Source organism: Chlorocebus sabaeus, chromosome 24, assembly GCF_047675955.1.
Source record: "Chlorocebus sabaeus isolate Y175 chromosome 24, mChlSab1.0.hap1, whole genome shotgun sequence".
NCBI lineage: Eukaryota > Metazoa > Chordata > Mammalia > Primates > Cercopithecidae > Chlorocebus > Chlorocebus sabaeus.
This window is the reverse complement of record NC_132927.1, coordinates 70,481,690-70,749,089: the sequence shown is the minus strand read 5'-3', so window position 1 is coordinate 70,749,089 and position 267,400 is coordinate 70,481,690. Positions and strand designations below refer to the sequence as shown.

At 40.6% G+C, this 267,400-nt stretch overlaps 5 protein-coding genes and 1 long non-coding RNA gene across 17 annotated transcripts; 4 read left to right on the top strand and 2 right to left on the bottom strand.

Moving 5' to 3' along the window:
* Positions 1-50,026: 50,026 nt before the first annotated feature.
* SERPINA1 (serpin family A member 1) lies at positions 50,027-62,332 on the top strand. 2 transcript variants are annotated; one of them, XM_007987698.3, is made up of 5 exons: positions 50,027-50,313; positions 57,584-58,233; positions 59,562-59,832; positions 61,071-61,218; positions 62,065-62,332. In XM_007987698.3, the coding sequence occupies exons 2-5, from the start codon at positions 57,588-57,590 to the stop codon at positions 62,254-62,256; spliced, it is 1,257 nt and encodes a 418-aa protein (XP_007985889.2). In that variant the 5' UTR covers positions 50,027-50,313; positions 57,584-57,587; the 3' UTR covers positions 62,257-62,332. The 2 variants fall into 2 exon arrangements, with proteins under 2 accessions (XP_007985889.2, XP_007985890.2); XM_007987699.3 differs by lacking the exon at positions 50,027-50,313 and adding an exon at positions 52,021-52,279.
* Positions 62,081-115,950, bottom strand: LOC103229610 (uncharacterized). Of its 2 annotated transcripts, XR_012091040.1 has the most exons (7): positions 115,105-115,950; positions 92,993-93,120; positions 82,466-82,607; positions 82,291-82,355; positions 65,873-65,950; positions 64,522-65,757; positions 62,081-62,575 (listed from the first exon to the last, which is right to left on the bottom strand). It is a non-coding gene; the product is annotated as an uncharacterized lncRNA (long non-coding RNA). The 2 variants fall into 2 exon arrangements; XR_012091041.1 differs by lacking the exons at positions 62,081-62,575; positions 64,522-65,757; positions 65,873-65,950 and adding exons at positions 76,968-77,716; positions 78,373-78,524 and having other exon boundaries at positions 115,105-115,946.
* Positions 68,273-78,952, top strand: LOC103229611 (alpha-1-antitrypsin-related protein). Of its 2 annotated transcripts, XM_073011288.1 has the most exons (5): positions 68,273-68,410; positions 73,939-74,591; positions 76,017-76,287; positions 77,479-77,626; positions 78,468-78,952. In XM_073011288.1, exons 2-5 carry the CDS (start codon positions 73,943-73,945, stop codon positions 78,657-78,659), a joined length of 1,260 nt encoding a protein of 419 aa, XP_072867389.1. In that variant the 5' UTR covers positions 68,273-68,410; positions 73,939-73,942; the 3' UTR covers positions 78,660-78,952. The 2 variants fall into 2 exon arrangements, with proteins under 2 accessions (XP_072867389.1, XP_007985893.3); XM_007987702.3 differs by lacking the exon at positions 68,273-68,410 and having other exon boundaries at positions 73,788-74,591.
* Positions 115,951-119,174: 3,224 nt separating the features above from the next.
* SERPINA6 (serpin family A member 6) lies at positions 119,175-138,006 on the top strand. Its single transcript, XM_007987697.3, has 5 exons — positions 119,175-119,250; positions 127,865-128,496; positions 132,183-132,450; positions 136,013-136,160; positions 137,651-138,006. The coding sequence occupies exons 2-5, from the start codon at positions 127,884-127,886 to the stop codon at positions 137,834-137,836; spliced, it is 1,215 nt and encodes a 404-aa protein (XP_007985888.1). The 5' UTR covers positions 119,175-119,250; positions 127,865-127,883; the 3' UTR covers positions 137,837-138,006.
* A 12,246-nt stretch (positions 138,007-150,252) lies between these two features.
* SERPINA10 (serpin family A member 10) lies at positions 150,253-157,920 on the top strand. Its single transcript, XM_007987695.3, has 4 exons — positions 150,253-150,982; positions 152,279-152,552; positions 154,603-154,753; positions 156,611-157,920. The coding sequence occupies exons 1-4, from the start codon at positions 150,268-150,270 to the stop codon at positions 156,800-156,802; spliced, it is 1,332 nt and encodes a 443-aa protein (XP_007985886.2). The 5' UTR covers positions 150,253-150,267; the 3' UTR covers positions 156,803-157,920.
* Positions 157,921-161,265: 3,345 nt separating this feature from the next.
* PPP4R4 (protein phosphatase 4 regulatory subunit 4) lies at positions 161,266-267,152 on the bottom strand. 9 transcript variants are annotated; one of them, XM_037984438.2, is made up of 26 exons: positions 266,873-267,152; positions 265,317-265,390; positions 232,127-232,229; positions 214,385-214,488; positions 211,027-211,174; positions 210,444-210,517; positions 207,995-208,101; positions 207,058-207,165; positions 204,383-204,504; positions 201,584-201,706; positions 200,420-200,589; positions 199,967-200,086; positions 197,336-197,413; positions 196,371-196,454; positions 195,498-195,680; positions 191,771-191,876; positions 190,155-190,302; positions 185,375-185,519; positions 183,168-183,209; positions 182,642-182,716; positions 176,986-177,055; positions 176,463-176,549; positions 176,044-176,137; positions 174,855-174,922; positions 165,731-165,878; positions 161,266-162,306 (listed from the first exon to the last, which is right to left on the bottom strand). In XM_037984438.2, the coding sequence occupies exons 5-26, from the start codon at positions 211,145-211,147 to the stop codon at positions 162,282-162,284; spliced, it is 2,298 nt and encodes a 765-aa protein (XP_037840366.1). In that variant the 5' UTR covers positions 211,148-211,174; positions 214,385-214,488; positions 232,127-232,229; positions 265,317-265,390; positions 266,873-267,152; the 3' UTR covers positions 161,266-162,281. The 9 variants fall into 9 exon arrangements, with proteins under 9 accessions (XP_037840366.1, XP_007985878.2, XP_072867385.1 ...); XM_007987687.3 differs by lacking the exon at positions 214,385-214,488; XM_073011284.1 differs by lacking the exons at positions 183,168-183,209; positions 214,385-214,488.
* Positions 267,153-267,400: the final 248 nt, after the last annotated feature.

Genomic DNA, 267,400 nt, shown 5'->3' with positions numbered 1-267,400 from the left:
CAAAAGTAATGGGTAAAGAGAGGAAAAGGTATGTTCCAGTAAAATGAGAGAAAACCAGCTTTGCAGCCATGGAAAGTTCAGGTAGGGTCATGGTGGAAGGCAGTGTTAGAGAGGTGTTCAGAGATAAAAGGCTGGAGGCTTTAGGTCCCCGTGGAGTGGGTGTGAGCGTGATCTTGTAGACAGTGGAGAGTAGCTGCAGGCCTGTGGGCAGATGTGGATATGGACTAAGTAGTAATGGGGAAGTCATCTGTCAATTGGGCATAGATAAGAATGAGTAGGGTGAAGCCAGGGTAAGGGCCAGCCAGGATGGCAACATGCGGTCCACTCGACCACCGACCATGCTGCATGCAGGGCTATCAGAACACATGCATCCACTGCTTCAATGCAGATTTGTTAAACACCTCCTATGCCAGGCACTGGGAATGCAACAGTGAACAAAACAGATGATAGGTCCTGCCTACATGGGGCTTACATTCTAGCAGAGGAAACCCAGCAGTAAACAAAACAAGTAAGTGAAATATGTACTGTATGACAACAGCAAGGACTGTTCAAGGACTGGTCAGCAAGGACTGGTCAAGAGTATGCCTGGGAAAGTCTCTATGGTGCACATGAAGGGGCAGCTGGCCCCTGATGGTGACAAAGTGGACTGCTCGGTGGCGAAGCTGGATTTAAGCCCAAGGCTGCAATGTCTCCACAATCATCCTTCTTGATTAAAGAAAACTGCAACTGAAAGATCCCTCCCTGTCATCTCTTCTGAGAAACTGGCATTTCATTGAAACCAAAGTAGTCAGTGGTCTAAAGATATTCATTAACTGACATGGAGGTATGGACGAACCCTTCAAGGCTTCCGTCTTCTGCACCCAGTGCTGCCTAGGGAACACACTATTGAGACATGTCTTGTGTTCACTGAATGTTAGACACCAATATAAGCAATTGACAGATGTCCATAAACTTACTATTTCCAACAGTCATAGGAGGGAGGCACTGTTACATCTTCATCTTATGGGTGGGTAAACTGAAGCACAACGTGCTAGCATATCTGGAGCCTGGATTTGAACCCAGGCTGTTCATCTCTGTAGCCCGCTTGTTTCATCTCTATGCCACACTTCCTTTTGTGAGCACAACTTGAAAGCCCTTCAGCCAATCCTCGTTGGCTGCCACACTGCAAGGATCCAACTCCCAGGGTCATAGGAAGTAGGAGAGGGAAGAAGTCACAAGAACAGGAGCATCTGGGGAAGACTTTCTAGGGAAAGACCCAGAAGCATGGATGGAAAGTTGGTGGTTTAAGAAGCACTGATTGATCCCTTTGTTGTTTATTTCTGTATTCTGGTACAGACACTAGCATAGGATAAATAGTAAAACCTTTTCTACCTTAATGCTGTGAGGGGAAGTTGTACCACGTGGCAGAATTCCATGACAAAGACTCAGAGGCAGGAAAGAAAGCAGCCTGGTGAAGGACATGGTATAAAAGTACACTCAGTTTTGGGAGAGAACTTAGTGAGAGAGACCCCGCTCTACTCCAAGCTGTGTAGACAGCACTCTCTCTCTTTGGCCTCTTGCCTTCCCTTCTCTTTGGGAGGCCAGTTGAGGCAGGCTTCCTGGACTCTAGCGACATCTTACACCCTTCAGCTGGCTGGACAACCTTGGACACATTGCTCAACCCCTGTGTGCCTCAAGTTCTTTTGCAAAATGGAAAGTGTAAACCTTGCTTTACAGAATTGTAGAAATCAAATGAAGACATAAATGTGAAACATTAAGCACTTGATATACACTAGGTGCTCAATGAAGTTTCCTTCTGGCCCCATCTTTTGGCTCTTCCAACTGTCAAGGGTGCTCTTTCCTCCCACAGAGCAGAGCTCAGTGCCAGGTAATGTCAAAATCCCTCCAGTGGTCACTGGCCACATAACTACCTCCCAGCAAAACCATGAAGGGAGCACATCAAACCCCAAAAGTGTTGATGGAGAGGCCTCAGGGGCTTTATCTGGGCACTAAAGGTGACATCTTGAAAATAGAACCATTCTTGCTGCAGGAACATTAGCTATGACACTATGGCATTAAGTGGGGGAATGCTGGCCCAGGGATCAGGGCTGAAATTGCAGAGGCCCACGTGAAGGAGAGCCACGTGATTTTCTCTAGAAAAGCATCATTGTTAGAGATTGTTCACTGGGTTGTTTCTCCTTTTCCCCGCTAAGATGTCTCCTTCAGTCATCTGTGAATTAGGTAAGAGTCTCTCTAAGCATACATTTCAGATGTATTTACACTCCAAACCAACCTTTTAACCACCTAGAAGAACGGACCATTTTCAAGATAAGTCAACAGCCATCTAAAATTTATATTTTCAGAGATCTTGCAATGCTGTCTCTGGTGGAATTGAACCATCTGTGTAAGGCCATAGAGTCCCCAGTATACTTATTTTGACCCTGGAATGGAGGTAAGTGGCTTGGAATGTTGGGACTAATGCCCTGGCCAGTTCCAGCCTATATGAACACACAGGGCCAAGTAATGAAAATATCACGGGGGACACTGGTGTCTGTCATTCCACCTCAAGGTTCTATGTGTTTCACAGAGACCATGAAAATATTTGTAAAATTTCTATTCCCTTTATTCTAGCCATGAACAGAGCTAGGATCTTTAAAGTTTTCTATGTATGGGTGGGTCTGTTTCTAGACTGTCTATTTACAATTCTATTGAATGATTTGTCTTCCCTTGTGTAATCTAGCTTTATAAGTCTCGATATTATGTCAAGTCCTCCAGCTTTGTTTTATAGAAGTATTTTATTTGCTTATGTTGTTTAGTTTTGCTTTCAATGTTTGTTTGTTTTCCTGCCCACTCCACCAATTCTGGCTACAGTGGCTGGTGACTCTGTTTCTCCAGCTGCCCCACCCCTTCTCTTCCCACACTTATATAAGCCTCAAGTCCTATATTAAAACTTTTTATTTCACAGAGTATTTGGAGTGTCTCTGTTTTCCTAACCCAGACGAATTCATCTGAAAACGTCTTTGTTCTGCCTTCATGCTTGAAGGATATTTTCACTGGGCACACAATTTTAGATAGCCAGATGTTCTCTTTCAGGGCTATAAAGATGTCGCCCATTTTGGCTTTCATTGTCTGAGTTAAAAAGTTATCTGTAATTACTATTATTATCCTTTGCAGGTAATCCATTTTTCCTTTTGGCTGCTTTAACATTTTTCTCTTTGTTTTTGTCTTTCAATTGTTTTCAAATGACATTCCTAGGTATAGTTTTCCATGTATTCATCCTAATTAATCTTAATCTTAATTAATCCTAATTAATGTTAGGGTTCACACACCTTGAATATACAACTTGATGTCTGTTTTGGAAAATAGATACTATCTCTTTAAAAATTGCTTCTATTCCATTTTCTCTTCTTTCTCTGGGACAGTCAAACACATATCAGATGTCTTCGTGATGTGCCATGTCTCCTTCGCTTTTTTCTGCATTTTCTATTCTTCTTTCTTCCCATGTGTAATCTAGATGTTTTCTACTATGCCTATCTTATACTTGTAGTCTTTTCTGCTATGTTTGATCTGCTTTTAAATAAATCTATACAACTTTTAATTTCAGTTATTTTAATTTTTAGTGCTAGGGTTTTAATTTTATTCTTTTTATGCATTTTTGTTCTCTACGAAGTTCTTTATATTTTCTTCCATCTTATTACACAGGACAGTCATGGTTATTTTAAATCCTGTGTTTGATAACTACAATATCTGATTACCTGTGAATCTCTATAGTCTATTCTATGCTGTTCTCTTGGTGTTTAATTGGTTTTTCTGTTACCTGGAATGCCTGGTCATTTTCACCGAATTCTGCACAGCGTGCATCAAAAATTATGTGGCTTTGGGTAATACTATCTTCCTCAAGAGGAGATTTGATTTTCTTCTCAGGCAGATCGAGTATAAAAAGATTACTTTGATTCAGTCAAGGATAGATTTCAGTCCTTTGGGGAGTCTGGTTTATTCCTCTTGGGGTTTACCCCTATAATGTTATCTTTGGGAGATGTCAACTGTGAGCCTGGGCTATTTGTGAGGGCTCCTCCCCGTTAACATGTTTATACACCAATTTTTGTCTCTTTCATTCTGTGAGGCTGCTAAAATCTCTGCCCTTCTAGCAGGAGGCTTTGGCATAATTACTTGATATCTCATCCCACACATGCATCACTTATGACGCAGAAAATTACCTTGAAGGGAAATTGCATGCAGGATATCGCATCTGCTTCATCATGATTATCTTTTATCTGGAAACTTGATCCCTTGAATCCTAATTACTTGTTGACTCTGAATGTTGACTCTGAACTCCAATTTTTGTTTCTCCAACCCATTGTCACTATTAAAGGCTCTAAGCCAGCAGCCCCCAACCTTTTTGGCCCCAGGGACTGGTTTCATGAAAGACAATCTTTCTACAGATCGGTGCTGCAGGGAATAGTTTCAGGATGATTCAAGCACATTACATTAATTGTGTACTTTATTGTTCTTATCACATTGTAATACATAATGAAATAATCAAACAACTCACCATAATGTAGTAGTACCTGTGGGAGCCCTGAGCTTGTTTTCCTGTAACTAGACAGTCCCATCCAGGGGTGATGGGAGACAGTGACGGATCATCAGGCATTAGATTCTCATAAGGAGTGCACAACCTAGATCCCTTGCATGTGCAGTTTACAATAGGGTTCACGCTTCTATCAGAATCTAATGCCACTGCTGATGTAACAGGAGGTGGAGTTCAGGCAGTAATGCGAGCAGTGGGGAGCTGCTGTAAATACAGATGAAGCTTTGCTTGCTAGCCTGAAGCTCATCTCCTGTTGTGTGGACCAGTTCCTCACAGGACGCGGACTGGTACCAGTCCATGGCCTGGGGGATTGGGGACTCCTGCTCTAAGTGACTGTCTTCTGTTCACCTTTATGCCTCAGACTTAAAACCAGCAAAAGTCCTACAGGAAAACAACAGCAGCAAATGTAAGCTTCACCTCAGTGCAGTTCTCCTCTCTCTGGAATCTCCTCCCAATTTTTAAGTTATAGCGTTCCTCATTGTGCTCCAGTACCTTCAGCCATCTAAATTTTATATTGTATTTGTCTTTTATAATTTTCTTAAGAAAGAGTTAATCTGACACTAACTTCTCTGTCATAGTCAGAAGCCAGATACTTACTTTCTTTCTTTCTTTCTTTCTTTCTTTCTTTCTTTCTTTCTTTCTTTCTTTATTTTTTTTAATTATTATACTTTGAGTTCTAGGGTACATGTGCATAACGTTGGGAGTTATACCTGATGTAAATGACGAGTTGATGGGTGCTGACGAGTTGATGGGTGCAGCACACCAACATGGCACATGTATACAGATACTTTCTTAATAGAGCAAAGAACCCCCAATCTGTAATGCTGTGCCGGCTATACTAACCCCTTGTGACAGTAATTTCATGTGTCACCTGACTGAACCATGCAGTGCCCAGATCTTTGGTTAAACACTATTTTAGGTGTTTCTGTGAGAGTGTTTTTGGATGAAATCAATCTTTAAATTAGTAGACTTTGCAAAGCAGGTTACCTTGTAATACAGGTCAGCCTTATCCAACCAGTTGGAGACCTGAATAGAACAAAAGGCTGATCTTCCCCCACGTGAGAGATAATTTTCCTGCCTAATAGCCTTCAAACTGGAGCAATGGCTCTTCCTAGTTCTATAGCTTCTGGCTGTCAGACTCAAATTGAGATATTAGCTCTGCAGATTTTCAGATTGCTGGCCTCCAAAATTGTGAGTTAATTCTATATACACATAATATATGTTTTATATATGTGTATATATATGTCTTATTATGTGAGATGATCTTTGGTAGTAAGATAGGTTATTATCTCTTTTCTGAATCTTTCAACATTGTAGAATAGGGCCTATATTTTGTCTTTATTCATGCATGTGGTAAAAACCAGTGTGCCATTAAGACTGTAATATGGCAGGGATCTGGAAGCACTTGTGTCCTACTCCAAATCACAGTACCACCTCTCCAGGAGTTTCCCAATGGTGATGTGTGAACAAAGTGAAAAAGGCAAATGGGAATCCAAGGTTTGTTGCTGTATTCATCCATTTTCATGCTGCTGATAAAGACATACCAGAGACTGGACAACTTACAAAAAAAAAAAAAAAAAAAGCGAGAGATTTCATGGACTTACAGTTCACGTGGCTGGGGAAGCCTGACAATCATGGCAGAAGGCAAGGAGAAGCAAGGCATACCTTACATGTATGTCAGCAGGCAAAGAGAGAGAACTTGTGCAGGGGAACTCTTCCTTATAAAACTATCAGATCTTGTGAGACTCATTCACTATCAAGAGAACAGCACAGGAAAGACTTGCTCTATGATTCAATTACCTCCCACTGGGTCCCTTCCACAGCACATGGGAATTCAAGATGAGATTTGGGTGGGGACATAGCCAAACCATATCAGTTGTATTGCTGGCTACGGCTTTGAACCAAGATCATTCACAAAACCTTGGCCAGCTCAGCTGAGTCCCCTGACATATACCTGAGATCCAAGGAGACTATTCTCCACAAAACCCAAACCCAAATCTTGGATCCTCCTATTAAGGTGGTCTAAAATAGAAAGCCAGTGTCAGGTGGAGGAATGAAGGAATGTGAGACAAAAATGTAACCAGAAAACAGAGTTAGAAAGAATACGTTTGCCCCAGTGCTTCGTGCTGAATGTGCGATGTGGTGATTGTCCTGTTCTGGCTGCTTGTGTAAAACAGAAAGTCCTTCCCACAAAGTCAGAGAAAGAAATGACCGAGCAGGTTTGAAGGGCTCTGGCCAGGACTGACTTACTACTGTATTAACAGTTATATGGGGATGTCAGAAAGTGATGAAGTGGTTGAACCTTCTTCTGTGTGGAAAGAGAGCCAGAGATGAGAGCACATCTTTGCACTGACATTTGAACCCATGGGATTTGCACCCATGGGCAAAATTCCAAAATCTGAGTCCTGAAATCAGTTTGTAGGCTACCAATTTAAAACACATTTAAAAGTTCAGACTACTAAATGTTTAAATAACACAAAGATAACTTGGGCTCATTGCTGCATCCTAGAAGCAGGTCAGTGCCCCTCTCCTCCCTTGAGTCTGGGCTGAGGAAGAGTTGTGGGAGAGTAGGTGTCTTAGTCCATTTTTGCTGCTGTAACAGAATGCCAAAGACTGAGTAATTTACAACAAACAGATATTTGTTTCCTCACAGTTCTGGAGACTGAGAAGTTCAAAATCAAGGAGCTACATCTGCCAAGGGCCTTCTTGCTGCAAAACTCAACAGTCATAATAAAAAGTCTTAGTAAACTAGGAATGGAGGAGAATTCCCTCAACTTGATAAAGCATCTCTATGCCTAACATTTGCAAAATAAAAACCAAGCAGATTCTCCAAAGATAAGTTTACTGGGGAATGAGTATTGCCATGGGGATTTCTGTGGGCATATTCAGTGGAGCAAAGGAAGACAAGGGTTTTTAAAGATAAAATGAAGAAAGTCTTATAAGCGATTCTGAAATAATTATTTATGGTTAAAAGGCTAGTGTCAGTCCAAGTTTAAACAGGCAGTTGCTGAGCAGATGTTGTCACAGAAGTACTTTTTTTATATAAGATTGTACTGGTCTTTGTGCAAAGTTGTAGTTTTGACAGTCTTTTGTGATATTTCTTGTCATCACGTATGAGACTCTCTCTTCATGGTCTTCCCAAGCTCCATTTTGTCAGGGTTTGACACAAGTGACTCTTCTTGATTCTGACAATTTTCACACATTATACTCAATGGTAAAAAAACTAGAAGGCTTCCTATTAAGATTAGGAACGAGACAAGAATATTGCCGTCTCACCACTTAATTTCAATATCATACTGGAAGTCCTAGCTAACTCAGTAAAACAAGAAAAGGAAATAAAAGGTATACAGATTGGGAAGAAAGAAATAAAGCTGTCTTCACTTGCAGATGACGTGATTGTGTATATAAAAAATCTGAAGGAATCAACAAAATAACTTCTGGAACTAATAAGAGATTGTAGCAAGGTTGCAAGACACATGGTTAGTATACAAAAGTCAATTGCTTTTTTTATATACCAGCAACAAACAAGTGGAATTTGAAATTAAAAACACAATATTATTTGCATTAGCAGTCAAAACAATGAAATACTTAGGTATAAATCTAACAAAATACATGCCAGAGCTATATGAGGAAAACTTAAAGACTCTAATGAAAGAAATCAAAGGAGAACTAAATCAATGGGGAGATATTCCATGTTTGTGAATAGGAAGACTCAATATTGTCACAACGTCAGTTCAACTTAATCTATGAGTTTATAGCAATCTCAAACAAAATCCCAGTAACTTACTTTGTGGATATTGACAAACTAATTCTCAAGTTTATATGGAGAGGCAAAAGTCTCAGAATAGCCAATACAGTATTGGAGGAAAAGAACAAAATTGGAGGACTGACACTAGCTGATTTCAACATTTACTATAAAGCTACAGTAATCAAGACAATGTGAAATGGGAGAAAGACTATACAAATAGATCATTGAAACAGAATTGACCGACCTAGAAATAGGCTCATAAAAATACAGTCAACTGATCTTTGACAAAGGAGCAAGGACAACATAATGGAGAAAAGACAGTCTTTTCAACAAGTGGTGCTGAAACAACTGAACACCCACATGCAAAAAAAAAAAAAAAAAAAAAATGAACCTAGACACATACCTTACACGCTTCACAAAAATTAACTCTGAATGGCTCACAGGCCTAAATGTAAAATATGAAGCTATAAAACTCATAGAAGATAACAGGAAAAAGCCTATGATTTGGGGGCATCGCAATGATTTTTTAGACACACCACCAAAGGCACAATCCAGGGAAAAAAGCTAGATAAACTAGACTTTATTAAAATTAAACTTTTGCCCTGCAAAGACAGTGTGAAGAGAATGAGAAGATAACCCACAGACAGGGAGAAAATATTTTCAGAAGACACATCTGATAAAGGACTGGTATCCAAAACATACAAAGAACTCTTAAAATTCAACACTAAGAACACAAATAACCTGATTAAAAAATGGGCCAAAGACCTTAACAGACATTTTACTGAAGAAGATATGCAGATGACAAATAAGCAAATGAAAGGATGCTCCACATCATATGTCATCAGGGAAATGCAAGTTAAACAGCAATGACATACCACTATATATCTATTAGAATGACCAAAATCCAGACCACTGATAACAAAATGCTGGCAAGGACATAGAGCAACAGGAACTCTCGTTCATTGCTGGTGGGAATACAAAATGGTACAGGCATTATGGAAGGTAGTTTGACTATTTCTTACAAAAATAAACATACTCAAATCATATGATCTATCAATCACCTTCCTTGGTACTTACCAGCAGGAGTGGAAAACGTATGTCCACAGAAAACCTGCATACATCTATAGCAGATTTTTCATAATTGCCAAAATCTGGGACCAACCAAGATGCCTTTCAGTAAGTGTATTAGTCCGTTCTTGCATTGCTATAAGATATTGCATTACATGAGACTGGGTAATTTATAAAGAAAAGAGGTTTAATTGGCTTATAGTTCCCCAGGCTGTAGAGGAAGCATAATGCTGGCATCTGCTTGACTTCTGGGGAGACCTCAGGAAACTTACAATCATGGCAGAAGGCAAAGCGGGAGCAAGGCATCTTACATGGTGAAGTAGGAGCAATAGAGAGAGACGGGGAGGTGCCACACACTTTTAATCAGATTGCATGAGAACTCTATCATGAGAACAGTACCAAAGGGAGAAATTTGTCTCCATGATCCAATCACCTCCCATCAGACCCCACCTCCAACACTGGGGATTACAATTTGACATGAGATTTGGGTAGGGACACAGATCCAAACCACATCAACAGGTGAATGGATAAATGAACTGTAGGGCCAGGCACAGTGACTCACACCTGTAATCCCAGCACTTTGGGAGGCTGAGGGGGGCAGATCACAAGGTCAGGAGTTCGAGACCAGCCTGACCAACATGGTGAAACCCTGTCTCTACATAAAATACAAAAATTAACTGAGTGTGGTGGTGCATCCCTGTAATCCCAGCTACTCAGGAGGCTGAGGCAGGAGAATCTCTTGAGCCCAGGAGGCGGAGGTTGCAGTGAGTCAATATCACACCATTGCACTCCAGCCTGGGCAACAGAGCAAGACTCGATCTCAAAAAAAAAAAAAAAAAGAACTAGTACACATAGACAATGGAATTATTCAGCACTAAAAAGAAGCTAGGTATTAAGCCATAAAAAGACACAGAGGAACCTTAATTGCATATTACTAAGTGAAAGAAGCCAACCTGAAAAGTTACATACTGTTTGATTCCAACTGAGACTAGCCAAATTGTCTCACAGAACTAATGTTTATAATTTTTTAAATAAATGTAAAAATTGATCCTTCCAATCTTAAAACTTGAAACTTACCTTTGAGTTCCTTCCTCAGGGTCCTTCCTGACCCTCAATCCAGGAACTGAAACTCATCAGATCACCACATCAAGACAATGAGACACAGACCCCTCATTCATCATGATTGCTTCCTTATCCTTCCCTAATTCCTGTTTTCCTGCGCATAGCTACATTCCTCGCTATATAAACTCCAGATGTCAGTCAGTTAAGGGAAATGGATTTGAGGGTTGGCACCCATCTCTCTGGCTGATGTCACCCAAATAAAAAGCCTTCCTCCCTGGCAATACTCATTGCCTCAGTGATTGGCTTTCTGTGTGGCCAGCAACAAGGACCTAGATCAAACCCGTGGTCTTTCGATAACACAATTATATGACGTTCTGGAAAAGGCAAAACTGTGGACATGTAAAAAAAAAACAACCTCAGTGGTTGCTAGGATTGAAGTGAGGGTAAATAGGCAGAGCACAGAGGATGTTTATGGCAGTGAAAATATTCTGTATGATACTATAATGATGGAGACATGTCATTACATGTTTGTCCAACAAGTATAATGTACAACTTTATATATCGCACATATATGTGTGCCCACAGAATGTGCAACACCAAGAGTAAACCCTAATGTACATGTGTCAAGGCAGGTTCATCTGTTATAACAGATGCACCTCTCTGGTGGTGATGTTGACAATGTGGGAGGCTATGCATTGGTGGGGCCAGTGAGTATATGGGAAATCTTGGTACCTTCCTCCCAATTTTGCTATGAACCTAAAACTGCCCTAAAAAATAAAGTCTTTGGAAGAAAAAAAAAAAACCCAAGATACATATCCTTGGAATGCAAGCATAGAATTAAAATGACTCACTCAAAAAATACATAATTTACAGGATATTGAAGCATGTTTTCCAGATTATTTTCCAAATGAGTTGTATTAAATCAACTGGGTAGCCATAGCTGATTTGAATTATAATCATTTGTAAATCAAGTTTTTATGTACACTTGAATCTATTTCAAGTATATCTATTGAATCTATTTCAAAGTGATTCTTTGTTGGCTAGGGTGTCTGTGGTCCTGTACCCTGGTACTTCGTGTGTTAATTACTATAGATGTATTAACAGAAGTCCCTCATATTATTCTTATTTTAAAAAGATTTTCCACAATTCCTTAATGAAATCATTCTGTTATAGGTAGATAGGCATGAGGGGGGCAAGAGAGGGGTCTCGCACCAACCCACTAGAAATGTCGGGTGATGGTTTGGAAATTATCGCACTGCCTCTCTAAAAGTGATAAATTGGCAGCCGGCACCAGGAAGAGGCCATTTCCGGACAGTCCACACCTGTTAACATCAAAATGTTAACTGAATGTAGACCCCAGGGAGAAGCAACTTCCTGGACATGCACATGGCTGAGTATGATCTCCCAGGTACACACCACGGGAAGAGAGAAGAAAGTCTCAGATGGGCAAGAATATATCTCCCTAAACACAACTGCGGGTGCTCAGTTCCAAAGGGTAAGGAAAGCACTGGGCATGCGGGAAGCCCACCCTAAGGGAAGAATCATGGAACAGAGACGAGACTATAAAGTTCTAGGATCAAGGTTAAAGGCAGTTCCTTTTTCTTTCTTTGACCTTAAGGTGCCCACTTGGATCTCTTCCAAGGGCTCTTTCCTTTCTTTCCTGTTCTAAAGCATTTTTAATAAACTTCCACTCCTGCTCTGGAGCTCTCCTCACTCTCTTTTTCTGCTTCATGCCCCGCTGGAGAATTCTTTCTTCTGAGGAAGCAAGAATTGAAGTTACTGCAGACACGTATGGATTCGCTGCTGGTAACTCAGGGTAACTCGTATCTCTTCCACTGTAACACTTCCAAATGAGTCTTAGAATCCCTTTGTCCAGAGTCCAAAAAAAAAAAAAAAAAAAAAAAAATCCTACGAACATGTTGATAGGACTGACACTGAGTATAAAAATCAATTCAGAGAAATTTCCATTATATGTACATAGAGTCTTCTGATCTAAGAACATAGTGAATCTCTTCTCTTACTCTCATCTTTTTGTGGTCCAAGTTTTCTTTCTTCTTCTTCTAAAGCTCCTGCATATTTCTTGTTAATATAATTCTTAGATGTTTTCTATATTTCGTTCCTTTTGTGCATAAGATCTTGTCTTCCATTTTCTGGCTGCCTTTTAAACTATAGGTAAGAAAACTATTGACTAACTTCATAACTGACCACTTTAACATTTTGAGCATGTTAATTGTGTCTAATAACTTTTTTGGATTTTTCTTTTGGATTTTCCAGTTCTATAATGCAAGCCATTTATATACAATGATTACTTTGTTTCCTCAAAATAATTTATTTCTCTCAGGGCCAGAAATCGAGGGAAGGGAACTTCTTGAAGTTTGGATTTGCAAGCAGGGTGAAGGCATAGCAGTAAAGCAAGTGTTCTCAGCAAAAGGTAGACTTGGACGAAAACTTCGAAGATTGGAGCTTTACTCTCCTGGTCCAAAGACTCCAATCGGTAGAGGCACGACTCATGTGCATCCATAGATAGGGGTGACTTTGTGTACAAAACAACTCCTGGTTAGAAGTTCTTTTTTATCCTCAGTCATATGAATGCTGGTAGCCTCTGAGTCCCCCTTGACTCAGCCTGGGAGAACAACCTTCTCTTCCAGGTGGAAGATGCCTGTCTGCACTCCATGGCGCTGCCCAGCCTCTCCTATCCCCAGTATGGGATTCAGAGCAGCGAATTATGTTTGTGCCAATGTACTTGGCCAGTGTGAAGATGGTTCTCAGTCAATGTGAAGTGCAAGGCTACTTTCTTGAAGTGATCTGCAGAGTCTCTAACAGAACAAGTGGAGAGAGGGGACCAAGAAGATTTCATTTATTTCCTCTTGAATCTTATCCTGCCCAGAGACCAATGGTGAGATTTCAGCCCACAGCGTCTTGGTAACAATAATGCTCAGCAGTGTGGCTACTGAGGGCTGGAACCACCCTTTCTGGCTAAAATTTTTTTAAAATTTGTGTTTCCTGCAGGTTTTCAATTCTACAGAAAGTGTTTCTTATTCATTTTATTTTTCATCTTATGCTCCTTCTACTCTCAACCAAAGGTGCTCAAGAGAGTTATCTACAAATGGAATGATTATTTCCATTATCCTCCAGCAGAAAAAGGACAAGATAAGCTGCCACTGGGGTTGTGCAAATTGTGTAAAGAACAAAAATTCTAATGGCTTTTTAAAAATCTAGTTCTAATGATTTGGCAAGTAGTTAAAAATAACCTGAAAACCATTAAAATTTCTGGGAAGTACATTGGTTCAACTTTAATTTTCTGCATTGTTGGGCAGACTCAAACACTGGCTTCTGGTGGCGGGGTGTGGGGGGGCTTGTTTAACTGCAGGGCTTTATCACTCTTATCACTCTTTAGTTGGATTCTCATAGAAGGCTCTATCACAGATCTATTGTACATATGGGTCTTCTTTCTACTTGCTTTGAAGCTGATTTCCACACATTTTTTCACAAACCTCAAAGACAAGCTTCTACATGCCCTTCCCAGCTTCCTCTGGAAACTTTCGATTCTAATCAAAATTTCTACCAAGCAGCTTAAAAGAACAAGAGGCAGTATAAAGTGGCAGCAGGAAAAAGTACATATCTATGTACAGGCTTAAATCCCAGCCCCATTACTTAATACGTGATATTGGCAGGTTACTTAAATTTTCTGAGCCTCGGTTGCTTTGTTTGTAAAATGGGAATAAAGATGCTTCCATTTTATTAATGATCTTAATAACGAATCCCTTTGAGTGGTAAATATGTGTGTCAGGTACTTAGCCAAACACTTTGTATGTTTTATCTCCTTTACTCCTACGATAATTTCTGACATGGTTGCAATGATCATCTTCCTTTTACAGGTAAAAGAACAGAAGCTCAGAGCCGTTCAGTAGCTTGCAGTTCAGGTTCCTGGAACATGCAGATTTGCATGCAAGAAGTTTATCAGGGAACACCCTCAGGAACAACCCCTGTGAAGGAGCAAGAAAAACAAGTCTGAACCAAAGGAAAACTTCAATGCAATGGTAACAGCAATGTCAGATTGCACAGGATGTTCTGTAATGGAGATATGCCAAATGAAATCAAAGAGGAGCGGGCCTTTGTACCCCCACATCAATCCATCATTGGTGCAGATTTATCCCCAGAGGGGTTGTCACTTTGGGCATAGCAGCTTCCTTCAGTAGAAAACCATTTTCAGAGAGAAACAAAACCATGAGCTGTCAGCAGCTAATATTGTTGGCAGATAAATGAGAAATTTAGTCCTGAGGGGGCATCTGGGTATAGCACCACAGCGTCCTGTACCCAAACGTCACAGAGATGGTAAAAGTTGGAGCCAGAATTGAAGTACTGATCTGCCTGGTTCCAAAGCTTGTGTTTTGATCCACTCTCCTACACCACGTCGTTGCCTTGAGTGAAATAGCATATATGAACTTCCTGGACCACAGTAAGGGCTAATTAAATGTGAATTTCTGTATTAATTTAGGAACAATCAGGAGACAGAAACCATATTGTGATTGAAACAAGGGGAGTTCTATATAAAGAATTGTTAAGTTATGGTAAAAGAGTAACAGTAATATGTAAGAGAACTCTATAGAATATTCTAGGGCTGATGGAGAATATCTAAAGGACAAAATTGGAAGGGAGCTTCCACTTTACAAGGGGATCAGACCTCACTGGAGAAGGGGCTATTGCAACACACGGGGTGTCAAAGACATTTGCTGGTGTTAGTAGGCCAGAACTGGTCCACAGTCCCTGGGCAAGCGGAAAGCAACCATTGAAGGCACGCATAGGCCACAGTCAGTGGCTGGTTATTCAGGCATATGGAGGGAGTAGGGGCTCTGGTGCAGACAGAAGGATATGTAGTGTCCATGTTAGGAGGGCCGTAGCATCAGATAGGCCATGGAAGACCAAAAGCTACAGGAGAAAGCTAGCAGAGGGACATGAGCACCAGTGCTTAACATCATGTTCACTGTGAAGAAGAAATGCTTGAAGGAGGCCCTTCCATTACCACTGAGGACATATCAAAGGGTGAATTTGGAGGTGAGAGGTAGTAAAATGATAACTGACACTCAGAAACATTATCACAGATTAGTTCTTCAACAAGTCAGAATTATAAAGAAACCCAATTATTTTAATAAAAAACTAATTCAAAGACAAAAGCCTGCAAACCAGCTAAAACCATGTCCCTTTCCATGGCTGACCATTCACCCTTCATCTACTGATAACCTATTAGCAATATGTTTGCCTTCTGAATATAATCTAAGATGGCATTTGAAAGAGCCTAAAAACCTGTCTGACTTCTCTTTCCTGTGCCCAGATTCAAAAACAGGCACAGAAAGTAAGTTTCCTGGATGCAGGAGAGTCAGAAAAGGTCAATAAAACCAAGTCCCTCTTCGAAACATTGATGGGAATGGCTAGGAGAATCACCAGTTTGTTTCTTGGAACCACATACTTCTAGATGATATGGCCCCTGCTGCTTTTTCTCTTAATATTTTACCCTTCTTTATCCCCACAGTAAAATTGGTTGACCTCATATCAGACTCAGGAGAAAATAAGAAAGTTATACGCTGACTTAAAACTCTCAGATAAAAGTAGTGACTTGCAATTTAGAAAGAGCCTAGCACTGTGTACAAATTAAGATGCTTTCTTTTATTTGAATATTCTATTTTATTCCTAGGTTCTAGGTCTTACATTAAGTCAGTTTCAGAAAAAGTATAAAAAATGGTATGCTAGAATGCTATTTTAGCTCACAGAATTCTGAAAAAGAGGTTCTGAAATAATATTCCCTGCACTTATACCCCCAAATTGCTTTGCTCCTGCAGACCTAAGTTTGAAACTAGTTTTTCCTGGAGGGAGTTCACCTCCCACCCAGTCCTCTTTGATTTCCTATCAGCCTGGCCCCTTGGCTGGCTCTAATTCAGATCTTTGAGCTAGATATCAATGCCCTTCTTGGTACCAACAGCCTGTTCTTAAGACCTTGGTCGGGATTCTGACACGCTGACTTGATCTGGCTTTTGTAACCATGTTCCATCCACATCATGATGGTTCCTAAGTTAGTGTCATGCAGTCACTGGTGGCACCAGTCACATGGTCTGCTCTCCACAGCCTTGATCCCTGAGTCAGCATCTTGACCTGCAAAGCATCTGCCACCTGCTCCATTTTGCTTTCAGCCAGAGGAGACAATTGTGCTCTGGACATTTCTTCGAAGTACATCTACCACGTGCTGCCTCCCTTGTGAGGAAATAATGGAGTTAAAGTGTTAAGCACCTAGGACAGTGCCTGGTGCACAGTAGGTGCTATGCAAGTGTTAATTAAATGAAAGTAAATCCCTGATGTGCTTGAGAGAGGACATTCCCTGGAGGTTCCTGCATCCTCAAAGAAGTGAACATCCACCAGTCGTGCCCAGAAATGTGCCCCTACCTTGGGAAAGGGCATCAGAGAAGTATTCCTTTATCTGTGATTTATATCTTTCCTCCTGGCTTCCAAATTTCTGAAACAAATACCAAATAGAATGAAACTTGATATTAAATGGAAAAGCAAGTAGAAAAATGTAAATGCTGCAAGATTCACCAAAGGAGAACACAGACAGGTCCTGTAATGTGCACTGGAAGGAAGTTGCATTTGGAACCACAGGGAAGGCCGGGAGAATCTTCAGTATACTTTCCATGGACTGTCAGAGGACTTGTGCTTAGAAGTTTGTTTCTGGGAGTCTTCTTGGAGTAAATACTTTCCAATGTTTCAAGTCTTGCCATTGTCATTGTCACGCAGAGATCACAAACTAAAGTGGTGTTTGGTAAACACACCCCAGAAGAGCGTGGCAAAGACTCAATGCAATCAGCCTTTGGGGTGATGAATTTCGGGTTTAGTTAGCTCCATGACGGCCAGGCTGCCCGAGTGTTGACTCCCAGTAGGGCTGTGGGACGTCTTCTAAAACGAGGTGATTAGCGCGCCCCCGTGTGTTCAGACACTGCCATGTCATTTTAGGTCTTCCAAGGGACGTAAATTTCTGTGGGCCCCGGTGAGGGTAAGGTCTGCGCCACGCTTGAAGACTGGGGCTGTGCAGTGAGGAAGGAGAACAGGAGTGAGGCTCCTGTGACAGAGATGGGTTCACGGTCCCAAGGGAGCAAGACCTCAAAAGACAGAAGTCCTGGTGGTGATGAGGGAGACGGTGAATGAAAAGAAAAGGAAACCAGCAAATGAAAAGATAATATTTTGAGCAGCGGTTATATGCCCAACATCATGCTAATCCTTTGCATTTATTTTGTCTTTAAATTTTGGAATTATGATTTTTTATAGTTATAAAAGTAATACACAAGTGGTAAATAAAACAAGAAGCAAAACTCTCATTCTGTAAATTCACCTTCTTGGAACAACCAGAGTTAATAGTGCAGTTAAAAATAAATGAACAGCCTGGCGCGGTGGCTCACACCTGTAATCCCAGCACTTTGGGAGGCCGAAGTGGGCGAATCACGAGGTTAGGAGATCGAGACCATCCTGGCTAACACGGTGAAACTCCATCTCTACTAAAAATACAAAAAAAAAAAAAAAAAATAGCCGGGCGAGGTGGCGGGCGCCTGTAGTCCCAGCTACTCAGGAGGCTGAAGCAGGAGAATGGCGTGAACCCGAAAGGCGGAGCTTGCAGTGAGCCAAGATCGCGCCACTGCACTCCAGCCTGGGCGACAGAGCGAGACTACATCTCAAAAATAAAAATAAAAATAAATAAATAAATGAACAAGCAAAAAATAAGCAAAATAAACCTTCTTTAATTTGTGATAATGATAGAACACATCATTTGAATCAACCCTCAAACTAAACACAATGAAAAGATCTAGATTAAATACTTTTCAAAGACCTTTAAAGCATTGAAAAGCTAACAGGAAATGGAGGTTTATTGAGCTAAGTTCCAGAAAAGGATAAAAATCCAGAAAGATAACCTGGGGCCACCATTACTAAATGAATGTTTGCTAATGTGGGAAAGATTGCTGTTTTAGAAGACGCTGCTGAGAGCGTCTGAGCAACATTTTTGATAACCTGGATGGACAAGTTCAATGGACGTAAGTTGAAGTCCAGACTCTGCAATGGCAGGGGGGGGCCTGGTAAGCCAGGGGGCCTGATGTGGGATCACAAAGGACTTTATCGTGAGATTTAGGGTGAGCCGAGTATAATTTCAAGACCTGTTGCATCCTAAATAATACTCCCAAACACCTGGTAGAAATGAACAACAACAACAAAATACTATCTGGAGGAACATATCACTATCTGAGACCTCAAATTACTCCTTCAAATATTTTTTAGAATTTTAATACTTAAAACAGAGACAATGATTATGCTGCAGCACAACTTTCAATGTGTCAAGAAGACCTGATGACAGTGGGGAGAGCCAGGAGTCCAGGATGACTTTCAGGTTTTTGTCTGACTTGTACAAAAGGCTGGATGCAGAGGTGTTCATGAAGATTTCAAACACAGGAAAAGGGGGAGGTTAGAAGATAGTAAATATTTTCCTGAATATTCTGAGCTGGGGAATTGAGGAATACATGTATAGGAGGCTTAGAAACTCCTTATATCCCATCACACACTCTAAATACAATCTCCATATAATTAAGAAGTGAGATGCAGCTGGCTGGTTAACTCCATATTATTTTTATTAATCTATCTATTTGTAATCTTTCCAGTCTTTGTATGTATATATTTCCGAATTTTAAATATATAAGCTACTGAAAGATGGAGTTAGGACCACAGTGTTTAACAGGATTAGCAGCCCTTCAGCATACATGCTCACACAGTTTGAGAGATAAAAAGAAATTATATGAAAATGGCTTACTGCCTTAAAATTCGTTTTTAATGAGTGACTTTCCCTCTTGTTTATTATATAATGTTTTATATTACATTTTAGGTTTCCAATTTGCCTACATAAATTCATTTTATTAAAAAGAATCCCTTCGGTGAGCCAAAACAGTCTAAATTACATCCTGTTAAACTCTCAAAACACTTATCTGTTCTTTCATAGCACTTACCATAGCAATTTTCAATTATGTGTACATTTGTGATTTTTTTCTAATTTGTCTCTCCTGTAACCCTCTAAGCTCCAATCTGATAGAAAGGACATCTGTATAGTTGATTTCTGTAGCTCCATCACCGAGCATATAGTAGGTACTCAAGAGTTGTTGAAAAATGAAAGAGATGAGTTAAGGTTATTCGTAAAGTTATCACAACTGTGGATGACATGGGTAATGCCTTTGTGTTGTGTGAGAGAGCGCCTTATTAGGCTTTGCATCAGGGCTCTCTCTGTTCATTCCGCAGCTCCACGCAGGTGTTGCTGTAATAATGTAATAATGAAAAACTGAAACAAACAGAGAGACAGGAAATCTGGAAGAACAAGGTCTGGAGGAGGTTGTATTAACAGTTCTAGAGGATGAAGTCACCTTAAAGGGACAATACATGTCCCAAACTGGAGAGAAGCTGGGAAGATGAAAACAGGGAAGTTAGGAAGAGTAAGAAGGGGAAAATGAGATTGGCTCTCCCTGACCAACTCAAATGTTTCAGGAGAGTAGCAGGTGCCATTGGTTGCTAAGACTAAGCAGGCAGGATGAGACTGGTCTCCAGAAGAACACAGAAATTTTTAAGAAGCTGCCTTGGAGCACAGGAGATCAAGGTCAGCTGAAAGGTTGGAGACGGGACATTCGTACTGGCACCAGGTATGCAGCAGTTGTACCAGGATTTTAATGCAGGGTAAGATTGCACAGTTAAGCATCTCTTTGGGAAAAAAACTCTTCAAATTCAGCAATTCAGGAAGCCTGCCCTCTAATCCCCTATTAGGAACTGAATATTTGTGTCCCCACAGAATTTAAATGTTGAAATCCCAATCCCCAATATGATAATATTAGAAGGTGAGACCTTTGCAAAGTAATGAGGTCATAAGGGTGGAATCTCTTGAATGGGATGAGAGCCCTTATAAGAAGAAACAACAGAGCTTGTTCTATCTCTGCTCTTGCCACGTGAGGATACCAGGAAAAGACAACCATCTGAACAACGGGAAGTAGCCCTCACCAGATACCAGGTCTGCAGGGACCTTGATCTTGAACTTTCCAACCTTTAGAACTGTGAAAAGTAGATGCTTTTGTTTAAGCCACTCAGTCTATGGTAATTTGTTAAAGCAGCCTGTCTCCGTATGTTTTGGCTGCTGTGACAAAATACCTGAGACTGGGAAATTTACAAACAACAGAAATTTATTGCTGACAGTTCTGGAGTCTGAGAAGTCCAAGATAAAAGTGCCAGCAGTTTTGGTGTCTGGTGAAGGCTTGTTCCTCATAGATGGAGGCTTCTATTTGTCCTCAAATGTCAGAGGAATCTAACAAACTCCTTCAGGCCTCTTTTATAAGGGCGCTAATTCCATTCATGTGGGCTCCAGCTTCATGACCTAATCACCTCCCAAAGACCCCACTTCTTAATATCATTTCACTGAGGGTTACGTATCAACATATAAATTTGGGGGAGACACAGCATTCAGATCGTGTCACAACCTAGCTAATTCATCTCTTCTTTTATTAATTATCTGTGGAACTAAGTAAGGATTCTCTGGAAAGAGAGACAGACAGCCAGATGGAGATTACATCCCAGCAGAAAATCAACATGCTTGGCTTGTGTCCCACAATGTGTACCAGAACCTAAACTATTAGTCTGTTCTCATGCTGCTAATAAAGACATGCCTGAGATTTGGTAATTTATAAAGGAAAGAGGTTTAATGGACTCACAGTTCCACAAGGCTAGGGAGGCCTCGCAATCATGGTGGATGGTGAATGAGGAACAAAGTCACACCTTACATGGTGGCAGGCAAGAGAGCTTGTGCAAGAGGGTCTCCCATTCATAAAAACATCAGTTCTCATAAGACTTATTCACTACCACAAGGACAGCATGGGGGAAACCACTCTCATGATTCTATTAACCCCACCTGATCCTGCCCTTGACATGTGGGGATTATTACAATTCAAAGTGAGATTTCAGTGGAGAAACAGAGCCAAACCATGTATTTATGCCCCTGGCCCCTTTCAAATATCACGTTTCAAAATCCAATCATGCTCGTCCAACCAGCATTAATTCAAAAGTCCAAGTCCAATGTTTCATCTGAGACAAAGCAAGTCCCTTCCACCTATGAGCCTGTAAAATCAAAAGCAAGTTGGTTACTTCGTATATACAATGAGGGTACAGGCATTAGGTAAATATACCCATTCCAAATGGGAGAAATTGGCCAAAACAAAAGGGCTAGAGGCCCCATGCAAGTCCGAAATCCAGTGGGGCCTGTAGCTTCTTTGTTTTGGCCAATTTCTTAAAGCTCCGAAATGATCTCCTTTGACTCCATGTCTCATATCCAGGTCATGCTAATGCAAGAGACAGGTTCCCATGGTCTTGGGCAGCTCTGCCTCTGTGGCTTTGCAAGGAACATCCCCCTTTCTGGCTGCCTTCACAGGCTGGTATTAAGTGTCTGCAGCTTTTCCAGGTGCACAGTGCAAGCTATCAGTGAATCTACTATTCTGGGGTCTGGAGGACGGTGACCCTCTTCTCACAGCTCCATTAGGCAGTGCTCCAGTGTGGACTCTGTGTGGGGGCTCTCACCCCACATTTCCCTTCTGCACTATTCTAGCAGAGGTTCTCCATGAAGGGCCTGCCCCAGCAGCACACCTCTGCCTGGACATCCAGGTGTTTCCATACATCCTCTGAAATCTAGGCGGAGGTTCCCAAACCTCAATGCTTGACTTTTGTGCACCTGCAGGCCCAACACCATGTGTAAACCACCAAGACTTGGGGTTTGCACCCTCTGAAGCAATGGCCTGAGCTGTATGTTGGGCCTTTGTGGCCACGGTTGGGATGCAAAGCACCAAGTCCTGAGACTGCACAAAGCAGCAAGGCTCTGGGTCCAGCCCAGTGAACCATTTTTTCCTTCTAGGCCTCCAGGCTTGTGATGGGAGGTGCTGCTATGAAAACGTCTGACATGCCCCAGAGACATTTTCCCCATTGTCTTGGTGATTGACACTTGGCTCCTCCTTACTTATCCAAACTTCTGCAGCTGGTTTGAATTTCTCCTCAGAACATGGGTTTTTCTTTTCTATCACATTGTCAGGCTGCAAATCTTCCAAACTTTCATGCTCTGATTCCCCTTTAAACATAAGTTCCAATTCCAAACCATGTTTTTGTCAATACATAAAACTGAATGCTTTTAACAGCACCCAAATCACATCTTCAATGCCTTCTTGCTTAGAAATTTCTTCCATCAGATACACTAAATTATCTCACATTCAGCTTCACAGATCTCTGGCACAGGGGCACAATGCCCCGGTCACTTTGCTAAAACATAGTAAGAGTCACCTTTATTCTGGTTTACAACATGTTTCTCATCTCCATCTGAGACTACCACAGCCTGGACTTTATTGTCCATATAACTATCAGCATTTTGGTCAAAACCATTCACAAGACTCTAGGAAGTTCAAAACTTTCCCACATTTTCCTGTCTTCTGAGTCCTCCAAACTGTTCCAATCTCTGCCTGTTACCCCATTCCAAAGTTGCGTCCACATTTTCAGGTATCTCTACAGGTACAAATTTACAAATTTACTGTTCTCATGCTGCTAATAAAGACATACCTGAGGCTGGGAAAGCAGTTTAATTGACTCACAGTTCCACATCACTGGGGAGGCCTCACAATCATGGTGGAAGGTGAATGAGGAGCAAAGTTACATCTTACATAGAAACAGGCAAAAGAGCTTGCACAGGGAAACTCCCGTTTATAAAACCATCAGATCTTGTGAGACTTATTCACTATCATGAGAACAGTATAGGGAAAACCATCGCCATGATTCAATTATCTCCACCTGGCCCAGCCCTTTACACATGGGGATTAAGTCAAAGTAAGACTTGGGTGGGGACACAGCCAAAACATATCATAAACCAACTTTGAGATAATGAGTGCTTTAATTATTCAATAGTAAATAATTTAGAACATTTTTTTCTTGTCAAAACTAACACTGATTTGTTATGGAGCACAAGGCAAAATTGGCCAGATTTTCAAAGGAACCCATGCTCTGAAGCCTCACCCTGCTCTGGACCCCAGGGAAATAAATCATTCTCCTCTGAAGTTTGGGGAAATTTGATGACAAAGCTGACCCCAGTAGCTCTGAGCAATGTCTAGCCAAGCATAGATGAAAGAAAGAATTTCCGTTATAGTCCTGTGTTTGGCACAGGGTCCGTGCTTAACCCTCTACTGTTTGGTGCTGTTTCTGTTGGTTAGAACTAGAACAATCTGCAGCATCCCTGTGGTGTGAATACTTGGTGCACCCTCATCAATGCCCTCTTGCCAAAAACCTCACCACCACAAGGCATTAAGTTATAGGTGCCAGCTCTGACCAGGTTGGTGGGCATGATTTCTGGCCATCTCACATTCCCAGTGAGAGACTAAAGACCTTTTTTTTTTTTTTTTTTTTTTTTTTTGAGACTGAGTTTCACTCTTGTCACCCAGGCTGGAGTGCAATGGAACGATCTCAGCTCACTGCAACCTCTGCCTCCTGTGTTCAAGTGATTCTCCTGCCTTTGCCTCCTGAGTAGCTGGGATTACAGGCACCTGCCACCATACCCAGCTAACATTTTTGTATTTTTAGTAGAGACAAGGTTTCACCATGTTGGCCAGGCTGGTCTCGAACTCCTGACCTCAGGTAATCCACCTGCCTCGGCTTCCCAAAGTGCTGGGATTACAGGCATGAGCCTCTGCACCCAGCCAGACCTCTTAAGTATTTATTTAAAACCTAGGAACCATAGGTTTCCATAGTGTAGTAGTTATCACGTTTGCTGAACATAAAACCTGGGAACCCTTGCTACCCTAGGGAAGTTATCACCAGAGGCAAGCTTAGCAACATGGTGGAGATGGCTGCCTTATAGACAACGAGAAACACTATTCTCTTCTCCTCTCTACCTGTCTCATGATACATGGGTTCTTTTTCTTTTACAATGGCTTTGCTCATGGTTATCCTCATTATTTGTAGTTTTCTTCACTGTCTCCCTCACAAGCCATTGGGGCAATCCAGTGATGCCATCTTCCATGTGACAAAGGGCTGAGTCTACACTGTTGAGTTTCTACTCCAGACTGTGGCTCACACATTGCCTTGCAACACATTCTTGGGCTCCCTTCACATCCAGTAATTATATGTGGCTAGTCGTCCAGGACACCCCTCCCTGTTCTTGGTATGGTTTCTATTCTTTTCTCCAGAACGTTTCAATCTTCTACTCTCAATTCTAATACCTGTTCTTCCATACAATCTAAATAGGAAGATAACATGTAAGCGAGCACATTCTTAACGGAATAGGCAGAACAGATCACCTAGATGTCTACACAAAGAACAGTTCATAATCCTACAGAGCTGCTATAAGGAAGATCAAAAGTGGGACTCAAAGACACAGAGCAAAGCAATCAGCTGTGCCAGGAGGAGGTGTCCAACTGTCTTAATACCAAGCTTCCATTTTGCCCAAACCACTGACTGAGTTGCCATACAGAGAGGACTTCAATGTCCTTGCTGGGAAAACTAGATTATTTACCTACCACTTCTAGCTGCTTCACAGGGAAACTAGGCATAAACAGTACCAGAAATAGCCAATTCATCATCCTCTTTATAATAAGAGGACACAGAAAGAGTAGAAACCCTGTTATTCATATAGAGAACATGACCCAATTTAAATTCAACCCAAAGTGCCTTCTTTGCTCTCTGATCTACATCTTTCCTCTGCATTGCACCCAGCCTGAGGGTAGATTGGTAAGAATACAAATAGATCCTTTTGAACATTTTCTTTTTTTCCTGGCCCAGTACTGAGCCCAGCAGGTGTGAAGTTATGTCCAGCATGCAGAAGAGGAGGCCGAAGCACAATAATGGGACTTGGGCTGGTTTTAGCATTGCCCAAGAAATCTATGTGGTTCAAACCATAGAGAAACCAGGTGTCAGACTCATCTCTCTCCAGTAATTCGGGGTCATTTGGTGCAGAGTGGAGGTCCTTTGGAGCTGACGGCAATGCTGCGGGCCCAGCCTTCCTCTTGTAGGGGTGCTCAAGGCAACATATCAGGAGTGCCTTGGGCATCTGCAGCAGAGAGAAGACAGAAGCCCCCAACTTCTAGGTGGAAGAAGTGTGATGTTTGAGACACCCCGCAAATTATAGCAGCAAATATTTTAATATCTCCACCCTTTAGCATTCCAACCCATTGGCCATGAGAGTGACCCTTTGGGGATAAAATAGCCCGGCTTCCGGGGATCAAATGAGGTCATTGATGTGAGCGTGCTTTATAAATTGTGTGTAAACTGGGAGAGGCTTCCTGTGACAATTGTCAAAAAGCAGAGGTTTTGGAATAAATGTCAACAGAGACCAAGAGAGAAAGGTCAATGAGTAGCAGTCAGATGGAGGATGACAGTCTGAAAGGGCTCAGGAGGTGGTACCCTGTGGCAATTGGAAGCCACAGAACGTGCCTGCTTATCCACATCCTAGCTGCGTGGCCCTGGACATGCCACCTAATGGCTCAGTGCCTCAGTTTCCTCTTCTGTGGAATAGAGATGATACTGGCAATCACCTAAAGACCTGTAATGAGGACAAAATGTGCTAATACATGAAAATCACTTGGAACAATGTTTTGCACACGGTAAGTGCTGAGTAAATGTTCAGCATATTCATAGCTATTATTATTATTTTACTTGTCTTCAGTCAGTTGTCGCCAGGTAGAAATCAACTAACAATGCCAGATCTTCTAATTTTCTAGGCAAAAATGAAAAGTCTCTTGATTTTTATATATTGGCAACTAATTTTTTTTAACCTGTGAAAAATTGAATGACGTTTGGAGTTTAGTTAATAATAATATAACAAGGTTGGTTTCTTAGTCTGACCAAAATGTAAGAATTTCATCTTTGTGACTATGTAAGAATTTAATAATAAGGGGAAAGCAGGTATGTGAGTACCCAATCTTTGTAACTTTTCCACAAGTCTGATATCATTCAAAAATAAAAAAATTATTTAAATAACTGAAGGGAGCAACACACACACACACATTTATGAGGTAGGACTCCCAAAGGGAGCTTTAGTATAAGGGCCCTTTGCTAGATGCATTGATGGTGGTGAGAAATATAAGAACAAGGCTACTGCCTTCCCACAGCTGACAGCCAAGGGAAACACAGGCTTTCACTCATGAAAAGGAACCTAATAAAACAAAAAACTGTTTCTAGCCAATGGACAGCTTGTTTGTGTGAATCAACAAAGCTACTGAAAACAACTAGAAAACATGGACTTAAAAAATTCTAAAAGTAAAATTAATTAAAAGGAGAGAAGTAGGAAAAATCAAGAACCCAGAGGACTACACAAGCAAAAAGCTGCTTTTACTTGGAGGGCATGTGCTCACCTTACAAAATTACCACCTTCATTTTGATGACTGTTTCTAGTTTCCAGCTGTCATCTGGCTCACTCGTGCACACTTGCACACACATCTTTCTTTGGGCAGAGGAACCATATTGTTCACTGAATTTTTCTTAGGGGTCTTTGACCACCTCCCCAACATGCACATGAATGGTTAAGAGGAATGAGTGTAAAATTATCACTCACACTTTTTTGTGAGAATTAAGAAGATGTGGGGTGAACGCTACTGCTGAAACCTTCCATCTGACTTATCACTAATGCCTGACATTCCACCACCAGGGAAGCAGGACAGGGGAGGAGTCTTCAACTTAGCAGCCCCTTTTACTGTATGTCACGTGGTCAGATCCTGTCCAGAGAACAGGCCTTATGACGTGAGAGGGCAGAGAATCCTGTGGTCTTCAGGTGTGTGGGTCACAGCAAAGGGATGGGAATGGAAGAGGGAATTCTCTTTCTCAGTGAAGAACAGAAGGCAGAAAAAGGTGACTGGGGTGGGTGCATGGCATCTTCCAAGCATTCCCTTTTTCTTACTGAAATCCAGATACCTTGGTCCTTGGCCAGCCAGGACCTGCAATATTTTACGTTCTGTCTCCCTTATCACCCCAGCAGGTGACGCTCTTGCATGTAGGCAAAGTAGGAGGTAGCCACTGCAGAGGGGTCCAATTCTAACCTGGGGATCTATGGGTAGAATGTGTCCTGCTGCAAGTGACCCAGCGAACTAGCAGTGACACTGAACTGAGACACTGGTTTCCTGACTCCAGGCCCTGTACCTTTTTCACTTGTAAAACCTCTTGGAGAACGTTTCCACATTATAAACATTCTTGCATGTAGGCATCATCAAGGCCCCCTAATGCTCATATCCATTTGTACATTCTCTTACTCACTGAAAAGGCACTTTCTGAGGGATCTTATATGCCAAAGGTAGATGAGACATGCTCAAGCCTGCCCTGATGGAGCTTAGTTGAGGAGACAGGTAGTCAAGAGAATCTGGGAAGTAAGATCCACAGCAGGTTATATGGGGTGTGTGCTGAGGAGAGAAAAATACAGCAGGGAAGGGGATTACGGAATGTCACGGTTGGGAAATTACACTTCAACAGTGATGGTCAGGGAAGGTCCCATTGAGAAGACTTTTGAGGAAGTTCTGAAGAAAATTAGGAATTCTGTCAAATGCATATGTAGGGGAATAACCCTCTAAGCAGAGACAGCAAGAGCAAAAGCCCCGGGGCTTCTTTCAGGAATACCATGGAAGCCAGTATAGCTGGAGTGGAATGCGACGGGTTGCAGGGGACATACAAGGAGAGGAGGCTGGAGAAGAATGGGGTGTGGGGAGCATGGGAGCAGCTGGGTGTGTACCTCTCAGCTTATTTGTTTGGTTGACTGAAACATGAACTCAACAGCAACCTACAACAATGAAGTAGGCTTTGTAAAGATTTTGACTTTACTTTGGGTTACTAAGGGATTTTTGAGCAGACAAATGGCATAATCTGACTACTGTGTTGAGTATAGACTTCAGGGGGTCACAAACGGAAGTAAGAAGATGGACAAGTAAGCCACTGTTGTCATAATCCAAGCAAAGAATGATGGTGACTGGGACCAGGGTGGTACTGTTGGTGATGTTGAAAAGGGGGCAGGTTCTAGGTATATTTTGAAGGTAGAGTTTATAGGACTTTGACCAATCAGGTGTGGGATGAAAAAGAAAGAGAGAAATAAAGGATGACCCATGATTTTCATCATGAGCCACTAGAAGAATGGAGTTGCCATTTATGCAGGCTCTGAATTTATTGTCTCTCAGCTACAAATTACCCTTCATTGCTTGCTCTGAGAAAATAGATCTGTGTCCTTTAAAAAGCTTTCCTTTGCCAGCTAGCAGAACATACAGCTTTACAAGTAAAGGAACCAGAGAGACATTGCAGGAGAAAAGGATTTTGCTTCCTCATTCCAGTGTGCTCCCAGACAGACTCCAGCAGCTTGCTCAGCCCCAGCTCCAGAAGTGCAGGTGGTTTCCTGATATTCCCATCCTGGTACCCCCATCCTGCAGTGTGCAGGGGCCACCGTTTCCTCTGGCACCCACAAAATGGTTTCATAACAGACCACCTCCAGTGAGATATTTCCCCATCAAGGCTTTCTCCAGTACCCTTTGTTGGCAAATTCTGGAGAGTAAATTTTCAGAAATTTCTACCAACACAGCAGCACACTGACTTCTCTGTCATTCAGAGAGTCATTACTGCACTCTCTGAGATAGTGGGGTTTTGAGGCTCTTCCCTGGGTGCTCTAACTCAGTCCTAGGGGTATGGGCTATTCCTTAAATCTGCTCTCCCTTTATTCTTTAGAATTCCCTTTACTTTTTAGAAGCCAGTGTCTCATTACTCCAATTGTCTGTTTTAGTTAAAGACTTTTTATGTTAGCTAGTCCCTGTTAAAATTACTGTGTATGGTTTTTCTCCTGATTGGACCCAGACTAATACAAATTGGTATCAGTCTGTGTCAGTGGACCCAGAAGACAGATCGGGGACTTTAGGATTGACTTGTTTGTGCCCTTGGGCTTGAGAGTGCTGAGCTCCTTGACAGTGAGAAATGGGATGTTAGTAATCTGTGGTATGCAGTGACATCATAGTTAATCAAGGTTTCACCTGTGGTGAATTACAAAGATGCCTGTGCTTCACTCGACCACTATGGCCATAAGGACTATAAGCAAGTGCAAAGGCCCCGATATGAATGAATTCTTTGGAATGCACTTGAGCTCTTACAAAATGAGAATGACAAGCTGAGATCCACTAGCTTTCAGTTCAAGTCCCAATCTGAGAAATAGAGCATTTCCATGACAGCCCTAGAAGAAACTCCAATTTATTGTATCAATAGTTGCAGGACTGATATTGCTGAAAATCAAACACAAAATTTAATTTACTGGGTTGCTGGATAGCAATGAAAATTGAATTCAGAGTCTCCACAAGTTTTCCATGTGAAAGTTAGGACATTAATTGCTTTAAAAAAAAACGGAATTCTTGAACTTAAAACAGGGTCATCTAGTTGACAAAATGAAACTATTTGGCATTTTTTCATGATAATTTTTGAATATGATAATAAGGGAAGAAGGAGGAGGAGAGGGAGAAGAAGCATCACTGGTGGTCATACTTAGCTTATCAGGGGCCCCGCCACTTCACTAAGGATGTTTCTGGAGATTTAATGGTCCAAGCCATGTCAAGTTATCACCTCCAAGGTGAATTTTCCGCATTCTGCAGGCCCAGTGCTTGCTAGACTTTTTTGGCAAGTTTAAGAGATCCATATTTGTATTTGTGACTCACAGAATTAAAATGAAGTCACTTGTGTTAGAAATTCTGATCAATTGAGCCAGGAAAGACAATAAAAGGAAGGTTCTCATGCAATGAATACCTGAGAGCAAGAGCTATTACAGAAGACTCTGCAAAAACTGCAACATTGTACAGAGGCCGTCACAACCTTTCACAAAAAGATATTTCCTTTATTATTATTATTATTCTTTGAGACATAGTCACTGACTTGGTCGCCCAAACTGGAGTGCAGTGGCATGATCTCAGCTCACTGAAACCTCTGCCTCCCAGGTTCCAGCGATTCTCCTGCCTCAGCCTCCTGAATAGCTGGGGTTACAGGCACGCACCACCATGCCCAGCTAATTTTCATATTTTTAATAGAGACAGGGCTTCACCATGTTGGCCAGGCTAGTCTCAAACTCCTGACCTCAGGTGATCCACCCACCTCGGCCTTCCAAAGTGCTGAGATTACAGATTTGAGCCACTATGACTTGCCACAAAAAGATACCTCTGCAAGGTCATCTGCCTGCCTCTCCAACCTCAGACTGGTGCCACCTTTGTTATTGATCTTTGGAGCCAAGGATAATAATCTCAAAACAGTTGTGTAATCCTCCTCATTTTTCCTTTAAAAACCTCTGTCGGCCAGGCATGGTGGCTCACACCTGTAATCCCAGTACTTTGGGAGGCCGTGGCAGGCAGATCACAAGGTCAGCAGTTCAAGATCAGCCTGACCAACATGGTGAAACTCTCTCTCTACTAAAAATACAAAGATTAGCTGGGCATAGTGGAGCACGCCTGTAGTCCCAGATACTTGGGAGGCTGAGGCAGGAGAGTTGCTTGAACCCGGGAGGTGGAGATTGCAGGGAGCCTGGCTCACACCACTGTGCTCCAGCTTGGCTACAGAGTGAGACTCCGTATAGAAAAAATATATATATAATAAAAAAATAAAAAACTTCTGTCTTCCTTTACTTTCCAGGATATGCACATAGCTTACTGTGGCATGCATATTCCCATCTTGATGCCCATGTTTTAATAAATATCATTTTATTTTAAAGAGCCTCTCTCTGTCTGCTATTGAGGTTATCAAAATGGTTTCAGAAACAAGATCAAAGTCAGCTCATCTTGGACAGATCAGCAACCCAGCTGTGATACTGACCGAGCCCCTTGCTCTCTCTTCTTCCATAAGTCACATTTTTTGGCCCAGTGAATCTCATCTTGGATTCCCAGACTCCCTCCTCTTGATGAGTTCTTTTCTGTTTTATGCAAGATCTGATCTGGTTATAAGGCTGCCTTAAACGAAGGACCTCACATTTGTCTTGGGACTACACAAGTCTGTTTTGGCAAGCCCTTGCTTGTAAGTGTCCTTTTGGAGAGTACTCTGGCTTCTACAGAATCTGCATTCCAACCCTGAGGCATATCTTTTTCTGGTGAATTCACTTTTGTTTTTTTTCTATGAGCCTAATTTAATATTTTGCTTGGTCTGGATGCCTGGCTTAAAATTTTTGTGGGCACTCTTATTTTTGCTTCATTTTGTTTTGGTTACACACATCTGTAAGTGATTTGGCTCTGTTACTTCTTCTCCTCTTGTTTCTAAAGACCTTCTGAGAGCAAAAGAATAAACATTCTAAATGATGTGAGCAGGATAGCTAATTAAAAGCTAACTAAAAGCCATTAGAGCAATCGCCACCATTTAAAACACTGGTTCAAATTCACGACATTCCCTAACAGGATTCATAGGGTTTTCTTTGCTCTCAAGAGATGAATGAGAAATAAAATGGGATTCTCCAAATTCTAAAGCATGCCAAAACTTCTGAGACTCCAGCTGGCTACACATTCAAAATTTATGGTCCATTCTCATGTACATTTTTTGATTATTGGAAAAATTACACCAAGAATAATATACGGCCATTAAAGGGAATCATTTCAACTCCCCAAGCCTGATTTTCTTAAAACTAAATAGAAACGGCAGCCAACTATAGAGTTAACATTTAGAGTCTTCTAAGTTGTCTATTGCTATTTCTTTTTTCTGCCTGTTTTTAATTTTCTGACTTTTTTTTTTTTTTTTTTTTTTTTTTTTTTTTTGCTAGTGCTAAACTCACTGCTTATGGCATCCCAGCCAAGATTTTCTAAAAAAAAAAAAAAACAAAAACAAAACTCTTCAAGGCCTTTTAAATTAATGACTTTACAAATTACAGTGGTTCCATGGTAACCAACCAGCTAGACACCTGAGTCATCCCTTTTGGAAATGTAAATTTAGATTTGCCTGGCTAATAATCACTTTGGGTGACGGAACAGTTAATTGCTGGACTGATATTCTCAAAGGAAAAAACTAGATAAATATTTAAAACTGTTAAGCTCTTCAATCAAATTGGTAAAGATCTTGAGCTCAGAGCAATAATATAAGGTATCGAGATAATATAAGACATAAAAATTGCTTTGTCCACCATGCATGGACCAGAAAAAGCCAGGAAAAAAAAAAAATCCTGCAAATAACTTTTTCTGAAATTCTTCCCCTCCTACATTGACTAGTCAAGCAAACCAGGCCAACAAACAAAAGATAAATTTCTTACTAAAATTCAAGGTTGCATGGAGATTTTGGGATTTTCTACACAATTCAGCCAGCCCTAGCTAAAATGTAAACATTTAAGTTTAACTCCTAAGCTCATGTAAAACTAATGTTTAAAAAAGAGTTAAAGAGATTTGTTTTTACCAAATGACTTTATTCACAATTTTGGTATGCCTTCATTAGATTACCAATCTGGGCAAACAGCCATGTGAACAGGTCCCGTTTTGTCAGAAGTATAATTTGAATCCTACTGTCTTTCATAAACCAGTGAGTTTGTATCAATCACTGTTTTGTTGTCTCATGACTAAAATTCTAAAATGAAAGCTATAAGATCTTTGTGGGTGGGGGTGGCTAGGTGTTTCTACATGTATGTTCATGTATTATGTTGTGTGTTGTATCCACATATAATATAAGAATCTGGCACCATCAGCTAGAAATCCCTTAAGAAATTGTATATGCATATTGACTTAGATAAGTGAGTGCTTATATAAATTGTTAAAATATAGTAGTTAACTCAGGTGTCTTTCAGTTGACGTGACTTAAGTAAATATTTAATAAACAAACTGGGTTTAAATTTGTTGATAAAATAAAAATGTATTCAGAGTTTTTAGCACAGTTTGTTGCCTGAGTTTACTGGTCAGACAAGATTATATTTGTCTCTGCTAGATGCTTTAAAGTCATAAAACTGTAAACTCAGCCTAAAATCAAAATGATCTTTGTTTGTGAAACTCTTTGATAAGTGAGACTAATGTAATATTGTTCATTTAATAAAAACAGCTGTATCTTCTGAGTTATTGGCAAATACCCAAGCATTTAACTTTAGGGTTCTTATGTAGGTGAACATCTGACATTCACAAGTTATAAAAATTGTTATTAGGGAAATAACTTGAAATGCTGACTAACTTTGTCTAATAGGTTAGTTTTTATAAGTGATCTAGGTATAATTGTTAAATAAATAAATAAAGGAAAAAGGTGAATGTAAATGGAATAAATGATTATAAATGAAATTTTTATGTAATTTAAAATCTTGAAGTTATAGTTAATTAAGCAATAGATGCTTATCAGATGTTCAGGTCATTTCCAAATAAAATAAAATACTGAAACATAAATTGGTGAACATCGATGTAAGTTTGTCCTTGGCTTCTTAAATGTTATATAAAGACTAAAACATATTTGGGTCTTTTAATACACATAAAAATTATGTTATGGGGGAACATGTTTCTAAAATTATAAAATGGTTCTTATCTCTAAAATACTAATACACCACAGTTAAAAATTTCTTGCTTCTCATATTTTCACTAGAAATTCAGGCTACTGAGAGTTAACAATTCTAATTAATATTTATAATTCTGTATAACAAGTGTATTAAAAGATGTATTTTTGATGAAAAATATAAGAAAGACTTTAAAATATGTTCTTTATTGAGAAAAAAGAATAATTGTGTCTAAGTTCAGAGGCTATTTAAGGTTTTTAAATTAGAAAAGAAAGACAAACAAGATAGAAAACAACAGTAAGTAGGAAAGAAAGATGTGAAGAGGGTTGTAAGTCATACATACATAGTTTTGGTAAGGAAGTTTAAAAAAATAATTTTTCAAATAATAATAAAAAAGAAAGTACCTTTTTGTCCTAAAGTAGCATGACTGATTGTTTAAGAAAGAGGAAGAAACAAAGGTCTAAGCATATAATGAGAGGTCTGAGTAAGTTATAGAAGGTTTATGAAAAATTAATTCATGAAAAGTATATTCTTTATACTAAATAAAATTTGATTCCACTATATTAGAACAACAGTTTTCTTGAAGTATTGGTTCGCACTTTACAAAAATTGCAAAAGGTTTTGAATTTTATTTCTGAAACCTATTTCTTTAAATTTTCAGACAGATTCTAAATTACAGCTTTTTCACTGTTTTAGTCTTCACTTAATTTCCCTGGTTTCGAGTTAGAAATGCTGTCTTCTTCAGCTGCACTGGTAATTTCATTTCGCAAGGTAGAGTTTTCCTGTTGAAACTTCTCAGATTCATATTCCAGACGTTCAACTGTTGTTAGAGCTTGCTGCATGTGATTTGCAGGTCATGCATTATGGCCTTCTGCTCTTCCTCTTTTTCTCCTTGAGAAGGTACATTTTGGCCAGGCGCGGTGGCTCACACCTGTAATCACAGCCCTTTGGGAGGCCAAGGTGGGCTGATCACTTGAGCTCAAGAGTTCAAGATCAGCCTGGCCAACATGGTGAAACCCCATCTCTACTAAAAATACAAAAATTAGCCGAGCATGGTGGCGGGTGCCTGTAGTCCCAGCTACTCGGGAGGCTGAGGCAGGAGAATCACTTGAACCTAGGAGGAGGAGGTTGCAGTAAGCCAAGACTGCTTTTCAGCCTGGGTGACAGAGTGAGACCCTGTCTCAAAAACAAACAAGCACACAAAAAAACAAAACTTAACTATAGAATGACTGATCAGCAGCGCTTTGGAAGAAAGATCTGGAACAAAAAGGGAAGTGTAGAAGTTGTCAGACAAAATGGAGTCACTTGCGTTAAATCCCTGACAAATGGAGCCAGAGAAGGCCTTGAAGAAAAGCTTCTTGTGAACATATGCCCGATAACAAAGACTATCACAAAAGATGGCAAAAACCACAACCTTGCACAAAGGCCATCACAACTTTACATGAAAAGATACTCTTGTGCGGACATCTACCTGGCAAATGCCTATCCACCCTCAGAGTGGCACCACCCTTGTTTCTGATCCTTGTAACCAAGGATAATTATGTTGAACCAGTTATGTAATTCTCTTCATTTTTCCTGCAAACCACTTTGTCTTCCTTTACCTCCCCAAACACGCACATAGTTTACTATGGCCTGCTTGTTCCCATTGCAGTGCCCATTCCTGAATAAATCCACTGTCCTCTAGAGAGCCTTGCTCTGTCTGTTAGTTAGGCAGATACCTCTATCTAACAAATATCTCCCATTATTTTCCCACGTGTCATTATGTTTCAGCCACAGGAATCTTTCTGTAAGTTCTGGAATAAGCTCTTTCCTGCCTCAGGACCTGAGGCAACATATGCAATTGTTTCCTCTGCCTGCCATGTTTACATCCTCCATTTTCATTCTGTAGGTATCAACCTTAGTTCACCTCTTCACAGATAATTTCCCTAACCACCCTACCTAAAGCAGGCTTCCATATACATTCTTATCTTCTATCTCTGCCTCTTACTGATTCCCTCTATAATGCAACTTAACATTTATATTATTTATTGGTTTATCTTCCTTGAAGATTTTTTTGCTACTGGCTCATTGTCATACTCTCCAACCTTTCTCCTTTCTTAATTCTCAGCAATGTCAATATTCACAAAAATAGGACTTCCTCGTTCCTGGATCTCCCCCTGTCCTGTCATAATGTTTCCCTTCACTCTACCTGAGACACTCACTCCTATGATCACGGCCTTGATCTTGTAACTGCCAATGCTGTGTGACCCAGCATTATTATCACTCAACTACTATACTCCTCTTTCCCTTATCATGCTAGCAAAACCAAAGCCTGATTAAAGCCTCCTGTGCGTATACTCCATGTGTGCTTCTGTAGAGCTGAAAGACATGGGAGGGCAGCACATCCACCGTGATTGGTCATATTTTCACTGTACAATCACCGCAATCACCAAGGACTCCTAATGCTACCTAGCAATCACACTGTATTTCTCAAATCCATTCTCTGCGATAATCCATTCTAATAAATTCTCTAATTAATTATTTTCCATTCTCCTAGGTGACTACTTCATGCTTTCCTCTCTTTCCTCAGAGTTCCAAAACCTCCCTCTCCATTCTGATTCTAAGCCAATGACATTATTTCTTGCTGCACTGAGAAAATTAAAGCAATCATTAGAGAACACGCTTCCAGCTCAACATTCTTCTACATTCCTGAAAATATGCTCTCATGTTCTTCTTTCTCTTCTGTATTTGGGTGAAGTGTCTATGCCTTCAGCCAAGGCCAATCCACTTGTGCACTAGATCTACCTCCTTCGCCAGTCCTAAGACAAGGCTTAGCAGCAATCCCTCCTACTCCCATACCATCAATTCCTTCGTCTCTACTTAGTCATCCTCCTCTGCTAACAAACACAGTTTATTTCTGCCAGACCCTGTGGGAGGTGCCCTAAGATGCACAAATGTTGATAAACAAGTTCTAGAAGTTACCCTTTCCCCATATGTACTGATAATGTAATTTCTGATATGAGACAAGGCAGCCCACTGTTTTCTTCATGGGATGATGGGAGGTGGGGTTTGGGAGCTCAGCGCAGTCACAAGTTGAAACAAGGAAGAGACAGCAAGAAAGTCTTGAGCAATTGAATCTCTGACCTCTCCTGACCATTGTTCCCTCCTCAAGGTCTTCAACATGGCTCAACTGGAGGTTCCCCACAGGGAAAGTGAGCCTGCTCAGCTATATAGGGGACCAGTCTCATCAGTGGACTTCCAGATTGTGGGCACACAGTGATCCCTGAGTGCAAACTCAAGTAATAATGACCAGGAAGAGGTGGGGCTAACGTTTGTAATATGCCAGGGGAGTGGTACCACATCTTGTCCATGAAATCAGTTTACATGTAAAATAACATAGAATGAAATTACTCTGGGATTTCAGAAACCAGCATAATGAGTTCTAGATGAGGAATTATGGAGGAGTCAGCATGGAATCTGAGCAGAAGAGGATGCCAAAGAGGCGCTGCTATAGACTGAAGCAGAGGAAAGAAGCACTAATGCTGTTCCAGGGCATTAATGACTTCTGGGGACAATGTGGCCATCAACTAGAAGAGTTCCAGGGGAAAGAAAGGAAGGAAGGTCAGATGAGCAGTTGGAATCCTTGAAGTTCCGGCCATGTCTCAGGACAGGGATTGGAGTCAACCACTGTTTATATTTTCCTCCACCACAACTGCTACCCAGTCTTTGATTAGGGTCCTTGGCCAATGGAATACAAACATTGCAATACTCTTCAAGCCTCACTTGAGTTTCAGACATATATTTTGCTGATTGACATTGAGTCATCTTAGTTATTTATCACTCATTGTAACACAGTTCCAGCCATGATGTGTTTTCTGTGCACATCTGAGTTGCTTGATCACTCCAGTCCAGAGTGCAACTGGGTGGCTAGAACCTGCAGGCAGATTCAATCAAGGATCATCCCTACTGAAATGATGCCAGCTCACAAGTAGATGTCTAGTTGTGGATGTTGGTTTGTAGCTCCTTAGTCAGTACTTGTAAAATTATTGAGAAAACCGATAAAGAACTCTAAACTACATATCTAATAGGATTACTTAAGAATCAACTTGGGCCCATGACTAGCATAATTCAACATGTACATAGGAAGTATATAAGGGGTTAGCTGTTAAATATCAGTGACATTGTTCACGAAAATAGGAAAGAAAGAAGGAAGAAATAGTTGACAGGACAGAGATATGAGATCAACAGAACTGGAGGATAAATCTGGAATTATTCATTTGAAATTTGAAGGCTGGGCATAGTGCTCAAGGCTGTAATCCCAGCACTTTGGAAGGCCAAGGCAGGCGGATCACCTGAGGTCAGGAGTTCAAGGCCAACCTGGCCAACATGGTGAAACCCCATCTCTACTAAAAATACAAAAGTTAACTGAGCATGGTGGCATACACCTGTAGTCCCAACTATTCAGGAAGCTGGGGCAGGAGAATTACTTGAACTAGGGAGGTAGAGGTTGCAGTGAGCTGAGAGTGCAGCACTGCATACCAGCCAGGGCGAAAGAGAAAGACTTTGTCCAAAAAAAAAAAAAAAGAAAGAAAGAAGAAAGAAAGAAGAAAAAGAAAGAAGAAGAAGAAAGAAGAAGAAGAAGAAGAAGAAGAAGAAGAAGAAGAAGAAGAAGAAGAAGAAGAAGAAGAAGAAGAAGAAGAAGAAGAAGAAGGAGGAGGAGGAGGAGGAGGAGGAGGAGGAGGAGGAGGAGGAGGAGGAGGAGGAGGAGGAGGAGAAGGAGAAGAGAGAAGGAGAATGAAAGAGAGAAAGAAAGAAAGAAAGAAAGAAAGAAAGAAAGAAAGAAAGAAAGAAAGAAAGAAAGAAAGAAAGAAAGAAAGAAAGAAAGAAAGAAAGAAAGGAAGGAAGGAAGGAAGGAAGGAATGAATAAATTTGAGCCAACCACTCACACTGCTTAGATTATTTGTTTCCAAACATTTGTTCATGGTCCAGACGCACTGCAATCAGGCTCACTTGGGGAATTGTTAAAATACATTCTACGTGACTTTCACAGAGGCCACTTAATCTCATCTATCATGTGCCTGAGATTTTTTTTTTAAGTAAATTACTTAATATGCCAGTACACAGGAAAGTAGAACCATCTCATATGCAGTTACAATAATTTTAGAAGTTTTATCTAAAAATGAAAAATTTGAATTCTTATGTCCATAAATGGACTAAGATAGAATCTAATCTTACCTCAACCACATGGAATCATTATTCCTATTTTGGCTTGCTAAAAACCAAAGTAATAACCTCAGTCACTTCAAGGCAAATAAGAGATTTATTATTTTAACTAAAATGATTTTTTTTGAGATAGGGCCTCATTCTGTTGCTCAGGCTGGAGTGCAGTGGTGCAATCACAGCTCACAGCTCACTGCAGCCTCAGACTCCGAAGCTCAAGCTATTCTCCCACCTCAGCCTCCCAAGTAGCTGAGGCTACAGGCGCACACCACCATGCCCATCTAATTTTTTTTTATTTTTGTAGATACGGGGTTTTGCTATGTTGCCAAACATAGAAATGACACTTTTTATAACAGCAATTCTATGGTTATGGTTGTGAGCAAGCTGTAACATGAGGTGGCATCAGCAAAATACCAATATCTTATTGTATTAGTCAGGGAGGATTAGGTTATGCTGCAGTAGCATCCAACTCCAACAATCTCAGTGGCTTCACGATAAAATCTCTCTCTCATGCAAATTGGGTATGGGTTTCAACAACTCTCAGACCAACTGTTCTTCAAGGCATCATGTCTGAATCGATGCAGTGATCAAGGTGTCCATTCTCACGGCTTCCAATCTCAGTGTGAGCCCTCATCTTCACCATAGTAAGGAAAGACAGACTGGAGAATCACTCAGAGGCCTTTCCCTGCTTCTGTCTGGATGTGATACATAGCATTTATTCTAGCATTATTTTTGGCCAGAACACAGACCCATCCACCTGCAACTTGGCTGGAAATTGTTGTCTTCTATATGCCCACAGGAAAAAGAGAATCAGATATTGGCAAGCGTTAGTGATGTCTCTCACCCTCAACTTAGCCTTCCTTTTGAAAGTTTCTATGCAGCCATCTGTGGCCTGGCATATGGCTTCTGGAACATTCCCCAAAAGATGCTGGTGCGCTGATAGTGGGTGCCAATCATTTCTTCTTTAGGGTCAGTTTGTAGTCTCTGTCAGGGAGACTGCTACTTCCAATGTCCCAATCCTGCAGACACTGCTCAGTGCAAATGTTTGATATTTGCATTCCTCCAATTGTTAGCAGGCAAGGAAGGTGTAAAGTCAGCTGTTGGCTGGGCCTAGGAAACAGGGGAATTCTGGAGTTGGCTGTTGTCACTTGCTAAGCTTATTGGCATTCAAACCAGACATAAGGAATTTGGAAGAACAATATGTCACTGTTATTTTTTTTCCATTGCACAGCTCCCTGCAGCCCCTACTGAGAAGCAGGCTCATTTTCCCTAGCTACAGTGGCAAGATAGATGTGATATCCAAGGCATTTAAATGTGAAGTGCTAAACTTCTGCAGGTGTATGTGTACATAACACGCATGCTAAGCATATGAAATTTGCTTTAATGTTTTACAGCCCATTTTTGGATGAGACTAATCCATAAACCTAATGGGAAATGGAGATTTCAAAAGTTCACGTAAATCAGGGGTCTTCAGTCCCCAGACTGTGGACAGGTACCGGTCCTTGACCTGTTAGGAACCCAGCTACAGAGCAGGAGGGGAGCAGTGGGTGAGATCAGTGCCCTCCTGTTAGATCAGTGGTGGCATTAGATTCCCATAGGAGTGCAAACCCTACTGTGAACCGCACATGCAAAGGATCTAGGTTGCACACTCCTTACGAGAATCTAAGGATGAGCTCAGGTGGAACAGTTTCATCCCAAACCCCGACCTCCATCTGTGGAAACTGACTTTTAGGAAACTGATCCCTGGTACCGAAAAGATGAGCGACAACTGACATAAATCATAAAATCAAAGGTAGTGCTCTGGCCTCCATGGGAAAATGTATCAGGAAATATCGATATGCAAGAGATTTACTAATTAGACTTATTGCACAGTGTGGCAGACAAGTGATCAAAATTACAAACTGGCTTCCTGCTAGGGTCCTCACTAATGCCAAATTTAAGTGAAAGAGGAAAGAAGTTGAAACAAAGTATGAAAAATTATAAATTGTGAAATTAAGATATTTACTCAGTAACTTCCTCGGATTAAAGCTTTGTAATCCCAGAGCTCCGAAAGAGCCATCCGACTAAGAATCCCAGTGGCTCACAGCATGTAGTTCCTTCCTGATGTGATGGGTTTGGTTTTTTGGTTTTTGGGTTTTGGGGTTTTTTTTGAGACGGAGTCTCGCTCTGTCACCAGGCTGGAGTGCAGTGGCGCGATCTTGGCTCACTGCACCCTCCGCCTCCTGGGCTCAAGCAATTCTTCTGCCTCAATCTCCCGCGTAGCCGGGATTACAGGTGTGCGCCTGATGTGATGTTTTAATATGCTGAGCTTGAAGTTGCAGGGGGGGAAATACCAACATCATTTTTGTTGATTAATTCATGTTTTCACACTTAGTTTGGAATCAGGATTTAAAAAACCGTGCTTGGAGACCTATTTCAGAACTACCCTGAGCTCAAGAGAACTACAAATCCTCAATGATCACTTGCAGAAGAGTTCTACCTTAGGTGACCAGATGACTAACATGATGAACTATTAAGTCAAAGGATCCACACAGGGATGCTGGAGGTACTGCTTTTACATCTGAAAAATGTTCTTTAGGGACAAAAATACTGTATTCCCCAGGGTCTTTCCATGCTAATGAGGCTAATGTCATAAGACTTGAAATCCAGGTCATGGGATCCCATCCCCAGGGAAGCCTCCAGACTGCACTTGGAGAATACACCCCTCGTGCAAAATGCAAGGACAAGTGAAGGACAAACACAGATCTAATGACCTCTTCAGGTACCAGGGTCAAAGCCAAAACATGGCATGGCCATAATGCGTAGAGAATACCTATTGTAATGTAAACACCGAGAACAAGGAACAATGCTGGTTTTCCAGGGCACAACTCAACAAGTCACTTAAATTCTCTGAGTTTTGGTTGCTCATCTGCAGAGTGAGATGACAGCGTGCAGGGACTATGGCACAGCATTGCTGGAGGTCATATCCTTGCAGACTGAACTAACACACAAGGAAGGAGACTGAAACCACCACTGAAAAAATTATAACTCGGGAAATTGTGACAGTGAAAGAAATCAGACCTAACTGACTCCATCTTGCTTCTAACCTTTAAGCTGTCATCATTCATTCCTGGGCATAGGCCGAATTAACTTTGGGAGGGAATTCAGTTCATGGTTTTGACTCTGAAACAAAACTGATAACAACCCTTTCCCGAAAAGATCTCCTTCTTCCCTGAGAACCAGTTTGCCTTTGCAGGACTAACAAATTAGCTACGGATTCAATACTACAGGTCACGGGTCACGCAACATCTGACTTCAAGAGTCTGAACCTCTCCAAATTTCTCCTGGGGATGACATCACTCATTGTGAAACCTAAGCTCAGTGCTTGAGATATTTTACAGACCCTACACTCGATGGATCAGCTGACACCACCCAATCCAATCATCTGGCTCAATCAGTTCTGCCAAACCACCCAGGAACAGAAGACAGCGAGAAAACTCACTTCGACCCCGCTATGATTCTACCTCCAACCTGACCAATCGGCACTCCCCGCTTCCCAAGCCCCTACCTGCCAAATTATCTTTAAAAACTCCAATCCCTGAATGCCTGGGGAGACTGCTTTGAGAAACAATAGAACTCCAGTCTCCGCACAGCAGGCTCTGTGTGAATTACTCTTTCTTCATTGCAGTTGCTCCATCTTGATAAATCGGCTCTGTCTAGGCAACGGGCAAGGTGAACCCACTGGACAGTCACAAAACTGCTGCTCCTCAAGGAGCTTCTATATGCTTGGACCATGTATTGTTACTACATCAGCCATCTCCAAAACACACCAAAGTAAGTACATTCCCAGTTTTATTCCTGGGCTCAACGAGAGATAACATAATTTCCTAAATTCCCACAGCTAATAAACAACAGATTAGGATTTCAGCCCCATGTTGTCCAACTTCACCACAGAAGCTCTTCCACTCCATCAGACTGCCTTCTGAGGGTTAGGGCATTTGGAGCAAAGCCAAAACGGTGAAGGAGAACCCCTGGGAAAGTCACCTTTTTGGAGACCCTGAAAGAAACTGTCATGTATTTGAACACAGTCTTTCCGTTTGTTTAAGTTAAAAGGAATTAAAGGCATGCTTTCTTATAAAGCCAACTCATTCTTGTGAAAACATAAACACACAGAAACATAAAGAACAAAGTAGAAGTCATTGTCCCAGCTGGTAAATCTGCATTCCAGGAGAGTCACTGGGTTGTGTCTCAGAGGCTTCCATGCGTCTCCTTTAGTTTCTCTATATATGCATAGACTCTTACCCTACACAATGTATTGTACATGGCTTTGTTCTCTTACTTCCAACCAAAACAAAAGACCAAAAGAGAGGAGGAAAATGAAAAGAGGAGGAGTCTCTCTGAAAATATTCTGGTTTGGGGACTGTGTAATTTTTTTTTTCAGAAAGGAAAAGAAAGGGAATCAATATTATTGTTACCAGAAAGGAGTCCCAATCCAGACCCCAGGAGAGGGTTCTTGGATCTCGCACAAGAAACAATTCAGGGTGAGTCCATAGAGTAAAGTGAAAGCAAGCTTATTAAGAAAGCAGAGGAATAAAAGAACGGCTACTCCATAGACAGAGCAGCCCTGAGGGCTGCTGGTTGCCCATTTTTTTGGTTATTTCTTGATGGTATGCTAAACAAGGGGTGGGTTATTCATGCCTTCCTTTTTTAGATCACATAGAGTAAATTCCTGACATTGCCATGGTATTCGTGAACTGTCATGCGCTGGTGAAAATGTGGCAGTGAAGACAACCAGAGGTCACTCTTGTGGCCATCTTGATTTTGGTAGGTTTTGGCCGGCTTCTTTACTGCAATCTGTTTTATCGGCAAGATCTTTATGACCTTGTGCTGACCTCCTCTCTCATCCTGTGACTTAGAATCTCTTAACCAACTAGGAATGCATCCCAGTAAGTCTCAGCCTCATTTTAACCAGTCCCTATTCAAGATGGAGTCACTCTCATTCAAACACCTCTGACATTATAAAGTGTCTTCTCTATGCTGGTCCTCTCTGTGTACTCATTTATTTTGTCTTAACAACCAACTCTAAGACCTTGGAACTGTAATCTCCACTTACACATATGGACAGTGAAGCCACAAGGAGTTAAGTAACTTGTTCACAGTAAACTGAGCCTAGCTCTAACTCCCCCAAATCTCATAATCTTGCCGTAGTCTACACTATTTCAGGTGGTGTCAGGGCCATCATTTTTTCCAGAGCCCTTTAAATAAGGAAGGAGACCCCCAAAAGTCTTACGTGGGGATGTTAGTGTGTGTATGCACACATGTTCAAGCTGTTTGTCTTCAGCACCTTGAGTGCCTTGCCCTGCCCTCCCTGGTAAACCTGAGGGCTCCCGCCCGAGAGAGCAGGGCACTTCTCCAAGTGTGTCCTCAGTTCCCTGAATCCCATCCACACAGCTTCCAGTATCTGAGCCTAAGTTGCTTCACAGAGTCTTCCCTATCTGCTTCCCACGTAGCCCTGCTGGAGAACAGAGGTAGAGGGAAGAGGGCAGTGAAGTCCAGAACACACACGTCCTCATTGTTTGCTAGGAGGGCTGATGTTGACCCAGCTTGTGTTTGCTCTCCTTGCCCAATGCTCTCTGAGGGGGAGAGCCAAACACCAGGCCCCAAGAACCAGTTTAAGTAGAATGGAAATAATTGATTTTTCACTAAATTCCTGAAACAACTTTGTTTTTTGTTCCCAGTCATTTCACTAAATTAAGTTTCTATTTGCCTGCCGTCAAACAACAGGCACACAGTCCCAAGGGTGAAAGAACAAGGAAATACTATCTATTCGACGAGGCACTTTCTGTAATCCTCTCTGCAGCCCCACCATGTCAGGACTATCATCTCCTTTCCACACATAAAAGAGATGAAGTCACTGGCTCTGGGTTCTTGGTGGTTAATGGCAGATCTGGGATTTGAACTATGTCTGACTTCTTTTCCGCTTAATTCCTGAAATCTTTCCAAGACAGTAAGGAAAGGGGAAGGTGGAGGGGAGAGAAAAGAGTTTTTTAATATAGTTTAGCATAGTCTACAACTAGCCATTCCACCCAAAAAAATGAAAATACAAAGACTTCTACATGAATGCCCATAGAAGCTTCATCCATAACAGACCAAAGTGGACACCACCCAGACATCCGTCAGTAAACGGGGTCATTGTGGTCCGTCCACACGATGTTGATGGAATAGGACTCAGCAAGAAGCATAAGCGCACTGCTGATATTGGTGACAACGTAGATCAATCTCGGAAGCATGATGTTGAACTAAAGAAGCCAGACACAGAAACATAGGTAGTGTATTATCCCATTTACAAGCTCTTCTAGAAGAGGAAAAACCAGTCTATGGAGACAGAAATCAGAACAGAAGTTACCTTCAGGAGGCATTGATAGAAAGGGGACTTCACGGATGGGAGAATTTGCTCTGTCTTGCTGAGAGTGGTGGTTACACAGATGCACACACATGTAAAAATGTATTGAGCTATGCATTTAGGAGTTATTGTTTTACTACATGCAAATAACACCTCCATAAAAAGTAAATCAATAAAGACAGGGAAGGGGTGGCGGCACAGGGGGGATGCGGAGAGGCTGGAGGATTCAGGAGTGGCTTTATAGTGTCATCTTATATATTCTCTTCAATCCTCACTTGCAAAGTAGGTATAATAAAACCTTCCTTGCAGGGCTGTTGGGGAAATGAACGTTTGTGAGCACAAATTTCTGACAGAGGCCTTGGCATCTAGTAACCAATCAGCAAATGGGTGGTTTTGGCTAGGATTCTGCTGATGAGCTCAGTAGGGGCCACAAGGAGAATGGAAAGAGGGACGGCAGAGGCATGATGCAACCTCCTTCCCCATCGGTGGATTTCATCATGACAGCTCAGTCCTAGCTCTGCTGTCCTCCCCCGGACTGCTGCCCTTTTCTCATGGGGCAGACAGAGGAAGCAGGTGGAAAAGCAACTTGGGTGGAGGTGGAAGCCCAGGCTTAGCATCAGGTTCTAGGTCCTGGCTGGGAGGCGTTGGCAGCCTGCTAACCTCTCCCTCCTCGGTGTTAGACTCCAGCTTGAATAACAAAGCGACTGGTTTTGTTTTGTTTTACCTAAGAAGTTGCACACCTCACCCAAATTTTTAGCATATGCAAAGTTTTCACACTTTCACCCTGGCAAGACACCTCAGCCACCGGATGAACGAAACGCTCCATTTCCATGATCCTTGATTAACTCCGTTCATGAAGCAACTTTCCATCACCTATTTTGTGCTCAGTACAAAGCCACCGAGATGGAAAAAACACAATCCCTGCCCTCAGGTCACTTGCAGCCTGGTGATGTCACCAAGCTTTGGGGTCGTGAGTCTCACAGCCTGGTTAGAATCTGCCCTCCAGCACTTGCCAGCTCTGTGAGCTGGGGCTAGGTGCTCGACGTCTATGAACCTCAGTTTCCTCATCTATAAAACGAGATAACAGAAATATCGACTTCATAGGCTCGATGTGAGGACGAGGACTTAATCTGTAACAAATGCTTGGAAGGGCTCTGGCATGAGCCATGTGCTCACTGTTAGTTATATGCTAATGTTACAAAGGGATGTGTACGAAGCGTTGTGGAAGCAGCAAGCAGGGAGAAAGAGAGGAAGGGAGAGAGGGAGGTACCTGGTTCAGCATTAGGGTAACACTCTGCCTTGGTTTCCTCATCTGTTTTAAGGAGATAACAGTGGTGCCCACTGCACAGGATAGAGTGAGGTGATGCACATGAAGTGTTTAAGACAGGGCCTGGCAGAGGCCACGTGTGCAAGGATTCTTAGCCACGATTCAGGGAGTGGCGTACCACCGTTGGAGTATTTGGAGATTTATATTATAAAATGGAAGCAAGAGGCCTGTTAAAATCAAGCAAATAGAAATGTTCAAAGTCAACATGAAGGAGTCAACAGGGTAAATCGAACCATTTGAAGCCAAGGTCAGAGTTGGGCAAATTAAGAGGCTTGTTGCTCTCTGTTATCTAAGCCACCCACGTAGGGCATGTGTTTCTGAACAATAAGCCCTAAAGTCCTGCTGGGTCTCCCACAGTCCCCATGCAAGAGTGAGTCCTGCACGCTCAGCCCTGCCTGTGGTTCCCGGAAGGCCTCTGTCACTGCCTGCTCACTTCCTCTCCCAGGGAAGATACCCCAGTGCCATGTCTCGGGGCAAGAGAAAATGAAGACAGACCTGGAACATGAACATGGCGGCCTTGTCAGAAAGCAAGTGTGTGTTGCTGAAACATCAGCAGAGGTTGTCAAAGGGATAAAGAGATAGCTTAAAAGGGTTCCTACTGACCAAAATGAGACAAGTTGACCATATAAAATCAAATCATAATTATAGTTCAATAGGATACATTTCATCTCTTAAATCTTCCAATCCATAATGACCATCATGGCCCATAACCTCAAAAGAGTAAAGTTAAAATAAAGTTCAGAAAAGGTTAGTTGCAATAAAACATTAGTTTTATTAATTTTAACAAGAAGGGGATGAAGCTATAGACGCATTTTTATTCCTTCTTTTAACTATGTTGCCCCTTACAATGTACAGCTTTGCCTTATTTTTCTCTGAGTAAGGATAAAGAGTAAAGGCCGGGCAGGGTGGCTCACACCTGTAATTCCAGCGCTTTGGGAGGCCGAGGCAAGAGGATCACTTGAGGCCAGGAGTTTGAGACCAGCGTGGCCAACATGATGAAATCTCGCCACTACTAAAAATATAAAAATTAGTTGGAAGTGGTAGTGCATGCCTGTAATGCCAGCTACTCTGGAGGCTGAGGCACAAGAATCGCTTGTAATCCCGAAAGTCATGAGGTGGAGTTTGCAGTAAGCCAAGATTGCGCCACTGTAACTCCAGCCTGGGTGACTGAGTGAGACTCTGTCTCAAAAAAAAAAAGAATAAAAACAAGAAGTTGTGAGTAGGCCAAATAGTTCCAGAAAAAGCAGAAATCCACCACCCCCAGCCCCCGACACACAGGAAGCGGCTCAGGAGGTTACGCAGAGAAGGAAAGTGTGTCTGCTGGGGTTTTGCAAGTTGGTTAATTTGAAAGATCCCTTAAGGAGGTAAACAAATGGTGCAAACTTCATTCATTCATCTCCTGGAAGATAAACTTCGAACACCCAACTAACCCCACCAATTAAATGAGTTATAGGAAGACAGACACAAGTGTCAATTATGCTAACAGAGCTCTGTGTTAAATACCCCACCAGCATCGCCTCATTTAAGCCTCACAACTATGTGGGAAAGAGACTTTTATCCCCATTTTACAGATAAGGAAACCAACGCTCAGAGAACTGAGGCCCTCCCCCAGATCCAAGTCCACTTAGCTCCAGTCACCCCACGTCCTCTGCATGTCACAGGTGCTCAGAAAGATGCAGATGCACCTTCAGGAAGCCAAAATGAGCAGAGCCCCTAAAGAGCGGATTGACGGCCTCTTTCTGGAAAAAATGGAAGTTTGAATCTGAGGAGGTGTCCCTCAACAACAGGTGCTGCTCCCCAAGTCTGGGGCCAAACGCAGCAGTTGTTCTCCCACTTAGACCCCTGAGGCCTGTCTATAAGGTTTTTCAGAGCGAGGACACATCCCCAAAGGTCATGGCCTCTGGTGGTTAGCATTGACTTGGGGCCCATCACATGCCAGAGGCTGCCCGAAGTGCTTAAATGTTATTACCTCATTTGATCTTCACAATCCTAACGGAAGTGACTCTTCTTAGAGTCTCCCTATCTCACAGATGAGGGAACCGAGGCACAGAGAGGTTAAGTGGCTTGTCTAAGAGCTCACAGAAAGAGTGGTGGAGCTAAGGCTTGACCCCAGATGTTAGATCCTGAGCCCATGCTTTAACCAGCGACCTGCACTGCCTCCCAAAGAAGGCAGCGGGTGCCTGGGAGGGAGGGTGCACAGCGAGGGTGTGCATGTTGCATGTGTGTGTTTGTGGGGTGACCAGCACTCTTCGGGGCACTTTGCCAATGAGTTCAGCTCCCCTGAAGTCCACTGTTGTTCTCCTGACCAGTCACTCCGTCTGGATTTACTTGGCCCAAGGCCACTGGCACCAGCCTGGCCAACATGGTGGCCAGGCTTACCCCCTCATCTGCTTCCTTGCTGCAGACTCCAAATCTTGACTCCCACATCCCTATCCAGCCTATACCACGAGGCTCCCATCTCCAGGCAGGGCCCTGTGGTGGGGCGGGGCCTCCCCAGATGCCCCTTATTCATTACCAGCTCACGGGATCTTCCCATGATGTATTTCCTCCGAGGGGATCAGCCCAGATGCTGCAATAGACAATTCTGGAAGTAACCGAGTGGACAAGACTTTCCCCATCGTGTCCTGGGGTTCCTGTGGTCACAGTGTCCTTGTGAATGGCCACTGAGTGCTCCCACCTCCCCCTGCCCCCCGGGGTTTTGTCCTGGTGCATTTTCCCAGATCGTCCCAGCCCTTCCTCCCAGGATGGATGTCCAGAGCAGGGCAGGGGCTGAGCCTAGAGCCCTGAAACCAAAAGAACAGGACCCCAAATTCTGAGCCCCTTACTTGCCCCACCTGCTCCCACCCATGCTTTCTTCATTCCTCCTCCAAATGCCCCAGCTCCCCACTGCAATCCCTTCTGCATCCAGCCAGGTCCTATGACACACACCTCCCCAGTGCACACAGACCTGCCCAGCTGCAGGGCTGCCCACTGGGCACATCATAGGTGGTTCAGTCCTCTTCCCTCTGCAGCTGGCCCCAGAAACCTGCCAGATGTTGGTGCCAGGTCTGTGCCAGGAGGGCAAGGCCTGTCATTTCTAGTAATCCTCTGGGCAGTGTGACTGCACCTTTTACGGCAGCTCAAAGGAAGAGGGTGACTCGTCCTGGGTCACAGAGCTGACAGGGCGGGCAGAACAGGTGACATGCAGGGCTCTCTGAGTTTATGAGGGCCCAGTCTTGTGTCTGCCTGGCAATGGGCAAGGCCCCTTCCTGCCCAAGCTCCCCGCCCCTTCCCAACCTATTGCCTCCGACACCCGCCACCCGAGGCCGACTTCCTGGGTGGGCAGGAACTGGGCCCTGTGCCCAGGGCGTGCACTGCCTCCACGCAGCAACCCTCAGAGTACTGAGCTGAGCCAAGAAGGAAGAGGGGATCAGCACTCTGAGGAAAGCCTAGCCACTGCTGCTGCCAGGAATTCCAGGTAGGAGGGGCGGCAACCTTCTGCCAGCCCCCAGGCCACTCTCCTGTGCCTGCAGGAGGAGACGGAGCTTGAGGACAGCAGGAAAGGTGGGACAATGCTGCTGCTGCTCACTCCGTTCCACAGATGGGAGGGACAGTGGGGCTTGGAGTGGGGGTCATGGCACAAATGGGAAAACGAAGGCTCAGAGAGGGGAAGAAATGCCCAGGAGGTACCAAGGGCAGGCGACCTCAACCACAGCCCAGCACTGGAGCTGTGAGTAGATGTAGAGTAGCAGAATATCCATCCAGCCAGCTCAGGGGAAGGACAGGGGCCCTGAAGCCAGGGCATGGAGCTGGCAGGGAAGAGAGCTCAGAGAGAAGGGGAGGGGAGTCTGAGCTCAGTTTCCCACTGCCTGAAAAGAGGGTGGTACCTACTCCCCTCACAGGGTAACTGAATGAGACTGCCTGGAGGAAAGCTCTTCAAATGTGGCCTACCCCACCCCAGTGACCCCTGACATGGGGGAGGGAGGACAGCATCAGAAGGGACTTTCCGGGCACACCCAGCACCCAGCTCTGAGCTGTCCTTGAACTATTGCATTTTAATCTTCACAGCAGCTAAACAAGGTACATACCGTCACCGTCCCCATTTTACAGATGGGGAAATTGAGGCTCAGAGCAGTTAAACAACTCACCTGAGGCCTCACAGCCAGTAAGTGGGTTCCCTGGTCTGAATATGTGTGCTGGAGGATCCTGTGGGTCACTCACCTGGTAGAGCCCCAAGGAGGAGGCATAAGTGGGACTGGTGAATGACAGAAGGGGCAAAAAACGCACTCATCCATTCATTCTGGAAGTATCCACGGCACGTACGCCAGCTCCCAAGCAAGTTTGCACATTGCACAAAGGGTGATGCAATCTGATTTAGGCTTTTAAAGGGATTGCAATCAAGTGGGGCCCCACTGGCCTCAACCCTGTACCACCCCTCCCTTCCATCCCCAGTAGTCCCCAAAGACCTCCATCAACCCCAGGAAGGGGGCCGTGTTCCCAAAGAAAATCCAAGCTGTATACGCATCACACTGATTTTTCAGGAGCAGAAACAGAAACAGGCCTGAGGCTGGTCAGAATTGAACCTCCTCCTGCTCTGAGCAGCCTGCGGGGCAGGCTAAGCAGAGGGCTGTGCAGACCCACATAAAGAGTCTACTGTGTGCCAGGCACTTCACCCAAGGCACTTCACAAGCATGCTTGGGAATGAGACTTCCAGCTCTCTAGGATGCAGGTGAAACACTTCCTGGTTCAAAGAGGTGAAGCGGCCTGCCTGAGACAGCATCACACTTCTTTACAGATCTGCTCTCCCACCTCTACCCTGTCTCATGGTCCCCCATGCCAGCCTGACACTTGTGTCTGCCTCAGTCATGCTCCATTTTTCCATCCGGACAATCAAGAGGGTTTTTGTGTCTAAGGCTGACTGGGTAACTTCGGATGAGCGGCCTCTCTGCTCTGAGCCTCAGTCTCCTCATCTGTCAAATGGGCTCTAACCCACTCTGATCTCCCAGGGTGGCATCAGTCTTCAGCATCAGGCGTTAGTAAATGGTAGATCTTGCTACCAGTGGAACAGCTGCTAAGGATTCTGCAGTGAGAGCAGAGGGCCAGCAAAGTGGTACTCTCCCAGCGACTGGCTGACTCATGCCACCCCCTCCACCTTGGACACAGGACGCTGTGGTTTCTGAGCCAGGTACAATGACTCCTTTTGGTACGTGCAGTGGAGGCTGTACACTGCTCAGGCAGAGCGTCCGGACAGCGTGGGCGGGCGACTCAGAGCCCAGCCTGTGAACTTAGTCCCTGTTTGCTCCTCCGGTAACTGGGGTGATCTTGGTTAATATTCACCAGCAGCCTCCCCCGTTGCCCCTCTGCATCCACTGCTTAAATACGGACAAGGACAGGGCTCTGTCTCCTCAGCCTCGGGCACCACCACTGACCTGGGACGGTGAATCGTAAGTATGCCTTTCACTGCCAGAGGTTCTGGAGAGGCTTCTAGGTCCCCCACGGCCCAGGCAGGCAGCAGGTCTGGGGCAGGAGGGGGATTGTGGAGAGGGTATCCGCCTGCTGAGGTGCAGGGCAGATGGAGGGGCTGCAGCTGGGCTCCTATTGTCCTAATAACAGCAGCCATGAGGGTTGTGTCCTGCTTCCCAGTCCTGCCCGGTCCCCACTCAGTACCTCCTGGTGGATACACTGGCTTTTGTAAGCAGAAGTGCATGAGGGTATCTAGCTCCGCGGTCCTGGCACCCCAGGAAGGGGGCACCAGCCAAGATACAGCAACAGCAAGGAAGCGCAGCCATTTCTTTCTGTTTCTGCAGCTCCTGTGTCTGTCAGGGGCTTCCTATCTGTTGTCTCCTGTAAGCCTCACCACCTCTCCGACTGCTTGGACACGCATCTTTTTCCCCTTCTAGGGATGAGGAGGTTAAGGTTCAGGGAGGGGTGGGGAGGAACGCCGGCTCACATTCTCCATCCCCTCCAGATATGGCCAGGAACAGACCTGTGCCAGGTCTCAGCCTTACATCAAGATGGGTCTCCCCATGCACTGTGGACCTCTGGGCCCTCCTGTCCCAGGGGAGGACAGGAAGCTGTGAGGGGCACCATCACCCAGGGTTCAAGCTGGCATTCCTGAATAATCGCTCTGTGCCAGGCCACGGCTAAGCTCAGTGCACGATTAAGCCTCATAACCCTCCAAGGCAGTTACCAGGGTGATTCCCATTTTACAGATGAGGAAGTTGGGGACCGAGTTATTAATAACTGGCCCCAAATCACACAACATCCATAATTTGGGCTCAGGCACCTGGCTCCAGGCCCCGAAATCCTGAGCCTGGCCCTAGTGCTCACCGTTTCTCTCGGGTCTCAGGCGCTGGATGGGGAATAGGAAGCCTGGGCTGGACTTGAGGCCTCTCTGATGCTCGGTGACTTCAGACAGTTGCTCAACCTCTCTGTTCTCTTGGGCAAAACATGATAACCTTTGACCTCTGTCCCCTCCCCTCACCCCACCCGACCTTGATCTCTGGAGTGTTGGAAGAATTTAATTTTTCCTGCACTGAGTTTGGAGACAGGGGTCAAAAAGCTGACCAAGGCCAAGCTGGCCAGTTTCCCATAGAACGCCTCTAAAAGACCTGCAGCACTAGCAGCAAGAACTGGTATTCTTGAGAACTTACTGTGCACCAGGCACTTCTTGGTATTTTGTGCATATTTAATTTCACAATAACGCTATGACAAAGTCCACCTTTCTCATCTCCGGGAAACTGAGGTTCAGAGAGGTTAAGTAACGTGTCCAAGGTCACACAGCTAATAGCAAGTTGATCTGGAGCAATCTGGCCTGAGAGCCTCTAATTTTAGCCACAAACTGAGGCTGCCCCTCTTCATTTAGCCAGGCCACCTCTGAAGTCTTCTGGTTCAAGACTTCTGGCTCCAACTTTGTACACAGAGACGATTAAATGTCAGGTTTTGCAGTCAAATCTGTTTAATCCCAGACAAAACATCTGGGATTAAATCTCAGTTTTGTAAGCAAGTAGCTCTGTGATTTTTAGTGAGTTATTTAATCCTCTTTGGGCCTCAATTTTTCTGTCTATAAAATAGGGTTAATCATTTGCACCTCATAGGGTAAGCTTTGAGGAGAGATTAGATGATACAGTGCCTGTAAATCGCCTGGTGTTAGTAAGTGTGGCAATGATGGTGACACTGAGGTTGATGTTTGCTTAGCATAGGTTAGGCAGCTAGCAGGCAGTAAACAAATACTTGGAGAATTTAATGGAAAATTTGCCAAACTCAGATGCTGTTCACTGCTGAGCAGGAGCCCCTTCCTGCTGAAATGGGTCCTGGGGAGTGCAGCAGCTGGCCAGGAAGAAATCTGCCATCTCTCGGGCAGGAGCTTAACCTGTGTGCAGGCACAGGGAGGGTTTCCGCACCTGGTGCCCACTCGCGCATTATGTCAGTTATTCCTCATCCCTGTCTAAGGGATTCTTTTCTCCACTGTACAGCTCTGAAGCCAATGCTCACAGAAGTGAAGTCATTTACCCCAGGCCCCCTGCCAGTAAGTGACAGGGCCTGGTCACACTTGGGTTTATTTACTGCCCATTTCAACAGGTCGTTTGACCATAGGCGAGATTCTCTTCCCTGCACCCTGCTGCGTTGCTCTTGGTCCCTTATTTTATGCCCCCGGGTAGAAATGGTGTGAGATTAGGCAGGAAGTGGCTTGCTTCCCTCTCCCTGGCCCTGCAAAGGGTGCTCCCACCTGCCCCAGTTCCAGAAATGTCACCATGAAGTCTTCATTCTTTTGGTTTAAAGCTTGGCCTCAGTGTCCATACACCATGGGGTATTTGACCATCTACTTTCTCCTCTCCAGTCGCCCTCCCAGGCACTAGCTTTTGGGGGTGCCGGGTGCTGCCTCTGATAGAAGGGCCAGGAGAGAGCAGGTTTTGGAGTCCTGATGCTATAAGGAACAGCTTGGGAGGCATAATGAACCCAACACGATGCTTGAGACCAATGTCAGAGCCCAATTCTGCCATTCATCATCTGAGATTTGAGGGCACAGCTGTCTCAGTCCGTGATCTGAGTGCTGGGAAAGTCAAGACTTGTTCCAGCTTTGTCACCGACTTGCTGTATGGCCTCGACAAGGCCTTGACCCTCTCTGGGCTTCAAACTCTTCACTGTGAAAGGAGGAAACCAGAGGAGGTGATGTGACGCCAGGAAAGATGGATGGGTGTGGGGGATTGTGCTCCTCCCAGCTGTCACCCCCTCTCCACCCTCCCTGCACCAGCCTCGCCACCTCCTTTGAGCCCAGCAGCCTCCTGTCTAGGAGGGTGCCTCTTCTCCATCTGTTTTGCTACATCGAACCCAGATGCCATTCTAACCAAGAATCCTGGCTGGGTGCAGTGACACTCACCTGTAACCCCAGCACTTTGGGAGGCTGAGGCAGGCGGATCAAGAGGTCAGGAGTTCAAGACCTGCCTGGCCAACATGGTGAAATCTCGTCTCTACTAAAAATACAAAAATTAGCCAGACGTGGTGGCATGTGCCTGTAATCCCAGCTACTTGGGAAACTGAGGCAGGAGAACTGCTTGAATCCGGGAGGCAGAGGTTTCAGTGAGCCACGATCACACCACTGCACTCTAGCCTGGGGGACAAAGCAAGACTCTGTCTCAAAAAAAAAAAAAAAAAAAAAAATCCTATGTTAGCGTACAGAGGTCCCCAGTGAGGTCTTCTCCCAGCCCCACTTTGCACAACTGGGGAGAGTGAGGCCCCAGGACCAGGGGATGCTTACTCAAGGCCAAATGGATAGTGATGGCCCTGCCAGGACTAGAAGCCACAACTTCTGGCCCTAAGGCCACTCAGCGTATTTAGTGTCCCCACCCTGCAGAGGCCCAACTCCCTCCTGACCTCTGAGCCCTGTAATGATGGGGGAATTTCCATAAACCATGAAGGACTGCACAAAATCCAGTTGGGAAGTGAAAGAGAAACCTAAGGGAGATGGAAATATACAGCACTAATTTTAGCACCGTCTTCAGTTCTAACAACACTAGCTAGTTGAAGAAAAATACAAACGTGTATTATGTAGTGTGTGGTCCGTTCCATTTGGATTACTTAGAGGCAAGAGGGCCAGGAGAAAGGTGGTAGAGAGAAACCAGCTTTAGGCTTCATTTTGTTGCTTTACTGGAAAGAAACTTTTAATAGTCCAGGGGGGTCAATGAATCTCAATATTTGTTATTTCCAACTTTTTTCTCCAGTGTTTCATTTCCCAAATTCAAGGACACCTTTCTCTTTGTATTTTGTTAAGATGATGATTTTACTTTTGTGACTAGTAGTTAACTATGTGGCTGCCAGGCATATTCTCCTCAGCTAGGACCTCAGTTTTCCCATCTGTGTAGACAGCAGGTTCTACTTAGGGGGCTGCAGATTGGTGGTCCGAAGTCTGGGCATATCTGGAGTAGAAGGAGCACTGTGGGGCAGGGCAGGCTCTGTGTTGCTGTGGATGACACTGACTTTGACCATTGCTCAGCAGAGCCTGCTCTTGCCGGTTCAGCCACAGGCCCCACCACTCCCTATTGTCTTAGCCCCAGCTATGAAACATGCATTCCTCACTGGACTATCACCTGAAGGCTTTGAATTTGCAACACCTGTCAACCCCTCCCTCAAAAGGGTTGCCCTCTCAGATCCTTTTGATGTAAGGTTTGGTGTCTAGACTTATTTCACTAAATTCTTCCAACAGTCTCACTTTATGCATTAGGCAAAATGAGGACCAGGGAGATAAATGGCTTGTTCTGGCTCATACACCTGGAAAGTGACAGAGTCAGATTAGATCCCAGGTCTATCTGAAGCTAAAAGAGATGTTTTTTCACTTCCCACCACCACCATCTCCTTTAAAGCAGCACAAAGCCTTGCTTTAAAGGAGAGATGAGCTTCTCTAAAGTCCCTGACAGCAAGAGCCCAGAACTGGGACACCATTGGTGATCCAGATGGCAGGTGAGCTGACTGCAGGGACATCAGCCTATTCTTGTGGCTGGGACCACAGAGCATTGTGGGGACAGCCCCCTCTCTTAGGAAAAAACCCTAAGGGCTGAGGATCCTTGTGAGTGTTGGGGGGAACAGCTCCCAGGGGATTTAATCACAACCCCACCATGCTCTAGCTGGTGCCATTGTGCAAGATGCATTTCCCTTCTGTGCAGCAGTGTCCCTGGCCACTCAACAGTGGGATTAGATAGAAGCCCTCCAAGGGCTTCTAGCTTGACATGATTCTTCATTCTGATCTGGCCCGATTCCTGGATAATCGTGGCCAGGCCCATTCCTCTTCTTATGCCTCATTTGCTTCTTTTGTAAAACAATGGCTGTACCACTTGCATCTTAGGGTCATTGCAGATGTAAGTGGAGCCGTCCAGAGCCTGGGCGCAGGACCTAGATGTAGGATTCTGGTTCTGCTACTTTACTTCCTCAGTGACACTGAATAGGTGACCTAATCTCTCTGGCTTTGGTTTCTTCATCTGAAAAAGAAGGATAGTAGCATCAGCACCTCACAGGATTGTTACAAGAAAGCAATGCGTTAACACATGTGTGCATGTAGAACAGTGCTTGGCATATGGTAAGCACTACATACATTTTGCTATTTTTCTGATTCTTTCAGTGTTACTGATGTCGGCAAGTACTTGGCACAGGCTGGTTTAATAAGCCTTAGGCACTTCCACGTGGTGTCAATCCCGGGTCACTGGGAGTCATCACGTGCCCTGACTTGGGGCCTGGCCCCCGTCTCTGTCTTGCAGGACAATGCCATCTTCTGTCTCATGGGGCGTCCTCCTGCTGGCAGGCCTGTGCTGCCTGCTCCCCGGCTCTCTGGCTAATGATCCCCAGGGAGATGCTGCCCAGAAGACGGATACATCCCACCATGATCAGGAGCACTCAACCTTCAACAAGATCACCCCCAGCCTGGCTGAGTTTGCCTTCAGCCTATACCGCCAGCTGGCACACCAGTCCAACAGCACCAATATCTTCTTCTCCCCAGTGAGCATCGCTACAGCCTTTGCAATGCTCTCCCTGGGGACCAAGGCTGACACTCACAGTGAAATCCTGGAGGGCCTGAATTTCAACCTCACGGAGATTCCGGAGGCTCAGGTCCATGAAGGCTTCCAGGAACTCCTCCATACCCTCAACAAGCCAGACAGCCAGCTCCAGCTGACCACCGGCAACGGCCTGTTCCTCAACAAGAGCGTGAAGGTAGTGGATAAGTTTTTGGAGGATGTCAAAAAACTGTACCACTCAGAAGCCTTCTCTGTCAACTTTGAGGACACCGAAGAGGCCAAGAAACAGATCAACAATTACGTGGAGAAGGGAACTCAAGGGAAAATTGTGGATTTGGTCAAGGAGCTTGACAGAGACACAGTTTTTGCTCTGGTGAATTACATCTTCTTTAAAGGTAAGGTTGCAAAACCAGCCTGAGCTGTTCCCATAGAAACAACCAAAAATATTCTCAAACCATCATCTTTTGAACTCTCCTTGGCAATGCATTATGGGCTATAGAAATGCATGTCGGTGTGGGCTCTTCACTTTTCTACACACAAACACTAAAATGTTTTCCATCATTGAGTAGTTTGAGGGAATAATAGATTAAATTGTCAAAACCGCTGACAGCTCTGCAGAACTTTCCAGAGCCTTTAATGTCCTTGTGTGTACCATATATGTAGAATATATAATGCTTAGAACTATAGAACAAATTGTAATATACTGCATAAAGGGATAGTTTCATGGAACGTACTTTAGACGACTCTAGTGTCCCAGAATCAGTATCAGTTTTGCAGTCTGAAAGACCTGGGTTCAAATCCTGCCTCTACCACTATTAGGTTTTGACAAAGAACAATGCATTCTACCTCCTTGAGGTGCTAATTTCCCATCTTAGCATGGACAAAATACCATCCTTGCTGTCAGGTTTTTTTTAGGATTAAACAAGTGACAAACACCTTGGGAAAAGTGTGGCATACAGCAGGTGGTGGACTCTTCTGTATCTCAGGCTACCTTCCTGCCCCTGAGGGGTTAAAATGCTCTTGAGGCAAAGGAGGGCAGTGGAGAGCAGCCAGGCTGCAGTCAGCACAACTGGGGTCCTGGCTCTGCTGTGGCTTAGGGCAGGCCCCGGTCCCTCTCCAGCCCCAGTCTCCTCCTTCTGTCCAATGAGAAAGCTGGGATCAGGGGTCCCTGAGGCCCCTGTGCACTCTGCATGCCTCGATGGTGAAGCTCTCTTGGCATGGCAGAGGGGAGGCTGCTCAGGCATCTGCATTTCCCCTGCCAATCCAGGGGATAAAGAAAACTCTCAGGAATAGTAAGCAGAATGTTTGCCCTGAATGAATAACTGAGCTGCCAATTCACAAGAGGCAGGGAGCCTTAGACAGGAGGTAACAAATATGCCTGATGCTCCAACATTTTATTTGTAATATCCAAGACACCCTCAAATAAACATACGATTCCAATAAAAATGCACAGTCACGATGGCATCTCTTAGCCTACATCTCCGCGATGTAGAAATTCTGCCTCTTCCTCTAGTTTTGAATTATCTCCACACAGACCTTTTTGGCAGCTTGGATGGTTGGTTTCAGCACCTTTTACAGATGATGAAGCTGAGGCTTGAGGGATGTGTGTCGTCACGGGGGTTCAGGGCTTCTCAGGGAGGGGACTGATGGCTCCTTTATTCTGCCACACTCTTCCAAACCTTCACCCACCCCTACTGATGCCCACCTTACCCTCTCTGTCCAGGCAAATGGGAGAGACCCTTTGAGGTCGAGGCCACCAAGGAAGAGGACTTCCACGTGGACCAGGCGACCACCGTGAAGGTGCCCATGATGAGGCGTTTAGGCATGTTTAACATCTACCACTGCGAGAAGCTGTCCAGCTGGGTGCTGCTGATGAAATACCTGGGCAATGCCACCGCCATCTTCTTCCTGCCTGATGAGGGGAAACTACAGCACCTGGAAAATGAACTCACCCACGATATCATCACCAAGTTCCTGGAAAATGAAAACAGAAGGTGATTCCCCAACCTGAGGGTGACCAAGAAGCTGCCCACACCTCTTAGCCACGTTGGGACTGAGGCCCGTCAGGACTGACCAGAGGGTTGGAGAGGGTGAACACCACATCCCTGGGTCACTGCTACTCTGCATAAACTTGGCTTCCAGAATGAGGCCACCACTGAGTTCAGGTGGCACCGGCCATGCTCCATGAGGAGGACAGTACCCAGGGGTGAGGAGGTAAAGGTCTCGTCCTTGGGGACTTCCCACTCCAGCGTGGACACTGTCCCTTCCCAATATCCAGTGACCAGGACAGGGACAGCAGCACCACCACCACACGTTCTGGCAGAACCAAAAAGGAACAGATGGGCTTCCTGGCAAAGGCAGTAGTGGAGTGTAGAGTTCAAGGGTAGACTGTCCCTGTGGGGATGGGGGAAGAACCTGTGTGGCTAGGCCCAGAAAAGCAAGGTTCAAAATTGGAATAGCCAGGGCATGTTAGCAAAAGGCTTGAGTTTCTCTGTCACTTTATCGGTGCTGTTAGATTGGGTGCCCTGTAGTAAATGATACTCGAATATGAGTCACACATTAGTGTGTCTGTGTGCATTCGTAATTATGCCCATGCCCTCCTGATCTAGTTTATTTTGTACACTGTAAAACCAAGATGAAAATACAAAAGGTGTTAGGTTCATAATAGGAATTGAGGCTGGAATTTCTTTGTTTCACGCCAGCACCTCCTGAGGTCCCTGCTCCAGGGGTTGAGAAAGAACAAGGAGGCTGAGAGGGTAACTGATCAGAGAGCCAGAGCCAGGCTGCCCGCTCACACCAGACCCTGCTCGGGGCGGCTCTGTCTCCCCATGGAAAACAAGAGGGGAGCACTCAGCCTGGTGTGGTCAGTCTTCTGGTGGCACTGCCACCAGCCCATGTTCCTCTGGGTATAGGGCCCTGGGGATGTTTCAGGCTGGGGGCCCAGTGACCAAACACTACAGGGCAGGATGAGACATGCTTCCAGTACACCTAGAATCTCAGAGGAGGTGGCATTTCAAGCTTTCATGATTCATTTGATGTTAACATTCTTTGACTCAGTGTAGAAGAGCTAATAGTAGAACAAACCAAAGCCAAGTTCCCATGTTAGAGTGGGTGGAGGACACAGGAGTAAGTGGCAGAAATGATCAGAAAAGAAAACACTTGCACTGCGGTGGGTCCCAGAAGAACAAAAGGAATGCTGTGCCATGCCCTGAATTTCTTTTCTGCACGGCAGGTCTGCCAACTTACATTTACCCAAACTGGCCATTACTGGAATCTATGATCTGAAGACAGTCCTGGGCCACCTGGGTATCACTAAGGTCTTCAGCAATGGGGCTGACCTCTCGGGGGTCACGGAGGATGCACCCCTGAAGCTCTCCAAGGTGAGATCACCCTAATGACCCTGTTACACCCCGGGATCTGTAGGGAAGAATGTATGGGGGCTGCAGTTCTGTCCTGAGGCTGAGGAAGGGGCCAAGGGAAACAAATGAAGACCGAGGCTGAGCTCCTGAGGATGCCCGTGATTCACTGACTTGGGACGTGGTCAGACGGCGAAGCCAGGCAGGGGCCTGCTATGCCACTGGCACTTTCAGGGCCTCCCTTGAGGTTGTGTCACCGACCCTGAATTTCATCTTTGCCCAAGACCTTCTAGACATTGGGCCTTGATTTATCCATATTGACACAGAAAGGTTTGGGCTAAGTTGTTTCAAAGGACTTTGTGACTCCTTTGATCTGTGAGATTTGGTGTCTGAATGAATGAATGATGTCAGCTAAAGATGACACTTACTTTGGAAAACTAAAGGTGACCAAAGAACAACTGCAGTTCCGTGAACGGCTGCGTTGTCTTGGGGTCTGGGCACTGTGAAGGTCACTGTCAGGGTCCATGTCCTTGAGGAGCTTCAGGCTGTGTGCTAGAAAGGAGAGAGCCCTGGAGGCAGGCGTGGAGTGGCGATGCTCTTCCCCGTTCTGAGTTGTGGGTGCACCCTGAGCAGGCGCATAGGCGCTTGTCGGGAAGATAGACAGAGGGGAGCCAGCCCTGTCAGCCAAAGCCTTGAGGAGGACCAAGGCCTATGTGACAGGGAGGGAGAGGACGTGCAGGGCCAGGGCCGTGCAGCGGGAGAAAGGCCTGAGTGAACACTTCCTGGGAGGTGTCCACGTGAGCCTTGCTCCAGGCCTGGGCTGGGGCACAATTCAGCCTTAGAACACATCTCTGCTTCTCTCCCTTCCAGGCTGTGCATAAGGCTGTGCTGACCATCGACGAGAAAGGGACTGAAGCTGCTGGGGCCATGTTTTTAGAGGCCATACCCATGTCTATTCCCCCCGAGGTCAAGTTCAACAAACCCTTTGTCTTCTTAATGATTGAACAAAATACCAAGTCTCCCCTCTTCATGGGAAAAGTGGTGAATCCCACCCAGAAATAACTGCCTGTCACTCCTCAGCCCCTCCCCTCCATCCCTGGCCCCCTCCCTGGATGACATTAAAGAAGGGTTGAGCTGGTCCCTGCCTGCATGTGACTGCAAACCCCTCCCATGTTGTCTCTGGGTCTTCCTTTGCCTGCTGAGGCCGTGTGTGGGCTCCAGGTCACAGTGCTCTCTCCGGACCCCCTGAACTGTGTTCATGGAGCATCTGGCTGGGCAGGCATTGCTGGGCCAGGATGGAGGGGGCTGAATCCTCAGCTTACGGACCTGGGCCCATCTGTTTCTGGAGAGCTCCAGTCTTCCTTGTCCTGTTTTGGAGTCCCTAAGAAGGAATCACAGGGGAAGAATCAGATACCAGCCCATGACCCCAGGTTCCTCCAAGCATCTTCATGTCCCCCTGCTCATCCCCCACTCCCTGCCACCCAGAGTTCCTCATCCTGCCAGGGCTGGCTGTGCCCACCCCAAGGCTGCCCTCCTGGGGGCCCAAGAACTGCCTGATCATGCCCTAGCCCTGTTCTGTGGCATCTGCAACAACAAAAGAGAGAGGACCGTGTCCTCTTCTTGTCCCACTGTCACCTAACCAGGCTTGGGCCCTGCGCCTCTTGGGCACTTCTGGAAAATGACTGAAGCAGTTTCCTCCTGAAGCCCATTCTCCATGGGGCGACAAGGACACCTATTCTGCCCTTGTCCTTCCATCGCTGCCCCGTAAAGCCTCACATGTCTCAGTTTAGAATCAGGTCCCTTCTCCTCAGATGAAGAGGAGGGTCTCTGCTTCTTTTTCTCTATCTCCTCCTCAGACTCAACCAGGCCCAGCAGTCCCCAGAAGACCATTACCCTATATCCCTTCTCCTCCCTAGTCATGTGGCCATAGGCCTGCTGATGGCTCAGGAAGGCCATCGCAAGGATTCCCCAGCTACGGGAGAGGAAGTATAGCACCCACTGACCCCTGCAACCCCTCTCTTTCTCCCCTGAGTCCTGACTGAGGCCACATGCAGCCTGACTTCTTTGTGCCTGTTGCTATCCCTGCAGTCTTCAGAGGGCAGCCACAGCTCCAGTGCCATGGAAGGAGGCTATTCCTGAATAGCCCTTGTGGTAAGGGCCAGAAGGGTCCTTCCATCCTCCAAGGCTCTGCTAAAGGGCACAGCAGCCAGGAGGTCCCCTGAGCCCCCAGCTGAAGGACAGGCTGCTCCCTCTGTCTCTACCAGGAATTGCCTTGTCCTGTGGAAGGCACTGACCCATCCCAAACTAATCTTGGAATCCCTGTCTAACCACTCACTGTCATGAATGTGTGCTTAAAGGATGAGGTTGAGTCATACCAAATAGTGACTTTTGTAGTTCAAAATGGTGAAATTAGCAATTCAACATGATTCAATCTAATCAATGGATACCAACTGTTTCCCACACAAGTCTCCTGTTCTCTTAAGCTTACTCAGTGACAGCCTTTCACTCTCCACAAATACATTAAAGATATGACCATCACCAAGTCTCCTAGGATGACACCAGACCTGAGAGTCTGAAGACCGGTATCCAAGTTCTGACTCTTCCCCCTGCCAGCTGTGTGACCTTCATGAAGTCACCAAACCTCTCTGAGCCACAGTCATGGCCAGTAAGACCTGCCTTTGAGTTGGTACGATGTTCAAGTCAGATAATAAAACAACGTTTACACCTATTAGAGCAGAGAATAAATAGAACTACATTTCTTGCATTGATGAGCTTTCTGTGAATCAGACATCCCTGTGAAGAACCTCCCTGGCTATTTCTCATTTAATCACTGTAGCAGCACTGTGATGTGTGAGTAGATCCACTGTGCTCTTAAACTCCAAATCTACACATGAGGAAACTGAGGCTCAGAGAGGCTGCTGGTCTCCCACAGTGTCACATAGTTCATAAGTGGCAAAGCTGGCTTGATGGGCTACTCGTTCCTCTGAACCACACCACCTCACCACACTCTCCCCTTCGAGGGTCATGCTAAACTTCTGCAGAGCTAATTCCTCCTTAAACCATAAGAGTTGCTGGTGGCCCACAGCTCACGCCTAGCACGCTTCACGAGAAAAACGCCCTCCACCCAATGTGGAGCAGGCCCTGAGCTGAAGGTGACGAGCAGAAGCTCATCCACCAGATGTTGACACAGCCCGCGGCCTTGGGCGACCCACAGGACTCCTCTTATTTAACTGGCATTTGGTAGGAGAACAGGGGCAGAGTCAAAGACAAGTGGGCTTTCTGGAGCAGCCAGGACAGGGAAGGAGGCTGTAGTGTTGAGGGCATCACCTTAGACACCATTGTTTTACTTTGAAGAATCGTCTGTCACACACGAGTTGACAGTCTGGTTGGGAGAGACTCCATTCAAACTAGCATAAGCTCCCAGAGGAATTCCTGGGCCCCCGTCGAATCAACAGGGATCAGTCAGGGGTGGGCAGAGCGTCATGACAACCTCATTAGGAGGAAGACAAATACATGCCACAAGTCCGTGAGGCAACAGCCATAAGACCTCAGCTTCACTGTATCTTCCAGAGTTTTTTTAAAAATGTATTCACTGTCTAATGTGATCCTCCAGACAGGTCCTGCAGGACTCAGCCTAGGAATCATTATCCCCAAAATACACATGGGGAAACTGAGGCCCAGCAGGTCAAATGCTCTGTCCAGTGTGGGCCTGGAAGGCAGGACTTCTCCACTCTTAGGCCTGGCTGTCCCCAACTGCACACACTTCCTCAGTTCATATGGGATCACGATAAAAACTCCATCCTCCAGAATCGCACTGCGTCAACCTGCTGTGCTCTAACAGCAGCTGAAGGCCGAGCTGCGGGGCATCCTGGGTGTTCCGAGTCAGTTTCCCACTGCAGGCAGGAACCTCATCCTGCTCTGAAACAGATGAGAGGGAAACACAGAAAACAGCTTCGAGCTCAGCCGGGAACCTCAGAGTCATGACCTTTTACCCCACCTAGGAGTTTGCAGGGGACAGAACACACGAATTTGAGATTTTACGCCTAAATAAAGGAAGCCTTGGTTTGAAGTGCAAGCTTTGCCAGACAGGAGGCACCCTGTGAGCCCCATTTGTTAAGAGGACAATAGTCAGGGAGCTTCTGGGTTCTCACACCAGAAATGGGAAATACAGATTATACATTGATCTCCTTCCCAGGAGCAACTTGATCCTCCCATAAATCCGAGCAGGGAGCATTTATTCAAACAACAAACAAGCAAACAGGAGCTGCGTATGGGGGATAGAGAGATGAAACCCAGGTCCGTCCCTGGGAGAATGCTGGTCTACGGCGGTGGGGAACGGTGAATAAATGAGGTGTGCGTCCATGGATCTTGGTGGAGAGGGTCAGGGTGCAAGCCGGGACCTTTCCAGAGGCGTGAGAAATGGTCAGTATACACCCGCAGATGACCTCAAACACCCCAAGGGCTCCTTGAAAGGCTGAGGCCTTTGTGTTGTTCTTGGTTGGAAAATTCACAGGCAGTGGAGTGAACAAGGCACACGGCAGGACTCAGAGCCAGGGACAGCTTCTGCAGGACAAATGGAACGACCCTGAGTAAAGAAGTCAGAGAAGGGCACCCTCACTGAGGCAAACTCCCTCCCCAGCAGGGACCCAGCAGCAACCCAAAAAAGCAGGAGTCTCACTTCTGCATCATATGGGAGAGGGCAGGCTGTGTGATCTCAGGGAAGTTTCTCAACTTCTCTGTGCCATAGTTTCCTCATCTGCAAAATGTAAATCGAATTTGAGGTCTCGATGAAATGTCTTATTTCTCTAAAGTTCCTTGCCCTTGTCCCATGCAGCCTAGAAATCTTCCTCTGGCCTAGTTGTGGAGCCGAGGATAGACCGGGCCTGAATCTCACATTGCTGGAGATGGTGAAGCTGACCAGCATGAGAGGTCAGGTTTTAGAAGCCCAAATCCCAATAGGCATAAGCCTCACCTTCCAATATCAGCTTTATCAGAAACAAAAAAATAACATGTCGTATCCATTTGTCCTTTTCCTTAAATGGATGGCACTTGGGCAGGGCAGAGGGGCTGATTATCCAAGCTGGGAAGACGCTGACAGCAGACGCTTCAATGGCAGGCTAGGAGTTTTCTGATAACTGTCACTGGTATCACACTTACTATTGAAATCGTGACATCAGGAATGATGAAAGGAACTAGAGTCAGATGGTCTGGAGCAGGGAAGTGAGGAGCTGAAACCTCCTTCAGCCTGGTTGCTGTGTCCCCAGGGTGGGTAAAGCCCCTCTGTTCATCCCACATGGAACAAATAGAGTGGGTGAGGAATCGGTCCTTGCTAAAGGGTTGAAGAACTGAGCTGTGAGCTTCTTGACTGCTGCAGCACAATCCTTGCCCGTCCTGACTGATATAACCAGAATTCATGAAATGCATCAAATAAGCCTTCACCTACTATGCAAGCCTGGGAGGGTGACTAAGATCTGAAAAACACAAGGAAAGCTAAAGGAACTCCCACAAGGAAACCCCATTAGAAAGTTCTAGTTACAAGGTACTCAGCACAGGCCATGCAGAAATAAACCCAGATCCGGTGGTGAGCAGGACAGGGTGGGGAGGTGAGTGCTGAGCCACACAGGAAAGACTAATAGAGGCTCAAGCCAGCAAGGGGACGGCCACCACCCCACGCAGTGTTGGCCAACAGCTTCCGGGGCATTTGCTCTCAGAAGTCAAAGCTGATTTTCCAGAATTGAAGTGCTCACTGTTTGGGATGATTTAGGAACAACACCTGCAAAAACGAATGAACAATCAGGGCTAATAGAATTGTGTTTAAACTCTGTTGGGCTTCCTTGACAGAGGGCACGGGGAGCAAACAAAGTCAGCAGTGTGTATTAAGTAAAAAAACTTTTTTTTCCTTTTAATTGGCAGTTAATACCCGCAAAATATGTTCTGAGATTGATCAAGTAAGTGTCCTTCAGCATTAAAATATTAGGATAAAGTTGCTAAGGGCTTCTTAGCAAAGTGGAAAGAACGCAGGAATCCCAACTCCACCGTCTCCTTAGCGTGCAATCCTGAGTGGGCTGTTACAGCTGTCTGTGCCTCAGCGCCCTCACCTGCAAGACAGGTAAAATAATACCTAACTCCTAGGTTACTTTCGTGGATTAATGTGCAAAGCGTCACCCTAAAAAAGTGCTGCTACTTAAATGACCATCAAACATTAATGAATACTGTAGATTCCAAAACTATTAGTTGAGTGGTGTGGCTACCTTCTCCCAACGCCCAATGCTCTGGCAAGGAACTAACAGAGGAATAAATTACAGATAATCACACGTTTGTTACCAATGATCCTGAGCTGGGAGTCAGCCTGCGATCTTTTACCAGGTCCACCAGTAATGTGCCACCTGACACTGGGGACATCCCCTCCCCGAGCCTCAGTTTCCTCACCAGAGAATGTGAGCATTGAGGTCCCTGGAGTCCTGACAGTCTGTAGAGCTCTAAGGGCTTCAGGCCGGCCCCACGTCAGCCTTTCACCTGTGTGCCTTGTGCCCACGCCTGATCTGGGGCAGGGGAGGCACAGGGAAAGGGCCCCGGCTGTTCTTAAAAATCACACCTCACATTGAGACCGACGCGTGGAGACTGCGGCAGAAGCAGCAGAGGTGAGGACCCCGTGTGAGTCCCCTGTGGCTGCCGTAGCTGATTACCACGAGCTCCGTGGTTTCCAATAGAAATGCATTCTCTTACAGTTCTGGAGGCCAGAAATCCAGAACAGTGTCACCGGGACAAGGTCAGAGTGTCAGGAAGGCCGAGTGCCCTTGGAGGCTCTAGGGGATGTGCCACTTCCTCCTCTTGCAGTTTCTGGTGGCTGCCGGCGTTGCTTGATTAGTTGCCCCTCCAGTGGCGGACTCTGTTGTCACACTGCCCCCTCTTCCTCCATCTCTGTCAGGTCTCCCTCCCCCTTCCCCTCAGGAGGATACCTGCAATAGCATTTAGGGCCCACCTGGATTGTCTTCTCCTATCAAGATCCTTAATGACATCTGCAAGACATTTTTCCCATAGATGGTAACATGTCTCTGGGGGGCGCTGTTGAGCCTGTAGAAGGCCCTTCTTTACCAGTGAGGGGATGATGGGGCCGGAAGAGGGAAGGAATGAAATGAGTGTGAAGGAAGTGCCACCAGGGAGAGCTGTGGAAGCCCAACCCAAAGACCACACTGGGATGTCGGGAAGGGCCAAAGTGCAGAAGGAGAAGGAAGGGGGTTGGAGGTGGAGGGCCAGCAGCACCAAAGCTCTGAGCCAGGGAGAAACTCCCCCGCCAGGGGACGGAGAGAAATGGTGGGATCGCTCTCTCAGGGAATGGCACAGCAGGGCCAGGGCCAGATATGGAGGCGGGTGTGCCCCCGGGGGGTTGCAGATTCACAGCCCCTCCAACAGGGAGCCTCTCCAGGTGAGAGCAAAGTGGAAAAGAGGGCAAAACCCCGACTATCAGGCAGATTCTGCAGCAAAAATGACTTCAGAGGTGACCTGTGTGTAGCCTCAGGAACGGGATATAGGTGGCCTTTGTAAGCTCACCCTGCAATGGTGTCTGGGTCCCATGTTCCCTGTTCCAGACAGAGACAGGCCTTGGCCTCCTGAGGAGGGGCAGCAGGAGGACAGGCCCCTCGCTGAGCCTGGAGTCTCTCTATACAGCAGGCACCTTCTCCCGAGCACTCCCACTACCACCGTTTCATTCTATTCCTTCCCCCGCGGCACAGCTGCGATTTCTCTCTTAGCCCAGGGAAAGGAATACAACAGACTGCCTTATACTGAAGTGAACATGGCTGACTTATTGGGATTATTGGGAGCCCCTCCCAAGGGGCAGGTGCTCGTTCTCATTATCTTCTCCATCAAGGTGGCTAAGAATGTTTGCAGTTTCTTACAACTCACAAAGCACTGTCTTAGAAGCTATGTCCCCATGAGGGGAGGTAGGGCAGGTATTATCAGGTTCGCTTACAGGTGGTCAACAGAGGGTCAGATAAATTGGTGATTTGGGGAGCTCACAGAGCTCCTAGGAGATGTAGCCTGGCGTCAGTCACCGCAGGAGGGCCCACCCCAGCCTGAGTGCAGGCGGAATGCTGTGACACTGAGTGACATGGACAAGCCACCATCCTGAGCCTCCCGCTCTCGTTAGCAGAGAATCACTGTCCTTGGCCTGCTGAACAGGGTGTCTGCAGGTGACCACCGGGGTCACGGCAACAGCTTCCCTCCCTGCCAGGCCCGGGCCCTGAGGTGATGGAAGTCAGGGGCCCTGAGGTGCTGGAGGTCAGGTGTGCGGCCTTTTGTGGTGTCTGTATGGCCCAGGAAGAGAGGGGCTCCACCGTGTGTGTGTGTGTGTGTGCGTGCGCGCACGCGCGCGTGTGTGAGCACGCATCTGAGTATCTGTGTCTCTGTGTGATGTTATATGTCAATGTGTCTCTGTGTGTGTGTGTGTCTCTGTGTGTTGGTGCATAACTGTAATGTCTTTCCTTGTTTGTGTGTGTGTCTGTGAGTGTGTGTGCCTGAGTGCACACGTGTCTCTGTCTCTAGGTGTTTCTATCTAGACTGAGGATGTGTCTATGTGTTTCTGTGATTGTGTGTCTCTGAGTCGGTGTGCGTCTGTGTGTGTGTGTGTTTCTGTGATTGTGTGTCTCTGAGTCGGTGTGCGTCTGTGACTGTGTTACATGAAACAGAAGCAGATGTAGTGAGAATGAGGGGGTCTAACTCTCTTTATCCTGAAACAAGGACCCCTCACTGGGGTAGAGGGAACCAGTCCTTCCCAGTCACACCCAGGAGCCCTCAGGTGGCGCTTGGCAGCTGGTGTCACCACCGTAAGTGCCCACACAAATGGGCTATGGAGCCAGAGCAGCAAGGATTCCAGCTCCTGGTGACAGATTCTCAGGCCAGAGTCTTGGTAGACACAAGCCTGGTGACTTCAGGCAGCTGGCAATTACTGGGCATCTTCCAAGGGTCGGGCACGGTTCCAGGCCCCTAGTGTGTACGAATTCCTTGACTCCTCTCCTCACTTCTCAGAGGGCGTGTCAAGGAGAGAGGAACCCGGATCTTGGATGGCCACAGGGCTTCCTTCCACCCACACTCCCACATGGCTGCACAGCACAGGCTGGTTCTGCTGGACTGAGCCCATCCAGGGAAGAACAGCGAGACCCTTGGGTGAGATTGGACTCACTGGAGACAAACACCTTGACAGGAGCTGGAGGAGCCCCAGGCTGATTTCCAGGACAGAGGGTTCCTGGATACAGGCACTGAGCATCCCCACACCCCCCGAGACTGGCCCATGAGCACGAGAAGCCCTGAGAGTGCGTGGGGGTGGCCTGTGTGCAAGGCAGCGCAGCGAACCTCTCTGCAGAACCCACAGGCTGCGCTGGGTGAGGAGTTCTCCCTCAGCCTCCTCTGGAGCTGACACTGGAGAGCACCGTGAGCCTCCCTGCCTGGATTACTGTCTGCACTTCACACAGGAGGAAACTGAGGCACACAGAGTTTTAACTCCTCTTGGCCAGAGCGAGGATCTGAACCCAGGCGTCTGAACCTTGGTGATCCTGAGGGGCAGAGTAAGTTGGGGGATGGAATTGCATCTTTTACAAAGTGCCCAGCACAGGGTGGGCACCTACAGAGGGTAAGAGCTGGGGGACTCAGTCAGGTGTGATTTGCCCCTTCTCCTGCCCTCCCCAGGCTGGGACTCCCCTGTGGGGTCCTCGTGTTCACCTGTGTCTCCAACTGTAGAGGCGAAAAGGATTCAGCCTTAGGGATGCCCCCTTGCTCTCCAACAGTGACTTTCCTGCCTCAGCCTCCCAGGTAGCTGGCATTACAGGCATGCGCCACCAAGCCCAGCTAATTTTTTTTTTTTTAATAGAGACCGGGTTTCACCATGTTGGTCAGGCTGGTCTTGAACTCCTGACCTCAGCTGATCCACCCGCCTTGGCCTCCCAAAGTGCTGAGATTACAGGCATAAGCCAACGCGCCCAGCCAGGCTCTCTTTTTCTGACCCTACTCCTTCGAACCTCCAGCCTGAGCCAGAGTCCGAGACCCTGGTGGACCTCACGGCCACTCCCTAAGGGTCTCAGAGGAGGAGGGGTGCTCTTTTAGCTCTGGCCCTTCAGAGCTTGTTACCCAGATTCCAGAGGACACCGTGTCCTCTCCCCACTGCCCTCTGGACCCCACCTTCCTGCCCCCAGGGGCCTCTGCCCTTGAGCGCTTGGTTAGAACTTCTGGCCCAAAAGGGCGAGGTGAATTCATTAACTTCTCTGATGGCCTGAGGACCATTTCGGTCCCCTCTTCCCTCTCTCCTACCTGGTTCATGGTCCCCTCCTCTACCTGCTGGGGCCCTCACAGGTCCTGAAGGCTTTGCGAGTTCGAAACCCAGCCCTCTCCTCCCCTTCTGAGGCCCCTTCCCATTGTCCAGCTTCATATTTACATTGATTCCACTTCACTCTCCCAATATTCCCATTTCAAAAGGAAGATGGAGAGGTGGAAATCTTTTTCCGAGGTCATATCGTTGGTGAGTGACGGAGCCTGGATGAGAAGCCAGGCCTGTTGTCACCACTTCCTCTCCCACACACTCATGTTTTTCTGGAGAGATCAACCTCTCCGGGTCCTGTATTGCTGTTAGGCCCAGGGCTGGAACCAGCAATACCTCAGTCTCCCCTGAGCTGACAGCAGGTGCCTCAGCCCATGTGTGTGGCAGGGACCCCTGACCCATAGTGGGGCAAGTCCAGGCCAGGCTGCAGGGGCTGGGGCACAGGTTCCTCTGTGGGCACAGCCCCTGACTCTCCCTGGGGGCTGTCGTTAAGCCCTGGGTCCAGGAGGAACCTTATGGATGTCAGAGCTCCATCATGTCAGTGAGGAGAGTGGCTGTAGGTTCCTGAGACCCGGGACAGCAGGCACAATGCAATCCTGGGGACCCTAAACAGGGCCCCCATCCCAGAGGAATGGACACCCCACACGGCCTGGGCCCAGGCAGATTCAGCTGGGCCTCACTTGACTTAAGTCCAGTCTGAAAGGAGAGAAGCTTCTGTCCAATCAGGCAAGAGGAGACCTTCAAGACAGCCAGGGTGATCTGAGCCCCCACCACAGGGGAGCTCCACAGGAGGCAATTAGCAAGGCCAGGGGATGGTTTGTCATCATCCCTGTGAGTTGAGGGTCACTACATGACTGTGGTTTTATTGAGAATGTTGTCAAACATCCTAGGATGCACGGCAGAGTCCCCCACAGCATAGCACTGCCCAGCCCAGTATGTCCACACGGCCAGGATCAGGAGCCCTGACGTCCTCCGGGTCTGGCCAAGAGCAGTAGCCAAGGTCCCAGCCTCTGAGGAGGCGGTATTACAGCTCTACGCAGAGCACTTGGCCAGCAGTTGGTGGCCTGTCGGCTCCTGGTTCTGCCTGACCAACTGTGTGGCCTTGAACAAGTTACTGAACCGCTCTGAGTTCACCTTTCCCATCCTACGAAAATGAACAAGTTACTGAACCCCTCTGAGTTCACCTTTCCCATCCTATGAAAATAGAAATTACAAGACATACCTTTAGACGAAAGGCAAAGTCTGCGATTACCTCTAGAAACAGGGCTGTCCTGTGCTTTAATCAGCAGCATTCCCCAGGCCAAGAATGCCACAGGGAGCAGACAATTATCAAACCAGGCTCCAGGGTCCTGTAAGGTGAAGGCTATTGTGGCTGGGAGGAGAGGGAGAAGCGTGAAGTGTGTGGAATCTGGGGAGAGCCTAGGCAGAAATCAGGCAGGCTGGGTTTACACAGCGCCTCTGAGCTCTGGCTGTGTGCCACGGCACAGTATCCTGTCCCTCTGGGGACAGAGCTTCTTTGTCCATTAAACAAGGGAGGTCAATGGAGATCTCCAAGGACTGTTGTGGTGTGCAGAAGTCATTGCTGATCCTGACTTAACCCACTTCCTTAGTAACCCTGAGCAAGTTCCTTACGCTTCCTGTGCCCCCGTTTCCTGTTTTCTAAAATGGGGGCTGGACGCCGTGGCTCATGCCTCTAATCCCAGCATTTTGGGAGGCCAAGTAGGGAGGATCACTTGAGGTCAGGAGTTTGAGACCAGCCTGGGCAACATGACGAAACCCTGTCTCCATTAAAATACAAAAAATTAGCCTGGCATGGTGTGCACACCTATAATCCCCGCTACTCGGGAGACCGAGGCAGGAGAAATGCTTGAACTCGGGACGCGGAGGTTTCAGTGAGCCGAGGTCATGCCACTGCGCTCCAGCCTGGGTGATAGAGCTAGATTCTGCCTCCAAAAAAATGAAATAATATGAAATAAAACAAAATGGGGCTGTGGCACTTGCACCTCAAGGTTATTACAGAGTTAAGTGGAGCTGCAGACAGCAAGGACTCAAGACCCAGCTGGCCAAGCTGAGGGATGCTGGCTTTTCCTGTTTGCTGACCTTGGGCATGAGCCTAACCTCCCTGGGCTTTGGTTTCCTCATCTGTAAAAGGAGGATAGTAGCATTACCACCTCACAGGATTGTTACAAGAAAGCAATGAGTTAACACACATGTGTGCTTAGAACAGTTCTTGGCATATGCTAAGCACCTTGTACATGCTTGCTATCTTTCTGATTCTTTCAATGGTGATGGTGTAGGAAAGTGCTTGCAACGGGCTGGGCGCATGGCGGATGTTTAATAATTCATGGTTGCATTCACACGATGTCAGTCCCTGGTCACTGGGAGTCATCCTGTGCCCTGACTTCTGTGCCTGGCCTTCTGTCTCTGTCTTGCAGGACAATGCCATTTTCTGTCTCACGGGGCGTCCTCCTGCTGGCAGGCCTGTGCTACCTGGTCCCCAGCTCCCTGGCTGAGGATCCCCAGGAAGATGCTGCCCAGAAGACAAATACATCCCACCATGATCAAGGGGACTGGGAGGACCCTGCTTGCCAGAAGATCTCCTATAATATCATCGACCTCGCCTTTGATTTGTACAAAGAGCTGGCTGATCTATCACAAACCAGCAATATCTTAGTCGCCCCAACGAGCGTGGCTATGGCCTTTGTAATGCTCTCCCTGGGGACTAAGGCTGACACTCGCACGGAGATCCTGGAAGGCCTGAATTTCAATCTCACGGAGACGCCTGAGGCCAAGATCCATGAATGCTTCCAGCAAGTTCTCCAAGCCAGGCCAGACACCCGGCTCCAGCTGACCACCGGCAGTAGCCTGTTTGTCAACAAGAGTGTGAAGCTAGTGGACACGTTTTTGGAGGATATCAAGAAACTGTACCACTCAGAAGCCTCCTCCATCAACTTCAGGGACACCGAGGAGGCCAAGGAGCAGATGAACAACTATGTGGAGAAGAGAACTGGAAGAAAAATAGTGGATTTGGTCAAACATCTGAAAAAAAACACAAGTCTTGCCCTGGTGGATTACATTTCCTTTCACGGTAAGGTGGCAACACCTGCCCAAGCCCGTTCCACTGAAATAATCCAAACATATTCTCAAACTACCAGTTCTTAAGCTTTCCTAGACAACGTACTGTGAGATATGGCAGGGCAGGGCATTTAACATGGATTCTGCAATTTTCCAAACACAAACAGTAAAATACTTTCCATGATCAAATAAGACTGAAGAATGATGAGTTCAAGACAGCCAAACCATCATCTTCCCTACAGACCTTGTCAGAACCTTTATTGTCCTAATACTCATTAGAAATCCCTAACAGGTAGAGGACAGAATATGAAATGCTTCTCACATGCTAAAGCCAGAAAAATGTTTTGTGGCACATGCATAAAGGGATAGTTCCATGGAAACATACTTTAGACGGCTCTAGTGTCCCAGAAGCAGCATCAGCTTTGTGGTCTAAAATATTGGGGATCAAACCCTGCCTCTACCACTTACTAGCTTTTGATAAAGGACAATGCATTCTACCTCTCTGAGGTGCTAATTTCCCATCTTAGCATGGACAAAATAGCATCCTTGCTGTCAGGTTGTTTTAAGGATTAAACAAGTGACAAAGACCGTGGGGACAGTATGTGGCATACAGCAGGTGATAGACTCTTCTGTATCTCAGGCTGCCTTCCTACCCCTGAAGGGTTAAAATGTCCGGGTCCTGGGGGCCCCAGGGCATTCTAAGCCAGCTCCCACTGTTCCAGGAAAACAGCACAGGGGAGGGGAGGTGGGAGGCAGGGCCAGGGGCTGCTTCCTCCACTCTGAGGCTCCCTTGCTCTTGAGGCAAAGGAGGGCAGTGGAGAGCAGCCAGGCTGCAGTCAGCACAACTGAGGTCCTGGCTCTGCTGGGGCCTTAGGGCAGGCCCCCATCCCTCTCCAGCCCCAGTCTCCTCCTTCTGTCCAATGAGAAAGCTGGGATCAGGGGTCCCTGAGGTGCCTGCCCACTGGGCATGCCTCGATGGTAAAGCTTTCTTGGTATGGCAGAGGGGAGGCTGCCTAGGCACCTGTGTTTCCCCAGCCGCTCCAGGGAAAGGCCTCAGGAGTAGTAAAGCAGAATATGTCCTCGTATCTCGAGGGAGCCAGCCCTCTGCATGAGACAGGAAGCCTCCAGCCAGAGGTGGCAAGGCATAAGGAGTTCTGGTTTTGCTCATTAACCTTCATTAACCATTCCCAAGCCACTACAGGATAAACAGAGTCAAATATAAATGCTGCTTAGAAACTCTGGATTCTTCCTTATCTTCAGGTGATCCTCACAAAAGCTCTCCAGCAGCCGGATAGTTTCATTTGAATCCCATTTTACAGAGGATGAAGGTGAAGCAGAGGGAAGTGTCTCGTCAAAGGGGCTCAGGGTTCCTTTCATTCACACACTTCCACCCTTTTATCGCATACCTGGATGATGCCCACCTTCCTTTTTTTCCCAGGCAAATGGAAAGATACATTCAAGGCTGAGCGCATTACGATAGAGGGCTTCCATGTGGATGATAAGACCATCATCAAAGTGCCTATGATAAACCACCTGGGCAGATTTGAGATCCACCGGGACAAGGAGTTATCCAGCTGGGTGCTGGCACAGCACTATGTGGGGAACGCCACTGCCTTCTTCATCCTGCCCGACCCAAAGAAGATGTGGCACTTGGAAGAGAAACTGACCTACAGCCACCTTGAAAATATCCAGAGAGCCTTTGACATAAGGTGATTTCCAGTTCAGGCGCTGAGCTCAGACCTTTGAGCCATGTCAGGAGTGAGGCCCATCAGGACTGGCCAGAGGGCTGGGGAGGGTGGACTCCACATCCCTGGGTCACAGCTACTGCAGCCAACAGAGGCCACCACTGAGTTCAGGTAGCGCCATCCATGGTCCATAAAGAGGTAAAGGTCTTGTCACTCCAGCGTGGACACTCTCACTTCCCAATATCCAGTGCCCAGGGCAGGGACAGCAGCACCACTACACATTCTGGCAGAACCAAGAAGGAACAGATGGGCTTCCTGGCAAAGGCAGCAGGGGAGTGTGGAGTTCAAGGGTAGAATGTCCCTGTGGGGATGGGGGAAGAGCCTGTGTGGCTAGACCCAGAGAAGCAAGGGTCGGAATTGGAACAGCCAGGGCATGTTAGCAGAAGGCTTGAGTTTCTCTGTCACTTTATCGGTGCTGTTAGATTGGGTGCCCTGTAGTAAATGATGCTTGAGCATAAGCCACACATTAGTGTATCTGTGCATTCGTAATTATGCCCATGTCCTCTTGATCTGGTTTATTTTTATTTTTACACTGTAAAACCAAGATGAAAATACGAAAGGTCTCAGGTTCATAATAAGTATGGAGGCTGGAATTTCTCTGTCCCATGCAAACGCCTCCTGAGGTCCCTGCTCCAGGGGTTGAGAAAGAACAAGGAGGCTGAGAACAAGGAGGCCAGGTGACCCAACTCTACAGGATGAGACACGCTTCCAGGACACCTAGAATCTGCCTGGAGGACTTCTCAAAGGAGGTGGCATTTCAAGCTGCCTTAACAAGATGATTAGTTTGGTATTAACATTCTTTGATTCTGGGTATAGAGGAGCTCAAAGAAAAACAAACCAAGGTCAACTTCCGATTGCTTTATTTGATTTTACTTTTAACTTTTCTTTTAGGTTCAGGGGTCCATGTACAGGTTTGTTATATAGGTAAACCCTGGGGGTGTGTTGTGTAGATTATTTCGTCACCCAGGTACCACGCATAGTACACAATAGTTATTTTCTCTGATCCTCTCCCTCGGACTTCTGATCTTGATATGGGTGAGGACACGGCACTAAGTGGTAGAAACAGTCAGGAAAGAAAGCCCTGGTACTGTGGTGGGTTCCAGAAGAACAGGAGAAATGCTGCTCCATGCCTTGATTCTCTTTCCTGCATGGCAGGTCTGTCAGTCTACATTTTCCCAAACTGTCCGTTTCTGGAACCTACGAACTCAAGAATGTCCTCAGGAATCTGGGCATCATCAAGATCTTCAGCAACGAGGCCGACCTCTCTGGAGTCAGTCAGGAGGCACCCCTGAAACTCTCCAAGGTGAGGTCACCCAGAAGACCGTGTCGTCCCCTGGTGTCGGCTGGCAGATTGTGTGGCAGTCACAGTTCCATCCTGAGGCTGAAGAAGGGGCTAAGAGACACAAATGAAGATCCAGGCTGAGCCCTGAGGATGCTCGAGATTCACTGAGACGGGCCACAGTCAGACGGCGGAGCTGGGGAGGTGCCTCCTGTGCAGCTGGCACTTTCAGGGCCTCGCCTGCTATTGTGTCACTGACCCTTTGCCTAGGACCTTCTAGTTCTGGGCCTTAATTTATCCCTACTGATACAAAAAAGCTTAGGCTCAGTCATTTTGAAAGCCTTTCTGGCCCCTTTCATCTGTGAGGTTTGGAGTTTTTGGTGCATCACCAAGCCTGAATCAATGAATGATTTGAGCAAAAGATGACACTAATTTAGGAAAACTAAAGGTGACCAAAGAGCAACTGCAGTTCCGTGAATGGCTGCATTATTTCGGGGTCTGGGCACTGTGAAGGTCACTGTCAGAGTCCATGTCCCCAAGTAGCTTAAAGCTGGGTACTAGAAAGGAGAGAGCCCTGGAGGCAGACGTGCAGCGGGGAGTTGTGGGTGCATCCTGAGCAGGGGAGAGGCACTTGTAGGGAAGGCGGACGGCGGGGAGTCAGCCCCATCACCCAGAGCCTTGATGGGGAGCAAGGCCTGTGTGACAGGGAGGGAGAGGACGTGGAGGGTCAGGGCCACCCGAGTGGAGAAAGGCTGGAGTGAGTGCCTCACCTCCCAGGATACGGCTGTCCACATGGGCGTTGCTCCAGGCCTGGGCTGGGGCAAAGCTCAGCCTCGGAATGTATCTCTGCTTCTCTCCGCTCCAGGCTGTGCATGTGGCTGTGCTGACGGTTGATGAGAAAGGGACCGAAGCCACCAGAGCCCTCCATTTGGAAGAGAAGGCCTGGTCTAAGTATCAGACAATCATGTTCAACCGGCCCTTCCTGGTCATCATCAAGGATGACGTCACCAACTTTCTGCTCTTCATTGGAAAAGTGGTGAATCCCACCCAAAAATAACTGCCTGTCACTCCTCAGCCCCTCCCCTCCATCCCTGGCCTCCTCCCTGGATGCCATTAAAGGAAGGCTGACCTGTCCCCTGCCTGCATGTGATTGCAAACCCCTCCCCTGTTGTTTCTGAGTCTCCCTTTGTGCGCTGAGGCCGTGTGTGGACTCCAGGTCACAGTGCTGTCTCCGGGCCCCCTCAACTGTGTTCATGGAGCACCTGGCTGGGCAGGCACGTGCTGGGCCAGGATGGAGGGGGCTGAATCCTCAGTTTAAGGGCCTGGACCTGGGAGCTTATGGAAGAGCAAGGGGCTACCAGGAGTGGCCACCAAGTGTGGGTCACCCGGAGAGAGCCGGGCCTGGGCCTGAGCCTGAGTGCTAGGAGAACGCTGTGGCACTGTGTGACCCAGAGAAGCCACATTGCTGAGCCTCCTGTTCTCACAGGCAGCATGAGGAGAGAACGTCCCCACCCTGTGAGTGCAAAGCAGGCTGTCAGAGGCGTCGGCGGGGCCCCTGCCACACCTTCCCTCCCCGCCAGGCCCTAACCCAGGGGTCCGGGAAGCCAGATGTGCAGCCTTTGGTGGCGTCCATGTGGCCCAGAGTGAGAGGGGCTCCACCGTGTGTGTGTTTGTGTGTGTCTGTGTGTGTGTGTGGCTGCGTGGGTGTGTCTCTGTGTGTGTGTGTGTCTCTGTGTGGGTATGTCTGTTTGTGTCTATGTGTGGGTCTCTGTGTGTGTCTGTGTATGTGTGTGTCTCTGTGTGTGGCTGTGCGTCTCTCTGTGTGTGCATCTGTGTGTATGTGTGTGGTTGCGTGGGTATGTCTGTGTGTGTATGTGTCTCTGTGTGGGTATGTCTGTGTGCGTGTGTCTCTGTGTGTGTCTGTGTGTCAGTGTCTGTGAGTGTGTGTGTTTGTGTCTGTGTGTCTAGGTATTTCTGTCTTTGTGTGTGTCTGCATATGGCTGTGGATATGTATGTGTGTGTCTGTGCGTTTGTGTGTTTGTGTGTCCCTGAGTCAATGTGTGTCTAAGTCTGTGTGTCTGTGTGTCTGAGTCTATGTGTGTTAGGGTCCCTAGGTGTTCCTGTGTGCTTGTAGGTGGTTGTGGGTGAGGCTGTGTGTGTGATGTTTCTCTGTTTGTGTGAGTGTGTGTCTGAGTCTAGATGTGTCTGTGTGTCTAGGTGTTTCTATCTAGACTGAAGATGTGTCTGCGGCTGTGAGTGCGTCTGTGTGTGTGTGTGTTTCTGTGATTGTGTGTCTCTGAGTCGGTGTGTGTCTGTGACTGTGTTACATGAAACAGAAGCAGATGTAGTGAGAATGAGGGGGTCTAACTCTCTTTATCCTGAAACAAGGATCCCTCACTGGGGTGGAGAGAACCAGTCCTTCCCAGTCACACCCAGGAGACCTTGGGTGGCGCTTGGCAGCTGGTGTCACCACCCTAAGTGCCCACACAAACGGGCTATGGAGCCAGAGCAGCAAGGATTCCAGCTCCTGGTGACAGATTCCCAGGCCAGAGTCTTGGTAGACACAAGCCTGGTGACTTCAGGCAGCTGGCAATTACTGGGCATCTTCCAAGGGTCAGGCACAGTTCCAGGCCCCTAGCGTGTACGAATTCCTTGACTCCTCTCCTCACTTCTCAGAGGGCGTGTCAAGGAGAGAGGAACCCGGATCTTGGATGGCCATGGGGCTTCCTTCCACCCACACTCCCACATGACTGCACAGCACAGGCTGGTTCTGCTGGACTGAGCCCATCCAGGGAAGAACAGCGAGACCCTTGGGTGAGATTGGACTCACTGGAGACAAACACCTTGACAGGAGCTGGAGGAGCCCCAGGCTGATTTCCAGGACAGAGGGTTCCTGGATACAGGCACTGAGCATCCCCACACCCCCCGAGACTGGCCCATGAGCACGAGAAGCCCTGAGAGTGCGTGGGGGTGGCCTGTGTGCAAGGCAGCGCAGCGAACCTCTCTGCAGAACCCACAGGCTGCGCTGGGTGAGGAGTTCTCCCTCAGCCTCCTCTGGAGCTGACACTGGAGAGAGCACCGTGAGCCTCCCTGCCTGGATTATTGTCTGCACTTCACACAGGAGGAAACTGAGGCACACAGAGTTTTAGCTCCTCTTGGCCAGAGCGAGGATCTGAACCCAGGTGTCTGAACCTTGGGGATCCTGCAGGGCAGAGTGAGTTGTGGGATGGAATTGCATCTTTTACAAAGTGCCCAGCACAGGGTGGGCCCCTACAGAGGGTAAGAGCTGGGGGTCGGGGCTCAATCGGGTGTGATTTTCCCCTTTTCCTGCCCTCCCCGGGCTGGGACTCCCCTGTGGGGTCCTGGTGTTCACCTATGTCTCCACCTGCAGAGCCAGGAAGGTCTCAGCCTTGGGGATGCCGCCCAGCTCTGCAACAGGCCCCACTGCCTCAGGCTTCTTCTTTCTTATGCAACTCCTTCGAAACTCCAGCCTGAGAAACCCCAGAGTCCAAGACCTTGGTGGACTCCATGCCCTCCACCCTAAGGGTCTCAGAGGAGGAAAGAGTGTCCTTTTAGCTCTGGCCCCTCAGAGCTTGTTACCCAGATTCCAGAGGACACTCTGTCTTCTCCTCACGGCTCTCTGGGCCCCACCCTTCCGTCCCAAGGGGACTCTACCTTTGATCTCTTGTTTAGAACTCCTGACCTGAAAAGGAGATATGTATTCATTAACTCCTCAGATGACCTGGTGATCTTTTCCATCACCTTCTCCCTCTCTCTTATCTGGGTTCATGGCCCCATCCTTTACCTACTGGGGCCCTCACTGTTTCCCTGGCGTGTATCTCTAACTCTACAGCTCATCTGATATAAAAGGTAGTTATTTCCTAGGAGGAAATTTAAGAGATGGAGCCAGCAATGACAAAAGAAAGACCTTTCCGGAGGTGGGTCAGAACACTTAATTGAGTGTTTAGAGTTTTTTAGGAGAGATAAATAAAGAGGACATGAGTAACCAAAGGGTAAATTGGGGAGGCCACACAATGAGGAGAAAGCTTTGGGATCTGTATTCTTGTGGACCACAATGAGCTCAGGGGTTAAGGGATAAAGTCCAGGGTAAATAATGGTGTTGAGACCTCTGGGTATATCAAATATTAAAACAGAAATATCAGTGTTCTGGAAGAAAGTATGAGGTCATTTATTTTCTTAATTTTTTAAGTGGATAAGGCCTTTCTAAAGAAGGCAGAAAACCCAAAAATCATAAAGCAAGTACTGATAATATTTACCCTTATAAAATGCAAACTGAATTAGATTTGATTTACTTTTACTCTCTCAAGAGCAAAGAAAGTCCTGTAAATCCTGCCAGGTAATGTCAGGAGTTTGTTTTAGATGGTGGCAACTGCCTTAATGACTTTTAATTTGATGTCTCATGCTTACCATTTAGAATGTTAATTTTTGCTCTTGGAAGATGTTCAGAAACAAGCAAGGGGGGAAAAAAGTAAAAGATCTAAATTATTTATATATGTGCATAACCAAACCAAAATGAGACCAAAATCAGATTGCCCACAAATTTTAAGCCAGGTGTGCAGATGAAACAAAACCTTAAATCAGGCAAGCAGAATTAACCAAAAGTGAATTCACGAAAAGACATGCCTCACAGAATGTAAGTTCTATAGAAACCAGAAGAGTATACTCACCATAGAGATGAATGTCTTTGTACCAGAAAAGGCTTGTCAGAAATGCCAAAAAGTCTCTTATCATCCTGGGAGGAATATAAGGTTCTTTATTTAAGATGGCCTTACTGGAATCAGATCTCAAGTAAAGTCAAAGAGCTTCTACAAAAATGGAGGCTTTGCCTGAGAGACGACTCACCAGTCTGTGACTCCTGGTCTGGAGTCCTTAGACCAGAGTTCAGAGGGCTCAAGTGAGTACTGAACACCAGTCTCAAGAATTGCAGATGCCTACTGAAGGTGATCTTGCTTCAGGTCCCACTTCTGACTCCAGTTATGCCAACCTATATAACACACAAAGATGGAGAGTCTCTAAAAGCAAGTGGTGTGTATTCAGGAATGGGCATTGCAATGGGAATACAATCATAAGCTATGTGCATATTCAGAAAGGTAAAGGAAGACAAGAATTTTTAAAGGAAAAATATGGAGGATTACATAAATGTTTTGAGATAACTATCCTTGGCTATGAGGATCCATAACAAAGGTGTTACGGATCCCCAGTTTTTGGGCAAGATACCCAGGTAATTAATCTGCAAGGTACTAACTTGGAAGATGAATGCCTGATATTCATAGGCCATAAAAATGGTTAACAAAGAAATAGCTTGAAATAATAACTGGCTTTGTTTAATATATCAGTTTTCATAAGGAATCTAGGTATAATTATTAAAAAATAAATAAGGTAAATTTAAATGACAAACACTTATAAATAAACTTCATAGTTTCAAAAATCTTGTTGGTAATTTTAAATCTTAAAGTTGTGTTAAATCAAGTAGTAGATATTTATGAAATGTCTGGGTTATTTTCAAATAAGATAAAATACTGAAACATAAATTTCTGAACACAAATATAAGCTTGTTCTTAGCTTCTTAAGTTCTATAGAAAGATTAAATATATTTGGGTCTATTAATATATGTAAAAAATCATGTTAAGGGAAAACAGATTTCTAAAATTACAAAATGGTTCTCATCTACGAAATATTGATATGTAACAGACAGTTCCAAATTTCTTGCTTTCTAGGTTTTCATTAGAAATAAAGTTACTAACAGTTAAATTTTTTATTAACGTATATAATTTTGTACACAAAATGTACAAAAAAGTAAAATGTGTATTTGATGAGAAAAATTATGACAGGCATAAAACTATGCTCTTTATTGAGAAAAAAGGTTATTTAAGGATTGTTTTAAATATGGATTTGGAAAGGAAATATTAACAGGGTTGAAAGAAACCGGTAAGTAGAAGAGAGATGTGAAGAAAGTTATAAGTATAAAGATGCATTTTTGGTAAGAAAGTTTTAAAAAGAGAAGAGAATAACTTTTCAAAATAGTAAGAAAAAAAATCAATTTTTGTCCTAAAGTAAAATGACTATTTTTTAAAAAAAGAGGAAGTATAGGATAAAACTAAACTATTAAGTGTGTCATCAAAGGTCTGTGCAGGTCGCGAAAGGTTTTTAAAGGATGAATTTATGAAAGGAATTTTGTATGCAATCAAGTTGGCTACCATTAAAAAGAAATTATAAGTCTTTCTAAAGATTGAGCTTTGATAAAATGGATAGATAGAAAGATAGATAGATAGATAGATAGATAGATAGATAGATAGATAGATAGATAGAGATACATAGATAGATATAAAACTAAGATTTTGGTCACCTATGTTAGAGCAACAAAATCGTCTTGAAGTATTGATCTGATCAATCTGATCTTAGTAAAATTTGCAAGAGGTTTTGATTTTGAATTCTGAACATTTTCAGCAATCTTCTAAACTGAAGACTTTTTCTTTTTTAGTCTTCATTTTATTTCCTGGTTTCGGGCGAGAAATGTTGTCATCTTCATTTACAATGGTAATTTCATTTCTCAAGGTAAAGTTTTCCTCTTGAAGCTTCTCAGATTCGTATATTAGTTCAACTTTTGCTGTACCTTAAAGTCTGGGATTTGCCATACCTCATTGACTTCTACTCTTCCTCTTTCTCCACTCTTCCTCTTGTCTCCTATAATCATTTCCCCTGGTTCAAACCCTGCTGTTGTGGCCTGACATGAAAATATTTGTCTTGAAGGTCTAGAAAAGCAATGTTTCTCTCCAGTATAATTCAATTCTGAATTCTTGGGTTTTCTTGATGTGTCTGAATTGTTTCCTGTAACCAGGCAAGTTCATATGCTTTCACTTTTTCTAAGAGCCATGTATTCCCCTGCTTGAGGTACTGATTTTTTTGTTTACTTATTCTATGATATGGTGTATACTCATAACCTTGAACACATTCTTCTTCTGACTAAATTCAAGTACCCTTTCATAAAGCTTGACTTCCAGTTTATCTACATGAGCTTCTTGTAAGAGAAAGCAATCACACTGCAGAAAGTTTATTTTTACCTACTGGCAATTAGCCTAGGAAAAAATACTTTTGTCATTTCCAGTCCTTCATGTTGTCTTTATCAGTTTTTTGTTTGTTTGTTTGTTTTTGAGTTACTTAGGGAAACTGAGCTTTGAAAGGATGAAGGGCTTTTTTTTTTCACATCCATGTAACTTTCTTTATTGCTTTTGATGTCTTTGATGATCACTCTAGTTAAATGAGTGACTATTATTTCCATGGTAAACTGTGATTCTGTTTTGATTGCTTTGAACCTTTGACATCTTTGACAGGCTTCCTAAGGATTAAGTTCTAAATTAAATTTTTCTGACCTAAAATTATCTTTGAAATTTTCCAGTTGAACCCCTGGAGAGCTTCAGTGAGTATATCTCTCATCTTGTAGAGATACTAAATGATTAGCTTTATTTGGTAACTTGTATGGGAAGCATTTTCAAATGATAAATAATGCTAGATCTTCTTTCAGTTACATTTGTGAGTATAATATTGATATGAATGTTTTAAAATTGTATAGAACTCTTAGAAATCAAATATGTTATTAGTCATAATTCTAGTTATCATGTTGTATACCACTAAATTACAAAATTTCCTTCTGAATTTCTGGCTATGGTGAACTTTTATCAGATTTTTAACCATGATTATTCCAGGCTTCTAATAACTTTATGATAAAAGGGCTAAATAAAAATTTTCAGAATTCTAATGGAGAAACATGAATTCATAAAACTGCTAATCAAGATTAAGCAAAACAAGAATTAAGTGAACTGAAACTAAGTGAACTGATAAAAAGTAATTTTGGCTTTGTATAGCCTCTTTATTTGAAATACTGTTAGTTCTTTTCTTAAACATTATTTCCAGTTTTAAGGATACTTTTTGTCTTAAATTATAGTTTACAGCAATTTGATAAAGTATACATTTGTGAACAAAAGTGAAAACATTTATTTTTTCTTCCTGCCTGATCCCTCCAGACTTTGGAAACTATTCCTGAGTATTCTTATTTTTATGACAATATAATTATTTACATAAGTCATTAAGAATCTGCTTTCCTTATAACAGAATACAATTGGAAACATTGATTACATTACCAAGGTTTTGCCTGGAATGTCATGTTTAAATTGTTATAGGTACTACCAACAATGTTTGTAGTCTACCTTGGTTTGGCTTCCTAGCCTCATGAGGTTTTTAAATCTGAGATTGGTATGTGGACAAATCCCTACATTTGCAAGCAAAATTAAACTATATGTAAAGAAATTTGTCTTACTCTGACCATCTTTATTAAAAATCAGGATGACTATAGAGAGAAAAAGTTATGTTTCTAGAGACAAAATCCCTGTAATACACCTGCTATTAGATTGTAGCTCTGTGCCTTATTTTCCTAATATTTTGAGTTCTTGTCATCTACCTGTAAATTGGACTGGATCCTAACTTCCTAATTTCCTTCAATATTTGGCTATAATTATCCAACTAAGAAAAAGAATTGCTCTGTTCCTAAAGCCCTAGAACCTGAAAGCAGACAATTTAGTATAAATTTCAAGGGACAAGTCTTGTGCCTGATGTATGGGCCAGACAGAGAGTTCACCAAACTGCCTGACACCATACCAGGGACATTCAAACTGCAAACTAGGAAAAGAAGTTGATGGGCTCATGCTGTAGGCAACTTTCCCAAGACAAAGAAACAAGACTATCCGTCATAACGGAACTCTTGGCCCTTTAATTTTTCCCTTTTTATGCCTACCTTTTTTGCTTTTGACAGAATAATGGTGTAATTGAACTTCCACAATCAGTAAGTAGCTTCTGTTGGTAACTTGACAGAACCTGACCGAAGAGATCCTTTAGTACCTACTGGCTAAATGAGGAAATGTCTGTGCTATTGCTAATACTATATGCTGTACCTGAATAAACTCTCCTGGGAAGTTAAGACCCATATACAGAAAATGAAGAAAAACAGTTCACATGGTGAACTGGTCTCACCTAATTTCTCATGGTCATTTCATTTATTCAATTAGTTGCCCTTAAGCCTATGTTCATAGTTCAAGTCCATAATGCAAACTGGGGTTGCTATGTTAGTATTAATTTTATTTTGTATTTTCCTTTCTACACTTTGTACCTGTTAGTTTTCAAATTTCTGCAGAAGTACAATCCTAACATAATAATGTTCACTAAGGATGATTGCTTTAACCACTTCTATTTAGAACTGGAGGTTCAAACCAGGGCCCTTGGGCAAGAAAAAGAATAAAATGGTATCCACATGGGAAAGGAAGAAATAAATTTATCTCTGTTCACTGACAACATAGTCTCATACGTAGCAAACGCTAAAGATTCACACACACAAACTGTTAAACTGCATACAAATTCAGCAAAGTTGCAGGATACAAAATCAACACACAAAAATCAGCTGTGTTTCCACACAAGAAAGAAAATAAGTTTAATTAGCTCATAGTTCCACAGGCTGTACAGGAAGCATGATGCTGGCATCTGCTCAGCTTCTGGGGAGGCCTCAGGAAACTTACAATTATGGCAGAAGGAGAATCTTCCATGTACCATATTTTCTTTATCCAATCCACCATTGATGGGCACATACATTGAGTCCATGTCCGTGCTGTTGTGAATAGTGCTGCAATGAACATACATGTGCATGTGTCTTTTTGGTGGAACAACTTATTTTCCTTTGGGTATATACTCAGTAATGGTATTACTAGATTGAATGGTAGTTACGTTTTAAGTTGTTTGAGAAATCTCCAAACTGTGAAAGCAGGCTCTTGATGAAGTATTTGTACACCCAGGTTCACAGAAACACTATTCACAATGGGTAAAAAGTACAACAACCCAAATTCATCAACAGGTGAATAAATAAACAAAATATAGTATATACATGCAATGGAATAGTATTCAGCATTGAAAAGGAAGGAAATTCTGACATATACTACAAGACAGATGAACCTTAAGGACATTATGCTATGTGAAATCAATCAGTCAACCAAAGGCATATGATTCCACTTACATGAGGTACCTGGAATAGTCAAATTCATACAGACAGAAAGTAGAATGGTGATTGCTATGTACTGGGTGCAGGGGAGAATGAGTAATTGTTTAATGGATATGAATTTTGAGTTTTGCAAGATGAAAATAGTTCTGGGATTGATTGCACAACAATGAATGTACTTAACACAATTAAACTATATACTTAAAAATAGTCAAGATGATAAATTTTACACTAAGTGTACTTTACTACAATTAAAAAAAGTAAATACAAATTATCTTTAAATAACATAATAATAATTGTACAGCCAATATTTTCAAAATAAACCAGTCAAATTTCTGACATACTACTCTTACTCATAATCCTTATGGTTTTAATGGTATTTTTACATCAATTTTTAGAAAAATAGATACTCAACTGCATATTTTTAAAATACCATAAAAAACTAAAGGATAAACTAAAAAATTGTATAACAGATATGACTAAGATAAACATTTTAGTTTTAAAGAACTCTTTTAAATCCATAGGGAAACAGTAAGCAATCCGAAAGAAAAATGGACAAAAGATTTAAGTAGGTAGTCTATAAAAAAATACAAATTAACAGTGGAAATATGCAAGAATTCTAAACCCCATTCTCAATTTTTTAAATGCAAATCAACTTAACAGAGTGGCATTTTCCAGCTATCTGATTAGCAAAAATGTACGAGGTTGGTAATATGCAGAGCTATGAGCATGTGAAGAAACAGACATTGTTATTTGTCATATGAGGGCATGTAAATTTGTGCTATTTCTGAAGACAAGCTGGTAACATACATTAAAGTTAAAAGAACACAAACCCTACTACTTGACTCAGAAAGTCTATTAATGGGAACTTACCCCATGAAAATATTTTCAAACAAAACAAATGTAAAAAAGTCTTCTTTTTAATTGCAGCATTGTTTGCTGAGAAAAAAAAAAATTCTATCAATAGGAAATTGATTACATAAATTTAGGTGCACCTCTATACTGGAGGTGCAGTCTTTAAAAATCATGAGGCAGGCTAGCTCTGCAGAGGCTCATAGGGAGAGATCGCTAAAAGCAAAAACTATGGTAAGAAGCAAAACACAGAACAGTGTACACAGCCTGATTTCTTCCGTGAACACACAGATTCATTCAACAATTATTTATTGAGTGTGTAGTAGGTGCCAAGCACTGACTGTGCAGGTATGAACAAACAGACAAAATACCTGCCCATAGGAGCTGAGTGAGGGATGCAGAAAATAAACCAGGTAAGTCAACACCATGCATAGAATAGAGGAAGATGATGAGTCCTATAGTGAAAAAATAATGCAGGGAGAGGAATGGGGGTGCTGGAGTGTGGGGCACACTCAGATGAAGAAAGGTCAAGGAAGACCTCAATGAGAAGGTGGCATTGGAGACCCAAGGCAGGTGAGAAAGCAAGTCATGTGAGTAGGAAAAGATCAGCCAGGCTAAGGAAACAGGAAGTGCAAAAGCCCTAGGGTAGGAACGTGTCTGGTATGATCAAGCGAAGCAGGAAGACCACATGATTTGAGCAGTGGAGCGTATGAGAGAGAGAGAAGCTAAAAAAAGAGACCTGGGAAATGACAGCAGTGCCTGCTGTGGACGGGGGCTCTTCAATTGTGCACCTATAAAGACTTTGACTTTTTCTCTAAGTAACCTTAGGAGTACTTAGACCCTAAAGAGGATATCCAGCAGAGGCACAAAATGATTTTTTTACAGACTCTCATAAAGACACATACTATTATTTTTAATAATAAGTGGAGTATTTCTGGGTAGTAGAATCGTGGACCATTTTATTTTCTTCTTTATAGTTTTCTGTTTTTAAAAAGTACCAAATATTAATTTAATAATCAAATATTAGTAATGGCAAAAATCACAATTACTTTTGCACCAACCTAATAGAAGGGGTTATTGGGAGATGGGGGAGGGTGGGTGGGCAAGTGGGAGCTCAGGTGGTTCCATCCTAGACAGAGAAGGCAGGGTGCTGTCCTAAAGGAAGACAGTCCCCCAAGACATTTCTCTCTGGGGTTTGTTTGCATTAGGGGAATAAAGTTTGCTTGGTCAAATGGGTTTGAAAAATTGGATAAATCTTTATTGCAGGACTTCATAGATCCTTTAAAATATTACAATTTAGGATATGAAAATACTTCCTCATGTGGGAGAAAGAGGATGCAGTTTCCCAAACTTATTAGACTATGGAGCCTATTTATTCACAAATTATCTCTACTGTTCCATGGGATACACACTGCAAAATGCTGCTGGGGTGACGAGGCTCTTAAATGGGGAAGTGGGAAGGGCAGGTTTGCATTTCGGTGGCTCACTGTGGCAGCAGCGAAGGGAATCTGTTGGGAGACAAGATCAGCTGCAAGGAGATCACACAGCTTACTTTCCTGTCATGTACGTCTGTTGCCTTCTCTGTGACAACACGCCCTTGTGCCCAGAGACGTGATGTGGTGCCTTCAGACACCCCCAGGACTCAGTGGCATCCACTAAAAAGATGCTGATGTGGCCCCCTGGAGTTTGACATTCTTGGTTCAGAGAGACAACATATGCTGCTGTTCAGAGTCCCAGCCCACCTCTCTCCTTCCTGAGCAATATACCTGGGGTGCAGGAGGTGGGGTGAATGAACAGGACTGTCCACTTGGGGGGAGGTGGCCGGGCCTATGATTGCACAAGCCCACATCACCTTGGGCCTGTTAATATTAACTCAATCTCCAGCCTGGGGAAGCACCAGTAACCCCAAGAGTCATTGACCTGATAAACGTGATTTTGCTCATTCTGTTGGCTGGATCTTCAAGGCTTTTCTCATGGCCTGGGATGGTGATCCCAATGACAGTCACATACATATACAGCTTGAACCTCTATCATTACATACTTGGAAAGTTCCTCCCAGAATCTGGTGGGGGACTGAGTAGGAGCAGAAATCTAACAAGAGCAACATGAATTGTCAGTGCAAGGGTTTCAGAATAATTGTCATCTGAGTCATTTCAGTAATTGTGCCATCAAAGCTGTTTCTAAGAAGAGTATATTTCTTCCTGGTGGGCATTCCTTGTGTTTGGTGTCTGGACACATTTTTTTGATTGCTAGTCTTTGTTCACACAAACTAGGCTTATGAAAAAATAGATTCAGTCAATCAATATTCATTCATTCAACCATCTCATACTGTGTGACTCATTCACTCACTTATGTATCCTATACTCTGTGCCCACCACATGCCAGTCCTAGGCTGGCTACACATCATGCTATGTGTGAATTCCATGTAAGTTCAGTTAACAGTTTTTGTTTTTGGTTTTGGTTTTTTGAGACAATTTTTTTTTTTTTTTGAGTCGGAGTCTCACTCTGTTGCCCAGGCTGGAGTGCAGTGGTGCGATCTCAGCTCATCGCAATCTCTGCCTCCTGGGTTCAAGCAATTCTCCCTGCCTCAGCCTCCCAAGTAGCTGGGATTACAGGTGCCCACCACCATGCCCAGGAAATTTTTTTATTTTTAGTAGAGACGGGGCCATTTCATCCCAAGAAAGTGTGTCCAAAAATCTCTAGGTCAAATTATTAAACCAAGAATAAAAAAACAGCTGTTTGTTCCTGTGTGTGTGGGGTGTGTGTGTGTGTGTGTGTTTGTGTGTTACAGATATCAGCTTCAAACCAGTGCCAAATGAATTTCTTTCTTTTCAATACTCAAGAGCCTAACCAAGACTTCAAGACACCCTCTGGTTCTCTTCTTACCTTAGCAGCAACCTGAGAATGTGCTTATTCCCAAGAAGTCATGTTAGAATAGAAAGAATACAGAACTGGGTGTCACATAGCTCAACATTCTGAACAACTGCCTCAACCTTTCTTGGGATCATCTGAAAAACAGGACTAATGCCTCCTCATAGGGTCATTTTAGCACATAGCAGATATTCTCCCACTTAGAAGACACTTAACAAATAAAAAGAATGGCTGCTATCCTTGAAGGTGTTGTTAATATCATTATTAGTACTATTTCTATATTCATCTGTCAGTCCTTGAGCCACGTCCCTGGGTTTTTGCATACAGAAATAAGATGCTGTTCATGCCTGGAGAAGTACAACATGGAGCAAAGGCAGATGAACAAACTGGAGGAATGCAGCATGACCGCAAGAGGCTCTGAGTCCATGTGGCTACTTAGCCAGTGTTTTTCTCTCCCCTATTTTCTGGCTGCTGAAATCCTGCCCATCCTACAGGGCCCAGCTCAAGGCCACATGCTCACAGGAACCACCACTCAGTCCTCAGACCTCAACCCTGCCTGGTGGAGGAGACTTGACCTCGTTCAGTTCTAGTTGAGTTCTGTTCGTTCAGCATAAACTTTGTCAGCTCAGTGTTCTTTTAGTCAATTCAGTGTTTCCCAAGTTCAGAGATTTTTTTCTACACCTACACCTCCCATCCCAGAAGTAGTGGGATTTGAACGTGGAGACAATATGCATCCAGGGTGTGATAGTTAATATTGAGTGTAACTTGATTGGATTGAAGGATAGAGACAATATGCATCCAGGGTGTGATAGTTAATATTGAGTGTAACTTGACTGGATTGAAGGATAGAGACAATATGCATCCAGGGTGTGATAGTTAATATTGAGTGTAACTTGATTGGATTGAAGGATACGAAGTATTCTTCCTGGGTGTGTCTGTGAGGGTGTTGACAAAGGAGATTAATGTTTGAGTCAGTGGACTGGGAGACGCAGACCCACCCTCAATCCATCCTCAATCTGGTGGACACCATCTAATCAGCTGCCAGCATGGCTAGAATAAAGCAGGAAGAAGAGCATAGAAGGACTTTACTTGCTAAGTCTTCTGGCCTTCAGCTTTCTCCTGTGCTGGATGGTTCCTGCCCTTGAACATCAGACTCCAAGTTCTTCAGCTTTTAAACTCTTGGACTTAAGCCAGTGGTTTGCCAGGGGCTCTTGGCCACAGACTGAAGGCTGCACTGTCAGCTTCCCTACTTTTGAAGTTTTGGGACTTGGATTGGCTTCCCTGCTCCTCAGCTTGCAGACAGCTTATTGTGGAATTGTGATCATGTGAGCCAATTCTCCTTAATAAACCTCCTCTCATATATACGTCTATCCTATTAGTTCTGTCCTTCTAGAGAACCCTGATTAATATGCAGGGCATCAAGAGAGACATGCCTGTTGAGGGCAGTGATAAGATTGACTCTTCCCTAAATCCCTCTCAATACCTACCCATGGTTAGACATACAGCAAGTGCTTCAGAAGTGGATGGGCACATGGATGGGTGGACAGGGGAAAGGAAGGAAGGAAAAAGGAAGGAAGAGAAGGAGGAAGGAAATATTGGAAATCACTTGCCCTGCAGAAGGTGGCCTTCATTCTTCCCTTTCAGCTTCTCTGTCAATGAGGTATGACCACATTCCAAGCTAGGCCAGCCCAGCAGGTTCTGTTCCTCCAGTTTCCCCAGGCACCATGAGCACCACACACTGTAGCACACAAAAGACATAAGCGCAGTGAGCTGAGGGCTGGAACATTTGCCAAGGAAGGTACAAGCTGACCTTCTCATGTAACTCTATGTCCACCACCAGAATTGGCAAATGACATGTGCTACCCTCTGAACTCCTCAGCCCAGGGTAAGACTTGAGGGTGCTGTGGATGCATCAGACTCCTAGTACATAACCTGTAGGTAAAAATTACCTGTCCCCTTGCTTCACTGGGGGTCCCCATGGCTCCCAGTTTGCACCTGAGGAGACAGCTCTCTGCATAGCTGTCAGCAATAAGAGGGGAGAAGAGCTCAGCCTTGCAGGCAGGTCTCACATGCAGAGGGATCTTGTTGTGGGTTACCTTGTTCTGAAAAAGGCAGCCGGCAAAGGATCAAATAAAGAAGCCATCTTTGGAGGCAGCAGAACTGGCCTGGAATCCTGGCTCAGCCACTGGCAAGCTGTTGACCTCAAGTAAGCCACTTTACCTCCCTGGGACTCAGTTTTTTGCAGGGGTTGATCATCAGGATTAAATAGAGTATTATTCAGAGTCCCTTCAGCAGTTCAAAGGAGAAGGCTTTAATGAAGAGACTATGTGGAGCAGTGTGGAAAGGGTTAAGGAAAAAAATGCAAAGGTGAGAGTTTAGTAAAAGCGGGGAGCTGTTACCTGCTCAAAGCTGAAGGAGCCAGGGGAGAAAAGGGTGGGAGCTGGAGCCATGGAGAAAAGGGGTGCTTGGAGGGGGCGATCTGCAATGACCAGGGGATGCAGCTACTCCAAAAGATGTGGAGCACAAGCAGGGAGGGAATGGGAAGTGTTGTGGGAAGTCAGGGACCCCAAACAGAGAGACCAGCTGAAGCCGCAGCAGCAGAACATAAATTGTGAAGATTTCATGGACATTTATTAGTTCCCAAAATTAATACTTTCATAATTTCTTACACCTGTCTTTACTGCAATCTCTGAACATAAATTGTGAAGATTTCATGGACATTTATCACTTCTCAATCAATACTCTTATAATTTCCTATGCCTGTCTTTAATCTCTTAATCCCATCATCATCGTAAGCTGAGGATGTATGTCACCTAAGGACGCTGTGATGATTGCATTAACTGTACAAATTGTTTGTAAAACGTGTGTGTTTGAACAATATGAAATGAGTGCACCCTGAAAAAGAACAGAATAACAGTGATTTTCAGGGAACAAGGAAAGATAACCATAAAGTCTGACTGTCTGCGGGGTCTGGCAGAATAGAGCCATTTTTCTTCTTGCAGGGAGCCTATAGATGGATGTGTGAGTAGGAGAAATATCGCTGAATTCTTTTCCCAGCAAGGAATATTAATAATTAATAACCTTGGGGAAGGAATGCATTCCCAGGGGTAGGTCTATAAACAGCTGCTCTGGGAGTGTCTGTCTTATGTGGTTGAGATAAGGGATGAAACACACCCTGGTCTCCTACAGTGCCCTCAGGCTTACTGGGATTGGGAAATTCCAGCCTGGTAAATTCTAGTCAGACCAGTTGTCTGCTCTTGAACCCTGTCTCCTGTTAAGATGTTTATCAAGACAATGCATGCCCAGCGGGGCCTGGACCCTCATCATTAATTCTAATTTCACCCTTGCCTTGTGATCTTGCTCTGCCCTTTGTCTTGTGATGCTTTATTGCCCTTTGAAGCATGTGATCTCTGTGACCCACTCCCTATTTGTACATCCCCTCCCCTTTCAAAATCCCTAATAAAAACTTGCTGGTTTTGTGGCTCAAGGTCACCATCACGGTCCTACCAATATGTAATGACATCCCCGGAGGCCCAGCTGTAAAATTTATCTCTTTGTACTCTTTCTCTTTATTTCTCAGACTGGCCGACACTTAGGGGAAAATAGAAAGAACCTATGTCAAAATATTGGGGGCTGGTTCCCCCGATAGGGAAGGAACACCCTAGCCTCTCTCTTCTCCTGCCCAGGGTTCCCACTACCAAACACAAAAGGAAGCCAGTTGGCAGGAGAGTCCAGAAGCTCAGTCCAAAGGGGTCAGCCTCTCAGGGCACAAAACAGGGCAGAGAAAGGATCTGGTGGTGGGGGGTGGGGGGCAGGCAGGAACTGGCAAACAGAGAACAGCCTGCAGAAAAGGCATCACTGCTAGCAACAGTAATAGCCAGATTTTGCTGCGCACTTACTGTGTGCCATGAGCACACACACTATGTCTCTTTTCTCAGCTTATTAAAGAGCTAAGCCCTGAGCATAGAGGCACTCACTACACTGTAACTTGTATTATTGGCTGAATGAAATTTCCCACTGAGCCAGAAGGTGAATTCAGATTTGGGGCATTTTTAAGAAATAAGGGATTTGTGACACCCCCACTCCCATTCCCACTTCCAGGTTTTCCTTGATGACTTGCTTTGAATGAAGGTTTTTGCCAAACCCTGGCACACCATGTACAGGGGTCCCGGAGATGTGAAGAATGATGGCCACAGCAGAGGACAGTGGAAGCATGGCCTGCCAGCCCTGACAGATAGCAGGGAGCCTTAAGCCTCAGGGTTAGACCAGGAATACCTTGAAGAACCCAGGAGTCCTCACTCCGTCTCTCATGGAGCATCGGTGTAACCCTTCTCCAGCCCCCTCTCTCTAGATAAGTTTCTCTCACCCAAATAATGGGAAAGAGCAGCTGAGTGCAGTGGTTCATGCCTGTAATCCTAGCACTTTGAGAGGCTGAGGTGGGCAGATCACTTGAGGTCAGGAGTTCAAAACCAGCCTGGCCTACATGGTGAAACCCTTTCTCTACTAAAAATACAAAAAAAAAAAAAAAAATTAGGCTGGGCATGGTGGCATGTGCCTGTAATCCCAGCTACTCAGGAGGCTGAGGCAGGAGAATTGCCTCAACCCAGGAGGTGGAAGTGGCAGCAAGCCGAGGTCATGCCACTGCACTCCAGCCTGGACAACAGAGCGAGACTCCATCTCAAATAAATAAATAAATAAAGATAAATAGCACTGTTCCCCTGGTTGACCCAAAGCTCACTGAGACCAAGCCCTTCTCAATGAGCAAGAATCTCATGATCCTGGTGCCCACAATGCAGCGGCTGGGCAGGTTCCTGCTCCTGTGTTTCTATCACCTGCACAGTTACGCCCTCCAGCTGCCATCCAGCTGCAATGGCACTGCAGTCTTCATTCTTTCGGACATGGGGAAAGTCAGAGAGATAGAAGGGGCACTGATGAAGGAAAATTTTGATACGTGGACTCAACCCTTCCCAATAAGGTAAAACCTCAGCTATCCCTGCCCCCTGCGTGCAATGGAACCCTTTTGACATCCACCTCTGCAGTCTCTGTAGCTGGAGGCTGAAATCCCTCTGGTCTTCTGGACCATGACGTGAGGGGGTGGGGCTAGGTCACGCACTAATTATCAAACAGGATTCAGCCATTCATCCCTCCAAGAGATGGAAACAAGTGTGCCGGCACAATAAAATCATTCTCATCATCATCACCACCACCATGTTGTCACATTACATCTTTCTCTGAGAGATTTGCAATTCACTTTAGCACTTCAAAGCACTGAGAAGTTGTACAGAATGGAACAATGTCTAACTTAACTTTACTCAGCGTTTCCCAAACAGCACATGAACATGGCAGGTATTTTAACACAAGACGTTTAAACAAGTTGCAGTTCCATGGACTATAGTTGGGTAGCGGCCAAGGAGCTATCTTTCCAGCTCATATACTGATGCAGTCAACATGACTGGTGATTAACTCAGAGGGAGCCGGGACCGGTTCTACTGGTCACTTTACTGGTCACTTCTCAGGGAGGCTTTACACAAAAGCCACTTTCCAGCTATCTGTACGTCTCTCCTCTCGGCCACACTCTGTGATCAAGTTCCTTGCTTTTCTCAACTATTTGCGGTCTTTGCTACTCAATGTGTAGTCTGTGACCAACATCACTGGCTTCATCGGGAGTTGTAAGAATTAGAGGCTCTCAGATCCCACCCCACACCTACTGAAACAGAATCTTCATTTTCACAAGATCCCAGGAGATTCATGAGCACATTAAGGACTGGGGAGCTCTGACCTAAATCCCATTGCTTCCTGATAGACCTTCCAGATCCCCTGTCATTACAAATCACCAAGTGGTGACCCACATGCTGTGCCCTGAAGTGCCTTCTCTACATCCATCATTCTGTCTTCAGACCTGGGCCTTTCTTCCAGCTCAGGGTTTCTCAGCCTCATCACATCATGGACTGGAGAGTTCTGTGTAGTTCAGGGGCTTTCCTGTGCATTGTAGGAGGCTTGGCAGCATCCCTGGATGTTCTACCTACTGGATGCCAGCAGCACACATGCACCCCTACAGTAGTGATGACCAAAAACGTCCCCAGTCATTCCTAAATGTTTCCTAGGGAGCAGAGTCACTCCTATTCTAGACTATGTGTGTGGACTGTGGGATCCTAGAAGGTGGGGACCATGGACTTCGCTCAGTCCTGAGATTTCATTCCCCACCAAAGGCCTGTCTGACAGATATGCAACGGGCTGCATTGATCTGAAGGTTGAGCCCATCCTGATGGGACTTTCTAACACTCCTCAAGTGCCCTTGCCCTGGAGAGGGCTGACAGCCTTCAGCTTTCCCCTCCACACCCCACTTTGCTTGGTTTATCCACGCTGGAGCTGCTAGGGGGCTCCAGCCTCCTGCCACGAGGAAGCTACTAGGTGAGTCATGGTGGGAAGAGGGAAGAAGGCACGCTTTCTTGTAGCCAAGGCAGTTGGGAAACTAAAGCTGGAAGGACAAATTCTCAATGGTGAGTCACCTCCCAGGCTGTGGACACAAGTCACAATCAAGTTGCCACGCAGAAACTGTGCCCACAGATGGTTTGTCTTTGTTTTCTGATTTGTGCTTTTCATTTGTATCTGTTTCCAGCTTTCTTGAGGTAGAATTGACAAATAAAAGTTGTGTATGTATAAGATGTCCAATGTGCAGTTTCAATGTATGTATACATTGAACACAATTCCCATAATCAAACTAATTCACAGATCCATCACCTCACACGAGTACCATTTTTGTGTGTATGGTGAGAATGCTTAAGATCTAGCCTCTTAGTACATTACAAGCACACAGCACTGTGTACATACCTCTAGGCACATGGTGCACAGTAGAAATCCAGAATGTGTTCATCTGAACTTTTACCCCGTGATCAACTTCTCCCCATTTCCCTCTCCCCAGCCCCTGACCCCCCGCTTTCTGCTCCTACCTCTACGAGTTTTGACTTTTTAGATTCCACTTCTAAGTGAGAGCATGTCCCCATCATGTGCCATTGATGTAAGACATAGAAAGGTAAACACAAAAAAAGGTAGCTCTCAATCCTCCCCTGGGACCTTCGAGGCCCTGAAGGCTGGGCTTAGAGAGGGAAGAAAACAGGGCGAGGCTATGTGTTGGAACAAAGGTAAGCAGATGGACAGAGAGATGCTCCTATTCCACTGCACTCAGGAGCAGGCCACGTCCAGTCTGAGAAGCAGCAATGCAGCTGGAGAAGGGGCTTCAGCACTGGGTTCACTCTGAGCTTTTTACAAACCATGTTCCTAACCACTGGGCAAATTTCTCAACCTCTTCAATCCTCCATTTTCTCGTTTGTAAAGTGGATATTTGGGGCACTCAGTCCCTGGGATTACAGTGAGGATGAATCAAAATTTCCTTGTAAAGAACCTGGCACAGACCCGCCGTGTATTGCAGGCACACTCGGGAAACACAGCTGACATTAATTTTATTCTGTTATTCTCAGTGAGATTGCTGGCTGGGGCAGTTTATTAGATGACATTATTTCAGCTCTGTTTTCTCCTCTCACTCCCCTGAATAGAAGGAGGAGGCCATATTTTCCAAAATTCTCCCTACCTGGGAATATTCAACTGGACCAGCTCTTGCCCGAAATGGGCATCTCAGATACATTCAGTTACCATGCAGGCCTTGAGAATTTCCCTGCAAACCACGCCCATGAAGGCCTTCAAGGTAAGTTAAAATCCACCGGTGTCCGGTCATTTCTAACAGTGCATACATTTTCTCATATATTCATCATGCACCAGTGGAGTCACTGTGATGTTGCTCCACTGCTGGGGAAAGTCAAAGGTGGAAATGTCAAATTACAACACCCACTGGTGTCCTGAGGACAGCTGATCTGAGGAGCGGGCTGGGGCTGGGACGCAGGGGAAGGGTTTCCCAAGCTCGCTGCTAAGGCAAGCACCCACACTCCTGGTGGGGAGGGAAGGAACAGACGAAGAAACCGAGACTCCACCAGGGAACAAGATGCACCAGTTCATGCCTCTAATCAGGACAGAACCAGGACTCGAATCTGGACCTCCTGGGCCAAGCTCAGACTGAGGTTCAGTGTGGCACCTCCTGGAGGAAGGGACAGCTTCTGCTGGGATCAACACTGCGAACCATAGTCCCTCAAAGGCAGAGCACAGGGTGGACCTGACCGAGCAAGAGGAAGGAGCAGAAAAGGAAGATGTCACCGACCTCCAGTCCCTCCCTTGGCACTTTCTTCCCACCCTCCGTTTCAACAGGCTCTTCCTACTATTAATTTTTGAGGAAGGCAGCCACAATCTCCCCTTCATGGAGAAAGTGATGAATCCCAAAGCAAAGTCACCATCAGGTGACAAGAGCTCATGCCTCCTTGTCCCCACCCCCCACCCTCCCAGTGCTGTGCAATGCCTGGGGCTCCTGAAGATAAAGGAAAATAATGGCTGGAGCTCACTGGCACAGCACGCAACTTATGGCTCCATCCTCTGGTCTTTGCACAAAGCACCTGTGAGTGATTTTCCCATTTCACAGATCAACAAACCAAGGTCCACAGTTACACAGATCACCAGCCAAACTCATTCACTGCCTTAATGCCAACTTTCCCGTGAGGATCTTACACCTAAGTCACTGTTACGGACTTTCACCAGCTTCCTATCCTCTGCTGGCTTCTGTACTTTTCCCTGGCTTCCAGTTTCCTCAGACCCTCACCACCTGGATTGTAGCAGAACTGTTGTTCTCCTTTGAAAGATTGGCTTCATAAAGCAGCAAATGACAACTCTGTGTGTGTGTGTGGCGGGGGTGGGTGTTCTGGTGGTGCCGAACAGGTGGTCCCCCTGGCAGGACTTGGGGACTCTGTGGAGAGTGTCCTGGAAACATGTTTGTGACATGGAGGGAGCAGGACCATCCTGTCATTGCTGCCCGCTGGTATCCGCTGGGTCGAATGGGGTGTCAGGTCTCCTCCACAGGTGTCTGAGAAGGAAAGTATGCAGGGATTGTCTCTGAGTCTCTTTGAAAAGAGAGCTACTTAGTGTTATGTTGCATTTGAAGGCCATTCACATGCCTCAGCTGTGTTCCTGCAAAGGATTCAGGGAAGCAAGAACAAAGGCTGCCTAAACTCCGCCCGTAAAATTCTCTCCATGAGGGAATGCATGAGAGCAGACTGCAGAGCAGAGACTGACATCTTCCTAAGAGTCTCCATTTAACATTCAATCCTATATGAGTCATTTGAGTAAGTATCCATTGAGTAGCAACTGTGTGCCAGACACAGTTCTAGGGCTGAAAGGACACAGAGATGGAGGTGATGCGTCCATCCTACAAGAACTCATCACACAGGTGTATACAGCATGCTACTATCATGCAGCCACCCTGGGTGTGTGGGCAAATGTTCATCAGTGTGACATATTTTCCTATTCTTTAAACAGAATCCTTGTTCTTGCTGGGAGGTGCGCCAGATGGTTTTAAGCTGAGTGGGCAAGCAGCCCAGTAGTGACAGAGTCTGATTCATGCGCAAGAGGGAGAAGGGTGTAGCCTCACTTTGAGCTGGTGCCAAAGAACCCCTGCAAGTTGACAGGAACCCACCAGGACTTTGACTGCTCTTACTGTCACTCCATAGTCATTGCTGTTACAACAGCTAACCCCCACCATCTCAAGTATTCTACTCTCAGACCAACCACCACCTCCTTTCTTTCTAGCTCATTCCTTTTGGTACCCAACTCCAACAATCCTCTAGTCTCACTGGGATGCACTTCCATTGATTTTACTTGTTGTCATTTATCTCTCTTCTCTTGGGTCCTCACTTCCATCTTGCCCAGCTTCAATGTCATAATCAGTCACAGCCTCTGCTCCTCTGTCCTCCTCTTGCTTTATCAGAGCTGCTTGACAAGCCCTCCAACTTCCTGTTCCATGCCAACACTCAAGCTACTGAATGTAGCCAGAGAAAACCACACTACACAGGCTGGCCCCATTTTAAATTCGTGATCACTAACCTCAAGAGAGCTTGGATCCTGGAGAGCAAGCATTCTCTACTCCTGGAACCCTTCCATATTCCCAGTGCCCTAAATGAATACTTTATGCCTTCATTCTCATACTTTCACCTCCCACACCCTCATCCCCAAATCACTCTGAGCTGATGACATCACTTCCATTTTCACTGGCAAAATGTAGGCAATCATCTGCCCACTCACCTGCCGCTCTGGCCATGCCTCTGCCATCCCTCCTGCTACAATGGATGCCTGGCCATGCTCCTCGCTAGGGTCACCCATCCACTGATGCTGCCATTGTATTTTATCTCACTCTGATAAAATACAATAATGAAGACATTGCACCAGCTACACTTCCCTCTTACTCCTAACTCAGAAATCTTCCCTATCTACTGCGCTTTTTCTATCAGGATGAAAACACGCTTTTTTGCCTCCATATTCAAATAGATAGATGGTAGGTACGTAGGTAGGTAGATGATAGATAGATATCATTTCCTCCTCCAGTTAACACACCATTGCTTGAAAAACTTAATTATTCCCCTGTCTTCAAATTGAGGTGACTAGCCACCCCAGTTTGCCTGGAAATGAAAGGGTTCCAGGACATGGCATCTTTCAGTTTTCAAACCAGAAGTCATAGGATGCAAACTTTCATGCTAAAACCAGGAAAGTTCCCAGACAAACCAGGACAAGTTGGTCATCCCACAAAACCATGTCTTTTCCTTCTCTCAAACATGCTCCATTCAAGCTCCCTCCCCATCCCCACCAATCTCACTACCATTGCACCCAAATACTCTTGGCTAGTCACCCATGATCAATTGCTAATTCCTCCAACAGTTGTTAGTCTGCATTTTTCCTGATTGCTTAGCGTCAGTGGACAGAATTTATCACTTCTGGCTTAGAAATATTCTGAACAGAATATTTGAATATTAGAATATTTGAATATTTGAATATTAGAATATTTGAATATTAGAACACTTCTGAATAGAAATATTCTCATCGCTTGGCTTCCAGGACACAAACACTCTCCTGGTCATCTTGTGCTCTCCTGTGCCCAGCTGGCTGCTGTTTCTCAGCCTCCTATCCTGGCTCTGCCTCACCTCCCCAGCTCTTTAACTTTTGAGTGTCCCAGGACTCAGTCCTTCAGCCATCTTTCTTTTCTATCTACACTCACTCCCTAGGTGATCTCATCTGGTCTCATGGATCTTAAACACCATCTAAAAGCTGATGCTCCTAAATTTGTATCTCTAGCACGAATGTCACCTCTGAACTCCAGATTCATACATCCAGTTGCATACTGGCCATCTGATAACCATCTCAAACATAACATATTTACAACTGAGCTCCTGATCCCTACAGCCAAACTGGCTCCACTTGCAGTCTTCTCATTTTAGTTAATAGTTAACAGTAATGTCATCCTTCCAGTTGCTTGGGTTCATACCTTTGGAGCCATCCTTGACCTGGCATTTTTTTCTTACATCACACATTGCATCTGTCAGCAAATACTGTCAGCAAATACTATCAGCCCTACCTCTAAAATATATCTAAAATCCAACTACTTCTCACCATGTCCACTGCCACCCTCTTGTCCAAGCTACCGTTATGTTTCTCCTCAATTATTGCAACAGTGGCCTAAACTAACTCCCTAAATGTAGAGGTGGAAGAAGGAGAGACAGAAAATATGGGAAATATACTGACCCAATAATGCCATCTAAAGAACTAGAGGATGATTCAATGTAGGGTATACAACTATAAGAAAGAAACTCATATATTAATAATGCTCAATAATTTTTCAAAAAAGATCCCAAGAAAATTCAACGGCATGGTCTTTTTGACACATTGGCCTAGGACAATTGGATATCTATATGCAAAAAAAAGAAAGAACATAAGCCCCACTTTCTTATCCTATACACAAAAGTTAACTTAAAATGAACCAGACTTTGATGTAAAAGCTAAAACAATAAAACTTCTACAATAAACCATAGGAGAAACATTTTATGACCTCAGGTTAGGTAAGGCATTCTTATATATGACACCAAAAGCATGAGCAATAAAACAAAAAAAAATGGTAAATTGGCCTTTACTAAAGTAAATATTTATACTTCAAAAGATGCTACGAAGAAAATTAAAAGAGCAGCCACAAGTTTCTTACAAACTGAAACACAGTCTTAGCACAAGATGCAGCAATCATTATCTCAGATATTTACCCAACCATTTAGAAAGCCTTCTTCACACAGGAAACTGTACCCAAGTGTTTAGAGCAGTTGTATTCATAATCAGTAAAAACTGTGAGCAAGCCAGGCACGGTTGGCTCACATCTGTAATCCCAGCAATTTGGGAGGCCTAGGTGGGTGGATCACTTGAGGTCAGGAGTTTGAGACCAGACTGGCCAACATGGTGACACTCCTTCTCTATTAAAAATACAAAAAAATAATTAGTCAGGCATGGTGGCACATGCCTGTAATCCTAGCTACTAGGGAGGCTGAGGCAGGAGAATTGCTAGAACCTGGGAGGTGGAGGTTGGAGTGAGCCAAGATTGTACTACTGCACTCCAGCCTAGGCAACAGAGTGAGATTGTCTCAAAAAAATAAATAAATAAATGAAAAACTGTGAGCAACCAAGATGTCCTTCAATAGGTTAATAGATAAAGTTTGGTGGTATATGCAAACAATAAAATATAATTTCATGATAAAGCGATAAAGTAATAAAAATAAACGAGCTGTCAAATCTTAAAGAGACATGGAGAGATCTTAAGTGCATATTTCTAAGCGAAAGAAGTCAGTCTGCCTACTGAAAGAAGTCAGGCTACGTATTATATGACTTCAATTTTATGATATCTGGAAAAAGAAAAACTATAGCAACAGTACAAAGACCAGTGGTTGCCAGGAGTTCAGGGGAAGGAGGGAAGGATAAAATAGTTGAAACACAGGCTATTTTTTAGGGTGATGAAACTATTTTGTACAATGCTATAATGGCAGACTCATGACACTACACATTTGTCAAAGCCCATAGAACTTTATAACACAAAACATAAACCTGCAAATTAAAGAATACTCATTTAAGAGTTGGAGGATCTCAGGATAAAAAGTAGAATATGACCAAACAATCTAATTGTATTAGAAATATGTGAAACAACTTCACTGACAGGATGGGGGTTGCTGACCTATGTAACTTTTGAAATGACTGAAGAAAGAGCAAAGGCAAAAGAAATTGCATGTAAGCACTGTGCTCTAGTTAAAAAAGTTGTTTCCCACAGGGGTACGAGTTAACAATCCTGATACCAATATGCATGTGTACAGGAACTAAACAATTAGCCAAATGAAGTAAATGGAAGGCGGGTGGTGGGAGCCAGGTTGGGGTGGGAGGTGACAGATAAATAAGGGAAAACCGAGATGGTCTATGGCTTACAGTTGGAGATATTAGTATGAACTCATGATTTGCTCTTTAATCTAGAGATAGTTGGTTACATGTATAAATGCTAAAAGATATGTGTGCAGGCACTGGTTTGTGTATATACATATATTCCCTTGCTCTGTGATATGGTTTGGCTGTGTCCTCACCTAAAATCTCACCTTAAATTGTAATCCCCACGTCAAGGTGGAGATTATGGCATCATCAGCGCACTTTTCCCCCATGCTCTTCTCGTGATAGTGAGTGAGTCTCACGAGATCTGACGGTTTTATTAGTCTTTGGCATTTCCCCTGCTGGCACTCATTCTTTCTTCTGCCACCCTGTGAAGAGGTGCTTTCTAACATGATTGTAAGTTTCCTGAGGCCTCCCCAGCCATGGGGAACTGTGAGTCAATTAAACCTCTTTTCTTTGTAAATTACCCAGACTCGGATATTTATTCATAGCCATGTGAGAATAGAATAATACACGCTGTCAGCTGAGAGGGTCTAGAAGCAATGATACTTCAGCAGCAATGAGCACACAGAGCAACAGGATCTTGGTTTCTAACACCATTCTTCAATAGAAGTAACCAGGTCTCCTTGAAGAAATGACTGAGTCTGGGGCAAGAAATATGCAAGGTGATGCTGGAGCATCTTGTATTGCCAAGAAATAAGGAAATGTTTTAAAAACCATCACAGTGCTGGGAGTATGTCAGTGGAACACAGGAGTCAACCGAAAGAGCTCCCAATGACCCAAGTTGGATCAATTTGAACAAAAAATAGGTGAAGTAGTATTATAGATTATAATAGTGTATATATATAATAGGTTATAACTCAGAGTATAAAATAAATATTTATGAGTTCATACTGATATAAATAAATTATTGAATAAATTAATAAATTGGAAAGAAGAGATAAATCTGCCATGCAGAATAATTTCATATATACTATGTAAATAGCCTCGAGGAGGTAGAGCTTAATTCCTTTCACCTTAAGTGGGCTACACATAGTGACTCCTTCCAAGAAGGACAGTGTAAAAAAGAGTAACTTTATGGTGAAGAAACTGGATAAACATGACAAACAGGTGATCAACATCAACATCGACAGTGATAAGTCATGTTGATAGTATGTACTCTTGATGTGATGTGATGAAAATGGCACTTTACAACTGTGGTCTTCCTATGAAAAACTCGTCACCCCAATATAGTCATGAAGAACATAGACAAATTCCACTAGAGGGCATCCTACAAAATATTTGACCAGTATGTCTCAAACCTGGTGAGGTCATCAAAACCAAGGAAAGTCTGAGAAACTGTCACAACCAAGAGGAGCCTAGGGAAACACGATGACTAAGTGTTCCGTGGTATCCTGGATGCGATCCCAGAACAGAAAAGGACATTTGGTAAGAAAGACTCACATTGAAATATTATTAAAGTATAGACTTTAGGTAATGATAATGTATCAACATTGGTTTATTAATTATAAGGAACATATCATATAAATATAAGCTGTAAATAATGTGGAAAACTGAGCATGGGGTATATAGGACCTCTCTATAATATCTTTGCAATTTTTCTGTCAATCTAAAACTTCTAAAATAAAAAAAATTTAAGGCAAGCTACAGATAGGAAAAAAAAGTTAGCAAATCATATCACTGATCAAGAACTTGTATCCAAAATATATAAAGAACTCTTATAACTCAATAATAAAACAAATGACTTAACCCAATTTAAAAAGGACAAATGACTTGAATAGACATTCACCAAAGAAGACATATGGATGGCTAATAAGCACATGAAAAGGCACTCTATTTGGTCAGTAGGAAAATGCAAATTAAAACTATAATAAGCCACAATCACACAACCACTAGTATGTCTAAAACAAAAAAACAGACAATATCAAGTGTTTATTAAGATGGAGAACTTAGAACTCTCACACACTGCTGGTGAGATTATAAAATGGTGTTGCCACTTTGTAAAACAATTTGGTACTTTCATAAAATGTCAAACATGAACATATCACACAACAATTCTACAAAGAGAAATGAAAACATAAGACTATACAAAAGGAGACTTGCACATGAACACAAGTCTATATGAATAAAATGAATTCCTAAATGGATAAATAAATATATAAATACAATACTATATGAATAATGTCAATTTGTATATGAATAATAGCCTCAAACTGGAAACAATCTAAATATTTATCAACTGGTGAACTGATTAATAAAATTTTACACAATGGAATACTATTCAGCAATAAAAAGGAATGAGCTACTGATCTTACTATAGTTATATATATAGTTATATATAAAACAGGTTTGACTTTCTCCCTCCTCTGTCACTCCCGAGATGGCAAGATCAACCCGTCTTCTTCCTCCTCCTCCTCAGCCTACTCAACATGAACACAAGGAGGGTGAAAACATTTATGATTATCCATTTCCACTTAATAAATAGAAAATATATTTTCTCTTCCTTATGATTTTTTAAATAACATGTTATTTTCTCTAGCTTACCTTATTGTAAGCAAATGCTATATAATGCTATAACAACAAAATGCATATTAATTGACTCTTTACAAGTAAGGCTTCAGGTCGACAGTAGGCTATTAGTAGTTAAGTTTTGGGGAGTCAAAAGTTATTTGCAAATCTTCAACTGCATGGAGGATTGATTCCCCTAATCCCCATGTTGTTCAAGGGCCACATGTAGAATGTGATTGCATCTTGAAACTGTTGTGCTAAGTGAAAAAAGCTAGATCCATAAGGTTATTTACAAGCCCACTTACATAAATTATCCAGAAAAGGCAAATGTGTAGAGCCAGAAAATGGATCAGTGGTGGCCTAGGGTGATAGCTGGTCCACTTTCTGGCTCTACACATTTGAGAGGGTCAATTGATAGCAAAAGGGTTCCTGCAGATCTTTGTGGTGACAGACAGGTTCTAAACCTAGATTTTGGTAAAATTGGCACAACTCTATGAGTTAAGTAAAAATCATTGGATCAGACACCGACAGTGAGTGAGTTTTATGGTATATAAATTATATCACAATAAAGCTGTTAAAAATCTTTGGAGACACATGTTTAGGAGGAAATTTCACTGCTTCTAAGGTATACATTTTTCTATAAAGTAAAAAATATCCATGAGGTAATCATCTCAAGAAATTAGAAAAAGAAGCACAAAGGAAACAAAACAATGTAGCAAAAAGGAAATAAGCAGAACAAAAATTAATGAAATAGAAAGCAAACAGAAAATTAGATCAAGAACTCCAAAAGTCGGTTCTTTGAATATGCCATAACTTTAACGATTGGTTAAAAAAAAAGAAGCAGCAGCACAAATAAACGAGGCCAGGAATGAAAATTGAATCATTTACTATAGATCTGAAACATGCTAAAGAGGTAATTAGAAGATAATATGAAAACTTTGTATAAGTAAGCTTTAGAAATTAGATTAAATGGGCAAATTTCAAAAAAAAACTTTAAAAAATAGAAAATCTGAATAGTTCTCTATGAAAGAAATTAAATCCATAAATAAAAATATCTCCCAAAGAAGATTCTAAGCCCAAATGGTTTCTCTGGCAAATTCTACCAAATATCTAAAGAAAAACTGATGTCAAGCTTACACATTTTTCCAGGCCTTAGAATAACACGCCCCAACTGGTTTAATGAGGTCAGCATGACATTGACAACCAGAGCTGGCAAGAGCACAAGGAAAAAAGAAAATTACTGACCACTGTGTGTACTGAAAACATGACATCAACTATTTCCACTCATCACCGCAACACTCTTAGATGGGTAATATTCTTTGCTTCATTTAATGTATCAGAAAATTGGGGTTTGGGGAGCATAAGAAATTGGACAAAGTCACATAATTAGTAATTCATTATAGTAGTATAGAAAGCAGATGTGATCGACTATAAAGGTCTGCATAGGTTTTCTCTTTGGTTTTTCAATCTAACCTTCCTCCTCAGGGAAGCTACGAAGACAAGAAGCTGAGTGTCATACAGAAAAAGGAAGAAGCTAAATAATCTCTGTTTGCTGATGACATCACGCTCTTACATATAGAAAAGCCTGAACTCCACCAAAAAGCTATTAGAGCTAATGAACAAAGTCAAGAAAATTTCAGGATATAAAATCAACATACAAAAATCAGTAGCATTTTTATACACTAACAACAAATTATCAAAAAAAGAAATCAAGAAAACAATGACATTGACAACAGCTACAAAAAGATAAAATAAAATACTCAGGAATACATTTAACCAAGGAGGTAAAAGACCTGTACATTGAAAACTATAAAACATTAATGAAAGAAATTGAAGAAGGCACAAATAAATGGAAAGATAACCTGTGTTCATGGATTGAAAGAAATAATATTGTTAATATGACCATACTACTCAAAGCAATCTACAAAGTCAATGCATCCCTATCAAAATTCCAGCATTTTTCACAGAAAAAGAAAAAACAACCCTAAAATTCATATGGAACCACAAAAGATCTTGAATAGCCAAGGCAATTGAGCAAAAAGAACAAAGCTGGAGGTATCATACTCTTGATTAAAAATATATTACAAAGCTATAGTAATCAAAACAGCAGTACTGGCTAATAGAAACAGACTCATAGACCAACGGAAAAGAATAGAGGCCAGAAACTAACTCATGTGATTATGGTCAATTAAGTTCAACAAAAGTATCAAGAGCACACACCAGGCAAAGAACAGTTTCTTCAACAAACAGTGCTGGGGAAACTGAATATCAACATGCAGAAGAATGAAATTGGACTTTTATTTCACACCATACCAAAAAAAATGAATTCAAAATAGATTCAAGACTTAAATACAACACCTGAGACTGTAAAACTACTAGAAAAAAAATAAAGGGAAAACTCCATGACATTGGTCTGGGCAACAAATTTTTGGATTTGACCCTCAAAGCACAGGCTACGAAAGCAAAAATAGACTAATGAGATTGCATCAAATTAAAAATCTTCTGTACAGCAAAGGAAACAATTAACAGAGTGAAGAGACGGACTACAGATTGGAAGAAAATATTTAGAAGCCATACATCTGATAAGGGGTTAATATCCACATTATATAAGTAACTTGATAGCAAAAAAAAAAAAACTTTGACTTTAAAAAATAGACAAATGATCTGAATAGGCATTTCTCACAAGACATAAAAATGGCCAACAGATATATGAATAAATGTTCAACATTACTAATGATTAGTGAAATGCTAATTAAAATCACAATAAGATATCACCTCCCATCTGTCAAAATGGCTATCATCAAAAAGCCAAAAGATAAGCATTGGTGAGGATGTGGGAAAAGGAAATCTTAGTACACTGTTGGTAGGATTGTAAATTAGTACAGCCACTATAGAAAACTGTGTGGAAGTTCCAAAAAAAAAAAAAACTAACAAACAAACAAACAAAAAATACCATATGATCCAGCGATCCCACTTCTGGATATCTGTCCAAAGGAAATGAAATCAATATGTCAAAGAGATACCTTCCCTTTCATGTTCATTGCAGCATGGTTCACAATACCCAAGATACAGAATCAACCGAATCATCCATCAACAAATAAATAAAGAAAATCTGACGTGTGTGTATGTTGTCTCTGTTTGCTGATGGCATGATCTTATACATAAAAAAGCCTAGATTCCATCAAAAAACTATTAGAAGTAATAAACAAATTTGGTTAAATTGCAGAATATAAAAATCAACATACAAAAATCAGTAGCGTTTCTATACACATACACACAACAAACACAATGGAGTAATATTCAGTCTTTAAAAAAAGAAAATTATATTATTTGGGACAACATAGATGAACATTATGCTAAGTGAAGTAAGTCAGACTCAGTCAGAAGGACAAATACTTCAGGATCTCACTTACATGTGGACTCTGTAACAATTGAATTCATGGAAGAAGAGAGTAGAATGATAGTTACAAGAGGCAGGCAGGTCGGGGAGATGGGGAGGTGTTTGTCAAAGGGTACAAAGTATCAGTTAGCCAGGAGGAATAAGTTTTTCAGATCTATTGCACAACAAGGTGACTATAGTTAATAATGTACTGTATATTTCAAAATTGCTAAAAGAGCAAATTTCAAATGTTCTCTTCACCAAAAATAAGCGTGTGAGGTGAAGGATATGTTAATTCACCTGATTTGTTCATTCCACACTGTATACACGCACCATAACATCACATTGCACCCCACCAAAATACACAATTATAATTTATCAATTAAAAAAAGATTTTTAAAAAAGAATCTGAGCCTCACAGAAGTCAAGCAACTTGTTCAAGGTCACAGAGCAAGTTAGTAAGAGAGCGGCAGGCAGGCAGAGCAGGAACTTGGCCCAGCTTCTCCTGAGGGAGATGGTGCCTGCAGCGCTTGCCTGCCCTACCCCACGTTTCTGGGGCTTTTTAAGGCTACTAAACTCGTGGGCCACACGTGGACCAATGAGGAGCATTCACATCACACTCCACACCCCAACTCAACACCCCGATCTAGCCTCTGGGCCCCAGCGTCTGCCCTAAATAATTCCTCAGGACTGACCCCGGAATACTGTAACCACTGCCCAGAGGTGGGACTAGGCAGGGAAGGGCTGAACAAAGACAGAGGCAGAAAAGCTCCATGGTAAGAGCACAGACTTTAGCTAAGACGCCTAGGTTCAGATTCTGACTCCTGTACTTGGCAGTGTGACTTAGGTCAGTCTTCTACCCCTCTCTGTTTCCCAACCTGCCACATGGGGACAGCAATAATCTCTAGCACGCAGATAGCACCTGCTATATGGCAGGCACAGCTCTGAGCTCTTGCCACATATGACCCCACCAAATCTGCACAACAGCCTGAAGAGACCTGGGCACCAGAATTTGCACCCCTCAGATGATGCGGCTGAGCCATGTCACAGTTAACTGAGACATCTGAATTTGAACCCAGAGCCTCTGCCGAAATGTCTGGATTTTAACCCAGAGCCCATGTTCTTGCTAGCTAAACTACCCTGGGTGATCCCAATCCTAACCCACAGGGTTCTTTTGAGGATGGAGTAGATCAGTCTACACTACACTCCAAGAGCTGTCACCCAGTGAGGGTTCAATAAAATGCCAGCTACTCCCTGCACCAGGCTCCAGGCACTGGGCTCAGTGCTTACTTGCTGCGGGGAGACCAGAGTAGGGCAGGGGCTGGCAGGTGGGGAGGAGAAGAAAAGCAGAAGGGGGACCCAGACAGTGTATGCAACTCATCAGTGAAGATGTAGCCCAAAGGAACTAAGGCCAAATCCAGGCTATGTTCCTGCCTGTCTGAGAGGATGAGGGCCAAGAGGGGTTTGGGGTCCTGCTTGGTCCAAGAATCGCTCAAAGACTGTGGGTAGGACAAGTGGCTCCCAAAGTGCAGATTGGCAGGAGAGGGATCCAGGTAGTTTCCTTGGGCCACCACAACCAAAAGCCAAGTCCCAGGTCCAGCAACAGTCAGGTCCAGCTCAGAAGTCCATGACTTGGAAAAGGACTCAGAGGCCCTTGGAGCACCCACAACCTACCCCTGCCACCCCCACACTGACCACTAGTACTGGGTGGCATCCTTCTTTGCCAACACAGCTCATGATTCCTCAGATAAACAACCAGATGGGGCTTGGAAAGTCCAGCCAAGACTCATTCTAGAGGTTCTGATCACCGTAGTCTCTGGCTTCACATGACCTGTCCCTTGCCAAGCAAGACTCATTCTAGAGGTTCTGGTCACCATAGTCTCTGGCTTCACATGACCTGTCCCTTGCCAAGCAAGACTCATTCTAGAGGTTCTGGTCACCGTAGTTTCTGGCTTCACATGACCTGTCCCTTGCCAAGCAAGGCCTGGGCCCTTCCCTCCTACAGAAAAGATCCTAGAGAGGACTGGGGAAGTTCAGTTGCCCCGAGCAACCTTCCCGGCTCAGTTTCTGTGCTCAGCAGAATTGGGCAAGTTGAACCCAGAGCAGCACAGCTGTGATTTCAGAGAGGTAGCCATTCACGGATGGTGTGATTTCAGAGGGGTGGCCATTCATGGATGGTGTGATTTCAGAGGGATGGCCCTTCACGGATGGTGTGATTTCAGAGGGGTGGCCATTCACGGATGGTGTGATTTCAGAGGGGTGGCCATTCACGGATGGTTTGATTTCAGAGGAGCAGCCATTCCTGGATGGTTTGATTTCAGAGGGATGGCCCTTCATGGATGGTGTGATTTCAGAGGGGTGATCATTCACGGATGGTATGATTTCAGAGGGGTGGCCCTTCATGGAGGGCTTCAGCAAGATGCTCCCTCCAGTATTGGGGGTGACCCCTGAGAGACCAGCAAGTCATTCTCAAATGAGACCCAGATGCAGCAGCATTTGACCTGGGAACCAGGCAAGGATGTCTGGAGCAGGTGCAGCCCTGCCTTTAAGAGAACAAGCCAGCCTCCTGGTCAGCAGGAAGCAGGTCTCATTCACCTGAAGTCACTAGCCAGGGCCTGGCGGGCACAGACCAGTGGTTCAAGGAACATGTGAGGAACAGCTCAATGTTGCTTATAAAAAGTGTTCTTTTATTTTAAAAAATGATTCTTCTTTATTAAAGGGCTAAGAGGTTGATGATGAAAGAAAAGGTCTTGGCTGGCATTTTCCAAGCAGGATCCAGTACTTGGTGGGCACCAGTCACTGAAGAGATAAAATAACAATCTTAGCAGTGATTCTCATGCCTTAACATGTGCTTGAAACTGTGCTAGGCTCAAGCATCACCCAACCCTCACAACAACCCTGTGAAGCATGGAGTATCTGTAGCTCCACCAGAGGTGAGAGCACGCCCCAGAGAGGAAGGTCGCAAGACCACCTGCTGACAGTGGTGGAGCAAGAGTCAGAGCTCAACCTTTTCTCTTTTTCCTTAACTCTGCATTTGGAAGTAATTCCTAACCTACAGAAAAGCTGCAAGAATAAAAATAATACAAACAACACACACACAATTTCCCCAAGACACACACACACACACACACATATGCATGCATGTATGTGTCTGTAATAATTTTTTCAGAATATTTTGAGAATAAATTGTATACATCATATCCCTTTACCCCTAAATACTTCAGTATATATTTTCTAAGATTTTGAGATATTACTTTTCAGTAAACCTATCAACTTGAGGAAATTTAGCACTGATACCTTTATCTAATATACCATCCATATTCCAACTTCATCAATTGTCCCCATAAGGTCCTTAACACATAGCACATGTTTTCTCCGATTAAGGATCCAAGCTCTGCATTTAGTAAGTCATCAAGAACTTTCAGAAGGTCACCCATATCCTGGGAGGAGCTTCTTGCCAATGCTATCCAAGAGTGACCACCTCCTACTCCGAAATCACACCATTACTGATCTCATGTCTCTTTAGTATCCTCTGAGAGGTAACACATTTTATCTTTTATGACATGACATTTTTAAGCAACACAATCCTCATCATCACTAAATGGTGTCATATATATGAAATAAGATAAATTTGACCTCTACCTCACACCATACACAAAAATCAAATCCAGATGTGTAACGAACCTAAAAGTGAAAAATAAAGCAATAAAGATTTCAAAGAAAACATAAGAGAATGTTTCATAACATTTGGGTCGGCAAAGATTTATCAAACAGAACATAAGCAACATTAACTGTAAAAGAATAAACAGGCGATTTGAACCTCATTAAAATAATGAACCATGTTCATCAAAAGATTCCATCAAGAGAGTGAAAAGGTAAGTCACAAACTTATATTGCAATATATCGATCTGGCAAATGATTGTTAAACTTACCAATTGATAAGAAAAAGACAATTTGACAGAAACAGGCACTTCTGTTCAATCTAAGTTAAACAGTTACTTCTCAACAGATGATATCCAAATGACAAAAAAATTAAAAGGTAATCAGTTTCATTAGTCATCAGAGAAATGCAGTATAAAACTATTATGTGAAACCATTACACAAACCACCAGAATGAATAAAACAAAAAAGACGGACAACGCCAAGGATTTGCAAGGATGTGGAGCAATTGTGCCTCTCATACACCATTGTTTGGAAATATAAATTGGTTCAATCGCTTTAGAAAATTGTTTGACAGTCTCTACTAAAGCTAAATATATGACCCAGCCATTTATTTTTAGTTATCTGTTGCTCTATAATAACTCTTCCAAAATGTAATGAATTAAAAGAACAATCTTGGCTGAGCAAGGTGGCTCACACCTATAAATCTCAGCACTTTGGGAGGCCAACATGTGAGGATCACTTGAGGCCAGTAGTTCAAGACCTGCCTGGGCAACATAGTGAGACACCATCTCCACAAAGATAAGCAAAGAAAAGAACAAAAACAACTCTATTATTACTCACAGTTTTTAGGTTAGAAATTCAGGCAGGGCATGCCTGAGTTATTTTTTTCTGCTCCACACGGCATCAGCTGGGATCACTCAGAAGTATTCACTAGGTGGCTGGGCTGGGCTGATCCAAGACGGCTGCACTCAGGTGTGGCACAACGGTGGGGATAGCTAGAAGGCAGGACTCAGCTGGTTCTTTATCTCTCCACATACTGTCTCAGGGTTTTTCCACACAGTCTCCCTAGCAGAGCGCTTGTACATCTTACAAGGTGACTCAGGGCTCCAAGAGCCCAAGGCAGAAGCTGCGAGATTACTTATGAACTAGGCTTGAAAATTCCAGAACATCACTTCTACATTCTATTCATCAAGAAAGCCAGTAAGACAAGCCAAGATTCACAAGAAGGGAGGAATAGACTCTGTCTCTTGATGGTGGTGCAGCATGCTCACAAAGGGAGAGAGGGAAGGACGACAGCCATGTCGGAGAAAAAACACTGCAGTTCACCATATGGGCTCAGCAATTCATTTTCCCTCACACATGGAAAATACACCCACCTCCCCTGTGACTCTCAAAGTCTCATCCAACTGCAACACCCCCTTCAAATCCAGATACCCTCATTTAAATCAGTCACGGTACGGAGGAGGGTCCTTAAATGTCCTTCCTGAAGTGTGTAGCTTCTCTCAATCTGAAGACCTGTGAACGGAAGAGACAAGTTCTCTCCTCCCACTTCTCCACACACAATATAAAATGGTGAGACACACATAATTTAACACAATTGGCACTTCCAGTCTGCTCCTGGGAATAATTCACCATGGCCCCTTGCTGTGTCTTTTGAGATCTTGATTCTGCCTGAGTCACGCTTCCTTTTCCATAAAAATACCTCATGTTTGAGGCTGAGCCTCTGTATCCTGTTTCCTGCCTGTAGAAGGTTGAAAGTTCAAAGGCCTTTCATTATTTTGCACTGTCTTGTCCCTTTGAGACAAAGTTAATCTAATTTTTTGAAATTGTGAATTTTATATAAATTAATTTATAATCCACTCCACTATAATAAAGGTCACAACCACCAATCTTTCCAAGATAAACTTTTCTATATTTTTGTCTATTTATAAATCTAGTATGGAACATTAACCTTAAAATCCATAGCCTTAGAGGACCTTATATCTGATCCAATGGTCTGCTAAGGCAACACTTTAGAATTTTCTGAGGTATTTATAAAGACTTTTACAGTTACACTCTAGATGTATGTTTGTTTTGAAATTCTTTCTAAATTGGATAATCTTGGAAAGACTAAGAAGGAGACACTATATTATTTTTAACCCAACAAGCCCCGGCTCTTTTATATTTAACAAAAATGTTAAGCTTATCTATATCCTCTCACACTTTACTGTAAGTATCGAGAAGTCAGACAAAACTTCAGAAACCTTCTTAGCTTCAGAGAAATATCGTCAGAAAAGAAATATCATCAAAAAAGAAGGCACAGAGAGTTTGGAAATAAAAGGATGAAAAGTATCAGGTAAGAGTGAACCAAAAGAAAGGAAAGCAATCATAACAATGGATAAAATTAAATTTAGGACAAAAGTATGCTATATGGAAAAAAGATACAAGAAAAATAAATACAACAAGAGGATATAATTATCAAAAGTATATATGCTTTAATATACAGTCTTGAAGTGAATCAAGCAACAACTGACAGAGAGAAATAAGTGAACAACTGCTATTGTTGATTTTAACATTCCCCACTGAGAAACTGAAAGCTTAAGTAAATAATCAACATACATATGAAGATTTAAATAAAATAAGCTCAAGTTATTACATATATACATATATGAATGTGTACATATACGTATCAAACAGCTAATATCCATTATTTTTTAAAGAAAACATGAAATGTTTATTAAAACAGGCCATATATGAACTGGGCATGGTGGCTCACGCCTGTAATCCCGGCACTTTGGGAGGCCAAGGTGGGCAGATCACAAGGTCAGGAGATCGAGACCATCCTGGCTAACACAGTGAAACCCTGTCTCTACTAAAAATAAAAAAAATTAGCCAGGCATGGTGGCATGTGCCTGCAGTCCCACCTACTCGGGAGGCTGAGGCAGAGGAATCCCTTGAACCAAGGAGGCAGAGGTTGCAGTGAGCCGAGATCGCGCCACTGCACTCCAGCCCGGGCGACAGAGAAAGACTCCATCTCAAAAAAACAAAAGGCCATATACGGTTATTACAAACCTCAAAACATTCCAAATGTTCAATATCATAATAGACAATATTCTTTGACCACAGTGAAATAAAATTGGAAGTTAATAACAAAAGAATAGCCTAAAATTCTAAATAAACTCAGTGACATATTACTAAACTACACCTGGGTTTTAAAGGAAACCAGAAAAGAAATTTTAAAATACTTAGAAAAAAAAAGACAATGAAAATAGTAATTATCAAAAATTTGTGGGACATAGCTCAATCAGTATTTAGATGAAAACTTTTAATTTTAAATACATTTATGCAGAGACTGGAAATATTAAAAAGTAAGAAAGCTAAGCATTTATCTCAAGAAAATAGAAAAAAGTACAACAGACCGAATCCCAGAGAATTTAAAGGGGTGATTAAAAAAATAAAGATATAAACAGAAATCAATGAAATATCAATTTTTTTAAAAAACAATAACAAAACTAGAAGGTGGATCTTTGGAAAGATTAATTAGCTGGCTAGATCTCTGTAACAGGACTTATCAAAGGGAGAAAAGACATAAATAAAATATAGAACAAAAAAAGAAAAAAGAATTACTGATATAAAATAATAATGTAAAAATAATAATGGAGAGGCCTAATGAATAACTCTGTAGTATTTAATTTGAAAATCTAGATGAAATAGATAAATTCCTAGATATAAAGTTCAAAATTGGCTTATAGGATTGGAAACTTGAAAAGATCAATAAATATCAACAAAACTAAGGTGTCTCCAAAACTGCAGACCCAGTTGTAGGCCCTGCTTTCCTCTTTTCCCCTGGAAAGAGCTTCCCTCATCTCTGGATGGAAGCAATGATGCTGTCAACCCAACGGAGAGCAAAGGACTCTAGCGAGGCATTCACAGTGCCTCATCCTTCTCCACACTGTGGTCAATCAGTCCACAGGGGAGCAACCATGCTGTAGACTTTTGGGGGGACTGTTACGAACGTTGAGAAAAATGAGAATTTCTCTACTTCTGATATCAACTAACCAGTTAGAACCAAATAACCTAGAGCTACAGTGGTCACCTCTGTCCCCAGTACAGACAGAATAAAGTAGAAGAAGAAAGCAGAGCTAGGAATGAATCAAAAAAAAAAAAAAAAAAAAAGAGAGAGAGAGAGAGAGAAGGAGAGATCTGATGCTTGATTTGGAACTCCCTAGATCCAGCCATGTCTCAAGTTCTTTCCACCGTTGGACCTCTCATTCATTCCTTTTTGCTTTAAAGCAGTTCAATTCGATGTCTGTCACCCGTAATCCAAAGAAAACTAATGAAAAATAAAATGTGGGGAAGAGGAAAGGTGCTAGACTTCAGAGTTGAATGGTCTTGGATTTGAATCTCAAGGGCGCTTCACTCAACTTCCATGCAGCTCAGTTTCCTATCTAAAGAGGAGAGATAACGGTGCCCACTTCACAGAGTCATTGTGAAGATTTCGTGAGATAATACAGAGGAAGCGCTTGGCAGATATCATTCCATGTCTGTCTCTCCCACCAGACTAAGACCCCTGGAAGGCAGGACCTTGCCCAAGTCACCCCCAATTAGAGTTAAACACCTGTTTTTCTTTTTACAAGTATCCGCACCTTGGTGCTAATTAAGGGCACCTAAGACGTCTCCGCCAACTGACACAGGGCAACCACATTGATGCAACTCCAGCCACATTTTGGTATTAAAAAAACTTCATAGAATTGAACACAGAGCAAAGTTAATTTGCAGCATTACTGTGTTTACTCAGTTTTCCTGACGAAGCCTCCCATTGGTTAATGGCTCGGGAGAGAGGACTACCAAGCGGTGAAGGCCACTGGTCCCTCTAACCATTAACCACCCGGGAAGCTGGCAAACAAAATTTAACAGGCAGCATCCCCCGCAGGCTTACTGTACACATGCCAGGGTCCAGGACAGCAGGACCAAGCCAGCAGAAACAGCCTGAGCCCACCGCAGACTGTGAGTAACAACTGAGAACCCGCTATCCCTCCCCCTGCCCGGCCTCCAGAGCAAAGCCAGGGCTGCAGCTTGCTTGCTTGTTTGGTTTGTTGAGATGTTTTGGTTTTTTTAAATGGTACATTGAACATTAGGGCAGCCAGCAGTGTTATGAGGCAACCTTGCGGAGGATTTTCCAGATCCCAGAGTCTGTGAGTCATCCACAGGGGTTCTGATGTCCCCTGGGCTCCTGCCATGCAGGAGCCTGACACAGAGGGCTGTAGCTAAGCACCATTCTCGTCCATTGCCGTGATTGATGCTTCTAAGCCCAGCCAGACAGCCACAACACCCACAACAGCCACAGAGTCGCAGCCTGCGAGCTACGATGCATCTGCTCCAGTCGGCACCACTGATGAAGGATGTTGGCTGCGGGTGGGGGCCAGGGAGGGCTCAGCTGGCCCAGTGCAGAGGTATTCTTCAGAGTCACGCAGATCTATCCACCACAGCTCCTCACTCAGTGACCTGGGGCGGAGATAATGCACGGAGAACAGAGCTGTCTGCACTGTACCACATGTCCTGAGGTTTCAATACAGAAGGTCAAGAACTGTCCCTGGCTCCTAGGGCATTTGTGAAAACAGAACACAGTGAATAGTTACTAAGTGATTCTCTTCAGAGATGAGGAACAAAGAGGGCATACTTGACATGAAATGCATGAACAATATTGATACTCTGCATTTTTATATGGCTGGGTACTCTTCTTTTTTGACAGAGTTTCACTCTTGTTGCCCAAGCTGGAGTGCAATGGCGCGATCTCAGCTCACTGCAACCTCTGCCTCCCAGGTTCAAGCTGTTCTTCTGCCTCAGCCTCCCGAGGAGCTGGAATTTCAGGCACCCACCACCACGCCCTACTAATTTTTTGTTTTTAGTAGAAACGGGGTTTCACCATGTTAGCAAGGCTAGTCTCGAACTCCTGACCTCAGGTGATCCGCCCACCTCAGCTTCCCAAAGTGCTGGGATTACAGGCTTGAGCCACTGCACCCGGCCATGGCTGGGTACCCTTAAGAGCTTTTTTACTCATCATTTTCCTTTCTGTAGAGACAGGCAGAATGGCATGGCACAAGCTCTGAAGTCAGACATCTAGGTTTAGAATTCCAGCTCAGGGGAAGTTACTCTGTCTCCCTGGATCTCAGTTTTCTCATCTGTAAATTGGGCCCCACGATGCTCCATTAAATGAGGTCACATAAGTCAAGCACTGATAACAACGACGTCTGCTATTCACAATATTGTCAGGTGGGTGGAGTTTTCACCCTCATCTTAGAGAATTAACACAGGAGAAGGTGAGGCATACAGTCTCCACAGAGATGGCAGGAAAGGGATGGGAGCCCATCCTACCACTGGCATCATGCTGCACAGGGCCTGTGCCCAAAAGGAGATCCCAGACAGGTATGGCAGTGACCAAAGCTAAGCAAAGATTTCACTGCCTGTCATGGGGCAAGGCCATAGAGAAGCACAGATGCAAGGCTTCCTGGAGGCGGTGACCTGGGACCTGAGTGTCAAAGGACAAGATAGAGTGAACCAGGTGAGGCAGGGAGACGAGGGACCTACAGACTGGAGCCACATGAGCAGGGCTGAGGCAGGTCCATCTTTGTTCCCTGCTCCCAGCCCAGAGCTGGCTCAGCAAACATGGAAAAATCAAAATGACCTGCCCTGGGGAACTGCAGTGACCTGTCTTGCTGTAACCTGCCCTGTAGTGATGTGACCTGCCCCGCCCTGCCCTGACCCACAGTGGGATAAAAGGCTGGTGGGTGCTGGAAGAACCCCTGACACCCAGTGTTGCTGTGGCTGAGACCTCAAAGGGCCAGATTTGAGGCTGGAGGCAGAACTGTCACCAGGGGCTGGGTCACAAACACCCCCTGGGCTACGTTAGTGAGAATCAGCCTCGTCGTGGGCAATGGGGAGCCCCTGAAAACTTCAAAGCAGAACTGACCAGCTTGAATTTTCAGGAATTTAGAAAGATGCAGCTGCAGATGGGTAAAAGGGCTGGAGGGAGTTAAACAGAAGGCAGGGAGACAAGGTAGGGTTACTGCTGAGTCCTGGGAGAGATGAGGAGGCTGTGCAGAGGCACTGGAGAAGGGACAAACACCAGAAAAATGGGTAAGGCTAGAGGTATTATTACAAGCTCTTTTTATACTGAGGAAACTGAGGCAGAGTTTACATAGCCTGTCCTACGTCACCTAATTTGTACATAGCAGCGCTGGGAGCCCAATCCAGCTTGATCTGCCACAAAACCCAGGAAAAGGAAAGAATTGTCCCAAGGACCCAGAAATCCAAGTCAGAAAGCCGGTGGAGAATTCAATAAAGCCCGACATTTGGGCGCAGGGAGTGGGAAGCAGGTCACACCTGCCTCTATCATCAAAGCAGAGAAGTAGGGACTAGAGCCGCCAACAGGGGTTGTTTTCCACCCTGGAGAGATAAGGGAGACACTCAAGGAGGGTTGAAAGAAGACTCAGGAGAACTAAGGGTTTTGGGAGGGGAGGCGCTCCCAACTGTTTTTCTTGAGATTCTGCTTTTGAAACATACCAGGGAAGGGGCCTCTAGGGAATTCCAGAGCAGAACAGTGGTTCCCACGCTCAGAGCACACCTGGTAAAAGAAAACTTTAGACAAATTAAATGTAGCAGAGTTTATTTGAGCAAAGAAACGATTCATGAATCACACAGCACCCTAAACCAGTAAAGGTTCAGAGAGTGCCACCAAGCAACGTAGGCAGTATTTACAAGTAGAAGAAGGAAGTGACATACATACATAGGCTGATAGATTACAGCTCTGTGTTTGCCTTGTTTGGACATGTCCGAGCAGTTCGCAGACTGTGATTGACTGAAAGTTCAGCTGCTATGATTGGTTACTTGTTAAAGAATATACTCTCAAGTTAGCTTGCAGTTTGTTTACATATGAAGCTAGGTGACAGTTTGCTACATGAGGAGGCAGCTTTAGCCCATATTTAATTTAATTTAACATGCCACACCCTCCTGGAGCACTGGTTTAAATGAGGGTTTCCAGCCCCTTACCCAAAGCGACTGGTTCAACAGTGGGTGGTGCAGTGAGACCTGCTCCTCCCGTAAGCCTCCTGTATTTATGGTGATACAGGCAGCTCCATACAGCACAGGGCCTGAAATCACTAACCTTGCAGGCAGACCACTTACTGATTACAACCTTGGGCGGATTTTTTTTTTTTTTTTTTTTTTTTTTTTTTTGAGACAGAGTCTCACTCTGTCACCCAGGCTGAAGTACAGTTTTGTGCAATCTCAACTCACTGCAAGCTGGGTGGATTTTTTAAATTCCGTTTATGGAACTCTTCTTAAATCATTTATATTTAATGTTTTCCTTAAATTTGTATTGTGGGAAAATATAATACCTAACATTTTAACGACAAGTGTACACTTCAGTAGTATTAAAAGTACATTCACGTTGTTGTGCCTCCATCACCACCTTCCATGCCCAGAACTTTTTCATCATCCCAAATCCACAATTTCACTTCCGGCTCTATGTATTTGACTACTCTAGGTGTAGAATTAGACTCTATTTGTCCTTTTGTGTCTGGCTCATTTCACGTAACATAATGCCTTCCAGGTTCATCCATGTTGTAGGAAATGTCAGAATTTCATTCCTTTTTAAAGTTGAATAGTATTCCATTATATGTTTATACCATCCTTTGTTTATTCATTCATCCATTGATAGACATTTGGGTTGTTTCCATCTTTTGGCTATGGTGAATAATGCTGCTGTGACTTTGGTCTACAATTATCTATTCAAGTTCCTTGACTATCTGCTTGCAGTTCTTTGGTGTATATACTCAAAGCAAAATTGTTGGGTCAAATGATGATTCTGTTTAATTTTTAAGGAACTGCCATATTGTTTTCCACACATTGTAGCACTTTATATTCTTACCAGCAAAGAATAAAGGCTCCAATTTCCCCATATGCATGCTAACATTTAAATCAAAAAAAAAATTTTTTTTTTTTTTTTTGAAACGGGAAAAAAAAATGTTGCTATGTTGCCTAGGCTGGTCTCAAACTCCTGGCCTCAAGCATTCCTCCCACCTCAGCTTTCGGAGTAGCTGGGATTACAGGCACAGGCCATCACGCCTGGTGTGCCAACTTCTTGTTTTCTGTTTTGTCTGTTTATTATAGCCATCCCTATGGATATGAAGTGGTATCTCATTGTGGTTTTGATATTCCTAATGAATAGTGATGCTCAGCGTCTTTTTACATGCTTATTGGCCATTTGTGTGTTGTCTCTGAAAAGATGTCCATCAAGTCCTTTGCCCATTTCTAACTGGGTTTATTGGTTTTCTTGTTTTTGTTCTTGGGTTTTAGGAGTTCTTTATATATCCTGGATATCAACTCCTTATCAGATATGAAATTTGCAAATGTTTTCCCATTCTGTGAGTTGCATTTTTACTTTATTGACAGTATCCTTTGATGAACAAAGTTTTCAATTTTGATGAAGTCCAATTTGTCTATTTTTTCTTTTGTTGCCCATGGCCTTGGTGTGATATTCAAGAAATTATTGCCAAAGCCAATATCATGAAGTTTTTCCCCTATGTTTTTTCCTAAGATTTTTATAATTTTAACTCATGTTTAAATCACTGATCTATTTTGAGTTAATTTCTGTATATGGTGTTAGGTAAAGGTCCATCTTCATTCTTTTGCATGTAAATATCCAATTTTTCAGCACCACTTATGGAAAAGGCTGTCTTTTCCCCATTGAATGGTTTGGCACCCTTGTCAAACTCATTTTACTATATATGCAAGGCTTATTTCTGGGTTCTGTATTTTATTCCATTGGTCTATACATATGTCTTTATACCAGTCCCACACTGTTTTGATTTTTATAGTTTTGTAGTGAATTGTGAAATCAGGAAGTGCAAGACGTTCAACTTTGTTCTTTTTCAGTATTGTTTTGGCTCTCCGGGTCCCCTGAGATTTTTATATAAATTTTAGGATGAATTTTTCTATTTCTGTGAAATACAGAACTGGAATTTTGATAGAAATTGTATTGAATCTATAGACTGCTTTTCATCTTAGCAATTTCTTCCAATCCACGAATGCGGGATGTCTTTTCATTTATTTATGTCCTCTTTAATTGCCTTCAGCACTGTTCTGTAGTTTTCAGTGTATAAGTCTCTTACCTCCCTGATTAATCCCTATTTTGTTCTTTTTCATACTATTGTAAATGGAATTGTTTTCTTAATTTCCTTTTCAAATTGTTTTCTTTGTTAGCGTTGGGAAATGCAATTGATTTTATATCTTGCAACTTTGCTAAATTTGTTTATTAGTTCTAACAGAATTTTTCGTAGAATTTTTAGGGTTTTGTACATATAAAATCATGTCATCTGTGAACACAGATAATTTTATTTCTTCCTTTCAAATATGGATACCTTTTTTCGTTCCTTCCCCAATTGCTCTGGCTAGAACTTCCAGTGCTATATTAGGTAAAAGTACTGAGAGCAAGCATCGTTGTTTTGTTCCTGATCTTCAGGGAAAAGCTTTCAGTCTTTCACTATTGAGTATAATAGGTTTTATAAATATGTAGTCTTGATTATGTTGAGGTAGTTTTCTTCTATTACTAATTTTGTTGTAGGACTTTCTACTTAGTCTAGCTAAAAATGGGATCCTTGTCACATGGCCATGAAAGATTAGGCTCGCAGACACTTTGAAGGATTAAAAAAATGGAATTTATTGGGTGAAAAGGAAACTAACTCAGCAAAGCGAGAGAGAGTCCTGTTAACAGGCCCTCATCTCACCAATGGAATCCCCAGATTACCACACAGGATCAGGAGAGAGAAGCCAAGCTTCTCCCCGCTGCAAAGGGCACAAACTTCCCACAGCTCCACCCCATTCTCCCAGTGCATGAGCCAATTGAACATTCTCCAGGCACCTCTTTACACTTGATTGTATCAATCTGTTGTGTGTTTTTATCATGCAAGGGTATGTTGAATTATGTCAAATACTTTTTTCTGCACCAATTGAGATGATCACGTGATTTTTTCCTTTATTTTGTTAACATGATGTATTAGACTGATCAATTTTTGTATGTTGAAACGTTTTTTGCATTACAGAAATAAATCCAAATTGGGTATGGTGTATAATTCTATTAATAGCCTCTCAAAATTCATTTAATCCATTATATTAGTCAGGGTTCTCCAAAGAAACAGAATCTACAGGATATATAGAAATATATGTAAGAGGAGGCACTATGGGAATTGCCTTATGTAATTACAGAAGCTGAGAAGTCCTACAATCTGCCATCTGCAAGCTGGAGACCCAGGAAAGCCAGCCATGTAATTCAGTCTGAGTCTGAAGGCCTGACAACCGGAGGAGCCAATGGTGCAGCTCCACAATAGGAAAAGGGCCTAGTAAGGCTGCTGGTTTAAGTCCCAGAGGTTAAAAGTCCAAGAACCAGGACCCCCAATGTTCAGGGGCAGGCAAACATGGATGTCCAACTCAGGGACAGAAAAGAGAATTTGCCCTTCCCCTACCTCTTTGTTCTATCCAGCCTTTAATGGATTAAAAATGCCCACCCATATTGGTAAAGGTGGCTGTCTTTACTCAATCTACTGATTCATATGCCAATTTCTTCCAGAAATACTGCCACAGGCCTCTTTTATGTAGGCACTAATTCCTTTTATGAGGGTAGAGCCTCCATGAATAGGTTTCCACATATGAATTTGTGGGGACACAAACATTCAGACCTTAGCAGCTGGTAAAACATCATTTCTGAGTGTGTCTGGGACAAAATAAATTGAGCAAAAAATGGACACAATTGGAGGGTGAAATCGTTCTGCAGCAATTTAGACACTTCAATACCTCATTCTCAATAATGGATAGAACAACCAGACATAAAATAAGTAAGAAAAAAGAGAACTTGAACATCACAGCAAAAACTAGATGTATCAGACATATACAAAATACCCTACAACAACAGAATACACATTCTTCTCAAGTGCACAAGGGACAGACCCTATGTTAGGCCACAGATCAAGAGCCAATAGACCAAGAGCCAATAGATTTAAAAAGACAGATACCATACTAAGTATCTTCTTCAATCACAATGAGATGAAGTTAGAAATCACTAACAGAAGGAAAACTGGAAATTCTACAAAGTGTGGAAAAAACAACATACTCTTTATCAACCAGAGGATCAAAAAAGATACCACCAGGGGAATTAGAAAATACTTAAAGACAAATGAAAATGGAAACACAACATACCAAAACTTATGGAATGAGTGAAAGCAGTGTGATGATAGAAATCTATAGCTGTAAACACATTTAAAAAACAAGAAGATCTCAAATAAACAATGGCATATATTCAAATTCAGGTGTTAACTTTAGGATGTTAATGTAATCCCCATAATAATCACAAAGGGATGAGAATAGAATTATTAAAGTGTTTCAACACAAAAAAGCATTTCAGTACAAAAACTAAATACAAAAAAGGACAGTAATACAAAAAAGGACAGTAAGAACCAAAAATATTGTATCTTCTTGCTGTACTGAAAACTTTATTAATATATGATCACCTTCTTTGTCTTTTGGAACATTTTTAATTCAAAATCTATTTTGTCTAATATTAGTGTAGCCACCCCTGCTCTCTTTTGGTTACTATTTGCATGGGGTAACTTTTCCATCCTTTCACTTTCAGTCAGTCTATTTGCATTTTTGGATCTAAAATGAGTCTCTTGTAGACAGCATATATTTGTATCATAGTTTAGAAGGCTAATGTGTAAAAATAATGTTTAGTCTTTGTTTATAATTTAGGAACTAGAAAAAGAACAAACTAAACTGAAAAATAGCAGAAGGAAGGAAATAATAAAGATTAAAGCAGAGATAAATAAAATCGAGAATAGAAAAACAGTAGAAAAATAAATTAAACCAAAATGCAATATGTATGCTCATAATACATTTAGTCTAGAATATATTTGATATAACCAGCTTCACTTCAATAGCATACAAAAGCTCTGCTTCCTTAGAGCTCTGTTCCCACCTGTTTCCAGTTACTGCCAAAAATGTAACTTATAATTGCCCATGCATCTACCTTTACTAGAGGTCTTTTATTTCTTCATTCAGCTTAAAGTTACTGTCCAGTGTCCTTTCATTTCAATCTGAAATAAAATGTCTCTCATTTCTTACAGGGCAGGTATTGTGGGAAAAATCTTACTCAGCTTTTGTTTTTCTGGGAATGCTTTAATTGTGTTTTGTTTTTCTTTGAGCATTTTGAACACATCTGTTGGGTGGGTTTTAACCTTTCTGAGTACGTATTTCTGCCTGCCTAAAATCAGGTTAATAATACTTACTTTAGGAATGTTTTGGTCATGGTTAGATGACTGAATATAGCCAGACTACCTAGATCACTGTTGGATACCTGGTAGGCACTGGATAAATCGTAACGGGTGTTATTCATATCTCCGAATGAGGAAACTGAAGTCCAGTGCCCTCTGTGATGTGCTCCCAGGTCACACAGCCAGCGTGGAGGAAAGAACTGGGGCTTGAACGGGGTCTTTTGCCTGCCTCCTGTTGCCCTATGCCCCATTGACTCAGAGATTGCCACATCATCTAACAAGCTTTTCTGATTTGGCAGGGCCTGGCTATACTGGACAATGCCACTCCTCCTGTACACCTGTCTTCTCTGGCTGTCCACCAGTGGCCTCTGGACCGTCCAGGCCATGGATCCTAATGCTGCTTATAGGAACATGAGTAACCATCACCGGGGCCTGGCTGCAGTCAACGTTGACTTTGCCCTCAGCCTGTATAAGCACCTAGTGGCCTTGAGTCCCAAGAAGAACATTTTCATCTCCCCCGTGAGCATCTCCATGGCCTTAGCTATGCTGTCCCTGGGCACCTGTGGCCACACACGGGCCCAGCTTCTCCAGGGCCTGGGTTTCAACCTCACTGAGAGGTCTGAGACTGAGATCCACCAGGGTTTCCAGCACCTCCACCAACTCTTTACAGAGTCAGACCGCAGTTTAGAAATGACCATGGGCAATGCCTTATTTCTTGATGGCAGCCTGGAGTTGCTGGAGTCATTCTCAGCAGACATCAAGCACTACTATGAGTCAGAGGTCTTGGCTATGAATTTCCGGGACTGGGCAACAGCCAGCGGACAGATCAACAGCTATGTCAAGAGTAAGACACAGGGGAAAATTGCCGACTTGTTGTCAGGGCTGGATAGCCCAGCCATCCTCGTCCTGGTCAACTATATCTTCTTCAAAGGTATTCCCACCCATCCCAGTCTGAAGGCCCATCCACTATGGCCAGGAATAATAACAGCCGTTAAAATCCAGGGCACACTCTTGGGCAAAGTCTTTGATTCTGTAAAGCACATATACATCTGGGACTCTCCATCTTCACCACAGTCCTGTTGGGTAGGTGGAATTATATTATTTTACAAAAGATCAAAATGCCACCCAGAAGGGTTGGGCAGTGTGCCCCCACATGCTGGCAGGTTGGTTTGAGGCCTACACCTGTAACCATGAACAGTCTGGCTGCTTCGTGCTCCACAAATGCTGACTGTCAAGTACTGGGCCAGGGACTGGAAAAATGGCCTAGAACCAGACAGAACCCCACCCACCCCTCGGGAACTCCCAGATGCCCCCAAAGCAGTGCTGCACACACTGCTCTAACCAGGTCTTGCTTCAGTTTTTCAACCTTCCTGTTCATAAAAACCCGGAAGTTCTAGCGGAGAATGCACTTCCAGGTCTTTTCCAGCTTCTAGAAGCCACATGGCTTGTGGGCCTCTCTTATTTTCAAAGCCAGTAATTGCATCATTCCCACCTCTGCTTCCATCATCACGTCTCTCTGATTCTCACTTTCCTGCCTTCCTCTTTGACTTACAAGAACCCTCAGGATTACACTGGATAATGGCCCACCTGGGTGATCCAGAATAACCTGCCCATCTCAAGGCCAGCAGATTAGCAATTGTGATTCCATCTACAACTTTAATACTCCCTGGACATGAAAGCTAACATATTCTCAAGTTCTGGGGATTAGAATGTGGACATTTTGGAGGGCTATTATTCTGCCTACCACAAAGCCTAGGCCTGTTCTGTCTCATGAGCCCTCTTGCAACGTATCTGACTGCCTAAACATCTTCCCTCATTTCAAATCTTAGCTCAAAAGTCACCTCCTCTGTGAAGCCTCCCCAGATTCACCCAGGAAAACCTTTGTCCTCATATGCATGCTCCACAGTTTGCCCATGTCTCGTTTGGGCAATCATCTTGCCATAACACATTGTTTAGCACCCAAGTGGCTGAGTTTCAGTTAAGCAATCATATTCAAAGGAATGCAGGTAAAACAGCCAAAATAAGCAAACTAAGCCAGTATCCCTATTGAACATGTGTCTCTCGACAAGATCATCAGATCAGTGGAGGTGTGATCCCCAGCCAGGGCTCCTCATGCTCCCCTTCCCCTCCTCCCCAGCTCTCTCTCAGGACCTCCCATCAGACTGCGCTCACCTCCCCTCCCATCCCGCACCTCCTTACTGCCTGGACTGACTTAGCATCTGTACGAGTCCTTCTTCACCTGCCTCTGGGTCTTTCCTGCTCTCCAGCACAAGGCTGGGAACTCCCGGGAGAGGCTGCCCTCCTCGCAGGATGGTGAGGCTGAGAGGCTGACCGGGCAAAGACAGTCTTCTTAACACCTGACTGTGGGAGGGCCAGGGAGGCTGGGAACGTTTGCCCAAAAACTCACAGATTCCATAGACCATCTCTGCGACGAGGCTGTGCGCTCTTGTGCAGGGTGTCTTTGTCTCTTTGGGAGATCCCAGTGCCCTTGTGGAATGTTTGGTGCATGGAAGGAGCTCAGCAGTGGTTGTACAGAGGTTCAGGCAACACAACCTGGGGAAAAGGCACGGTAAACCCAGGTGCCGGGAGGGCCCTCCTGAGCCTAAGAGAGGCCTGAGCACGTGTGGGCATCCGGTGGAACAGGTGCTGGCAAGGCATCATTCTGCACGAGGTTTCACAGTGTCCTCAGGACCACAGCGGGGCTAAGCGGATAGGAGATCAACAGCTTTAGGTTACAAAATTAGAGAAACTTTGAGCACTTGAATGCAGGACCAGACATTGATGGGGGTGAAATGCCTCATTGTACACAGATTTTCTATGGCACAGCAAAACGAATCCACAAGTCTTTGGCTAAAGCCACTGGGAAAATACTCTGAAATATTTCTAGCAAGCCAGGATAATAAACAGAAATCAAGATTAGTGTAGCTATTGTCACTAAATGTAGAATATGTAAAATGGTCCTGATGTGTGATTTATTTATTGGACTTTCTTGACAGTTCTTTTTAAATAACACTAAAAATATTGTTAAAAGATTTTCCAGAGGAGCCATCTTTGCTCTCTTGGATTTTCCCCCAATAAATTATTTCTCTACCACCAATTATCCTAGGACTTTTTGAGAATAGATCCCTTAAAGTAGAGGCTGAACCCCATTTTGTATTTTGTTTTGCATCAAACTATATACATTATGCTTGCTTCTAGCAAAGAAATACTCCATAAAAAGCAAGCAGCAAAATGTTAAGGATGAAAAAACCTAACAATGAAAAATATTTTACCCACTTTTTTTTTTTTTTTTTTTTTTTTTTTTGCTGTAAGTTAGCCACAAAATACAACTGCCCTCTAGTTCTGAGGATTTTAGAGTTCCTTTGGAGGATGATTTGAAAACCCTCAAATGATCTCATTTGCTGTGAGACAGACGGATGATGAGTTTACTACCTTTGGTCAGTGTATGCAGACACCAAGGTTAGTGAGGTCATTCAGAATGAACCAGCATAGCTCTGGGGTCTCTAGGCTCCGCAGCCATGGCTGATTTCTCTACATCCATCAGCCTCTCCCTGTTGTCTCCATCAGTAGCTATTACAAGAGGTTTGTGACTGACTCAGAACCAAGAATTTTGGCCAAGCAATCCATAGATCCCACAGACAGTAGTATGGGGAAGGGGCTACTTGGAGTGATGTTCTGGCCACCTTTAGGGAGCCTCAGCTGGGAAATGGTGGCCTGGCAAGGGCTTTAGGGCTTGTGGTCAATGGCAGCCAGGACACCCGGGACCTGCTGGACTCAAGGGCCTCAGTCATTAGTTTAAGACTGGGGAGACTTCACCTAGAGCAGGACCCTGTGACACTCAGCCCAGGTAAGTTTCCGGTAGATGGACTCAGTTGTCTGGAATAAGTTCAGAAGGACAATCAGGCAGGCTTCGGCTCAGTCTGAGGAGCAATTTTCTTCCCATCAGAGCTGACCAGTACTGCCAAGTCCCATCTGTGAAGGTAGTGAGCTCCCCATCTCAAGGCATAAAAAAAACCAAGCTGGATGGTGGCACCCTGGAACATGGTAGAGGGGACCTGAGGGCCTGCGGGGGGTGGGTGTCTGTGACCCCGGAGGAGTCTTCTCACCCTGACTCTTCATTAGGAAAATGTGACCTAAAGGAAGGACCATTCAGCAGGGTCAGGAGCCTCAGCTGGGCCGGCCAGGCTGGCAGGGGTGGAGATGGCCCCCTCACCTCCCACCAGGGACTCTGAGTTTGAGACTTGAGGTTCAGCACCACTTCCAGAGCCCTCAGAACTGGGACCCACTCTAGGCATGGGGAGCCGAGGCACAGTCTGAGCTAAGCGAATTTTACCCCCAAATCCAAGGACCAGCACCCTCTTGGTCTCTCCCCACTGCCTTGTGTAGAAGCCAATCTCAGAAACAGAGCTCACCCTCAACCCATTCCAAGAAGTAGAGGATGAAACAGGCTTTACATTTCTGAGAATTTTTATATCTTACCTAAAAACCCTTGAGGCTTGAATGGGGACATTCCAAGCATGCAGAAGGCCACTGTGTCACTCAGATAGCAGGCCCGTGAGGTGACCCAGAACTGTGTTTTCCCCTCTACCCTAAAGACCTGCCTCCTCCTCTTCCTAGGCACATGGGCACAGCACTTTGACCTGGCAAGCACCGGGGAGAACTTCTATGTGGACGAGACGACTGTGGTGAAGGTGCCTATGATGTTCCAGTCGAGCACCATGAGTTACTTTCATGACTCGGAGCTCCCCTGCCAGCTGGTACAGCTGAACTATGCGGGCAATGGGACTGTCTTCTTCATCCTTCCAGACAAGGGGAAGATGAACACGGTCATCGCTGCACTGAGCCGGGACACGATTAACAGGTGGTCCGCAGGCCTGACCAACAGGTAAGCCCTGCAGCCATCGTGTTGATTTCTGCAATGCACATGTCCCCAGAAAGTGGGGCAGGTGAAAAGGGGGTATGCCGGGGCATCCTTCCTTCCCTGGACTCAGCCTCCAGGGCTCATTGTGTTCCTGTCTGCTGGGCCTCCAAAGGCTGTAAGGTTCTCTGATGTGGAGCTCACACTAATTTATTGATCTGTCCATCAATACTGAAATACTTTGGGATATTTCACAAAGTGAGGTCCCCTTTCCCTGTGAAGTTCATACACACCCTCTGCATTGTCATATTTTTGCAGCATTTTCTTAAACTAAGTTTGCCAACCACGCAGCTACACACTTACCCATTTTGTCATCTTGCTTACCTGAAACCAGACCCTGCCTAAAGATTCCTGGGAGACCTCATAGGAATATAGTGAAAATGACCTCTGTATTCATCATGGAGCCAATGCAAAACCTATATGAATGGTTCTTAAGCTACTCAGGGCATCTAACTCTTCAATCAATCAATCAGTAAACAACTAAGAAAGCAAGGCTAAAGTACGTAATAAGTAAGTAAGTAGAAAGAAAGCAATGACTGCATATCCTGAAGAGGCAGTAATCAGGAGGAGAAGCAGCCAATGGATTCCCTCTATCTCTGACCTCAGGCTTAAGCAAGGGGTTGGTGCAGGATTGACACTCAGGCAAGGTCAGCTGAGGATGTGAGTCAGCAATGAATCAATGAATGAATGGATAGGTGAGTGAATGGATGGAAGAACGAATGAGTGAGTGAATTAATGAATGAATAAGTGAGTGAGTGCATAGAATGGTGAGTCAGTGAATGGAGAATGAGTTAATGAATGGATGAATTAATAAGCAAATGGATGAATGAGTGAGTGGATGGATGGGTGGATGGTTGGATGGATGGATGGACAAACAAATGAGATTTTCCCCTCCAAGTACCCCTGAGCTAGAGAGCAATTGAAATTATTGTCATGCGAGTGCCCAGCCCTGCTCCTCACCTTGAAGGAGGAAGGAGGTGTTCTTTAGAACATGGTCCTCACTCTCAGGGAGATTCAAGTTCCGTCTGTGCAAAAGAGTCAGAAAATGCCAACCAGCATGAAACCTGGTGGCAGGTGGGCTGATGCAGACTCAAAAGCAGAGGGGGTGCTGAGGAGGGAGTGGGCATGTAGATCTAGAGTAGCTCAGGAAAGCTGGTGGATCAGGCAGCATTTCATTCACTCACTCATTCATTCATTCATTCATTCAATGTGCATTTCATTCACTCATTCATTCAATGCACATAAATGGAAGCACCTGCTATGTACCATGCACTAGCTAAGCACAAGGGTCGGAGTAGTGAATAGGACAAAATAGAGCCCTTAAAGACATGCACTCTAGAGCAGAAAACAGATTCTGTTGGAATTAATAGCAGTACAACGATGTGAGTTCAACAGTGTGAGTTCTGAGAGAGACCGAGAGAGATGTGTAACATGAACTGGCTGGGAGGTGGGAATGCCTGACTCTGCCCAGGGGATGGGGAAGGGCTGCAGAGCAGGTTGTTTTCCCTTGAAACTGCCTTGAGCCTGAGTGGAAGTTCAGCCAGTGGGAAGCGGCCTTCAGACCCAGCATGAAGAGGTCATGGCACCAACCAAGTCAGGGGACCATGCCCAGAGTGCCAACAATGGAGGTCCAGCAGTAATGAAGCAGATAAATTTGGCTTGGACAAATTTTGTGATCTAAAAATTCTGCAGTAGATAATCTAGGAGGAAGCTCCACTACTTTATTAATATGTAGGTTTTGTGATTTATGGTTTCAGATTGTTTTCATTTTGAATGATACCCTCTGAGAGCTGTTTGATGTTGGGTGCTTCTAGAGAAGATCATCCAGTTCTGTGAATGCACATGGAAGTGCCTGGGAATTTGACTTCTCTCCTATAGGGAAGTCATGTGGTCAGCCCTGTGCTTTTGTGCAATCCCCTATAGCTATGTGGAGGACACAGTTCTTAAACCATCCATACCTATGCTTCAGTGTGTGTGTGTGTGTGCGCGCGTGTATGTACACATGTATATGCGTGGGTGTGAACCTGTATCTGGGCAATGCTAGGGATCCATTTGTCATCTCTTCCTCCTTTCTGCCCACAGAAAACCTGTAATTTAGGCATAGTAGCACAAGGGGGTGATAACGCACCATGATGCAAACAATGCATTCCGGATCATACTCCATTGAAAATGATGGGAAGGACTATCTGTCTATCTTTCTTTACACCAAAAATAATCTTTTCACGAAAATACTTCAATGTGAGCAACATTAATCAATAATACATACCTTAAAGCCCCATTACCTTGCTCTCAGAAAGCTTTCAACAACGTAGCAGGTGGCAGGTGGCAAAACTAGTCCTGGCCTTTTCAGTTCTGTTACCTCCCAGTTGTGTGACTTTGGGGGAATTCTTCAGCCTCTCTAAGTGTTGATCTCTCAACCTGGAAATTAAAGATGTTGATTCCGACTTCATAGGTGTGTATATGTGTGTGTGCATGTGTGTGTGTGGTGTGTGTGAGTGTGTGTGTGTGAGAGAGAGCTAGAGAGAGAGAGAGAGAGAGGAGACAAAAAAATTAAAGAACATAGACCAGGTGTTTGGGATGTTAGTCTCCGTTCCTTTCTTTCTGTTAGTATTTCCACACCTAGAGAAGGTACACACCCATTCGCCTCTGGTTCTTCTCCCTCTCCTTCAGAAAAGGATGACTTCCACTTCACACGGGATGGTTGCCAGTCTCCAGGCCTCACCCAGGGCTGCTTTTGATCAGTGAGGAGAGGGTCTTGTGCCTTCCCTCCCATCTGCCCAGAGAGCCAGTGAGAGTTCACTGACACCCCTCAGTTTCAGTATTTCAGACATCTGCTCTCCTTCTGGGCAGAAGGCACAAGAAGAATTTAAAAATAACACTAAGGCCTTGACATGTTAAAAAGCAGAGATGCCCGTGCTACCCCTAGCGTGACCGCACTTACCTTTCTAGAAACCCCACCTGCTTCATCCGGTAGAAACTGCCAGCTGAATCAGATTCTTGCAGAATCACAGAGCTTTAGCACCCACCGGCCCTGGGAGAGCCTGTGTTCAAATACCTTTGTGTGCGGGTGAGGACATTAGCACAGAGAGGGGCTGGACTTGGCTAAGGCCACACAGCATCAGTGGCACAGCTGGAGCCAGGGGCCACTGCTCCCAGCTGGGCACTCCCTCCAGTCCTCTGCTTCTAGCAGGGGTTCTCCTGGGACCAAAAATGCTTCTTTATGGACTATTGTTTTAAATGCTCCATGGTCTAGCTGCATCCCAGGTGGAATCAGCTCGAAGGAACTACAGAGAAGAAAAGAACGTGCAATTCAGAGACCCCATGGGAAAGCTGCCTGTGTCATGGAGGCAGAGACAGATCCTGCCTCCTGCTCTGTCCCTTCTACCCACAAAGAGCAAGTCAGGCTCAGGGGCAGGAGCTGGAGGGAGCGCACGAGGAAATAAAAGCCTGTCCAGGAGAAGAGGTGCTGTTCTCCCCTCTGCCAGGCCCAGCCCTGGAATGTCTAACTCTGTCTGCTTACCCCGAGCAGCCAGGTGGACCTGTACATTCCGAAGGTCACCATCTCTGGAGTCTATGACCTCGGAGATGTGCTGGAGGAAATGGGCATTGCAGACTTGTTCACCAACCAGGCAAATTTCTCAGGCATCACCCAGGATGCCCAACTGAAGTCATCAAAGGTAAATGTCTTGGAAGCCCACCTTTTCTTCCCCCCTCCAAAATTCACAATATAAATATAATACTAGGAAGTGGCCCTGAGTTCATTCATGAATGAGCCTCTGGGTCCGTGGCTGAGAACCCCAGGTCGAGTCCAAGCCCCTTGTCTCACCATGAGGTAAATGGAGGCTCAGCAAGAAAATGTGACATCCCCGAGATCACACAGGAAGCTATCGACACAGGAGGGCCATAGCCCAGGCACCTACCCATCCCACCAGACCCCACAGAGGGGGCACTGTGAAGACCAAGTTGTCATGGCAGAACTGTGAGTTGCCCCTGGCAAAAAGAAACAGGAAAAGTGGTAAATGTCTAATTGGGATCACATTGTGCTTTCTATCCAATCACATCCATTCAATTACATAAATGCTTCGGCTCAATTACATAAATGCTTCGGCTTTATGTTCTGTTATTGATGCATTCAGAAAATTTTTACTGAACACCTACTATGTGTCCCAAACTGTGTAGGCCCTGCGTGTGCCCCCATTACTCAGATGTGTGGCCCCTGACCTCAAGACACAAGGACTTTGTGGCCACCGTGATACCTGGCACATAATATGTGCTCAGTAAAATGCATGCTGTGTGAGTGGATTGAGTCAACACAGCTGCCTCCTCAGAAGGAGGGTATTATCTCAATTTCTCAGAGGAGGAATCTCCTGCTCAGGGAGGGTATGCAGCTTGCCCAAAGTCACAGAGCTAGTAAATAACAGTTTGATGTTTGATCTCAGGCCTGTTGACTCAAAACCTCATCTGCTCAAGACATACTTCAGGAGTTCCAATCCCAGCTCAGCTTCTTCCTAGCCATGGGTGCCACTCACAGAGCCACCAGAGCCTGAGTGTGCTTGCTGGAAAGAGTCACTGGGAGTTCACCCCTTAGGGTGTTGTGAGCTTACCAATGTCACCTGTTACTTAATTAGCCAGGTTATGAGCCACCAGAGTCTTTTGATACAAGCTAGGCAGATGTTTTGCTGACTTTAGAACTCCTCCTAATTTTGATCACAACAAGGACATACCAAAAATCAAAGATTTACATTTTTAGATTCTGCTTCAGCTTTCCTAAACAGAACAGCCATAGGCACTTTGCATAACTCGAACCCTAGTAGTTACCCAGCAGAGTGGAAAGGGAACAAGATCTCCTTCTGCTACCCCAGAGCAGTAAGAAGCACCCAACATGGACAGTGAAGCCCGGTTCAAGCCATGAGACCTCTGATCTCCGTGTGATGGGCCCAACCTGCCCATTTGATAGGAAGTGTAGGTGCAGCCTGGGTTCTGGAGGTGGACAGACTTGAGCTGTATCATCCTGGGGCTGCCACTTGGATAAGAATCCAGCAAGTGACCTTCTGTGCGCCTGGATTCACCTTCCTAAAACCAAGGACCTGAGGGGTCCCAGCAATGAGGCAGGAAAGCGAGAACACACAGCAGGTCTCACCACCCATCTTCGTTCTGTACCTAACAGGTGGTCCACAAAGCTGTGCTGCAACTCAGTGAGGAGGGTGTGGACACAGCTGGCTCCACTGGGGTCAGCCTAAACCTGACGTCCAAGCCTATCATCCTGCGTTTCAACCAGCCCTTCATCATCATGGTCTTCGACCACTTCACCTGGAGCAGCCTTTTCCTGGCCAGGGTTGTGAACCCAGCGTAAGAGACCACTCACCCAGAGCCTCAGCACTATCTGACTTTGGGCACCAGGGACACCATGGAAATGTTTTGGAGAGTGGGAAGTTTCCCCCAATCTCCTCCAAGTTCTCCTCCCTCCAATCAGAGTTGTGTCTACCTTTAGGCATCTTGTAATAAATGTCATTGCGACTCTGATGACGAGCGTGGTTAAAGGGAAGGGCAGGGGGTTTCTGGAGGTTACCGTGATAAAGTGGTATTTGCAAAGCCCCGGGCCTGGAGTCTTCATCTGTGTGGGCTGCCATAACAAAGCACCACAGGCTTATGAACAACAGAAATGCATTTCTCATAGTTCTGGAGGCTGGAAGTCTGAGATCAGAAGCCAGCCTGGTTGGGTTTTGGGGAAGGTCGGTTCCGGGTTCAGGGGTGGCACCTTCTGGCTGTGTCCTCACAAGGCAGAAAGAGCAGAGAAAGCTCTCTGGGGCCTCTTTTATAAGGGTCCTAATCCCATTCATGAGAGTTTTTACCCAGGACCTAATCACCTCCCAGAGGCTCCAACTCTAACACCATCACCTTTGGGATTTGGTTCTAATGCATCAATTTGGGGAGACACAAACTTTCAGGTCATAACACCTGGTACTGCCACAGGAGGAGCAACTCCTCTGGCCAACAAATCCTCCCCTCTTCCCCGATACAAGACAAACCTCAGCTGAACTAAATCTAAAGTATAAACGAGGAATGAATGATTCACAAATCGTACAGCCTCATCAGCTGTGAGACTCCAGGGCAGCCACGTGGTGGAAGAAGATTTATGGACAGAAAAAGGAAAGTGATGTACAGAAAACAGAAGTGAGGAACAGAAACAGCTGGATTGGGTATAGGTTTGTGTTTGTCTTATTTGGTTACATTCGATCAGCCAAAACTCGGTGACTGGCACAAGTGTAGGCTATGGTCTGTTCATCCCTCCACTTGCTATAGTTCATGATGTACTGAGAAACCTTTAGGCCAAATTTAAAATGTGTAAGGAGGCCACATGAGGCTAACCTTGATTTAACAGCCCTGATAAGTGCAGACGAACGTGGCATCTTTAATCTGTCATGGGTGTTAGATGTCAGGGCAGTGCAGGAAGGTTTGTGAGAAAGAGACAGAATCCCAGCCAGGTCCATGAGAGGTAAGATACTGAAAGTCTTTTAAGGTTTCCCGGAGGCGGAGGGGGGTGTTGGACATTTCTGGGCTCCCACCAGAGCAGCTGACGCTGGAAGCCTGTTGTGGGTGAACAGCGGAGTCTTGCTCCAGAAAGACAGGAGGAGACTTAGCAGATGTGTGTGAAATGGTTTGGCTGTGTGTCCCCACCCAAATTTCATCTCAAATTGTAATCCTCACATGTGGAGGGGGAAACCTGTAATCCCCACGTGTCCAGGGAGGGAGGTGATTGGATCATGGGGGTGGTTTCCCCCATGCTGTTCTCATGATAGTGAGAGAGTTCTCATGAGATCTGATGATTTTATAATTGTTTGACATTTCCTCCTATACACACTATCTCTCTCGCCTGCTGCCACTAAGACGTGTCTGCTTCTCCTTCCACCGTGACTGTAAGTTTCCTGAGGCCTCCCCAGCCATTAGTCAATTAAACCTCCTTTGTTTATAAATTACTCAGTCTGAGGTAGTATCTTTACGGCAGTGTGAAAACAGAATAACACAGAATCAGTTCCAACATTCATTGGTTTTCCTTTCTTATTGCAAAAGCAACACACACTGAAGCAAAACCCCAGGTAGAGACTGGGGTTGGGCCATCTTATGGTAGTTGCCCTAACACTGAGCTAATATGATCCTAACCCCTACAGCACCAGGAACACTGTTTCTGTTTGGTGAGTAATTGAATTCGTCTTATTCGTTTTTTTGTTTTTGTTTTTGTTTTTGTTTTTAGTATGCTTTTTACATCGTTCACTTTTAAGCCATTTTCATTTTTAAACCAAAAGTGGCATTTCAGGCCAGGCACAGTGGCTCACACCTGTAATCCCAGCACTTTGGGAGGCTGAGGTGGGTGGATCAGTTGAGGTCAGGAGTTCGAGACCAGCCTGGCCAACATGGTGAAACCCTGTCTCTACTAAAAATACAAAAAATTAGCCAGGCAGGATGGCACGTGCCTGTAGCCCCAGCTACTCAGGAGGCTGAGGCATGAGAATTGCTTGAACCCAGGAGGCAGAGCTTGAAATGAGCTGAGATCATGCCACTGCACTCCAGCCTGGATGCCAGAATGAGACTTTTCTAAAAAAAAAAAAAAAAAGAGTGGCATCTTAAATAAATGAGGCAAATAAATTGCGTTAAAACATTTATTTAAAACGCTTGGTTGGGGGCAATCAGGTAGCCAGCTGAAAAGCAGTGTAAATTAGAATCACTGTCATCCTTACACCAGGATCAATTCCTGATAGATCAAAGATTTAGACATAAATTGAAATCCTAAAATAAGAAGGATATAATGAATGTTTTAAAAATAATCTCATAACGAGAAAGACTTAATGCTATAAATCCAGAAATGACTAAAGATAGATACATTCAACTACATAAACATTTTTAAAAGTATAATCAAATTTAAAAGGCAAATGACAAAGTACCAAAAATCTTGCCATTCACATCCTTAAATAACTAATTTCTTCTATAAGTCATAAAATTCTGATTGACCCTAGAATAATGGTAGCTGCATGAATATTTCTTACACATCACCCCAACAAGCTATAAAATCAGCAGTAGTGAACATAAAACTACACATGACCTAAGCCTTCACCATTACATTACCACCTGAAATTGGAATCCCAGGAAGGGGACAGTTCAGGGGACAGGAAAATATTTTAAGAAATAATGGTTAAATTATTTTCTAAACATGATGAAAACTATAAATTCACAGTTCCAAGAAATTCAACAAGCCCAAAGCAGGAGAAAGAACACCAGCCAAAGTGCTCTTCTAATCAATAATTAAAAATCAATTTTAATAATCAAATTCCTTAAAACTAAGGATAAAGAGAAAAATCTTAAAAGCAGCTAGAAAAAAGGATATATTACATACAAGGCACAAAGATAAAAATAAGGATTGATTTCTCATCAGAAATTATGCCAGCCAGCTGAAACAATACACAAAGAAAGGCATATTACCTCTGCCATATTTGTGCCCAGCATGTACAACCTAAAGTTGACATGATAAAATATCAGAAAATTCCAAATTGAAAGACATTCTATAAAATATCTAGCCAGTATTCTTCAAAAGGTCATAGGTCAAGAAAGACAAAACCTGAGAAGCTGTGCCAGACTCAAGGAGAATGAAGCAATGTGACAGCCCAATGCAACATGGGTTCCTGGACTGGACCCTGTACAAGAAAAAAGGATATTAGTAGGACAACTGAAAAAAGTTTGAATAATGACAATATTACAGAATCACTGTAATTTCCTGGTTTTGACCATTATACTATGTGATATGGTTTGGCTCTGTGTCCCCACCCAAATCTTATCTTAAATTGCACTCCCATAATTCCCACACGTTGCGGGAGGAACCTGGTTAGAGATCATTTGAATCATGGGGGTAGTTTCCTCCATCCTGTTCCCACGATAGTGAATAAGTCGCATGAGATCTGATGGATTTATCAGGGGTTTCCACTTTTGCGTCTTCCTCATTTTCTCTTGCCACCACTATGTAAGAAGTGTCTTTCACCTCCCACCATGATTCTGAGGCCTCCCCAGTCATGTGGAACTGTAAGTCCAATTAAACCACTTTTTCTTCCCAGTCTTGGGTTTGTCTTTATCAGCAGCGTGAAAACAGACTAAAGAAGTAAATTGGTACCAGTAGAGTGCAGCATTGCTGAACAGATACCCAAAAATGTGGAAGCAACTGGAACTGGGTAACAGGCAAAGGTTGGAACGGTTTGGAGGGCTCAGAAGAAGATAGGAAAATGTGGGAAAGTTTGGAACTTCCTAGAGACTTGTTGAATGGCTTTGACCAAAAGCCTGAAAGCGATATGGACAATAAGGTCCAGGCTGAGGTGGTCTCAGATGGAGATGAGGAATTTGTTGGGAACTGGAGCAAAGGTGACTCTTGTTATCTTTTACCAAAGAGATTGGTGGCACTTTTCCCCTGCCCTAGAGATTTCTGGAAATTTGAACTTGAAAGAGATGATTTAGGGTATCTGAAAGAAGAAATTTCTAAACAGCAAAACACTCAAGATGCGACTTGGCTGCTGTTAAAGGCATTCAGTTTTATAAGGGAAGCAGAGCATAAAAATTTGGGAAATTTACAGCCTGATAATGTGATAGAAAAGAAAAACCCACTTTCTGAGGAGAAATTTATGCTGGTTGCAGACATTTGCATATGTAATGAGGAGCAGAATGTTAATCCCCAAGACAATGGGAAAAATGTCTCCAGGGTATGTCAGAAGTCTTCACGGCAACCCCTCCCATCACAGGCCCAGAGGTCTAGGAGAAAATGGTTTCATAGGCTGGGTTCAGGGTCCCCATACTGTGTGCAGCCTAGGGACTTGGTGCCCTGTGTTCTAACCATTCCAGCCAGGGCTGAAAGAAACCAATGTAGAGTCAGGCCATGGCTTCAGAGGGTGCAAGCCCCAAGCCTTGGCAGCTTTCATGTGGTAGAACTTGCAAGTGCACAGAAGTCAAGAATTAGGGTTTGGGAACATCTGCCTCAATTTCAGAACATGTATGGAAACACTTGGATGCCCAGACAGAAGTTTGCTACAGGGGAGGGATGCTCATGGAGAACCTCTGCTAGGGCAATGCAGAAGGAAAATGTGGGGCTGGAGCCCCCCAACACAGAATCTCTATGGGGGCACTGCATAGTGGAGCTGTGAGAAGAGGGCCACTGTCCTCTAGACCCCAGAATGGGAGATCCACCGACAGCTTGCACCATTTATCTGGAGAATTCACAGACACTCAATGCCAGCCCATGAAAGCAGTGGGGAGGGAGGCTGTGCCCTGCAAAGTCACAGGGGCAGAGCCACCCAAGACCAGGGGAATCTATCTTTTGCATCAGTGTGACCTGGATGTGAGACCTGGAGTCAAAGGAGATCATTTTTGAGCTTTAAAATTTGACTGCCCTGCTGGATGTCAGACTTGCAGGGGCCCTGTAACCACTTTGTTTAGGCCAATTTCTCCCATTTGGAACAGCTGTATTTACCCAATACCTGTACCCCCATTGTATGTAGGCAGTAACTAGCTTGCTTTTGATTTTACAGGCTCATAGGCAGAAGGGACTTGCCTTATCTCAGGTGAGACTTCAGACTGTGGACTTTTGGGTTAATGCTGAAATGAGTTAAGACTTTGGGGGACTGTTGAGAAGGCAAGATTGGTTTTGAAATGTGAGGACATGAGATTTGGCAGGGCCAGAGGTGGAATGATATGGTTTGATTCTGTGTCCCCACCCAAATCTCATCTTGAATTGTACTTCCATAATTCCCATATGTTGTGGGAGGGACCCAGTGGGAGATAATTTGAATCATGGGGGTGGTTCCCCATACTGTTCTTGTGATAGTGAATAAGTCTCACAAGATATGATGCCTTTATTGGGGGTTTCTGCTTTTGCATCTTCCTCATTTTCTCTTTTCGCCACCATGTAGGCAGTGCCTTGTAAGCATGCCTCCCACCATGATTCTGAGGCCTCCCCAGTCATGTGGAGCTGTAAGTGCATTTAAACCTCTTTTTCTTCCCAGTCTCGGGTATGTCTTTATCAGCGGCATGAACATGGACTAATACACTGTGGTTATGTACTATAGTCATATGATATGTTCATATTTGTGGAAGCTGAGTGAAGGGTAGATGGCAAAAACATGATTTTTGCAAATTTTTGTAAGTTTAAAGTTATTTCTAAATTAGAAGTTTAAAAAGAATAACTCACATAAGCCATAACACAATGGGAAGATGTCTTTAAAGTTCGAGGCAGAAGGGATGTCTGGAAATCAGCAAGAAATTTGCACCTGTGCGTGCATGTGCATGTGCGTGTGTATGTTGCAAGGACTTGGAAAGCCCTTTTTTTCCTACCTCTCTACTACTGTAGGGGAAGGCTAAACTTGACCTCTTCCCATCTTAGTTCTTTGTTGGGATGGACTCCTGTAACAAAAGACAGACAAGAGAAAAATCAGTTTATAACATGGGCCATGCACTTCACACAGGAGAAACCTGTATAAAAAGCAACTCAAAATGGTGCCTTAGAACTCCACTTATCTTTAATGAAGAGCAATAAATTAGTAGGAAAATCATGGGACGGGACAAGGGAAGTGGTTTTATGCTTCCAAGGGCAGGAAATCATGGAAGGTAAACATATGGGAGGAAACTTTGTTTGCATAGTCCTCTGATGCCATCTCTGGGTTGATAAGAGTCTAGAGTCATCTCCAGTAAAGGGGAATTTTTATCTGTCTAAGAAGAAAGGGGGGAAGATAGAGAAAACTTTTTCTCCATTTGCTGCTTAATTACCTTCAGTTCAAAAATAATTTTTATATCAGAAATGCATATTTAGGGTATATTAGTCCATTTTTACACTGGTAATAAAGACATACCCAAGACTGGGTAATTTATAAAGAAAAAGAGATTTAATGGACTCACCATTCCACATGGTTGGAGAGGACTGACAATCATGGCAGAAGGCAAAAGGCAGGTCTTACGGTCTTACATGGCAGCAGGCAAGAGGGAGAATGCGAGCCAAGCGAAAGGAGTTTCCCCTTATAAAACCATCAGATCTCGTAAGACTTACTCACTACCATGGGAACAGTATGGGGGAATCACCTCCGTGATTCAATGATCTCCCACTGGGTCCCTCCCACAACACATGGCAATTATGGAAGCTACAATTCAAGATGAGATTTGGGTGGGGACACAGCCAGACCATACCAAGGGGTAACATATACTGGTTTCCTTTACTACCCACCTACCCAAGCACCCCCTTCATAGGATCCACACAAAGTAAACTCTTGCAGTTCTCTCGTTGTTTCCTGGAGTCTGCTTTTGGTCTCATAGGACTGCGCTAACACTTGTTTTTCAGATGTTTACCCCTGTAAGTCTCTGGACAGATTTGCCTTAGAAGCCCCTCGATGTCGCCCTGAAGAGTGGCTTTCAGAAGCTGTGCCTCCTGCCTGAGGGGAGTTCCAGGAAGGGTTCTGCATCACCTGTGAGTTTATCTGGGTCACCAGAGGCCTTCCCGTCAGAGCTTTCCCAATCGTTTTTGGCCAAGGAGTGTGAGAAGCTAAAGTTCATAACAACTAGAAGTCAGACAGCCTGCTTTAACTCTAACAGGAAAGGTATTCATGGTGGGGCCTGAATATCTTCCTTTGTAAAATCAAAGCCTGGAGACAGGGTTACTTACTTTTGAGGTTCAATCTGGCTCTAAAATTATGCAACAAATGCCATTCCTGTAGCACTTCCTTCCTACCGAGCGAGGTACTAAACTCCACAAGCACCACTTCAGTTCATCCTTCCAGAAGGATGGGGAGCCCCAATTTATAGATTGGGAAACTGAGGCTAAGAGAAGTTAGGTAGCTTGCTCAGGGTCATGCTGCTGGTGAAAGAGCTCAGGCTACAGTGCTGTGCACTGAGTTTTCTCACTTTCCCATCTAACTGGAGGGCTAAAGGTCAAAGAGTGGTTGGCTTCCTTGCTGGGAGGTGTACAGGAATAATGTCGTCGCTGAAGGAGGGGGACTTCTGAGCCACACCCTGGGGTCCAGGGCTCACAGCCTTAGGAGCAAGATCGTCCACGCACTTCCTGGTTCCTTGGTGCTGCTGAGATATTCATAAGGCAGAGTCTGAGTTCTGGCCATTTAACAGAGGAAGAAAGGCCGGTTTGGTGAGGTTAACTTACATCCCAGCAGCTAGGAATTGGGAGTGGAGGACCTCAGATTCACACCAGGGCAGGAGGCAATGGCCTGGTTGAAGTCTTCACAATTTTTCCAGTATACTCTGCTGCCTTCCTTTGTAAGGATCCATTTCTGAAACCCTGTGCCCTGGCCGGACGCAGTGGCTCGTGCCTCTGTAATCCCAGCACTTTGGGAGGCAGAGGCAGGTGGATTAGAAGGTCAGGAGTTCGTGACCAGCCTGGACAACATGGTGAAACCTCGTCTCTACTAAAAATACAAAACTTAGCTAGGCATAGTGGCCAGCACCTGTAATCCCAGTTACTCGGGAGACTGGGGCAGGAGAATCGTTTGAACCCAGGAGGCGGAGGTTACAGTGAGCCAAAATCATGCCATTGCATTCCAGACTGGGTGACAGGGCAAGACTCCATCTCAAAATAAATAAATAAATAAATAAATAAATAAATAAAGCCCTGTGCCCTAAGACCTGCACACTCGCTAGCTCCGCTCAGACATTTAGCAAAGCAGACACCTTCCCAAGCCTGGAGGAAGCAGCCCCTGCTTTTTGTGAATCCACAATCCCTCAGCTGCGGAGCTGGACCTGGATGGGCAGGCCAAGGCTGGCTCATATGCATGGCATGGGTCCAGCCTGGCCCCTCTACACCCTCACTTTCACCTCTTAAAGAACTGCCTATCAACAGAGCAGGTACTGCCCGAAAGGAACACTCTGGAAACTTGTTGGGATAGTACTGCTCTTCACAAACGTTTGTGGGGAGTACTACTAGCATTTAAGGATTGAGGGTGAGCAATGCCAGACATACCAGAACACGCAGGATAGTCTCCCACGATGAAGAGGCCGCCAGGTCCCCCAGGACTCACATGTCCACCTCAAGTTCACGTGGCATTATCTGAGCCTAGACTCTCAGTTCTGGGCTGCTTTGTTTCATATAAAAATACAATATTTATCCAAGGTTTTACTACACACTGCATTTTCTGTGAAGACAATGACCGTGTAAATCAGGGAAAGATCTGTATTTTATTTGTTTGAAACTTTACCAAGCATTATTTACCATTTCGAAAACTCTATCCCTGGTAGTAACATCGGTTGTCGTGTTGACTGGCCAGCAGTGAGCATCTTACATACGGCCTCCTGCAGGCTCCATATTGGGTGGCCTCACTGCACCTGCCCAGGCCCTTAGACCACAGCACTGCCATATTCAGGGACACATTATTCTCTTTTATTCTGCCTACACATTATCGTTACAGCATTATTTTTTTAATTTTGTGGGTAGGTTATGTTAGCTATACATTTCACTTCATGGGTAGTAGTAAGGGGCACATAACAAAATACTTATTTATATATTTTTAAAAAGAGAGTCTGTGAAGTCTGAGAAGTTTTCCCGTAAAGGGTCTCCACCAGCCTCAACTCTGAGTACCCAAGGATTCAGTCTCAAGTACAGAAACATTGCAAAGCAGGAAATTTACCTTGAAAGGAGCTATGTACTCTAAGTAGTGATTTACCTGTCTGCTTCCCACACTGGACTGACTTGAGGGCTGAGAGAGCAGGTCCTGAACATCTCTGCTGTGCCCCCTAACCTACATCCCCTCAGTGTCCAGTACTGGGTTGGGGACTCAGGAAGCATACACGGGATCCCCCAGTGCCTTCTTTCTCGAGGTGTTCAGCACCTAGAACAGCTCAAGAGAAATCCCCAACGTGCCACCCAGAAGGAGCTGAATCTTACTGGGGCGAAGCCTTGAGTTGCAAGGCAGAAGCTCTCGCGATGGGATTTGGGTCATATTCTGGGTTACAGGAGGAGCTGGGGAGTATGGGAAGCCTCCCACTTGGTCTTTGGTTTTCCAGAAACTCCACCATCACAAGCAGGATGTTAATCAGTAACCGTCCCATAGGGAATCATACTTTGGAATAGCAAATATTTGCTGAAGGTTCTGGGCTGCAGAGCTGAAGCTTTGGTTTCTGCTCTGAATGAAGGACATTTCCAGGACCCAAGGCCACACACTGGTAAGAGGTAGTGGGTTACAGGAGACCTTCAACGAGTCTAATCAGGGAGGGACTGGGAGAGATGGTATCATCTCTGGGTGGGCTCCAACGTGAGGGCTGCGTGGCTGAGCAGTGCAAAGGCCTCAATCCTGCACTCCATGGGGACTGCACATACAGACCAGGAGCTGGAGTGGGTGAGAGGTGAATTATAGACACAAGGGGATCCTCTGCAGGAAGGAGGCCAAGGGAAAGAGGCTTGAAAGGCTTGATAGTTCACCCACCGCAACTCACTGCCGGAGTAAGCAGGGCTCCCCTTCCCAGGGCTGAGGGGAGGAGGGGGTGTGTGCTCTCCCAGGGCTGAGAAGTGGTGCGTGAGCTGGTGGTTCCTTACTGCCTGGGCTCTGTCTAGGAAGGTGCGTCCTCACCAGGCTGGATGGTGTCCTAGTCCAGGAGCGCCCCCTGAACTCCTGGCCTAGACTCCAAAGGGTTGGGTAGATGAGCAAAGACCTTACAAAGACCTTAGGGGATACCTGTTCAGGAGTGCCCAGGAATTACTGGGCTACCACTCTGCAGACTGTAGGACAAGCTTCAAGCACAGGAAGGTGAGACTCAGCATTTGGAAGCGTGACATCTGGTTAGCGTGCTGGGCTAATTTCCTGACCACTGTGACAGGGAGAACTAACCTTGAATTCAGGAGTATTCTGTGTGGTCTTAATGTAGAAAGTAGCATTAAATGATGCCACGTAATCGTCTTAGCTCAGGCTCCTCTAACAAAACACCACAGACTGGGTGGCTCCAACAGCCATTGATTTTTCACAGTTTTGGAGGCTGAAAGTCCGAGTCAGGGTGCCAGTGTGGCCGGATTCTGGAGGGCTGTCTTCTTGGCTTGCAGATGGCCATCTTCTCACCGTGTCCTCCCATGGCAAGGAGGTGCGGAGGGGAAGTCTGGTCTCTCTTCTTCTTATAACAGCACTACTGTTATCACAGGAGCCTTGCCCTCATGACCTCATCCAAACCTAATCACCTCCCAAGGGCCTCAACTCTACCGCAATCACAATGGGGGTTAGGGCTTCAACTTATGAATTCTGAGGGGACACATTCAGTCCATAACAATAAAAGCATGAAACTGGGCTGCGTTTACACTGAAAGAGCTATTTCCCCAACGTTTACAATACTTGAGTGACCTATTGAACACAGGCTTGCCATTTACAGTCAAAAAGAGTTTCCTCAACAGTGTCCTTTGGGAAACACAGTGGAAGTATTTCACTGCTTCTTTAAGGCAGAGGGCAGTGCCGTTCAGACTGCAGAGTGAGGCCCTGAATTCTGGGGTGCCATTCAGCCTAAACAAGGAGCAACATGCTGGGCCCTGGCGCTGGAGGCAGTTTTGTCCCACGCATAGATAAGGACTCAGTCCCTGCATCAGGGAGAAGATGCCTGGGAGTTCCCCGCCTGTCACGTTTTGCTGCAAGTGACCTTGGTCAAGAATAAGGGTCTCTGCGGATGGGAACTCTCATGAGGCCCGCAGCATCCACCCTGTGCTCACTGGGCTGGGTGGCTGACCCCATGCAGACCCTCCCAGGGCAGTGGGCCCAGAGAGAGGATGAGGGAGGGCAGGTGTCCTGGGGGTCCTGCCCAGTCAGCCTCTGGGATCTGGCCTGCAGTGTGGCTGAACACCAGAACTGAGCTGGGACACAGCCAGGTGGCCCAGCCCAGCCCCAAGCCATGTATTTGGATGGAAATCACGCAAGTGTTTGGGAGCCAGGCTCTGTGTCCAAGGATGTGGAGGGAGCCTAAAAGGCAACAGAGAAGAAGGGGACAGCGAATGGTGAGGAAGTGTGGCTCCCACGCTGTGCAGCCGGGGGCAGTGAGAGCCGGCAGGCAGCCCGGGTGGCTGGGAGGGCTCTATGAGGCCACAGTGGAGAGAGCCCAGCAGTGGGTTGTATGAATTGTGGGGCCTCCTGCTACCTGGGAGCCGCAGCTATAGGAAGGAAGGAAGACCTCCAAGGAACTGTGTGGCAGAGGTGCAGTGCGAAGAGAATTTTGATCAAAAATCCAGGGAAGCTCCAATACTTTCCCCCCTCTTTGCCTAACAGGCATGCAGGCACTCCAATCCCCAGCCAAACAGGGCACACGGCAAGGCCGGCCACCCATCTGGATGGGCAGCCTGATGGCCGGAGGGTCAGGGCAATGGATGAAGCAGATCAGGGAAAGGTGTGTGAGGACCCCTGATTCCACCTGCGCAGACCCCCACCTTCTGTGCTGCCTCCTGCTCCCAGAGCGGGGTCTCTTGCCCTAGCCCTCAGGAAGGAGATGGGATGAATAAAAAAGGGGTCAGGACCGAGAGCTGCCTGACAGCCGGGCAGGGAATGGGAACTAGAGGAGGTTTTGCTCTGTGAAATAATGTCCCCTCATTGGGTGAGCAAATGTCACCCACACTTGCTTCAGGTCTCCCTGGGACAGGGCTAACCTACTTGAGCCACAGAAGGAGGCAGGGTCCCTGAAGAAGCTTTTACTATCCACTAAGACACTTTAGGAGGCATTAAAATCATCTCTATCCTCTTCTCTCGACAGGAAGTCTTGGCAGCTGAAGGGAGGCACTCCTTGACCTCTGCAGCCGACCACATGAAGGTGGTGCCAAGCCTCCTGCTCTCCGTCCTCCTGGCACAGGTGTGGTTGGTACCCGGCTTGGCCCCCAGTCCTCAGTCGCCAGAGGCCCCGGCCCCTCAGAACCAGACCAGCGGGGTAGTGCAGGCTCCCAGGGAGGAAGAGGAGGATGAGGAGGAGGCCAGCGAGAAGGCCAGTGAGGAGGAGAAAGCCTGGCTGATAGCTAGTGGGCAGCAGCTTGCCAAGGAGACTTCAAACTTCGGATTCAGCTTGCTGCGAAAGATCTCCATGAGGCACGATGGCAACATGGTCTTCTCTCCATTTGGCGTGTCCTTGGCCATGGCAGGTTTGATGCTGGGGGCCACAGGGCCGACCAAAGCCCAGATCAAGACAGGGCTCCACTTGCAGGCCCTGAACCCCACCAAGCCCGGGCTCCTGCCCTCCCTCTTTAAGGGACTCAGAGAGACCCTCTCCCACAACTTGGAACTGGGCCTCACACAGGGGAGTTTTGCCTTCATCCACAAGGATTTTGATGTCAAAGAGCTCTTCCTCAATTTATCCAAGAGGTATTTTGATACAGAGTGTGTGCTTATGAATTTTCACAATGCCTCACAGGCCAAAAGGCTCATGAATCATTACATTAACAAAGAGACTCAGGGGAAAATTCCCAAACTGTTTGACGAGATTTATCCTGAAACCAAATTAATTCTTGTGGATTACATCTGGTTCAAAGGTACTTTGATAATATTCTGCTCTCCCAAGGCCACAGGGTCCTACAACTGTCTCTCCCTTTCCTTCCGTTAGGCCAGCATATGGTTAACGCTAAATGATTTTCTATGAATGTGTTTTCAGGTTTCAAATACAGATTGATACACATATTGAACAGTGCCAGACGCTGTCACTTGAGGCCCTGCCCTGGCATCCTATGTGCTTGTAGTCCTTATAATTTTCAAAGCACTCTACACAGCTCCCCTCTGACGTTTAGAAGCACAGGGTCATTCCAAAAAGAGGGGGGTGGGGGGATTATCTGGGGGATTTAGAAGTGAATCATTGCTCCTTCATTTTTACTTTTTTGACCAGCTCTCTGCCCTTAGATTCTTATTATAGGAAACAGCGACACTCCACCTACTACAGAGTTAGAGGTTAAGTGAGACAATGAATGTAAAGTGCCCAGATGGACTTGGCACATAGCAGACACTGAGTATCTATGGTTTACTTGTTCTTCCTAACTGCCAATCAGCAGGTAGAGCAGGAGTTGTCTCCTTTCTAAAGATCAAAGCAGCTCAGAGAAGTTAGCCTGATCAAGGTCGCACAGTAAGTGGCAGAGGCAAAACCCAAACAAGAACCTCCTGACCTCCTGATCCTAGGTTCTGTCCAGCCCTGCCTCCCTAATGGGGTACTAGATATGGGCTGGATGCCACTTTCGCAGAGCTGGTACCAGACTTGCAAAGCCCCGGCAGCGGAAGCCACTTTACAACCAGCCAGGCCACACCCCCAGGGCAGACATTTGTGTGGAGAGTCATGTACCTGCCTGCTGGTGGCCTCTGCATTGTGGGGCCTTCTCTCAGAACTACATTAAACAGTGGGTAAGTGAGAAGTGTCACTCCTGCCACCTTGGACTCTGCATGTGCTTGTGCCTGGTGTGAATGAGACAAAGTGGCAGTCAGAGGTGCCAGGCAAAGGCTTTTCTCTAAGCTGGAGCCAACTATGAGGGAAAGACTGTGGATTTTGTTCGGGTCCAGGACGATGAGGGAAGCCAGGGATTGTTAGGAAACATTTCCCTGCTTTCGTGTGCGATTCCCAATAGGGCCTGCAAGTGGAGCTGTATTTTGTTAGCTGGGCTACAGGCCGGGGAAAAGCTATTTTGGGGAAATTTATTTTGCCTGCCTGAGCTGTGGAAAAGCAAACCCAATTAGGGAACGCCTCGGAATGAGAAGTGAGATAGAAGGTTCCCTCTTTATTATTTGAGCAAGAGCAATGCTTTTCAAAGAGGGGATTTCTGCAATGAGTTCTTCTCTCACTTGTTCAGGGAAATGGCTGACCCCATTTGACCCTGTCTTCACCGAAGCCGACACTTTCCACCTAGACAAGTACAAGACCATTAAGGTGCCCATGATGTATGGTGCAGGCAAGTTTGCCTCCACCTTTGACAAGAATTTTCATTGTCATGTCCTCAAACTGCCCTACCAAGGAAATGCCACCATGCTGGTGGTCCTCATGGAGAAAATGGGTGACCACCTCGCTCTTGAAGACTACTTGACCACAGACTTGGTGGAGACATGGCTCAGAAACATGAAAACCAGGTACAACTCTTGCCCACATCCTATACAAATTCTACCTTTCCATACTTGCAAACACTCAGCAGAATTTCGTTGAATGCACTGTGGTTTAATGCCCATCTCCTCCAGTGAGCTATAAGGTTCCTGAGGGCAGGGCAGCATTTGTCTTTTTTTCCACTCTATCCCCAACATCTGTCACAGAGTGCCTGGCTGATTCATTCATTGAGTCCACCAGTATTTCACGTTCTGCTACTGTGATAAAAGTATGATGCCAGGAATTCATCAGCAAACAAAACAGGAAAAATTAGTCTGCCCTCATGGAACTTACATTCTATTGAAAGAAGACAAAGAACAAATTAAAAATAGGTAATAATGCAGGGAAGGGAACAGGGAGCATCATCAGGATGCAGATGGACGTTAGGAAAGGCCTCTCCAAGAAGGTAACAGTAAGCAAACATCTGAAGATGAAGGATAAACCATGTGGATATATTCAGGGAGAGAAATGTTATGTTACAGGCAGAATCGTACAAGTTCTGGGATGGGAGTGTACCTGGTGGGTTTGAAGAAGTGCAAGGAGGCAAGTGTAGCTTCAGCAGTTGGAGATGAGATCAGAGTGGAACCAGGGGCCCAGTCACCAGGATCCCACCTTACAGTCCCCAGAAAAGACTTGGGCTTTTCCTGGGAGAAGCAGCAAGCCACTGGATGGTTCTGAGTAGAGGAGCAACCTGATTTGACTTCTGTTTTTAAAGGATCACATAAGCTCCTGTGTTGATAAAAGATACTAGGGGGTAAGGATGGAAGCAAGGGAGACTGGTTAGAAGGTTACTAGCAATCCAGGTAGAGATGCTCCTACCTGGACTGCGGTGGTGGTAGTGGTAGTGGAAGTGATGAGAAGTTGCTGGATTCTGGATCTATCAGGAAGTGAGAATTGGCAGGATCTGCTAACGGACTGCATGTGGGTGAGAGAGGTGTCAAAGGTGATTGCAAAGTTTTTGGCCTTAGCAACTGGAAGGACAGATTTGCCATTTACTGAAATGGGGAGGAACAGGTCTGGGGTAAGTGCAGAAGTTCAGTCTTAAACACTTAGATCAGAAATATCTATTAGACATCCAAGTTAAGCTGTCAAGACGACAGGTGGATCTGGAGTCTAGGGTGAGGTCCAGGCCGGAGATATAAATTCAGTCATCAGCATAGAACTAGAATCTAGACGCATGACAGGGTTGGGGTCTGTACATAGAGAGGAGAGGAACAGAAAGCAGAGTGGGCACTCAGATGTCTGCCCAGTAAGTTAATACACCTATTGGAGTACAAGGAAAATGGCTGCAATATAAATTCCATGGCTATGGCTTCTGAATCCTGTGACTCAGATTTTGGCAGAGACGAGTCCAGCTAAAGGTCCCCGGGGTTAGTTTTATCTTCATTATTCTTCTTTCATTTTTCTTCATATCTTTAGCACCTAACAAAGAACCCCAAACATCATAAGCCCTCAAGAAATGTTTGCTGAATGAATAACTTTATAAATTAATCTTCAAGATACATCATGTCCTCAATTATTATTTTTTTTGAGCCACAGAACTCATCTTTCCAAGCAACATATTTTCAAAGGAGGACTCCAGTATACAAAATAGATGGTATCAGAGTTTCTCTGGCTAAAGATGGGGAGAGGTTTAAAGTTTTCTTTGTTTCCCTTCCCATCCATCCCCAGACTCCTTGGGTCTGCAGAATCCAGGAGCTGAAAACAGTCATCATCCAGGAGTCTGCAGGATTGCTGAAAGCAGCTGTTATCTCAGGTTGTTTTTAAAACATAGGGAAATGAACACATAAGTACTTTGCTAAAGAGAATGTGAGTCATTGGCTGAGGAATAAAACTTGTTCCCTGAAGCTGAAGTACTATTTGATAAGCTAGAAATATTTTCCCTGAGATAGGAAATTGTAAAAGAATGGCATGAACTTCATAGTCAACTGAAAGACTCATTAATGGAAACAATCTTAAAGAACAAAAATTGTGACCTTTTTGGTGTCCATAGACTATGGCTTTGTCTACATTTCACCATTATCTGTTCTCGTACCACAGAAACATGGAAGTTTTCTTTCCAAAGTTCAAGCTAGATCAGAAGTATGAGATGCATGAGCTGCTTAAGCAGATGGGAATCAGAAGAATCTTCTCACCCTGGGCTGACCTTAGTGAACTCTCAGCTACTGGAAGAAATCTCCAAGTATCCAGGGTAAGTCAGGATCTTTCATCAGAGCCCAACCTCAGCATGAAATGTCACCAAAACAAATGTTTTTACAAACCATTTAACTTTGATAAAATACCTAAGTGTAGTGGAAAATTATATTTACATCCCAAATACTTGAAATAGCACCCAGGTTGGATGTTTTAAGAATTTCAAGCAACTTTATTAAAATACCTTTTCAACTAATTTATTTTAAGTAGATCTCTCTCCTTCTGCTTAAGTGCTCAGGGAGAAATTTGCCCCTGAAATAGAACTGGTTTACAGATACGTCATCATTTATGTTGAATACAACTTGAATAGTTCATGAAATTACACCACCTTTACAATGAAAGAAACCCCTAGACATCATCTAGCCCAACTTCTCCCTCCTTGTGGAAATCCCCTCCATAGCCCTATGAAATAGCCCTCCAACTTCTGTCTCTTCCTCTTCATGCTTCCAGTGACAGCAAACTCACCATTTCTTTGAAAAGCTGCCTAATCCACAATAGCTAAAATTGTTTATATATACATACACATATACATATATACATACATACATATATATATATATATATATATATAGAGAGAGAGAGAGAGAGAGAGAGAGAGAGACCTGTAACTTCTACCTCATACTTTTTGGTCCTAGTTCTATTTCTAAAACTAAGAACAAATTTAGTCACCATCCACATAGAATCCCTTCAGTTACTCAGTGTTTCTCAGTGGAAAGGTTCTTGGTTTTGAGGGGAACTGCTTGTTGTTCAGAGCAGTTGTGCATGTTGCAGGGAACTGGTTAGCACTGCTGATCCATGTTCACTAATGCCAGTAGGAAACTCCAGCATCACTATAAAAATGCTCCCACACATTTCCAAATGGCAGCTACATCTCTCTACATTCTTCCTTAGTTGTGTGGTTTGGCTAATATTTTATCTTACAATTGCAATTTTCAATTCCAAGAGAGACTAAAAATGGCATCCACTTAAGTGGGACACAGTAGGGTAACCATGGCCTGGAATCAGGTTTTACCACCTCAAGAGAGATAAGACAATTAAATAAAACAACCCTGCAGACCAGCACCTGAAAGTGTTTCTGCTATGAACACATGAAAAACTGAAATGCACTGCTGATTTACAAAGGGTCATCATGAAATTTAAATTGTAGACCATTAAATATTCTCCCTCTATTTGCTCTGGGGAGTTAATTTTCCTCTAGGAAATTAGGGAATTTCCTGGAGTGAAAATCAGTGTATGTTTTTATTCTCTATTATAACACAGTAATTATATAGGTACATCACTCATATCACATCCTGTTTCTGTAAAAAAGGGTCTCCCAAACATAGCAAGCAGCCACAATATAGGCAGCCAGAATTCAGGAAGGCTCCAGGGACCCCTGGGCTTGGCCCAGAAAATGCCTCAGAGTAGTACCAGGTGCTGGGAAGCTGATACGGAAGACTAGCCATTCCCTGCCTCCACCTTGCCTGCCAAAAGGAAAGTCAAGAGGACTCAAGGGATCCAGGCAGCTTGAAAACCTTTTAGGAGCACCAGCTCAGCTCAACAATTAGTAGTAAAAAGCACACGCTCAATAAAGATTTGATGCATGAGTGCATCCTGAGTCCACGCCTGGAATGTGTTTCACATATTCCACAATACTTCACATTGGGTTCCTGAGGTCTTTTGGTATTGTTGGAGACTCCTGTGCAGTCCCTGGTGAAACCCCAGACCACTGCTCTTAATGTAGATGGGCCTGCTCCACTAAATCCCAGTAGCATGATCCCATGGGTAGGACCACTGTGAAGAATTTCAAGGGGCTCATTTAATTCCTCCTTTGCACTGCCACACAAATGGTTTTTCACACTATTTCCTTTTCCAGGTGTTACAAAGAACAGTGATTGAAGTTGATGAAAGGGGCACTGAGGCAGTGGCAGGAACCTTGTCAGAAATTATTGCTTATTCCATGCCTCCTGTCATCAAAGTGAACCGGCCATTTCATTTCATGATCTATGAAGAAACCTCTGGAATGCTTCTGTTTCTGGGAAGGATGGTGAATCCGACTCTCCTATAATTCAGGACATGCATAAGCACTTCGTGCTGCAGTAGATGCTGAATCTGAGGTATCAAATCCACACAAGATACCAGCAATGGATGGCAGGGGAGAGTGTTCCTTTTGTTCTTAACTAGTTTAGGGTGTTCTCAAATATAGTAGTCCCCACTTATCTGAGGGGTATACATTCAAAGACCCCCAGTGGATGCCTGAAACGGTGGACAGTGCTGAACCTTATATATATTGTTTCCTACACATACATACCTATGATAAAGTTTAATTTATAAATTAGGCACAGTAAGAGATTAACAACAGTAATAACAACATTAAGTAAAATAAGTTACTTGAATGCAGGCACTGCAATACCCTAACAGTCAAACTGACATTGGGCAAGGGGAGAATTCACATCCTGGGTGGGACAGAGCAGGACGATGCAAGATTCCATCCCACTACTCAGAATGGCATGCCACTTAAAACTTTTAGATTATTTCTGGAATTTTTTATTTAATGTTTTCAGACCATGGTTGACCATAGTTAACTGAGACTACAGAAAGCAAAACCATGGATAAGGGAGGACTACTACAAAAGCATTACATTGATTTTTTTTTAAGATGTTTGTGTAATCTGTCTGGTATTTTAAGCCTGTTTCTAACAGCCTTAGTTATTTGGCTGAAGACTGGCTGGGTAGAATATCTTTTCTCTGTTCCTCACATATTTGGATTTTTAAAAAGTTGTAGATGAGAACACTATGTCGAGATAAAGCCCAAAGCCTTTAACAACTTGATAAGTTGTTAAACTGAGAACTTTCACAAAAGTATCCATCTTGTTTTTGATATAAATGGAGATACATGTAGATATTCATAACTGTCACTAATTTGCTTTTTATCCTGTTTCTACATATCTGTCCTTGGAAATATAATTTTAACAAATATTTCAAAGATTTTAGGAAATGTCATGTTCTGTTAAAAACTTCCAAAAGTAATTTTGATTAATAAAGCCTTTGGGCTTTATCTCCTTGAGTCATGTGCTTCTCTCTCTTTACTTCTCTCTGGTGCAACATAAGTGTTTCATTTTAATCTATTATGGAGTCATTTATTGCTGACTGACATCAGAAGAAAAATAGCTCTAATTAGTCCTGATCACAGCATCTACTTCCACGGTGCATCAAATCGCTTGGCAGAGGCATTGGCTGAACCACAGATCATCTAGTTCAATACCTTCATTTTACAAAGGAAAGAAAGAGGGACCCAGAATCAGGTCCACATTCTTATTTTCATGGGCCCTAGGCACTTTTAACCTCATAGACTCCTTTCCTTCATGAAGATATATATGTTTTATGGCTGCATTGGTAGAAAGATGAATATATTCGTCTTTTGAAATTGCGTATCTGGCTTCAGAGTTACTTGTCTAGCATATGGCGATAAGGAAAACACCTTCATGGGCCCTTACAGTACTGTCGGCCTTAGACACTGTGTCTTCTGCATCTAGTGGATAAGTCATACCTTATATACCAGTGGGAAGAAAACACTTGTCCAAGGTCTTCCAGTGTGGCAATGGCAGTTAGAGGCCTACCTTTCCTGAGTCTAGTCTCCAAGCCCTTTTTACTCTTCCTTCCTTCCATCTAAAACATCTGATGGGGACTAGGTAAACAGCATGAACTATAGCTACCCATGGGGGTTAAACAGAATATAAGTACAAACTTTGTCCGAGGGTGAAAAGGGAAATTGTAAATATCCCCGATCTTCCTTAGGCAGTCATTTTCTGTCACAGAAACAGAAAAGACCATATGCAGAGAATCCTGAATAGAGCTAACTTAACAGTGTCAACTATGTTAATTAAATGCCTAATTGGATTTCTGTCTGTCTGCTATCTAACGTTTAAAAAAATCTAAAATTCATTTATTGATTATTTAATATAATCCAGAGTAATGTGAATAGGTAATAATATTAATATGCAGCCTAAATACAGTCTTTTCATCATTCCAGGTTTTGGAATTCCAGGTTTTGGAATGATGAAAAGTCAGTACTTAGACTGCATATTAATAAAATAAAATTCATTCCTGTATTCATTCCAACAACACTAATTGACACTTATGAAGGGACAGGCAATTCTAGGCCCTAGAGGGCCAAAGACAGAGGACTAACTCTAACTGACATTCTTAAGTCACCCTGTTTGTGTTCAATTAGTCAGATTTGTTTGTGGAAAAATAGTAGAGGAATAAAGTAGAATCCAGTCAAATTTCCCACTTTTAAGAGATGAAATCTGGAAAATTAAGTCTGTGAGAGCACAATACTCACTGAAATCAATATGGCCAAACCCAGTTATAAAAAGGTACATTATTATTGAAGGATTCATACAGCATGCAGATAAAAAACTCCTGCCTTCTTTCCACCATATACACTGCAAAGCAACAACAGCATAATAATTGTATTTAACATACTACTCTTTAAGGTAGAAAATGGACCTATTCTATGTTTTAAATATACTTTTTAATGTTCCCCCATATTTGCTTTAAGAAGTTCCTAAGACACTCAGTTTCAGATTTCCCGAGTACACAGGCATGACAGAAAAATGCAGACCAATAAAAAATGTAATTTACCTCACACAAATACACACACACACAAATTTGGGGTTTCCAACTGAGCGGGGAAAATCTTAACACTGTACAAGTCGTCACTATATGTAAGTGTTGAGTTTTTTTGTTTTTTGTTTTTGAGACAGAGTCTCGCTCTGTCGCTCAGGCTGGAGTGCAATGGCACGATCTTGGCTCACTGCAACCTCTGCCTCCCAGGTTCATGCCATTCTCCTGCCTCAGCCTCCCAAGTAGCTGGGACTACAGGCGTCTACCACCACACCCGGCTAATTTTTTGTATTTTAAGTAGAGACAGGGTTTCACCATGTTAACCAGGATTGTCTTGATCTCCTGACCTCGTGATCCGCCTGCGTCGGCCTCCCAAAGCTGGGATTACAGGCGTGAGACACCACACCCGGCCAAGTGTCGAGTCTTAAAAATTGTTCCTACACAGACACACTCAACCACACATTCGCACATATACATGCTGTAACAACTAAGAACAGGTTACTGACTTAATCTAATTCATTTTATCCTCACTGTAAAACTTCTACTCCAGTTGAAGAGCCTGTTTCATTTCAATTGGAAGATTTCTCATATATCCACTAATTGTATGGCAAAACTGACTCATCTCCAGACTAAGATATTCAAGCTCAGGAAGTCAAATAATAGAAATGATTTTTTTAAATGTGTATGAGGTAATAAAGAAAAATTTCATGTGCTTCTTATTTAACCCCTATTAAGTAAATCCTTTATAGACCTATCTCCATTTCTGCAGTAACAGTGAGCTCTACAGTTAGCTGTAAGGCTAACTAGTGAAATTCTTGGACTTATTCTTAAAATGCAAGTTTTGGTAATTAACAAAATGATGATGAAGATGTCCCTTTTCCCTACAGCTACAGATGGAGGGAGATTTTTCTTTGCCATACAACTAGTTTAAAGGATTGATAAGTTGTTAAACTGAGAACTTTCACAAAAGTATCCATCTTGTTTTTGATATAAATGGAGATACATGTAGATATTCATAACTGTCACTAATTTGCTTTTTATCCTGTTTCTACATATCTGTCCTTGGAAATATAATTTTAACAAATATTTCAAAGATTTTAGGAAACGTCATGTTCTGTTAAAAACTTCCAAAAGTAATTTTGATTAACGGTTTTGATAATTTAATACCTAGGATTAAGATTGCAATTGACTGCTCTACATTCCTGAACTTTATAAGCAGTAGTTGTTTTTCTCTGTCAAATCAGTTTCCCTTCTCCCATTTGCATCATGGGAAAGTAAAAGCTTATAATTCTGCTAAATTTATTATAACAAATAAATTGAAATTCTCCATTTTATTAAATTAATAGAATGCTATGAATCAAAGCACCAAAAAAACTGATGCAATTTTGATGTCTCATTCTGTACCAAATTCTCCAGATCTTAATATATTCAGTTCCACATTATTGGTGCTAGTAGGAGACATGATGAAAACAGTTAAATGAAATCCACAGCGAGTGTACTGATTACTTTAACCAGTACTGTCAAATTTCTCATACCTACTGAATTTTAACTACTGACAAAACGAGTAGTAACAATTCCATTTACCTGGTTGTCCTTTGGCAAAGGATATTACGAAGAATCACTAAAAATAGCCAAAAAAGAAGCCATATGGAAGGAAAAAGGAAAACAAATGGTATGAAAAGGTCTCACACTGAGTAACTATGCTCTTATAGTTGACACTGGTACATTTCTTTTATTCACTACCTAAAACTGAACTATCTTACTCTTTAATTACAGAATAAAAACTGCAGGAGAGTATTTAAAACTTTTTTCACAAACACAGGTATCTCATTAACCTATGTTTTATTTTGAGTAAATTCATTATTCATTATTTCACATTATAAAAAGGAACCACACACACATATGCATTCACAAATTAGATCATCTTTATCATACATCGATACATTTTAAAAAACAAATATTTTCTAATATCAATATAGTTATATGCTGATTGCATTTTGAAATAGAGAAGCTGACAATAGCTTCATACAGTATATCTCAAGAACTGACAGTTTAAAATTAAGAACTATATATATTCCACAGGCAAATTTTGATGGAAATATTAGCATTAGTACAAATAAATGCTGTTGACATAGCTTAAGCATGATAGCTTGGAATAACAGCTGATTCAGACTAGATTCATCATTTTAAATTAAATAAGGACAAATACAATCTAAAATGTAAACAAAGTATTTATAAAATAAATTCTCTAGGAAATAAAGAAAATCATCAATCTATTATTTTTAAGGTATTTATAGCTCAAAGTTATCAGAAATCTTTGTGGAATTTTCATTGCCAAATTTAAATTTGGGAATGTCCGGGTACAACATATTGACACCACAATCCGGTGGGCTGCCAAAATCGCAGATGGCTATTTGCATCCTTTCAGTGTGACTTTTCAAGTGGGCTTGGAGAGTCATGAGAAAATGCAGTATCTTTCTTACCTTCCAAGTCCCCCTCCAAGTGATTATGAAGCTAGGACGATTTCAGCTGATGTAGACTTTCATACGATTTTTAAATGCTAAAACTTTAGAACAATTAAATAGCTGGTTTCCTGCACAAATAAATGCAGACTTGTCTCTTTTACAGCAGTGGTTAAAGCACATACCTAGAGATGTTTTTCATTGCACTTCACTATAACACTGGAATTCTGTAACCACATTATTACTCAAGAAATATATATTATACCTCCTAGGGAATCTAATTTGAAATACGGAAAGTTTAACATCAGCTGTCATTATGTCTCTCTTTCCACTCATTAACAACAACAAAAAAACCCCAAAACTTAAAAACAAAGCCCCAGCCATTGCTTTAGCTTTTGTGCACCAATCACATTATCTTCTGCTGCCTTTGTTTTGCCTCCTTCATCAAGCAGTTGATTTAAGGATTGGATTTTCTGGATTTTCTTTGGGAAGAAAGAAATGAAGGAAGAGAGGGAGGGTGGGGAAGGAGGGAATAAGAAAGGGAGAAAAAGAAAAAAATATGAAAAATGTTATTATGTGTACAAAGTAAATTAAAAATATATAGATACTCTACTTTGAATAAATCTAATACATGAGAAGTCTGATTAATGGAAAAAATGAATTACACATTAAAGATTACTTGGAATTATCTTTACTTGCCAAAAATTCTGTGTATGTATAACATAGCATTCAATTTAATTCATCTTTTCCTACATTTTAAATTTTGTATAACCATAATGGAAGTTACACAGGCATAAATATATGAACTGCCTTAAGAGACAAGATATAATACATACCTAGGCTTCCTTTAAGACACTAATATTCCTAAATACCAAATATGTCATCTCAATGACACTGAAAAGCTGAGGAATGTATTGCATAGAATTTGAGAAGCAAAAATTGAGATAATTTATACTTTCCAAAATCACCTCACAGGCTTATTTTAAATGAAAAGAATGTATTTTCATTTGGATATGGCCTGTTTTGAAAAGTGGATACTATTTTACAGAAGAAAGACCAATGTGGATATCATCACCCATCCAGCCATGTGGCAGTGTGCACTCAAGAGAGATCCATATAAGTGCCACATCAGATGGAAATATAATTACAAACTTGTATATCCAGTCACAAGTTAAAAAAGCAACTGTGGATATCAACATGCCTCCTTTAGAATCAGAAAATACTAAACCTGATATGATTTGTTATCAAAATGTTTGTTTCTAGATTCACTTTTTAATCATTTATACATATATAAATTATATAAATAACTACATACTATGTATGTTGAACAAGAAAAAATTCAGTCTATGAAAAGGAAAAGCATGCTCAACAATGAAAGAACAGATAAAGAGAGTAATCTGAAATAAAGGAGAACTGGCATAAATATACTGGGTTTCAACGGTCTTTACTGTAAAAAATGCCTATGGCATTTAGAAAAATAATAAGTGGACAAGAGAATACATTACTTTTGATGTTACTAAATATGCTCTTCAACAGAAGAATTTCAGGGCAATCTTTTCGGAGGAAGAGGGTTTAGGGTAATAAAGAGGATTTCAGGGTCGGGCGCGGTGCCTCAAGCCTATAATCTCAGCACTTTGGGAGGCCGAGACAGGCAGATCACGAGGTCAGGAAATCGAGACCATCCTGGCTAACACGGTGAAACCCCGTTTCTACTAAAAAATACAAAAAAAACTAGCCGGGCGAAGTGGCGGGCGCCTGTAGTCCCAGCTACTCGGGAGGCTGAGACAGGAGAATAGCGTAAACCCAGGAGGCGGAGCTTGCAGTGAGCTGAGATCGCACCACTGCACTCCAGCCTGGGCGACAGAGCGAGACTCTGTCTCAAAAAAAAATAAATAAATAACAAGAGGATTTCAGGATGCCAGAGCTAGAAGGCACCTTAAAGAAGGAGGAACCATGAGGCAGCCCTGTCATGTGACAGATATGCACAGTGAGGATCAGTGCACTGAGCTGAACTTTGCACAGCCACTTAGCTGCTGCTGGGAACAAGACACACAAGGCTCTCTATACACCATTACCGTGTCCTGCCTCTGTTTTCATCACTTTTTTTTTTTTTTTTTTTTTTTGAGACGGAGTTTCACTCTTGTTGCCCAGGCCGGAGTGCAGTGGCGCGATCTCAGCTCACCGCAACCTCTGCCTCCCGAGTTGAAGCGATTCTCCTGCCTCAGCCTCCTGAGTAGCTGAGATTACAGGAGCACAACACCACGCTTGGCTAATTTTTGTATTTTTTTAGTAGAGGCAGGGTTTCACCATGTTGGCCAGGCTGGTCTCAAACTCCTGACCTCAGATAATCCACCTGCCTTGGCCTCCCAAATTGTTGGGATTACAGGCATGAGCCACTGCACCTGGACCTTTCATGACTTTTAAGTGGAACTTCCATAGTATAATCATGGGAGCAATAACTGTATAGCTAAAGAGCATTCTCTGTAAATAAAAGTACACTCTGCATTGACACTAACCTATAATATCAATCTTCATTTTTTTCTATTACTATGTTTTTGTAATAGTACATTGGTTCTCTTTCCCTGAGCGCTAGTCAATAAATTTATTTCTAAACTTATTTCTAAATTTTGAATGAAGTTGGGCATATACCCAACGACCAATTAAACTTTGGAATACATATAGTTTGGATGTTTGTCCCTGCCCAAATCTCATGTTGAATTGTAATCCACAATGCTAGAGGTGGGGCCTGGTGGGAGGTATTTGGATCATGGGGGCTGATCCCTCATGGCTTTGTGTTTTCTTTGTGATAGTGAGTTCTCGCAAGATCTGATCATTTAAAAGTGTGTGGCACCTCCCCCAACCCCACTCTCTCTCTCCTGCTCCTACTTTTACCATGTGATGTGCCTGCTCCTGCTTCACCATCTAGCAGGATAATAAGCCTCCTGAAGCTTCCCCAGAAGCAGATGCCGCTATGCTTCCTGTGAAGTCTGCAGAACTATGAGCCAATTAAACCTCTTTTCTTCATAAATTACCCAGCCCAGGTATTTCTTTATAGCAATGCAAAACAGCCTAAATCAGATCCTAAAAGGGACTCCAGCACAGAGTTTTTGCAAAAGAATGCATTTAAGAAACTTTATTCAAAAATGCCCATGCATTCACTAAAATATGTTTAAAAGAAAATCTAAATATTGTTAAAAGTCTGTTCCAACCAGAAGGTTCAGGTGTCCTATATGAAATAGCTAACTTGTAACTACGGTTTGGGTATCCTGGCAGAATCATTTATAACTTGATATAGTCTCTTATCAAGGTGATTTTTATGGTACCCCTTTCTTAAATATTTAAGCTAAAAGAAAGACTTCAACAAATCAAACAAGATACAAATAGCACATTAAAAGGAATCATGGGGGAAAAGGAGAATGGAAGCCCTTTATAAGTTCAACTTCAAGACATAAGTATAGTCTGTAAACCTCTCCAGTTTACTGAACTCACAATTCTGGGTTCCATGCTGCCACTTATTTCTTAACGTGACATCAGCTGTACCCATCTTTCTCACACTGGGTGATTAAATACCATATCCTTAAGCTAGGTGTTTAAAGGGATACCTTCTTAGAGACAAATTCCCTAAATGTAAACATTTCATAGAAAAAAATTAGATTTCAGATATTAGTGGGAGCCATTTAAATGTTTCCTGTTGATTTCCTAAGGTTACAATGCCTTTGCCAAATGTAAGTTATTCTACATAAACTAACATAACAGAGTCACATGTGACAGTAATACCCTTTAATTTATAACATTTTCTCATTATAGACATTTTCTATTCTTTGGAAAGTACTTAAGTGGGAAGGAAAGTCTGTTGAGAAAAAGAGTAGGATAATACACTCAGTCTGACATCACTTGATTACTTACAAGGTAGCCTTCCGTGGTTGTGTATCTTTACTTCCACTGCTCTTGGGATCAACTGAGTTACCTGTCCCACGGGAAGTACTTGGTAAGGGAGTATTAGGAGAAAAGGAAGGTGGAACACTGCTGGCATTACGAGTCCGGAATGAATCATCTGAAAGTAATACATGTAAAGTCAGACATATCAAATATACTAAGAAAGAGGGTAACCAAAGAGAAGAAAAGGTTAATGATAGCTGACTTTTTCACTTTTTAAGTCAATTTTATGAGGGTAAAATTTACATACAACAAACCGCAAGAAGTTAAGGTTTTGACATATGTACACCCCCATGAAGTCATCACCACAATCAAGATGTGAGCATGTCTATCACTATGAAACAGTCCCTCATACCCCATCACGATCCTCCTCCGCCCTCTCCAAACCACTCCTGTCAACTATAAAAGTTTGTATTGTCTAGAATTTTATATAAATGAAAACATACAGTATATACTCTTTTCTGTCTGGCTTCTTTCATTCAGCATAATTTTGAAATTCATTCATGTTTTATGTATCAATACTTCATTCCTATTTCTGACTGGTATTGTGTGAATATGTCAAAATTTGTTTACCCATAATATCTGTTGATAGACATTTCTATTTTTTCCAGTTTTTATATATTACAAATAAAGCTGCTGTGAACACTCATGTACAAGTCTGTGTGTGGACATATGTTTTAGTTTCTTCTCAGTAAATGCATAGGAGTGGAACTGCTGGATCATATACTAAATACATATTTAACTTCACAAGAAACTGCCAAATTGATGTCCAGAATTTCTTTTCTTTCCTGACATTTCTGCCAGGAACGTGAGTATTCTGGAGAGTTACTCCACATCCTCACATACACTTGATATTGTGAGTCTTTCTAGTTTCAGACATTCCAGCAAGTGTGAAGTGGCACCTCCTTGGGTGCTTTTCTTACTGCTTTTAAATTTCCATTTCCCTAATGATTAGGATGTTAAGCATCTTTTCATGTACTTACTTGTGTATCTTTTGTGAAGTTCATGTTCAAACCTTTTTCCCATTTTAAAATTGGTTGCCTAATTTTTGTTAAGGCATCTTTGTATATTCTGGATACAAATTCTTTGGTATATATTCTATGAATATTTCCTCCATATCTATGCCTTGCTTTTTATTTTTTAATGCTCTACTTCAAAGCCCAGATGCTTTAATTTTGATTAAGTCCAGTATGTTAATATTTTTGTTTTATGGTCAAGATAAATCTTTGTGTATTCCAAAATCACAAAGACTTTCTGCTATATTTTCTTTAGAAAATATAGACGCTTTTATGTTTAGGTTTACAATACATTTTGAGTATAGTATAATTTTGTGTATGGTGATAAGACTTGAGATTCACAGGAACGGAAAGTCAGATACTGCATGTTTTCACTTATAAGTGGGAGCTAAGTAACGTGTACATGTGGTCACAGAATGTAGAATACTCGTCACTGGAGACTAGGAAGGGTGGGAGTGTCAGAAGGGGTGATGGATGAGAAATTGCTTAATGGGTAAAATGTACACTATTAGGTTACACTAAATGCCCAGACTTTACCACTATGTAATATATCCATGTATATCCATGTAATAAAACTGTACTTGTATGCCTTAAATTTATACAAATTTAACAAAGAATTAAGGTTTAGGGTTTGTTTTGGTTTTTGTTTCTTTAATATGGATATCCAATGGTTCCAGCACCACTTTTTAAGTAGACTTTATTTTTTAGAACAGTTTTAAGTTTACAGCACAGTTGAGCAGAAGGTACAGAGATCTCCCATATCTTCCCAGTCATACACAGCCTCCCAACTTCAATGTCTCCCACCAGTGGTACATTTGTTGCATTGATGAACCCACATTGACACATCATTACCACCCAAAGCCCATAGTTCACATTAGGGTTCACTCTTAATGGCATACATGCTATGAATTTGGACAATATATAAATGACATGTTTCTATCATTTTGTTATCATACAGAGTGTTTTCACTGCCCTAAAAATTATCTGTGCTCCATCTATTCAATTCTTAACTACTTATCATTTTACTGTCTCCATAGTTTTATCTTTTCCAGAATGTCACATAGTTGGAATGCTACCTTTTCAATTTGCTTCTTTCACTTAGTAGTATGTATTAAAAGTTCCTTCATGTCTTTTCATGGCCTGATAGCTCATTTCATTTTAGCACTGCATAATATTCCACTGTCTGGATGTACCACAGTTTGTTTATTCATCTATCTACTGAAGAACAACTTGTTTGTTTCCAAATTTTGGCAATTATGAATAAAGTTGATATAAACACTCATGCTCAGATTTTTGTGCGGACGTAAGTTTTCAACTCCTGTGGATAAACACCAAGGAGCACGACTGCTAGATCATATGGTAAGAGTATGTTTGGTTTTGTAAGAAACTACCAAACTGATGTTCCATAGTGGCTGTACCATTTTGTATTGCCACCAGCAACAAATGAGAGTTCCCGCTGCTTCACATCCTCACCAGCATTTGTTGTCAGCATTTTGGATTTTGACCATTCTAATAGGTGTGTCATGGGACTTCATTGTTTTAATTTGCACAAACCTGATGACATATGATGAACACCATTGCATATGCTTATTTGCCATTGACATATCTTCTTCAGTGAGGTATCTGTTCAAGTCTTTGCCCATTTTTTAATCAGGTTGTTAGTTTTCCTACTGTTGAGTTTTACAAGTTTTTTGTATATTTTGGATAAAAGTCCTTTATCAGATTATGTGTTTTGCAAACATTTTCTCCCAGTCGGTGGCTTGCCTTCTCATTCTCTTGACAGTATTTTTCAAATAGTAGTTTTAATTTTAATGAATTTCAGCTTATTCTTTATTTCATAGATTGTGCCTTTGACATGGTATCTAAAATGTCATTACTATAAGCAAGGTCATCTAGATTTTCTCCTATGTTATCCTCTAGGAATTTTATAGTTTTGCATTTTACATTTAGAACAGTGATTCATGTTTGAATAAATTTTTGTGAAGGGTGTAAAAGATATATATATATATATATATATATATATATATATATATATTTTTTTTTTTTTTTTTTTTTTTTTTTTTTTTTTTTGCATGTGGGTGTCCTATTGCTCCGGCTGCATTTGTTTGAAAAGACTATCTTTTCTCCATTGTATTGGCCTTGTTCCTTTGTTAATGATCATGTGACTACACTTACATGGGTCTATTTCTAGGCTCCCTATTCTGTTTCTTCAATCTGTTTGACTATTCTTTTGCCAAAACCACACTGTCTTGATTGCTGCAGCTTTATACTAAGTCCTGAAGTCAGGTGGTGTCAATCTTCCAGCTTTGTTCTTCATCATTATTATGTTGGCTATTCTGGGACTTTTCTTCTCTAGGTAAACTTTGGAATCAGTTTGTTGATATCTACCAAATAACTCGTTGGGATTTTGACTGAGACTGCATTTAGTTTATAGATCAAGTTGGGAAGAACTGACATCTTGACAATATTGAGTCTTTCTAGCAATAAACATGAGATATCTCCTTCTTTATTTAGTTCTTTGATTTCTCCTATCAGAGTTTTGTAGTTTTCCTTATATAGATCTCGTATGTATTTTGTTAGAATTATGCCTATTTCATTTTTCTGAGTGCTAATAGTAAATGGTATTTTGCTTTTAATTTTAAATTCCTACTTGTTCAATGCTGGAATACAGGACATATTGAACTTTGCACATTAACCTTACAGAATATTAACCTTATATTCTGCATCCTTACCATAATCACTTCTTAGTTCCAGAAGTGTTTTTGTCAATTCTTGTGTATTTTCTACATAGATGATCGTGTTATCTGTGACCAAAGACAATTTGAGTTCTTTGTTCCAAAATCAGTATATCTTTTCTTTCCTTTTCTAGAACTTCCGGTATGATGGTAAAAAGGAATGGTGACGGGAGGACATCATTGTCTTGTTCCTGATCTTAGGGGGAATGCTTCTAGTTCCTCACTACTGTGATGTTATCTGTAGGTTTTTTGTAGATTTTCCTTATCAAGTTGAGGAAGTTCTCTATTCCTAGCTTGCTTACAGTTTTTATCATGAATAGGTGTTGGGTTTGGTCAAATGTCTTTTCTTCATATATTACTATGATCACGTGATTTTTCTTCCGTGGCCTGTTAGTGTGATATATTACATTAAGTGTTCTTCAAATGGTGAATTAGTCTTCTACGACTGGTATAAATCCTACTCAGTTTTGGTGTATAATTCTTTTTATATATTGTTGGATTTGATTTGCTAATATTTTTTGACGATTTTTGCATTTGTGGTCATGAGAGATGTTGGTATGTATTATTCTTTTCTTGGAATGACTTTGATTTTGGTAGTAGGGTAATGCTGACCTCACAAAATGAGTTAGGGTGTATTCCCATTGCTTCTATCTTGTGAAAGAGATTGTAGATAACTGGTATAATTTATTCCTTAAATATTTGATAGAATTTATCAGTGAACCCATCTGGGCTAGATGCTTTCTGTTTTAGAAGATTACTAATTACTGATTCAATTTCTTTAATAGATATAAGCCTATTCAGATTGTCTATTCTTTTTTTTTTATTATTATACTTTAAGTTCTAGGGTACATGTGCACAACATGCAGGTTTGTTACATATGTACACATGTGCCATGTTGGTGTGCTGCACCCATTAACTCGTCATTTACATTACGTATATCTCCTAATGCTATCCCTCCCCCCTCCCCACAATAGGCCCCGATGTGTGATGTTCCCCTTCCTGTGGTCTATTTCTTCTTCTGTGAGTTTTGAATCGTGTCTCTCTCTCTCTCTCTCTTTTTTTTTTTTTTTTTTGAGATGGAGTCTTGCTCTGTCTCCCAAGCTGGAGTGCACTAGCACGATCCTGGCTCACTGCAACCTCCGCCTCCCAGGTTCAAGCAATTCTCCTGTCTCAGCCTCCCAAGTAGCTGGGACTATAGGCACATGCCACCACACCCAGCTGATTTTTGTATTTTTAGTAGAGACGGGGTTTCACCATATTGGTCAGGCTGGTCTTGAACTCCTGACTTCAGGTGATCCACCTGTCTCTGCCTCCCAAATTGATGGGATTACAGGCGTGAGCCAATGTGCCTGGATGAATTGCGTCTTTCAAGGAATTGGTCCATCCAGCACCATTTTAAAAAATATTATTCTATCACTATTGATTTATCTTGAAGCCTTTGTTAAAATCAACTGACTATATATGACAACATAGAACACAATGCCTCGATTACCAGAATTTTATAGTAATTGTTGAAATCAAATTTATATTTAAGTTCTCCAGCTTTTTTCTTTTTCAAAACTATTTTGGCTACATTGGGGTCCTTTTGCATTTCAATACAGATTTTTAGAATCAGCTTATAAATTTCTGCAGAAAGACTACTAGAATTTTAACTAGGATTTCACTGAATCTCTGGATCAATTCAGAAAAAAACTGAAATTGGAACAATATTAAGTTTTTCAATCCATAAACATGTTATGTTTCTCCATTTACTTAGGTCTTTAGCTTCTTTTAGCAGTATTTTAAAGTTTTTGATGTATCTCTAGCACATTTTGTTAAATTTGTCCCTGAGCACTGTTTTTGAAGATACTGTAAATGTTATTTTTTAAAATAAACTGTCTTTTTCAGAACAGTTTTGATTTACAGAAAAATTGACACAACAGAATAAATAATTCTCATATATCCCCTTCACCCAATTTCCTCTATTAACAGCTTACATAAGTATGCAATATTTATCATATTTAATGAACCAATGCTGATACATTATTAACTAAAATCCATAGTAGTTGTTATTTTATCTAATAACAACTTTTTCTGTCTCAGGATCCCATCCAGGATACTATATCACATTTGCTTGTTAGTTCTCCTTAGCTCTCCTTGGCTGTGACAGTTTCTCAGACTTTCCCGAACAGTTTTGAGTAGTATAACTGAAGACAGGCAGAAGTCCCCACACAATGAACAGTGGATTCGCGTTAAGTAAAAAGTATCCAACCTGGCATTCCAAGTTCTGATTCTGACCTTTCCTTACAGTTTTTGTTTGTTTGTTTTTGGGGGTTTTTTTGTTTCGGTTTTTGTTTTTTCTGAGATGGACTCTTGTTCTCTCGCCCAGGCTCGAGTGCAGTGGTGCAATCTCGGCTCTCTGCAAGCTCCGCCTCCCAGGTTCATGCCATTCTCCTGCCTCAGCCTCCCGAGTAGCTGGGACTACAGGCATCTGCCACCACGCCCAGTTAAATTTTTTTTTTTTTTTTTTTTTTTTTTGTATTTTTAGTAGAGACGAGGTTTCACCATGTTAGCCAGGATGATCTTGATCTCCTGACCTCATGATCTGCCCACCTTGGCCTCCCAAAGTGCTGGGATTACAGGTGTGAGCCACTCCACCCGACCTCCTTAGAGTTTCATCTAACACCACTCCATTATACCCACTCCACACTTCAGCCAAACTAGTCAGCTGTTGCTCCCTGAAAACATCAACAATCATCTTTTATTTATGACTGGTACTGTGAATGGAATGTTATTCTACACACATCTCTGCCTGTCAAAATCCTAGCATACCTTAAGGTTCATCTCAAATGACATAATCATCTTGAAACCTGTTTTGAGTCCCACAAATAAGATCTCTTCTCTACACAAATATCTGAAACATTTGTTAAAAGATGTTCTTCCATTTTCTCTTTATAGATGTGCTATTATACAGTAAATTTTTTCAGTTTCTATTTTAAGTAATAAATAACAATAATAAGGACCTTTTTCTAACCAAGAACTCTAGGAGGTATTTCATTCAACCTACAGTTCTCCCTCAACTGAAAATAATATTGAGACATTAAGATAGAATATTTTTCAAATATTTTAATAAAATATTTACTCTCACAATATAGTTTAGCCCTGTGTCCCTACCCAAATCTCACCTTGAACTGTAATAATCCCCACATGTTGTGGGAGGGGCCCGGTGGGAGGTAACGGAATCATGGGGGTGGATTTTTCCCATGCTATTCCCATGACAGTGAATAAGTCTCACGAGATCTGGTGGTTTTATAAAAGGGCGGTTCCCCTATATAGACCCTGTTGCTTGCTGCCATGTAAGACATGTCTTGCTTTCCCTTTGCCTTCTGCCATGATTGTGAGGCCTCCCCAGCCATGTGGAACTGTGAGTCAATTAAATCTCTTTCCTTTATGAATTACCCAGTCTTGGGTATGTCTTTATTAACAGCATGAGAAGAGACAAATACACCTCATAAAACCCATAACTTAAGACTTTGGATGTAAGTTTTAGAATCTGTGGACCACATCTACTCTCTTGGTTCTTAAAGTCACTTAAAAACTAGCAAAGTTAAAACTAAATAAATTAATACACTTAATTAAAACTTTTAAAAACCACTTCTGAATCAATATTCTTAATGATTTAGACAAAGAAATTTCTTGACAGAAAATGTTACAAGATCATGAATAAATATGCTCATTACAGCTAAGTGAAGAAGTACCAAGAGAACAGGTGAGATCTACGCAAGTCTGAAGAACCCCTTATGAATACCTATAATCATCTGCACCATTAGCTCAAAGTTAATTCCAACCGGTTTTGTACACTCAAGTTTTTAAAGGCACTCCATATTTTAAATAAAGTTCTTAAACTCTGAATGTTCCTTAGTGCCTCCTAAAGAATTCACAGTTTTACTGAGCTGAAAGTAATCAATGGTTTTATTATTTATAGTCCAAGATATGGGAAAAATTTTAGTTCATCAACTTTCTGTTGTTATCAAATTATTTCTTGTGATAATCACAGTCTACCTTGCAGAACCATTCTATATACTGTACGTGAATTGCCAATGCTTTAATGCTAGAAAGATTTTCTCTTCCAGCAAATGAAAAAGTTTACAGAACAGCCAATGAGTATATACATTCCCCATAAGAATTAAAAAGAAGGCCGGGTGCAGTGGCTCATGCCTGTAATCCCAGCACTTTGGGAGGCTGAGGCGGGCAGTTCACGAGGTCAGGAGATCGAGACCATCAGGAGATCGAGACCATCCTGGCTAACACGGTGAAATCCCATCTCTACTAAAAGTACAAAAATAATTAGCCAGGCGTGGTGGTGGGCACCTGTAGTCCCAGCTACTTGGGAGGCTGAGGCAGGACAATGGCATGAATGTGGGAGGCGGAGCTTGAGGTGAGCCGAGATCTCGCCACTGCACTCCAGTCTGGGCGACAGAGCGAGACTCCGTCTCAAAAAAACAAGAATTAAAAAGAAAAAGAAGACAGAATACTCAAAATGTAACCTAAAAAGAAAACGTAATTAAGCTCTTAAAAATTTCAGATCTTTGAGTAGATTCACTATTTACACTAAAAAAAACTACCATAGATCAGTAGTAAAATTTTCAACCAATATTTCCAAAGTATAAAGTTAAAAACACGCATTTAGCCACTAGTAATTTTAACAATATAGTCTACATTATTTATAGTATAATTCTATGCTCTGTTATATAAACCAGAGGCCAGCAAATTACAGTCTGTGGGTCAAATCTTGCCCACTGCCTGTTTTTGTAGATAAAGTTTTATTGGAATACAGCCATATCTATTCATTATGTACTGTCTATGGCTGCTTTTACTCAGTAACAGCAGAGTTCAATAACTGTGACAGACCAATTTAGCCAACGAAGCCTGTATGTTTACCCTCTGGCCCTTCAGGGAAATGTGCTGACCCCTGCCACAAACTTCCAAATACATCATATTGTAAACGTTTAGCTGTTCATCTAGATTTATAGTGAAGTCCTGTTGTTTCTAACTTCCTTAAAAACTACTGCGAAACCTTTTTGTCTGTGCCTCAGTAAGCCTTCCCAGTATGGTAAAACATACCCTATCACTTTTGTTCTTTTTCTATTTTAAAAGTATTAAACTGAGTCTTGAACAGTGAAGACAAAATAGTTTAGTCAAATATTTTCTCAGTTGCTAGATAAAAATTTAATTTCTTAGGGATCTGATAAAGATATAAATTTAGGAAAACACTGTATCTAGTACTAAATAAATAGGTCATTTAAGGAACATAATATTTTGTTAAATTTAGCAATTTTTTGAAGAACTTAGATTGCTACTTACCAGTTAGTGAAAGCACAGAAGTCTTTCCTAACCCTGAGACAGGTGTATATCCTGTTGTAGAACTTTTACTAGAAAACAACATGATTTAGTTTAAAATACAAAAACACACTTCTTACAATCTCAGTCATCTAACACTTGTGCTGTTTGAATCTTCTTTTTAATGCTTTCCTCTACTTATGAAACATTTGTTGCTTTCATTTCTCATTTTTTTAATATTCATGCCTCACAACACTTACTTTGTCCATAACTTAAAAGCATGTCCTTAAACTTTTGCTTCATCAGAATTACAGTTTTTCTTTTGAGGTTCAAGCAAGGCAGCTAAGATGGGTAAAATTTTCTTGAAAATAAAACTCATCTTTAGTTATAATCTCTTTTTTCTATCTTGAGATCTCTATTGGCCAGGTACTTTTGATGGATCTATTGATAATGCCCCGAAACACAGCTGAAATTCTATAAGAAGCTATCTTTAAAAGAAAAATATTTTGTCCTGAAACATGTAATTTATCTTGATAGACAAAGGAATAGTTTTAAAGATATTTGTTTTCTTAAAATTATTTTGCTTGTCAATTGACATACAGCTGTTTGCCAGCACATATAAAAAATCATGGTAATTTAATTTTTATTGATTCTCTCCTCATCTTAACTGCTTGTAATTTTGTCTCCTAGGCTAAAGGGGAAACCAGACATTCATCTATTGTTAGGATAACTCTGCTGTGATCACTTTATCATATGAACATGCCAATGGCTTCATTATAGACAGAAACAATATTAGTAGCAAAACAATGTCTATACACATTTAGCAAATGGAGCATACTCATATCTATTAAAAGTTAAGTGGAATATGTGACATACTACTACCTCCCTCATGAAATAATATATGGATTCTATGGGCGACAGAGCGAGACTCTGTCTCAAAAAAAAAAATAAAAATAAATAAATAAATAAATAAATAAATAGTATCATGTCAGTATTCTTCCTAGAATGCCAGAATACCTATTTTTGTGAAAACTGTTGGAGGTCTCTTATTTTTAAAAATAACAATCCCTACAGAAGAAAACTGACAAAATATTGGCCTATTAAAAAAAACCTCAAAATTTATTCTGATTTTTATAAAATGTGAACTCATATATATGAAGATGTGAATAAAGATAAAAATTATGTTAAAAATTGAAGAGCTGACAGATCATACCTAGCACATTTCTCTAAGTTGCCATATTTTGCATGAAAAGCTTGATTATTAAAAGACTGGCTTCGAATCAATTTGGATTTCTTGATTTCTTTACCTAGAGTAATAAGCAGAAAAAAGGAAAATGTATTCAGTTCATCCTCAGCTGCTTCAACCCCCATTTCCTCCCCAACTACCATCATTTTCAGTAAAACACAGATGGCTTTAGCCCTTTTTTTCCTTAATTTGAGCTCACTGAAGTATCTCTTACCCTTACTAGCAATTAAAAACTACCAAAACAACTAATGATAGAAGGTGAAAAGTGCTTTAGAATGAGATATATTATCCTATTGTATCTCATCTAATAGAGTGACTTTGCCAGCAATTAATTTTTATAAAAGGAAGAAAAATTATAAAAAGATATAAAAGAAGTTATTTCTTACTTGTCGATGGGGTGACAGAAGAGGGTCCAGGAACAGAAATGGGGATGTTCTTGGGCAGACTTTGCGTTGGTGTCTTAGTGTCTCTACCTAAAATAAATTCTGCTTTAAGTTCTATAATTTCCTCTAAGTCCTTATTAATCTCCATAAATATACAAGACAATTCAGACAATATGAATCACTATCCCTAGCTAAGCAGCTTTCTTTTCCAAATATTATTTGGCAAGATTTACATATTTCAATCTTTGTTATTCAGTGATCAGTTTCACAATCTTACAGTTGTTATCAAACTTGAAGCTTTCCTTTTGAAGGATCTGAATGTCCACTCTGGTTCCTGCCTTTCATTTATGTATTCTTAACATCTGTACCACATTAAGCAGCCAATTTTCAAAAATGACTTCTCAAAAATGAAAAAAAGTAAAGCAATTTTCCATATCAAATAAAAAATTCAGCATGGTCTTTCAGAATACCAGGATGCAACATTAATTATGTAACTAAGTGGTGAAGACATAGAAAAATTACTTACGTTTCTTTTCAAACATTTTATCACTCATGGGCCTTCCATCATTCTGTTGCTTTTCTTTCTCTAATTGTTCCTGTTATTAAGACAGTATCTTGCATTAAAGGTAAAACTGCAGTAGGTTTAGAAAATTCTTCTGAGAAATTAAGCATTAGAGATTCAAATAAAGTTCATAAAAATGCCTAAAAGAAGTAGTTTTTTCCAATGTTAGTGTCTAAAGAATTCAGGGTTCTTTCAGATTTGTGCTCTTTTCATATCTACAGAATTCGGCCCTTGGGGGTCTGTCAAGCTAAAACAATGAGTTTGGTATCATTGTAATAATGATCCTTCATTTTCTAGATGGTATTTCCTAAATCGCATTAGTAAAATATCCCTTACTTTGGTCACTTCAATTTCAGATTGGTAAATGGCTAAATAATATCTTTCTTTAAAAAGACTGAAAGAAAAGAAAATGGTCTTGGATATTTTTAAATGCTTTGTTTAAGTATAATATACATAGAGAGGCCGGGCACCGTGGCTCAGGCCTGTAATCCCAGCACGTTGGGAGGCTGAGATGGGTGAGTTATCTGAGGTCAGGAGTTTGAGACCAGACCAGGCAACATGAAGAAATGCCATCTCTACTAAAAACACACAAAAAATTAGCCAGGCATGGTGGTGCACGCCTGTAATCCCAGCTACTCAGGAGGCTAAGGCAGGAAACCTGGGAGGTGGAGGTTGCAGTGAGCCGAGCTCATGCCACTGCACTCCAGCCTGGGTGACAGAGTGACACTCCATCACAAAAAAAAAAAAAAAAAAAAATATATATATATATATATATATATATATGTATAAACAAAGTGCACAAATTGTAGGTGTACAAATTCATAGCTCAATGAATTTTCCCAAAATAGACGCACTTGTATAACCAGCTCCAATATCATGAAACAAAACATTACCAAAACAAAGGAGGCCCTTATGCCAACAGAACAAATAGGCAAGAAAATCAACAAACACAGCAAGTTCTGAACAAACTTGGTATAACTGACGTGCTAGAATACTACAGTCAACAAGTGGAGAATAAACATTCTTTTAAAATGCACATGTAAACTAAGGAAAAATATGGAGAAAATAAGATAAAGAATTTCCACATAGAAGTGGACTATATTTAAAAATCAAATGGAAATTCTGAAACAGAAATAAAGCATAAAACTGAAAAATTTCATTGGGTGGGATTAACAGAGTTATCCATTTTCTACACGTTTGCCTCTATTATCTTGATCACATTAATCACAGTTATCTTGAAGTCCTTGCTTACTAACTCCAGTACCAGGATTATCTGTGGTTCTCTTTCTATTGTCTGTTTTTGTCTTGGGCTAGGTCATTTGGTCCTAAAATTTTTTGAGAGTCTTCCCTACAGCTTCTCCTACTGGCAATCCTGAATTCTAATCTTGCTTTGAAAGACTGCTGAAATAATAAACTTTGCTTTTCAGAGGATTTCCACTTTAAGCACACAGATTATTGGCATTGAAATAGAAAATATAAAAAGAACCAAATGGAAATTTTACAACTGAAAAATATAATATTGGAAATAAAAAATTCACTGGATAGGCTCAGCAGCTGAATGGAGATGACAGGGAAAGGGTTGGTAACACTGAAGTTACATCAAGAGAAATTATTCACACTGAGTAGCACAGAGTATTTTTAAAAATTGAGAAAGAACAAAGACTCGTAGGCCTATGGACAATAATAATATGTACAATTGGTAACCCAGAAATAAGAGAGAGAAAAATTAGAACAGAATATATATTTAAATAAAAAATGACCAAATCTTCCCAAATTTGGGGAATGATATACATTTACAGATTCACTAAGATGACCAAATCCAAACTGGATAAATTTCAAGTAAATAATGCCTTGACACATCAAAAGCAAGCTGCTAAAAACAAAAGATAAAAGAAAAAAAAAACTTAAGTGTCCAGAGAAAAACAATGCTTCATACAGAAGCACCAACAATTCAAATGAGAGTAGCTATTGTATCAGATGTTATGGGGGCCAGAAGACAGAAACACATTATTAGAATGTAGTAAGGAAAAAGCTGTCAACTCAGACTTCTATACCCGTGAAAATATCCTTCAGGAATGAAGGTAAAAATAAGACATTTTAGATAAAGAAAAAATAAGAGAAGTTGTCACCAGAAGGCCTGCACTTCAAGATTTGCTAAAGAAAATTCTTTTACCTTAAGGAAAAAAACACCAGAGGGAAATTTAGATCTTAAGCAATGAATGAAGAGCACTGGAAATGGTAAACATCTGAGTAAACCATAAAAGTTTACACTAAGAGTGTATTCTTCAAGATACATATGACAACTTAAAGCAAGATTACAACACTGTCTGGTGGGCTCTTCAACGCAGATATAATCCATATGACAACTGTAACATGAAGAATGGGTGTGGAGGGGGTAAAGAGATTTGTATTATTGTTAAGTGACATGATATAATAATAACAATAAGTAGACTGTAAAAGGTTAGGTATGGATATTAAAATCTCTAAAGAAATAAGCCAAAAAAAAAATTCCAAAAAAAACAGAGATGGGAAGAACACAAATCACTAACACAAGAATAAAATGGTTATCCCCATAGATTAACACCATAATTAAAAGGATAATAGGAGAATATTACAAATAACTTCATGCCAACAGATTTGTCAGTTTAAATAACATGTAAACTGGGGTGGAAGGGAAGCAACTTACCAAAATTGACAACAGAAGAAAGAGAAGATCTACATTATCTAATGCCTATTAAGGAAATAGAATCGATTATCAAAATACTTTCCAAAATGAAAACTCCAGGCTTAGATAACTTCACTAGTGAATTCTATAGAACACTCAAGGCAAAAATAAAACCAATTTATACAAAATTGGTCAGAAAACAGAGAAGGTGGGAATACTATTCATCTTGTTTTATGAGGCCAGAATAACATTAATACCAAATTTGATCCCAAAAATGACAAAAAGGGGAATTATAGGCCAATTTCGCTATGAATCTATGAATACAGATGCAAAATCCCTTAACAAAAACATTAGCCAAGAATCCAACAGAGAAAAAGGATAATAAACCATTGCCAAATAGGGTCTATCTTCAAAATACAACATTGGTTTACCATTTGAAAAATCAGGGTAGTTCAGTGTATTAGCAGAATGAAGGAGAAAAACCAAGTATCATTTCTAGATATAACAAAATGCAACAACCATTCATAAAAACTCTTAGCAAACTAGGAGTAAGAGGTAACTTCCTCAATCTGATAAAGGGAATCTACATACAACCTATTTCTACCATCATACCTGATGATGAAAGACTGAACTGTTTCCCGCTAAGATCAGTAAAACTACAAGGATGCCTACTTCTAACACTTTAATTTTACTGGAGGTCTTGGGCCTTGTGATAAGACAAAAGAAATAAACAAAAGGCATAAATATTGAATAGAAAGAAGTAACATTGCTGTATTTAAAGAAGATATGATGGCTTATATATAAAATTTTAGTTTTAGAAAATCTAAAAAACAATTTCTAGAACAAATAAACAAATTTATAAAGTTTATAAGACACAAGGTTAATTAAAAAAAAAAAAAAAACAGTATTCTTATACTCCAGGAACAAAAACACTGGAAAGTGAAATAAAAAATGCATACTTCCATTTATAGTAATGCCAAAAACATAAAATACCTAGAAATAAATTCTGGACTTCATATCAAAATGCAAAGGCCCTAGACTGGTCAAAGCAATTTTAAGAAGGAACAAAGATAGAAAACTTACCCTACCAAATTTAAAAAACACTATATAAAGTTACAATGATCAAGACAGTTTGGTATTACTTAAAAGATAAACTTATAAATAAGTGGAATACAATAATAGAAAGTCAAGAAATAGACATATATGTGTACAACTAATATTTTTTAAGGACACTAAGACAATTCCATGGGGAAAAGAAGGCTTTTCCCCATTGTTGTTATTCCAACAAATGGTGCTGGAATAAATGAATATTCCCTATGGAAAAAAAATAAACATATATTATATAAAAATGTACTTGAAATGAATCATAAACCTAAATGTAAAACCTAAAACGAAAATTTTTAAAAGAAAATAGAGGAAAAAGTCTATGATCTTAGGATAGACAAAGGATTCCTGGAACAAAAAAGAATTGTCAAAGAAAGAATTGATAAACTGGGCTTCAACAAAATTAAATATTTCTGGTTTTCAAAAGACACCATGAATAAATGAATAGATAAGCTTCAAACTCCAAGAAAACACTCATAATATGTATATCTGTCAAAGAAATTGTATTCAGAATGGATTAAAAGCTCTCACATCTCAATAATAATAAACAACCCACTTAAAATTCTGAAAACAAACTTTATCAAATAAGAGATAAAGATGGCCAGTAAGCAAAGACAAGATGCTTGACATCTTTAGGCATCAGGAATAGAAAAAGGGATTTAAAAAAAACAACGAGATACCATTACATACCCAATAGTATGGCTGGTAACTACAGCATAGACAATGTGGATGTAAAATGGTACAACCACTTGAAAACAGGTTTTTGGTTTTTTTTGTTTTTGTTTTTGAGACAGTCTCGCTCTGTCGCCAAGGCTGGAGTGTAGTGGCATGATCTCGGCTCACTGCAACCTCCGCCTCCTGGGTTCACGCCATTCTCCTGCCTCAGCCTCCCAAGTAGCTGGGACTACAGGCGCCTGCCACCACGCCCAGCTAATTTTTTGTATTTTTTAGTAGAGACGGGGTTTCACCATGTTAGCCAGGATGGTCTTGATCTCCTGACCTCATGATCCACCCGCCTCGGCCTCCCAAAGTCCTGGGATTACAGGTGTGAGCCACTACACCCAGCCTTTGTTTTTTGTTTTTTTTTTTTTACTTTTGTTTGTTTTTTTCTTTTTAATTAAGCATGCCATACAATCCAGCCATTCTATTCCTAGGTATTTACCCAAGAGAAATGAAAACATGTCTAACCAAGGACTTTTTCACTAATGTTCAAAGCAACTATATTTGTAATATCCCCAAATTAGAAGCCAAATGTCTATAAAGAGGTGAATGGATAAGCAAATTGTGATATTCCATAATATAGACTACTCAGAAATAAAAAGGAATGACTTCTTGATGCATACAACAATATGAATGAATCTCAAAGTAATTATGTTGGTAGAAAGATGCAGAACCAAAAATAGTATTAATACCTAATATATTATTCCATTTATATAAATTACGGAAATGCAAGCTAATCTACATTTTCAGAAACTAGATCATTGGTTTTTGGGGACTAGAGTAGAATACATGGATTACAAAGGGGCAGAAATCTTTAAAGGGATAGAAATGTTTCATATTTTCATTGTGGTGATGGTTTCATCAATATGTCAAAACTCATTGAATAGTACACTTTAAATATATGTAGTTGTCAGTTATACTTCAGCAAAGTAGTTTTTTTAAAAGGCTCTCAAATATAGTTTTCTTTCTAGTTCATAAAAGAACAGATTTCAAAAAACTGGGACTGTCATTTAAGAAGAAAAAAGAGTAATGTGAAATGGTGAGATGGAAAGAAATGATTAAGTTTAATAACAAAACACAGTTTTATTAATCAGAAAAGAGTATATGTGTGTGCATATGAAAGCAACATACCATTTCCAAAAGTAGTAGTTCTTCTCTTTCTTTCTCTTGATCCAACAAATCTTTCTCATAAAACTTTTTCTGAAACTGTTTAAAGTTTAAAATGAAATTGTGAACATTAGTGATGAGTTTCTGCCAAGTTTAAAATATTCCTTTTAATAGAAGTGATATGGTTTGACTCTGTGTCTCCACCCAAATCTCATCTTGTAGCTCCCCTAATTCCCACATGTTGTGGCAGGGACTGGGTGGGAGATGACTGAATTATGGGGGTGGGTCTTTCCCACGCTGTTTCATGATAGTGAATGAGTCTCTCAAGATCTGACGGTATTGTAAGGGGGAGTTTCCCTCCCTCTTTGCCTGCTGCCCAGATGTGACTTGCTCCTCCTTGTTGTCTGTCATGATTGTGAGGCCTCCCCAGCCATGTGGAACTGTGAGTCCAATTAAACCTCTTTCTTTTGTAAATTGCCCAGTCTTGGGTATGTCTTTTTCAGCAGCATGAAAATGGACCAACACAATAAGGTAAAGAGAGTACACTTACAGCATCCATAGACATTTCCATTCTGTCCAACTCTAACACAGTCTATAAGGAAAGTTTTTAAAATTATTCTAAAGTAATTAAATTAAAACCACCAATCATTTCTCAGCAAGTTATTTTGCAGAGGCAGGTTCAAATAGGAGACTTCTGCACTATGGGGTAGACTAAGTCAGAAAACTCTAAAGTTCTGCCCAATTCTACATTGTACTTACAATCAACCTTTATACAATAATGTCAGGGTCAATTTTAACTTTTGAAAGTTTTTAACCTTAAGAAGACCAAGTCTACAGGCATACTTCAAATACCAAATGCATACAATCTAACTAATTTCTAGTAACTCCCAGCGCCAATTTTTTCTGAATTTTCAGAAACATAATGCAGCTTTTGAATTTTTAAAAAGTCTTTTAGCTATATATGAATGAAACAAGCCATCATTTGGCTGAATAATCCTTAGTTCCCTTCTGTAGAAATTTTCTATCTGCTCTAAAAATATTCTCTCAATTTACTATTTGTCTTTTGGAATACACTAGTTTGAAACAAATTATTCCAATCAAAACACTGGTCAATCTAACCCAGGGTTCTGTCTCTGATAGAGGGCAGTACTTCTAAAACTTACTCTACACAAGTAATCCTAATGGCCAAAATAAAGTACATTTGGATATGCATATGCCCAAAACTATCCATGACAAATACAAAATTTAGTGAAAGTTTTTTCTGCTGAAATTTATGAAGCATTCATAATGTATGCCATGAAATACTCTCTATTTAAATAAAGTTACTTTTCATATTAAAAAACTGATAAAACTATTCAATATTTATCCAAAAGTTTTGTGTAGCTTTCTGGGAGTTTTCCATACTAATGTCTCATTATACTACAGAATTTCCATGGGACAGACTGACTTCATTATATGCAGCATACGGAAAATAAGAGCTGTACTCCAGAATAATCCACTGTAGACTAATAATCCATTAATTTAATTACATCATTGTTACATCTGTATAGGGTTAGCTTATATTGTCTCTTGAATTAATAAATTATTCTGGAAAAGTAATTAGCCCTCTCAAGTTTATTATTTTGACAAGTTAACTCCATTGCCTAAACTTCTATACTTCAATATTAAACAGTAAGGAAGGAACTGTCTGGTAGAAACAAGTGTGTGTGTGTGTGTGTGTACTTTTAGATTTAAACGCACGTCCAACTCTAGGTATTTCTGGTTATATCAGTTAATGAAAGAAGAATTCACATTTCATTAAAATTAAAACTATACTAATTAATACTAAGTCATCAAATCACTTAATTAAAAGATTCCTCATGTGACACCTGGCAATGATTTCTAGAAAAAAAGAGAAAAAAAGTAAGAATTCTCTTTTCACTCGCCACGTATGCTAATTTATTTATGACATTAATAAGGAAATTTCTCTCACTACAAATAAACGCTCAAAAACAATGTGTCCTGAAGTTTATATTCAGATTCATAAAAGTAAATAATTTCACTTGAACTTATAAAAGATTAGTTATATATTCAGCATAAACAATTTTTGAAGAATAAAAATTATTCTAAGATGTGGCTCACTAACCCAAATTTTTACTGTTTAGTTTTTCCAACATTTCCAAAGAATCCATATACTATGATCTCATGCTAAAACAAACAAAAAACTCACAGGATACAATCTTACATTATTTACAAAGATGCACTCAGAAGTAGGTAAGAGGTCTCTATTCTAGTCCTCCTGATTCTGCTACTTACTAATATGATCTCAAGTAGACACAATATTTCTAGGCACAGAACTTCTATAAAGTCAAATAGACCCCTGAATTAACTCGAAGGGCCCTTCCAGGGATGTTTCTATAAAATGTGACTTTCCCAATTTTACCAACAAAGTTTCACTGGATTATAATCACTTATAAAGAAAATCTGATGAATAAAACATTCATTATTAATTGAACAGTGTTTATTGAGCACCTAACATGTGTCAAACACGGGCTTATATTACTAGTAATAAAAGTTTAATGTCTAGGTGCCCTTCGAAATTTTTGTATCCAGTTGTAGCACATATCAACCAAATCATTCACTAATTCTTACAACTTTAGCAAGGATAAAAATATTTTAATATATTGCCATCCTGTCAAGCTGAAATAGTGAAGTTATGATTCTTACTGCCTTAATACAAAAAAAAACATGCAACATTCTGGCAAGAGTGATACTTACTCTTTTTACAATAGCCAGAACATCTTTATCTTTTTCTTGACACAGGAGTTTTCTCACACACATTTCTAACTGCTGAAGTAGATGCTTATCAGCAGGAATCTTCAGAGTAGATTTCACTTTGGGCAACAGGTAGCAAAGTTTCATTCTATAATAAAATAGTATTTACTCTTGAATGAATTTAATAACTAAGAATAACAGTAACATGAAACAAAGAAAAATCAAGTTTTAGATAGCCTGAGACTTCATTTATTCATGCAAGATATATTCATGGAGTATCTACTATGTGTCAAGCATTCATCATGCTGGATGCTGAGATACAACAGTAAATAAAACCAACAAAATTCCCTGCTCTCCTGGAACTTACATTCTAGTATGGGAGCAGAGAAGAGAAAAGAAACAAGGAAAATCTGTCAGATAGTGTTAAATGCTATGGAGAAAAATAAAGCAAGGAATAAAGGCAAGGGAGTACCAGGGGCGGGTGATTAATAGGTTTTAAAGCAGGTGGCCAGAGAGGGTTGGCATTGAAGGTTCCACTGAAAAGATGATATTTAAGCAAAGACCTAAAGAAAATTAGGGAATAAGCTATGTGAATATCTGGAAAAGAGCATCACAGCAAATATGGAGAGTTTGTCTCTACTGTTGGTCCAAATGAGCAAATTGGCCATTGTGCCGAAACAGAGTGAAGGTGAGACTAGTAGGAGAGCTCAGAGTGGTAAATAAGAGGCTTTGAGAGCCACTGTAAGGAAATTGCCTTTTATTTTGAGTATGACAAGAAGCCATTGGTAGATTTTGAGCAGAGGGGTGAAATGATCTGACAATGTTTTACAAGCATCATCTGCCTACTGTGTTGAAATTAGACTGTAGCTGGTCAAAAACAGAAAAAGAAACAATAGGAAAAGCTCTTAAAATAATTCAGGCAAGAGATGATGGTGCAGATGATCCAGAGTGGTAGCAGGAAAAGGTGGTGAGAAGCAGTTGCATTCTGAATCTCTTTTTTTTTTTTTTTTTTTTTGAGACGTAGTCTCGCTCTGACACCCAGGCTGGAGTGCAGTGGCGTGATCTCGGCTCACTGAAAGCTCTGGCTCCCAGGTTCACGCCATTCTCCTGCCTCAGCCTCCCGAGTAGCTGGGAATACAAGCGCCCGCCACCACGCCCAGCTAATTTCTTTTTGTATTTTTAGTAGAGACGGGGTTTCACCGTGTTAGCCAAGATGGTCTTGATCTCCTGACTTTGCGATCCGCCTGCCTTGGCCAAAGTGCTGGGATTACAGGCATGAGCCACCGCGCCTGGCCTGGATTCTGAATATCTTTTACAAGCAGCAGAATGTACTGAGGGATTGGAGGTAGAATGACAGAGAGAAGAATTTACTTAAGGTTTTGATCTAAGCAGATGGGATGGTTATTTCCTAAGATGGAGAAGACTACAGAAAGAGCAAAAGCAGATAAGAAAGATGAAGATTGAATTCTAGACAGATTAAGTCTGAGATGTCTATCAGATATACAGTGGAAATGCTAAGTGGGCAACAGGCTCAGTAAGTTGGCTATCCATCTAGCCTATCCAGAGTAGATGTCAATGCTTCAGATGAAGTGAGGAATCTTCAGCAAGTAGATGATATTTAAACCATGAAACGGGAGAGGACATCAAGGTAATGTGTACAGTTAGAGAAGAAAAGGATAAAAGGACCTAGTCTAAGGTGGTCTAAGGCCCTACCACAGTCTAGACTGGGTTGGAAAGGAAGAAACAAGGAGGTTGAAGAATGCCAGGAAGGTAAGAGTAAATCCCAGAACCTAAAAAAAAAAAAAAAAAAAAAAAAAAATGCCTTTCCAGGAGGAGGCGTTTCAGAGGAAAGACTCTGCTTTGCTAAGCTAAAAGTCCACTCTTTTTCCATGGCTGTTTTAGAGAGGGGTGCTAGGTGGGTATCTATTTTACAGCTGCCATGTTCATTTATTCATCTGAATGCTCTCCAGATTATTATTTTTTATCTTTATTGCAACCCTTGAGACACCTGAATTCCATTTTTAGAGTTTCCAGAACACTTTCTCAGCTGAATCTTTACTTGAGGATTCTTCATATACAACAAAATTTGCTTTTTATTTAACCAAAAAGGGTAAAGAGGCTCCTCCTGTAGAATTTCCAGCACTATAAATAGCAACAATGGTCTCAATCTCATTCACAGTTCACCACGGATACAGCCTAACCTAGCAATGCTTTCTATAATTAAGGAGTATCAACCCCCCAAAGAAATTATATCATTTCTGTCAGCTGTGGAAAAGGCCTCTCTGAATACCAAGAGTCTTTTTCCAGCTTGATATTGTCTAAACTTGGTGAATTTAAATTTTAAACATTAACTTAAGGAAAAACAAAAACACTTAACAATCTATGCACACTCCATTCTTTATAACCCAAGGCATGTCTAGAAAATAGATATTCAGCAGAAGCTACCCAATCCATTGTAGTGACTCATCTCTATGAGACTCCTGGGCCCCTGAGATGATCTAATTCTTCAGATTAGGGACCACACCTTTCAGGTAATTTATGTATATTATCTCAGTTATTTGTGCCTCAGAATACTTTATAAATTAGTTACTAAGGAAATCAATGCACACAAAAGTTTTGTAACTTGGCTAAAGATACACATTTAATGTAGAGCTGGAATTTCAGCTCAGGGAGTGTGGCAACAGAAACTGTCCTCCTAACCAACATAATCCTACCACCCTTGCCTGTGATGGCTTTCATTCTATCTGCATATCTCTAAAGCACTGAGCAAGTACTTTTATACCCAAAGCCAGTTAGCATACAGTGTTGTCGGATAAATTTCTTGGCTGGCAGCTGGCCAGGCAAGAGAGTAGGAACCAAGACACACAGTTACACAATAATCTGCTGTCCTGCAAATCTCTGAAATTAACAGAGTAACAATTAATTATTCTTCATTTGGTTTTTTGAATTGGCAGATTTCTTTCTCATAGAGTCAATGTCATGCTCTTTGTTACACTGATCAAAGTAGAGATGATTTCGTTTCCTTTCAAATTATTTTTGTCAACTGCTTGATAAGTGACAATACATCACATTGAAAGTTGCTTTTATGGAATCACAATTGCAATTCACAAAATGTTCATAAAGCTGGACCCATTAGTTGTTTAGGAAAAGCTAAAATCTAAAGAATTACCAAAGGTTCCTTTTTTTTTTTTTTTTTTTTTGAGATGAAGTCTTGCTCTGTCACCTAGGCTGGAGTGCAGTGGTGTGATCTCAGCTCACTGCATCCTCCACCTCCCAAGTTCATGCGATTCTCCTGCCTCAGCCTCCCAAGCAGCTGGGACTACAGGCGTGTACCACCATGCCTGGCTCATTTTTGTATTTTTAGTAGAGACAGGGTTTTACCATGTTGGCCAGGCTGGTCTCAAACTCCTGGCCTCAAGTGATCCCGTCTGCCTCGGTCTCCCAAAGTGCTAGGATTACAGGCATGAGCCACGACGCCCAGTCCAAAAGGTTCTTTTCAATTCACTTTAAATGTCAGCAATACCCCACCTCTCATTTATAAAGCACAAGAAACATACACCAAAAATTAAAGTCAATGCAGTTGTGCATTGTGTGTATTTTCTCACATTTAAAAACAAAACAAAAACTTCTAGATTTGTTCCCATTAAAAAATGCTCATAAAATTCTTAGGTTGAACTTTTCAGTATCTTTGGACAATTCATCTTCATATATATCTCAACACCAAGACTATTAATCTCAGTTAGTTTATTATCTCACCAACTCTTCCTATGAAAAAGTTTTGACATTTTACGTATTGCCTAAAATTCACATCAGTTGTTTATAAAAGTGGTACATATGCATCTTTCAGATGCATAAAACTAAGTGCCCCTAATGTATGGAAATTCAGCAGGGAGTTCTAGAGTTTGTTCAGGAGAGCCTTTGGCCAACTGACTCTGATATCTCTCTTTCCTGCAGATCTGAGTTCAAGTTCAAAATAGAGACACAGGACTTAGAACACAGTAATCTAATGGCTGGGCTTAAATTTCTTTTAAACAGGAGGATTTAAAATTATTTTCATTCCATTATCAAATGTACAAAAATAGCTCTTAATAACATACATGTACTTTAATGCCACTGAACTACACACTTATAAATGGTTAAAATAGTAAATTTTATATTATACATATTTTACCACAATAAAAAAGGAAGTGTTGTGCTCATTTGGAGAGAAAAAGGACAAAATATATTTATTATTTTTTTCCATTTCCAGGCAAGCCATTTTCAGATCTGTTCCTTCCAATTTAACAGTTATCAAATGAAAATAACATTTTACTGGATTTCAAAAATATAAGGCAGCTAAACATAGAAGACAAGATGAAGACTTTGAAGCAGTTCTACCTCTTTGAAAAAATGGGCCTCTAAAAACTAACAGATGCTCATCAAACAACTTTGAAGTGATAAGGCTACTGACCATCTTTTCTTTAGTTTTAAAGGTAGATAAATTAATAGCTACTCGATCTTCTAATCATTTCAATGTGTATATCCAAATGGCCGAAGAAGCTTACCAATCTGGCTTTGACTTACTGCTCTCAATCCAGTAAAGACAAAAGATCTGAGACAGTGTTGAAAGAGTATGCTTCCAAGTCTTACTGATACTTATCAATTATGAATACTAAGAATTTCAAAGCACATGTAAATTCTTGACTTCAGTTTTTAATTGGCTAAGGAAAAGATTTTGCATATGTTCACTATAGTAGATAAAAATAAATACAATTTCAAATATTTTCATTGATTGATAACATACCTCACGTTTGCTACTGGATCATGTGTCAGTTCAATAGCAGGTAGAAAGAAATATTTACAGAAAAATGATTTGGAAAATATCTCTATAATAAATTCACAGGTATCCAAAAATCGAAGTCTATTCCAGTAACTTTTTCCTTGGCCCAATTCTAGAAACAACAACAAAAATTATCTTGTTAATTTTTCCTACATGAAATTAATGTGACAAAGTTAGACACACAAAACGCATAACAAGTTTCCTCATACCCACAATATGGCTAGCAAATACAAGAGATAAGAGGAAAAAAATCATTATTATATACCTCAGATTTGTAAATCCCCAAATTGACACCTCAAAAACCATAAAAAAGTTTTGTCAAACATTTCATTCAATTTCAGAAGCATTTATTAACTATGGAATGACTGTATTTACTACTTTTTATCACCCACTATGTGCTAAGTACTCTACACATATTATCTCATTTAGCCCTGAAAAGCAGCCCAAAGAGATGCACATACTTCTTCCCCCCAAAAAATAAGGATACTGAGATTCAGTGAGTTTAAAGTCACACAGCTGGCAGGTGCAGAGCTAGAATTCAAACACACGTCTGTATGACTTCAAAGTGTTTTAAAACCAAATTAACTGTTTTGTTCCCTTTGTTTCCTTAAAAATGCCTAAAGTAGATATAGTCACATATAAACAGCATTACTGACAATAATTCAGGTCAATATTAAGAGGCTAATTTTCTACTTTTTACATAAATGTTCAAAAACAAAACCAAACTGAATCTTCTTTCAAAATAAAACATTCTAAACATGAGCTCCTACCACTGAATAATGAAAACCGAATTAAAATAAGATTATAAAAAGAAAGATTAAGGTATACTGAGCATACTTTTTCTTAAATGGAATTTTATACAAGTACTCTAATTTTTTGAAAAGTAGTGATACACACTTAAACTGGTAAACCCCAATAACTAGAAAATCCCATTACCTGCCTATGCTGGATAATATAGTTTAGTAAAAACATTAAGACATTATGGGCAAAGCAAATATACAATAATTAGCAAATTCACTAAGTATATATAGGTGTGTGCAACTATTTCTAAAATCAATACTATAAACCAAATGTTTTTGCCTTGATTTTAGCTTTTACCAAATTAAAATAAATTTGCATTTATAAACTGACTTAGTTTCTTAAGACATTATAAACCAACTAGGCTCATCAAATTTATATTCAAATATACTATCAACTCTATTCAAGGAAAAATCCCAGATTCTGTTAATTATGTGACTATTGAAATAGGATCATAAAATAAATGATTAGATTCATGGATATTCTATTTATATTTTAGTTCTAAATGCTATTTCATCAGGGCAGAAACTGAGCTTTCAATATAAGTAAACATATTTTAATTTCTAAAATGCAGACATTCACAAAAGAAAACAGAGTAATTATTACTTTCATTCCTCACAGATCTAATCTTGCCATAAGGATTTCTAAAAAATAAAAATCAACTTATAAAACCCAATAGTAACCTAATTATTCACAGCAAAATGATACATAAGTCAGATATAACTAAAGCCAACTAGTTCATTTACTTTCCTTTTTCAAAATAGTAGACAATGATTACTTACGTTCAATTAATTTTTGAATGACCTCATGTCTCTGTTCTTGTTTACGATTATAACGCAGAAAAATGCATAGAGTTCGTGAGGCTGCCTTTTGGACAGGTAAGACATTCTTGAAGAAATAAGACAGACAGTTATACTAGGCTAATTCTAGTCTAGATAATTTGGCTCCACCAAATCAATTTTAAGTTATTGACTAAAATAAAGTGTTTGTTGCCTCTCAACTCATTGAATTTATATCCTTATGGAAGTATCTTCATAATTTAATGTTAATCACTCAGGCAAATCAACCAATACTTATATTACAAAGTTAATTTGGCCTAGGCAAGTCTAAATCATCCAGATTTGACTCTTATTTCCTTGCCATCTCATCTTATATGACCAAATACACCCCTGCCACTTATTCTTTTAGCTGTTTTCTGGACTTTGTCATTCATTCATCTGACAAACATTTGCAACAACATGCCATGTGTTAGGTACATCACCAAAAATATGTCACTACTAAAATATACATTTAGAGATCCTGTGATCAGGTATACTATTCAATCCTTCTGGCTTAATTCTAGCTCTTAATGATACAGATGACATTTAGAATCCAAAGAGCACCATGTCAATCATTCTTACCAGTATTTCAAGTCCCTTTGTCCTTTCAATTTCTGTCACACCACCAGGCAGAACCTTAATTCTAAATAAATATGGCCATTTACCTTTCCTGGGTTTGGGTCAAACCATATATTAGAGAAAAATCTCTCAACCAGACATATTGTGTTCAGTATAAATTCATGTTCATTATCTTGACTTACATACAAATACAATGTTGAATTACTAAAGATCCCAAATATTACAGTGGGGATCCTTGAAATTCAAATAGAATGAAACTTTACATTGCTGAGACAGTGTTGCCTGTTACCTCCTCTCATATTTTATATGAGCTATTCACATTATATCAGGTATAATTTGAGTGGGGTTTTTAATCTGTTGAATGTAAAAAGAGGGTATTTCTTATGATTTAGAAAAGAAAATTTTAAAAATATACATAAGCAGAAACATGACTGAACTTAAGGAAAATGAATTTTTGATAAATGAACTAAATAAAAGCATGTTATTCTTTTCTTTCATTTTATGCATACTGATAGAATTTCAAATACATATATAATAGTCATTAAAATATATATATTTTGTACCTCACATAAAACATATAGTATAGTTTATGGTATGAGGTATTCTCCTGGGCCAGAAGTCAAAGATAAATATAATCAGGTCAAAAGCACATAAGAACCAGCTTGAAGAAGTTGTAACAATTTGTGCACAAAAAAATAATAACTGCAATAACATTATTTTATCTAAAAAGATGTTAAAAACAAAGTGTACTTGTCACCATTAAAAATAGCTACTATGCCACCTCCTAGCTCTGAAAACTGATAATTAGAGGAAAAAAATTAAGAATTCATCCTGTCTTTACATTAGTAAATGTAGCTCAAGGCAATCAAATAACCAATGTGGACAAAGGAATGCACTTCTTCACACAATGCCACCATGAAAAATGCATAAGAAATGATGGAATTTTAAAATTATTTAGGAAGTTATAATGAAATCACCAATTCAAGTAAGGATCATCAATGGATTCTAAAACTAACAGGTAAAAGGCTGATAGGAAACTGGTATTCAGAGGGCTGAAATACCAGCTGAAGATTGTGCTGGCTATTCAAGCATAATTTTAGAATAATTTTTTTAATTCTATGAAAAATGACATTGGTAGTTTGATAGGAATGTGTTGAATCTGTAGATTGCTTTGGGCAATATGGCCATTTTAACAATATTAATTCTTCTAATCCATGAGCACGGAATGTTTTTCCATTTGTTTATGTCATCTATGATTTCTTTCAGCAGTGTTTTATAGTTCCCCTTGTAAAGCTCTTTCGTCTCCGTGATTAGATGTGTTACTGGATTTTTTTTGTGGCTATTATGATTGGGATTGCATTCTTGATTTGGCTCTCAGCTTGAACGTTATTGATGTATAGAAATGTTACTGATTTTTGTATATTGGTTTTGTAACCTGAAACTTTACTGTAGTGGTTTATCAGGTCTAGGAGCCTTCTGACAACATCCTTAGGGTTTTCTAGGTATAGTATCATATCAGCAAAGAGAGATCATTTGACTTCCTCTTTTCCTACTTGGATGCCTTTAATTTCTCTCTTTTGCCTGATTGCTCTGCCTATGACTTCTAGTACTATGTTTAATAGGAGTGGTATGAGTGGGCATCCTTGTCTTGTTCCAATTCTCAAGGGGATGGCTTCCAGCTTTTGCCCAATCAGTATGATGTTGGTGGTGGGTTTGTCATAGAGACCTCTTATTACTTTGACGTATGTTTCTTCAATGCTTAGTTTGTTGAGGGTTTTTAACACAGAGACACTTGACTTTATCAAAAGCCTTTTCTGCGTCTATTGAGATGATCATATAATTTTTGCTTTTAATCCTGTTTATGTGGTGAATAACATTTATTGATTTGCTTATGTTGAACTAACCTCACATTGCAGGAATGAAGCCTACTTGATTGTGGTGAATTAACTTTTTGATGTGCTACTGGATTTGGTTTGCTAGTATTCTCTTGAGGATTTTTATGTTGATGTTCATCAGGAACACTGACTTGCAGTTTTCTTTTTTTGTTGTGTCTTTGCCAGATTTTGGTATCAGGGTGATGGCGGCTTTGTAGAATGAGTTAAACAGGAACCCTTCCTCCTCAGTTTTTTTGAATAGTTTCAGTAGGATTGATTCCAGCTCAGAGCAGGTTGCGAGGTATGTCTGCTGGTAGTCTGGCCGTACAGTTTGTCAAGGGTGGAAGATCCCTGGGCAGGGCAGTGGTAAAACTGGTATACAACCAGGTAGGCACACGCACCCCAGGGTTTTCAGCCCAGCAGATGAGTGTGGGGCCCACCCAGCTTGCACTCCCCCAACTCAGCATCTGCCCCAGAGGTAGGCCTGACCAGTTGGGCTTGTCCCAAGCCTTCTGTGCCCAGATAACAGAGCCATGGAATGTTTCTATATTTCAAAAAATTGCAATAGGATGTCATATTAAATGTAAGGTGAATTATGAGTTAAATAATCCCCTTGGAAATTTCTGTGAAAAAAGTAGACAACTTTGTGGGGAGGCTTGAGTGCCACCTTGTTTTGAGGGAGGAGTCTTTTTTTTTCTTTTAACACTATTTATAAAGCTATCAATAGTAGGGCATCCATGTATTTGTATAAGCTTTCTCTGTTCCACTGCCACACTATAAAAGTAACCAAACTTATAGCAGGAAGCTTAAGGGGTGCCTTGGCAAAACAGCATAGCTGGGGTCAGACATTAAGGGTGTGGATGTATCAGACGTGCACATCAGAACAGAAGGTCCTTTGCAGTCAAGGTCACTGAGTCCTGTCAACCTTCCTCTTAAGAAGAACTATTTCAAGTTTGAAGTGAGTCTACCCTGTTCTTGGCAGTATATAATCAAAGGATAGGTGAAAGTGCCACCTAGTCATTCCTCTCTCCAGCTAGAGAGAAGATTTGCAGAGAGAGACCTAGTGGGGAAGGAAAGGGAAACCTGAGTCCCCTCCTCTGGACCTAGGAAGCTGACATCCTCCTAGGGAGAATGGAATGAACTGAGTTTGTTCCACTATTTTGAAAATATGAAGAGTTTTGATAATTCCAGACTCAACCATGAGTTCAAAAGAGTAAGATGAAAGGTACTGAGCTCACATTTGTCATCATGATTGTGAACATTCTTTGTAAGAAACGGTAATAAATCTGATCACTTGATATGACATGTGGCAGGCAGGCATATTTCTGAAGTAGCTTCTCGTGAGTTCTCCATTTTAAAGAGGCTGCAGCTCGCTGTTCAGCGGCTGTGAGTGCTGGAATCAAGTCAGGCAGAGAAGATAACTGAAAAATGAAATTCATCAAAAAAAATCAATTATAAATAAATAAATTGCAGCACTCAGTAAAATTACTCAGTTTTGTAACACATTGGGGAGGGGAATACTCCTTCTCATTTCAGAGTTTAGGAGATATCTTAGTTGTCACAAGGAGATAATTATCTGACTAAATCAAACACTTTTAAAAGAAATCATTAAGTAAAACGTATGATTCCTGTGAACCAAATTTTGAAATAAAAACTGCAACTCATTCTTCTTCCTGTCAGATTATCATAGTAACTTTTCTAACTACAGTAAAATGTATTATATATTACTGTCAGCAAGCTTTGACCTCCTAAATTCCTACCCTTTTCTTAGGTTACACAGTGGCTTAAAATTAATAATAAAGAATAAATTTCTACCCTTTTGTCCTGTTTGCTATTCTTGGAATAATCATTAATGCTAATGAAAAATGAAAATATGAACATAAACTCTAAAGACAATAAACAACAATCATGGTAATTTAAAATTATTAATGTAAGAAAGATAGAGGAAATTCAAGCTGTTCACACTCTAATAGGCTTTTACTGACTACCTGCTATGTGGCATGCACTATTTTACATGCTTTTCAAACATTCTTTCATTGATGCCTCACAACACCCTGTAGAGTGGGATAATATTTACACAGCTCAGAATGTTTCTGAAAGATGAAGTTTACCTTGTTTTCTTGAACACTGGTTTCTCCACCAGTAGACATAAGTTCCAAGATTTCTGGAAGATGATCTATAAGAGCATCTAGTACCTTTTAACAGAGATATTTATTAGTGTTATAGTGATTACTATGGTTTTTTTCTAGATTAGTTATTCTACATGTCAATTTCTATATAGTAATAGTGGGTTTTTTTTTTTTCCCCAAACAACATTTTGGGTATTTGTATTTTCTTACTCTGCCATCTTCTTGCTGAAAAGTCTTAGAAACGTGATCAACTGCCTTGGCCAACCTTCGAAAAGAGATTAGTGTACCTGCCTCTTGACATTGTTCAAATAGTCTAAATCTGAGACAGCTACTTCCACAAAACTAACATGTTCAAAAACTGCCTCCAAACTTTTGACAGGTATTTTAAATCGGATAATATTCTCAGTGATATCAAAATATTCATGAGTTGTGCTTTGGCAAACTAACATTTAGGTGAAAGGAATATCTAAATATAGCATCAAAATAAAGTATTTCAAAGTCTTTGTAAGTACATATTAAGTGGTAAAATACTACGCAAACAGTGACAAGAGAAAAAAGTTATAAAATGTGATATATGATTACAATTGAGTAAAATAAAAACCTTTATATAGAAAAGAACATTCATATAAAAAAAGAAAAAGAAAACAAATAGTAACAGTAATTGAAATTAAAGGTATTCTTTTGTCTGTTTTTTGGCACTTCCTAAATTTTTCTTAATAAACAAATATGCATATACTAAATTTTAAAACTGAATATATTTTAAAATCTAATTTTTAAAACTATTTTCCCAATATCCAGTTTATGATACAGTGGTACAACAATTTGAAGCTTCTGGAGCTAGTCAGCTGAAAGAGTTCCCACAATTCCAACAAGTAGGGGAGAAAAGGCATTGGTATATTTGGACCAAACATAAAAGAATTAAAAATCAAAGAGTAAGAAAATATTACCTCCAGTGATTCATCTTGTAATAATGTTATTAGTTCTTTTTGTATTAAATATACTCCAGAATTCAGAAGCTTAGACACCTAAAATATAGCAAAAAAGTCTCTCAGATTTAAGACTACTAGACAGATACAGGTTACAACAATTTTTAAAAATACATCCTTGTTATATATTTCTTCTAAAAGCCATGTTATAACACAAATATAAAATTAGATTCTATAAAAATTAGTGGCACAAATAACCAGCTTTCTAGTCTGCCTCGTGGCATGCTGGAGTGTGTGGACACACACAGGGGTGAGGAAATACAAAAGAATGGGATTTACCAGAGTCATAACTTTCACATCAACAGCAATAACAAGCCCACAGGGGCCTCTAGTCCACATTTTAAAGTCTTAGAGCAGCCAACAGGGTCTTAAAGGATATCCTGGGCATGCAAGTATTCATATGAGTTCAGAACTTCCCAGAGGGTAACTTCTACTGAAGGCCTACAGTGATACCGGGGTAGTTATAACTCCTAAGAAAGCAAACCAACTTTCCTTTTCCCCATCAAAGACTTTAATCAGCATGAGAGGAGTTGGGAGAGTCTCGAATAACACAGTTCCCCTTGTAAACAGCAGTTTTTTTGTCTCCTCCAGATAAACTCGGAGCCCACAATAGTGGATTTACCAGTTTCTACTTCATCTTATTCTTTTTAAAACACACTGGGCTTGACTAAAATTTTATTTGGGGAAAAAAAAAATGGTCCCTGGATAAAGAAAGTGTTTTAAAATTCTTTCCTCTAACACAGTTGTTTTTGACTTGTTGAAAATATTTCCAAAATATTATTATTATGAAAAATAAGAACAAAGAATACAGTAAAGCAATTATCAGAAGCTAGCATTAACACTGTTAGAAAAAGTTAAATCCGCCAGTGGATTTTCATTACCTTAAAAAAAAAAAAAAAAAAAAAACTTACACAAGCCCTTCATTTTATGGAGAGGCACATCATTTTTACCCTACCTACATGGTATGATTGTGGTAGAATATGAAAACTAGCCACCCAGCAAATATAGATCAACGATTATCAAACTCACTTCCACCAGTGAAAGCATATTTGTATACATATGTACATTTCCATACGTTTAATTATATGGTGCTATGTTATGTCCACTATAAAACATAAATAAAATTATATATTAAAGTGATGAGAAAAAACAGAAAGTCTAAAATTGCATAAATACTGCATTCTCAGACTCCAATCTTGAACAACTGTCTCTGGAGACCACTGATCTAACAAGTACATGTGGACATGGTAACCAAGCCTAAATGACCATTTAATGCATGTTGGAGGTGAATATTCTGCTCAGCTGGTCAGTGCTCTCTGCCCTATCCCCACTCCTCCTAAAAAGCAGAGTTCTACAGGTGTGTTTTACAAAGATGATATAATTTTGCAGCACTAAAATTATTTTAACTAATTATACTTTAATTTAAAGGGAAGGTGTCCAGGATTTTGTATAATGCATATATATTTCATTTATACCAGAAAAAGTGTTCTTTTACAAAAGTAAAACTATCACCCAATAGCCAAAAAAGAATCTAAGCAACATTTATAATGATGCTATGGATGGATATCCTGTACACTTGTAGAAAATCAAAGTGCTCTGACACAGGAACGCAGTGCAAGGAAGCGGGTGAAATATTCTCACTGAGAATAAGAACTTATACCACTTATCCAGAGGTTTTCTCCCTGTGTCTCCCAGACTGGAGTGCAGTGGGGCGACCTCGGCTCACTGCAAGCTCCACCTCCCGGGTTTACGCCATTCTCCTGCCTCAGCCTCCCGAGTAGCTGGGACTACAGGTGACCGCCACCAAGCCCAGCTAATTTTTTGTATTTTTTGTAGAGACAGGGTTTCACCGTGTTAGCCAGGATGGTCTTCATCTCCTGACCTTGTGATCCACCCACCTTGGCCTCCTAAAGTGCTGGGATTACAGGCGTGAGCCACCACGCCCGGCCTATCCAGAGGTTTTTATGTGTCAGTTTTGAGGTTGAAAGTTATAGCTTATCCGTATTTATTGCAACCATGGCATACGTGCACTTCTTGCTATCATTCAAGAAACATGCCCCAAATTTCAACTTCAAGGATTAAAAAGTTAAATTTATCATAAAAGTTTCAACTTACTTTTGCTCGTACTTTATAGAGAGTCATAATAGCAGAATCTAAAAGCCATGCTCATGAAACACCATCCATTTGTAGTAAAAATAATTAATGAGTTTCAATTTTCTATTGGTTCTCAAGCGCTTAAGTTTAGGTGCAAAGTTAACTGTAAATATTATAAAGCATATAAAAACTGATTTTACCTTAAAATCTGCATCACCCATATCTACCACAATGTCTGGTTTAAAGTAAACACTTGGTATAGATATGCTGAATGAATGGGTTAATAAAAGAATTCACAAATATCATGTATTTATGGAAATGGATTCTGCAAACATACTAAAAAAGAAGAAAATTATGGAAGTTTTTAAACAAGATTTAAGACTAGAACATGAAAGAGATATCCAGTCTATATCTTATAATCTACAAGCACAAAATCATCTAGTATACATAGGTAGAATTAACAACAAATGTAAAGTGATACTAAGTCTTCAGACTTACTTCATAAAAGCAAATAGCAATAGTGTATCTGACTGGTACTTCAGGGTCATGGCAAAGGCAGAAGAATGTAGAATAGAGTTCCATGTGGAAGTTTTTAGGATCAACAAAAACAATCATGGCCTGGTGGAGGTGGAAGGGAGGAGATGTAGTGGGAAGGAAAGAAAAACATGCATCAATACCTAATATTATAATCATCTCACTTAAATTGAAATCATGTTCTCTGAATTGTAATTTAATTAGAAATCATATTTGGAAGATCCAAATATGTGTATATCAGTCTGATTTATACACAGATACATAAATTTCTCAAATATTTACTCTGTATGTACTATGTATGCTAGACATACTGCTAAGCAGTAAGTGTCAAAAATGGCAATATTTTGAATGCCATCTATGCACCTATTTTAAAGTTATAATAAAAATCCTCAGTAAATATAAATACATATTAATTACCGGAAAGTTATAAGCACAGTTCTTCCGTACTGAAATATATTTCTTCTCCTGCTCTAAGATTTGGGGTGGAATCTGGTTTTCATTGTGTCCATTTTCTTGTTGCAAACCCAATGTACAAAGTTTCTTATAAAATTCCAAAAATCTCAAGTGCTGATCTGGAGTGAAAATTCCTAAAACAAATATAAAAACCTATGCTCAACATTTCAATCGAAAATAAAATTTAAAAAGGGAAAATCAAAGTACAAGAAAAATATAATTGAAGCCAAATACTTAAATAAATGGTTGCAGATAGTTTACAAATAAAAGGAACATGAAAAGAGTAACTGTTAAGAATCTAACAGATCACATTATTTTACCTCATGTTAATTCCAGTAATATTTTAATTTCAAAAGTATAACTTACATAATGCAGGAACTATGCCTGCATTAATTGCTGCAGCATGTATCATATTGTAGGCCACTAAAAAGTCGCCAATAATAACATTGTGGTTATTTATACATCTGCTATTTTCTTATAGTAAATGTTCTAAAATTGCTGGCAGAAAAGACACATGCATGTGTGTATGTGTCTCTGAAAGGAAGGAGCTTAAAAACGGAATCTGAAAGACAGCAAAGTAAATTCAAAACATTTTTAATCAATGGAATGGTTCCACATTCATCAAGTATCTCGAGCAGCTAGAAACTCATAATATATTGTTATGAGTTCATTATTAAACAGTCAATCTCACACTGATATAGTAAGCTAAGAACTATGTGCTCGAAATGCCAAGAGTTATGGTATTATTATTCCACATTCCAAGCTGAACTTCTCTAATGATACAATAAATTATTCAATAAACGGTTAATAAGTATATACTTACTACATACAAATAGTAAATAAGCCTGAGCTTCTATTATTACATACCAAATAATACATAAGTATAAAATATTCAGAGATTTAAAGAGCTATGTTTACTTTATTCTGTCATTGTTCTTTCAAACAGGTTCTACTGGTGAAAAAGTCATTCCTAAATGTGCTCTAAATGATGCTATCAAAATTCTAAGATCTCATAAGATTTTTATATACTTAAGAGCTAGGCTTTACAATTAACTGAAGAGCCAAAGTTTAATGACTAAGGTAGGAAAAAAAGGGAAAACAGTCTCAAATTCTTAGGATATATCATACCATATAGTCCATGACATAGTTTTCCTAAATGGAAAGATAAAGAAATAAGAATTGATTCATCTGCTTTGAAAGATTTTTCACAAAATGATTTCACTAAGGGAAGTATAGTTTGACTTCTGTCATCTGGAAAACAAAACAAAATAATACATACTTTAAATTCAGTCATCCACACTGCACATGTGGAAACTAATACACACAAATTTCAGAAAGAAAAATTACTACATTAGCCTCATAGTAATAGAAAATACCTGAAAGCAATGATGATGGAGGTGGGTGGTGGAAAAGGGCTAAGAGGAGGCTTGAAATGATCAAAAACTTTAATGTCAGGTTAAGGGGTTTGGACTTCAGATTGCAGGCCATTGGGAACAGAATATAAAGAGTGATTATGAATTAAAAAGCTAAGATGATTGAGGATCTGAGTCTGAATAACTAAAAGAATTCTAATACCATTAACATAAACAAATAGTAAGCAAAGGAAACTTTTCTTATTCTCTTTTACACACATCTCATACCATGCTGCAGCTTAAGCCCATTTTACCATTTCATTTTTTACTAAAATTATATTAGCTTATAATATGTTCTATGTATTGAATTTCATCACTTTTACTTCCTAGATGGCTCTTCTTTAAAAAATTAATCAATTCTTTGAGTATATCTGCTTAGGTCACAAGTATCTGATATAGTGGGGATATTTAACTCTCAATTCTAAATGCTCTCCAAATTTCTCACAGTTTTCTTAAATTTCAGAAATGAATCACTTCTTTATTCTCTGTAAATGTTAAGTAAAATGCTGTAACAGGCTTATGAGTATTATTATTACTATTATCATTACATTTCGGCGCTATATCTACTATTTTTGTTAAATGACATTCATTCAACACACTGTGTTTCTTAAAGAACAAGCCTTGTAACTAAGTAGAAATAGAAATATGAATAATAAATAGTCTCTTATTTTGAGAAATACAAACCAGCAAAAAAGCCAAACACAAACAATATAAGACAATGTGATCACTGTCTTAACAGCTGGTATAAGGCAGGGATCTATAAACTTTTTTTGTAAATATTCTAGGCTTTGCAGGCTGTGTCCCAACTCCTCGGCTCTGTTCTTGTATCACAAAAACAGCCACAGACAATACGTGAACAAATAAGTGTGGTTCTGTTCCAATAAACTTCATTCACAAAAATAGGGGGTGGGCCAGATTTGGTCTAAGGGCTATAGTTTGCCAACGCCTGGTGTCAGGGATTTAGAAAGACGTCAGGGAGGAAACTGTATTTAAACTGGGAACTAAAGAAGCAGAAGGAGTTGGCTAGGAGAAAAATAGAGGGAAGGAACAATAGAGAAAGAAAAAGTATGAGAAAAGACTAGAGGTGTGAAAGAAGGTATGCTAAGCAAGTGGGACTGGAGCATCAGACACAAGAGAAGTGGGAAAGAATGGTAGGAAATAAAGCCACAAACACAGTTAGATCCAGCTCTGTGATAAATGGGTGTGGGCAGTAAAAGGGAAAAGATCAAAGATGATGGCAAGGTTCTAGTTTGGAGCCTGGGGATGCCCCATTATTAGAGGAAAAAAGATTTATTCATTCACTTATCATGTATTGAGGTTTTATTCCTCTGGTTTGTCACATTGTCTAAATGACTGTTCTGGAAAATCCAAACACAATTATTGTCCACATTGCAATAATCTTTAAGAGGCTTCCTGGAGTTCAGATAAAATATTGGTAATCCAACTAAATGTAATACTATAATTACACAATTGAATTCTGTACTTAAGTACTTGACATTTACCCCTCCAAATTTCACTTTATCAAAATAGTTAATGTTTACTGATAACTAATGTCCAGCATTAGTCAAGAGTCTAGTCATACATTCAGTAGAGCAGTTAACTGTCTCTGACATGATTTACATAACACTAAGGAATATCTCTTTGCCCTCTCCCACTCAAATATCCCAGCCCAAATTTCTCCCCCAATGGCCATGAGATTTCTAGCATTAAAATATTACTAAAGAGAGGAAACTCATGTAGACAATGTCTCAGGATCTGTCTTAATGTCAATTAGGTGAAAAAGTTAAAGTCAAATTCTTAGCCCTATATACACACAAGTCAGTTAAGTTTTGATGGGAGAAAAGAGAGATGGAATATGTAGCAGCAACACTGTATGCCATGTGGTATTGGTTTTAATATGGTTTGTTCCCATCAAAATGCCTGTCAAGGCTTGGCCCCAGTGCAGCAATAGTGGATGGTGAAATCTTTAAGAGGTGGGGTCGCATGGGTCCACCCACTGGCTCCACTCTCATGGGTTGACTGGTGAAGTTCCTCTGTTATTAAGTGAGATCTCCTTCACAAGGGACTGGGTTAGTTCTCGTGGGACTGGGTTAGTTCTCTGGAGAGCAGGTTGTTACAAAGTCAGTTTCTTTTGTTCCCTCTCCCTTTTGCAGGTCTGCTTCCCCTTCCACTTCTCTGCCACATTATGAGGCAGCATGAGGCTCTCATCAGAAACAGGTCAGATGGGACTGCCTAATCTGGAACTTCCCAGCCTCTAGAAATATGAGCCAAAATAAATTCCTTCATAAATTACCTGGTCTCAGGTATTCTGTTATAGCAACACAAAATGGACTACGACACCATGAGGTAAAAGTTAAAGCCAAGAAGACACCAAAACAGAATGAATCATAAAAAGAGGGAGAGGAAGGGAGGCTTAACATAAGAAATTCTAAATCTACTTTTATTCCTGATTAGTGACCTAAAACATGTAGAAAAACACTATTTTCAGAAGCAAAGATATATCCACATGATTTACCTGTATCAAATATGTCAAGCAGATTAACCAAAGTTTCAAAAGCTGCAAGTCGTACACTGCTGCCTTCATCCCTAGAAAGTTCTATTAATTCAGGGAGCACCACGCTTTTTGTAAGTTCTGTCCTGCACAGTAAGCAATAGAAGAAAACAAATCAAATCAATAAATGTGTAGCAAGAACTTACTAAAAACCAGTGACTGGGCTAGTTGCTGCAGAAAATATGAAAAATCATAAAGATACTGTTTCTGCTCTCCAGAAGCTTTCAGTCTTATGGGGAAAGGATATCATACATGTAAGAAACATTAATAGTAATTTCATAATGATTTAAATCAATCCCACTTCCCCCAGCATAATATTGTTACCTACAGAAAGCTTAATAACTAAGAGTTTATATTAAACTTTATAAATTATAATATAGTTTTCCATTTTAAGCAACTTCAGCAAATATCTGGATTAATTAGAAAAACTTATCAGTAGTAACTGCAGAAACCTAAATAATGTATTTTTATCTAGATTTCAGGGTATAAATTATTTTTCCATTCACCTAATACATGACATTATGGTAACTAATTTCTATATAGAAGATGATATATTACTCTAGGTGTCCTATTTAGAAGAATGAAATATAATATAAATGCTTTTAGGGAGTATATAATATTTATAAGACAGTCACAAATAGTTCTTATTCAACACTTTGTGTCTGCTTATTCCTCATGATAAGGTGTCATTGTAATGACAAACACTTTGATAAAGGAGAGGTTTATTATGTGGGTAGCTTTCTTGGGTACAAGATGGAAAATGGCATCAATTATAATTGAAATAAGATGTTGATAGAGTCCAAGAAAGTTATTAAGAGCTGTAGAAAACTTTAAAAAATTCAGGGCAAATTTCAACGACTCTAAGACAATGCTGTCAAGTAGAACTTTCTCCAATGATGGAAATGTTTATCATTTGTATTCTTCAATAGCGTGGCCACATGTGGCTACTGAGCATTTTTTAAAATAAGTTCATTATGAATGAGGAAGTAAAGCTTTAATTTTCTTTAATTTTCCTTATTTTAAACTAAAATTGCCACATGTGACTAGGGGCTACCATATTAGACAGCATAGCACAAAGACAAGGACTTAAGCAATTGAAGTGCCAAAAAAAAAAAAAAAAGTTTCCAAGAGATTAATCTCGGTCATACAGATACAGATGTTAACATTACCAGTAGTTCACAAACATTAGGCAAATACAGGATGTAGACAGAGGAGGTAAAAGAGTAAAATGTGACAGAACATATTCAAAAGTCATAAAAATTTATTTCATATAAATTTTGCTCAGAATATATTTGTATACCTACTGAAATCCTTGAATTTATTAACAATGGAAGAAAATAGTTTAAGAAAAATAATTTCATCTCTATAGTAAAAGTTATTTTCATTCAATCTTTAAACAGAGTTTTTTTAAAAAACGTTAGAGTGATGCAAATTCAACTTAATTATCTCTGGGCATTAAAAATGAAAATAATCATAACAAATAACTCTTTCATTAATTGTGTTAAACTTCCAACACAACACTTAAATATTATTTAGTAAGAGTGGACACAGGACAGAGTACACTACCATACCCTGTGTGACATTCTACTATACCCTGTGTGACATTCAAAAGCCTTTTCAGAGCCTTAAATATTGGCCCAGATATTTTAAAAAATTAATAAAGGTACAAATGACCACAATCTGATGGCCCTAGCTTGTGAAACAAAGAACCAGATGAAATCAGAGCAACTTCTGCTAAAAATGAGAGGTTCCAATGATTTTTGCACCAATTTTGAATCTTGTTTTTAAAAGAAAAGCTTTCCCAAGACGGTTTTGAGGGAAGACTCCCTTTAATATCATACTTCTAAGACTGAAATGATATCAGTTCTTATGGATGAGGAGACTGGCTGCTATGTCCCTCTTGGAGCTTCAGGCACCCATAAAACAAGGAGAGTAACAAAGCAAATATTGGAAGCCTGAAGTTGCACAGAAGTTATAGAAAGTCTTCCATTAGAGTGTAGTCAGCCCTCAACATCTGCAGGTTCTGCATCTGTGAATTTAACCAACCATGAATAGAAAACATTAATAAAAAAAAATTTCTTTACTGAACATGTACAGACTTTTTTCTTGTCATTATTTTCTGAACAATACAGCATAACTATTTACATAGCATTTATATTATATTAGGTATTATTAGCATCTAGAGATTATTTTAAACATGTGGAAGGATATAAGAGCAAGCCGTATGGAAATACTACGCTCTTTTATATCAGAGACTTGAGCATCCTCAGATTTTGGTATCCAAAAGAGGTCCTGGAACCAAGTCCCCAAGGACATGGAGGGACAACTGCAATCCCACCTGAAATGACCCAATAATATAGTCAAAGAATAGCCAGTCAAACATATTCCAAGTATGGTTTATATTGGGATATCTTTCATTTCCTGAATCTAGGTGTCTGGAATAATAACTAAGCAACTAAGGAGAATAAAAGAAATTAACATTAATCAAATACCTACCACCATGCTAAGCACATTCCTCTTTATCTCTTTTAATCCAGACATAGAGGAGGTACTTGTTATGATCATTTTTAAAGATCAAATATAGCCTTTCGATGGCATGCTTTCATGGAAATGGCATAAGGAATTCAAAGTATACCTACCCAATGCCCTGAGCTATATTTTCTAATTGCCGACACATACAAGATCGAACTTCATATTCTACATCCTGACAGAGTGATTTTACCAGAGGAAGTATTTCTCGCTTAATGCTGAAGTCGGGGAGAAAAGAAACATGCAAATGAATGAGTGTTTCAGAATAATATTCCCAAACAATTATCAATAAAATCTTAACTCACCTTAATAATAACAAATGTACTTTAATAGAAAAAATAATACTTTACAATGTATTTTACATATGTTATTAAATTTAGATGTTATTAGCTACTTATTAAATTTGGATGTTATTAGCTACTTGTAAATTATGTATACCACAGTCTTTTAAAAATAATGGTTAATTTTGGATTGGCAGTTGAAATGTCTATAGCTAAGATAAAAGGCTGTAGCAGTGAAATATCTGAGTCTAGCAACCATCAACCAAAATATTCTTCAGCTTTACTCTTGTATCACAGTTACACAACATTCTATTCTTTTCATCTGGTATTTAATAAGTAGGCAAGAAGTAGCACATGAATTATAAACATGCTCCATAAAACCTCAAAGTAAGTTAGATTATTCAAAATAACAAATTCATAACAATAGTGTATAAAAGCAGAAATTCTATCTTTATGCTGTTTGCCCATTTTGAAAGTCAATAAGGTAATGCCATTTTATCCTCAAAACTACATTTGGTATGAGATAGGGAAGATTAAGATAGGAAGTAGGAAAATAGTTTAGCTTATCAATTCTGAAAAGTTATGAGATTGAAAAGAAAGGCATCTGAATAAGTAAATTCTGTCATGAGAATTCTATAAAGTTAAAATAGTTAAGATAACTAAATTTGTATGCAGTATGAAATAATACAAATATATTGTTATACAGTCATTATACATTTTAAATCAATGTAATAAAGTAGACCAAAAATTACACACAAATACTCACGTGTGGGCATCAAATTTGTTGGTCAATTTTCCTAAAATTTTACAACTAACTAAACGAGACTGGACTGTTTGGGAAAGTTGTGCCTTGGAAACAAGTGGATTCAAAATCTAAAGAGAAATTTTAGAGAAAAAAATTCACAAAATGTTATACATTCATGCCACTCATGTCAGCTATTTCCTTCAGAGTATTTTAATGTTCTAAATATTTTTAAAGAACCTGAATTACAATTTGAGGTTCATGACTCAAAACTTGGATTATTTTGTCTTCTGAGTTATTAAGGTAAAGATAATTACAAATTATGCAATTAAAACAATTGAAAAAAACTGAAGTAAAGTTTATGGTGATTTTACAATGCTTTGTATGCACAGATAAAAGCAGAATTTTGAAATATATATTTTAAAAAGAAAAAAGCAAATTAATGACTAAATACCTTGAAATGTATTTTTATTTCATATAGATTAATTTTTATATTTATCCTAATGGGATGAAAAACATTATAGCTTCAAATAAATCCTATTAAATAATTATGTCATTTGAATACAATAAGCCAAGTCTGATATTGCATTATGTATATACTGGGCACTCAAATACTACAACAGCCTGACAGACTATAAAAATCTATGAAGATCAGACCCTGATTCCAGTTCCAGTTCTTTAGTTTGTCCAAATACTCTCGCTATTTCTCTTTTTTTTTTTTTCTTTTTGAGACGGAGTTTCACTCTGTCGCCCAGGCTGGAGTGCAGTGGCCCGATGTGGGATCACTGCAAGCTCCGCCTCCCGGGTTCCACGCCATTCTCCTGCCTCAGCCTCCCGAGTAGCTGAGGCTACAGGTACCCGTCACCACGCCCGGCTAATTTTTTTTTTTTGTATTTTTACTAGAGACGGAGTTTCACCGTGTTAGCCAGGATGGTCTTAATCTCCTGACCTTGTGATCCACCCGCCTCGGCCTCCCACAGTGCTGGGATTACAGGCGTGAGCCACCGCGCCCGGCCATAATCTCGCTATTTCTAATCTCCAGTTTCTCATCTATTTAAAATGGAAATTAGAATATGTCCCACTAAGATCTCTTTAATTTCTAAAATTCTATGACTCTTACAGTCAACTGGCTTGTTTCCTCTCAAAGTAGCTGGAATTACTGAATATGCATTGATAATTTAGAAGTGAAAAGTTTAGAATTACATATCTAAAATCTTTGAAACCACATGTTAAATAATATGGTATTCTAGAGTAAAAATTGCATTATACAGCATATTGCTTTTCAAAAAATATATAAATCACGTCTATATTACGTTGAACATTTAAATATGCATAATCATCTAGATGTTTGGCATCAGATAGTATGCAAACATCCTTATAACTAGAAAATCTTCCCATTTTCAAGCCAATATTTAAGCATTGTGATAGGACCATAAACTATGAAGACAAAGAAAGGACAAAGATACTTAATGAAGTCAGTAGAGGACATTTCATTGGCTGATGACTCTTTTTTCAATCATGACATATTTGGAAAGAAATATATATAGAAATAATGTTCAAAGAATACAAAATCTTTTCATTAGTGGATACATTTCCTTTCCATTTTCTTCTTCTTCTCTCATTGTAATTTATTTAAAACCTTTAGGGAAGAGTATACTGTTCAATGTTGAAAATTAATAGGCAAACAATATGTTGGGAATAATATTTGTAAGTATAACAAATAATTGGCAACCATAATAGGTAAATAGCACATATAAATAGTGATTAAAGGATAGGATCAAACAATTGCAAAGGAATACAGAGAAACTGATATAAATATGAGAAAATATTCAACAGCACAATAATTTTAAAATTCCAATTAAAATGTAATTCCATTTTTAGCCCATTAAATAGAAACACTATTGTTGATAAAAGTCCAGGAAAAGAGCATCTTCACATATTGTTAGTAGAAAGTTTAAGAATATTAATGCCCTCTGATCCATTAATTTCTTTTTGAAAGCTACAATTAAATAAATTATCTGAAAAACAGGAAGAGCTCTACAGAAATGTTCATTAATGTCCTATTCAATAGTAAAATATAAGCCTGAAAACAGGCTTAAATGTTTAACAAGTAAAATATTCTGCAGCTACTACCAAATGAGTTTCAAATAATATAGGAAAGTAATGCTAAATAAAAAACAACCATATATAAATTCAGTATGATCACTGATATGGCAAGCAGCAACCATATATAGGAAAAAAACTTGAAAGGAAATACATCAGGACCTTAAAAGTGGACAAGTACAGAACTACGAATTCTTTCTTCTTCCTTCTATATTTTATATTTCTCAAATTTTCTACAATGTGCACGTGTTACATTCAAAATGAAAAACAACTTTCTTTTTTAAAAACCATTTTTGACAATAAACCTTTAAAAAAAAAAAAAAACCTTAGAGTGACTTACTCATTAGTATTTACCCCATGAAAGTATTACCTCATGCCGTAGGGTTTCTTTTGGCAATACTTCTATAACAGACAGAAGAGTTTCCAGCCATGCATTGCTGACACCTGGTTGACACAGATAAAATGTACTAAATTAAAAGTCTCACTTCAAATTCAGTTTCAACTCATCCATTAATAGTTACAATAGCACTTAATGATAAAATGGAAATAATTATTTTCATTACTATTCTAAAAAGTTTCTCTATTATTTTGTCTCAGTCAACATCTAGAAAATTTTTATATTTTTAAAAAAATAGTATTGGTAAGATATCTTTAAAGCAAGGTTTGCTGTTTTATTGTACAAACTATAAACATGACTGCTAGAAAAAGAAAAAAACTAAGAAGAAAGTATAAATCATAAGATGAATTAATGGATCTTCAGTTTCCAAGGATATTAAATTTTGTGGGTTTTATAAGAAGACAGCCATAGCTATTTTAAGTCATTCCACTGCTCAACTCCGAGGCACCATGGCCTTACTCAGTTATCCTCAGCAGGCTAACAGTATTTATATAATATCATGGTCATATACAAGAAACAATAAACAAGTATATAATTAAGCATGCTGGCCCCTGACCTGTGTCCCTGTGCTCCAGATGCAGGAGAATGACTTGGAGGAATGAGTGGGTATATGAATGAATTGACACTGATTCGTCCTGCAGAATGGTCAGAAATGACACCGCAGCCGTTAACTGCATTTCCACTCCCGCAACATGCAGGGCTTCCTGTATAATCAGAAAGAGTTTTCTATTTACATAGATGAGAGATCACAAATTGTAATTTTTAAAAATCCAAGGTTATAGAAACTAAATAGTCATATTCCATAAAATTAGATATATGACCTTTAAGGATATGTACTTATTACTTTATTTAAGAGAACTATATTAATCTGCTCCTGATCATTTAACTTATTAGACTACACAAAATTTAAGTGTCTTAGGATTTTATAAGATAAAGTAACTTTCCATCACTTTATTGAATAAAAAATATAAACAGTACATAAACCTTTAAGCAACAGAGTAGAAACTTTTGATAGATTTTAATTTCTGTTTTCCTGTTTGGATTGTGACAGTTTGACATCCTGCCTAGAACAATGTCAAAGCTCAGACAATCACATGTGTTTCCATTATTTGTATTTGTGTTTCAAAAAATAAACATCATACATTCTACTATTAAAAATACACTTGAGTATGCAAATATATTTCCCCTTTAAACAACTGAAGAGAACATAAATTACCATGAAGTAAACTGTTTTCAAAAGAAATTTTCTTAAGAATATGCTTCAAAAATTAATTATATTCATAGCCATCTCCATTTACCATTTAAAGAATTTTAAAATGTATATCCAAAATTAAAACCTACATTATAGTATGCTTTCAACACACCAAAAGGTCAAAAAAACTATCTTTCTACATAAGCCTCAAAGATATTACCTATACCTCTCTATGAGAGAGAGAGAGCGTGAGTGTGTGTGTGTGTGTGTGTGTAATGTAAAGGCAACTAGAAGTATTACTTGTTTAATCAATTATGGCAATAATGAAAATTTCACTTTTATGCCTATTTTATAATATAATAAAGTCAGTAGAACCTGGAACTTAGTCATAAAACAAAGTTTCATATCAGTGATCTTAGGAATATTAATCCTTCTGCATTATTTCCTAATCAATAAAATGTGAATTATAGCAACATCTTCATGGAGATTTAAATCATTTAAATAGAACTTTTATGATTTATCAACTTGTGCAAAATGAACATTTAAATAATTACCATTGTATATCCACTGTCTTCTGTCTACATTATCCTTGGATATCTAGTTGGAATCTCATTTGCTCACACCTTTACTGATCTCTCCCTAAAACCTGCTCCTCCTGTAATCTTCCTCATCCTGATAAATAGTAAATGACATCTCTGCCCTTCCAGCTGCTCAGCCCAAAAAGTATGGGGTCATCCTTAACTCCTCTCAATCCCTCACTCCCCACAGTCAAAAGGCCAATAAATCCTGAAGGGTCTACCTTCAAAACAGATCCAGAATCTGAACACTAGTCACCTCTCCTGTTGCCACCCTAGTCCAAGTCACCATCTTCTCCAGCCTCAATTACTCAAAAAACCTTTAATCAGTCCCTGATTCCATCACTGTCCCTCTATTATCCATTCTCTACACTGTAGCCTAAGGAATTATTTTAAGAAATCAGTCAAATAATGTCACTTTTCTGCTCAAAACTCTCCAATGGGCTTCCATCTCACTCAAAGGAAAGGTCAAAGTCCTTTTAATGACTTACAGTATGTGTTCTCAGTTCCCCTTTTCCTGGATTTCCATATAGCTGGCTCCCCTACCTCTTTCAAGCCTCTACTCAAATACTACCTTTTCAATGAGGCCTTCCCTGATGACCCTACTTCGAGTTGAGTTCATCTCCTTACCCCAGCTCTCACTACCCACCTTTACCAGTTTATTCATTACTATCATCCAATATACAACATGGTTATTTGTTTATGGCCTATCTTTCACAACTGGACCAAAAGCTTCATGTATCCCCATCTCGTAGCACACAGCAGGCATTCAGTAAGCAGCTGCTGGGTGACTAAATATCTCTTACCCTCTCACCTACTCTTTCTGCTCTTGATGCTCTCTCCCTACACACACATTTTGCACATCTTCTAAAAAGTGGCTTCAAGAGATTTTGAGGTGAGTCCTAAAGATTAGGAACTGGCAGAATTAGACAGAAGGCAAAGCAAAAATGGATCACATAGAAATGTATTCTCAATCCTCTTTCTATCATGTCCACACTGCTGTCTTCCACCCTAACATCTCCATAACCATGATTTGGACCTATATATCCAGTCTTCTTGATTTAGCACAGTGGGACACTGCCAGTCATCACAATAGGAGATAACATAGGGATATCTACAGCAGAAGAAACAAAATAGTAAAGCACTTTGATAAAGGCCAGAGAGCTAATAACTGGCAACTCTAACAAACAATTGTCTACCAGATGCCAAAAACACTCCTAAGCACTGAATTCTTACTCACGGACTCTGCACTTCCATTCATCATTTATTAAGGCATGACTTAAAACAATGCTAAGCCTTCATGTCATGGTGTGGAAGATCTGGCAGTGGCATTTCCTGTGGCAAATATCTATGTGCTATGGTTAATTGCCAGAAAACCTACCACATATTAGAGTGGCTGTTTTTGTTTTATTCTAAACTTTTGTATCACACACAAAAACATTATTTTACATGTTTTTTCAACCAAAAGCCAATTACATATCATGAGAGTTCTTGGCTGAGAGAAAGAGGGTAAGAAAGTTAGAGTATAAAGCAGAAGCAGCAATTGGTCTCTGAAATCAATCCTCCCATACCCCTTTCTTTTAGTGTTCCCAAAAGAAACATTTGTTCCACACTAACAATTTTGGGTTTGGAAAACACTTTTAAAAGATTTGATGTGGCCAGTATACATCACTTACAGGTTTCAGAAGGCACAGCTTTTATTTAGAAACAGAAAGGACTTTGCAAAGAAATATTAAAATCAATTGTGAGGGCCACAATGTACATTCCAGTTCACATGAGTCTGTTAAATTCCAAGAGATGCAATTCTGCCCCCTCTTAAAGTCATTAAAGTCCTGGGTTTTGTACGTATGCAAACTTTATACAAAAGAAGAACATGAGAAGCTCTCCAACTTCATATCTTCTTACTGTATTACTTAGTCTTGACTCCCGCAGCAACATTTGCCCCAACTATTTTGCATTTAATTTTCGAAAAATCCTCAAGTCTTATCAGGATTTGGGTTTTTCTCTTGTTGTGCTGACTTCAACATCTGGGACTGTCCACTGTTAAGAAACCAGCACAGACTAAGAGATTTCATCACTGCTAAAAATCAACTGATTTTCTAAACATATTTTTCTGAAACATAATACAATAAGAGTTCAATACTTACCAGTAAGTGTTCTCCTCCACAGAGTCACACCCTCTGGACAAACATACGTGAGATCCATACTCTCTGGATAAATAAGTGTGCATCCTCATGGACCTTGGAAGACACTGAAAAGTAAATTCCTCTATTGCTTAAGTGCATGCCTTAATGCCAGTTACCATTCCTCTTACATTACTATAGTACGGCTGGCATCCCAACTTGAATTCCTCAAAAATGAAATGAGACATTAAGAGTTAATGGTACATTTCCAAGTTTTAAAAACTGTACCCATTCAAGGAAGGAAAGTGTAGTAAACATGTCTGTGTTTAAATTTGCTCTTTAGTTAGCATGAGTGGTGCAAGAAAGCATTTTGTAAAACAACATAATACATTCCTTGCAGGGAGGGAAATAGCTCTGTCTCCAACAAGCCCTTATTATATCCATCAGGAAGATATTTCTCCTTACAATACACAACATAGAAAAGCATTAAATAAATCATCGGCTTACTCCAAAAGAGCAAGTATTTAAGTTTCACAGATTCTGAACAGAATCTTATTGAATAAAACTGAAAAATATATTTATCATGAATAGTGCTAGTAAAAAGTAAAGGAACTCTAAAATTACACAATATCTGTGTATTTTTAGAGATAGTATTGATTATTTTGAAATTGAATAATAGGGACTTCTATATTAAAATAATAAATATCTGGGACATATAAAATATCTGGGGTATTAAAGATTATAAATGTGGGAGCTTTTAGTAATTAACATAATAGTGTAACAGCCCTCTTCATTATAAAATCATATTTATAAAAGACTTTCAAATAGGTTAAATATGAATAATTGAAATATGCCAGGTTCTAAGATACCTTTAATGATTATACCTCATTATTTTCCCTATCCCTGATTGCCACATTCCACCACTAAAATAAAGGGTGTAAAGGACTAGATGAGATCACTGAAAATCAAAATCTGAGCGGGAGAATGAAGTGAAGACAATAAACAGAAATAACAAAGGGAGATATGTTTTACCATTCCTAAGTTTGTATTTCAGTGACTAGCAAGGTTAATGAGGAGGTACACATAAAAATGTCCTTAAGAACTCTTTCCATAAAGGAAATATCAATAGTAAGTATCATGTAACTATTGCAAATATACAATAAAATATGCTGCCATGCAAAATCGTAAGAACACCAAAACAAACAAATCAATATAAAGACCATGGTTTTGCAACTGAGCCTTCTGGCTGCAGTACTCTGCTAAGTCATTTTTAAACGTAATAAATCAGAATCACAGGAATTTCATAATTTAGGCTTAAAATATGTAAATAACCTGCAATTCAAAACTTTGCAAAGAAAGGATGTGCTTTTCAAAGAAATATCTTTTTAATGGATGTTACAGCTATAAAGAACCATTCCTTCCAAATGATTCACTGTAGTAATATTTAATTAATTCAATATTTTTTCCAAAAATTATACACAGTTCTCTTAGAAAAAAAGCAGCCATGGAAAGTCTAGCAAATATCTATAAGCAAGAGGAAATAGGACTTTTTTCCCCCCAAGTCAGTCATAATACTTTCACCTTCTATCCTAATCTCTCTCAAAAGTAGCCCAAAGAAAATCTAATTCTGAAGATAATATCATTTTAATTTCATTCAAGTCCCAGCATCATACTATGTATTCTGGGAAATTGGAAAGAAGCCAAAGATAAGGATCTCTTCATTTGAGTGATTCCTGTTGACTATATACGCTCACTCAAATGCTCAGTTATGTTCAAGGCACTGTGCTGCTAGGTGCTGGAGACCTAGAGACACAGCAATGAGCAGGACTAACAATGTACAGACACTTAACTGCACTAGCAGTAGAGTCTTACTTAACATGATTTCAGGTACTAGATGATTTGAAGCTGGGCTGTCCTCCCCTGCAAAGGACAGTCTATTCAGGATTGCCCTTATTCCTACTGCAGAGGGGCTTACCAGGGACTCTGCAAGGCTGTCAGAGAAGTCACTTAGGCTCTCAGTCCCTCAAGTCCCTCTTCTAGAATCAGCAAATACCCCCAGGCCCAAAGCAGGCCCCAAATTACATGTTCACTTTTCTGGATATTTGTTGTCTCTTCGATCTTGGAAGGGTAATGTTTTACTACCTTGTTACTTTCCATAGGCTTGTATGCAGATGATTTTTATGTTTTGTTCAGCTTTAAAAATTATCCTTGCCAAGAGAGTTGATTAGAGTTACCTATGCTGCCTTTATTGAAAGAGGAAGTTCCCTTTCCCTTTCCTGTTATTATTCCTTCTTGATTTAATCTTAAAATGAGATTAACCCCAACATTTCTATTTATATACCTGCATAGGTTCTCTGTGCACACATACCCCTCTACCATACCCTGTCACTATCTCCACATCCACATAGATCAACTGATTGTTTTCTAACGATACATTAGAAGTAATCAGGAACTTAAAATTAAATATTTTACCAAAACCTTTGTGATATATGTCCTCAATTTACACTTCTAGTTCTTAAGCTTCCTTATTTTCTTGGTATAAAATTATGTTTCCAATAGCAGTTCTCCACTTTTGGTCTTCATTTTCTCTGTAGACAATCTCTTCCACACAAATGACTTTAAATGTAATCTGTATAAATTTTACTTTTTTATTGGCAGACCTGTTCAGAGTATCAGATCTGTATATACAACTCTCTGCAATCTCTACTTCGGATGTCTCAAAGGTGTCTCAAAGGCAACAAGTTCAAAATTGAGCTTATGGTATTTCCTTGGACATCTGGGCCTCCTTCAGTCTCTTGTCCTAATGTGGGCTTTCTCTAGTCTCCTATCTTAGTGTGTGCCACTGTTACCCACCTGGTTTACAAACCAAGATTTCAGGAGTTATCCTTGATACTACTGGTTTTTTATTGCTCATATAGTCCTGGTTTTGTTATCTATTTCTTTAATCCATCCACCTCTCCAACCAGACTACTTCCACCCTAATCCAAGCTATTTTGAAGGTTTGCTCAGGTAAGGGTAACAGATTCCAAGTGATCCTCATCCACTACATCCCTTCCATTCCATCCTACATCACTCTTTTCTGATTCATTTTTGACTTTACAGTCAGCATGAGATTTCAAAGCATTTAAAACTGTAATTTGAATATTCTCTTACATAATGCACCTAAGGATCTGCATAATTTGGGCTTTTTCACTGTCTCAGCAACTCCTCTTGCTTTATGCTCTAGGCACACTGATTTTCTCTCAGTTCTTTGAATCTGCATTCAGTCTGCATGCTTCTGTTTCCTTCTTAATGCTGGGAATGTCTGCTTTCCTATCTCCCCTTATCTTGCCCTTCGTCTAATTATTTCTCTTCATACATGTCAGCTGTCACTTCTCAGCAAAGCCTTCTCTTAACACCCCAGAGGAGATTACCTGTTATTAGGTGCTCTTAGAGCATCTTGTACTTCTCGCTGTTAGCTGTTATTACAATTTTTGGTACAGAATTAACAGTGTAGTTAGAATGTAAGCTCCACCATCCTGCTACTGCTACTATAAACATAATGTCACACCAACAATTTGAAGCCCAGCTTCAAATCATCCAGTACCTGAAATCAGGTTAAGTAAGACTCTACTGCTAGTGCAGTTAGGTGTCTGCCAGAAGAAAACATATTCCTTTCATGAGAAAGATATCATCCTAGGCCTCAAACTATTTCTACAAAAGGTTTGTCAAATACAAGACCAAGCACATAATCAATAATTTCAACACACAGGAGGAGATAATATAATAAGCAGAAACAATACAAAATATACACATACCAAAAGGAGCTCCAGGTACTGGTGCTATATGATACATACATGGTTCAAGAGGATAAAAGATACAATTGAGAATTTCAACAGAGAATTCTCTAAGATATAAAAAACATGGCAGATTTTAAAGAGCTAAGTGGAAATTCTAGACTAGACAAATACAATAATCAAAATAAAAATCAGGTTAGATACAGATGAATTAGTGAGACAGAAGGTGTATTCGAATAAAACACCGATGAATCACAAACAGAAAAAAGGATGGAAATGAAAAAAAGAAGATAAAGGACATGGAAATACTATAAAAATGTCTAATATATATGAAATTGGAGTCTTAGAAGGAGGAGAGAGAGAAGATTAGGCAGAGGCACATGTAAAAAGATATCTGAGAATTTTCCAAAATTGGCCAAAGAAAATAAGCCACAGAGTCAAGAAGCCATAAATATGCCTCCATATTTCTAGAAATCTACAGATACACAGTGTAAAATCCTATGCTAATAAAAACATCTATTTAAAATGCATGTGGAAGACATCTTCAAAAAGACAAAAACAAAGATAATTTGTTACCAGCAGACTTGTACTGAATACTAAAAGGTGTTCTTCAGGCAGAAAAAAAAAAAAAAGATTCCAAATGGAAACACTATAGGTAATAAAAAATGACAGATATGTGGGTAAATCTAAATAGATATTGGTTAGATAAAACAACAATATCTAGGAGACCTGAAATAGATAAATAAAATAGCTAGCAACAATAACATATAAGTCAGAAGAGGATTAAATAGAGAACTGTAAGGTTCTTCTTGTATTATTATCTGGGAAGACAGTAAAAACACCAGTGAAATTTGACTTTGATAATATGTCCTTTTTGTAATGTCTAAGGTCACTAACACAAGAAAAGTAAAAGAGTCTGTAACTTCCAAGCTAACAGAAGAGGGGGAAAGTGGAATAATAAAACTACTTAATCAATTCAAATAAAATAAATAAGAGAAATAGAAACATAGAGCAGTTGGCAAAACAAAAAAGCAAATTGTAAGATGACCTAAGCAATTACATTAAATGTAAATGGGAAAATATTCTAATTAAAATACAGTGTGAGATTGGATTAAAAAATAAAATCCAATCATGTTGTTTACAAAACAAAATCTAAAACATCAGGAGGAGCCACAGAGTGGAAGAAGAAATTTCAACACATAACCAGAATATGTACAGAGCATTATATCACTGAATGGTTATACCACAATTGACTTACCCATCAACGGTTGACTGATACTTGGGCTGTTTCCAGTTTTAGCTATAGCAAGCAAAGCTGCAATGAACATCCATGTATAAGACTTTATATGAAAAGATGCTTCATTTTCTCTGAATCCTTAGGAGTTAAATAGCTGAGTAATATAGTAGATGTATGTTTAAATTTTTGAGAACCTGTTTTCTAAAGTTGTTGCGCCATTTTACATTCCCACCAACAGTGTAAGGGAGTTTGAGTTGCTCCACAATCTTCCACAATACTTTGTATGGTCAATTGTTGTTTTTGGTTTTTTTTTTGTTATTGTTAGTACAGATATTTTAACAAGTGTGTTGGAGACTTACTTGCATTTTCCTAATGACTAATAATGTTGAACATCTTTTCTTATGTTTACTGGCCATCTGCAAATGTTCTTTGGTGAAGCATCTTAAAAATTTTTCCATATTTCTAAAAATTGGGTTGTTTTATTATCGTGTTTTGAGAAGTTCTTTATGTACGCCGAACACATGTACTTTGTCATCTATGTGATTTATACTTTCTCCCATTCTGACTTTTCATTCACTTAATAGTGTCTTCTGAAGAACAGATCTAATTTATCAAATTTTTCTTCTAAGGATCATGCTTCTAGAGTCATATGTAAGAAACTTTTACCTAACCCAAGGTCACAAAGATTTTCTCTTATTGTTTCCTCTAGAAGTTTTAATAATTTCAGTCTTTAACATTTAGGTCTATGATCTATTTTATCTTTTGCATATGGAGCAAGGCATGGATTTATTTTTCAAACTGTTTTAGCATCATGTTTTGAAAAGCCTATCCTCTCTATAATGAATTGCCTTTGCCCCTGTGTCAAAAACAAACTGACAATCTGTGAGGTAGGTGTGAGATTTTTTAAACTTTCTCTATGTCTCATTGATTACTTTATCTGTCTTTACACCAATCATACAGTATTAATTGCTGTGGCTATATATTATGTCTTGAAATCAGGTAATATAAGTCCTCCAATTTTGTTCCTATTTTTCAAAGTTGTTTTGGCTATTCTAGGTCCTTTACAGTCTCATATTAATCTTAGAATTAGTCTGTCATTTCCTACAAAAATCTAACCTACTTGAATTGTGATTATTTTGCATTAAACATATGCATTGATCTGGGGCAAACTGACATATTAACAATATTGAGTCTTCTGATCCATGAATATGATCTACGTTTCAGTTCACTTAGTTCTCTCATTATTTCCTCTCAGAAATGTTCTATAGTTTTCAGTTTATAGATCTCATATAACATTTACCAGATTTATCTCTAAGTATTACATATTTTAATGCTATTTTGATAGTTTAAGAAAAACTTCAATTTCCAATTGTTGGTTGCTGGTTTGTAGAAATGCAATTGATTTTTGTACATTGATATTGTATCCCACAACCTTTCTATACTCGCTTGGAAGTTCCAGTATTTTTCTTTTGTAGGTTTCTACATATGATAATGTTATCTGAGAAAAAAAGACAGCTTTACTTCTTTCTCTGCAATGTGAATGTTTTTTCTTTTTGTTGCCTTACTCTACTGGCTAGAATGTCCAGTATACTGTTACACAAAAGTGGTAAGAGCAGACACATTTGGCCTTTTCCTGATCTTAGGAAAAAGTCTTTCACCTTTAAGTGAACCTGTAGGTTTTTCACAGAGGAAGCTCCCATCTATTCCTAGTTTACTGAGTTGTGGGGTTATTTATTTATTTATTTATTTATGAGATGGAGTCTCGCTCTGTCACCCAGGCTGGAATGCAGTGGCACAATCTCGGCTCACTGCAACCTCCGCCTCCCGGGTTCAAGCCATTCTCCTGCCTCAGCTTCCCAAGTAGCTGGGATTACAGATGCCCACCACCATGCCCAGCTAATTTCTCTATTTTTAGTAGAGACAGGGTTTCACCATGTTGGCCAGGCTGGTCTCGACTCCTGACCTCATGATCTACCTGCCTCGGCCTCCCAAAGTGCTGGGATCACAAGCAAAAGCCACCACAACAGGCCTGATTTTAAGACACGGTCTCACTATCTTGCCTAGACTAGACTCAAACTGCTGGGCTCAAGAGATCCTCCTGCCTCAGCCTCCTAATAACTGGGATTACAGGTGTGCATCATCACACCAGGCTAAGATTTTTTTTCCAGAAATAGTTGTTGGATTTTGTCATATACTTTTTCTAAATCTACTGAGATTAGATGGTGGTGTTCCTTTTTTAGTTTTCTGATAAGATGGTTTATACTGATTAGTTTTTAAATTTTGAAACAATCTTGAATTCCTGAGATAAACTCTGACTAGTCATAATGTATTATTATGCTTTTGATATATTGTTGGATTTGATTTCTCATATTTTGGGTGTTTGCATCTACACTCATGAGTATATATACATCAGGGTAATGTTTGGCCTGAAAGTTTATCAGGAAGTTCTTACCTCCTCCTTTATTTTCTGAATGAATTTGTGTAGAATTGTTATTTCTTTTACATTTACCCTAATTTTTACCATTTCCAGTGCTCTTCATTTATTCATGTAAATCAATTTCCATCTGGTATCACGTTACTCTCACCTAAAGAATTTCCTTTACAACCGAGTGCGGTAGCTCACACCTGTAATCCCAGCACTTTTGGGGGTGGATCATCTGAGGTCAGGAGTTCAAGACCAGCCTAGCCAACATGGTGAAACCCTGTTGCTACTAGAAATATAAAAATTAGCTGGGCATGGCAGCAGGTGCCTGCACCTGTTCCCAGCTACCTGGGAAGCTAACGCAGGAGAACTGCTTGAACCTGGAAGGCAGAGGTTACAGTGAGCCAAGATCATGCCATTGCACTCTAGCCTGGGCAGCAAGAGTAAAACTCCATTTAAAAAAAAAAAAAAAAAAAAAAAAATTTCCTTTACCATTTCTTGCGGTATAGATTTGATATAATTAATTCTTTCAATTTCTGTTTATCTAAAAAAGCTACTTTGTCTTCATCCTGGAAAGATATTTTAACTGGGTATATATTTCAGTTGACTTTTTAATTTTTGCTTTTCACTTTCAGTACTTTTAATATGATATTCTTTTGTCCTCTAGACTACATAGTTTCTGATCAGAAGTCTGTTCAATTGTCACCTTCGTCTCTGGCTACTTCCAAGATTATCCCTTTTTTATTTTCAGCAGTTTATGACGTGTCTAGGGGAGAGGGTGTGTGTGTGTGTGTGCACGCGCACGTGCGCTCCCATGCATTTACTCTGCTTGGAGTCCTCTGGTCTTCTTAGATCTATGCTTTGTCCTGGCTAGTATTTCTTTAAATAATTCTTCCTTCTCGTTTCTCTTTTCTCGTTCTGAGATGCCGATCGCACATATATTAGATCTTTTTATGCTGTCTCAAAGCCATTGGATGTTCTCTTCTAATTTTTCACTCTTTTCTATCTCTATGTTTCAGTTTGGATAATTTCTATTTTCTATCTCTATGTTTCAGTTTAGATAATTTCTATTTTCAAGTTCATGGATTCTTTCACCAGACATGTTCAAACTGCTGATAAGTCCATTGAAGAAATGCTTCATCTTAGATATCATTTTTATTTCTAGCATTTTTTTCTTTTTCTTTTTTTTTGAGACAGAGTTTCGCTCTTGTTGCCTAAGCTAGACTGCAATGGCGTGATCTCTACTCACTGCAACCTCCGCCTCCCGGGTTCAAGTGATTCTCCTGCCTCAGCCTCCTGAGTAGCTGGGATTACAGGGATGCACCACCACGCCCGGATAATTTTGTATTTTCAGTAGAGACGGGGTTTCTCCATGTTGGTCAGGCTGGTCTCGAACTCCTGACCTCAGGTGATCCGCCCGCCTCGGTCTCCCAAAGTGCTGGGATTACAGGCATGAGCTACCACACCTGCCTATTTCTAGCATTTTCATTTGATTATTTTATAGATCCTCTCTCTGTTGAAATGCCCTATACATCCAGGCATGTTGTTTTTTCAGTGGATATTTTATCATATAAATCACAGTTACTTTAAATTCCCTAATATTTCCAATATCTGGGTCTTCTCTGACACTAGACCTGTTGTTGTTTTATGTTTTGGTAAGTTTCCTTATTTTGTGTGCCCAGAAATTTTTGATTTTGAAATGTTGAATGCTGGATATTCAGTGACAATAGAGGTAATAGTATTTATGCTCAGAAATGAACATTCCTCCTCTGCTAAGCTGTTAAGTACAGGGGGCTGAATAGTAAGTCTAGTTAGCAATGGAGCTGGGTTTGAGGATTTTTGTTGCTATGGCAATCACAGCACCACAGGTTTCAAACCTCCAATAGTGGGCCACTATTACCTTTTGTTTAACGTGCAGCCTCAGATGCCAAAGGGTTTTCCTCAGTGTTCCTGCTCCACCCTCAGTTTTCAGCAGGGGGTCTCTCTCCACACTCTTGTCCCTTCTCTAGAAGGACAACTGTTGCTTGTTACTACACACTAGGTTAATGGTGGATGTAGAGGATTCTCAGATATCTTGGTCCAGCCTCATCTTGGGCAGGGTCTTTGAGCCTGGGCCTCAGGAATGTAACTTTTTCAGCGTTCCTGTCCTATAACTTTGTATCTTGGGGTGTGGGAGGGGAACCTTTGCCAGGGTCAAGTTTCTTGCCCTATCCCCACTGGTGGCAGACCTCTGCTTTTTATCAGTGCAGGGTCCTAGGTCTAACATCTCCTGCCTTCCACACCCAGCCCCTAGTGTCAAAAGGCTTATGCTCCCACCTTTCTCCCAGAAGTAAGTGATCTTTGCATGGTTCTGGAGGAGTGAGGGTTTTCTACCTCTCTTCCAGAGGCAAGTGGGTTTTGCTCCTACCACACCCACTGAAGCAATGGCACTTCACCTGGGCTGCAGAAGCAGGGAAGTTCACTGCTTCTCCCTCCGCAGCTTAGACTTTTGCTTCATAAAGGAGAAGGTTTTCAGAACATGGGCAGAGTTGGCTCCTGTCCCTCAGCAGCAGCTCATCAGTACCAAACCTTTATCATCAAGAGAGATGCTCTCCAATCTCCTGCCTTGTCCCCCAGTCTATCTCACAGAGCAAACAGTGGAGACGTATGGAAAAGAGCTTGCAAATGGATGCAAAGCTCCTCTGTGTCTAACCTACAAGTTATCCTAAACACATAAACTGTGCTAGCCCACAGCCACCCTTTAAAAATTTGTTAAGATCTTAGCTGATACTGCTAACTACTTTATGTGGTGGGCACCTCTTCTTCCTATGCTCTACCAAGTCAGTGTTCCTCCATCCCATCTATCCTCAGAGGGGTTTGTTACTCTTGTGAATTCAGCTCACTTGGCTGCCTTATGACCAGCTCTGATGTGCTCAAGAAGTTATGACTGTGTGGATTTTGGGGATAACCTACTGTTATTAGAATGAAAGTGATGTTCTCTTGCAGCTTTCCATATCCTAAATGGAAGTGAAACGGATTGCTTTGTTTTTGAGCCCTAGTATCATTCCTTACTCCCTTACAAGCTTACACATTTAAAATAATTTCAGAAACTTCTGTTCGTTTTTATTGCAGATAGGGTAAAAATAACAAATGACTGAATGACTAAGAAGCATATGTGAAAACACTGGTGTCCACTAAGAATTTACTCAAAGGCATTATTTTTAGGTCTATAAGGAATACCAGTTAATATAACTCTATATACACAGAAAAACTATATACTCAGTAAACGTTTCATAGAACTTTAATTATCATTGTGAAGTAATCAGTAATGTCAACCTATTTTGTCCTTAAATACACATAGATATATATGTAAAAAGAAAAAGTATAAAATACATTATTCTCAAAAGGCATAGCATTAAATGTACTTTTATTTTTTAAGCTGTAAACCATAGAACAGTTTGTATCAATCTGTTCATCTCTAATTCCTTTCATTAATACTCTTTTTTCTGAGTGAAATAGAAAAATAAGTTATATAATTTTATGTTTCCTAAACCACAAGACCTCTTAATTCTGACCCTGATGATTATCTTCTATCAACCTTACATTACAGGAATTATTTCACTTTCTTACTTACATTCCTTCCTATCAGTGTCCCCAAATGTTTAGCCTGTCTACAGAATATATATTGTGGGACTTTTATGATCTGTAAGGGTCTGGAACATCATGATCTGCTCATTATGCTTATCTCAGAACACATCATCTTTAGTGAGGAAGACAGATGCCTGTTTTCTTAGCTGCAAACCAAATAAGAAAGCAGTCTGGATCATTTGTTTATGCTCTTTAATTCCTTTAGTCAAGACTATTTCTTTTCCTTGGTGAACTGTAAGAATAAATTATATACTTTCATGCTTCCTAGAAATCTCCCAACTAAATATTCACAAACACTGAATTTTTTAAGCCGAGATTTTCCCAACTGTAAAATGAGTATAAATACATCACATGGAGTTGTTAGGAAGATTTTTTTAAGGATATATCTAAAGCATTAAGCACAGCACCTGGCCCACAGTAAGTGTTCCACACATTATTACAGCTTGAGTATCCCTTATCCCAAATGCTTGTAAGCTGAAGTGTTTCAGATTTTGAATGTTTTGGGATTTTGGAATATTTGCATATTCATAATGAAATATCTTGGGGATAGGACCCAAGTCTAAATATGAAATTCATTTGTTTCATATACATCTTATACACATAGGCTGAATGTAATTTTATACAACATTTTAAATAATTTCATGCATGAAACTAAGTTTTGACTGCATTTTGACTTTAACTGCACTTCATCACATGAGGTCAGATGGGGAGTTTTCTACTTGTAGCATCATGTTTATGCTCAAAAAGCTTCAAATTTTGGAGCATTTTGATTTTGGATTTGGAGAACAGGAATGCTCAATCTGGGTTGTTTGTCCACTTAACTATGTTACTTGAAATAGGACTTTTAAAAAAGTAAAGCTTCCTATTTACAAATTTACTTACAAAGTAAATGCTTTCTGTAAAAATTCTAGATGTTTAAAAAACTACCCATATACAGGAGATATAAAATTATATAATAAATAATCAAATTAGGAAAAATTTATTTTTTTTTCTATTATTTCTTTTTCTTTTTTTTTTTTTTTTTGTTTTTGTTTGTTTGTTTGTTTTTTAGAGGCAAGGTCTTGCTATGTTGCCCTAGCTGGAGTGCAGTCAGTAACTATTCACTGCAGCCTCAAACTCCTGAGTCCCAGCCTCCTGAGTAGCTGAGACTAGGGGCATGCATCGAAATAAAAGGAAATCACACTTCACATTGATTATGTCCCTTTTATCCTTTATTATATATTTCCCAAATCCTCTTAAAACCCCCAAAAAGTCTCTCTAGGAACATAAATCAGCATTATATAACATTCTACAGGTATGTGTCAAATTTCCAAACAAATTCTCTTCCTACTTCTTATCCAAGAATACCACCAGTGGATCAGGCCAATGTTCCCTTGGTCTTTCAGGTAGATACTTATATTGTCTCTAAATGTTAAGTTCAATGAACACGCATTTACAAAATTTTTTTGAATGCCTATTATTTGCCAGACACTATTCTAAGTTCTCGGGGTACAGTGAGAAACTAGACTGATACATATTCTGCTCTTATGAAAGAAAGGGAAAAGACTGGCAGATGATGAGGTCACAAAGGTAGATGGGCGTGATTTAAGGACATAGTAGGGAGTTGTATTTTATTTGAAATGAGAAGTTACTTTTATTAGTTTCCTGTGGCTGCTGTAACAAATTACCACAAACTGAGTAGCTTAAAACAACAGCTATTTCTTCTCTCACAGGTCTGGAGGCCAGAATTTCAAAATCAGTATCACCTGGTCAAAATCAAAGTGTTGGCAAGGCCACACTCCACCTAGAGGCTCTGGGGTAGAATCTACTTTTTTCCTCTTTCAGCTTTTGGTGGTTGCTATCATTCCTTGGCTTGTGGCCACATCACTCCAATCTCTACCTCCATCTTCACATTGCATTCTTCTACATGTATGTGTCAACTCTCCTCTGCCTTCTTACAAGGATACATGTGATGACATTTAGACCGCCACCCCAATAATCCAGGATAATCTCCCAATCTCAAGATCCTTAACTATATGTGAAAAGACCCTTTTTCCAAATAAGGTAACATTTACAATTTCTAGGGATTAGGGCCCAATATCTTTTGGGAAGGGCCATGATTCTGCCTACCACACCACTTAAGTAATTTTCATGCAAGAGGGAGACAAGATATGACTGATGCTTTTTAAAAGATCTCTCTGGTTGAGTTTCCTCTAGGAGGCAAAATGGAAGCAACAGAGGCAAAATAGAAGCAACAGATTCAGTGAGGAGGCCGCTGTAGTACAGATAGGAGATGACTAAGGCTTGAGACATTAAATTATACATTTTATATCTGTTACAGTTATGATCAGCTAATGAGTAGTAAAGACTGAGGACTCAGACTTCCTGTTTAAACCTAATTATACCACTTGCAAGCTTTGTGACTTTGAGCAAGTTACTTAACTAAGTTGTTTCTTCCACTGTCAAGTGATCATTATAGAACTGCTATGAGTATTCAGATTAAAATATGTAGAATATCTGACAGAAAACAGTGCCTGACACGTCGTAAGACCTCAATAAATATTTGCTACATTATTTTTATCTGTACCTGGAATTGCTTAATTTCTATTATATAATTTTATGACACATATTATGGTTGCCAAAATGTAAGTGTAAAAACAACTAAATAAAGTTAATAACTCAATAAGTAGAGAGTGTTTTTTGCATTGGATTGTAATGGAATCACCTTTGTTATGTGGTGTAATTATATCACTATTATTCTGAATTTTATAAAAGACCATGGTATAATGTTTTGGATATTTATCTTGCCAATCAAATTCTTTCACTTCTAGATAACGAGAAGTTCAAATCAAATATTGAGGTCTAACAAACATCTAAGATTTCAATTTAATATACTGTGGAAAAAGAATTAAAACTTAATAAAACCACACAAAAACAATTCTTTAACAGATACCCTAGGATTAAATCATGTAACGTGAATATATGGTAATAACTATATTTTAAAATATCTCCACATTTAGGAAATTTAAATTGGAGGTCAAACATTTACTTTCTAAATTCCTAGCTAAATTCAATCTTGAGATGAGTGGCCTAACTGCGCTACCATTCACTGCCCACTTTGCACACAATTTAGAAAATAAACTGAGGAAATACTATGGATTGGCTTAATTCTATTTTTCTTACTTTCTATTTTTCTTCTTTTGTTAGTTATTCTAGACATCAACCTCAATCTGATGGATTGGCTCAATTGTAACACCAACTCTGTTTCTGACATTTTATTTTTAAACATTAAATTCCTTTATCTCTAAAACAGTGAAAATAGCAACCTATTTTTTAAATCACTTTTCAGTTAATCCATTATCATAAGAACAAAATGCAAATGCAATAAAACAAAAATATCACTGATGAAAGTTTATAATACATAAGGCCAGCAAAATCTCCATTACTTTATCTGATATTCTTAAAGGTAAAGACAAGGTAAAAGTGAACTCTAAAAGCTGCATACACTACTGTTATAAACGTGGTAAACATCTTGGTATTAATTAACTTAATGCATAAAATATTTATTGTTCATTTCTTTAAATTATCTAAAAGTAAATTATTCATAAAAGACTAGTATTATCAAGTACACAAATTATTTTCCTTATGAATTCAACAATCAACTATAACTGAAAACCAGCAGAACCATATGCATGGTCAAGCCAGAAATCTGGAAGTCATCTCTCACTTCACAAACCCGATCCATTATAAAGTTCTGCTCATTCTACCTTAACCCATGTTAACTCAGATATGTCCACTGCTCTCTACTGTCTTAATTAGTTGTCCTTATACTAGCTATGAGGCCCAGTACTGAAGCTTCCTAACTATCCCACTGCAATCTATTCTCCATACAATAACCAAAATGATCACTGTGAAATAGAAACACAAGTAAGTCACTGCCTGCTTTAAAGTCTTCAAGGACTTTTCACTGTCCTAAGAATGAAAACCAACGCTTGCATGCTCCGCGTCATCAACCATTTCTCTAACCTCTTCTCAATCACACCCCACCCCATTCAATGGGTCCAAAACACACCTGTCTCTATCTCAGTCCCAACCAGCTCTTTCACCTTAGGGCTATTTACTGCTCTCTCCACCTGAACTACTTGATCCCGACTCTCAAATGGCGCTTCTTTCTATCCCTTCAGTTTTCTGCCCCTCAAAAAGGCATCCCTTGCCATCCCAATGCACAGCAGGTGCCCTCGTTACTTTATTACTTTATCTCATCAACTCGTGTTCTGTACACTCAGACTGCTTATCACAAATGACCATTATACCTTTCTTGGGTGGGGAGGGATTTGCTTGTTTAATGTCTGTTTCTCCATCTAGACTGTAGCCTCCTTGAGGGCAAGTTCCCTATCTTTTGTTCACTTCTGTTTTCCCAGTGCTTAGAACAGTGCCTGCCTTATAAAAGGACTCAGTAAATATTTATGAATGAATGACAATGCCATTATTACTAAATGTTCAAGATCACTTTTTTTAAAAAAAATTGAGAAATCATGGCCAAGCAAAAGTAAACAAAGCAGTTACCCAATATTTTGTCAGCGTTTCATCACTGGAAAGTAAACACTCACAGAAGTGAGGTGGAATTGACAGAGGTGCTAAGCAGGAGTACCAATAAGTCACAACAAAATCTGAATACAATGAATTTAAAATAATATGCACAGAAACACAGATTTTATCATTTGAAATGGGGGTGATTAAATGTTTGGCTGTCTACATTATATATTAAACTATCAATAAAAGTCATTATTATTGGAGTTACCCCCATAAAGCCCTTCTCATTTGCCTTATTCTTCAGCATTTTTACATCAAGTCAGAAGCACAAAATACTCTACTATACTTGTTCTCTCATTGTTTCCCATGGTCACTAGACCTTCCTAATATACAATCTAATCTGGACTCTTCTACCTTTTTGGTATCTCTTTTAAACGGAGTACAGGGCAAGACGATGGTCCTAAATAAATGGTTGCATGTTGATTAGTAAAATAAATGAGTGAAATCATTCAGTTATAAATAAAGGTTTCCTTAGTACATATTCATTAGTATATACTACCTTTGTATCCATTTATTAGTTAATATACTCTGTATTATGGATTAATTTCCATTACTTTTAAAGCTTATTAAAACCATATCTTCTATAACTCAGGCATAACTTATAGTTTCAGAAGATACATTTGATTCTTTGTATAAATATGCTATACATATGAGTGTACTATATTATTTATACACTCCCATGAAATTAAGGTTTTGGGGGAGCTGTTACTTAATTTCCTTTATTGTGAACTCAACAAAAGGATTTTTGCAAAGTAATTTAGAGATGTCTAAAGTTCACTGCTCTCTTTCATCTTCTATTCTTGCATCATGAAACTTTGGACATTTAATATGCTCTCTGTGGACCAAATTTCACCTGCTCAACGCAGAGTGTGCAGCATGCAATATTCTTAGCTATAAATCTAATTTGCTTACTTACATTAACTCTGTAGCCAAGAGGACCTAAATACCTGTTCCTTTCTGCTATTGTTTAACTGGCACTTCCAGGTGTCCTGCTGACAAGTGTAGGTCAGTTAGTATCACAGAAATTGAATGTAAAAATAAACCTGGCCTGTGTGGACCTAATTCCTTTGAAATTATGGCATGATTCTGGGAAAAACAGATACGAAAAAGCTTGATTTATTTTTGAATTACATGCAATGCCAAAATATATATCATCTTAATTCACCATTGTAATCGGTCAAAACGTTCATAGTGCCTGCATAGGTGGGCATCTCATGAAAATAACATGGTATGTCCCTGATCTAAATCACAGTAACTAGAACCATAATACACATGCCTAAAAATAAAACTCAAGGACTCAATAATAACTTCAGTATTTTAAACACATAAATTAAAAATTATGAGAAGAGCTATATCCAAATAAAAAAAAAAGCAAAATCTACCAACCTCTATTAGCAAACATAATCCTCAGTAGTATGGAACCTCACTGACCCCATTAGTAGGTAAATTCTTGGAGGACACACACACTGGTGTCTGTTTTGTTCATTCAAGTTCTTATAAAGAAAAGCACTTTGCATATAAGTACAAATAAATAATTAGTAAATATTTAATAGTTGAAATTATTTAATTTTATATTAATAATCAAATATTAAATAGAAGAAAGAATGTAATAGTAGATCAAACATTTTTGTTCATAGCAGAAAAACTAATTCTGAAGAAATTTATGAAGCAATAAATTACACACACATCTAAAACTGTGATGGCTATAATTCAATCTTTATCTGATGATTCTTCAGAGGTCATCATAGGGTCAATTATTAGGAGTATCAGCTCAATTATATTATCAATGTTATACGAATACTATTAATATAGATTTAAGCCAACAGAATATTAAATACTTTTTTTTTAAGAATAATTAGGAGGTGTTTTTGAGCTACTAAAAACTACCTTTAGTAAAATGTCTCTACTGAGAAAATGACTGAAGAAATTTTACAACTTAAGATCTAGATTTCTCCATTTCCATCAGCTAATTTCCCTAAATATTTTCATTATAATTCAAAATGTATATAATAACACTTCCTCCACTCAAGGTGCAAAAGATCAGCCATCAAAGTTCCAAAATCCTCTTTCAACAACGACAACATGCTACTGGGAAAAATGGGAAACTCCAATCTTATTTCATACCAACTTACTCTGACTTTTGGCAACACTCTCCGAAGCGTCTCAGTGGGATTATGTCGCATCAAAAATGGGAGATTTGCAATCACACTTGTTCCTTGGACATCTTGACCAGCACTTACAAAGAAAACACAAATTTAAAATGTATAATTATAAGCTGAATTCCTCTGCACAGTTATAAAAAGTATGGACTAATTGGAAAAATGACTGCTTTGAATGATAAGCACTCAGACTTCTAAGTTTTAAGCCAGAAATACATCATTTAGATATAAAACTAAAACCAAAACTGAAATTTCATTAAGCAAATCTTATCACAAATACATGAAGATATTAATTATGCCTGTGCTGAAACAAGATTATCTTATTGTTTTAATATGTCTTAAGCCTAAAAGTTTTGAGACTATTACTAAATACATATTTTTTAATTCTACCTCATTTTTTCCTGTGACCTCTCAGTTTGCCATACTTTATAAAAATGTATAAATGGTAACATTTTATTACGGTAAACATTAACAATCACAACAACAGGGAAAGCAATAAAATCAACTACAGCAAAATCATACAACTTTCTCTTGGTACAGTGAAATCACTTGTAAAACTAGATTTGACTCCATGCCAGAAACTTTTTAAAGATACACTCAATACTCTTAAAGATCAGCAGGGTGTATTTACATAATTCCTTTTTAAATTGACATTCATTAAGGAGTTATCAAAATAATCTCAGCAATACTCTAGTGGCCTAAATGCCTTGAAAAAAATGTTCAGATTCTTCCAAAAAAATCATTTCCACAAACAGCAAAAAAACTGTTTTCAAATATAACCACAGTGGCCTAAGTTCTGAAAATACTTGAAATATCCATATATATATGTGGATGGATAGATAGATATCAAAAAGATGCCAATAAACATGGCATCACTTCAGAGGGAAATCCCACCTATTCTTAACTGACACCAATTTAAATATTGATTGCTGATTCCATAATATTTACTTATTGATTAGAATTATTTTACTTATCTCTTCAAATGGATTTGTAGTTATATGTACATAAGACTTTAATACATGTTTTACATAGTTTTTTTAAGTAATATATTTTTGCTTCAGAGTAAGTTCTATTAAAAAGAAACATATTCTGATTCTAAATGAAGCTGCCCTGCCATGAAGAAAGGCTTTTTCTGTTGCAATATGGTCAGCTATGAAATAAAGGACACCGTAATCATTCCACTGTTCTCATCACTCTCTAGGAGAATCCTTTACTAGACAAAATTCAGAAGGAATAGTGAAGGGTGTGAAATAGAGAATCCACGCCAAATGGAGAGAGGGTCAAAAAAAGAGAAATTAAAGTTGCACAGAAAAACACTACTGGTAGTGAACTGAATGGTGGCCCCCTAAAAGGTATGTCTACATCTTAATCCTAGAACCTGTGATTATTGTCTTAATTTTTAAAGAGCTCTTGAGATAAAGAGATTATCCTGGGTTATCCAAACTAGCTAGGCCTTAAATCCAATAGCAAGTGTCCTTAAAAGAGAAACTCACAGAATAAAACATAACAGATGGCCGCTTGACCACAAATGCAGAAATTTGAGCAATACAGTCACAAGTCAGGGAATGGTGACAACCACCAAAAGTTGGAATAGGCAATAATGGATTCTCCTCTAGATCCCTGCTGACATCTTGACTTCAGACTTCTGTTCTCTAGAACTGTGACAGAATAAAATTCTATTATTTTTAAGCCACCTGGTTTGTGGTAACTTGTTACAACAACCAGAGGAAATAAATATACTACACTACTAAAGAACTGAGAGAGAATAATTTGAAAGAAAAAGAAAATGACAATGCCTGGCCCAGGGTAGAGGTTCAATAAATATCTCTTGAAAGTATGAATGAAAAGATGGCTAACTAGATGACAGATGTCAGGAATATTAAATATTGAATGTTCCATAAATTTTATTCACTAATTTACAATTAAGGTAAAAAAGGGTATAATCTCTAATACCTCACAGAGGTGAAAACAAAACTTTTCACAGGAAGGCAAGAAAAAGAAAACAGAAGCAAAAAAAGAACAAATAAAAAATAAAATGATACACTTTAGCCTTAAAATATCAACAATTACATTAAATATAAGTGGTCAAAATATATCAGTTTAAGACAGGAATTGGTAGAGTGGCTTTTAAAAATGATTCGACTATATACTGTCTACAAGAAACTCACTTCAAAAAACAGTATCAGTGGTTGAAAACAATATCAGTGGTTGAAAATAAAGACTGGAAAATAATATATCATACAAATGTGAATCAAAAGAAAGCAGGAGTGGCTATATGAATATCAAGTAAAGTAAATCTCAGAGAAGAGAAAATCACCAGAGACAGACAGGGACACTATAAAATGATAAAAGAGATGAATCCACCAAGAAATAGCAATCCTAAATGTGTATACAACAAACCGAGTTGCAAAATATGTGATGCAAAAACTGATAAGACTGAAAAGAAAAATAGACAAATACACAGGTGCAGCCAGAGATTTCAGAACCCATCTCTCAACAACTGATAGAACTACACAGAGAATCAGCAAAGATATAGAAGAACTCAAGAATACCATCAACCAAGATTTAGTAGACATTTATAGAACACTCTATCCAACAATAGCAGAATACACATTCCATTCAAGTGCCCAAAGAATATATTAATTTAAAAAATTATTTATAATAATTTAAAGAACCTTATTATCTAAAAAGCAGACCTTTCTTTTTCTAAATGAATGTTTTTATATTTCAAGAATAATATTATTTTAGTTGGGACAGTATCCATCACTCATAGGTGGGAACTGAACAATGAGATCACTTGGACTCGGGAAGGGGAACAGCACACACCGGGGCCTATCATGGGGAGGGGGGAGGGGGGAGGGATTGCATTGGGAGTTATACCTTATGTAAATGACGGGTTGATGGGTGCAGCACACCAACATGGCACAAGTATACATATGTAGCAAACCTGCACATTGTGCACATGTACCCTACAACTTGAAGTTTAATAATAAATAAATTATTAAAAAAAAAAAAAAAGAATATATATCAAGACGGACCATAAAACAAACTTCAACAAATTTTTGAAAATTTAAATAATACAGAATTTTCTCTAACCACAATGGAATCAAACTAGAAGTTGGTAAAAGAAAGGTAACAGAAAAATCTCCCAACTCTTCGAAACTAAACAAACTTCTATATATTCCCATGAATCAAAGAGAAAGGTCTCACGGGAAATCAAAAAATACACTGAACTGAATGAAAATAAAAAATCAACATTTGTGGGATACAGCTAACATATTCAAAGAGGGAAATGTAACCATTAGAAAAAAACGAAACATCTCAAATCAATAATCTAACTTTCCACTTCAAGAACCTAGAACAAAATAACCACAATATACAAGCAGAAGAAACAAAGAGATAAAATCAATAATAAAAATAGAAAAAATAAAGAAAAAGAAGGAAACAAAGGCCTAGTTGTTTTAAAGATCAATAAAAATCAACTAACCTCAGCAAGAATGACAAAAGAACAAGAGAAGACAAAAATTACCAACATCAGAATTGAAACAGTAGGTATCTCTACAGACTGCAGAAATCAAAAGGACAATAAGTGAATGCTGTGAATATTTCTATACATATAAATTTGAAAACTTAGACAAAATGGACCAATTTGTTGAAAAACATAAATAGTAACAACTTATCCAATATGAAAGAGATAATCTGAATGTTCCTACAACTATTAGGGAAATTGAATTAATATTTTCAAAGTCCTAAAAAAAAAAGTCCAGGCCCAGATGGTTTCAGTGGAGAATACTACCAAACATTTAACGAAAAATTAACACTATTCTACACAATCTCGTCCAGAAAAGAGAAGAGGAGGTGGCACTTCCTAAATCACTTCATGAAGAAAAACTACAAAGCGGTATACCTCATAAATATAGACGCAAAAATATTTAACAAAATTTTAGCAAGAATTATATACCATGATCAAATGAAGTTTATTGCAGGGATGTAAGGCTGGTTCAATATTAAAAATCAATGTACTCCATCATATTAACAGGCTAAAGAAGAAAAATATCACATGATCATATCAATTCAGAAAAAACATTTGACAAAAGTCAACACATGAACACTGAAATTACAAATTCAATATAATTTATAATCACTCCAAAAAACTAATAAAATATGTACAGAAGTTGTAGGCTGAAAGTACACAATGCTGAAAGAAATCAAAGGATATCTAAGCAATTAGAGAGGCACACACTGGGAAATTCAGCATGGTAAATATGCCGATTCTCCCCAAAGTGGTATACAGCTTTAACACAATTCCTATCGAAATACAAACAAGATTTTGGGAGACACAGATTATATTTTTTCTAAATTTATATGAAAAACCAAAGGAATACGCATAGCTGAAACGATTTTGAAAAAGAAGAATGAAGTAGGAGGAACTGTGTCCACCCACTGTTAAGACTTATTATAGTAAGCTATAGTAACCAAGACTACACAGCATTGGTGGAGGGAGAGAGACATAGATCAACAGAACTGAAAATAGAACCCAGAAATAGACCCCACACATATATATGCCCAACTGATTTTTGGCAATAGTGCAAAGACAATCCAGTAGACAAAAAATAGCCTTTTCATCAAATGGCACTGAAGCAACTAGATATCCACAGGTGTCTAAAATTTAAAAAAAAAAAAAAAAACTGACATGACCTGTGCCTCACACTAACTCAAAATGAATCACAAACTTACACCTAAAACATAAAACTAATCACTTCTCAGCCTTTTCACTAAGATCAAGTGTGAAACGTATAACAATAGAGCTGTCAGGAAAAACACGGGTAAATAGCTTCTAGATCTAGGGCTAGACAAAGAATTCTTAAACTTGGCAGTAAAAGCATGATCCACAAGAAAGAAAAGTTAGACTTCAACAAAATTTAAAACTTTTGTATTGTGAAAGACCCTGTAAAAGGATGAAAAGACAAGCCACAGACTGGGAGAAAATATTTGCAAATGAATGTTTGAAAAAGGACTACTGTTGAGACCACATAAAGAACTCTCAAAACTCAATAGTAATAAAATACACAATCCAATTCAAAAATGGGTAAAAGACATGAGGGAACATTTTACTGAGGATGATGTACAGATTGCAAATAAGCCCACTAAAAGATGCTTAATTCATTAACCATCAGGCAAACACAAAGTAAAAGGACAATGAACTATCACTACACATTTATCAGAATGGCTAAAATTTTAAAAACACCACCAAAAGCAAAAAAACTGGATGATTCATTGCTGCTAGGAATGTAAGCCGGTATAGCCACTCTGGAAAAAACAGTTTGGAAGTTTCTTAAAATATTAAATATGTAACACCATAGAAGACAGCAATTGTACTCTGGGGAATTTATCCCAAAGAAATAAAAATTTCTGTTCACACAAAAACTTGTGGATGAATGTTTATAACACCTTTATTTGAACAACAAAAACAACAAAAAAGATATGAAAACAATGATACGTCCTTCAGTGAAGAAATGGATAAACAAACTGTAGTACACCATACTGTGGAATGCTACTCAGCAATAACAAGGAAAAAAAAAACTATTGATATGTATAACCACCTGGAAGAATCTCCAGAAATTATGCTAAATGAAAAAAAAATTCAATCCCAAAAGGTTACATACTGTATGATTCCACTTATATAGCATTCTTGAAATGACGAAGTTATACAAATAGAGAACAGATTAGCGAATTCCAGGGGCTAAGGAGGGATACAGGAGCAGGAGGAAAAGAGGTGTGACCACACAAGTGTAATATGAGAGATCCATTGATGATGGAAATCTTATGCATCCTGACTTTATCAATGTCAACATCCTGGTTGTAATACTGTACTATAGTTTTTCAAGATGTTATTATAGGGGGAAACTGGGTAAAGAGAACTTGGATATTTCTGTATTATTTCTTACAACTGTATGTGAATCTATAGTTTTCTCAAAATATAAAGGTGTTTTTTGTGTTTTGTTTTGTTTTGTTTTTTGAGACAGAGTCTGGCTCTGTCATCAGGCTGGAGTGCAGTGGTGCGATCTTGGCTTACTGCAACCTCCGACTCCCTGGTTCAAGCTATTCTCCTACCTCAGCCTCCCGAGTAGCTGAGATTACAGGCACGCACCACCACGCCTGGCTAATTTTTTTTTTTTTTTTTTTTTTTTTTTTTTTTTTTTTTTTTTTTTTTTTAGTAGAGATGGGGTTTCATCATGCTGGCCAGGATGGTCTCGATCTCTTGACCTCATGATCCACCCGCCTCGGCCTCCCAAAGCGCTGGGATTACAGGCATGAGCCACCACGCCTGGCCAAAAAGGTTAATTTTTGAAATCAGTCAATGTAACAGAATTTTCAAAAAGCACCTGGATACCACACTACATGTGGAAATCTGAGAAATACAGTATCTACTCATGATTTAAAACTATCAGCAAACTACAAATAGAAGGGAACTTCTTCAACCAGATAAAGAATACCTATGACAAACTTAGAGCCAGCATCATACTTAATGGTGAAAGAATGAATACTTCCCCCAAGTCAGGAACAAGGCAGGGATGTTGACCATTACCACTTCCTTATTTTAATCCATAAACACAATATTTATCTTTGTTTATTTAGATCTTTGAATAGTTTATTCAGTTTTATGTAATTTTTAACATACAGATCTTACACACATTTTCTTAGATTCGTATCTAAGCACTTTTTTATTTGTAAACGTTTTGGGGGAACATGTGGTGTTTGGTTACATAAGTAAGTTCTTCAGTGGTGATTTCTGAGATTTTGGCACACCCATCACCCAGCAGTGTACACTGTACCCAGTTTGTAGTCTTTTACTCCTCACACCCCTCCCACCCTTTCCCCAGAGTCCCCAAAGTCCACTGTATCATTCTTATGCCTTTGCATCCTCACAGCTTAGCTCCCACTTATAAGTGAGAACATATGATGTTTGGTTTTCCATTCCTCAGTTACTTCACTTAGAATAATAGTCTCCAGCTCCATCAAGGTTGCTGCAAATGCCAATATTTTGCTACTTTTTATGGTGAGACACACACACACACACACATAAAAAATACACACACACAACCACATTTTCTTTACTCGTTGACTGATGGGCATTTGGGCTGGTTCCATATTTTAGCAACTGCAAATTGTGCTGCTACAAACATCCATGTGCAAGCATCTTTTTCATATAATGACTTCTTTTTCCTCTGGGTAGATACCTAGTAGGTACAGAATCACAGAATGAATAAGAATTCACCAACCAGCTGCTGTCTTCAAGAGAATCACCTAACACATAAGGACTCACATAACCTTAAGGTAAAGGGGTAGAAAAAGATATTCCAAATGGTCACCAAAAGTGAGCAGGAGTAGCTATTCTTACATCAGAAAAAAAAAACAAACTTTAAAGCAACAGCAGCTTAAAAAGACAAAGAGGGACATTATATAATTATAAAAGGACTTGTCCAACAGGAAAATATCACAATCCTGAATATATATACACCTAACACTGGAGCTCCAAAATTTATAAAACAATTACTGCTAGACCTAAGACAGCAACACAATAATAGTGGGGGACTTCAATACTCCACTGACAGCACTAGAAAGGTCATCAAGAACAGAAAGTCAACACGGAAACAATGGACTTAAACTATACCCTAGAACAAATGAACTTAACAGATATCTACAGAACATTCTAACCAACAACTGAAGAATACACATTCTATTCATCAGCACAAGGAACATTCTCCAAGAAAGACCATATGATAGGCCACAAAACAAGTCTCAATAAATTTAAGAAAATCAAAATTATATCAAGTACTCTCTCAGACCACAGTGGAATAAAACTGGAAATCAACTCCAAAAGGAACACTGAAAACCATGCAAATACATGGAAAGTTAATCATCTGTTCCTGAATGATCATTGAGTCAACAATGAAATCAAGATGGAAATTTAAAAATTATTTCAACTGAAAAATAGTGACAAAACTTATCAAAACCACTGGGTAGAGCAAAAGCGGTGCTAAAAGAAAAGTTCATAGCATTAAATGTCTACATCAAAAAGTCTGAAAGAGCACAAATAGACAAGCTAAGGTCACACCTCAAGGAACTAGAGAAACAACAAACCAAACCCAAACCCAGCAGAAGAAAAGAAGTAACAAAGATCAGAACAAGACTAAATGAAATGGAAACAAAAAAATACAAGAGATAAATGAAATAAAAAGCTGGTTCTTTACCACTCGTGAGATTAACCAAGAAGAGAGAAGATGCAAATAAACTCAATTAGAAATGAAATGGGAGACATCATAACCAATACCACGGAAATACAAAAGATCATTCAAGGCTACTATGAACACCTTTATGCACACAAACTAGAAAACCTAGAGGAGATGGATACATTACTGGAAGTATACAACCTTCCTAGATTAAACCAGGAAAAAACAGAAACTCTGAACAGACCAAGAACAAGCAGCAAGATTGAAATTGTAATTTAAAAACTGCCAACAAAGAGAAATCCAGGACCAGACAGATTCACAGCTGAATTCTATCAGACATTCAAAGAATTGATACCAATTCTATTGAAACTAGACCATTATCACCATCCAACACTGTGTTGGAGCTCTGAACCAGTGCAATAAGGCAAGAAAAAGAAACACAGGACTTACAGATTAGAAAGGAAGACGTTTAATTGTTTTTACTCACAAACAACATAGTTGTCTATGGTGAAAATCCCAAATAATCTACAAAATGGCTAGTAGAATAAGTGAGTCTAGCGGTATGCAGAATACAAGGTCAATATATAAAAGTATCTCTACTTTTATATATTATATTTTCCATACAATATAAAAGATATAAATTATAATTTAAAAGGTAATCTAATTTACATTAGCATAACAATATTGATATGGGAAGGGGTGCAGGGAAGTGCTGGCAAGAGATGGGCGCGTTCCCTGTCTAGGGTACCACCCCCGGGCCTGCGCCCGCAGACCTAGGTGAGGACAGGAGCTCCTGCCTTCACGTCCAAATGCTGCCATTTCCCAAGACCACCCTGGCCCACCACACCCCCAACCTGTGCCTATAAAAGCCCCAAGACCCTAGCAGGCAGAGACGCAAGTGGCTGGATGTGGAGAGGAACACACCAGCGGAGGAACACCCAAGTGGCTGGACGTTGAGAGGCTGTCAAGAGGAATGCATCTGCGTAAGAGCACACCAACAGGCCCCGCAGGTCGGCAAGCCATGAACCGGCGGCATGAGGCAGTTTGGCTGGGGCCGTCAGAGGAGAGCCCAGGGGAAAATCACCTTTCTAATCCTTGGCTCTTCTGGCTCCCCCATCTGCTGAGAGCTACTTCCACTCAATACAACCTTGCGCTCATTCTCCAAGTCCACGTGTGATCCGATTCTTCCAGTATACCAAGGCAAGAAACCCTGAGATACAGAAAGCCCTCTGTCCTTGCGATAAGGCAAGGGTCTAATTGAGCTGACTAACACAAGCAAACACAGGTGCAAAACTAAAAGAGCACCCTGTAACACATGCCTATTGGGGCTTCGGGAGCTCTAAACATTCACCTCCAGACACTGCCATGGGGTCAGAGTCCCACAGCCTGCCCCTGGGCATGCTCCCCCTAGAGGTTTGAGCAGTGGGGCACCAAAAAAGCGAGCCACTCCCCTACTGCACGCCCTGCGAGGGGGGCTGGGGAACTTTTCCTGTTTCAATATGAAATATAATTGGAACACTTGACAAAAGATGTACAAGACGTGTAGACCAAAAATTACAGAACATGCTGAGAGAAATAAAGAAGACCTAAATATATTCAAGGATCAAATACTCAATACTGTTAAGACGTAAATCTCACAAATTGAAGACAGATTCAATATGATCCCCTTCCAAATCCCAGTAGGCTTTCTGCAGAAATGAACAAGCTTATTCTAAAATCTGCATGGAAATGCAAAGGATATAGAACAGCTAAAACAAATCTGACAAAAACAAAGTTGTAGGGCTAGTACTAGCAGGTTAGACTTTAAAACCTATCATAGAGCTATAATAGACAAGATAGTGCAATATTGGCACATAATCAATGGAAAAGAACACAAAGTCCAGAAATAGACGCAAACATAAATGCGCAATTGACTTTTTTAAAAGGTGAAACGACAACTCAATGAGGAGATGATAATCTTTTCGACAAGTGGTGGCAGAACAATTAAATAGCCATAAACAAACACAATGAGTCTCTCCTCATCCTGAAACAATAAACAGAAGTTAACTCAAAGTGGATCACAGGCCTGAATATAACAGCCAATAATGTAAAACTTCTAGAAGAAAACAGCAGAAAATCTTAGTGGCCTTGGGTTTGACAAGATTTCTTGAAGAGAACACAAAAGGTAAAGTATAAAAAATTTAAAAATCAACCAAACAAAATTCATCACAATTAAAAATGTTTGTTTTTCAAAGGCACTGTTACAAAAATGAAAATGTAAGCCATAGACTGGCATAAAATATCTGCGAAACAAATATTTAGCAAATGACTTGTATCTAGAATATATAGAGAATTCTTAACTACAAGAGTAAGAACATCCATTAAAAAGTGGACAAAAGATTTGAACACCTCACCAAAGAAAATGTAAAAATGGCAAATAAATACATCTTAAAATGCTCAACAAAATTTTAATCATTAGGTAAAATTACATTACAACCACAATGAGATATCACTACACATTCACTGAAATAAAATTATAAGGACTGAACATGCCAAATGTGGGCAAGGATGAGGAGTAATGGCACTTTCACATACTACTGATGGAATATAAATATAATACAATCATTTTGGAAAAGTTTGACAATTTCTTTAAAGGTTACACATACACCTACCAAACAACCCAGACAGTCCATATTTATACATTTATCCAAGGGAAATAAAAGCATATGTTCACATAAACACTTTAATGTAAATATTTATAACAGCTTTGTTTGTAATAGATAAAAACAATTCAGATGTTCACTAACAAGTGGATAATCAAATTATGATATATCCATACAGTGATAGATCCATATAGCAATAAAAAGAAATGAAGAAAATCATGGATAAACTTCAAAACAATTACACTGAATGAAAGAAGTCATACAAAAAAAATTAATACTACTGTATGTTTTCACTTATAGAAAATCACAGAAAATACAAACTGAACTATAGTGGCAGAAAGCAGCTTTTGCCTGGGAATAAGGAAAGAAGAATGAAAGCTTGATTACGAAGGGGCATGGGGAAATTTTTGGAGGTGGATATGTTTATTATCTTGATCACCGTGAGGGTTTCATGGGAATATACATATGTGAAAAATCATCAAATTTCATTTTAAATATATGTAGTTTACTATACATCAATACTTCATTTTAAATATATGTAGTTTACTATACATCAATACTTCATTTTAAATATATGTAGTTTACTATACATCAATACTTCATTTTAAATATATGTAGTTTACTATACATCAATACTTCAATAAACTAGTGCAAAATAAAGTATATAAATACCAAAAAAAGATGACATTACCCCTATAAAGATGGCAACAGTGAACACATTGTTTTTTTAAATTTCCTGAATCCCTCATAAAAAACAGAGCATAAAAAACTAGGACAAAAATAATAAAATTAAACAAAATAAATAAAATAAACCATGCATGACATCTACACCATAACTACATGATAAGATTTCACACATGCCATGTGTGAACAGCAGCTAAAACCCTAAATGGTTTTGTATCCTCCAACAGCTGATGAATTCAGCAAGTCCATAGTAACATCTGAAAGGGCCAAGCAGTCTTATCCCCATGAACTTTCAAAACTTCTAGAACAAAGACCCAAGTTGAAGAAAAATTCTGGGAAACAGAACCCAAATGGAGCAGCAGAGGAACAACAGAAAAGATCTACATAACAGTACAGGAGAGAAACAGAACCGAGAAACCTCAGAAAGTAAGGTATCCTAATTCGAACACTATACAAAACAACAAAAAAGGGAGCTTTAGAGTCCTGAAATTAGAAAAGCTATCCTGAACCACACCTCCTAAGGTTTATGAAAACTAATTTCACATAAAAATGAAAAATAAGGATCATTAAATTACACGAATAGTTATTTTTTAAAGAGAGAATAAGGAGCAGACTAATATTCCTAAAGACAATGAAAGACATACTCAAACAGGTAACTACAACCTACTATTTCTCCACAAGCAAAGAAAGTTTTAATGTATAAGATATGAAAAAACACATGAATTGTAATTATGAAAACTCAGAAATGAAGTGATAGAACTCAGGAAAGAATTAGAAGAAAATATTTCAAAAAAGACTAAACTAGAAAGAAGAAAAAGATGAATAAACACAATAATACTTCAAGAGAAATAAAAGGTGAAAAGAAGAAAAATTTTTAAATAAAAAAGATTTGAAGCCAGGCGCAGTGGCTCATGCCTGTAATCCCAGCACTTTGAGAGGCCAACGCAGGCAGATCACCTGAGGTCAGGAGTTCAAGACCAGCCTGCCCAACATGGTAAAACCCTGTCTCTACTAAAAATACAAAAACTAGCTGGGTGTGGTGGTGGACACCTGTAATCCCAGCGATGTGGGAGGCTGAGGCAGGGAATCACTTGAACCCAGGAGGCAGAGGTTGCAGTGAGCCAAGATCATGCCACTGCACTCCAGCCTGGACAACAGAATGAAACTCTATCTCCAAAAATTTTTTTTCTTTTTTAAGAAAAACTTTTAAACAAAGTAATATAAGCTTATAAGCTTGAGAGAAAGTAATATATGTAATATATAAGGTAGACAAAGAAGATCTAACAACTTTTAATAGGAGTTCCTGAAGAAGAAAACCAAAACCAAAGCAAGGGAAGGAATTTTTTTAAGTCAAAATTTAAAAAAAAAAAAGCCCTTTCCTGTAATTAAAAACAAAAAAGAGAGATTCAAAAGCACGTATTGCAAACCTGAGAAAGTCAATCCAATATAACCAATACTGAGATTTACTGTTGAATCTTAAAGAAAAATCCTTTGGGCATCCAAGCAAAATAAGCAAGTTACTTAGGAACAAAAAGAAAAGCAAATTATCATTAGACTTTCACAGCAATAAGATACAAGGAAAGCAAATAATACTAGTCTATAGGGTGATATTGCTCACTATAAGCAGGACATGAAAAAATATAAAAAGTAATATAAATTTTGTAAAATTATAAAAAATTATAATCACCATAATCTTTAATTTCTATAATTAATTTATATCTGGCCGTTTTCCTACCCAGGGAGAAAAACTGATATATTATGGGTAGTACATTGGCTATTATGAGTTTGAAGGAAAAGAAACTGGATTAGCTAGTGGTTCTCAACCAGGAGTGATCTCCTCCTTCTCCCCTCCCCTCCACTCGTGGTCTAGGGACATTTTTTTAATCGTCACTTAGGAAATGTAACTATAATCTAGTAGGTAGAACCCGGAGTGCCACTAAACATCCTACAATGCACAAGACAGCTGCTTACAACAAATAATGTCAATATCTCAACAAAATATGTCTAAGAAATTCTGGTTTAGACAAAGCAAATATTAGTTGAGTCACATGAAACCACCAACATTAATTACTGGCCATAGTTCAACATATATGTTGAGCTTAGCAGAAATATATTAAGTCAGTGGCATCAAGAAAATGTATACAGGTTGGCAACTACAACATGCTACAGCAGTGGTTCTCAAACTTCAGCATGTGTCGGAATCACCTTGTACAGGGCTTGTTAAACCTGGGTCCCACCACCAGAGATTCTGGTTCAGTTGGTCTTGTTTAGGCCTGGGAACTTGATTTCTAACAAGTTCCCAGGTGATATACTGGGGATCACACATTGAGAGTCACCATGGTAGAAGAACAGTCAAAAACAAAAAAAAGAGGAAAAGGAGACTGCAGACTCTTAACATTTTTTAGATGTGAGTGAAATGAGCCAAGTGCACAGCAGCAGTTTGCCCAAATGAAGCGGAAGGTCCATCTGACAGTAGACTGCATACGTTCACAATTTCTGTTAGTCCTGGCTACAGGGCTCTTCGTAATGACTTTAAAAGTAATACGGCAAAAAAATAGCAGAGATGGAATAACATGTAAGTCTACTTAAATGTACGTTAGAGAAAAGTATAAGGAGTTTGTGAAAAAGCGTATCAGACAAAAGGGTCATTGAGTAGAGGTATGCATTAAAATGGGAGTTCTTAACTTGCATGCCTGGGAATTTCTTGGGGCTGTGAACATGTTGCTTTGTTCTGCTGACTTTAGTCATAATCAGTATAAGTAAACTAAGTATTCCCCGGTGCGGGGTACTGCACCTGTAGTCCCAGTTAGTCAAGCGACTAAGAGAGGAGGATCACTCCAGCCCAGGCCCAGGCATTCAAGTCCAGCCTGGGCAGCACAGCCAGACTCTATCTCTTAAGAAAAAAAAAAAAAAAAAAACAAGTATGTGTGGATCTATGCTACCATCACTGACTAGAAGAAACCCAAAAATAAAATTGGCATAGAGGATTCCACTTTATTGCTACTTTATATCACACATGTAATTTTTAAATATTTGATCAACATTATTCTTTTTGTTTCAAAGTAAGCTTCCCAGCTTCCCAGACTTTAAAATCTACAACTTTCTATTGAAAAGCCCTGCACAGGAAACAATCATCATGGTTACAACTTGAGCTGCTCCTTTTTGCCCCAATTGTGCTATTCTTTGGGACATGCTCCTTTTCTAGGATACTTACTCAGAAACAAAATGAACACAGGCCCACTCAACAAACCATTCCTCTAAAACTAAAAAGAATTGGGTTAATCATCTCATCTGTACACTAGTGGCTAAAAAGGAAAGCTGAAAAAAACAAGACTAGTTAAATAAATGAATTTAGGACACCTATCTTTTAAACTCTAAATTAATGTTTCTAATTATTTTATCCCTACTGGGAGATGCACCTATTTTAAAGAGCCATTTATAGTAATATCTTACGCCAATAAAAAACAAGTCAATCCACTGAAGTATTCTTTGCTACAATAAAAGTTCTATAGTCTTTCTTGTTGTCCCAGCTTCTGCCACTGTCATGGTAAACTTCATCATTCAGGTGAGTGACCAATAGCTGGTTTCTGATTTCCTGTAATCCAGGGATGTTTTACCCAAATGTGACATTCCCCAATGCCTAGCAAAGCAGCACGCAGTAAGGGCTTCATAAATATTTGTTAAAATGAATTCATCTCCACTTCATATCAGCAACCCACAACTTTTGTCAAAGGCTGGATTTTATTATCTGGAAATACTCCATCTCTAGAATCTCAAACTGTGATCTCACTTATTGGCCATTAACTCTTATTTTTCTACTTTTCTATTGCTAAGCCTATGTTTTGCCCTCATCACATTTCTAACCTATTAACCTTCTTATTCTCCAGTACCTAACATTCTTCCTAGTTTCATTTTTTTCCTTGCCAGCCTGAATCTCCCTATTATTTCAATTAGATTCTCACCAATAACCTTACTTTAATAACCTCCTTCTAATCTCAACAAAATAAAAATAGTATCTAATATACTATAAGCCAGGCATTGTGCTAATAAATAAGCACCTTACTTGCATTCATCTTATTTAATTCTCATACTAATTTTATAAGGTGGGTAGATCCTATTATTATCCCATGTTGTAGATGAGGAAATTAGAGTTTAGAAAAATTAAGGTACTTGCCAAAAGTTATGCAGCCTGTACTACTCCAAAACTCATACCAACCACTATGCTACACTGACTCCTGTCCAAACTGTGCATCCAGACAATACCAAACACATCTATCAGCTTTTCCTATCCCACTCCTGCTCCTAAGCTATGCAGTACTGCTAGAGAAAACTGTATAACTATGCTGCTTAATGCTTTTTAAAAACATATGGTTAAAAAAAAAAAAACTTGTCTTCAATGATCAATGATGCTAGACAAAAACACAAAATGACAACCAATTTGTTGCAATCAAGAAAAGAAACAGAAATTCTTAGTTTATGATATTGCCTAAAGCATTTTCAGAAACATCTTTGATCTCTGAAAATGAGGCTACCTGTGCTAGTTTATGAAAGCCTTGCCCTTCTCCACAAAGAATAAGCCACATGTTAGAATAAATCCAGGTACTAACAATATTATCTTCCTCTATTCTTGTACCTTGCTTCTACCTCTAAGAACTTAAAATCTAATAAGGAAGACAGATTCACACACTAAAAATTTTGACTACATAGCACAAAGTCCTCTTTTCCTAGCCTGGACACCCTCATAATTTGTTTAGTCCTAAACCACTTGGACAAGAGAGAGGAGATGAGCAGATGCTATCCAAAAATGATGACGTGACATAATCAGTCAGTACTATATCTGAGAACTCCAGCTTTGCTACTGTTCAACTATGTGTAGGATATCAAATGTTTGTAGTTATAGAGAGCCAGTTATCCTACTCCTAGCAGCTCTCACTTAAAATGCAAAGTATAACTCATAAGCTGCTGATACTGTGCTTGAATTTATAACAATAAAGCAGATGCCATAAAGGCCTTGCTTTGAGTTCACAATAAAAACTAAACTTTACATAGCTGATAGTTAATTATTTCCTTACTCAAATTAAATTATTAAAGTTTGTTTTAATGAATAGAACAAAATAAATTAAATGATTACCTTAGAGAATTAACCTTCCAAGAAAGACAAAACCTTCTTTGAAGGGAAAGATGACTGATAGAGAGACTCAAGAAAAACTAAGCAGAAGACAGTGAATACCAATCCCTAACATCAGTAATTTTTCAAATATAGAATATTTCCATATGTCAGTCCTGTAAAATGAAATTCCTAATAATGTTTAATCTTTAAAACATTGCCTTAAAAGGTTTATGCAGAAAATCATTCAAACCTGATTATAGTCTTCATGCTTAAGACCATACAGAAACAAATAATATTTTTTAGTAGGACCAAAGAAAGAGTAAAAGAAAAATTAACATTTAAGGGCCTACTATGTGCTATACAAGGCACTTTACATACATAATCACATTAATCATCACAATATATGAGCAGTATATTTCTATCCTTACTGATGCTCAGAAAAAAAAAAAACGGGATTCACCCAAAGTCATGTGACTAGTAAAGATTAGAGCCAGTATTCCAACCTATTTCTCAGTCCATAACCTACAGCCATCATACCACCTCAGATCATAGTCCCATCATAAGAACTCGCTTAAATTCCAGCCTAAAAGGATTTCTAAGTTGATAAATTTGTGAGAGTTATGTTCATGATTTATTTAATAATATTTATGTTACCAATAAATTATTTCACTAATAATGTCCACTATGTATTTTTTACTATCAATGCCATGTCAAAACAATATACACAAGTTTCATGTTCCTTGCGAAGAGATAAACTCCTCTTTGGATTAAACCTTTATCACCAATGATATAGAGAATACTGCCTTTTGAGTGACTCTTCGACAACTTATACAGCAAGACAGGAGGAATAAGTTCCGCTGTTCTGTACCACTGTAGGGTGAATACGATTAACAACTTAGTGTATATTTTCAAAAAGCTAGAAGAGATAATTTTGAATGTTCACAACACAAAAGAATGATAGATGTTCAAGGTGATGAATGCTAACTACTCTGATTTGATCATTACACACTGCATACATGTATTGAAATACGCTCTGCATCCCATAAATATATACTATTATTACATGTCAACTAAAAATAAAAGAAAAATAAATAAAGGCCCAAAATTTGCCTGTAAAACACAAATGAGCTTATTTTCCCCTCCCTCTTTATACCAACAAGGGTACAAACAGCCCTCTGATTCCTAAGGATACAGTTCAGAATTATTTCAACCTTTCCTTTCTCCTCACACCCCACAGCACATTTCACAACAGTGTAATAAGATGTATATGACTCCCAATTGTTCTGGATTGAAAAGAACTTACTAAGGTGCAAGTAAGCCTGTGGCATCAATAAATTGTCGGTTTTTTGTATTGTTTATCTTGGATTTTTTCCATATTATAGTGCAATATAAACAACATTATATTTGATATTAACTTTGATATGTTTTACTGTATGATATATAGAAGAATAATTGCTGTTAAATTTTAGTTTCAGTTCTATATATTAATACACATGCACACAAACGTGTGTATATGTGGGGTCACAATTTAAAATGTATTCCTTACATGATAAGGTCATAGTAAAAAAAAAAAAAAAAAGTTGGAAATCGCAGCTCTACAGTATTTCATATAGAGTAAAAGGGAATATTACCAAAGTCTGTCCTAAATATATGAGCTATAGCAGGAATATTGAAAGGTATGCAAAACGTTAGTTCAGGAATAACTATATAAACTTGGAAGAGTTCTGGGAACATTGTAAGCTCCCTCCTGTTAACTTTTTTAACCAGCCTTTCTATTTCCTCATTAACAAATAGCAGTAAAAATTCCTTTAAAATACTTTTATTTTTATTTTTATTTTTTGAGACAGTCTCCCTGTATCGCCCAGGCTTAAGTGCAAAGGCGCAATCTCGGCTCACTGCAACCTCTGCCTCCCGGGTTCAAGCAATTCTCCTGCCTCAGCCTCCTAAGTAGCTGGGGCTACAGGCACATGCCACCACACCTGGCTAATTTTTTAGTAAAGACAGGGTTTCACCATATTGGCCAGGCTGGTCTCGAATTCCTGACCCCAGTGATCCGCCCACCTGAGCCTCCCAGAGTGCTGGGATTACAGGCGTGAGCCACCATGCCCAGCCTAAAATACTTTTTAAAAATATATAGATATGTTAGGACATAGCAGGGGAAAAGGGCTAGCTAAGATAACATACTGCCAACCCAGCCAGTAAGACAAACTCAGAATAGTAACCGACAGCTATTAAAAATAAATAAATAAACAAACAAACAAACCAGGTGTGGTGGCACGTTCCTGTAATCCCAGCTACTAGAGAGGCTAAGGCAGGAGGATTGCTTGAGGTCAGGAGTTTAAGACCAGCCTGTGCAATACAGTAAGACCCTATCTCAAAAAAAAAAAAAAAAAAAGATAAAAGCAGGCCAAGTCCCTGGCACCTACAGGAAGAAGGGGTGACAAATAAGTATTGAAGGAGAAGAGACCCAATTACCTAACCTAAACAGGTGAAGTGACATGTTCAATCATTCAGGAACTGCTGGGTGCCGGGCACTGGTTCTGGATTCTCCAACACAATCTAATAATGCTTTATGCCTAGCACAGAATGTGTCAGACAACGAAGACTGTCAAGAGTACTGACAGAAAAAGAAAGAGTATAAAATTACTCCCAGGTTTCCCTCCAGTATGATACCGAAAGATGGTCAGGCTTCAATAACAAGAGGAGGCATATTCAGGTAAGAAGTGACGAATGCAGTTTCGAGCACGTTGAGTTTGAAAAGCCAGCAAGACATTCTGGTGGAGACACCCTGGTGGGGGTGCCCAGTAAACAGAAATGATCCAAAATTGAGAAGGAAAGGCCAAGGCTACAGTCACACATTTGGAAATCATGCCATGGAAATGATGACTGAAATCCAGAATTAATAATATGACCCAGAAAGAGAGTCCCAAATAATACACAGTGGCTCCTGTCTGTTCATTTGACTGATTATCACTGTAAGTGGGGCACTGAATCAGAAGAAATGTAATACAAACACATCAATTATAATATTTAAAAACTCATCAGTCAATCCAAAATCAATCTGTAAAAGCTACGTGAAATAATTATTTCTTTTATCTAATAATAAAGACAGGATCAGATAGAATAAAATGAAATGTTCAAACTAAAAGGGGGTCTTGGAAATATAACACATCTTCTTCACATTGTGACAAAGAAGAAACCAACATCTACAGAGATTATGGAACTTAGGTCAACTAGCTAGTTACTATCAGGGCCAAAATGTCATCTCCACAAAGCAAGAGCTGATTTTTAAAAACTATTGATCCTACAATCTCTCTCATGGGTTCCTAAATAACTATTCATTTAAATAAATTTTACATATGTATATTTTCTTCTCTAAGAGAAAAAAACAAAGTCAATTTTCTCCCTGATTTCTCTTATGGTAACTGTTTTAGATATTCTTATCATTCAACAATATACAAATTATCAGTCCTCTAGTTATTCTAAAATAATTTTTTTCAGTTTTATTGAGGCATAACTGACAAAAATGCTGCATATTCAAGATATACGATGTGATGCGATTTTTTAACCCTTTTTAATTGTAAATTGAGAAAAAATAATCTATGTATTCACAGGCTACAAAGTGATTATTATATCTCACCATACGTATACATTATAAAATGATTACTACAGTAAAGCTAATCAATATGTCCATCACCTCACATAATGACTTTTTGTGATGAGAATACTTAAGATCTACTCTCTTAGCAAATTTCAACTACACAATTGTCTAAGGAAATATAATTATTAATTACAACAAATGTAATTCAACAGCAAATAATGTAGGTACTATATCGCGATACAAATGTTTCTCTGTGTGTGCGTGTATACACACATATATATATTTTAGGCAAGATATATATATCCCTGTCAAGATTTCAATATGTTGTCCAAAGACTAGGTCCACATGCTATTTATGTAGTAATAATGAAGAAACTAAGCAGTGTAACAGAATAATAGGCATTTTGATTGTAGGGTCATCTTCATAAAATATAATCAAAATAAGACATTATAAGAAAACTGATGATTAATCCTCTTATTAACATAAATGACAAAATCCTCCACAAAATATTAGCAAAGAGTCCAGAAACATATAAAAAGACTAATACGTAATGAACAAGTAGGATTTATTCCAAGAATGAGAGATTGGTGCATCATTCAAAAATTAATCAATATACTTCACTGTATTAAAAGACAAAATAAGAAAAGCCATATACCATATCAATAGATACAGAAAAAAACATTCTACAAGATTCAATACCCATTCATGGTAAAACTTAGCAAATTAGGAATACAGGAAACTTAACCTAATGGTTATCTATTTAAAAAGTGCAACCACATTATACTTAATGGTAAGAGACAGAATGCTTTCTCCCTAAGATGACGAAAGGCTGGAACTTATCTCTCGCCACTCCCACAGTGGAAAAACCTGGCAGGTATTTCCTTAAGTGAATGGCCTAAATTAACATAACTGAGGATAAATCCATGGTGACAGCATGAACCCCCTGATATGATAAGATAAGAAAAGCATTTTGCCACTGTGGTACTCTTCCTAAAAGCACATAACCCCAATCTAATTATGAGAAATAACATCACACAAATCCAACTTGACGGAGAGTCTATGAAATACCTGACCAGCACTCTTCAAAACTATCAAGATCATGAAAAATAAGAAAAAGTTAAGAAAGTGTCACAGCCAAGAGAAGACTAAGGAGACATAAATACAATGCGGTTTCCTGGAGTTGATCGTGAAACAGAAAAAAAAAAAAAAAAGTGAAAAAACTAGTGAAATCCAAATAAAGTCTGAGGTTTAGTTTAGAGTGATGTATCAATGTTAATTTCTGAATGTTTGAAAGATGTACCATGATTATGTATTAATAACATGTTAGCATTAGGGGACACTGGTGGAAGGTATATAGGAACTTTCTAAACTAACTGCAATGTTTGTGAAAATTTAAAATTATTCTGAAATATAAAAAATTAATTAAAAGGACAGAAAAAGATATACTTTTTAAACACTAACCAAAAGAAGGTTGGAATGAATATGTGAATATTAGATAAAGTAGATTACAAAACAACGTATATTCCCTTTTTTTTTTTTTTTTCTTTTTTTTCCGAGACAGAGTCTTGCTCTGTCGCCCAGGCTGGAATGCAGTGGCGCAATCTCGGCTCACTGCAACCTCGGCCTCCCGGGCTCACGCCATTCTCCTGCCTCAGCCTCCCGAGTAGCTGGGACTACAGGCGTCTGCCATCACACCCAGCTAGGTTTTTTTTTTTGTATTTTTAGTAGAGATGGGGTTTCACCGTGTTAGCCAAGATGGTCTTGATCTCCCGACCTCATGATCCCCTGGCCTCAGCCTCCCAAAGTGCTGGGATTACAGGCGTGAGCCACCGCGCCTGGCCAATTTTTGTATTTTTAGTAGAAACAGGGTTTCACCATTTTGGCCAGGCTGGTCTCAAACTCTTGCCTTGTAATCCACCCGCCTTGGCCTCCCAAAGTGCTGGGATTACAGGTGTGAGCCACTGTGCCCAGCCTAACAAAGTATATTTCAAAGAATAAACATTACTTAATGATAAAGGGGTCAATTCAAGAAAACATAATAATCCTAATTTTATGTGCATTTCACCACAGTTTCAAAATACATAAACTACTAGTAAAAAATTATATATTTGAAAGGAGGAATAGACAAACCTGAAATTACAGTTGGAGACTTCAATTCTCTCTCTCTGTAATCAATAGAACAAATTATAAACACAATGAAATACTACTACATACCACTAGAATGACTTAAAATTAAAAAGACTGATCATATCAAGTGTTATCAAGTATAAGGAGCAACTCCAACGCTCATATACTGCTGGTGGAAATATAAAATGGTACCATCACCTTAGAAACAATTTAGCAGTTTCTTAAAGGTATAAACATACATTTACTATATGGTCCTACAATTCGATGTTTACCAGAGAGGAAAGAAAGCACATGTCTACATGAAGATTTATACATGAATGTGTATAGTCACTAAGTTTGTAAAAGCCCAAAACTGAAAATTACCCAAATGTCCATCAACTGATGAATGGATAAACAAGATGTGTTATACCCATTAAATGGAATCACTATCAATAATAAAAAGCAGTAAACTAACAATATAAGCAACATCAAGGATGAACTACAAAGTAATTAGATTGAAAGAAGTCAGGCAAAAGAGTAGACTGTATGATCCATTTCTATAAAATTCTAGAAATTGGAAACTAATTTATAGTAATGGAAAGCAGATCAGTGGTTGCCTGGAATGGAAGGGGCTCACGGGAGGGAGAGAGAGATAATCTAAGGACACAAGTAGCTTTTGGGAGTGATGGATATGTTCAATATCTGAATTATGTATACATATGTCAAAGTTCGTTAAATTATACAGTTTAAATATGTGTGATTTATTAGATGTGAATTATACCTCAAAAAGCTTCAAAAAATGAAAAAATATATAATCAGCATATGACCCAACAAACATTCTTAGGCATTTATCCAAGAGATATTAAAAAAACTATGTCTAGATTCCACAACCGGCAAAATTATTCCACAGTGACAAAAGCAGATTAATGGTTGCTTAGGGTTAGGGTGTGGAGTTAACCGCAAAGACATACCAGTGGCTTTTGTGGGGGTGATGAATATGTTCTATATTTTGTGCTAGTTATACAGGTGTACCCATTTGTCAAAACCCATCAAACTACAAACTTAGTTTATTTAAATTATACTTCAATAAAGGTATTTTCCAAAAATGGAGGTGGGGGAATTTGGTGCCCCATCTAGAAAACTAATCTAGAGAGGAAACTTTGTAACACAAGAAGTTTCTAAATGGTATGTTTCCTGTATATCCAAAGTAAAATATGTTCCCAATCCCAAACAGATGATTTAAAAGGGCAGCAACAACTATCCTTTACTGAACAGTACTCTGTACCAAGCACTGTGCCCTATACATACATTTCCTCTAATCTTCTCAATAATCCTGCAATGAAGGTATTATTATTCTCATTTTATTTTTTGTTTGTTTGTTTGTTTTGAGACAGGGTCTCACATTGTTGCCCAGGCTGGAGGTCAGTGGCACACTCGTAGCTTACTGCAGCCTCAAACTCCTGAGTGCAAAAAAAAAAAAAAAAAAAAAAAAAAAAAAAAAAAAAAAAACAGGCACAAGCCACCATTCCCGCATACTTTTTAAAATTTTTTTGTAGAGACAAGGTCTCGCTATATTGCCCAGGCTAGTCTCGAATTCCTGGGTTCAACTGATCCTCCTGCCTTGACCTCTCAAATTGCTGGGATTACAGGTGTGAGAGCCACTGTGCCCAGCCTATTTATTCCCATTTTAGATTAGGAGACTTGGGCTCACAGAAGATAAGCAACTTACCCAAGGTCTCTCAGTAAGTAAATGAGCAAGCCTCGGCCTCCAAGAATAAATCTGGGTCTGCCTTAAACTATTTCCAGTATAACATACTGACTCCCAGTACTTGTTAATTGAGGATAACCTCTATTCTACTGAAATTTAAGAAAAACACATTTGCTTCCTTAAACTATCTCCTTGAATACAAGTATCTGCCAGTATAATGACCTTCATTCCCCAGGAGATGCCTAACACATAAGTACTCAGATATGTTTTAACCTAAATTCATAAGATTTACTGTAAAGCAACTATTAGTTGCATTACAATCTTTTCCATTATTAACATCTCTGATTGGAGGGAAAATTACATTCTAAGGGTATAATCAATTTTGCAATTATTACTAACATGATTACCATATACCAGTATTATACCCGTATCATCTAAGGATAAGCCAAAGTGGCTTTTGGCTTATGAAGAACTAAGCCTAAACACTTTCTCTATGCTTTCCACATTTGATAGCCAACACAGTCAATGAAAGACACTATAATACCCAAAATATCAAACTGAAAGATGTACAGATTTAAAAGATCATTGGACCTTATTCAATGCTTTAATTCCCTTCATGTAATCTTAATTTTAAGAAGGAAGACAGGCCTGGTGACTCATACCCATAATCCCAGCACCCTGGGGACTGAGGTAGGTGAATCACTTAAGGCCAGGAGTTCGAGACAAGACTGGGCAATACAGCAAGAACCCCATCTCTACAAAAAAAATTTAGTTAGCTAGGCATGGTGGCTAATGCCTGTAGCCTCAGCTACTCAGGAGGCTGAGGCAGGAGGAACACTTGAGCCCAGAAGTTCAAGGTTATTGTGAGCTATGATTGTACCACTGCACTCCAGCCTGGGTGACACAGCAAGACCCTGTCTCAAAAAAAAAAAAAAGAAAGCTATGAATTTTACCACTTGGTATGGTGAACCCTTTCATTCTTAATGTCAATACTAAGAAACTACTGCACAATTCAACATTACAAGACTGGGAACCAAGCAATACAACTCCCACTTTTTACTGGGAACTAATTAGTTATAATTTATGATAGAACTCAACTTTCCTGTGTCCCTGTGTCTCACTTAGCTACTTCCCAAGAGGAAGCATTGGGATGAGTTAATTGCTCATGAAAATAAACACATACACATGCGTGCATATACATTTACAATATACATATGTTATAATATGATTACATTGTAGTTACATAACTTAACACATTCTTTATTCAAATATATATACTCATTTATTTTATATTGCTTTATATATTATCTTATATTTATTTTATAGACTAATTTTAACATATTTTATTATTCTATATTATGAAATTATTTTATATTACAGAATTTATAGGCATTTTTAAATAAAACACTATGCTTACAAGATGAAAACTTTGCTCAATTCTCTCACATCACATTATGTTGTTATGCTTTCAGAGGTCTTTTCAATGACATTATATGGGTCACTTTTACATTGATGAAAATATTTCACTTTTTATTTTTAAGCTTTTCCTACAGATCCCATGAGAGCATTCTGCTTTCTACAGATGTCACAGAGAAACCTTTCTGAATCTTCGGTAAGTAGGAAAAAAGACACAGATGCCTCCCATGGTTGTCCTCATAACAAAAGAAAAGGAAACAGAGATGGGAAACAATCTCTAAACCCTTCATATTCAGAGACCTAGTACTTTTCCAAAACAGGGAATTCAAGGTTTGCCAAAGACTTCAGTAATTTGACCTTAGCAATAATGGAAGGTATACAGCTGGAATCCATTATATACTGCTCTTAATATATTAAACAGTGATCCCTCTGTCCTAAAAAATACAAATGAAGATGCCTGCAATTTCCATGTAGAAAGGCAAGTCATTTGTACATCATCTTCACAGAAGATGACAACGTGGGCAATTTTTTTTTAATGAGGACCTCTTAGAATCATTAAAAGCACAGGGACTGAGAATAGCACTCCCAGGAACAGGGAGACTCCAATATCCACTTTGTTTCTCTTTTTCTAAGAAAAACTAATCACACAACATGCCTCATCCCCTAAGAGACAATCCAATAACTGAGAGTCTTCTAACCAACAGTCTAGCCAAGTAAGACCTTATAAAACTCCCTTCTTGTAGGGAAAGAAAAAAAGTTAGATGGTGTAAGTCATGCACAGAGAAATGAAACATCTAAAGGCTATTAACTAGGAAGCTCATTATTGATATGCTAGAAATTATGTACTAAGAAGTTTGTCACTTTTGTTTCCTAAAAAAAAATATAGGCTGGGACCACTCAAACAGTGCTGGCAGAAGTATAAACTAGTCAAAGCACACTGGAAAACTGTTTAGCAATATCTTTTAAGCTGGACATAGGCATATGCTATGACCAACAATTCTACTTCTATAATGATACCTAAAAGAAATGCACACATATATTCACCAAGAGACTTGTACATGAATGATTATAACAGCATTATTCATAAAAGCCCCAAACTGAAAACTAAGCCAAATGTCCATCAGCAGTCGAATGAATAAATTGTGATATATTCACATAATGGAATAGTATACAGCAATGAGAATGAACAATCTGTTGCTCCATGCAACAATATGGATAAATCTCTTTTTTAAAATGTTGAGCAAAAGAAGCTATACACAAAAGGTACATAGAGTGCTTCCTACTATATAAAGTTCAAAATCAAGTAAATCAATGTATAGTGTTAGAAGTCAGGAGAGCAGCTACCCTTTGCAGGAAGTACGGGGCACTGGGACAGGAATACAAAGGAAGCTACTAAGCTAACATGATAATGTTCTATGCTTTAATCTGGATACTGGGTACATGGGTGTGTTCACTTGTGAAAAATCAACAAGCTGTGTTACGATCTGTGCACATTTCTGCATATATTCAAAGTTCGTGTTAAAAAATAAAATATAAGCTTATAAAAGTACTTCTTTAACTGATATTCCAAATTCATTACTTTTTTTAATGTATAAAGGCAAATGAAGAACAAACCAGACCATGGGAACGAATTCAACAGAGAGACAGGAGAGGAATATCAAGAATGAAGCAAGATCATCACAGAGCACACTTGGAAAGGAGATGGTATGTATCTCTCTCAAACAAAGGTGTTTGAGATGTGGCAAGATGTTAAAAGACCTGATTAAGCAATACTCTCTCTACTCTCTTGCAACTGCAAGCTGAAAGCTCGTCGCTAATAGACTACTCTCTGGAAAGCCCACAGAATTCCACTCTCACTAGTTGAGTTGTAATTAAGAGTCAGCTAAGTATGTTCCCAAACTAGTTTATCTCAAATTTCACTTGCTGTTGCAATTACATAATTACATAATTTAATTAAATATTACCTAAATATATGTATAAATATATTTGTTTCTATAAAAATTAAGTTAAAAGTTTTAGAAAAACTAAATTCAATAAACATAAGTTGTCAAAATTGCTGTTAAAGTATGGAAGAACAAAACTTTTAAAACACAAGTAGAAAATCATAAAAACCTAGAACCATGCTTTCAGACTGCTTCATAAGGAAATTTGAATTCTTGTTCAACTATAAAGAAAACTGAACTTGATATTGTAAATGCATTATGGGGTGATTTATGAAAGAAGGAGAATTTCAAACTTTAATCAGCAGACCCATACTCAAAGAAAAGACCATGACTCTACATCAAAAGATTGGCAAATGAAAATATACTTATAGCTTACATTAAAATGTACTGTTGAAAATATGTATCATTTATGATTTTATGATTCTAGCCAATTGTTTGTATTAACTAACCAACTATCTATCTTAATTGTGAAGAATGCAAAAGTCCTCTCCTGCGTATCACTAGAGAAAACTAAGCAAGCAATACTGGTCACTCAAGACCACCTATATACACATACACACACGCACGCACAAACGCAAATGTGATCTCTCTCTCCCTCCCTCTCTCTCTCTCTCACACACACACACACACACACACCATGCCTCAAACAATACTGAAAGGCAGCAAGCATCAAAAACAGAAATCAAGACAATAATGAAAGTAAATGTGGGACACAGGTCTTAAAAATGAGGGCATTCAAAGGAGTTTTCCACACAACTTTCCACTGTGGGATAGCAAATAAGATAGGTATTTTAAAAGATAAAACAACTAAAAGCTAGGTGGGTAGCAAAGCTTTAAACACTGGAGTTCTTCCTCACTGTCTCATTGCTACCCTATCCTAGTCTTGAACCCAGGAAGTACGCCAGAGTTCTCACATGGTACAACACTTGTTTATTTCCACTGATTTGACTGCAGAAATCTCACTCCTTCATATCACTAGGGGGAGCACTTACTCTTTAAAAAATAGTAAGAGAAAGTTTTTTTAAAAAAAGTTCCAATTAAAGATGCACTTTATGATGGGGGCAGTGGCTGTGGAGGTGGTATGTGCCTTCTGTAGTCCCAGGTATTCAGAAAGCTGAGGTGGGAGGATCATTTTAGCCCAGGAGTTAGAGCACTATGACTGTGCCTGTGAACAGCCACTGCACTCCAGCCTGGGAAACAGAGTGAGACCCTGTCTTTAAAAAAGAAAAAAGAAAAAAAAAGCAAAGCTCTTTATCTGACTGTTCCGGGAAAGCAAAGTGCAAAATGATTTAAAACTCACAGCACAAAGTGAAAATATTTTTAAAGTCACAAATGACTTTAAAAGTAAGCAACATAAAAGCTAGGCTCAGTACATTAACCAATCAACACATTTAATGCATAACAGCAAATATTACTTAGGGTCATTTGTTAAGAAAATATAAATCAACAGGCTGATCTTACTATTACTCAGTTAAAAATGCTTAATTATGATTTGTGAAGATTCTAATTTCTGATAAATACTATTAGCAAATGAAGTTAATGGATATCTATCACAAACTTCAGTTGGTATACTTTGCCTGTTTATTAAATTATTGGAAGGCAAAATTAATACCATTATCCTCTTTTAAAGTTTCAAATGTAACTTGAGCACCTAAGTAGCAAGGAAGTAGGGAAAGGGAAAAGGAGACAGAAGGGAATTAACAGTAATGGGATGCCTATCATGTGCCAGGTGCTTTAACCACACTGGGAAAAGGGAATTATTATTTCCGCTTTACAAATGAAAAGCAGGGCTCGAAAACCATAACTAACTTGACCACTGTCACATAGATAATAAGTTATAGAAGAAGATATGACCCATAATACCTAAAATTAAAAATATCAGAAGTTGCTTAATTCATCTTGCAGTATGGTCATCTTAAATACTCTTTATTCCATTAAGAGGTATATATTTATATCACAGCAAAGAACAAGAAAGAACAACAAGAAAGCTTGCCCTTGTCCTCTAAAAGCTTGTCCTCCAGGACCTTACTATCTACTGAAGAAAACATGTACACACGGTTAAGGAATATAAATCAATGATTAATGGCCAATTGAAGAAAGCACCACTAAGTGATAAGGGAGATCAAAGAAGCCTGGGATCCATGTGGTTTAAGCAGTTAGGGAAGACTTTATGAAAGATGTAAGATTATAGCTGGATCCTAGAGATGCTATATGTTAGACAGGGATATATTGAAAGAGTACTCCAGGATGAGCAAAAGCAAAAGTTAAGGATAAACACAATGAAACTGAATAACAGTGAAAAGGCCAGCATGACTGAATCAAAAAGTGAAGAATTAAGTGGAAACAACTCAATATCCATCAACTGATGAATGGCTAAACAAAAGTGCTATATCTATACAGTAGAATACTACACTGCAACAAAAAGAAATAAACTACTAATAATACCTGCTATAACATGTGTGAACCTTGAAAACATTATGCTAAGTGAAAGAAGTCAGTCACAAAAGGCCACATACTGTATGATCCCATGTTTAGGAATGTCCAGAATAGGCAAATCCATATATACAGGAAGCAGAATGGTTCCTAAAGGCTGAGAGGGTTGGTATTGAGGGGTAACTGCTAATAGTACAAAGTTTCTTTTGCGGGTGACAAAAATGTTCTACAATTGATTGCGGTGATGGTTGCACAATTCTGTGAATATACTAAAACCTGCTTAACTATTCAGTTTAAATGAGTGAACTACAGGGACTATGAATTATATCTCAATAAAGCCATTTTTAAAAGTGGGGGACTGGTGGGACATCCACACTGCACAGCTAAGATAGAGTCACCTATGGAGTATTCTGAATGCCAGGCTTCAGGGTCTACACTTCATCTGGTAGGCAGTCAGAAATACACAGTAAAGATTTACCTAATGAAAGCACAGTATACATACTTAGGATCCTTCCATAACAAAATCATTCACATGTTTTAAGTACATTCCAAAAATATATGCAAAATCACAAAGAAGAGAAAGAACAGGAAAAAGATATGATATGATTTTGACTAAGACACAAGCTGGGACTATTAGGAAAGTTGTTTTGCTTCAGTGCTAAATGCCACAGATGGGTATAGCAGCATCATATGTGTGCAAAACCACAAATTCATCTGTGTCAAATCTTTGAAGACTGTAATATTCTAAACTTAATTGTGAAAATGTCATTAATAAATGACTTGCCATATTTCAGGGTAAGCTAATGAACAGTATAATTTGTTTTTCATTGATGACAGTACTCTATATGATATATAATGCTTTTTTCAGATACTGGATTCAATCTAAGTACTACCAGAAACCCCACTAATATAAAGCATTGCTTACTGATGCTTACATATCTGACTTTGAATTCTAATTTAACATAATACTCCAAAATAGTTTTAATATATAAAATAAAAGAACTAAAGAAACAAACCTGACACATAAAAGCCAAGAGAAAAAATATATGTTACATATTATACATTTATATAATATTCAATGCAGAGGAAAAGGTAAAGTGCTCAAAAATAAACCTGAAAATCACTGACAGAGGGAAAAAAGGACTCAGCAAAGTACAAATGAAAAAAAGGAATAAATTACATTTACAATAGCAGATTCAATACATGAGAGAAGATGAGAAGGCCTAAACCGAGGCAAAGTTCGGAACATCTCTATGAAACAATCCTGTCTCCTCCCCTGAATCCCAGGGAAGAAAGACCCTTTCAGGCATTCTTGGCATCATCCCTCCCAAAGCTGGACTAAGGTGAAATCCCACATTCCCCCAGGAGGTGGTAAGATGTTAGGGATACAAAAGAAGAACTCAGCTGGAGAACCCATACACAACCAAACCAGTGTTCCCCTTCTGAGTCACCTTGCAAACCTCCTTCAAGGTAGGTGAGCCACAAGAAACTAAGAGATATTGAATCTCTTTTAAAATTCTCTTGTCTAAGAATAAGAGGGGCCATCTGTCTCTATAAGGGCTTTGTAAATTCCAGAACTGAGCGAAACTTATGTTGAGTCTGAGAAATAAAGACAACTCAGACAACCTGGTTTGCTAACAAACAGTAAAAGCAAAATAGAAAACAAATAAGCTTTCCTTAAAAAAAAGGCTTATCACTGATATCTAGAATACGGTGTCTTCTATCACAAGTAAATAGAGCAAGACTCTCCATTTCCTAATTCTAAGCCAGTGTTTGTACTAAAGAAAATTCAGTAGGAATAAACAGGAGTTTATTTCAAATCATTAACTGTTGTAGATTTAAACACATTTATTCACACTTTCATCAATGTTCTACCTACTTTGAGTAAAAGAACTGTGGGAATAGGCAAATGTTGACAACTATTGTTCACCATAATAAACATGTTAATTATTAAGGAATAAAGTATTCCAAATACAACACAATAAAATATGAAAATCGGTTAAAAGTTGGATTATTCTCTAAGTAAACACCCAAAACACATACTGTTGAATTCATATATAAACAGAAGTTTTCTCTGAAGTAAATAGGTAGAAATGATGAGAGCATGTACCATAGCTATCACAAAGAGGGGGAAAATAACATCAACATTAAGTCTAAGATGCAGTTACATTTCTAAATGATACATTTATCAGAGGGAATGGTCTACATGGTAAATATGCTGATATTCTGACTAAAGTTACAACAGAAACTCATGATGCCACTTTTAGTAGGCTAAAAAAGTAATTAAGAAAATTGAAGACCTGGAGAGGGAGTTTTTGTGTTTGTTTGTTTGTTTTTACAGGATCGTTCAATTAATAACATGGGACTGGAAACATGATCTGTAAACAAGAAAGGAGAACAAGAAACTTGCCAGTACCTGGAACTGGCACTGAGCTAAGGAAACAAGGATGACAAATATCCTAGGAGGTAAATTACATCAGTTTTCAAAATCTGATTCTGGAAAATAAGAGTGACTAATTTGCCAAAACGGAAAAATATGTTGTGTAAGCTAATGAAAAATTTTAAATATACACAAAATGCTGTAGGAAATTTCTGTTTCTAAAGGATTTTAATCAATTAATTAAAACATCATTAATGTTCACTGTATTAGTTTTTAAGATGCTCAATCTACAAGACAATGTTTTAAATAGTTCAGAAAAAACTTGTAAATATTCGCAGTAACCATTTGCCTTAAGCAATTCTGTAGAGCCTGTGAAATGGTTTGAAATTTAAACGACAGTAGGCTCAACTAAGTTTCCAAAACCCCTCAGACAAAATCATAAAGCTTGCATAGCAAAAGTACTACAAACAGGATATCCTGAACAGCAAAATGAACTACCATATTTGTGGATTTTTTTTCCATATAGTAGATCCCATATAATGTGCCTACTCTACAATGAACTTAAAACTAATCCTTGTATACTCAAGTCTCATCTAAACTTACTGAATCTTAAGTGAGAAAAACCAAAGCCAGAAAAGAAAAAAAGGATGAGGTTCAACTCAAACCATCTGCTCTTCCTCCTCCAAGCAACATTCTATAAATTAGGTGTTTTATTTAAATTCTCAAATTCATAAGTCCACAGCCAAATCTAATTTATAATATAGTTAAGTACTATGCACACAAAAGTACTCTGTTCAAGTGGCTAAGTAAATCTGAACATAACGGGAACATACATTTTAGAAAGCATTCATCTCTGCTGCCACAGGGGGAAAAAAAGAGCAATTTCACAGAAAGACTAGGAAATACCTGAGCAGATAAACAGCCCTTTCAATATCACTGAGGTCTTCATCGACTGTCAATCTTTCTATTTCTTCTGGTGTCTGTCAAGGGTACAATACACATTTATGCACCACAAACATTGGGTCAGTCTTGCCTCCCAACCTCCCAGTGACCCTCTATGAGGATAAACGAATGAAAAAGTTTCACAATTAAGCATTAACAATGAAAACTAATCAAGGAGCTAAGGATACTAGGCGACATCAATCACGGAGGTCTCTAATTGGGTGGTCGAATTTGGGGAGGGGACTGTTTTTTTTTTCTGTTTTTATCCTTCTAGCTTCTGGATTGCAGCTTGAAAATCGCATCGTGGCTTCAGAACCTTGGCTGAAATCCATTTCATACGCATGTTATAAAACGAATAAATACACACACTTTTATCTCTAATACCTCACGGCTATTTCCCCAGCATTTTCCACCCCAAGAAATGCTAAAAGGGGGATGGATGAACACTGCAGCCGAGTAGGCATGAAAAGGACAAGATCTGGAGTGGGGGAGGGAAGGAAATCAACTCTGGGGCTGGAAGAAACCAGAGATTTGAGATATTGCGGCAGGTGGGAGTGCGAGGAGCTAAAGCAGCTAATTAAGCGATGGCCAGGGGAAAGGGGTCCTGTCCGTAAACTAGGTTTGCTGGCGCTAAAGGTTGGAGCCTCTGGGAGGAAGATGACTCTGCGGGGTGGGAGAGCCGGTGGGGGTGGGGGGAGCAAGCTGAAGGTTGACTCCCTCAAGGGATTGGGGAGCAGGGTCCCAGCTAGAGTCCTGGAGGGGTTGGGAGGAAAGGATGCGCGGTGACTCAGGAGGGCGGCAAAGGGTCGCGAGGGCTTGTAGAAGGGGACCAGGACCACACTGAGAAAGGGTGCTGGCTGGGAAGCGAGAGGAGGCCGGGCTGCCTCGAGGTCAGAGGGACCCGAGCTTGATCTGACTTGGTGGGCTGGGGGTGAGCGGACGGGACGCTGGGTGGTGTCTCGGGGAGAGGTGGGGGGAGGAGTCGGGAATGTGTGGACCGAGGGGTGGGCCTGGGGCCAGAACCCGGGCGGCGTCAGCGGACCAGAGGTTGGGGAGCCCAGGAGAGGACCAGGGAGAGGTGGGCTGCGGCCTCGAGGGGCAGCTCCCACGGGGTGGGGCGGGGGGCGGAAGGAAGGGGGTCCGCGACTGAGGACGCTGGGGCTACCCCGAGGGCTGGGGCTCGGCCGTTCCTGGGGGTGGGCCGGGGGGATTCGGACGCCTCAGAAGCGGCAAGGGCCGCGGGGCTGGCGCCAGGTCGGGGCTGGGGCAGGGACCCGTCCCTTGGGGATGGGGGTCCAGACTAGAGAGGACTGGGTCCGCGCTGAGGAAGGGACCGGGAGGAGCTGGCTTAGGGCGGCACGGCAACAGGGGCTGGAGGAGGACGGAGGGGCCGGTCCGACTGAGAGGGTCCCGGCGGCCCGAAGGAGGGAAGGGTGGTGGGGTGGGGCGGAGATCAGCGCGGGGCCGCGCGGGGCAGGCGGCCGGACGCCCTGAGGGCAGGTCCTCTCCCCGGGGCGCACCTTGAGGCTCCGGCGGACCGGCCTCTCGATGATGGTGAGCTCCTGCAGGTCCTCCATGTAGCCGAACAGGCTGTTCTGACTGAAATCCATCGCGGCGGCGGACGGCGGCGGATGCATGGACCGCCGGGCACCCTCGCCGCCCGGGCCGGAGCGGCCCCGGGATGCCGGACGCGCTCAGCCCCGCGGCCGCCCACCAGCAGGACTTTCTCCCGCTCTTGGCCGCCGGAGCCGAGCGTGAGGCTGGCGGGCGGCGGGAGCAAGAGCACGGCCCGGCGAGGGGACTGGGAGGGCCCGGCGAGGGGGCGGGGCGAGGCGCGCGGGCGTGCTGTGGGGGCGGGGCCAGGGGCGGTGGCCCGCCACCTTGCCCGCCTCGGCCCCGCCCCCTCCCGGGTGCCGCGCGCACGAGGCCGGACGCAACTGCCGCGCAACGACGCGGCGGCCCCGCCACCCCTCTGCGCCCGCTCCTCGCCGTCCTCCTAAACCCCCGTCCGCCCCCAACCAAGGGCGCCCCACCCCACGGCGCCTGCG

Excerpts from the sequence above, each read along its gene's own strand:
- SERPINA1 (XM_007987698.3), top strand. The coding sequence starts at position 57,588 with ATGCCATCTTCTGTCTCATGGGGCGTCCTCCTGCTGGCAGGCCTGTGC. Across the intron at positions 58,234-59,561 it reads GAATTACATCTTCTTTAAAG|GCAAATGGGAGAGACCCTTT; the intron begins GTAAGGTTGCAA and ends CTCTCTGTCCAG. Across the intron at positions 59,833-61,070 it reads CTGGAAAATGAAAACAGAAG|GTCTGCCAACTTACATTTAC; the intron begins GTGATTCCCCAA and ends TCTGCACGGCAG.
- LOC103229611 (XM_007987702.3), top strand. The coding sequence starts at position 73,865 with ATGTCAGTCCCTGGTCACTGGGAGTCATCCTGTGCCCTGACTTCTGTG. Across the intron at positions 76,288-77,478 it reads CAGAGAGCCTTTGACATAAG|GTCTGTCAGTCTACATTTTC; the intron begins GTGATTTCCAGT and ends CCTGCATGGCAG. Across the intron at positions 77,627-78,467 it reads CACCCCTGAAACTCTCCAAG|GCTGTGCATGTGGCTGTGCT; the intron begins GTGAGGTCACCC and ends TCTCCGCTCCAG.
- SERPINA6 (XM_007987697.3), top strand. The coding sequence starts at position 127,884 with ATGCCACTCCTCCTGTACACCTGTCTTCTCTGGCTGTCCACCAGTGGC. Across the intron at positions 128,497-132,182 it reads CAACTATATCTTCTTCAAAG|GCACATGGGCACAGCACTTT; the intron begins GTATTCCCACCC and ends TCCTCTTCCTAG. Across the intron at positions 132,451-136,012 it reads TCCGCAGGCCTGACCAACAG|CCAGGTGGACCTGTACATTC; the intron begins GTAAGCCCTGCA and ends TACCCCGAGCAG.
- SERPINA10 (XM_007987695.3), top strand. The coding sequence starts at position 150,268 with ATGAAGGTGGTGCCAAGCCTCCTGCTCTCCGTCCTCCTGGCACAGGTG. Across the intron at positions 152,553-154,602 it reads CTCAGAAACATGAAAACCAG|AAACATGGAAGTTTTCTTTC; the intron begins GTACAACTCTTG and ends CTCGTACCACAG. Across the intron at positions 154,754-156,610 it reads GAAATCTCCAAGTATCCAGG|GTGTTACAAAGAACAGTGAT; the intron begins GTAAGTCAGGAT and ends TTCCTTTTCCAG.
- PPP4R4 (XM_007987687.3), bottom strand. The coding sequence starts at position 266,989 with ATGCATCCGCCGCCGTCCGCCGCCGCGATGGATTTCAGTCAGAACAGC. Across the intron at positions 207,166-207,994 it reads AACAAATTTGATGCCCACAC|CATTAAGCGAGAAATACTTC; the intron begins GTGAGTATTTGT and ends CCCCGACTTCAG. Across the intron at positions 174,923-176,043 it reads AACTTAGAGAAATGTGCTAG|TAAAAGTTCTACAACAGGAT; the intron begins GTATGATCTGTC and ends GTTGTTTTCTAG.